The sequence below is a fragment of the Panthera tigris genome, chromosome A1 (genome assembly GCF_018350195.1).
Source record: "Panthera tigris isolate Pti1 chromosome A1, P.tigris_Pti1_mat1.1, whole genome shotgun sequence".
In the NCBI taxonomy this organism is placed as follows: Eukaryota; Metazoa; Chordata; class Mammalia; order Carnivora; family Felidae; genus Panthera; species Panthera tigris.
The window spans coordinates 122,709,283-122,922,757 of NC_056660.1; the positions used below are offsets into that span (position 1 = coordinate 122,709,283).

Below are 213,475 nucleotides of genomic sequence, written 5' to 3' on the forward strand. Positions count from 1 at the left end.
GAAGTTAATTAACATGGATTAATTAGTATAGATGACGGATTGCATGTGATCATTGAGAGAACTGAGAAATCAAAGACAAATGCTAGGTTTGGGGCATCGTTGGGAAAATGATGGTGTAATTGACTGTAATAGGACAGACTGTAGGTGAAGGTCAGGTAGGGAAAGTCACGAGTTCTATATTTTTTAAAAAAAAGTTTATTTATTTATTCTGAAAGAGAGAGAGAGAGGCAGAGAGTGGAGGGGAGAGAGAATCCCAAGTAGGCTCCATGGTATCAGTCCTGAGCCTAATGCAGTACTGGATCCTGCGATAGTGAGATCATGACCTGAGTTGAAACCAAGAGTTAAATATTTAACCAACTGAACCACACAGGCACCCCTATCTTGAATGAATAAAAGCAAGTGAGCCAGCATGCAGGCATCAGTAATGAAGTTAAAAAAGAAGCGTAGAGATTGGGGATTTTATTAATAGAATCAATAAGGTGTTGTGACCAGTTAGATGTACCTGGATAAAAAGATGTTAAAATGACTTCTACATTTCTAGCTGGGGATAGGGAAGCTCTAAATATAGGGAACAAGAGAGGAGGAGACTTGGGTGTGAGGAAGAAATAGTGAGTTTGGTTTTGGATATGTGAGTAATTATGACTGATGGAAAGTTAGAAGTTAGAAGTTTGGTTGAAGGGGGAGATGGAGATGATTTGGAGTTAATGTCATGTAGCTGACAGTTAATGGGTCAGGAATTAAATTTTGAGACATACCAGACTTGAGAGCTAGGCAGTGAAAGAAAGGGAAATAAGGAAATGAGACTGAGAAAGAATGTTCTGCATGGTAAAAGCATAGGTGAAGAGAGTAGTGGCGCTGAAATGAAAGGCAGAGACTTCAGAGGGAAGTGCAACTATCATCTCGAATTTTGATGAGAAATTGAATAAAATGAGAAACGAATTTATCTTTAAATAGCTAATGCTAGTGATTTTCAGTACAATTGTAGGAGAGAAGCTAAATTAGATTTGGTTAATGCTGAATAAATGAATGAGAGGCAAGGTAGCAGAAGCCATAAGTAGATACTGCCCTTCAGAGAACCTTGGGAACACAAGAGGCAAGGGAGAACTGAGGGAGTAACTTACAGGAGAAAGATAAAGCTTGTTTGTGGGTTAAAGGAAAACATCCTGTTGTAGTGAGGATATTATAAGGAACTTTGATAAGGCAATGCACTATAGACGTGGGAGTCCTTGGAATACAGAAGAGAGGTGGGTGATTAGCCTTGAAGAATTGTAAGTCATCCTTCTCCTGAGGCAAAATGGAAAAAGGAAAGGATGACTGAAACTGTAAATGTATTTTGAAGTAAAAAGAAGGAACAGTAGTTGAAATTAATGGCATTTCCATGACATTAAGGAGGGTAATGTTCATTTTCATTCAACAAATACTCACCTTGCATATGATTTTTGTCAGGCACCATGGACATACCAGGGGAATATACCTTACGGAGAGAATTGAGGCAGAGAGAAGTTAAATAAATGGCCTTGGTTCAAAGAAATAGTAAATGGAAGAATTGAAATTCAAAATTAGATGTGCCTGAATTTAGAGCTTAGTTTCTTAAATATAAGCTATACCTCCACATGAAAATAGCTGTCCTTTGTTGATTAGGTGTGGAATTTTGCAAAGAGAAGGGGTAGAAACTCGAGATTATGTGTTACTGAAGGTGAGGTAATACCTGATATGTTGAGCATTGGATTTAGGTTGGAAGAACGAGAGAGAAAACTAAGACAAGATATTCAGTTAGCAATAATAGGAAGAGGAGAAGGAACTTGGGTATGAGTAATGTGAGGAGCAAGATGAGTGAGAGAGAGTGGGAAAGATGGAAAGAGGGGATCTGATCAGAAATGGCACTTTTATTATTATTATTATTACGAAATTTATTGTCAAATTGGTTTCCATACAACACCCAGTGCTCATCCCAACAGGTGCCCTCCTCAATACCCATTAACCACCCATCCCTCCCTCCCACCCCCCATAAACCCTCAGTTTGTTCTCAGTTTTTAGGAGTCTCTTATGTTCTGGCTCCCTCCTTCTCTAGCCATTTTTTTCTTCCCCTCCCCCATAGTCTTCTGTTAAGTTTCTCAGGATCCACATAGGAGTGAAAACATACGGAATCTGTCCTTCTCTGTATGACTTATTTCACTTAGCATAACACTCTCCAGTTCCATCCATGTTGCTACAAAAGGCCATATTTCATTCTTTCTCATTGCCAAGAAACGGCACTTTTAAGTTTTACATCTTGGGGGTGGAGAATACCCTGTGATGATGAGGGCCAGAGTGTAGCTCTGTAAAAAACTCCACAAGGAAAGCTTATAGGAGAATTCAGAGAACACATAAATTGGACAATAAAAACAGTGCAAGGCAGACAACCCCATGAACCTTAATAAAATCCACAAGTTGTAACTGTATTTTATACAATTGTCAAGGATAGTTAAATTTTGTGTATTATTTTTTATTCAAGGAGGCAAAATGTGTGTGTAGAGATTTTTAGAATATTTTCCCCTCTGGGACATGGTTAAGCTATGTGGAATGTAAAGGGGAAATTCTGAATTATTCAGAAATCTCGATCATATTGAATAACTCATTCTGTAAGGTATTGGCTTACTGATACCATGTTCTTTAAAATTATTCCCACAACCTGTATACTCACTAAATGTTGTGGCCCAATTGTTTAACTGATTCTTCTGTCACACACGGCCAGGTTGGCTATGTGTCTGTTAAGTATAATGCCAGTAGGTGCAGGAGTCCTCAGAATCCCAAAAAACTTCTCTATTCTTTGATGGTATTTCAGTTGAGCTACCCTTTCGCCATGTTTGATAAGCTCTTCCCTTCTTCAGATAATTACTCAGGAAATTCCCACCCACATTCCACCTGAGAGTCCCAGCTGCTTCCTTCCCACTCAGGTATTTTTAATAGCGCCCAAAATAGCCTCTGTCATGTAGTTTTTCTGTTTTCTTCTTGATATAAGTAAAATTCCCAAAGTAATAAAAGCAGTAATAAATATATATACGTGGCACAGTTTTCAAAATGCTTCCATATGTACATTTTTGTCCTCACCCCAATAATGTGAGAAAGCAGGGATTATTTTCACTTTACTGACTGAAGAGAGAAGTTAAATGACTTGTCAAAGGTTGTTTCTCCTAGTAAATAAAGATGACCAGTGTGAAAGCCTGGGTCTTCTGAACTCAACTTTCACCCCCAAGAGCTTCATTCTTTTAAAGAAATATGAAGTTTAGAGCTTGAAGGAAAAGATTTTAGGCATCATTAATTGCAACTTTCCATTTATTGCTAATATCCCATCGTCAGTATCCTTGCAAAGGACCCAGCTCTTCTTGGTCCTTTGCACTTTAACATGTACTATAAATTCAGCTACTCATTCTCTATGAAGAGTCTTGCTAGAATTTTGAATGCTACTGAGTTGAGTCTGTACATTAAATTTGGGTACATTTGAAATTTTTATAATTTTAATCCTTTGTATCCACGAACATGTATTTATCTATTTCTTTCAGTTTCCTTCATTTCTTTCAAGTATCGTTTCAGAGTTTTAGTGTAGAGGTTTTATACAGCTTTCATTCTATTTATTCCTAAATTTTTTGTTTCTGATGCTATTGCAAATGGCCTTATATATTTTAACTAAAAAAAAAATTATTTCTAGGGGTGTCTGGGTGACTCAGTCAGTTAAGTGTCCGACTCCTGGTTTTGGCTCAGGTCATGATCTCACAGTTTCGGCACTCGAGCCCCGTGTCAGGCTCTGTGCTGGCAGCGTAGAGCCTGCTTGAAATTCTCTCTCTCTCCCTTTCTCTCTGCCCCTCCCCCACTCATGCTCTCTCTGTCTCTTTCAAAATAAATAAATAAACTTAAAACAATTTTTTCTAAACATTTTTTAAATTTATTTCTTAGAGTATAGCTGACATTTATTATATTAGTTTCAGGTGCACAACATAGAGATCCAACAGTCCCATGCATTACAGAAAGCTCACCAAGTGTAGTCACCATCTGCCAACATACAAAATTATTACAGTATTATTAAGTATATTCCCTATGCTCTCCTTTTCATCCCTGTGACTTATTTATTTTATAACTGGAAGCTCATACCTCTTCATTCCCTCCACTTATTTTGCCTATTCTGGCACCCGTCTCTTCTCTGGTGACCACTAGCTTGTTTTCTATATTTATGAGTCTGTTTCTCTTTTGTTGTTGTTTGTTCACTTGTTTTGTTTTTTAGATTCCACAAATAAGTGAAATCATATGGTATTTGTCTTTCTCTGACTTATTTCACATAGCATAATATCTTCTAGGTTCATCTATGTGGTGAGTGGTAAGATTTCATTCTTTTTTTATGGCTGAGTAATATTCCTCTGTGTGTGTGTGTGTGTGTGTGTGTGTGTGTGTGTGTGTGTGTTTATCCGTTCATCCATCAATGGATACTTAGGTTGCTTCCGTATCTTGGCTATTGTGAATAATGCTGCAATGAACATAGAAGTAAGTATGTCTTCTCAAATTAGTATTTTCATTTTATTGACAATTGATATTGACAATAATTGGATTCGGATCTACCTCCTTACTATATATTTTCTGTGAGTCTTTCCTCCTGTTTTTGATTCCCTTTTCTCATTTTCCTGCTGTTTTTGCATTGAGTATTTTTCTATGATTCCATTTTTGTTGCATCATTGTTTATTAGTTACACCTTTTTAAAATTTTTTAAAGTTTTACTCTAGTGTTTTCAATATACATTTTAAGCTTTCGCAATCTATGATTAAATATTATGCCAACCACCGAGCATGTAATAACCTTACAATAGTATATTTTCATTTCCTCTCTGCAGTCATTCATACCATTGTGGTCATGTTTAATTTCTTTCTATGTAATAAACCCACAAATATATTTAACCTTAGGGCATCATATCTTTTAAAGTTATTAATTAAAAAAATGTTTAAATTTGGGTTTGGAAGTTAGTAAAACTGAAATCTCATCTTATTACATTCATTTTTGTTCTGGATATCATGGACTAATTTGACGTTTTTCCTCATCCTTTAAAAAGATAGGATGTTTCCCTTCTATAACGCATTTTTGCTTTTTGAGATTTTAATAATAGTCCAACCTAATGATAATTTAGTGGCTAAATGATTTTAGGAAATGTTCTATATTTAATTTTTCTCTAGATTTCACATATCTTTTAGCACTTGAAAGGAGTCCTGCAGCTAGGTAAAGTTATTTAATTTGCTTAAACCAAGATTGATAAATCGGGTGCCTGGGTGGGTCAGTCATTTAACCGTCTGACTCTTGATCTCGGCTCAGGTCATGATCTCATGGTCATGATCTCTGCATTAGCAGTGTAGAGCCTGCTTGGGATTCTCTCTCCCTTTCTCTTTGCCCCTCCCCTACTCTCTCTCTCTCCCTCTCTCAAAAAATAAATAAATAAAAATAAATAAACATTAAGAAAAAAAAGATTGACAAGCCACATTTGACCCTAAAAGCCTTTTTTCTAAAGATACAATTGTAAATACTTGTTTTGTATGGAGCATACTTTGAAGATTACTGTTTAAAATACATAAAAATTTTTATTTTTATTCTTCCTAAATTCAGAAGTTAAATTACTGATCATATTTCTTTCAGTCATCCTTTCACACACCCCCTCATTAAAAATAAATTGAATGCCTACCATGTGCCAGGCATTGTAATTTATAGAAATAATGGTAAAGTTGATCTTTAAATACAAATTATCTGGCTTCAAATTCAATACCCTTTCTCCTGTGATTTTTTCCACAGTACAGCTGGGGCCTCCATCAAAACTTCTTTAGAGCTTCAGGTATTTCTAAGCCATTGTGGCATGAAATATAAAATCCAAACCTAGCTATGTCATTAGTCTGTGATCTTGAGTAAATGTCTTCCCTGTTCTACAGAGCAACTTCCCACATCTGCAGTACTGAATGTAACTTTCAAAATGGTTACAAAATGGTCTCTGAGTATTCAGAGTTTTCAGAGACAAAATGGTCTCTGAGTATTCAGTAAAAGATGAGATTCACACAGGCCTCTTAGTATACAGACAGCTATTTTCTTTCTCATTTTCCTTTTAGATATAATTTACATACACTGAAATTCGCAAGTCATAAATGTACAGTCTGTTGCATGTTTATATATGCATAGACCTATAGAATCACCTTTCATATTAAAGTATAGAAATTGCCTTAAAGGTTTCTTTGTGCCTCTTTATGGTCGATGCCTCCCCCACCCCTGGCCACAGAAGTTACCATTATTTGAACTTCTATCCCCACAGATTTGCTTTATTTGTCTGGAACTGTATATAAAAGGAATTATATGCCGTGTAGTCTTTTTTTTTTTTTTTAAACAGGTAATTCACTCTAGTTTTCTTGTATAAAAACATTACATGGTGGTCATTTAGTCTTTTGTATGTGGCTTCTTTCACTCCGCAGAATGTCTTCGAGATTCATCCAGTTGCTGTCTCGTGTTTTAATGTCAATAGGGCTTCAGTCTCTTAATCTAGACAATGAAAGAGGTTGGGCTAGATGAACTCTAAGAGCTTCTTGAGTTCTGACAGTAAGACACTCTTTCCTTTTCACTATTAGGCAAGAATTAAAATGCAGGAATTCTGACCTGAATCAGTTGCTATGATACCATAACAATATTGGGAATGACAGCTTTAAATGTGTAATCCAATGAGAACTTTGATGTTGCATGTCTGGGCTGGGAACATTTTATGCACCTGTGTTATGTAAGGACAGAAACCATGTTCTATCTCAGGATGCCCTCACTGACTCCTGAGCCCTCCCCTATTCAGCATTTTTCTTGTGTGACTTACTAAGTTGAATTGCCCATATTACAAGAGAGAGAGCGCACAAGTGTGGGAGAGAGGCAGAGGGAGAGAGAGGGAGAATCTTAAGCAGACTCCACACTCAGCACGGAGCCCCACTCAGGGCTCGATCCCACAACCATAGTATCATGACCTGAGTGAAATCAAGAGGCAGACGCTCAAACTGAGAGTCAGATGCTCAACCGACTAAGCCACCCAGGCACCCCGCCCATGTTAGAATTTTAAAAGTTTTTGACAAACAGGATTAGAATAGAACTCTAGTGAAAAGCTCCCTCCTAATTTTATTTAGAAATCTATATGTGTAGTGTTTAAGAGTTTAAGAGTAGCCCACAGTGTTAGGAAAACTCATACTCAAATCTCGGTGCTTCACTTCTACCTGTGTGACCTTGGATGAGTCTTAAACTCTGAGTCTGTGTTTCCTCACCTGGAAATGGAGATAATGATAGCTCCCTCATAGGGTTGTTGTGAAGAACCAAATGAGATAACGCATGTAAAGTGTTCATTGTGCCTGGAATATGGGTAATCCTTCCTCAAGGATGACTATTAACTCTGACAGACTGCAAAGTCTCCTGCATTTACAATGTTTCAGATTTTTTGTGCCAGTTCTATTTGTTCACATTTGCTGGGACAAGGGTGGGTGTAAGCAGTGGGTAGTGATCAGCCACAGAATTTCTTACCAATCCTATGAAGAGGAAAACTGTCAATAAAGAATGGTGTGGGACAGCTAAACAAGAAGAACAAGCAATGGTCTAGGGAGTGAGAAAAGGGTTCTAACAACTTGGCTAATCATAAAACACTTCATACTCTTGACTGAGGTACTAAATATCACTGGGATAGCAAAATAGTTTAATAGTTTAGAGTATGTGATTTTTCATTCAAACCCCATTCTGCTACGTATTCTCCATTTCCTCAAACTCTCCCAAAGGAAACTTCTTTTTCATATGTGAAAGCTAGATAATATAGAAGTTGAAAAAAATGAGGCCAGAGTCAGGTGAATTAGGTTTGAGTCCTGACATTGTCATTAATAACGTCTGTAAAATGTCAGACCAATTAATTAATTTCTCTTCTCCTTGGCTTCCTGATCTGTAAAATGTTAGTTGTCATGAAGATTGGTTAATTTGAGAACATGTTCAACAGTGCCTGGTAGAGAATAATCAGTCAACAAATGTTAGCTGTTATTCATGAAATAGGCATGATGATATCACCTCTTCAGGTTGTTGAGGGCATTTAAATTAGGTATAGTAGGTTAGATGACTGACAGAGATATAGTTGATACTTCAAGTCCTATTGCTATAGAAAAATTATAATGTATAAAAAGAGGTCTGGGAATGTGATAGGATGAGAAGATTTAAGAAAATTAAATATCATCGGCACCAAATTAATGGATTTACTATTTTTTTAATGAGAGCATAAGAAAAAATGAGTGGAAGAAGTTATATTTGTAGTATATGAGATTTATACAAAGGAATGCTCTTATTTTTGCTCTGAAATAGGGGAAACCAAGTGAAAATTCTCAAGTCACATAAATAATAATAATAATAATAATAATATGATAATGATGGGCTTTTGGGGTGAATGGTGGGGTTCAGAGCTGATGGCCAAGAAATAATTCTTGAAGATGTATTTGGTGCAAAAGGTGATTTTATTAAAGCACAGGACAGGACCCGGGGGCACAAAGAGCTGCCCTGGGGTTGTGAAGAGTGACTGGTTATATACTATGGGGCCAGGGGAAGTAAAGTCAAGAGGAATTTTCATAAAGGGATTTTCCACATGCTAAAGACTCACAAATTACTGAAGGCCTAGCTATTTGTCAAGCTAAGGTTGTTTTCCCCTCTAGCAAAGCATTAACAATAAGACAGTAGGGGGTTCCTAGAGAAATGTTTTAGTCTGCCTGCCTCACGTATTTGTCAATGGGCTGCAGGTTATAAAGAAATTCAATTTTATCTGCCATTTCCTTCTGCCTTTCTTTCCCATATCACTGTGGAGGGGAGGGTGATGTTGGGGCTCCAGGAAGCTGAGTCTATAGGTTTCTGGAGATTAGGCTATTGATAAGATTCCTTTTTCTTATAATTTACTAAGATATTTGTAAACTGATGGAGACTTTATCAGCTTACCCATTTGTTTTCAGTGGACCTTATGGTCCCGCATCAATAATACCAATAACAATAATCATGAAATACAGCTTCATGGAGTAAAATCTGAGAAAGAGTCTTTCTTTATGGAGCCTATATTCTAGTGGTAAAGGCACATAGTAAAGAAGTAAACAGATTAATAACAAAAGGATGCCAGCGAGTGATTATTTTACAGTGAAAATAAAATAAACTGGGTCATAAAAACAGCCAGGATTGGGAATGCAGTAGCTGGAAGGTCTGCTTTAGATTTGGTTACAAAGAAAGGTCTGTCTGAAAAAAAAAAAAAAAAATTAAGTTGAGACCTGTCTGGGAGTCAACTCCTCAAAAACTAGGGGAGGAGCTTTCCAGACAGAAGGTTAAGCTCATATAAGATTCTAACATAGGAAGGAGCTTGCATGGTGGAGAAACAGGAAAAAGGCTGATGGTGAAAGAATATGATAAGTGAGAAAAAACAATAGTGCAAATTGACATTGGAAAGATTCATTAGCATCTTGTAGGCCAGAGCTGAAAGTCTGGATGTAATTCCAATGTGAAGTTAGATGGAAAACAATCAGAAGTTCTAAGTAGTTAGTCTAATTCATGTGATTTGTATTTTTAAAACATATCTCAAACTACTGTGTGGAAAATTGATCAGCATGGGGGTCAAAATGGAAGCAAGGAAGCTGATGAGGAGGCTAGAGCAGCGGTCCATAGGAGAGATGGTTTGGGTCAGTAGGTAACAGCGTAGAGGCAGATATGTTGTAGAGGAAGAATTGACTGGACTTATTGGAAGATTAGGTAGAAAGGAGTCAGATAAGAATCCTAGGTTTTTGACTTGAGAAATACATTTACTGAGATAGGCTCAGGATAGGTGGGACAGGTGATAAAGAGTACAGCTAGGGTGCAAGAGTTGATAGACTCAAGTCTAGATAGCTGCACTGTGAATAATCCGTGATTTATTTATTTTTTAATGTTTATTTATTTTTGAGAGAGAGACAGAGACAGAGCGTGAGTTGGGGGGGGGGGGCAGACAGAGGGAGACACAGAATCCAAAACAGGCTCCAGGCTCTGAGCTGTCACCATAGAGCCCTTTGCGGGGCTTGAACTTGTGAACCACAAGATCATGACCTGAGCCAAAGTCGGAGTCTTAACCAGCTGAACCACCCAGGTGCTCCACTATGGTTTCTTTTACCATTTTCTTTTTGGTGTATGTTTAAGTTGTTATTTTGTTTTATATAGAGCTATACAATTATTAAACATCTATGTTTAGGTTAGTGCATTTGATCTGTTATTTCATTGGCATTAAGTTAAATTACGGACTAAGATATGCATTTAAAATAGTTATGGACTATCTATATTGCTCTTCAGAAAGGCTGTACCAGTTTCCACAAACTCTTCCAGCATTACCAGTGTCTTTCTTTTCAAGCCTTGTAAATCCAAATTGCATTCTATCTCAAGTCATTAAATACTCAGGACCCTCCCAGCTAATGCTAAATATTTGGAGAGGGAGCTGGGGAGAGGGTTAGAGAGAACAAAGAATCAAATAATAATAATAGCAAATACTTACTGAGAGCTTATGATTGCCAGGAACCATTCTAAGCACTTTATGCATGTGTTAACTTATTTAATTTTAGTTATTGAATTAAGAGATAGCTACTATTTTCCAGCTACTATTATCCAGCTATTATTATCCATAATTTACATATGAATAAACGGAAGCAAGGAGAGATAAAGAAACTTGTCCAACCTTACACAGTTGCAGGTGCAAATCCAGGCAATTTATTTCCAGAATCCATACATTAATCATTAATTTCCGTTGGCAATCTGTAAGACACTGGATTGGTGAATGTTTTATTTATATAAAGACAACAACATGAGATAGAATATGGGGTACAGATGTCACTCTGTCTAGTAGAAAAACACATGTGAGCTGAATAAGTCAATAATGATTTAGTTAAAACTTGGTTAAAGTATTGAAAGAAAATTTTTTTCTACTTCCTGCATCTCTGCTCAGTGGCCAGAAAATCATCATCCTCATTATCACCATCAATGCCAACTATTGAGGGCCTACTATGTGCCAGGTCCTGAGTTCTAAATAATATAGATATTAGCAGCAATCCTTATATTACCACCACCTTTTCACAGATGGAGCAGGTTAAGTGAAATCTGTAAGATCCTATAGGTATGACGTTTTTCTGTCAATCTGTTTTTCTGTCTGTGACTAGCTTTAAAATCCTATTCTTTCTATAGTGACAAATGGAGGGACAAGAAGAGGTATTCAAAAGCTAGATTGTTAAGGTCAAAGGACTCATATAGATTCCCTTATATTCCAATAGGTAAGCCACAGACAAATTACATGGTCTTTGAAAAGCAGAAATGAAAATGAACATCTTGATTCTGAGGCTGAGAGGAGTCACTGGAAGATTTTTTGTGAATGAAATCACAAGGTAAGATTTAAAAATCAAGTCTATTTTTTACAGCAGTTTTAGGATCACAGCAAAATTAAGGGAAAGGTAAAGAGATTTTCCATATACCCCTGCCAGCCTCCACATGCATAGCCTACCCCACTCAGGTGGAGTATTTGTTACAGTTGATGAGCATAAAAAATATCATTAACTAAAGTCCATAGTTCACATTATGGTTCACTCTTTACACTGTCCATCCTATGAGTTTTTAGAAATGTGTAATGATATGTATCCATCATTATGGTATCACACAAAGTATTTTCACTGCCCTAAAAATCTTCTGTGCTATAATTATTCATCCCTAACCCCTGGCAACCACTGATCTTTTTGACTGTACCCATACTTTTACCTTTTCCAGAATTTCATACAGTTGGAACCTGACAGTACCTAGCCTTTTCAGACTGCCTTCTTTCATTTAGTAATATGCATTTAAAGTTCCTCCATATCTATTCATAGCTTAATAGCTAATTTCTTTTTAGATTGAATAATATTCCATTTTCTGGATACACCAGTTTATTTATCCATTTACCTACTGAAGGACATCTTGGTAGCTTACAAATTTTGGTAATTATGAATAAATATCCATGTACATGTTTTTGTGTGAACATAAGTTTTCAATCCTTTTAAGTAAATACTAAGGAGCTATGTTGCTGCATTGTATGGTAAAAGTTTTTGCAAAAAACTGCTAAACTGTCTTCCAAAGTGGCTGTGCCATTTCACACTCCCACCAGAAATGAATGAGAGTTTCCATTGCTTATATCCTCACCAGTATTTGGTGTTGTCAGTGTTCTGGATTTTGGCCATTCTAATCACTATGTTGTGGTATCTTTGTTGTTTTAATTTACATTTTACCAATGAAGTATTACATGGAGCATCTTTTCATATGCTTGTTTGTTATCTATCTATATTTTTTGGTGGGGTGTCTGTTAAGGTCTTGGGCCCAATCTGATTTAAAAATCAGATTGTTTCTTATTGTTGAATTTTAAGAGTTCTTCGTATATTTTGGGTAACAGTTCTTTATCAGACATCTTTTGCAACTATCTCTCCTAGTCTGTGGCTTGTCTTCTCACTCGCTTGTTTTTGCAGAACAGAAGTTTCTAATTTAATGAACTCCAGCTTATCAATTCTTTCTTTCATGGATTATGCCATTGGTGCTGTATCTAAAGAGTGATCTCCATACCCAAAGTCATTGTGGTTTTCTCCTGTGTTATCTTCTAGGAGTTTTATATGAAGTTTTATGTCATTTTACATGTAGATCTGTGATCCACTATGAGGTAATCTTTGTGAAGAATGTAAAAGCTGAATTAAGATTTTTTTTTTTTGCTTGTGGATATTCAGTTGTTCCAGCATCATTGTCTTGATTACTGTAGCTTTACAGTAAACTTTAAGTCAGGCAGCATTACTTCCAGCTTGCTTATTTTTTGTTTGTTTTTTGTTTTTGTTTTTGTTTTGTTTTGTTTTACTTTGTTTTGCTCCTTCAACATTGTATTGGCTATTTGGAGTCTTCTGCCTCTTCATATAAACTTTTGAATCAGTTTGTTAATACCCACAAATAACTTACAAGGATTTTGATTGGGATTGCATTGAATCTATACATCAGGTTGAGAAGAACTAACATCTTGATAGTATTGAGTCTTCCTATTCATGAACATGAAATATTTCTTAATTTATTTAGTTCTTTGATTTCATTCACCATAGTTTTGTAGCCTTCCTCATATAGGTTTTGTACATATTTTTTTATATGTAGAACCAAATATTTCATTTCTCTGGGTGCTAATGTAAATGGTGTTGTGGTTTTCATTTTAAATTCCACTTGTTCATTGCTGGAATATAGAAAAGTGATTGGCTTTTGCATATTAACCTTGTATCTTGCAACCCTGCCATAGTCACTTATTGGTTCCGGGATTTGTTTTGTGTATTTGTTTGGATTTTCTAGAGAAACAGGCATATCATCTGTGAACAAAGACAATTTTATGTTTTTCTTCCTATATATGCCTTAATATTTTGTGGAATGAATAATAGTTACCATTTATTGACTACCTACTAAAGCCTAGAAATTTTCAAATATTAGCTAGTTAATCCTCCTGATAACTATAGAATTGTTTAATCTCAGCCAAGACCCAGAAATTCCAATAATTTGCTGTTGTTTTCATTGCTGATAATGGTGGATTCATAACCAAGAACCTGATCCAATTTTAAAGCACATGTTCTTCACTTGTCTTGCTTCCCTGCTTGTAAAATGTTACAGGAATGTAGATCAGTAGTAGGATGTAGATCACTGTGCAAGATTTGAGGCTGGTGGAGGCATCAAACATAATAATTAAGGTGAAAAGACTTTACAATGTCTGGGACCAACATTAATGACAGAACTCTTTTGTGTGAACCAGAGAACACATTATTGTAAACACATTTAAGGTGCTTAAATTTTTAAACCCGAGAGAACAACAACAACAAAAGTTTCCCTTATCATCAAGTATTCACTCTCTTTAGATACTCTATCAGGTATTGGAGTTATGAACATGGATAAGGCTCTGTTAATTATGTGTCTTCTCTGTTAACTACACACCTATGAAAACAAAAAGCACATCATAATTTAATCTTAAAATAATGCGTCAAATGGGTGATGAAGACAATATGTGTATGATAGAAGAGGTTAGTGGAGGGAAGGGTCACAAGTGGACAGGAAGTCCACTCCACTTCAGTTTTAAGGTAGTGGCCAGGTTCTCTGTTGGTGTTCTACACCCATAATAACATAGCATCATAAACATTGGAATAAAAATGAAGAATAAACTAATCCTACTCCTTCATTTCACACAAGTGGAAACTGAGGCTCAGAGAGGGCAATTTTCCTAAATCTAGCTTTTTTGATGATGAAATTAGTACTTAATTCTAAATGTATCTGGCTTTCAGATCAGCACTTCTTTTCTTTTCTACAAGCAGGCTTTTTTTTTTCTTTTTTCAGTAGGCTTCATGCCCAGTGCAGAGCCCAATGCAGAGCCCATTGCAGGGCTTAAACTCATTGCCCTGGGATCAAGACCTGAGCTGAGGTCAAGAGTGAGATGCTTAACTGACTAAGCCACACAGGCACCCCTCTACAGGCAGTTCCTAAGTTGAAAGACCACTGAAAGAATGAGCTCTCTCAAGTTTATGTCACTGTTTATATCCTGGCAATTTGATTTGAGTTGAGTTGTCTGCCTTAAATTCTTTTTAGAACAAGGCGGGGTGGAAATAAATTAGCAAGTGAGCAGAAATAGACATGAGTAGTCTGGGATAAAATGACACTCTAAATCTAAGGAAATCCTATATGATGAATCATCCTTCATATATTTCACATTATAATTTGACCTTGGAGAGTACAGTGTGATTTAGTTCTTAAAAAGAGGGTGGGTGGGATCTGGAATGAAAATAACAAGAGAACAATCATCTTATTGAATATCTTTTACTTGCCATTTATTGAGCTAGATTTCATTTAATATGAATCCTAACATTGTTCTATGAGATCAATATCATTATTGACATAGGAACTCCCTATTAGTGAAGCACAGAAGTTCATACACCTGGTAAGTGGAGGAGGCAGGCATGTGTTCTTTCCTCTGCAATGGTTTACTTTATACAGTCTCCAGATTGAGTGGCATGCTAGGTTTCTATATCTGAAAATGGAAATGATATTACCTTTCTCATTTAACTTCCACACTGGAGCAAAGATATGAAGATACGGGCTAAAGACATAGAAGTATTTTGAAAAATATCGCACTATCATTTTCCTTAGAGGTGTGGGATAACAGCCTGTTGGTAATTTACATTTGGAAGGCATCACAATAGCATAGTCTTTGTGGCCACACATTTCTAGGTTTGAAGGCAGTCTGTGCCACTGTCTAGTTTTGTAATTTGGGGTAAGATTCTGAACCTCAGAATTATACATGGAAATAATAATTTTAAAATGGAGATAATAATGCCTCATAGGTTTTGAGGAAACATTAAATCAGATGACAGGTGGAAAAAATTATAGTCATTAGTTCTCTAAGTTCCAGGGAGAAAAGGTTTTACCCAAACTACTTATTTCTAGTAACAGGAATGTATTATAAGGATAACATGTCATAGTAAGAAAAAAGGATCCCAGAGGGAAAATGTGGCATATACATACAATGGAATATTATTTCATCAAAAAGGAAATCCTGCCACATGTTACAACATAGATGAAACTTGAGGACAGTATGCTAAGTGAAACAAGACAGTCACAGAAGGGTACATACTGCATGATTCCCCTGACATGAGGTATCTGAGGTAGTCAACTTCACAGAAACAGAAACTAGAATGATCAAGGCCAGGGGCTAGGGGGTGGGGGGGAAACAAGGAGTTGTTCAGTTCAGTTGTTTTAGTCACACAAGATGAAATAGTCCTAGAGATCGGTACATTGTGCTTGTAGTTAAAAATACTGTACTGTATGCTTAAAAATGTTTTAAGAGGGTAAATCTTATGTTATATAGTTTCTATCACAAAGAAAGAAAGAAAGAAAGAAAGAAAGAAAGAAAGAAAGAAAGAAAGAAAGAAAGAAAGAAAGAAAAAAAAAAAAAAAAAAAAAAGAAGGATCACAGTTCAAATAAATGATCCAATAGGAAAGACTGAGAATGTGCTTCAGGCACCTAAGACTTGTTCAAAGACAAGGTACTGGATTTTTTTTTTTTTTAAGATTTTGATATTTCATTACAGTCAGTTCATAGTCATAAGGGGAAAATTCAAGTGTGTTGGACTGCTGTGCCCATGCTTTGGTGTTTAGTAATCTTACAATTTTGAATTCCATATTTTGTAGAGAGCTGTGCCAATATATTTGTAATGCTTAGGACACCTGCCTTCATCACTACGAGCAATGGATTTTCTTGCCATCCCTTTCACTGGTTCTTCTGACTCTACTATCCGGCCCTCACCTACTTTTCTGTATCTTATTTCTTTTTCCATTTATCAGTATGTTGATTCTTTCCATATTACACTACTCAAATTCCAGCAGGGGGGGCATTATTTAGCTAAAATAATATCCATCACCCCTATTACACAGAAGTCCTCGTGCAAAGTATCCTCAGCCTATGTATTGACTGCCCTCGGACAACATGTCACCCTTTGTCTGATTAGTAGTCATGCCTCCCCACGCTGAAAGAAGGGCCCTGAGTTCTCTTTCCTCAAAGAAATTGGGTGGGACAATTTTTCATAGAGGTCAGGCATCATGGAAGACAAAATTACTATTAATGTCATTATTTGAAATTAGAAGTTATTTGGTCTATTCTCAATATGGCATAAATGAGTAATCTCTGTTTTAACAGGACGATGCAGTTTGCCCCAGGCCAGATGAGTTGTAATTAGTAGCCAAGTTATAGTTTGTGTCTCTAGATTTCTACCTCTAATGTTTCTCCTGTACCAGGTACTACCATTGTGATAATCAGCATTAGTAAAGAAAACTAGCATGTGGCAACTTTTTCTTAGCAGTACCAATCTGTTACTGCATTTGTCATGGTAAATGTTATCACCACTGAATGTTTGGACAGATAGCAACAGGTATCAATAGATGCAGACATATAAATATACAGGTACATTTAAAAACCACAAGCTTGCAGTATTCTTTTTAAATAACTTTGATAATTTTTCATTTTACTTTTTTTCAGAATATTATTCATAAAGCTTGGCTCATTTCCAGTAAAATTGCTTATTCAATTCCATTTTTAAATGTCTTTTTTGTTAATTTTGGCCGAGTTTTAAGTACTTTTCCTTATTGACCATATGTAAGTGATAACCATTTCCACTGATTACATTATCTGACTTACAAAGATGTATCAGATTACTGTTAAATTTGCATGTCAAAATTTTTGCATACTCAGCAAATATTTAAGGCAGAATAGTTAATTAAGATGTTTATTTTAATAGAACATTAACCCAGTACAAAGACTTTCAATAAAGAAAATATTTGCTATCTTAAAATATCGGTAGAAAAAGCCATGAGAAATAAAACAGAATGAGACTCAAGATTTAGGTATTGTGCCCTTTACATTTTGGTCTCATTATCCTATTCTAATTGTATCTACCACTATTTTAATTTACCTTTTATTACAGTCTAGTTAAACTCCACAATATCCCTTTTCCTCAAAATATACTTCTCCTGAACCTCACCTGAGTGTCTTTATGTTTCAGATCACTCTTTTCTCAAGGCTTTTATCAAATTTCATGTCTCTTATAAATCTTTTCTTAATGTTTCAGCTGATTGTAAACTTTCCCATTACAAACTCCCATGGCACTTCATCTTTTGGTGGTTATCACTGTTTATTTCAAAGTAGAGCTATGTTGGGGATTAGCCTTAACTACCCTATTAAATTAGAAGATCCTTGAAGGCAAGGTTTATACCTGATTCATCTTTAGTAACTTCCACAGACTTTGAAATTGATGATCAGTAATGACTCAGCAAATCAATGAATGAATAATTTTAGTTTATGTACTGCTGAAGTGAGCACAAAGAAGGCATCATCTTGATAGAGATAATGGAAAATGAGAAGTGGACTTTAAAAATGAAGAAAGAGGGTAGCAAATCAGTAATGTGTTCAGTGGTGAAAGATACACTTCTTCATACCATGAAGAATATTCAACTGATACAAGATTCAACATACTCAGAGCAATTGAGATGCAGGGGAAAATGTAGCATGGAGAAAAGGCCACACTTGGCATCACTAATTTTCAAACGGTTTATATCTTTTCCCTCTTTCATTTTGATCAACGAATATGTATATAATGTCTTTGCATGTACTCCCTGTACTAGATACTAGATACACACTGGTAATTTAATCTCTATGCACTTTTTTTTAGTTTATTTATTTATTTTGAGAGAGAGAAGGAGAGAGGGAAGAGCAGAGAGAGAGAGAGAGAAAGAGGGAGAGAGAGAATCACAAGCAGACTCCACACTGTCAGTGCAGAGCCCAATGCAGGGCTCGAACTCACAAACCATGAGATCATAACCTGAGCTGAAACCAAGGGTTGGCTGTTTAACTGACTGAGCCACACAGGCACCCCCTCTCTGTGCACTTTTTTTGATGATCACTGGGTGATGTGTGGAAGTACTGAATCACCATATTATACAACTGAAACTAATATTATGCTGTACGTTAACTAACTGGGATTTAAATAAAAACTTAAAAAAAGTAGAAAGTAATGAAGGTGGAAGCTGGGTGAGGCACACTGGTCCTCCCCTTTCTACATGAAAACAAAATACTTTTATTTGTTACATATGTTATGGTTACATTCACAATCTTATTTGAACAAATTTTATTGTTTAAGCATTAAATTCAATATAGCAAAGACAGAAACATTGTAAGCCCCAGAAAAAGAACAGAAGACACTTAAGAGAGTTCTAAAGGAACAGGAAGAGAGGAAGTTAAGAAAGCTGTCTTTGGAGTGGAAATTTGAGATAGGCCATTGTTACAACAGTGAAGAGAGTCAGCAATACAAATAAACCTTTAGAATGTGGCCAATTGTGAATACCTAGGTAGCTTGGTGAAGTTCCACCAAAGGTAAGAAGCCACTCAAAGAAGGTCCTTGGAAGTTAGATCTCAGAGGAGTTCAGCCATGGAGATGCTAATGACAAAATAATGATTGCAAAACAAGGAGGAAAAGGATAGAAAGAAGGCTAAAGTAAAATCTCCAGGGTTCTACATCTTCTCTTAAAAGTGTATCTCTGGCCAAGATGGATTCTGGATTTGTGTATACATTCTGCAGGCAGGTAATGATACAATTTTTAAAATCAGAGATGAGAAACTGGCCGATCTAATAAATCATTAAAAAATAAATACTTGGCTTTTCTAACAGTACCCTTATACCCTCTGTGGGTCACAGCAGAATCCCTTATTCCAGAAATAACTGTCTCATCACCAAGATAATTAATAAAACTTTGAAGCTAATTCTGGCTAGGAAGCATAAGGCAGGGTTTCTGAACATCTCTATTGGCATTTCGGACTGGGTAACTCTTTTCTGGGGCCAGAAGTGCTTTCCTGTGTATTACAGCATGTTTAACAGCATCCTTGGCCACTATCCACCAGTGCCATAGAAGATCCCTAATTGTAACAACTAAAACTATCTCCAGATATTGCTAAATGTCCCCGGGGTTGTGTGGAGAAGGGGGACAAAATTGCCTCCAGTTAAGATAGAGTAAAGCTAATAAAATGTAACCTAGAGTCCAAACCATTACATAAAATTCTATGTATAGATGAGTCTGAGTTTATTCCCCAAAATACAGGGTGTGAAAGAAGAGTCAATCCCCAAATCAGGCATGAGTAGGTGATTGAAAAAGTGTGGGAGAAAGCACATGGAGTTGGAAGTCAGGAGACGTGGAATGAGTTTCAGCTTTGCTGTTCTCAGCTGTTTGTCCTTGAATTTATGGCTTCCCCTCATCGGCCTTACAAATAAAATGAAGATATTTGAAAATACTAGAATATACCAAGACCCATTCCATTTCAAAGACTATGATAAGTTTGTGACTATTCATAAATGTTCACCTAGTTCTTTGGCTATTGAATTCTCACAAAGACTAGACACTCAAGAGAGCTGAGTGTATTTTCTTGTTGAAAACAAGAAAACCTGACAGGTTTCCCCTCTTTCTTTTTTTTTTTTTTTTTTCTTTTCTAACAGGGCTCCATGCTATATCTACCCTCACTGTTCAATTCTATGAGCAATGGAAGGAAAAAGTGTGCTCTGGCAAAGGCATCTATTTTGCAATATTCATTTTTTTTTCTTTCTGGCAGTTTTGCTTATGCAAGCACTTTTTGCTGGGCTCAGAAATGTAATTCAGGTGGGCAAGGAGTCAAGGGTGAACTTCCATGGGAATTGTTCTCTCCATTTGACTCTCTTCCCAGAAAACAAACGTCAGAGGATATTCTGCATTTCCGCCATAAGTAGGCTGCCATTTTCCATTGCATCACAACTTTGAGAGATTACTGTGACTCCCAAGAGTTGTTTTCAGAGCACACCAGTTAATTAGGTGACAGACAACTGGGTGGAGTGATACTTTATTATTCTAGATGTCTCCACACCCACCACGGATTTGGCCTGGTGCCACCACCAGCCACCCTCACAGCAGTGGCATCTTACTATTGCAGCCACACCCAGATGACGACAAATCATATTTTTTAAGAACTTTAATTAAAATTGCATATATTAATTAATCTAAGGGCAAAAAAAAAAAAGAGTCTCAGCTCTTTCTTTCCCACTCTCCTTTTTTTTTAAAGATTTTGAGATGTAATGAGCTAGCCTCGTAAGTGAATGTGGCTGATAAATATATGAGTTGAGGCACATAATACCAGTATGGACCAAGAACAGCAATGAGCTTAGGCTTAGCACCTTATAGCTCATGGAATACTTCTACTCTTACTGTTTAATTTTATCTTCACGACAAAACTGATTTGTAGATGGCAGTATTAGGTGTATGTTTTAAATGAGAAAATGGGCTAAGAGATGTAAATAAATAGGTTTAAAATTGCACAGATAACTTATGGGACCCATTTTTTTTTATTCCAAATCTTACACTTTTTTTCACAGCTGTTCCTTATGTGACTTAATGATAGGGTATTTTAGTCAAAAGGGTCATCATGTAATTTGCTATCTACTGAATGCTGTTCTAGGCGTTGTTGCCTTTGAAGACTGTATTATTTAAAACTTTTTTTTAGTAGGCCTTGTTTTTTAGAGATGTTTTAGATTCACAGCAAAACTGTGTGAAAGGTACAGAGATTTCCCATATACGTCCTGTACCATACATGCATGGCTTCCCCCATTAGCAACATCCTCACCAGAGAGGTACATTTATTACAATTGATGGACTCATCTTGACACATCATTATCACCCAAAGTCCCTAGTTTACTTTAGGGTTCATTCTTGGTGTTGTAGATTCTATGGGTTGGAACAAATGCATAATAATATATGTGTATCCTTATAGTATTGTACAGAGTAGTTTTACTATCTTAAAAATCCTGTCTGAAGGCAATGTTTTTATTACATTGGTTGATATACTTGATTAGTAAAATTTAATTAGTCTACCTTCATTTTGTTCCTTTTGTCAATTTTCTGATGTGCCTTGCTTGCCTCATGAGTAATTTAGAAATTTAATCCATGTTCACAGTCTCACTTCAGCTAAAAGTGAGGACTGGAATTAAAATGCAGACTCCCAAATTCCACATTAAGTACTATTTGGCTGTATTCATGAACCTGCTAATGAGTTAAAGGCCTAAGATGGACTCATAACGGTAGGAAAAGGCATTCCCCCACCCCCATCCCCAGAGAGCTGATAAAATATTTCCTCTCTTTTAAAAGAGGAAATATTTGAAAATGTAAGAGCTTAAAATGAGCTGTTTCATTTTCTGACCTATTTGAAAAAGTGTCACTTTTTCATGTTTCAAATGACCTATCAGTCCATCCAGCCACGTGTGGCTATTGTTCATTGTGGGTGACCCAATTCCTTGCCAAAGCCTCACCACCTGGAGTGCAATAAGCTGTCCAAAGGAAGGGGCAATGATGAGGAAATGACTCCTCTACCCTGGAGGCTTAGTTTGTACCCATAAAATTAGGCCCCGGGTTTTGGCACTTTCCATAAAATATTCAATACTTTCAAAGCCCAAGAATTGGATTTCCCCACCGTGATCTCTAATTCAATATTGTCAACAGGGTAACAAGAAGACCTTTCTAATAACATCTAACACTTGTATTCTCCATACACCAGGAATCATCTGAAGTCTTTACAGGAATTACTTCATGTAATCTTCATGGCATCACTGTTACAATTTTGAGTTTAGCAGTGAAGAAATTGAGACAGGGAGTTTCAGTCAATTGTCCCTGGCCACATATCACAAAAGCCAGTTTCTGAATCCAAGTAGCATTGGTACAAAGCCAAACACTTAACTTCGAAGTTTAAAGTACTTTTGGCTCTCAAGTAGTCTTCACTATGTAATTCACACTTACCAATATAATAGTGGCTTTGGCTTTTTCACAGAATCATCTCAATCTGCTTAACAATGCTGTCAAATGGATGATACTCTTATCATGGTTTGCAGGACGTCAAAATGCCAGCAAGTCACACATTTCCAAAAAATCACTGGTCTTCTATGGTGCACTTTGGAGAATTGATCTTCCCTACCCAGACATTGTCAGGCTCCACCTGTAGGAGATGGTTCAGGAAAATCCTAAAACATTTTACTTCATTTTGACTGGACTCTTGAGTCCAGTCCATTTCTTTCTTTTTTTTTTTTTAATTTTTTTTTTTTTTTTGAGAGGCGGAGAGAGACAGAGCGCGTGTGGGGGAGGGGCAGAGAGAGAGGGAGACACAGAATCTGAAGCAGGCTCCAGGCTCCGCTGTCTGCGCAGAGCCTGATGCGGGGCTGAACTCCCGGAACGCGAGATCATGAGCTGAGCCGAAGTCAACCGACTGAGCTACCCAGGCGCCCCAGCAGTCCATTTCTTTCTATTGATGTTTCTTCTCATTACAGGTTCTATTTCCTATTACTTTGTTAAGTTTTTATTGTAGACTAGTCATTGTCTTTACTCTGTTGGGTGATAAATATTTTTGTATTCCTCTGTTCTTGAGCTTTGTTCTGAGACACAGTTAAGTTACTTGGAAATAGTTTGATACTTTGAAGTCTTGATTTTAAGTTTTTTTGGATGGAACCAAAGCAGGCTTTGGGGTTAATTTTGCCCCACTGCTAGAGCAATACCGTTCTCAGATCACTAACTGAATGACAAGGTTTTTCCCTTTTACTGATGAAATACAAGGTATCTCCTCTCCTGTTTAAGTTCTGTATATTGTTCCCTGTAGGGTGATTTTTTTCCCCTCGACTTGAGTAGCCTTCTCAATTACATTTACTTCTTAGTTCTCAGTTGAAGACTATTATTTGCTGCAGCTCTCTGAAGACCTTTCTTTGAAGTTCTCTTCTCTTAGTCCATGCCGTGTGATTTTTTTCTTTTCTTTTCTTTCCTTTTTCTTGAGAGAGAGAAAGAGAGAAAGAGTGTGTGTGCACACACATAAGCAGGGGAGGGGCAGAAGGAAAAAGGGAGAATCTTAAGTTCCATTCTCAGTGCAGAGCACTAAGCAGGGCTGAATCCCATTACCCTGGAATCATGACCTGAGCTGAAATGAAGAGTCAGACTCCAATGACTGAGCCACCTAGGCACCCATGCCATGTGAATTTTAACTCCCTTGGTCTCCCCAACTCTCAGCTGTGTATCTGCATTTAGGGAAACTGCTAGGCTCTGCCTGGGTTTTCTCTCTCTGTGTAGCAGCCTGAAAATGGTCTATAGACAGTGAGCAATGTAGGTATTGCTTACTCTGTACTTGTTCCCTCTCCCAGAGATCACCGACCTGTACTATCTGATGTCCGATGTCAGAAAACTGTGTAGTTTTTCTGGGTTTTTTTTTTTTTTTTCAGGTAGGAAGAAATATCCTTTCCCTGTTACTACTCCATTGTAGCCAGAACATAAATCTTACTTATCATTTAAAAACAAACCAGTGAACTCCTTAGCATACATACTAATTTGTGTTTCTCTTTTCAGGATATAAAGCAGGTATTTTCCTTTTCCCACCTGTCTTCTCAAAGCCTTCTCATAATTTTCCTCCTAATGAAATTTTGAAAAGTATATCTTTAAGCATCTTTTACATTGTTAGGAGACCCAAAGGTCATTGGAAAAAGACAATAGAATCTTGATTCATTAAATTCCTGTCTGATTCCAACTTTAACCATTTACTGCCTTTGAGAAATTTCCTGTATCTCTCTAAATTTCTGTAAAATGGGGATACTAACAATATTATATGTCTAACCTACTCACCAGGTTAGTAATGAGGCCCAAATGAGAATATGTATTTTAAAACACCCTTTCGTACTCTTTCAACATTTTCTCCTCTTTTTCTTTTTCTTTTTTTAGTTTTCTTTTTCTCTTTAAGTAATCTATGTGCCCAACGTGGGGCTCAAATTCATGACCCCGAGATCAAGAGTTGCATGCTTTACCGACCCAGCCAGCCAGGCACCCCTCTCCTTCTTTTCTTTCCTAATATCACTGAATTAGTGTTTAGATCTATCAAATATGAGAGTGAAAAAAAAACCATATCAGAATAAAAGTCAAGAGACATGAATTCCTTTGCCAACTCTTTGGCTAATAGATTTGAGGAAAAATCATTCAATCGTGCTGATTTTCAGTTTTACCAACCATGAAATGGAAATAACAAATTATCTACTTACTTTAAAGGGTTAATATGAGGATCAAATATATAAAATATAAACAGCGTACACATATTTATACTGTGTACAAATTGGTATTGTACTATACAGTATTCTATGAGTATTATTATTCTGGAATAAAATTTACATATAAGTACAGTATAATAATAAGGTGATACCTTTATTAATGCTAGTAACTGCATAGAGTTCTTAAATAATTTCCTGTACACTTTAAAAGCACTTCTCCCGGGGGAACCTAGGTGGCTCAGTTAGTTAAGCATCTGACTTTGGCTCAGGTCATGATCTCATGGTTCGTGGGTTCGAGCCCCGCATTGGGCTCCGTGCTGACAGCTCAGAGCCTGGAGCCTGCTTCTGCTTCTGTGTCTCCCTTTCTCTGCTCCTCCTCTGCTTTGGGTTCTGTGTCTCCCTCTCTCTCCCATTCCCCTGCTCATGCTGTCTCTTACTCTTTCAAAGATAAACATTAAAAAAAAATTAAAAACAAAACGAAACACTTCTCCCAGAAGCATAAGTAGTATATTCTAAGAGTGAGAGAAAAAATAACTGCTATCTTATACTATAGACTAAAGCTAGTTATTGCATTTTCCAAGAGTGTTCTTGTGGTTGGCAAATAAATGTCCACCACTTACAGCTCCTCACTCAGAAATATTAAAATTACTTTTAAGGAAAAATATTTTCTTAATTAGATTAGTTTTTTAGTGAGGCTTTGAAACGCATTAATATCACCTGGGAGTTATCACTCAAAATAAACCAAAAACCCACTAGATTCAAAATCACTTTCACATTCAATTTTAATTTCAACTCCTGCCTAGCTGTTAGATAACTAACTAGTGATACAGTAAAAACTGAAAATATCAGATAAAAGAAATTACCAGAGCAAAACTTAGGCTCTCATAGTTATTTAAGGAATGATGCATTCTGATTGTGTGAATTTTTCAGATAGGTGAGTTGGAATACCTATAATCCCAGATCATTTTTTTTAAATTGAGCCTGATTTCATCAGGGAATCCCCCTTCAGAGGCTAAATACCTGTGCTAATATACTGGCTTTACTCCATGGACATTTTTTTAAAAAACACTTTCACAGATTTGACTGAACAATCATTTGTATGATTGTTTTCCACCACTTCCACTAGACCATAACCTCTTAAAGATAGAGGTAATGACTTTTTATTCACAAATCTAACACTAGCCTCTCACACAGTGCCAGGCAAATGTAGGCATTTAGTCAATATTTGTTGTATTCATGTGGGAGTACTATGCAATCTGCTGGAATACCATAGCACCTCACTTTGGACTCACATTTTTAACTTTTTAAATCATTTGGTCCTATACCCTAGAACTCTCTGATTTCAAGCTTACTATTCATCCCTTTATTGCTTTTTTCTGTCTAATGAATAAAGATTGTCACATGACACAATCAATGTGTTACTTGATTGAATGAAATTTTTCAAGTCTTAAGACCTAGATACGACTCTCAGCTTAACCACCTACAAGCCAGGTGCTTGGTGTAAGTCACTGTGCGCATGCTTCACTGGTGTGTCCCTGCGTGTCCAAATCTCTTCTTATAAGGACAATGGTCAGTTTGGGTCAGGGCCCAACCCTAATGGCCTTATTTTAACTTAATCACCTCTTTAAAGGACCTATCTCCAAATGCAGTCACATTCTGAGGTATTGAGTGTTAAGGCTTCATATATGAATTTTGGAGGGACACAAGTGAGACTATAACAGTGAGTATCTGAGATAAGTTAATTACAGGTGTAGGTAACATGGTCTCTACAGTGCGATATTTAAGAGCATGGGCTTTGGAGTTTGCCTTTACTTGCAATGTAAAAACTACTTCTTATAGGCTGTACGACCTTGAGAAAGTTACAGAATTTTACCAAACCTCGATTTCTTTACCTGTAAAAAAAGAACAAAATAGTTTCCTTTTAGGTTTTCTGTTATACCTGTCAGTTAGTATACAGTAAACGCTAGCAAATTAGGGGCGCCTGGGTGGCTCAGTCGGTTGAGCGGTTGAGCGGCTGGCTTCGGCTCAGTTCATGATCTCGTGGTTGACGAGTTCACACCCCTCATCTGGCTCTGTGCTGACAGCTCAGAGCCTGGAGCCTGCCTCAGATTCTGTGTCTCCCTCTCTTTCCACCCCTCCCCCACTCATGCTCTGTCTCTCTCTGCCTCAAAAATAAACATTAAAAAAATTTTTAATTAAAAAAAGCTAGCAAATTTTATATTTCTTTGCAAATAATTTTATACAGATATATAAATCAAAAACACAGATTATCTTTTCAGAATTTTACTTATAGCAATTTTGTTCTTGCTTACTGTATACATAGACACATAAATATTTCACATATAAAATACACAATGTTCTTTCAACAAAATTCATTATACTAGCTAGTTCAAAGTAATTCACTGTGATTTTTTTCCCAAGGACCATAGCTCCACAAACTTCTGTTTTGTAGAGTCAGAATGACTCCTAGGAGACTCCAGAATGTACTGAATTTCCAGGTGATGGACAGTGTGGAGTCATGGAGCAGTGGTTCTAGTAGCATCAACTGTAGGGATATTGTATTTTAGAACAAATATAACCCAGTATGTAAAAGTTAATCCAGTTAAAAATTAGGTATTGAAACTTTCCTGTTTTCTTAATCCTAATCTAATAAAAGCAACAATATCTATAAATAGTAGGGTCTGTGATCAAACAGTGCCCATCCCATCTTGTTCTTAGATAAAATGAGATGCTTATCTCTATAGTTTCTAAGGCTTTGTGGACAAACAGAGGGGAATTTCCAGAGAGGGAGTGAAGTTAGCTGTTAATGGAACAGTGCAAGATAAGAAGGTGGGTGAAGGCTGTTTTCCAGTTAGCATCTTTCAAAAAAGAGAATACAGACAGACCTGTTAAATTAATGGGGAAAAATATGAGAATTATAGGAAAGGAAATTACGGATAAGAAAATAAGAAGTAAATTACTTCATCTTCTAAGATCTATTAGGGTATATACTTTACAGTCATGATCGCAACACATTTATTTTGCCCAAGCCATTATGGGTGAATGGTTTTGTGTGTGTATGTGTGCAATTGTATGAGTGTGTGAGAGCAGGCATGAGAAGAACTAAATGATCAGTAGCATGCTGTCCCTAGTTTACAGCATTATAATGTCTAGATTCTCTTTGAACTCCCTAAAAGGCTCTGGGAGAGCTTTATCGGGTGTATAAGGTGAGCAAGAGGCAAGGCTGGGATTACTTTCCAAGCTAGTTCCTGATCTGGGGTTCATTCATGCTACCATCTGGGGCAGGTAAGAAAAGAATAACACGTACTTTGCTACCTCACGTGATTGCATAAACAAATCAAGACAGCTAATAATGGCAGATTGTTTTGAAAATGCAGAAAGTGATTTTATCTTAAGAGACTATAGTTATTTATTAAACTATGGTCATCATCAAGGATATCTCTACATAGAAAAAGAAGATTTGAACCACAGTCTGATAACTTCGGATTTAGGAAATAAATTTGGCCTTTAGCAACACTACTGGTCTACAAAATCTCGTTTGCTTTTATAGTTTTCTCATCTCTTTCCTGTGTGTCAATATCCTTGACGTGAATTCAGATTCTGGACCACTTGATACGTGTTTTGAACTGTAAAGTTTATACTTCTTGTACTCTAGCTTCGTTCCTTCTTCATGAGAAGAAAAAAGGTTCTACATGTTTCATGAATAATTGAAAGAGTGAAGAAAAAAAAAAAGATGGAATTTGGAATTTAAGGAAAACTACGCACGCTCCCTGCCTGCCTTGCTGGCGCGTCCCTGCACCTGCGCAGAACCTGCTCCTTGAACGCTGGCGGGGGAGGGGAGGAGGGCGCGCTTCCGGAGGCAGAGGACGCGGGGGCCTGCCGGCCTGCTCCTCCGCGTCAGTCCCCAGCACTCTGCAAGACTAGAAGGGACAGAGGAACCTGTCCAGGTTCCCTGCAGGGCAGGAAAAAAGGGGAAATGTCAACATGGAAAAAACTCTATGATGAAAAGAAAGGAAAGCTGGAAGCGAGGCTAAAGCCGGAAGATGAAGGGAAATCCGATGAGGAAGAGAAGCTGGAAGTGGAGGGGGAAGCCAGGGCATGAGGGAAGGTTCCAGAATGGGAGACAGCCAGATGATGAGGGACAACCAGAAGATGGGGGAAAGCAAGAAAAGCCGGCAAGTCCGAGAATGAGGGAAGGCCGCAGTGTGAGAGCAAGCCAGAATCCCAGGCAAATCCTGAGAGCGAGCTGTGGGATGCGGAAAAACGCCTGGCTGAAGATGACATGCCCAGGAAAGCAAAAAGAAAAACGGACAGGGGAACAGACGATTCCCCCAAGGATTATCAGGAGGACTTACAGAAAGGGCACTCGAGGAGATGATGAGAGAACGTGGAGATATGTCAAGGGCTCAGGAAGAGCTAAGGAAAAAACAGAAAATGGGTGGTTTACATTGGATGCAAAGAGATGTACGGGATCCATTCTCGCCAAGGGGACCATGGGTGTCAGGAAAGTCACGGGTGGAGGTAGGGGCCAAGTGGGCTTACATGATATCCCATATCTCTAATGCCTTTGGTCTTAAATTCTGATTTCTCTGATGAAAATATTGCTGACTCTGCTTTCCCTGGCAGGCATTTGCCATGCTATGTGCTTTAACCTTAAGCTGATACTTTGCTTTAGCATTAGCTAAACTTTGGCTTTAACCTTTAGCTGATACCTTGCTTTAGCTGGCACTCTTGTTGCCAGCAGCCTTTTGATCCAACTGCAGTGTTCTCTGTCAGTAGGACATTTTCACTCATGTGCATGGAAGAGGTTTTCATGGTACATTGTAAAATAACAATAAAGAAAAACAGTTTTCAGAACCACACTCACACACAAAAGTACTCTCATAACCCAAACCCCATTTTTCTAAAACTTCAATCCCATTCATTTGAATTTAAATGTTGTGGTTGTCAGAAACATGGAGTAACTAACAGAGTATGTGATGAATCACCTCTGGATTTAGAACATTCCTGAAATGAAATGGAGAAAAAGCCCTGATGTCAAGAGGCAACTGGTTTTCCTTCCAATATTGGGAGTGCTCATTGAATCTTCTTTTGGCTCCCTCTCCTCATAGAAGAGGCTATCCATTCCAAACTTCTTATTCATCATTTCAGACATACTGGGTGTCATTGAGGAGCACTTTTCCAGTAAGAAGGAAACCAACTCCTCAACCTTTCCTCATAGCAGAGATTCTTTAGAGATGCAATAATTTTTTGGTTCTTTTGTTCTGCCTTCACACCACTTCCACTCCTGGGAATACTATCCATTTGGGCCAGGTTTGGGGTTCATCGGAGCATATTACACAGTCACCAATTCTACTTTAAGGCATTAAACTTCCTTATCACCAGTAATAGAGTGTATTGTTGGGTCCCATTTCATATGAATTGACAGAGCAGATAAAAAATAAAAAATCAGTACTTGTGTGTCAATATTTAGAAGACACTTGTACAGAAAAAGCTAAGGAATCAATGGTGACTGAAATCTTGCAATGACTTTGACAAGTTTTAAACAGCAAATGGTCTGATTTGTTTTAGATATTGTGGTTTAGGGCATAATAAAATGGGGATGCCTGGGTGGCTCGGTTGGTTGAAGGTCCAACTCTTGATTTCAGCTCAGGTCATGATCCCAGGGTTGTGGAATCGACCCCCAAGTCAGGCTCGCACACCAAGTGTGGAGCCTACTTAAGGTTCTCTCTCTCTTTCCCTCTGTCCTTCCCCTGCTGGAACTTGTGCATGTGTGCACGCTTCCTCTGTCTAAAATAAAACTTAAAAAAAAGAAAGAGAATATAATAAAATGAAAAGGAGAACTTATATCTTGACTTTTTAATCTTAGTTCAGAACGTGTTGGGGGTGTGATTCCATGATGAGTAAACTTAAATCTGTTGTTGAGGTCCATGTCCAAGTGATATTGACTTTTCTTGGGATCTTTGACATTAACTAATACACCTACACCATTATAATAACATAAAAATGCAAAACCAACTATAATTAACTATAAGACTTATCACTATACTCAAAATTATTCTAAGCCTTACACATACACACACACACACACACACACACACACACACAAAGAATTTCCTCTAACTCTTACAACAATTGTATACTGCAATTTTATTACCCCTGTTTTGCATATTGGGAAACTGAGGCCAAGAGAAAATAAGTGATTTGCCCAAGGCAACATAGCTAGTAACCGATGAGTCAAGATTTGGACCCACGTCTACCATACGTCAAAGCCAAGTTCATTTCCATTGCGCTGTAAGGTTGCAAAGACAGGAATAGAAACAAATTTCCTGACTCTCTGTTCCATTCTCTTTCGATTACGCCATGATGGATATCAATTTTCTAATCTATAACAGTAATGCAGTTTGAATTTGCTTTCCGTAGACACTCATTTTACAAAACTATTGGAAGAAACAAACCACAGACCTTGAAACCAATGATTATACTTTTATAGGAAATAAGTTATTTCATTAAAAAAAAAAGAAAAGGAAATACTCTGGCTTTGATGGTCTCCAGAATATTGACATCATTCTCAAATTGGCTAGCCTTAGATCAGTTTTCTGGAAGAACCTTTAAAAGGGTTTTGATCCCATAAAGTTTAAAACTTTCCCTCTATGAATGTAGAGACCCTTTGGAGTACTGGAATCAAACCGTTGGGCTCTGGCTTCAACCATTTTTACATAATTTTTCAGGTGCTTTCTTGAGCTACTGGAGTAGAGTAAGCAGGTAGACAAAAGGCATTACTTGTAAAATGGAAGAAGGAACTAAGGAGAAGATACTATCTCTAGAAAAATGTTACATTGATATATTCGTATTTTTAAATACTTTATTCTTTCTTTCCTCCTTGGGAGACTAAATAATGAGTCAACATAGGAGTAAACTAAATTTAGGAGAAAATTGGTTGAGACAAGTTTTTCAAACAGTCATTTGGGGAGTGATGGGTTGTGGAAACTTAAAGCTGGAGACTCTAATGTTTATGATTACGATGTTTGGTTAAACCAAAAAGTGAGACCTTAGAATGTAAAATGTCCTTCAGGTTGAGAATTTTTAAAAGTAGTTATGTGCAAGCTTTGATTTCACACAGTTTCTGCCTTTACTAATGCGTGATGGAAGCCATGAAAAAAGTTGAAAAAAGTGTTGAACTTGTGGTCTTCTTCAAGTACCACCCTTGAGTCTTCCTTCTAAACTGTGTGTTCTGGGGAAAGTCAGTGTTCCTTTTCTGAATTTCAGCTTTCCCATGTACTCAGTGTTAGAATCTTGCTGGGTTAGCTCTGTGGGTTGTTAATTCTAACTTGTACATGAGTCCATGGCACTGAATTGAGACACTTCAAAACATCTGCGGATGGAAGCAACAGCTTCTCTCACTACAGGCAACTTTCTCCAGATGTGGGAATCTGTAAGTCTCTGACTAGTAGGGTAATCCATCTGTCCTTTTCCCTCCCCTCCCACTTATGAAGGGAGCCCAGTTAGAAACATGTTTGTCTGAAAAGTAATGTGTCTGGTCTTGGTGAAGAATTCAGTTCTTAGATACTAATTACCGTGGAGTATTAAACTTTAATGACATTCTTGGATTCAATCTATCGCTTTTTGGGGGAGGTATCATGAAAACATATTAGAACTGTAGAAATAAACATTATCGGTTCAAATCTGCTCCCTTGACAGGATGCTAAAGGATGGAAACTAAATTGATGTGGTGTATTAAGTCTAGCACGACCTTGAACAACTGGTTTTATAATATTGGTTGTTGTTGTGGGTGTCACCAGTATTTGCCAGTATATATAAAAAGTAGGCTGCATCTCCACGGGTTCAGTCTTAGAGCACCAGCTGGTGAGCAATGCACGGAGCAGACTTGTAACCAACTTACATCATCTTCAACATGAAGATAGCCACAGTGCCAATGCTTCTGACCCTGGCTGTTTGCCTTATACAAGGTGAGCAATTTGCATGTAATCTGAGCCTCTTGCCACACATGGTAAAGCCCTAGGCAGGGACTTGTCTCCCTCCCCCTACTCCTGAAATGTGTGTTTGTATGTATATATGTATGTGTGTATGTATAATCTTGAAATATCTTGCCGGACAGAGTTTTGAAGGATTACATATGTGGCTTAATAAATATGTTGTTATCTTTAGAAATGGCAAGTAGTTTGACATAATCTGAATTTTTACCAATGAGAAATCCTTCTATTAATTCTTTATTAGTTCTGAAAAGCTAATAGATTCTTCTTCATCTTCCCATAACCAACTACATCAATTCATACTGATAGGAATTATGTATGTAGTAGATATTTAAAATGTAGATGTATATTTCATATATATATAGTACTATATATAAACAATTAAAAATAAAATTCAATCATCTATTCCTATTTTAAAGTAGCAGTGCCTTCTAGTATATTTTATTTTTGTATTACCAAATCCTAAATGAACTGAGAGCATCTCTCCTAAAGGGTAAGAGACTTTTATAAGAAGTGAAAGGTAAGTTTTTGCACTTGCTATTTGAATTTGAAGGAAACATGAATTGCCTAGGCTCAATCTTCTCTGAAGCATTTGCATTTTTTAAAAGAAAATCACAGAGATGAAGAGTCTGGAGATTATTATACATAAATGATGTCACTTTCCTAAAATAAGTGTGTAGGTACAAAAGGGAGTCTGTTGGGGCGCCTGGGTGTCTCAGTTGGGTAAGCAACCTACTTTGGCTCAGGTCATGATCTTGCTGTCTGTGGATTCAAGCCTCGCACCGGCTCTGTGCTGACAGCTCAGAGCCTGGAGCCTGCTTCAGATTCTGTGTTTCCCTCTCTCTCTGCCCCTCCCCCGCTCGCCCTCTCTCTTTCAAAAAATAAACATTAAAAAAGGGGGGCGCTGGAGTCTGTTAATAAGAGAGTATAATAGCTTGGGATTTTAATCATTCTTAATTTTTGTCAAATCTCTAATTCTTGTAGCTGTAATAAGGAGGCAGAGTTGCCAGAATTGAGAAAATTTAATTTTATGTGTATATATGATATAAACTTTACGCTACACTATACTTTTAAATTATAATTGCTGTGATATACTTGGTATTTGTTACATTATAATTTTAAGAGAGGTCTCTCATACTTTTCTGTGAAAGGATCTTTTTGAAATCAGATATTTTGAGGGGGTAAGAAAGTATATGAGTATTATTTTCCAAAGTAATTTAGACTTTTATGAGTGACTGGACCTCTGTGAGTGTACGTGCTGATTTCTTGGTGCAGTGCCTTCATTTTATTTGCCATCGTAAGTTTTAATGTGTTCAAAAACAATTTGTGGTTTTATAACATATTGCCATTAAAATAAGCAAGACACTGCACTGAGTGAATTGTTTGTTTATTGAATAGTTTACATTCCCTTAACTTTGGTTTCTATATTTTTGTCCCAGATGCTGCCAGTGAGGGTGAAAATCAGGTTAGTCCTGCTTTTTCTGTTCATTGAATCCATTCCAAGATCTCTAAAGAAAAATGATCTGTGGCCAACACCTTCACGTTAATAATACAGACATATTATACTGATAGGTACTAATAGCTTTCGTTAAAAACAGAAACAAGTCTTTATGAAGGAAGACATGAATCATACAGACGCACACACACACACAGACACGCATATCAATGTACAAATGATGATGGATGTCTGTAAGAGGCAATCTACCATGCTAAAGGAGTGCTTCAAAATTCCATAAACAGGGGCACCTGGGTGGCTCAGTTGGTAAGCTTCTGACTGCTGGTTTCGGCTCAGGTCATGATCTCACAGTTTGTGAGTTCGAGCCCCAGGTTGAGGTCTGTGCTCACAGCACAGAGCCTGCTTGCGATGGTCTCTCTGCGCGCCACCCCCCCCCCGCCCCACCCCCCATGTCTTCTCTCTGTCTCTCTCCAAATAAATAAACTTAAAAAAAATTCCATAAACATACCAGTGAATTAGTATTGTTCAGTTTAACACCTGAAAAAGTAACAACATACATAGAAAGCTGAAGTGAGTGCTCTTGTGATTATTGTGTATAAAGGGGTTGTCTCTACCTAGTATATATTCGTATATGTATGTCAGTGTATGTATTTCATTCAATAAATATTTACTCAGCATCTACCATTTGTCAGACCCTGTTTGAGATGTTGGAGATATTGGAAAGTAAGGAAACAGACAGGAACCCGGTCCTTGTGGAACTTGCATCTTAGTGGAGAAAAACAGACAAGTTAATGAGTCAATTAATAAAATGTATAGCACATTAAATAATGATTAGTGTCACAAGAAAAATGAAGTAGGATGGAAGGTAGGAATTTCTGGGGATGGAGGTAGTATCAGTTCTTCTTAGGATAGTCAAGAAGTTTTCTCTAAAAAGACAGCATTAAAACAAAGATCTGAAGTCCAAAGCCTGACTCAGGGCTCTGTCTCACCAACCGTGACGTCATAACCTGAGCCAAAATCAAGAATGAGACACTTAACTGCCTAAGCCACCCAGGCACCCCCTGTAGAAAATTTCACCGTAGTCTCTATTATTTCATCTAAGTTTGCTGTCTGAGGAGAGGCTCAGAAACCTCTATGGAATAAGTAGGGTAGTAGGGTAGAGTAGAAAAAACTTGGATTTGAAGGAGTCAGAGAGCATGCTCACTTGCATGTTTTATACTGGCAAAAAGAAGAGTATTGTATAAATATCACTGTGCATGAAGCCATAATTTGCTTTTTCAGACTCTATGATAGAGTGGTGATTTCTGATAGATATTTCTATTTTTTTTTTTTAATTTTTAAATGTTTTTATTTTTGAAGGAGAGAGAGAGAGAGAGACAGAGCATGAGCAGGGGAAGGGCAGAGAGAGAGGTAGACACAGAATCTGAAGCAGGCTCCAGGCTCTGAGCTGTCAGCACAGAGCTGGATGCGGGGCTCAAACCCACTAACTGCGAGATCATGACCTGAGCTGAAGTCGGACGCTTAACCGACTGAGCCATCCAGGCAATTTTGCAACTGGGACTTTGTACAAACTCTATTTCTTTTAAAAATAAATTTAGCCACCCTTTATGTTGGCATAGGCAAGAAGAACACAAAGAAATAATTATGTCTCTGGAAATATTTCTGATAGCAATCTTTGTATATTTTGTCAGAAATGAGAAGTATTGATTTAATGTTTCTTATGGTCCTGGAATTTTTATTTTCCAAATTCAGTAGCTTGAGTTCTTGACAGCTCCAGAAAAGCATGTTGAATGTTATAAACATGACCCGGAACAGCACAGAAAATGACTGTAGTCATCTGCAAGGATCTTTACCATACATTTAAATTTGTTATCACAGAAGGGTTATTATAGTCAAAAGCACCTTGTTAGTGCCCTAACACAGAATGGAGGTGATGCCAGCTCCCGGGGGATTGTATTATGATATTGGAGGAGAGACAGTAGAAGACAATGAGCTATGTCAGAGCCAGTAAAGGAAAGAGCTTGGCCCTGGAGGGCTTTAGTTTTTCTGAGACATGTGGAGAAGACATGAACAACAACAACAATAGCAAAAAAAAAACAAAATGAAAACAAGCCAAAGGTTTTTCCAGGGAAAAACCCACCTCCTGCTTTTAATTTTTATGGCCTTTTTTCTGTTTGCCAAGAGAATCCATTGGATTATTTCACAACTCAGAAAAATAGCATTGAGTTTTATCTTAACTCACAAGGGATATGTTTCCATCACAAAAAATACCAGGCTCTTCTCTCTATGACAAAGTTGCATCTAGACTTTTTAGAATCAGTTATGTCTGGCAAGCTAAGCAGTAACTTTCCATGTTGGCATAAGATACTGTAGAATCAGGGGCTCCTGGGTGGCTTAGTTGGTTAAGCGTCAGACTCTTGGTTTCGGCTCAGGTCATGATCTCACAGTTTGTGAGGCTCACAGAGCCTGCTTGGGGTTCTGTCTCCCTCTCCCTCTGCCCCTCCCCTGCTCATGCACTCTCTCTCTCTCTCAAAATAAATAAATAAATAAACTTAAAAAAAAAAAGATACTATAGAATCAGAGACTACACAGAGCTCAAGCGGCCTAGTCATCAGTCAGTTGCCAGAAATTATTACTGTGCTACTCAGATAACATCACTGGGTGGTGATAATCATTTTCTGAGGTATTTTAGTAGGTCACCATTAGCAAAATTTCCCAGGGCTTGTCACTGATATTATTTATTTATTCCTCTTCTCCATTAATTATTCTGCTAGTGCTACCAACTGCCTCCCATGTTAAAGAAGCTAGGTGAAGTACATCATTATCCATTAGTATCCATTAGATGGTAAGCACAATTCAGGCAAGGATGCTCCTGCATCATTGCTCTATCCATGCATCTAGCTATATACATGGCACTTAGCAAAGTATATTAATATTGTAATGACTTTTTGTTAACTTATTGAATGATTATTATAAAGATATAGGAGGCTGGACAGAATTCTATGATCAATTCTTTTGAAGAGGTTGTATTTGTCAGAGTTGGACACAAAAGCATCGTTTAATTTTTTTTTCTTATGTAAACATCTTGAGGCAGTATTTTTTTTTTTGGCAAAATCAAAACAAAATAAAAACCCCACAGAACTTACATTCTAAAGGCTTGCTCTAAATACCTAGTGGATTTTCTAAACTGATAGCAAGTATGACATATTAAATTAGTACTTTATGAGATAGTGCAAATGCACCATTGATTTTAAGTTCCTAGAAAATAGTGACATACAGAAAGCCTTCCATGAAATATATTGAATTTACCTTTTCAGTAGTCTTTTCATGTTCCTTTTGACAGCAATTATTATTGACCTACTGTGTGCTGGGTATCTTATATGCATCATATTCCAATAATAATAATAATAGCAACAATAATAATAAAGGAGGAAGAAGAGGGGAGAGGAATGTAATTATTGATTATTTACTATGTATCAAGCACCTTTGAATGTTTCACATACTTATAATATTTAATGTTCACAAGACATATGAAACATATGAAATTATATCCTGTTTTTACAGATAGGGTAAGTTAGCCATTGAGAACTTAATTTGAGAAGGCTATTGGGCTTGGGAATGACAGCCCTGGAATATGAGGTCAGGTCTTTCCATTTTACTCGTTGTTTTAGATGAATGCTTATTAAGTGGATTTTCAATCCCCAAGGGACAATCCAGTCATTATTTGAATTCGTGTTATTTGTGTCAATTGAGTGATTGGCTTCGATAGAAATCAGGTAGTGGTCATTAAATAATATTGCTCAAGGAAGTTCTTCTTAGAAGGTAAAGCCTTGGTTTTATGAGCTTCAGTAAACACAGTTCTTTAAATCTTTTCCTTAGGAAACATGCAATGAATATCGGGCATTGATGAAAAATGGAAAATTATTTTGTTCCCAAGATAAAAAACTTTTTCAAAGCCCGGATGGAATAGCATTCATCAGCAGGTGTGCCACATGCAAAATGATACTGTGAGTAAAAGTTCTCGTTCTTTTGAGTGTTTGAGTTACCAGCTATTCTCTGAAATAGTAAATGTATTCTTTTTATATCCCATCAAATGTACTTTTCTAAATCTAAATGGTTAAATAAAAATGCTTAGCAGAAGTTGGATAAGTACCTCCTACCTGGAAAGATTTTTTTTTAACTTTTATTTATTTATTTATTTATTTATTTATTTATTTATTGAGAGAGAGAGAGAGAGAGAGAGAGAGAGAGAGAGAGAGACCACGCTAGGGAGCAGAAGAGGGGCAGAGAAAGAGGGAGAGAGAGTCCAAATCAGGCTCCATACTGTTAGCGCAGAGCCCTGCGTGGAGCTTGATCTCACTAACCTCGAGATCATGACCTGAGCTGAAATCAAGAGGTGGACCCTTAACTGACTCAGCCGCCCAGGTGCCTCCTGGAAAGATTTTTAAATCACTCAAATGGTATTCTAAAACATTCCAGAGGGTAGAGGGTTAATACCTTATGTAGCACTTAATAGTCTTTTAAGGATATAGTTCCAGTTTGAGTTTCCTGACTCTAGGAAAAAAGAATTCTTAGATGTGTTAAGCCCTGACTCTGTGGTACCCTCAGGAGTGAGAAAAGCCACTCCCCCCCCCCCCACCCTGGGAATGATGCCAGGCTCTCCTTATGGCAGCCAAACAGTAGAAGGCTTTAAGCAGGACACATCTTGCACTCTGACCCTGTGAGCTGCCAGTGTCTGTAGACACCTGGGATTACAGTAGGATGAAAAGGTCTAAAGAATTAATTTTATTTTCTACATCCCGGCAGCTCAGAAAGGCTGAGTGTCCTGAAAGTTTACCAACATCCATGTAATGCTTCTTAACTTGACTTCCTTCTCTTTGATGACACCCAAAGGTGGAAGAAGGCTTGTTATCAATAGAAAATCCTCAAATCAAAGTGTTCTATTTTGTTTTTGAATAGGGAGGTCATCTTTAATTTCTGACCACCATCAAAACTTCAACACTGATACTAAGCCAACACTAAGCTGATCCATTTAAGATAATTATATTATAATTAGCTTTTTAAATGCTAATTAAATCTCAGGGGATTTAATTTGACATAGTCAATAATATTGGGATAATGAAGCCATGATCACACATGCTGCTGCTAGTGAAGAAACTGGGGGAAGATGAAGGAAAAAGATCAAGATTTAGGTGGGGATGGGGGGAGACCTATGGCAAATTATTCTCTTGAACCCTGAATGTAAACTAGCAGTTGTATTAGTTACTACAAAGCTTCCTCCTTGTTACATAGGATTGTCTTGACAGGAGACTGAAACTATGAACCTAGTACATTTATTGAAAAATAATTTAAAACAAAAGTAGAATGCCTTGAGACATACAAGGCAGTTTATCTCTTTGAAGTCATTCACTCAATTATTATTTTTATCACTTACTTAAATTATGTCGGAATAAACTCGGTTTCTTAGTCTGGAAAGGAAACTGTGCAAGGCATAAAAGCTATCCTCAAATTTCTGAATTTTCTCTGTGGGACCTTAGAGTGTAGAACCAGAAACAGACAGATTTTGGTTCAGTGTGAACATGGTCTTTCAAAGAGACTATTCCAACAATGGCAGAGATGGCTTTTAGAGTTGGTGACCACCTAGATGTTGAAAGCACTGAAAGGGGTGGGGGAGTAGTCATTATGCAGTTAAAGGTAAAGATTCTTGCCTTCTGTGGAACCATATCTGAGATATTTTTCAGTACTGAGGAGACATTTATGGTACCTTGGCTCATTTCTGCATGTACCTCACTTCTGATATACCTGATTGAGCTCAGGGTAAGAGTCAAAATTAAGTTTGACATGTATGCTATTATCCCCCAAATTGGGAAAACATATCTAAGCAAGCTATGCTCTTCCTTGCTCTCTTCCAGGGAAAAACAAGCAAAATCCCAGAAGAGGGCTAGGCATTTAACAAGAGCCACTCAGGCCGATGCCCCAGAAACGGTGAGATTATTTGAAGTCAACTTGTCATATTTACTTTCAAGATTATGTTTGACTATTTAAAACTATTTGTTTATTTCCTAATTACTAGGTCATACCTGTTGTGAAGCCAACTACTTAGGAAGGGAGGGAACATGGCTTAGTCCAGGGGTGGGCTAACTATCTGGTACAGCTTGTCCCTATGCCCAACCCATGACCTAACTCTCAGAAAACATTTTGGGCACTGACAGATGCTAAGAGGTGGAGTAAGTGAGTGTGATGTCTGCCTTCCATAGCCATTTCTCATTCCTCCTGTCCTGTCTCGGCTTCACCAAGAGCCTTCATGGAACTATTAGAACTAAGTTCAAATCTCAGAATTCTTATTTATTGTCTATGTCACTTGGACAATTTATGTGTCTCTGCGTCTCAGTTTTTTCATCTGTGAAATGGAATGTGGACCAAATGAAAAACTAGGTTTAAAAAGCCAAGTACAAGGTTTAACACGTGTTAGCAGGCATCTAATTCCTTTTCTTTGTTTTTTCTTTCCTTCTTTTATTTCCTACTCATGTCCTTTCTGATACCTGTAGTTTCCCTAACTCAACTAGAGTTGCTTATTTGTATCTATTTCGTAGATTGGAATACAGGCTAATATTTGTTTGAGAAAAGTGCTCTGTGGTAAAAAAAAAATTTTTTTTGATAAAAAATCAAATAAAATGAAACCATACAGCTGCCAGCCACCACACAATGATTTCACTTTTTATTTTTTATGTATACACAATTTTTGTATTTCTACAAAAAAATAAGAATTCTAGACCCAGATTAAGGGAAATTTCTAGGGTACACCGTGTCACAGTAAGTTATTGACAAAGCTGGGGTTACCACTAGGAATCCTGACAACTCATATCACTATAGATCTCCTCTGTAGCTTCTTTTCCAACATCTTCTTTCTCCTCCACTCCTGTCCCTGACACATAATTAAAATAATCAGTCAGGGGAGGCACACCCAAATTGCTGTAATATCCCTGGGCTAACCGAGCTAAAATTTTCCCTGTCAACGTTACTCAGGTCTGTCTGAGAATCTTAGCCTCCACAGTAAACCTAGTCATCCAAATTCTTTGCTTGAACTCAACCAATCTCACTTCCAAAACAATAACACAGTCACCACTCAATTGGTCAATCCCTGAAAATCCTTTATCTGAGCAAAAGCGAGCTGCTTCTGTGCTCTGTAAAGTCTGTGGAGATCAGAAAGGTTTACTGGTAAGTTCCAATTCTGCCCTTACTGGTCACATTTAGAGAGAGCCTCCTTCAGTAAGATCTATTCTCCTCCACCTTCTCTTCCCCATCTTTCTCCTTCATGAGAAACTAATCAGTGATGTTTTAAAATATAAAATACAAGGAAATACAAACCAAAAAATGAATTACGCAAACATACCAATTTTAACAAAATTTCTAAATATTTCTAAATATTGCTAGTCAGATGTTTTCACATGTAGGCATATATTTGCTGAATTTTAATCAAGTAGGAATTTTAAGAAATAAAATTTTGGAATTTGAAGACATTATACCTTTCTGTTATCATTTTATGCCTGAGTTATAATTTTTACCTCTTAAGTTCTTATGGTTACTTTTTTCCCACCTAGGAAAGTACTTGTAAATTAAGGTAGTTCATATTTGTCTCTGGGCCTTTCAGATAATTTCTGTTTAGATTTTTACTTATTTGTGTTTGAATCGTTCATGTAATTACACTGTTTTTGTTCTTACTTTCTGTCTACTATAAGAGAGAAAAATCTATCCACTTTTTGTGCTTAGATTCCTCCCATCAAAAATCAACCCTGATACTCACTTTCAGAATAAGGTGCTCTTCCAGTTCAAGAATTTTCCTCCTACAGAAATCCTTTCTCTCTTGCATCATCAATTTCTACTTCACTAGTATGTCATTTTTTCACTTTCCAACTCTAATATCCAGTCCATCTACAACTGTCATTGGTGTTGCCTCCAAAGTATATCCCAAGTATGACTCCTTTTTACCATTTTCATTTCTACCACCCTCGTCTAATTCCTCATAATCTTTAATGTATTTGGTCTGTGTAGAGACTTTATTTTTTACTTGATTGATTCATTTATTTATGATTTAGGTTGCGAACTGTGTAGGATATTAAGTTCATATGTGTGTATGTATGTGTTCCTGAGTTACCTATTCTGTTTAGATGAGTTCATTGCTTTAATAACTAATAAGGCAGGTCCCCTTTCTTAATTCATCTTTTTCAAAGTTGACTTACCTATGTATAGACCTATATTTCCCCCCTATATTACAAATAAACAGTTTATTCAGTTTATGAAAAAATCTAACTTGAGTTTGGGAACCCAAAGTGATTAGGGATACGAAGAATTTATAAATTAATTTGAGTAAATTGACTTTTTTAAAATGTTTATTTATTTTTAAGAGAGAGACAGAGTGTGAGTGGGGGATGGGCAGAGAGAGGGAGACACAGAATCTGAAACAGGCTCCAGGCTCTGAGCTGTCAGCACAGAGCCAGGTGTGGGGCTTGCACTCACAAACCACAAGATCATGACCTGAGCAGAAGCTGGACGCTTAACCGACTGAGCCACCCAGATGCCCCTAAAATTGACTTTTTATAGTAGTAACTTGACCAACTCAAGAGCACAGAATACCTTATCATTACTTCATAATAATTTCTGTGTACTTCATGAAATCTATATTCTCCACAGAGATTTTTATGATTTTTGCTAATACCTACAAAATTTGTAATTTTATTGCTATTTTGATTGGTATTTTATTTATGGTATTTCTTTCTGGTTATTGCTGGTATAGAAAAATTCTTTTGATTTCTATAGGTTAATCTTACACTGAATAGCTTTATGGCATCTTCTGTTAATTCTGATAGTTTATCTATTAATTTTATCATTTTTTCTTGGTAGTTCATCACATTATCTGCATAATAAGAGATAGTAGGTGTTTCATAACTTCCTTTTGCATTTCATCACTCCTTTATTTCTTTTTATTTTCTTGTATCATTGGGCAGGATCTAGAATTCACAAGTTAAATAGTAGTGATGATAATGAACATCAGATTGCCCTCTCTTCATATATTAAAAGGAATATATCTAAAGTTTCTCCACTAAGTATGTTTACTGTAGGTGTTTTTTAAATAAACTATAGCAGGTTTAGAAAAATTTCTTTCTGTTCTTAATATTCTAAATCTATTTTGATCATTGTCAAATGCCTTTTCTGCAACTATTGAAATAATTTTCTAACTTTCCTCTTTCAGTCTATTAATGTAATAAATTTCTTGATAAATTTGCTAATGTTAAACTATTCATGTTTTCTTAGGGTAAATCATACTAACCTTAATATATTTTTAATATTTTTGATACACTGTTGAATTATAGTTAGTATTTTATTTAGAAAATTTGAAACTATTTTCCTAAGTAAAATGAGTGTATACTTTTCTCTTTTTAATTATTCTTATCTGGTTTTGAAATCAACATCAAATTACCCTGAGAAGTGGCACTTAAGGCTATAGCTGAATAACAAGGTTAGCAAATCCTTTCCCCAAAAACCAACTATAAATCTAGACAAAATTGACCAAAACAACCTTATAGCATCTGGAAATTGACCAGTAGCCTATGTCAATCTGATAAGCATTTATGCTTGAAAAACTGCTGAACTTTGATTTAAAACAATGGGAGTCTGTGATGTTCTTCTTAAGGAAACTCCCATCTCACTCTTGTTGTTGGGTTGGTATAGAATGTCCACCAGTTGGGCAGACTATGAGGGTCAGTAACTGCACTGTCTTATTGAAGTAATTTAGAGCAGTGGGCAACAATTGTATCCAGAGGTGTTTCCAGTAAATGTCATGATCTTCACCCAGAGTAAAGAAAATGGCCTGAAGTGGTAACATGGTTGAGGCAAGCATATTTCTGGCTGGGTCTTCATACATAGGCAGCAGAGTGTAAAGAAAGACCGAGCAATTCACACAGTCTTCGTTGGCCATAATATTGTGCACAAGCACTTAGAAAACACACATGAAAAAATCCCAGTGGAAAGCAAATGCCGAGGTAGATGTAAATGTATTCTGAATTTTGAATGTCCTCCTCAATATACACAGGCCTATCTGTAGGGGATGGAAGCCTTACTAGCTTGAGATGTTTGAGCACAAACTGTGTCTAATCATTGGCCATCTGCTAAGCTATAGAGATATGGAAAGAAAAACCTAAAGACCCAATCTTAAAAAAATAAAAACTATAAATATTTTTTTAGCAGATGTATCAACAACTGTACATTGTGGGACAGCAAGAAATCAGAGAGTTAGCCCAGCCGAAGATGCAAATAAGCAACACAACAGCAAAAATATTCTTTATAGTGAAATCATTATCCAAAATGTCTAGCCATCAACAAAAATTATGAAATATGAAAATAGTAACTGGAATGTATGACCCCTACCCAGGGGGAAAAAAAGCCAATGGGAACTATCTGAATGCCTCTGGGGGTTAGATTTTGCAGAAAAAGGCTTGAAGCAGCTATTTTAAAAGTGTTTAAATAGTTCAAACACTACTGAAATAATTAAAGGAAAGTATAATAACAAAGAATAAATAAATGCACATTTTCAGTAAATAGAGATAGAGACGGAGATAGACAAAGATAAATATCTCAAATAGAAATTCTGGAGTTGATAGCATAACTCACACAAAAAACTCAGTAGAGAGGCTCAAAAGAAGCTCTGAGGCTGCATAAAAAAGAATGAGTAAACTTGTAGAAAGATAAATAAAATGGAAGTAGAAAAAATATTGGTTAAAAATGGACACAAAGAATCCCTGAGGTAGTAAGCATGTCAATACATGTGCAATAGAAATACCAAAAATAAAAAAGATCAAATAAACAGAACAATTATATGAAGGAATAATGGCCTAAAATGTATCAAGTTTGATTTTTAAAAACTTACTCTTCACATTCAGTAATTGCAACAAGTCCCAAATAGTATGAATACAAAGAGATCAACACCTAGGCCTATCATGATTAAAATGCTGAAATCAAGAGAAAAAATTTTAAGTGGAAAAAGAAAAATGACACATTGTATATAATGGTTTGAATTAATGACTGGCTTCTCATCTAGAATAATGAAGGCCAGAACACAATGGTATGACATGCTCAAAGTACTGAAAGAAAAAAAATGCTTATCCATATTCTATATTCACCAAAATTAACCAATAAAAATTAAGTCAAATAAAGACATTTCCAAATAAGTGAAATTGGAGAAAATTTATTGCCTTCAGACCTGTTTTACAAGTAATAATAGGGTAGTCTTTTAGACGAAAGGAAATCACTTCCAGATAGTAACTTGGATTTATAGAAAGAAGTGAAAAGAACCAGAAATGGTAAACACATGGGTTAAAATGAACTACTTTATAAATATATTCCCCTTATTTTTACCTAGTTTCTTTTAACAATATAATATTTTATAAAGCATTAACTATAATGCTGTTTTATTGGGTGTATAGATAAAATATTTAAGATAACCATAGTACAAAGGGGAATAAAGGAAATGGAGCTATATAGGGGCAAAATGTCTATATTTTACCAGAATTAAATATTAATCTGTAATAGATTGGGATAAACTGGGATGAATATGATAATCACTAGAATAAGCAGCAATAAAATGATATATATAATAAATATGTAAAATCAACAGAAGTATTAAAAAGACATACTAGAAATATTTAACCCAAAAGAAGGCAGTAGTGGAAGAACAGAGAAGTAAAAAGGGTAAGAGTATATTGAAAACAAGCAGAAACATAGCAAATATAAATACAACTATATCAATAATTATACTAAATGTAAATGATTTAAACATTCTGATCAAAAGTCAGAGATTGTTGTTTAATTTAAAAAAAGCTACTATAAACTATCTCCAATAGATACTCCTTAGATCTACAGTCACAGGAGTCTGAAATGAAGAGTGATACCATGACAAGTATAACACTAGAGAGCAGGATTTGCTATACTACTATCTAACAAAATAGATATTAAGTCAAATATTATTGGAGACAAATAGGGACCTTTTATAATTTTTTTTAATGTTTTTATTTTTATTTTTGAGAGAGAGAGCATGGGCAGGCAGAGAGAGAAAGGATGACAGAGGATCCAAAGTGGGTTCTGCAGGCTCTGTGCTGAAAACAGCGAGCCCGATGCAAGGCTCACATTCACGAACTGTGAGATCATGACCTGAGCTGAAGTCAGACACTCAACCAACTGAGCCACCTAGGTACCCCAGGACATTTTATAATTTTAAAAGTATTAATACATCAGGAGATATAACAATTATAACTGCTCTTACTCACAGAAGCTCGAAATGTGTGAAACTAAATATGCTATAATTAAAGAAAGAGACAATTCAACAATAATAGTCAGAAATTTTAATACTCTACTTTTAAAAGTTGAAAGAGCCAACTAGAGAAAATACCATCAAAGATATAGAATACTTGAACAACACTATGAACTAACTGAAATATAGGGAGTATTTCCCCAATGATTGCAGAAGGTACATTCTTTTTAAGAAACAATGGAACATTCTATTAAATATCTATCTCAATAAATCTATTATTTTTTTGAGAGAGAGTGAGAGAGAGTGTAAGTGGGGGAGTAGGAGGAGAGGGAGAGAGAGAGAATCTTAAGCAAGCTTCATGCTCAGTGCAGAGCCCAATGCAGGGCTGATCCCACAACCCTGGGATCATAACCTGAGCAGAGATCAAGAGTTGGGTGTTCTACCAACTGAGCCACCTAGGAGCCCGTATCTCAATAAATTTAAAAGAATTAAAATCATACAAAGTATGTTTTCTGAAAAATAGAATTGAATACAAAACCAGCAAGAGAAAGAAATTCCGGAAATTCCCAAATATTTGCATGTTAAGCAGCATACTCCTAAAAAATTCATGGATAAAAGAAACACTCCTGACAGATATTAGAACACAATTTGAATTGAATAAAATTTTTAAAAACATAGCAATTTGAAACTTGGGCATTTAGCTAAAGCATTCTATAGAGCTCTAAATGCATAAATCAGAGAAGAAAGTTCACAAGTTAATAATCTTAACTTTCGCATTAAGAAGCTTAGAAAAAGAAGAGCAAGCTAAATCTCAACCAAGCAGAAGGAAGGATATAATAAAGATTAGAGCAGAAATCTATAAAATACAAAACTTTATTAAAACAATAGGAAAATTTAATAAACCAAATATTGGTTCCTTGAGACAAATCTTTAAATAAATTGACCTAAAGAGAGAGAGAGAGAGAGAGAGAGAGAGAGAGAAGACAATACTTACCAAAATCAGGAATGCGATTTGGGATATCAATATATGCCCTGGAGAAATTATAAGGATTATAGTAGAGTATTATGAATAAATTTGTGCCACAAAAAAGTAGACAACTGACATGAAATGGAAAAAATCCTAGAAATAAATGAATTATTAAAAACTGACCCCAAAATTAGAACATCAAAATACATGTATAACAAGCAAAAAAATTGAATCCATGATTAAATCAAAGAAAAGTTCAGACTTTAGTGGTGATCCCCAGCAAATAATGAAAGAAGAAACAGTATCAATATTTTATAGACTCATTCAGGAAGTAGAAGAAGTAACACCAGCCAGTATTATTTTGATACAAAATCCAAAAGAAGTGGAGCATGTGGGTGGCTCAGTCGGTTAAGCATCCAACTTGAGCTCAGGTCATATCTCAGTTTGTAGGGTTCGAGCCCTGCATCAGATTCTGTGCTGACTGCTCAGATCCTGGATCCTGCTTCAGAGTCTGTGTCTTCCTCTCTCTCTGCCGCTCCTCCAGTCTATCAAAAATAAATAATAAACATTATTAAAAAGTTTTAATAAAACAAATGAAGATAACACAACTACAGAAAAACTACTGGCAAATATTACTTATAAACGTACATGGAAAAATGTTTAACAAAACATTAGCAAACAGAATCCACAACATAAAAAAGATAAAACCATGACCAAGTAGGAATTACTCTAGGAATGCAAGATTGGTTTAACAACAGAAAATCTATTACACCACATTGATAAAGGCAAAACTACACGATTATTTTAATAGATGCAGAAAGGCATTTAACAAAATTCCACACTCATTCAAGATAAACACACTCTTTCACACACACACACACACACACACACAACTACCAATAGACAAAAACTTTCTCAGCTGATAAAGGACATCTATGATAAACCTATAACTAAAATCATACTTAATGATTAGAGGCCAAAGAGATTGAGAAGAAAGCAAAGATGGTTGTTCTTACCACTCTTATTCAACACACCACTTCTATTCAACATTGAACTGGAGGGTATAGCCAATATAATAAGGCAAAATGTTTTAGTTAATTAAAGACATTCTGCTTGGGAAAAAAAACAATTTTTTTCATTGTAGGGACATGATACTATATATAGAAAATCCAAAAAGAAAATAAACTAGAACTAATAAGTGAGTTTAGCAAGATTTCAGCATGCAAATAAATAATGCAAATTCAACTTTATTTCTGTATACTAATGATGAACAATCGAGAAATTATTATCAAGATGACAATTCTCCCAAAAGTAATCTATAAATTCAACATCTTCCCTACCAAAATCCTGTGGCAGTCTTTTTCTTTGGTAGAAATTGACATTCATGAACATTCATGATTCATGGAAAGAGGTCAAAATACAGTATCAATATTAACAGGAGTTGAGAACCCCCATGGACGACTTTCAAGGGTTTAAGACTTCAGCAGAGGAAGCAACTATAGATGGGATGGAAAGAGCAAGAGAACTAGAATTAAAAGTGGAGCTTGAGATCTGACTAAATTTCTACAATCTTGTGATTGAACTTGAACGGATGAGGAGTCACTTCTCATGGATGAGCAAAGAAAGTAATCTGAGCTGGAATCTACCCCTGGTGAAGACGCTGTGAGGATTGTTGAAATGACAACAAAGGACTTAGAATATTCCATAAATTTAGTTGATAAAGCAGTGGCAGGGTTTGAGAGGACTGCCTCCAATTTTGAAAGAAGTCCAAATGGCATTCCATGCCACAGAGAAATCATTCATGACAGGAAGAGCTCATCGATATGGCACACTTCCTCGTTGTCTTATTTTAAGAAATTGCAACAGCCACACCAGCTTTCAGCAACCACCACCTTGATTATCAGCAGCCATTGATACTGAGACAAGACTCTCAACTAGCAAAAAGATGAAGACTCACTGAAAATTGAGACGATGATTAGCATTTTTTAGCCAAAAAAACCTATCTTTTAATTAAGGTATGTACATGGTGTTTTTTAGACATAATGCTATTGCACTATTAAAACACTAGCATAGTGTAAGCATAACTTTTGCAGGTACTGGGAAACCAAAAAATTCATTTGACTTGCCTTATTGCAGTATTTGCTTTATGGTGGTGGTCTGGAACCAAACCTGCCATGTCTCCAAAGTATGCCTATACAAACATTTGGGCTTCAAATGAAATCCTTGAAACAACAGAAAAGCAACTATGGACTGGGAGAAAATTTCTGATTTTCATATATTCATATACTGGGTAAAAGACTTCTATCTGCAATATATAAGGACCGCTTACAGCTCAGACATAAGAAGACAATTCAATTAAAAACAGCTGTTACACTAAAAATATCTTAATGGCTAGTGCACACTTAAAAAGATGTTTTACATTGCTATTATGTAGGGAAATGCACACTAAAGCCACAATGAGGTGCCATTACACACCCACTACAATGGCTATAATCATAAAGACAAAAAAAAAAAAAAAAAAAAAAACAAAAAAAAACCCAAAATGTTTTTAAGGTTGTGGAGAAACTGGAACACTTGCAGATTTCTGGTAAGAGTACTCGAGAGTGTAGCTACACTGGGGGCACCTGGGTGGCTCAGTGGGTTCAGCGTCTGCCTCTTGATTTCGACTCAGGTCATAATCTCAGGATCGTGGGATCGAGCCCCAAGTGGGGCTGCACGCTGAGTGTGGAGCCTATTTAAAATTCTCTCTCTCATATGCCATGCATGTGAATGTTCATAACAGCATTCTTTTTAATAATCCAAAACTAGAAATGATCTAAGTGTCTGAAAGTCCACTGATAATGGAACAAAATGAGCTACATTTATAGAATGAAATATTATTCTGAAATAAAAAGAAAGTACTACTGTTACTGTTATGATATGGATGAACCTCAAAAACATTAGGCAAAGTGAAAGCCAGAGTCAAACAATTGCATATTTATGATTCCATTTATAAGAAATATAGAGGAAAGGTAAATTTATAGTCAGAAAATTCTGTGGTTGCCTAAGGTTAGAGCTGGGAACTGGGATTAACTGTACATGGTCATAGTGGAAACCCCTTGGGGTGACAGACATATTCAAAAACTGAGTTATGGTGATGGTCGTAAAACTCCATAAATTAACCCAAAATCACTGAATTGTACACTTAAAATTCATGAATTTTATGTTAAGTAAAACCTCAGTAAAACTGTAATTGTTTCTCAGTTTACACGCTTTCTCAATTTTTGGAATAACAAATTATTGTTATTCAATATAAGTTTTCCTCTTAATTTAAAACTTTAGAAAAATGGATTTTAAGGCTATTAGGACTGTGGCATTTTGGGGAGGGATTATCTCAGGCCAGTATATCAGTTGGATTAATGCTTTTGGTCTGTTCAACTTTTCTTATTAAACAATGGAGAGTGTTTTACACTTTTTTTAAAGCCATATCTCCATTTTGGTTTTCAGATGTTTTAGCATATGGATACTCCTAATATGCTTTTATTGTACGTATATCTCAACATTTACACAGTTATTTTCAATGGTCATTGCTTGTATTTTTTATTTCCATCTTCTCTTTCTCATATCAATTGTACTAGAAATCTATCTTACCAGCTGTTTTTGTTTATCTTCTCTATTGTTTATGTTATCTGTGTCACTCATTCTTGTTTCTTTAATCTTGTTCTCCTGCACATCTTATAATGGATTGCACAATACCTAGTTTAAAATTTTTAACTTTTAAAATTCTGTGACCGGGGTACTTAAAGATATTAATGATTATCTAAAGATTGGTACTTCAAGTGTTTCCATTTGTCATTCTTTGCCAAACATTCTTTAATTTTCCTCCCTTGCAAAGTTATTCAGTAATACATTCTTTATATTATTGATTTGATTATTTGATTTTTGCCTATTTTATATTAACTTTGATTTTATTGAATTTTGGTCAGAGAACATAGATCATATGACATTGATCCTTTGGAATTTCCTAACACTTTTTTAGTGACCTAATAAGTATTCAACTTTTATAAATGTTTCTTATGTCTTGGAAAAAGTTTATTTTCTGTGTCATGGATGTAGTTTTCTATCAAAATCTGATGGCTTAAGCATCTTAACTTTTTACTCTTGATCTATCAATTTCTGAGAAGTGCATGCTGAAGTCTGTAACTCCAGCTACTGATTTATCTAATTCTTTTTTTTTAATTTTTTAAAATATTTATTTCTTTTTAAGAGAGAGAGACTGATGGGGGGGGGGGCGGGCAGAGAGAGAGGGAGACACAGAAACCCAAGCAAGCTCCAGGTTCCAAGCTGTCAGCACAGAGGCCAATGTGGGGCTTGAACCTATGAACAGTGAGATCATGACCTGAGCTGAAGTCACTTGACTGAGCCACCCAGGCACCCCTATCTAATTCTTTTTTTTTTTTTTTTTTTTTTTTTTAGTTTATTTTTGAGAGAGAGAGAAAGAGAGACAAAGAGAGACAGAGAGAGGGAGGAAGAAAATCCCAAGCAGGCTCCATGCTTTCAGCCCAGAGCCCGACGCAGGGCATGATCTCATGAATTGTGACATCATGACCTGAGCCAAAATCAAGGGTTGAATGTTCAACCGACTGAGCCACCCAGGCGCCCCCTGGTTATCTAATTCTATCACATTCTGATGGTTGTAGTTTGACATAGTTAAAGCCTGTTTAATTAACTGAATGAATACTCAGTGATTACTATGTCTTCATGTTCTGCTTTTTCTTTTACTTTATATAGAGTCCTTCTTTGTCACTTATGATGCATTTTGAACTGAATTCTATACTTTTAGTATTAATATTACTGCATCTGCTCTCTTCTTATTCATTTTTACCTTGTATCCTTTCTTATCCTGTTGTTTTAGTATCTGTGTGTTTTTTAATGTTAACTTTTCTCTTATCATCCATACCTGATTTGATCCTAATTTTTAAAATCCAATAACAAATTATATTTTAACTTGTGTGTTTAGCCCATTTACAGTTTGTTATTTCTGTTTTTCTAGGACTTGGTTCTCCTAATGTTTCATAGTTTCAGTTACCAGACTTTAATAAAAACATATTTTAAAAGTAGTCTCTTCTTTCCAGCTTTTGTGTGATGATGAGTTAAAGGTCGCATACCTATTTTTGTTCTTATTATGACTACCCTTAACCAAATATCCATATTTATAATTATTTATCACTATTGCTAACATCTTTGTTTATTGTCAATATCTGTATTTTCTCCCCTAACATATGTTAGGCTAGTCTGGTTTGCTTAAAATTCCCTAAACCTCCCCCAATTTGTTATTGACCAGATGCTATTTTTGATTTGCTATGTCTATTTCTCTTTCTCTTGTTTTTTCAATTTTCATTAGTTCTAGAAATGTTCCCTATTTCTTCAAATATTATTGTCTATATATGTTTGCCTCCTTTGGGGGACTTCTAATTCTATTCACCATGTTCTTTAAATTTTTTATGTTAAATTTTGTTTTCCTTTATCATTGCCTTTTATAAGAGTTTCTTGATCTGATTGTCTGGTTCACAAATTCATTAGGTATGTGCACCTATCCTTCTTTTATTCTTTATATTGTTTTATTTATTGCCGTTTAAATATTTCCATATCTAAAACTTCCAGTTTTTTCCCATTATAACTTTTTTCCTGTTTCACGTTGAAGATGTTTTATCTCTCTAAAGCATAGTTACACTTTTGATAAATTATTTTTTTATGCATTCCAATAATTCTGCTTCAACTGATACTGAATATTGCTCACATTACCATATTTCTTTTACCTTGTTTTGCTCCTCATGTATACAAATATTTTTACTCTTAAGATTCCATGATAGCTTTAGTTACTTTTTCTGCTACAGTGAGTGAGATGGTGTTTAAGGCCACACTTCAGGCTCTGCCTCTCCTGTTGAGTGTAAGGATAGGAAAAGGGATGAAGCCCAGATCAGAATGTTCTGGAACCAGTGTTGCTCCTCCAGTTTGTTCCCTACTCCACAGGTTAGAAATCCATCTGTCCGCTCTCAGAATCTGTTAGCAATAGGAAGAGGTGTTCTCTGTAGGTTGTGATCTACCAGCCCTTGGAGTTTGGAGGGGGAGGAGGAAGTGGAGTAGTAACTACCTGCACCTGTTCTCATCACCTCACAGCTGGGCTCTTGATCTGCCCTGTCATCACCCTGCCAACACCTGTGACCTAGTATGCTGCCTTTGCTTTTGCTGGTGAAGGGGAATCACAGTGATTGTTCCAAGTTAATAAAATCAATCCCTATCACCCATGCTTCTGTCGTTTCTCCAGAAATGACCTTAGAGAGAAAGCCAGCAGCTCTCCTGCTTTTTCCTTCTACTTCAGCCACACTTCTTGGTGCCTCTTAAACAGGACAGTCTAGTTCCTATCACAAATCCTTTGCAATTGTAGTTTCTCTATGCCTGAAATAGTCTTCCCTCAGATCTTCAGTGGCTGGCTACTTCTTATTAATCCCATCTCACCTCAAATATTACCTTTACAGAGAGACCATTCTCGACACTGTATTTAAAATTGCCACTATTGTGGGTATTGTTCAGTTTATTTTTCATAGCATTTATTATAATTTAAAATGATCATATTTATGGTCTTTGTCTTCTCATCAGAACGCAAGTGAACAAATGAACAACCGAACAAGTGAAAGAACACATAGAGCCATTACTTACCCTGTTTTGCCTCTATTTTAACTTCTTCCTAAACATATGACATGAATAGTTGGGCATGTCCCATAGCTTTTCTTTACTATTCTACATTCTTTTTCCTTTTTTATTGTCTTTCCGAAGTCCTCAATGTGACCTTTGGTTCACAAATTCATTATATATTTGTATCCATTGTACTTTTATTCTTTGTATTGTGTGACATACTAGGTCACAGATCTATACATTGTAAGTTTTCCACATTTTCATTTAAAATATTTTTGTTATGACAATAACATCAAAAATTTATGTTGCCCTCTGATAACTGAAAAAATACCTAGTGTTATTATTTGCTTTTAGATAGAAATTAAATGCAAGTTAACTTGAGGTCTTCTTTAGTTAACTCATGTCACAATAGTGTTGCCAAATAAGGTTTCTCAAGTGTTCACTTGATCCCCAGCATAAATCTGTAATATGGACAGGGTGTGAATTTCCATTTGTCAGGCAAGGAGGAAAGCGAGGTTCAAAGAGGTGAAGTGAGTGGGTGGCAGGTCTGAGATTCAAACGCTGGTCTCCAGGTATCACCTCAAGCAGTTGCTCTCTCCCTGCACAGCTGTGTCCCTAAGTACATGTCGTATCACTAGAGCTGAGATTTGGGCATTTGTTCCGTCATCCAAAAAAGGTTGTTTAGTCTTATTGGCCTGATTGTCTGTGGGGAAAATGTTTAAAATAACAACAAAACAACAACAGTCGATGGTTACGAAATGCCATGCACTATTCTAAGTGCTGGGCATGTATTCATACATTGAAACCTCTTTGTAATCCTAAGAAGTTAGTAATATTGTACACGTTTTGCAAGTAAGAACACTACAGCCCAGGGGGGTTAAGTAACTCCCAAATCACAAAGCCAGTATGTGGGAGAGTTAGAATTATGAACCCAGCAATCTGGCTTCTGATCACTATCCTCATCTGTAATAATAAAAACTTTGTTACAGCCTATAGTTACAGAGAGTTTTCATATCCATTATCTACTGGGCCTCATTACTACTCTGTAGAGAAGACAGGCAGGATTTGACAGACAAACAGGAAACTAAATTTCACAGAGGTGCCTGACTTGCCCTACTGAAATCACATAGAAATTCTTTCTCCTGAAATCTAATTGTATCTCTGTTCTTGGACCATGTTTTATTATCCATGACTTTTTTAGTGTACTATAGTCTCCTAAACCTGTTTTGTTCTCCAGTGTAGTTATATTGCTGTGGGTTTAAAATATTAACTCATTTATGTACCTAAGGAATATTTTATCTCTTGTATTTTGATGTTCCTTGATAATGTCTCTTGCAGTTGAATTGCGATGATTTCAGAAAAGGAGAAAGAAATGGGGGTTTTATCTGTACTCTGGATTATGCAGCTGTTTGTGGCACTGATGGGAAAACATACAGCAACAAATGTATGCTGTGTGCTGAGAACGCGTGAGTATCGGCAGCAGACTTTCTCCCTAATGCATGCTCTCCGAATAATTACAGGACATATTTTTTTCTTATAGTCTTTAAAATGGCAGTTCATTTTGTGGGAGTTAGCCATCCATAAATTATGAGGACCACTCCTTTTACTATATTCTTTTTTAATTTTTTAATTTTTTTAATGTTTATTAATTTTTGAGAGACAGAGAGAGGCAGAGTATGAGTGGGGTGGGGACAGAGAGAGACACACACACAGAACCCAAAACAGGCTCTAGGCTCTGAACTGTCAGCACAGAGCCCGACGTGGGGCTCGAACCCACAAACTGTGAGATCATGACCTGAGCCATAGTTGGACACTTAACTGACTGAGCCACCCAGGTGTCCCTCCTTTTACTATATTCTTAGGGAAAAAAATATGTTATGTCACAATTTATATTTTACAAAGCACTTTTGTGTGTAATTTATCAAATAGTTATCAGTGTCTCTGTGAAGTAGACATCTGATATATCTAGGTACATGCACAGATAAGTACACATGTATGTATATGCACATACATACCCATACATATACATACAGACACCTATCTATTTCTATGTGTCTAGGAGTGTATCTTTTCTCACAGAGAATTATTTAATCATCAAAGTATTTTTTTATTAAATACTCTGTAACTTATAATATTAGAGTAGATTAATTGGAACTTTTAATATTGAACTTCTTTCCATTTATTCGACCTTTGTCACATAGCTAAAGCATCTCACTGTCCAATATTTTGTCCCTCTTTGATTCTTTCTCCACCCTCAGTGCTAGTTTGGTTATCAATTGTCTTCAGTCAACAAGATGGCATACCTGCTTTTCAGGTTCTGGTTTGTGCCCTCAGTCTTGAATTGTCTACTCTTCAGTTTTTGCAAAAATGATAAGAACCAGTGCTTGAGGCTAGTAAAGGATATAATAAATATTCGGTCTTCAAGCTTCTGCAAACTTTATCTTTCCTTGTAATTAGTATCTTTACCAAAACACAACTGAATTAAATCACTCTAGTCCCTCACATTACTCCATTTTCAGAGATGTACTCTGAAATTATGCCTTCAACTCTCACCAGTGGCCAACATAAATGAAAACACAAATAGACATTAGGGAGAACAGACAGGCTTTGTTAGATATGCATTTTGTAATACTATTATGAGCACACTGAACAGTTAATGACTACTGTGCTTTATGTGGGGATCCTGTGGTAGATTCTTTAACTCTCTGTTTTAGGTGTAAATTTCTCTCTCCTGATTTCTGGTATACTTCTTTTATAATACAGTGACAGCCATACTGCTCATTGTGTTTCTGTCTTAGCTCTGTCTGCTAGAAGACTCTGCAATAACATTAGGATTCAATTTTTTTCTTTCCCTCAGATGATATCTTTTGATATAACTTTTTTCTTATCGCTTTTAATGACTTCATTTTTCTCCTTATATTGGTCTTTTATTGTTACACAAATGCTGTGGTTTTTATCTTTTTATAAAGTAGAAAGTGTTTTTTACATTTATGGTTCTGTTTTCAGATATGGTTTAAAGGTCTATTAGACCAAATAAAATTCTTAGGACTTTAGGTACTTTCCATGACAACTAAAATATTAGCATCAACCAAACAAAGAATAGTATAGTAGCAAGTTACATCCAATAAACTTGAATTTGTATATTTAAAAAAAACCATCAATGACAGCAGCATAGTTTTTTGGGGGCATATCTAGTTACAAGATGTAGTTTTTCCCTCTCTCCTGTTATGGATCCCCTCTAGACACAGGAAGGAAAATTCTGGAAATCATATTTTCAGGTCTGAATCTTATTAGCCCTCCAACGTGATTCTATTTCTTTGACTCCAAGGTATAAACACAGGCTGTCATTATAAAGAGTAAGTCAGGAAAAGAATGCAGTGTGACATCTGTTTTCAAGGGTAAAAGAGAATCGTAATACAATGAAAATAAGTTATTTTTTGAATGGTAAGATGTTCTGTGATGCTAAACTTCTGTGTCTACTAACTTTCAATTCCAGCAAAACCAGGTCCCAAGTTGGCATAAAAAGTGAAGGGGAATGTGAGACCAGTAATCCAGAGCAGGTGAGGACAAGTGTCAAAATGGTGGAAACCCTTGGGAGGCTGACCAGAGAGAGAAAAGATGCTCTCCTCTTTCTTCTTGGGTGGGGTGTGAGGAAGGAGGCAACTTCTGCTCATTTAAACATGGCTCATTTAGATGAAAAGCAATTGATAGTTCCTGAAACTGGAACCGCTTATTTTGGTAGTGAGACCTTTCAGCTCTCTTTCTGCTTTCTATGAAAAAGAGAAATCAATCAATCAATCAATCAATCAAAACAAAACTACATTTGTAGTTGAAAGGGCATTATGCATCAGGCACTTAACCTGAATTGAAACCCTAACACTGTCACTTGCTGTCAGGAGATCTTCGGCAAATTACTTACCCACACTGTACCAGTGTTTCCATATCTAAAAGTGAGATTTGTATTAAATGGCTTTTCTCTAGGCTAAAATTCTATGCACTTGTGATGATAGGAGAAAGAAATAAGTATCTCAGACATGTCACGTTTGACTTTTTCTAGATGAATGTTTTGCCTAAGTCAAGGTTTGGTGCCCTTTCTATGCTCGTAGAGCACCTACCAAGACATTTAGCACGTCATGTATATTTTTTTAAGTTTATTTATTTATTTTGAGAGAGAGAGAGAAAGCATGAGTGGGGGAGGGGCAGAGAGAGGTAGAGAGAATCCCAAGCAGGCTCTGCACTGGCAGCCCAGAGCCCAATCAGGTGCTCAAACTCATGAATTGGTGAGATATGACCTGAGCTGAAGTCAGACGCTTAACCAACTGAGCCATGCAGGTGCCCCACACATCATATTTTAAGTGTCTCTTTGTGTCCCCCAGTAGATAGTGAGCAAATTGAGTGCAAGGACCGTGTTCTACCTTGGTTCTAGTACATACTAGGGTATCTGTGTTTAATAGTAAATGAATAGGTAAATGGGCACCATACTAAACCACATGATTAATGCAGTACTTACTAAGCTACTTCTAGGCATCTGGCACTGCTCCAGGTGGCTACTGTGCATTGGGCAGAGAAGCACTGAGAATTATAAAAATTCTGAAAACAGTGTGGAAGGCATTACAATCAGTATGGTGAATGTCAAGTTCCTTTCCCTGTTCTTCAGGATGTATGTAGTGCTTTTCGGCCTTATGTGAAAGATGGAAGACTTGGATGCACAAGGGAAAATGATCCCGTCCTTGGACCTGATGGAAAAACACATGGCAATAAATGTGCGATGTGTGCTGAGCTTTTGTAAGTATCGTCATCCCCAAGCAGGGCACGTAGGTGGACTTGGTGAGGATGCATTTGGTTGCTGTGTTGAGAACCACTCCACAGAGAGATACAGTCCTTTTCATGAAGCATATAATTCTTTGTCTTCATAAGGTGAAATAGTCCTTGCTCTCAGAGTGGCTTTTCTTTTTGATTAATGTCATCTGCTAGTGTTTCTTAAAAGAAGTGGATGAGATGATCACATTATTAAATTCAGTACTCTTAATTTGCTTAATTATAACGACAGGACAATGCACCATGTTTTATAAGGCACAATATTTTAAAATTTAGAAAGCAGTTTCATATGGAATAATCTACGTCAGTCATTTGACATGCATTGTTTCATTTGAATATGTATAGAGACTCTTCCTAAAAGTAAGTCTAATTTAAGATGATAATAATAACAATAATGTCATGTGGCTGAATTCATTATTAAAATAAAAGGTGGAACTTTATGAAAGGGAAGAATTGGGTTATCTTTTCCTGAGTGTCTGACATTGTTGTGAGTACTGAGGCTGAGATATGAAGACCATCCAGTGAGTCTTTTGAATATTCTGGCTGTTAAACAAGGTATGGACTCTCTATATGTCAGCAAGCTTTAAAATGTTCCATTTACTTCAATAGATTTAAGAGATTAATAAACTTCACACCTGCCTTTGAAAATTACAGTGTGCTCTTATGGAATTCAGGGGCACATCCTATCAGGTTTGCAAAACAGTGATTATAACCGGTTTCCAGACAGGAAATAAGCCTAATTTCCACTTTCTTATCTAGGAGGCATGTGATTTTAGTGTTCCATCCTGCCTCAGTTCTGTGACTTTCTGTTTCTTTTCATGCACTAGCTAAAAAAGAGAATTTGACCTCTCTAACACTTGGTTTTCTCCTCTGTAGAACTAATAATGCCCATCTCCAGGGTGAGACTGCAAGTAGGTAATAGATATGAGAGGACTTAGAAGCTCAGTTCAATGTAGCTTTTTTTTTTTTAACAGAGGTGCTTTTACATGAAGGCAAACAAATACTTTACAAGGTATAGAAAAGGTTTACATAAGGGCGTGGATGGCAATACTTTAAATGCTTAGTTTGGTTTCACTGTAGTCACAGCATTGTATTAAAGCTCTTAGTTCTGCCTGTTAAAGGGGATTTTCCTAACAATCTTCTGTTTGTCAATCAAGGAGTCACACCCATCTACTTTTACAGAACAGAGCTTCTAATTGACTGTCAGTGAGTCAGTTTCACACCCTTCCTTATCTTTGGCAATTTTCTGGCTCAATCAAGACAGGGAAAAGCTTGTCTCATGTAAATGGATCGGTTTAACCAGTTATGGCCAAGGATGTGAAAGTACCTAGCACAGGGATGCTGAAAATATGATTGAGCCATAAACTGACCAACAGTTTTCTTTCATAACAGCTTAAAAGAAGCTCAAGAAAATGCCAAGAAAGAAGGTGAAACCAGAATTCAACGAAGTGCTGAAAAGGTAAATTACTCACCAACATAATTTGGTTCTTGTGGCCAAAATATTAACAGACTTAGGTGTGACACTTTGAGGTAATTCAATAATGTCATTGTCCTTAATTTTTACAATAAATTGTTTCCCTTAATTTCAAACTTTACCACATTCACTATTCCTAGTATATTAATCGTTAGATTCAATCTTAAAATAGCATTTCCACACCTAAAGTTCAAGCAATTTCCCTCCTTGCTTAAGAAAAAAAGAAAGAATGTAAGTCAGAAAATATGCAAATTTGGGGTGCCTGGGTGGCTCAGTCAGCTAAGTGTCCAACTTCAGCTCAGGTCACGATCTCGCGGTCCATGAGTTCGAGCCCCGCGTCGGGCTCTGGGCTGATGGCTCAGAGCCTGGAGCCTGCTTCCGATTCTGTGTCTCCCTCTCTCTCTGTCCCTCCCCCATTCATGCTCTGTCTCTCTCTGTCTCAAAAATAAATAAACGTTAAAAAAAAAACTTAAAAAAAAAAAAAGAAAGAAAAAAAAAGAAAACATGCAAATTAAGTTCTACTTAATTTCCCCCAGACTTCTCTCTGGTTTAGTGTAGATTAATTTTGCTTTGAATAAATTTTTTTAATGCAACATAAATATAGACAGAATAACTTCTAAATAAGTCTAGAGTTTTTTATTTTTATTTTATTTATTTTTTATTTTTTATTTTTTTTCAATATATGAAGTTTATTGTCAAATTGGTTTCCATACAACACCCAGTTAGAGTTTTTTAAACAGTATATCACTGGTGTATTTTATATATGATCCCACTGATACAAATTGGAGTTATTTTTCCATTATGGTTATTACATTCAATGAGGCCTATGTTTATAAAAGTATTGCTTCTGTTTAAACAAAAAAAACCCCACACAAATATTGAGATTGTAGGTTTTATTTTTATTTTATTTTTTTAAGTTTATTTATTTATTTTGAGAGAGAGTGTTAGCAGAGGAGGAACAGAGTGGAAAAGAGACAGAGAATCCCAAGCAGGTTCCATGCTGTCAGAACAGAGCCCAATGTGGGGCTCAGTCTCACAAACTGTGAGATCATGAGCTAAGCTGAAATCGAGAGTCAGATACTTAACTGACCCATTCAAGCACTCGGAGATTGTGGTTTTTAAAGTACCCTTTAAGTTTTTTCAAATTATTGTATGATTTTATTGTTTAACCTAGTATACAAAAATTATTCCTTTCGTAATTGAATAAGCATTGTAGATCATACAACTTGGGTTTCCTAAATCACCACAGTTATTAAACCGTACTTTCAATGACAGTGACAGTAATTATGTTTCTAAATGACTTTTTGTTGAGAAGTAAGAACACCTAAATTTTAGCTATAGTTCTGTTATGCTCTGGCTCTGTGAAACTGACCAAGTCATCTCTTCTCTCTGAACCTCAATTTCTTTGTTCCAAATTAAAGAGGTTGGATAAATGTCAATTTTTACTTTCTTGTTGGAATGTGATTACACACTCTGTACCTTTTCATGATAATACAAGTTTAGAAGCTGCTTTTAGACAATAGCCTTGAGCAATGGAAATTTGATCAAGGCTGAAGGACCCACATTAACCCCTGGCTGAATACAGACAGGCCCCTGGGGCAACCCACCTCAAAATATTCACAAGTCCTAACTAACAAATCAGCTACTTACAACCAGGCACTCTTACCAAAAAAGGAAAATTCCAAACATTCCCATACCTCCTCACTTTCCCTCTTTAAATACAGTCCCCCACTGCCTCCTGGCAGGTAGCCTCTCCTTTGCTCTCCTGTCCCCCACCCTTGTGATGTATTCAATAAACTTTTATCTCTTTTGTTCTGCCTTGGGTGAATTCTTTCACCCCACATTTGGGGTTCCCCATCAGATCGGGAGAGGCATCACAAGATACTATTTTTGTGGATGATGGGCAAATGTTTTCCTACGATAGTCATAGGTCCAGTTTTTGGTGGACCTGGGCTAAGCTTCCACCTCATACTACTATTCAATGAAGCATATTTTCCACCCTAAATAGAGTGTTGAGAGTTTAAATGAAGAAAAGTGGAGCATTCAGAGTTGTCAGTAATTTGTTGAATACTCACTAAGATTTGAAAAGCACTTCTTTTGGTGGTTAAATTTCAGTCAAAAATGTTGGGTCATCTTGTAATATCGAGCATTTTATTACTTCAGAAACACAGATCTTTTCCATTGTCTTTTATCATGTCTTGGCTATTTTTCCCTCTTTTTCTCTGTAGCTGGGGTCATTGTTTTGGTGGGGTCACAGGACATGATTGTATTGAATGGGGATGCTTTATAGTGATGGCTCAATAACTGCCCCATAATTAACCTGTCAGTGGTTTGCTCACAAAAGTATTTCTTCAGAATCTCCTTAGATGAATCACAACTTATAAACTGAAATTATCATTGTTTCTTTTATGGGAACCATTGAACAGTAATTTTGTTACTATGCTGTGATTATCAGGTGATTGTCTTCTATGTCTTTATTCCTACATCATTATAACCAGGAAGTTTGGTGCATACCCACTGCTCCTCCAAAAACAAGTATCTTCTTATTAAGAGTCAATTAGAGTCCTTTTTTAAAGTGTCCTCATGAAATAGGAGTTCTTTTTTAAAAATTGAGAATACTAGATCTAGAAAAAGTCCTAAAGAGCATCTATTCCAAAAGCCTCATTGTGTAGGTAGGTGAGATTGAGGTCTCTAAGGTGATGGGGCTTTGCTGTGATCTCCCAGGGAGTTAAAGGCAATCTAGCTGCTCAGGTCTTCAGACTCCAAACCACATTCTTTGTGCTCATGTTTTCTTGGCTGAAATGGGAAAATGAGGGTCACACAGTTGAAAAAGGCTTTGAAAAGCATTTTTTGTAGGTTATATAGTAATATACACCATCACAAAACATGTTTGTTGACATGAGAGATCCCTAAGTCTAGAGCAATTTAGGGGAGGTATAGATAGAAATATAGACATAGATATAAAGTTTAGCCTTCATCTAATAGTAGGATTTCCAAACAGAGAGAAAAACCTGAAACCACTGAACTAAAGTATTGGGAAATCTGGATACAAACCTTTCTTGGAACATTTGGGGAAGTCACAGCCTTTTAAGGTTTTCTAAATAAATATTAGTCTTGATGTTTTTCCTCTCTCTACAGTGGGAAGTGAATGAAAATTAGATTCATTTTCTGTGCTTTCTATCTACCGTATTAGAAATAGATATCAATAAAGGAAGCAGAGCCCATAAAAATGAACATAAGTAAAGGAGGCCCCAGATTCACAGAGAGAACAAATGAAAGAAAGTGTAATGTCATTGGATGCCACCTTATTTCCTTGCAAGCCATGTTGGATTGTTCTTGATTCAGTCCATATTAAATAGTGTTTAAGCATCACATCTCACAGATTCTCTGTTCTGCTTGTTGACAAATTTTTGCTTTTGTCTTGGCAGCTGCATTTTGTTATGTCTTTGTTGGGACTAGTTGAAAGATCTTTTTTTTTTTATAATCCTTTTTTCATAGACTTGGAAGTTAACAAGAGCTATCTCGTTTTACGAAATAAATGCTCAGCCTTATTCTTTATAATGCTCTTTACCTTTTAATAAACCAAATAGTAGATACAGGTACCAAGTAATGTTATGACATAATTACTATTTCTATTTCTTACTAATCTTCATTAATATGTTACATGTTTACCAACATCTTCTACACCTGACATTCTGTGACTATAAATCCATGGTATACATTTTCTGTGTTCAAGAGTAGAAAAGTGCTAAGTGTAATTAGTTATCTTTTTGAAGGATTTTTGTAAGGAATTTGAAACCCAAGTGAAGAATGGAAGACTTTATTGTACACGGGAGAGTGACCCAGTTCGTGGCCCTGATGGCAGGATGCATGGCAACAAATGTGCCCTGTGTGCTGAAATGTTGTGAGTATAGATGCAGTTTCTTTGGAGTGAATGGGCGCGTGAAGTGGAGATTGATTGGCACAGTGAATAAGCACGATGTTGAGGTACAGCTTTGTTGTTTAGAATTTTTTGAGCAGTTTTCTGCCCTCTACAAAACATGATATCACCTAGTAAATAGATCCTCATGATGTATGTCTGTTTCTGAGTACAGATGGATTCGATTTTCCAGTTAGAAGACTGGATTACAAAATACTTCTTAATATTTCCTCCCACCACTTTTGTAAGCCTTTTTATGAGCTACTCATAATACAGGATGAGGGTAAAAGCAGGTACCAAGACTTTGACTGTTTTCCTTCAGTAATTATCCCATTGTGATAGACAGATATTGACACCCACAAAAACATGAGGTTCGTATGTGAATGAGATTATCTTTTCATCTCGGGCATCTGACCTTGGGGAAGGGCAAATCCCACAACATAGAAATCATGGCATTTATGAAGATGTCTCAGACAAGGTCTTGTCACTCATTCATATCCTTGATCTTTCCAAGCTCTTTTTTTTATGCTGTCCTCCAGCAAGTCTGTCTCAGTCTTGGCCAGCTAGTGTCTCCCCCTCTGTGGATTGCATTTCAAGATTATCCTTCTTTGGATAAGACTCCTGAAATTCCTAATTGAAATCAATCCTTGTAACTCTTAATTTTATTTCCTAACAATCATCACAGCTGGTAATTGTGTAATTATTCCTATGACTATTTGTTGACTGTTAGTCTTTTCTACTGGGTTCTAAATTCCAAGAACACAGGGTATGTGTCTGTTTTGTATGCTGCTGTAGTATATGCCCAAGTGCCCTGCACTTGACAAAAAATTGTTACTGCCCAAATGTTGAACGAATGTACAAGTGAAGATCCCTGCTCTCAAGAAGCTTAAAGTTAAAGAGTACAAATAAGTGCCTCCGCAAACACCCACATTTCAAGACAGAGTGAGAACTATCCCATAAGAGAATATTCAGGTATGAAAATACAGTGACAGTTATACAACCCATTTCCACTTTGAGATCTGGGACGTCTTCTCAATGAAGGTAGAACTTAAGCTAAGGGGATTTTAAAAAAAGGAAGATGACAAAAAAGATCACTGCAGTGGATACATGAAAGCAAAATGAAAGGGATTGGGGGGGTAAAGAGTGAAGATTTCAATCTAATTAGGATCTTTAAGATGATTGGAAAATGTTTGTATTAGAACTCATGAACATGTGGCTGTTTTTCCACCTTCACCTAAATGACTATTTTGTAACATAAAGATTTGAAGCATCTGTATACATTTATTTTGTCTTGTTTTTCTCTAGGAAACGGCGTTTTTCAGACGAAAAAAATAAAGCACATGAAAACCTAAGGAAGGCTAAAGAAAAAGTTAAAGTTAAAAGAGAAATTGAGGTGATGATTAGTTTGATCACCTTGTTTTGACTTTTCGGGGTGTGTGTGTGTGTGTGTGTGTGTGTGTGTGTGCGCTTACATTTTACTCTAGAAAGCCTTTTCGATGTTGGTTCATTTTTCCTCCATTACTGATGGATCTTCTGGAAAGTGATTTATAGTTATTAATTCATAAGATTTATAAGAATAATTATGGCATTACAATTTTTAGCTCTATTTGGAGAAAATTAATCAAGTCATATTAGTAAAATAGTTCCTAAATGAAGGTAATATATCAAAGCACTATCTGAATTCAAAGTTTGATATGTGTGGTAGTTGTTTGGAGGTCTTCAGGGTAACATTTTAATATGCTTCCTTTAAAATCATACCACATTCTACTTTCTAAACATATCTTAACCAGGCATCTGTTGTTGTTTTTTTTTTCTCCTGCTACTAACTTAGCTCATATCTCTAATAGATTTCCTTTGTGTCAGGGTATTAGCATTCTGCCTAGTCTCTATGTCTGTAGCCAACATCTCCCTCAGTCCTCAAGATTCAGTTCATCTTCCACATTGTGTTCATAGAGTCAGAAATATTGGCACAATCCAGTGGTAGTATGACAAGCCAACATTTGAAGGTATCCTGGAGGATATTTGGACCATTTCACTCCATGAAGAAACTCTATTTAAGTTGTTTCTAACAGTGAGTTAGCCCACCTTCTCTAGTGTGCAGTTTCACAGTTTCATAAAACAGCCTACCTCATTAGTCCCCTTCTGACTTCATGTAACTCCATCTTTTTGTCTAGCCCTCATCTTCAACTGGTTTCTTTCCCACAATCCTTTAATTTTAGTTCTCAAATCAAAACTATCCTTTTATCTTTCATTTCCAGTTTCTTCCTTCTTTCTCTTCCTTCTTTACCTTCCTTCCTTCACTCTCTCCTTCCTCTCTCCCTCCCTTCCTCCCTCCCTTCCTTTCTTCCTCAATTCTTCCCTCCCTTTCTTTCCTTATTTTTTTTCTATATTTTCTCTAACTTCAGTCTCCTGTCACTCAAATCCTCCACAGTATCTAAAATGTATAAACAGAATAGAGAACTATATCTAAAGTGTCTCATTTTCATTATTTAGAAACTCTGCAGTGAATATCAGCATCATGCAAAGGATGGAATACTTTTCTGTACCAGAGAAAATGACCCTATTCGTGGTCCAGATGGGAAAATGCATGGAAACCTATGTTCCATGTGTCAAGCCTTCTAGTGAGTATAGAATGTCAAAGTGTCTAAAAGAACACCAAAGAGAGAAGGGAACTTACAGATGGTCTAATAGAACTAGCTACTTTCATAGATGGGGAAGCTGTGGCTCAAAATAGGGAAAGGAGTTGAATAAGTTGAATACTTACATAGAATGTTAGCAATAAAGCCAATAAAGCTGGGAACTATTTATTCCAATATGTCTGTTTCCCCGACATTCATTCTCTTACCACTGGAACATCCTGACAACCATGAGCTTGTGCAAATATCAGATTCTTCCCACTGCTGAAGCATCATATGTGAACCTGTTGTACAAGTTTGTGGCATCTCATCCTCTGGAGACGTTAGGGCCCAAAGTGAACGCCTAAAGCAGAAAGTGATTACTAGAGTTAGTGTTGCCCATGAAACGACCATGAACCCTTATAAAATTAAATATTACAATATATAATGTGACATTTCTCGGTAAGTTAGAATTGACAGTTTGCTTTCAAGATTTGGAATTGCTCCCAGTTTATTTGATTGAGCTCAGATTAAGTAGTTGATTTACATTTCAAATCTATGGTCTTTTGTTTTGATTGACAGCCTTGTGTAATTGAAATGCCATCAGTTAGCTGTACATACTATGCAATTCCATTGTGCCAAGCAAATGTAAGCTCATTTGGTTTATCAGTGTATGAAAATTATTGGCCTTTTCCCACCACCCTATATTTTGTTTTTAGATAACACAGCCATGAGTAAGCAATACATGTAAGGTGAATTAATAAAGCTAGGGTGTGCACGATGTGATGGATAGACTATAGACTTAAGAGGAGAGAACTTGTTTAGTTGTAGTCCTGTCCTAAGAGTATAGCCAAAACTGTCTCTGCCTCACTGTGAAACAAGGGAACCAGTCAATGTGCTTGTAAAGGCCACTTTCAGCCTCCAGGTATACTGTCACTATGGTACCAGTTTTGATACCTCCTCTGTGGACATTGATGACATTTCTGTTCTGACCTCAGGCAAGAAAGGTAATTTACAGAAAGCAAGTTTTCCAAATCCACAATCACTATATTTCTTTCAATGTTAAGCAAAAACTATGAAGAAGTTATGGTATCTTACCATACTGGAGGCTATTTTGTTGTTTCTCATTGGTTTAGCGATAAAAGGCCAAAATTGCTCTTCCTAAAGAGGGAGGAGAAATTATCAATGCAGGAATGTGGACAAATAATTGCCTGTATTTGGTCCTATGGATTCTTCTCGTTTTCTCTCATTCAGCCAAGCAGAAGCTAAAGAAAAGGAAAAGGCTGAAGATGAAGCACGAAGTAAAAGAGAATCTGGAAAAGCACCTTCATACGCAGTGAGTGGAACCCACCCAATGAGTCCTACTGGGCACTATAATTTGAACATATTTCAGAGTCTATAGGGTAGAATATTGTCCTGCAAAAATTCCCAGGAAATCTTAACCCTTTCCTCTGGAGATGACATTGAGATGACTGCTATGGGTGCTTGATCCATTCTCGCTGCTTCAGAGACTAATCCTGTACAATAAGAATAACTTCTCTGAAGTCTGAAAAAACTGACTTCTAGTACTGGTTTCACCAGTACAGACTGTGCTAGACTTTGGCAAACCAGTTTCCAGAGACTCTACGTGTATATTTTCTACCTGCGAGTTTTGGAAATTTCACATCTGAGTTGGGATAAAAATACCTTCATTCTGCACACAGAAAGCCTGATTTTTATCCCTGAAATGTTATAATATTTGTTTCCATAGCCTTTTATTAAGTTATTATCACATATTGTTTTGGGGTTTTTTTCCCTTGGGGTGTGTGTGTGTGTGTGTGTGTGTGTGTGTGTGTGTGTGTTTGAGAGAGAGTATACAAGTGGTGGAGGAGCAGGGAGAAGGGGAGAGAGGGAATCCCAAGTAAGCACAGAGCCTGATGCAGGGCTTGATCCCACAGCCCTGGGATCATGACCTGAGCCAAAATCAAGAGTTGTATGCTCAGCTGACTGAGCCACCCAGGCCCCCCATCACCTATTGTTTAGATGATGAAAGTCTCCTACTTCTCCCTCTAGGTTTTAGTCTTTCCCTTATCCAACTATCCTCCCTAACACAACTGAAGTTTCAAAATATTAATCTGCTTAAAGCCCACAAATGGCTCATCATTAACTGCAACATACACCTCAACCTCCTTATCTCTATTTTATTTGGCTTCTTACCTTCATTTAGAAATTCATGTTCTGCTATATGCCCGTGTAGTTTACAACTTTGTTTCTTAGTTTGTTTTAACAATCTAGTATGCGTATTCCCCAATCGTCTTCTTACCCACAAAATCCTGTTTGCTCTTCAGTCTCATACAAATTATTCCTGTCCCATGACATCTTCTCTGCTTTTCACAATCAGATCTCATGGCCTCAACCTCTGCATTCTCAAATTTTCTTGTACCTACATGTTTGCACTTATTTTATTCCATTTAGATTAAAATGGAGTTTACTTGCCCACCTCATTTATTATATTTTGACATCCTATTGTGTTCAACTTGTTCCCATCTCTTAGCAAATGATGAGTTTTGTTTGTTGAACTGAATTTTACATGTGAGAGAAACACAGCTGAAATCCTGGAATCAAAGAAACATAACACTAGTTTCTGCCACTGTAGATGTTCCAGGATTCTGCTTGGAATAGGCATAAAAGCAAGTATCCCCAACTTGCTTTCTCTGTTTCGGCAGGAGCTGTGCAGTGAATACCGTAAGCTTGTGAGGAATGGAAGACTCCCCTGCACCAGAGAGAACGACCCCATCCAGGGCCCGGATGGGAAAATGCATGGCAACACCTGCTCTATGTGTGAGGTGTTCTTGTGAGTAGCGCTGTAGCTGGAAAAATGAGGGAGACTTTTGTCCTTTCTGCTTCATTTTTAAAATTTTTTAATGTTAGCTTTGTTGTATTTACTTCTTAAAAATTAAGTTGTGTTTTATTTCTTGTCAGTGACAGTTTTGCACAATGTCATAATTATCAGAGAATAATTCCTGTTCTGTCCTGAGAGAGAGGCAGAGAGGTCCACGTGTAGCTCCTTCTCTTACCCTTTTAATGCAGTCTGTCTTGGTCTCAGGTCCAGTGTGTGCTTCAGCCTCACCCCTGTGTTGTAGGATTCTCTCAGTCATGTCGTGTTCTTGAATAGAAGTCGGCTGTTCTCGTGAGGGGGAGGGAAGTTAGGAACCACCTATGTTGCCATCATGGTGATGTCACTCCTAACCAACTCCAAAGAATAATTCCTGCATATCAATCACTGGTTGAGTTCCTCTGGAAGTGTACAGGATATAAAACAAGGATCTCACCCCTACAGAGCAGGTTGTGAAGTCATCTGAAATCACACAACAAATCACAAAGCAAACATATCAGTATGCAAAATGGTACATTAGTCCATACACAGGACCTGGGGGAACGACTTGGAATAGGAAAGATGAGTATCTGGCACAGTAAACCCCTCCATGTGTTGACTTGTCAGCTGAAACAATCATGGTGAAGCCTACTCCATGCCCCTAACCCCTCAATTGTTCCATCTTGGTGACGAGGACTTTCCTTTATAGCACTAACCACAATTAGTATAGCTGTAAATTGATATGTGTGGCTATATGTTCAACATCTCTCTCTTCAATAGACAATTGTTGTTGTTATGGAAGGGATTCTAGAAAATGTAAGCACTGAGTCCAGATTAACTTTGTGTTCCTTTGTGAGAGCTCCACTTCAGCAGAAAAGCAAAAACATATTTAGAGGAAATGAATACAAACCATCTCCCCTGAGGACTGTTAAGACATGGCATACTTAGCAAGGGGAGAGTTATGGCCTTGAAATACCCAAGTATCTTTTGTTTTTAAATGTGGAATCAACACTGTAGGCTGTCTGTATGGATGAAAGTGGGAACAATGAGTTGAAACTCTGGAAGGGGTCCAGCTCAATGCCAAGAGAAACTTCCTAACAGTTTGAGGACTTCAGGGGTAGAATGACCTGTGTGGGGTTTCACGGATGATGTAAGTAGAGAATTTACTGGCAGATTAAAGCAAAGCTAGATAGTAATGAGACATACTGAGTATTGAAAATTGTGAGTACTGGAAGGTTGGAAAACTGCAAGTGTCCTTGGGGAAGTGATCCATTCTGTCTGTCAGTTTTCTTACCTGTGGGGTCGTAATAGAAGTTTTACAACATGCAGTTGAGAAGATTTCATGGTATGAGCATGAGGTTAGGTACATAGTAAGAATTTACTAAATGTTAACTACAATAATTAACTGATATTTGAGATCACTTGCAATTTGGGCATTCTATGATCCTTACAGATCTCTTTCTATATTCTCTTTTAGTCAAGCAGAAGAAGAAAAGAAAAAGAAGGAAAGTGAGTCAAGAAATAAGAGACAATCTAAGAACACAACTTCCTTTGAGGTAAGGGAAACTTTTCCAAAAGTCAGAGGCATGTGGACCTGGGCTCCATAGATGGCATTCAGGGAACTCATAAATCCCCTGAAGTTGTAGGAAACGTTTGTACAGTTTGTGTTTGTTTACATGTGAGCATATACACATGTGCATATGTGACTATTTCTAGGTTAAGTGTTTATAACTCATCCTTTAAAAATAGTCATGTCTTCTAAGACCTATTCTAAAATAAGCCACTTGCTGATCCCCATTTGAGAAAAAATGCAGCTGTTTTGCCAGTCTGATCTAACCTATGTTCAAGACCTCGAACTTCCTTCCTCAATTTCACAGGAATTGTGCAGCGAATACCGCAAATTAAGGAAGAACGGACAGCTTCTCTGCACCAGAGAGAACGACCCCATCAAGGGCCCAGATGGGAAAGTGCATGGCAACACCTGTTCCATGTGTGAGGCCTTCTTGTGAGTAAAGCTCAGGACTGCTGATGGTGGGGGAGAAGGAACCGAGCGAAGTTTTCAAACATTTGTGAATAATCAGTTGTGAATAATGCATTTTTCTCTTCAGTACAGCAGTCTATTTGGGGTGTCACATTTCAATGAACTAAACACACACACAGACACACACACACACACACATTAAAATACAAAACCTAAAAGCAAGTGGAGAGCTTTCAGATGATGATGATTGCGATATAAAGAGGTTTTAGAGAGAACTCAAGATCTTTGATTCAGAGAAGAGAATACTCTGTGGTAACCACACTAATTGCTTTTTAGTTACTTGAAGGATTATCAGCTAAAATAGGAAATGGATGAGATTACATATAAAATATCATTATGGTGCATGACAGGTTTTAGGAGAGTGTTTGTTTTAGTTTACTACCTTTCTTCTTATTCATTCTGTGTGATCTTAAGAAGTAGAGTTAAAATGGATGAGAGCTATAGGGACACAGATTTGAGCACAACACAAAGATGAACTTTGTAATATTTGAAGTAGGTGAAGCCTGTTTTAGGAACAGTGGAAGTTGGATCCTTGTTTACAGGGGACTAAAGGGTAACTGTAGAATAAATGGCATGATGTATTCTCACAAAAAAAGAGTCTATGATATTCCTTAAGGCTTTGATCTTTGTCCCAAGAAACACTCCAATTGATTTGCTATAAACTCAGAATCTCTGAAACGATTCATTCAGTCTTTCCCGGTAGAGAACAATATTTGTCCCATAGTGGTTGGGCACGGAAACGTTAAAAACCTCTTAGATGGAAGTCAAGATGATGAACATATAATCATTATAACCAACATTTATTGAATGCATATCATTGACAAATATTTGCAAAAAGCTTTGCTGCCTAATCTCATTTGATCTTCAAGACAAACATGAAATAGATCTTTCTTACATTATCACAAGTTATAGATGACAAAATAAAGGCCCAGAGAGTTGGGAAAGTTAGAAACATTAGTGCAGGAAAAAAAAAAAAATGAAGAAAATGATGTTTCTCACCCTATGGTATAGATAGAAGATAATCATTTAGCAATGCCATTATCAACTTCTAGTAATTATATTTGCCTGAATGTAGGCTTGTTTCAGTCTGTTTTTCTGTGTCTCCACATCAGTCTTTCAGTGATGAGGAAGGAATTCTGCCACCTAGTGGTCAGCTCTGCTGCTTCCTCTGATGATTTCCCAGGATGGAAAGAAAATGCTTCTTAAATATTTTAGTCAACTTAGACTCACGGCAAAGTTTAGGTCAGTTTCCATATAAAAAAGTATGAGAAATCTCATAATTTTGGAACTATTTTAGTACTTTTCTCCCATCCCTATAAAAATTCCTTATCAAGGGGCGCCTGGGTGGCTCAGTCGGTTGGGCATCCGACTTCAGCTCAGGTCATGATCTCAGGTCATAATCTCAGGTGTGTGGGTTTGAGCCCTGCTGACGGCTCAGAGCCTGGAGCCTGCTTCGGATTCTGTGTCTCCCTCTCTCTCTGCCCCTCCCCTGCTCATGCTCTGTCTCTCTCTGTCTCAAAAATAAACAAAAACATTAAAAAAAAATTTTTAATTCCTTATCAAAAAGAAATAAAGTTTTATTTATTACCTCATATTTTATGGGTATGTTAGCAAAGGCTGTTGCCTTTTTTGAGAATCCTTCTTCCCTCCATGGTCTCGTCTTGCACACATTCATACCAAATGCAAACTGTCTTTTCACCTTTTAAGGAAGTTTAATTTGATCAATGGGAGCAAGCCTTATGTTGACTGAAACATAACCTAATTTTTACATATTATCTAAAACATTTTTGCATTTTAAAATTAAAACTTCTTACATGTTGTTTAATTTTTTTTTCCATCTGTACACCAGGATTAAATTGTGCTGTAGGTTCAGTTATGCTGAACTCAGTTTGCAGCCCTGTTAGTTATCCAAAATGGTTAAGATCCATCACCCCCACTTTATTTCCATCATATGCCTGTTTTGGGAGGATTGACTCGTAATAATAATTACAGTGATGATGACACCGATTGCTTTTGACAATCACTTTATCATGTACCGAATACTTATTCTACTTGTTTTACATGTATTAACCCATTTACACTCACAACAATCCTATAAAACTAATTTCATTGCTACTTCTCTTATCCCTCCCTTCCCCTTCCCCATTTAAAGATGAGGAAGGCACAGAGAGGGTCAGACATTTCTTGTGATCCTTCTGCAGTTTGACTCCAGAGTCTGTCCCCTTAACCATGCTTGACTGCCCCACAGAAGCCAAATATTACCAAAGTAGAAGGAGTTATCGCAGATGCAAAAGAATCCGTAAACAGGAAGTATTATTGCAGCCTTTGCTCATGAAGGGACTTTTTCTTACAGACTATTATCTTGAGGTAAAGTGAATCATTTCAGTTTATTATCCACTAAAATGACAAACTGCTATGAGTGGATCTTTGTGGATGTTTGAGACCTGTTAAAGCAACGGATGATCAACCTGTACACGTTAAGAATCTACTCTGTTAAGACCTATTTCTTCTTTTTCTCTCTTTTTCTTCCCCTGCTCCTTATAGTCAGCAAGAAGAAAGAACAAGAACAAAGACTAAAAGGGAAGCTACAAAGGTAATTTTCTCCGGACTGCTAATGCTATGCCTTGACATTTTTTTCTCCTTAAAGCATTCTAGATAACTCATTAGCAGAAATGTTTTCCTTTTCAATTGTCGTGCCTGAAATGAACAACAACAACAAAAACCCTGAAAAAAAGGTCTTGATTAGAAGTTTCCAGAGTATCAATTATATTGCATGATAATTCAAATTTTGAGTTTCATTTTATAAAAAGTAGAGGGTTAACTTACTTGGTAAGGTATATTCTCCATATTTGGCTTTTCTTAGATTTCTGTTGTCAGGCACAGATTATTAATATCAATTTTTACAATTTACTAATTTCAGTTTACATCATTCCAACCTCTATTATTTCAAATACACAGTACAATGTCCCTATTGCTTTCATTAGTCCAATTTATAAAACAAAGTACACATATATTATCATATTTTATCTTTCTCACCCTCTAAACATGGAGAAAGTACTAATTTCTCATCCTAGTTAATAATTATTAAATCCTTTGACTTTCTAATTATTCTTAATCTACTGTACATGATTAATTTTATAATTTTATAGGCAACACAATAAAATCTGTCCATATATGATATTGAAATACTCTCATATAATGGCCATAAACAGGATTTACCTTTATGTGTTTTATTTCCTAACAGCTGCAAGGTGTAAGCCTACTATTTATTTGGGGAAAGTTGACACAGTTTAAAAGTTGACCTTTAAACTGACTCACTTGCTCATTAACTTTCTTTCTGTTAGTTGGAGCCATCTTTTTATTTTAAACTGAACACTTGTTTTATCCATAATATCTAATCAGCTGCTAAGTCATCTTAGATTTTCCAAATGGTCCTAAACCATTTTTCCTTCTCTCTGCTTCTCTTGTACCTCTCCTGTATGAAATCTGCATCCCTCTGCTTTATCAAGTGACTCCCAGAAAGGTGTCAGTTTCTCCAAGGGATCATACTTGTTCTCTCCTCCATATCTTTTTTTGAAATATGTCTTTATTTCTTAGTTTGGGCATCATTTTCTTTTCTTTCTCGGCCTTCTAAAGACAAATTGAGGTTTACCAATAATTTTTGGAGACTATATTCTTATTTTAATTTTTTCCAGCTTTATTAAGATTTAATTGACATATCACATTGTATAAGTTTAAGATGTCTATCGTGTTGATTTGGCACGCTTATATATTATAAAATAATACTCCCATAGCATTACCTAACACTTCCATCACATCACATAATTACACAAATACATTTCTTTTTTTGTGGTGAGAACATTTAGGATCTAGTCTCTTAACAACTTTCAAGTATACTGTATTGCATACTATTGTATCGTTAACTGTAATTACCACACTCTACATTAGATCTCCAGATCTTAATTCATCTTTAAATGGAAGTTTATAACCTTTAACCAACATCTCCCTATTTCCCCCACCCCACCCAGCCCCCAGAAAGTACCGTTCTACTTTCTGTTTCTATGAGTTCAGCTTTTTTAGATTACACATATGAGTGAGATCATACAGTATTTTTTGTCTACCTCACTTATTTCACTTAGCAGAGTTCCCTCTAGTTTCATCCAAGTAGTTGTAAAAGGCAGGATTTCCTTCTTTTTTGTGAAGGCTGACCAGTATTCTCAGTTCCTCCAAGAAGCCTCTTCTTCTAGGTCCATTGAACCCCCCTCACCTTTGATCATTCAGTTATAATTTATAGACTTTGATATGTAACACAACACAAACATACATTTTATATTGTTCTCTACCAATTTTGTCAGCCTTCTTCTGCACCTAGATTGTAAGCAGTCTCAGGGGAATGATGATGTTAAATATTTCCAGACCTGCTCTGGTGCCAGGACAATGCTGAGTCCGTGATGGAAGTTTTGTAAATACTTACTGATTTACTGCTACACATAATCACTTTTCCTTTTCCTTCTTACTCTGCATCACTTATTCCTCAGAATAGGCAAAGGAATAGTCAGGGTAAGAAATCATTCTGAGAAAATATTTTCCAGGAGCTCTGCAGTGAATTTCAGAACCAGGTGAGGAACGGGACACTTATATGCACCAAGGAGAATGACCCTGTCCGTGGCCCAGATGGCAAAATGCATGGAAACAAGTGCTCCATGTGTGCAAGTCTATTGTGAGTACCTGTGCTCATCTGTTCTACTGCATCTCTTTATTATCCATCATGTCTGAGTCTCAGTTTCTTTAGAAATGTGTAGAATATATGCCATGGGTTGTGTGCTAGGTAAGCTGAAAAGCACATGGACAAGGCAGGAAGTAATATTGAATCACACAGTGACAATGTGATTCTCTATTCAGTTTTCTTTCTGTCCTCTAGGTAAGTCATGGGAAAGTTTTAATTTAGTGCTGGTATGTTTGTAACACTTGATAATCATCATTCATAACAAAGAGGGAGCAGAAGTTTGATGATCTGGATGCACTGATATCATTGGTCTCTCTCCCACCTCTGACATTTTATGATTATGTGAATATATTCAAATATTGGCTAAGGAAGAACCAGTTGAACAGAGATCTATGAGGCCAGTGTGCAAGAACTGTTAGAATAACCTGAATGAGAAATGGAATAGAGAGAATTACATTTATCCTTTTAGGAACATTACCATGCCCAGGTGAGATAAATACTTAGATAAGTGGTTTAGTGTAGAGAGTAAAACCTCTAATAGGCAGGGCCATGTAATAGGTGTTTATTGAAATGTCTTCTTGTGAAGCCAGGTCCAGGGACTTTTTTTGCTGCTGTTTTGGTGAGTCGGACCTGAGCTCCATTGTGTGAAACAGTATAGGAGAAATTGATTATTACCTCCTCTGGTTCTCCTCCTCCTTAGATTCTTAGTCCTCTACAGAGTCTCACGCTAAAGTAAATGTTGAGGAAAATGTTTAAATTTTTTTTATTATTTTGTTTAATGTTTATTTATTTTTGAGACAGAGAGAGACAGAGCATGAACGGGGGAGAGTCAGAGAGAGAGGGAGACACAGAATTCGAAGCAGGCTCCAGGCTCAGAGCTTTCAGCACAGAGCCCGACACGGGGCTCCAACTCACAGACCGTGAGATCATGACCTGAGCCAAAGTTGGAAGCTCAACGGACTGAGCCACCCAGGAGCCCTGAGGAAAATGTTTAAATAGTATCTGTTGAAAGAGGTGCAAAGTTGATTTCTGTCTTGTAACTTTTTGCATGTCCTCGCCCAATCTCAGGTATATGCACATAGCTCCTTAAAGGAAAGGTTGACACACTAGGCCAGTAGGGCAGGCGATGGGCTCAGATTCAGGAAATCAAGGGTCTTCTCTTACTTGCTCCATTTGTTCACTCTTTGGAGATGACCGGATATAATGTGATCCATGCTATAGATGTTCAAGCTTTGATAAGCTGTGTATCAGTAGAACATGGCAAGAATGCCAGAAGCTTAGGCTCTTGATCAACCTCAAAATGTTAGTTTTTGAATTTTCTTGGGCTTGGATCATTATTATACTTTAAAACGTGAATTCAACTTGAATATTAATGCCCTTAAAATAATATCTAAAGTTTTAATTTTATAGTGAAACGTGGTTTATTTTGACTAGGGCCCATCATCTGACTTGGTATCACCTCTGCTTTGATCATTGATATGGTTGTTATTTACACAGGAAAAGTTGCACAGTTTAGAAAAATCAAGGCAATGTGGCTTGCCTGAAGTCAGATCACTAAAGTCACTGACTGATAGAAAAAGACTACATGAGGGTCACATACTGATAAAAAAAAAAAAATGCTAGTTTTATTTTTTTAAGGAGAATTGTAAACTACTGAATTATTTATTTTTTATTATTATTGTCTGCAAAGTAATAGCACCTCTTAGTCTGGATAAATTTGTACCGAAGAGTGAATCTGACCTTGTCTCAAAGATCCTCATTCCTTTTTAAAATACATTACCAAAGAGAATCGAAAACTGTACTTAGCTTGTATCTTCTTTATTTTTGATTGCAGCAAACTTGAAGAAGAAGAGAAGAAAAATAATAGCAAGGAAGGAAAGGAGAAAGTAGGGGCTGAGAAAGTGAAGAGAGAAGCAGTCCAGGTAGTTGTTTCAGGCCATCAGAGCCACATAACTGTTCCATTCTCTCCAGGCAAGCCTCCTGCTCCCACCTCCTTATCCCATGTCCTTAGTAACTTCTCAGACTGAGGACATGTATTGGATTCTCGTGTATAAGAAGATCCCTTCTTCCTATTCAGTTTATTCACTCCAAGTATGATTTAGTTGCTTGTGCATTTGAGAAGAAGTCAATCACCATTTTCTCCACTTACCATGTGAATTGTAGTATCCCAAAAAAGAAGCATATACAGATTGCTATCTTGTATGAATGCAAATCAATAGAGGCAGATTTCAAAGTTTTCTCCATATCTTTTTATATAAGGATGTTTAGTTCAAAACAAATAAAACAAAAAACAAAACAAAACAAATAAAACCTAAATTTTAATCCCAGTTAATTATCTGTGAGATTTTGGGAAAATTACTTAACAGCATTTTTGAGCCTTGGGTTTACATTCTCACGTGATGATGATGATGATGGTGATGACTATTAATTATTTAGTTTCTGGCATATGTCATGTGATCTAACAGTTTTATGTCTGATCTTTGTAGTAACCATTCAAAGTATGTGATTGTTATCTGTATTTTATAGAAGAGGACTCAGAGGCTCAGATTAGAAGTTAGGAAATGTATATAGTTAAAAATTTGAGAGCTAGCAATTGGACCACAAGTTCTGGCTTGAATGCCCATGATGCGCCTTAGATTTTGCACTTTATCACCATTTGTATCATTTTTACAGGATGTGTCTCAGATCTTCATTGTTCCTCTCCTGTGTCCTTTTCTAATTTGGAAGACCTCACTCCTTAGTGTTCTCTCTGCTCTCATCTTTATTTCCTACAATCTACCCTTAACTCCAAAACCAAAGCAGTTTTGCAAAACATAAGGCAATCTGTGCCACCCATGGCTTCTAACTTACTCAGAGTAAGAACCAAGGCCCTTTTAGTGGCTTATAATTCCACCCATGATCTGACCTCCGCCACCTCTCAGGCCTCATTTCCTATTTTCTACCCATTGCTGCCCTTGTGCCAGCCCTACTGGCCACCTTGTTTTTTCTCTGACATCCCAAGCATTAATTCAAGGTATCCCATCTCATGGACTCAGTCACATTGTGGTTAAAGACCTGGGCTGAGACTGTCAGGGCTCAAATACTGGCTCTGTCTCCCCACCAATAAGGCAGACAGTTAACATTTTTGCATCTTAGTTTCTTCACTTATAAAATAATAAACTATCTTTATGTATATTATTTTTATGAAGTCCCAAGGAACTTACCCATATATAACAGCACATGTCTTAAGTCTTCAATATTATACACACAATGAACTTTACTTTCTATGTGGTTTTCCTCATACTCAGACATGATTGTCCTTGTCTTCTATTTGTCAAAATTCTGGCCACTTTCCATGGCTCGGAATAAGTATTAGCTGCTCTCCAAAGATTTTCCCCATTTATACAATATACATAATAGCTCTATCATCTATTATGCCAGAAATTTTCCTTTATTTCTCAATTATCTCATTCTTTTTATTCCAAGTTATAGATGGTTCTATGCATTTTCTTCAAAGACTCTAAACACTCTGTATTTACTTTTTTTGATTGCTCTAATAGATTATCACAAACCTGGTGGCCTAAAGCAAAACAAACTTACTGTCTTTGGTTCTTTACATTAGAAGTCTGACCTGGGTCTCAGTGAACTAAATCAAAGGGCTGGTAGGGCTCTGTTCCTTTCTGGAATCTCTAGGGGAGAATTTGTCTCTTTGCCCTTTCTTACTTCTAGAAGCCGTCCATGTCCCTTCCATTATCTTCAAAGCCAACAACATCACATCTCTGACTGTTGTTCTACAGTTGTATTTCCCTCTCCATCTCTTCTGTCTCACTCTTCCTATTGTTAAGGACTGACCCTTACAGTTACATTGGACATACCAGGATAATCCAGGAGAATCTCCCCATCTCAAGGTTCTTAACTTAATTACACCTGCAAAGTTCCTTTTGCCCTGTAAGGTAATATGATCACAGGCTCTGGGTGTTAGGACTTGGACAAATAGGAGGGATGGGAGCTGTTGTTCTGCCAACCACAAATTTTTTACAAAAAGAACAATAGATAATTCTTTCTTTCTTTACTTCTTTTTCTTTCTTTCTTTCTTTCTTTCTTTCTTTCTTTCTTTCTTTCTTTCTTTTTCTTTCTTTCTTTCTTTCTTTCTTTCTTTCTTTCTTTCTTTCTTATTTGTATATTTTTAGAGAGAGAGAGTGCAAGTGGAGAAGAGGGGCAGAGAGAGAGAGAAAGAGAATCTTAAGCGGGTTCCATGCTCAACATGGAGCATGATGTGGGGCTTGATCCCATGACCGTGGGATCATGACCTGAGCAGAAATTAAGAGTCTCAACTGACTGAGCCACTGAGGCACCCCTGCTCAATTCTTCTTTATGTATCTCACAGTATCTAGCCCAGAATAATATTTGAGTTGAATTGAAGGTTTTCTAATGAACTAAGTAATAGTAATCTTATACTCCAGATAATGCGTGACCTTAAAAAGTCCCTAAAAAGCATCTTGGCTAATGTTGACTTTCTATATCACCGTTTTGATGTATCTGCTATGTTTGGGGGCGTTGTATCATAGGTTTTATAGGGGTAATGTAGAGGAAGTTTTCCAGTATTTAGTTACCTGATTCTTAAATCCACCGTCATTTGGCAGGAGCTGTGCAGTGAATACCGTAACTATGTGAGAAATGGACGACTTCCCTGCACCAGAGAGAACGACCCCATCGAGGGCCCAGATGGAAAAATGCATGGCAATACGTGCTCCATGTGTGAGGCCTTTTTGTGAGTAGAACCACAGCCACTGCTGCTGAGTGTGAGAGAAGATAGGCCTGGGACAGGCAAGGGAGGTGATTTTGAAGGTTTTCTCTAGGAGGTAGATATGGAAGCTATCTTTGCATTATTTTCAAGGATTTACAGTTAAAAAGCCATATCCTTAGCACATTTCTTTGAGGTGTTCTCAGTGTTCTAAACTGTACTTGAATTGTTCCAGGGAGTACTATGTGCTAAGGGCAAAGTCCCCCAGAGTTAATGGCATACAAGGACTGAGAAATCTGTTCTCTGCTTACATACTGCCATGAATAATCCAAAGATGTGATCGTTAGGTGGTAACAAATGGAACATTTGCTAACATCTAGTAAATATTTTCAAGCATCCTTATTGCTTTCTGGGGAGAAAAACCATGTCTTTATTTTCCAGAAAACTGTAGTGGTAAATTTGTTTACTGGTTTGCTATGACATGTGTGTCTTATTCTTTAAGCAACATTAAACACAGAAAACAATATGGACAGGTGTGCGTTTACTCTCCTACTCCCAACTGAGTTGGTAGAGGTATGGAGGTAATGGGATATTTCTATCTAGAGAGAGTTCCCATTTAGGATAACATGTACTGGGTACTAGGAAAGATTCTTCTCCCTCCCCCTCCTGCAGCCAGCAAGAAGCAAAAGAAAAAGAAGAAGCTGAATCCAAAGCAAAAGCTAAGAGAGAAGCTGAAAAGGTAGTTGTCCTGGAAGTTTAATACCACACTAAAAGATGAGGTTTTGCAGTTTCTCTGTAAAAATAACATGCAATTACTGAAAGCCTGTGTCAGAGAACTCAAGGTTCATCGAGTCTAGGAATTGATACAATTTTCTTAAAGGATCAAATAGTAGATATTTTAGGTTGTGGCCATCCAGTCTCTGTCACAACTCTGCTGTTGTAGCTGTAAAGCAGCCGTAGATGATATGCAGACAAATGGGCATGGCTATGTTCCCAATAAAACTTTATTTATTTAAGGAGGTGGTGGGCCAGATTTTGCTTACAGGCCATAGTTGGCAAACATATGATTTACTTCATTCCCAAGTTTTAAATGAAGGTTTAAAATCCAGAGAGAAGGAAGAACTTGCTTACAAAGGCAGTGGGACTATTGGTATCTGAATCCACATCTTTATATTTCAAAGTACTCACAGTTAAAAAATGGAAACAAAAGAATTGAAACCTAGACCTCTGGACACCAAATCTAGCATTACTCCTAACCCACCATGTAGTTTTCGATGACCACATTTGGTGAAATCAGTTGTTTTCCTTGCCTTACCTTTATTTCTGGTGACAGCATTTGGGGGAAAATAAAAATAATACATTGGGTACACTAGGATAATCTAGGATAACATTTTCTTGGCTTAAAAAAAAGACTGATTCCAAGTATATTTTTTCAAATTTGTGGTCATTTCCTTGCCCCCATCAAAAACGAGTCTTATGTGTGATTGCAGATTCAGTCTGGATTTGGGGGTTACACCTCAAGGAAAAAGGAAGAGAAACCTCTTTTTAAATCGTGTGTGTTTAGGGGAGGGTGGGTGATGGGTATTGAGGAGGGCACCTTTTGGGATGAGCACTGGGTGTTGTATGGAAACCAATTTGACAATAAACTTCATATATTGAAAAAAAAAAGAAAAAAAATAAATAAATCATGTGTGTTTAGTAGGAATTCATTGAAAAATTCAATCGCCAGGAAAAAATATATCTATAGGTCATTTTTTATTGTTTCTAGGAAGCACTTAGTAGGAACCCAACAAAGTAATTTATAAGAAAATACCCCTACTCTTGCCCTTTCTCCTCCTTTAGGATACATGCAGTGAATTTCGGAGCCTTTTGCAAAATGGAAATCTTTTCTGCACACGAGAAAACGATCCCGTGCGTGGCCCAGATGGCAAGACCCACGGCAACAAGTGTGCCATGTGTAAAGCTGTCTTGTGAGTACACAAATGAAGCCCCTGCTGTGAGCTGGCAGATATGGTGGAAGGCAAAGAGCCAGGATAATAATATACATTGTGTTTGTCCTTTCTTTACATATAAAAGGAGCAAATTATTATCTGTAGAGCATTTTTAGGCAAATCTTCCTCTATAAAGGCCAAGATTTACACTTCTAGAAATAGACAGTATATCTAGGTTGTTACATTCTCTCTTAGTTCTGGGGTAGAGCCTACCTATTAATAGATCACAACATCTTTCTTGGTAAAATTTTAGGTCCTTTGCTGTCAAATGGATCCCTTCTCTAGATTATAATTACCATTGGGAATATAATACACATATTTTGCTATCAGTCTAACTCTTCTACCTACATTTTTTAAAATATCACATTTTTCACAGAATGAAAATAAATTCTTTATACAAAGCTCAGAAGTACACATAAAATATTTAACTCATTTAATAGCCATTTACTGACTATCTACAATGTACAACGTGAATAATGATTGTTCATAGATGGATTAAATAATCTTCTCAGAAATCATATAGTTGACTAAAGATTAGACATGGGTACAAGTTAATAAAATATGAGGGAGGAACTGCTAAATGAAAAATGATGTGTACAGTGTATTCTGGTACTTCAGGGAAGAGAGAGTTAATAGGAAGTTTTATAGGGGGGATAGAACTGGTCTTTATAATTTGGATAAGGTATGAACTGTACAGGAAGGAATGAGAGGGGCAGAGGGCAACAGCATGGGTAAAGCTCTGAAATTAAGAAAACAGTAATCTGAACAACAAAGAGCAAGTCATGTAGTTTAGTTAGAACTTAGCCACTTTGCTGGCTTTGAATGCCAGATCAAGGATTTTGAAGTCAATGCTATACATAGTGGGAAGCTGCTAACATTTTTCGGGTAAGAGAGTAAGTGGCATAAATATGGTTCCTTTGGGAAGATCCATACATAAACAATAAAAAGGGGGGGAAAGAGAAGGAAAAGACTAAGATTCAGAATGCTACTGGTGATGGTAGGGGTTTGCAGGAATCCAGGAGCCACTAGATCTCATCAGAGCCAGAGGAATAAGAGGGAAGGTGAATGGATCAACATGGGAGATGTGAAAACAGTGTCACAGTGTCAACAGCCATGGGGGCTGCGGGGAAGGGGACAGAGATGGCTCTAGTGTTTTCTTCTTCATGAATGGTAGAGAATCCAGGAGCAAGGACACATTTGGTGGAGGAGGTAGTTCTTGTTGGACCTCTTGAATATGAGGTGTTTGAGAAGAATCCAGCTGGAGAATCACAGTGAGCATTTAGGAAGTGGTAGTAAACCGCTCACGTGGCCTTGCTTGTGTTTGTGTACATGTTGGTTTTCCTCTACAGTAGTGAGAGCTCTTCTAGGCAGAAGGACTCCATGTAATTCGTCTTTCTATTTTCAAAGGAGGGCCTGCAACATAGTGGATGTTCAGTAAATGCTGGTGGATTCTGTACAAATCTATTTGGGTCACACGATGAACAACTCACAGAAATGGGCTCTGCTCTCTGTAATCTGTTATTCCGTACTTCCCCCTTTCTAATTTCCAGCCAGAAAGAAGATGAAGAAAGAAAGAGAAAAGAAGAGGAAGATCAGAGAAACGCTGCGGGGCATAGTTCCCATGGTGGTGGTGGCGGAGGAGGGAAAGAGCAGGTGAGAGGACCTCTAATTTCCACGACCAGGGTGGACGCAAGTATCTGACAAGAGCACCATGGCAGAGCCTGGCATAAAGGGGAATGAATGTCAGGCTGAGTTTGAAAGCGTTCTCTGAAGGACAGGGGAGTTTCCCCTTGAAACTGCAGGGTAATATCTCAGCAAATTTTAGTCTCTCTATGGCTCGTTTTGATTTCTTTAACCCTGGAAATAATTAACATGATGACCTCATCCCAGACTCCTGACCCCTTTTTATATAGTGTAGCTCTCAGGCCATTAATTGATCATAAGAGTGTTAGGTGGTATAAACATGGAGATAGTCCTCAGCAGCATCACATGCTCTTTATTTTCTTCTATTATTCTCTTTCCTTTGATAGGGTCACTTTTTCAGGGCATTTTTTCTGTTGAACCAAGGCAGCATAATATGGTGAAAGAGCATGGTTTTCAGAACCACATAGTTTGGGGGTAGACCCTGCAACCCATTATGCAACATTGAATAAATTACTTCATGTCACTGAACTCTAGCTTCCCTTATCTAGCAGTACTCTTACAGGGACAAAATAAAATAATTTAGGCAAGTTTTTAGCACATTTGCTGAGACATTTTTAAGAGTCAGAATGACAGTGTTGCCTATAAACCCAGTCCTTGGGCCTGTGAACACTACTGCATAAGATTACAGCTGCTTGATTTCACTTCTTACGACCTTCGGATATCAAGATCCTCTCTTTGCTTCCAGATCTGACACAGGCCTGACATATGTCTTTGATAAGTTCTGGCTATTCTGTTTTTCTATCTTTTCTCCTTAAGGAGGCTACATCCTCACTCTCAGGAATGAGGACTCAAAAGTCCCCTGTTTGTCTTCTCCACAGTTGTCTTGAGCCTGTCTTCCTTAGCATTTTGTATAACTTTGTACTTTCTTCCAGCAATTCTTTCTCCCTTCTGTCTACACCAGAGGTCAGCTTTTTTTTTTTCTTCTGTAAAAGGCCAGATAGCAAATATTTTAGGCATTGTGAGTCATATGGACTCTGTTTCTCTTATTCCATTCTGACATTATTGTGGGAAAGCAGCCATAAATATATCTAAATGAATGAGTTGAGGGTGTGTTTCAAGTTTTGATTTGTAAAACCCCCATATATAAGAACAGCTGGATAGATTAGTCTTATAGGCTATAGTTTGCCGACCCTTCATCTGTGCTATTAAATCCCAGCCAGCTTTATAATTTCCTTGTGTAGAACCTTAGAAGCAACATCATTAACTATGACAACTGACCTCTTAGAATATGGGTGATTCCAGTCCCTCTTTCTCTGTAGATAGCAGTGCTGGACATTGTAATAACAGAGACTCAAATTGTTTAATGAACTTAACAATGCAACAAACCAAGTAATCCAAGAGACCTACTCTCCTCTCCTTTTTCAGGACCAATGTGCAGAGTTTCGGGGAAAGATGCAAAATGGAAAACTCACCTGTACTCGGGAGCGTGATCCTGTACGTGACGCTGATGGCAAGGCATACAACAATAAATGTACCATGTGTAAGGAGATACTGTAAGTACTTCTTTCAGCTGGCAGTCTCAAAGCTGAATGACTAGCTATTTCTCATTTACTTATAGCTCCCTCCTGAAAAATTGTTTTTGTTAATTCCCAAGTATTATCTCTTTCCCTTGTATCCCGTAAGAAACAATGAGCCTTAGCAATGGCAGCTAATCATTGTCTGATTCCTAGTCTGTTTTCTCTCATAATTCTGTGACCTGCAATTGCCATCATGATAGACCATTTCACTTTAGAACATATAATGCCTAAGTCCTGTGGAGAGTTCGCGAAGGTCATTTGGAATAGTTGACCAGCATAGTTTAAGAGGGTTGTTTCTTGCCATGTGTGTGGAACACATTTATTGCATAATCCAGAGTGTTTCTTCTGTGTGTTTTCCCATGGTGAGTGTACTGAATTGGAGTGCTTTCTGATCCAACTCAGCCACTCTTGATTTGTGTTACTGGGTCAGGGAGCATAACCACCCTTGTACACGGAGATAGTTTTCTGGGTGACCTTGATAGGTACTCATAGTTTTAAAATTTGATGCATATATCATAATGCTATTAATTATGACACTTAATCGATATGAATTTAATAAGCATTTAATGCTTCTCCACACATACATCTTTTTCACCTTTCTCCTTGAAAAGAAATTACAGTCTTGTGATAGTGTAGGCCATGTGAGAAAATCTGATTAGTTCAAATGTTGCATTTTACGGATGAGAAAAACTGAAATTTTTCTTTTTTTAACTTTTTTATTTTGAGAGAGACAGAGACAGTGTGAGTAGGGGACAGACAGAGCGGGGCTGGGAGAGAAAGAGGGAGAGAGAGAGACAGAGAGAGAGACAGAGAGAGAGAGAGAGAGAGGCACTCCCAAGCAGGCTCTGCACCATCACCACAGAGCCTAATGCGGGGCTTGAACTCACGAAACCGTGAGATCATCACCTGAGCCGAAGAGTCAGACACTTAACCGACTGAGCCACCCAGGCGCCCCTGAAATTTTTTTAACTTCAGGGTCTCATGGGGAAGTGAACTTCAGAGCCAAAATCAGAATCCAGTTCCTCTGAATACTAGCCTAATATTTATTCACATTACGAAAATTTGTCAATAGAAGCAGGGCAGTAGAGTAGAGCAGTGCTAGGGTTTTAGCATCAGATAATTTCAGCTTCATGTTCTGGACAGGTTATTCCACTTTCCTAGGCTTCCATCTGCTCATATTTATAATGGTGGTAGAGGCAACAATAATCATCATAGCCACTAGTGTTTGTTTTGAAAGGTAAATGAAAAGAACCAGGTAAAACTCTCTACACAGTGCCTTGCACAAAGAAGGCATTCAATAAATGTGAATTGTCACTATTAATACCATCAGTAGTGTCCAGTAAATAATAGGCATCAGCATGAATAGTAATAAATAATAACTAATGTTATGATTTCCTGCACTACACTGTGTTGTCCTTTTGCACAACTTGTACTTTGCAGATATGACTAACATAACTGAGAGAGCATTTCACTTAGGACTTTGCTTCTTTTTGCCACATATATTAATAGATAATTTTGTTAAGGAACAAATGACGATTTTCCAATGCAAAAAATGTGTAAGATAAAATTTTGCCAATGTAATAATTGTCATCTATATTATAAGATACTCATCTGGAGTATTTAACAAAACACAACATACATGGAATACTTCTTACAATCTTTAGAAATCACTCATCTGACAATGAATGGTTTTTGACTGTCTGCATTGTAATAAGCACTGGTCATGGACAAGCATTCTTCATGTGAACAAGACAAAGTTCCTGCCATGTAATTATAACGTAATATAGAACAGACAAGTTATAAATAAATAAACAAATAACTACATAGCACAGGGCTAGATGGTAATAAGGAAAATAAAGCAGAGTAAGGCAACATAAAGGGATTGCAGTTGCTGCTTTATTTATGGTGTTCAGGGAAAGCCTGGCGTGTGAGGGACACCCGTAAAGAGTAAGTGAAGTGAACCATGTGGACATCTAGAGGAAGAAAGTTTCAGGCAGAGCAAGAACCAGTGAAAACTTTTGAAGATGTAAAATTACCAAGCTGAAAAACAGAAAGGAGGTCATCATGTCTCAAAATTATTGCATAGAAGATTGCAGAAAATGAGTATGGGGACATTAAATAAGGCTTTTTTAGGCCAAGAGAAGGATATTGGATTTTTTTCCATGTGTGATCAGAGGTCACTGGAGGCTTTTGATCAGAGCCATGATTATCCCTCGAGTGGCATTAAACTGAATCATTACAGTACCCTCTTCATCCAATAGTACTTGATTAAAATTTCATGACTTTATATTTGTTTGAATCTTCAGGATCTATTTTACTGCCACTTCCCTATTTCTTATACATGCAAAGGGAACTCCCTAAAAAGAATATATATATGTATATATGTTATATACATACATACACATGTTGTTCTGTGTACAACACCAAATGAAACTTGGAAAGAAAAGTAAATGTACTAGATCTTGAGCCAACTGCATCCGAATGACCTGGCTTGTTGAAAATCAGGCTACAGAGTCCCAGTCTAGATCTTGTCAGTAAACCTGTTGGGATAGTCAGTGGATCTGAATTTTTAAAAGTTTCACAGGTGTTTCTTAATGTGCATGAAAACTTAGAGACCACTGGCATAAATATTTTATCAGAAAAGAGTTTAAAAAAAAAAAAAAAAACATGATCCTAAGGTATTTTCTAGATTACTTATCTTCTTTCTATCTTGGGTTCCATACTTTAAAAACTAATACCCTAATGGGTTGATCTACAAGTCAAGGCACTAGACTGGTGAATTGGTGAGGTATTAAAAACCAAGACATAGCATGAAAAGATGAGGACACTGGGCCTGAGACTTGAAACTTGCCTCTAAATATCTGATGAGTTAATATCGAGAAGAGCTAATGGGTTCAGCAAACTTGTTCTGTGTTGTCCTGGGATTGTGAAGTCCAAAGGACGAAAGTTAAAGGTAAATTTGGACACAAATAAAGGAGACTTTTAAATTACTTGAGTTTGTCTACCTAGAATACCTATCTACCCTATAGACCCTGTGATGAGGAAGCTTCTTAATAACCAAGCTGACTCTCAGCTTTGAGGATGCACAGAGATTCTCTGTGAAGGAAATGTAGGATATGAACTCAAAGGCTCCTTCCAAACCTGAGTTTCTGCTAACAGGATGACTATTGACTCTTGTCTCTTCCAGAGAAAGAGAAGCAGAGGAAAATAAGCACTCTGACTATAGATCAAATGAGACTCAATCAGCATCAGAAAAGGTGAGTCACTAACTAGATTTTGATAAAAACGGTCTTTCTGTAAGTCAACACTTGGCTATCAAAAATACAGAAAGAGAATGTCAATGTTGCCAACTAAGATCTTTGCCCTAAGAAGGTCAGAAGCCATCATAAACGTCAGTATTGCTGATAACTTGTTCAGTGTGGAAATTTCATGCCAAACGGAAATCTTTGTCTAACACATTACAAAGCACTTTTATAAATCGTAGTTTATTTAATTCTCTCAACAACCTGGTCAAATACATTTTTTTAACCTTATTTTATAGATGGGGAGAATGAGGCTCAGCTGCTGTAACAAATTGCTATCGACAGTGGCTTGAAACAGCACAGATGCATTATCTTATATTTCTGGAGTTCAGAAGTTCTAACTGGATCTCACACTGTGTTAAAACTAAGGTGTCAGTAGGGCTGCGTTTCTTTGTGGACGCTGTAGAGAAGATCTGTTTCGTTGCCTTTTCTAACTTCTGGAGGCTTCCTGCATTGGCTCATGGCCACCTTTAAACTTAGCGGTGTCCACTTGAATCATTTTCATGTGGCATCACTCTGATATTGACTTCCCTGCCTCCCTCTTTCACTCCTGAGAACCTTTGTGATCACTCTGAGCCACACAGATAATTTAGGATAATCTGTCACCATTTTAAGGTCTGCTGATTAGCAATCTTAATTCTATCTTCCACCTTAATTTTTCCTTGCCATGTAAGGTAGCATATTTATAGGTTCCAGGAATTAGAATCTGGTCATGTTTGTACGTCATTTATATTGCCTCCCAGCAAGGTTAAGTGGCTTCCTGACTCTTGAGTCAAAATCTTCAGACTTTCAAGCCCAATCAAATACTATGTGAAAATAGTCATTTCCAATATCATCTTTCCTTATTTTTAGGATACGTGTGATGAGTTTAGAAGCCAAATGAAAAATGGGCAACTTATCTGTACCCGAGAAAGTGACCCTGTTCGGGGTCCAGATGGCAAAACACATGGCAATAAATGTGCCATGTGTAAGGACAAACTGTGAGTATTTTTCAAAAATGGGGCTTTAATTGTGAATATTACAGTATAATAACTGTTTCTCCTTTCTCATCAGTTTGAGAAAATGACTTTTTTTTTAAAACAGATCAGGGCGCCTGGGTGGCTTAGTCAGTTAAGCATCTGACTTTGACTCAGGTAATGATTTTGTGGTTCGTAAGTTCGAGGCCTGCATCAGGCTCTGTGCTAACAGCTCAAGGCCTGAAGCCTGCTTCGGGTTCCATGAGTCTCTCTTTCTGCTCCTTCTCTACTCATGCTCTGTTTATCTCTCTCTCTCAAAAATAAATAAACATTAAAAAAATGTTTTTTAATGAAAAAAATAAAACAGATCTAATTATTAATGAGGTGTTTGTTCACTCTGGCTGAAATGTTTTTGTTTTTTTTTCCCCCATTTTTTTCTTCAAGGGAAAGGGAAGCAGCTGAAAAAAAAAAGAAAGAGGAGGACAACATGAGAAACGCAGGGGAAAAGAGCAATGAAAACCAGGTAGTGCGTGTTAGACATACTAACACTTAAAGCTGGATGCTTGATTGTAAGGTTAATTCTTTCAACAAATATTGATGGAATGCCAACTGAACCCACTCGTTGTGGGCATAATGATAAACAGGAAACCCTGGCCAGATGTGGCAAAGAAATAGCATGTGAACCAGTGCCCTAAAAGCAACTCTGATGCACTTAACCACCTGTTTACAGGACCAGTGACAAGTGTCAAGTTTTGGTTGTTATCAAGGGGATTTCTTCTCTGAGGTTTTAAAACAAACAAATAAACAAATAATTAAGCAAACAGACACCAAAATTACGAACAAGAAAGCAAATATCAAAAACTTGGAGCTCTGATGATAAGTTCTTGACTTGGTGGTCCAGTGTCATCTTGTATTCAATTTGGGCTTTACATTTTTTTTTAATTTTTTTAATGTTTACTCATTTTTGAGAGAGAGAGAGAGACAGAGTGCTAGTGGGGGAGGGGCAAAGAAAGAGGGAGACCCAGGCTCACTGAAGTCTGAAGCAGACTCCAGGCTCTGAGCTGTCAGCACAGAGCCCACTGCAGGGCTCAAACCCACAAACCGTGAGATCATGACCTGAGCCAAAGTCAGATCCTTAACCAACTGAGCCACACATGTGCCCCCAATTTGGGCTTTAAAAATAATGTTCAAGGTACAATGGGGTGTCTCAGTCGTTTAAGCATCAGACTCTTTATTTCAACCCAGGTCATGATCTCCTGTTTTGTGAGTTTGAGTCCCATGTCTCTGTCTCTGTCTCTGTCTCTGTCTCTCTCTCTCAAAAATAAACATTAAAAAAATAATAGAAAAAACAATGTTCAGTGCTTTATAATACTAACACATAGACTGTGACACAGCACAATCTCCTCCAATCCATCTATGGACTCCAATTAGAAAAGAGAAATTGTGAAGTTTCCCCAGGGAAGTTTTCCCATTAATGAGGGAACTTTTCATTAGGTCTATACTGACTTACAAAATGAACCATGAATAGTAATTTTCATTTTTTTTTAATTTTTTTTTTTAACGTTTATTTATTTTTGAGACAGAGAGAGACAGAGCATGAATGGGGGAGGGGCAGAGAGAGGGAGACACAGAATCCGAAACAGGCTCCAGGCTCTGAGCCGTCAGCCCAGAGCCCGACGCGGGGCTCGAACTCGCGGACCGCGAGATCGTGACCTGAGCTGAAGTCAGACGCTTAACCGACTGAGCCACCCAGGCGCCCCAGTAATTTTCATTTTTTAAAAATATGTTGGGCATATGCATTTTGGTAAATGAATGGGCTTGAGAAAAGATTTTGTTATCCAACTTTAAATGATCTCTTCAGGCCATCTATTCTATTTGTAATCCTGGTCAATGTTTTTCTTTTTTTAATTATCTATTTTAGAAATTTCAAACAAAAAATACTCTCTACATTCATATATGAAAAATATCCAGACATTGTCTGTGTGTGTTTTGTGGCAAAAAGAGAACTATGGTCTTACCTACAAATGCAAAGTAAAATTTTTCACAGAACACATGCATCATCATATAAACCAGCCCAGTAGAAACTTTTGGTTCTAGAATAAATGTCATGGGGATATAAAGTACACATGGGGAGTATAGTCAGTAACAATGTATTAACTTTATATGGTAACAGATGGTAACTAGATTTATTGTGATGACCATTTTGCAAAGTATGCAAGTGCCAAATCACTATGTTGTATACCTGAAACTAGTATAATATTGTACGTCAGTTATACCTCCTTAAAAAAACTAATAAACAGGCCTTCCCAAAATCAATGCAGTAGGTGGTACTGTTGCAATTTTTCAGTTGAGAAAAACTCAAGGGAAGTTAACTACACAGAGGTAATAAATAGAAAAGCCGGAGATTGCACCCATAAAGCAAAGATTGCAATATGGTGCTATCATAAACATATAAGTGTGTGGCATTTGGAGTGTATGGAAAAGGAAATACAGCAACTCCCAAAAATGATGGCTGTGAGATATTTAGTATTTGGATCAAGTATTCAATTCCAGAGGACTTTTTTACTGCTGCAGTTAAAAGTAGTTCTGGAGTTGTTCATGGGTATCACACTTTAAAGAAAGAAGGTTAACTATCATCTAGGTTACTAGCGGTGTCTTTCAAGGGCATCTTCGCATATCTCTACTTTGGCTCTTTGAACTTACAAATTTCTGTAGATGTCCAAAAATTTCCAGATCCTGTGGACTCCGTTCCATTGCCTTTTTTTTTAAGGTTCTTATTTTTCAATGAATGTACGAAGCCACATTACCTTCCTCCAAGTGCTTAGGAGTTTTATTCTCTGCCAGGTGAAAGCCCAGAAGACGGGAAAGCTTGTTGACAGATTTCTGAACACGATTCCAATGTTGACTTTAATTACTTCATCACTTTGAGCCTTATTTTCTCATCTGTAAAATGAGGATAATGAATGTTTATCTTCTAGGTTTTTTTTATGACAACCCAAGGAAATCCACTAGAGCACACAACAAAATGCCTGGCATATGATAATACAGACTTGATTTTTGCCAAGAGAGCATCTTTCAGTTCATTCCAGGGCTTTTGTATGTGTGGAGTATTACGTAGAGGTGCAGGGAGACAGGTGTAGCTCTCAGCCTGCTGAAAATTGTGTTAACACACTACAGGCTGCCTGACACAGTAAAATTCCACTGGGATGCTATGGAGAGGATTCTAACTTCATAAGCAGATATTGAATAAAGTTCCTTTGAAACACATTCCATCTCCAACATTTTGTTTTCTCTAGATTTTTATTTCCCCCCTTAAGTATTATAAGTTTATATCTCGCAAGTTACATTTAAAGTTTTAGAGATCAGGGGTGCCTGGGTGGCTTAGTCGGTTGAGCGTTCGACTTTGGCTCAGGTCATGATTTCACGATTTGTGAGTTCGAGCCCTGCATCTGGCTCTGTGCTGACAGCTCAGAGCCTGGAACCTGCTTTGGATTCTGTGTCTCCCTCTCTCTCTGCCCCTACCTTGATTGTGCTCTGTCTCTCTCCATCTCTCAAAAATGAATAAACATTAGAAAAAATTTTTTTTAAGTTTTAGAGATCAGACTATCATGGTAACATCTCTTTTTTCCTCAGGATCGATGCCATGAATTCCGGAACATGGTGAGAGAGGGAAAGCTTATCTGCACAAGAGAAAATAACCCTGTTCGAGGCCCCGATGGCAAGATGCACGTCAACAAGTGTGCTATGTGTCAGAGCATCTTGTACGTGAAGAGGTTTATCAATCACTTTGGCACGTTGTGCTCATTTGTGAGGAGATAGTTATTTTTTTGTAATGTTTTTTTTGTCTCTTTTTTAATATTTATTTTTGAGAGAGAGAGAGTGAGTCAGGGAAGTGCAGAAAGAGAGGGGGTCAGAAGATCTGAAGCAGGCTCTGCTCTGACACTGGAGAGCCCAATGTGGGGCTCGAACCCACAAATCGTGAGGTCATGACCTGACCCTAAGTCTGACACTCAACCAGTGACTGAGCCACCCAGGTGCCCTAGAGATAATTCTTTTTAATTTAAAAGTTAAGACCCTGGGCATCACACATTAAAAATATAGTAGACCTTCACTTTAGAAGAGGACAGTAAGCTTCTAGAACACTCTCATAAGAAATTTTCATTTTGATAATGAGAAGCATAATTGTACCTGGAGCATCTGGGACAGGGAGACAGCTGTTGTAAAGTGTGCCAAAATCACGGACTTTCAGGAGCTGAGGAACACGGGACATGCCAGTTCACTCTGCAGTGTTTCACTTCCTCTTATATATAAAGGAAGAAATTACTACAAAATAGACTTTCTGTGGGGATTCAAGGAGATAATATTTTTTAAACATTTATAAACTTTAAAGCAATATAACTATATAATGAAAATGAATATTGGAGAGTTCAGTTCTAATTTAATATGAAAAAGAAAAAAGAGAAATGAAACATCACACCACATGAGGGCCATACAAATATTTTACTAAGGAAAACATGCAATGGCCTTCTAGGAGCATATATCATTCGGGTGACATCATAGTAGCTGAATTTATGAAAGTTGATAACATTGCCAAAAATGAATTATGACAATTCCAACAATTAGGACTCATTAGTAAATATATATATAGATAGATATTAGATATTTTTTAGATACAAGAAAATGGTGTTAGATTTGCTAAGGTTTAGAATTAGAGAAATACTTAGTTTAAAAAACTCACTAATAACCCTATAAAAAAATGATCTAGCCTTTTTTATTCTGCAGTGAGCGAGAAGCTAATGAAAGAAAAAAGAACGATGAAGAAAAATCAAACACCAAGCCCTCAAATGACGCAAAGGTTATTTTTTCTTAATGTTTATTTATTTCTGAAAGATAGAGCACGAGCAGGGGAGGGACAGAACAGAGAGAGGAGGACAGAGGATCCAAAGCAGGCTCCACACTGACAACAGAGAGCCCGATGCTGGGCTGGGAACTCACAAACCGTGAGCCCACATTGGACACTCAACCCACGGAGCCACGTAGGCACCCCACAAAGATTATTTCTTAAAAGATATGAAGATGACTATTTTGCCATTTATCCTCAGCATCTTACATTCTCCAGTTTTTGGATAATAAAAATGCTAATGTTCTGCTTCAAAGAAAAGAGACTCTGCTAATATTTGCATTTTGGTTATAACAACATTTTTTTCTGTCCTTAAGGTTTAACATTTTTCTCAATTTTGTAGAGAATTCTCCTGCAGTGTGTGTCCACTATTGCTTTATTCTCTCCTTTTTGGGAGAAATAGAGATTGAAAAATAGAGTGTAAAAATCTTTACAACCTCAACTGCATGCTTATCTCTGACACTAAATGTGAAATGAGGTTTCAGGTAGTTTGTTGACATTGATTTTTACAATTCAGGTAATATAAACTAATTTCAAAGCTTCCTCTTCAGCCTCTCTCTTTGATGTCTTTTTTCTGTTTCCTCCAGATGGCTTTCTGAGCATCAATGACTCAATAGTGTGTATGTGTGATGCTGCCTTTTCTATTTACTTTTCAATGCAAAGAAGACATGTTCAGTCCTTTGCAATAATAATCACATTTGTAGCATTAGATTCCTGTGATATTGTCCTTGGGTCAAGAGTACACCTCATGTGGAAAATGAGAGAAAGGAAGAAAGGAAGCAAGGAAGGAAAGGGTATGGGAGACAAGGAGATCTGTCAAGAGTTACCGCCCTGCATTTTTGGGACCAGTGAAGAGAGATTCAGAATGAAGTGGGGGATGGAAAGTTTAAAGTCTGGGTGCTCCTTGGCCTACATTGCCAGGGGAAGTGCACTGAGTCTGAACTCAGAGCTAAGAAAAGACTTTCTGAAATCAAGCTTGAGAAAGCCACCAAGCCAAGAAGGGGGAAAATCCTGTTCACTTGCCCTTTCTCATTTTCTAGGATGAGTGCAGTAACTTTCGGGAGTACGTGAGGAATGATGAGCTCATGTGCACGCGAGAGAATGACCCCGTGCGAGGTGCTGATGGAAAGTTATACAAAAACAAGTGCTACATGTGCAGAACTATCATGTGAGTAAGAGGATCCTGTTACCCTCTTCAGTGGGGCAATTGCATTTTTATTTTTATTTTTATATTTTTCAATGCAAAAAGGAGTTTTTATTAAAGCATGGAGATAGGATATGTGGAAATTGCATTTTTAGGAGCTGCTGGTTAAATAAATGTGTGCACACAAATCAATGGAATCCTTAAAATAAGTCTTTAGATTCAAGGCCCTTAAAAGTTGAGAACACCTGGTATAGGAGAAAGAACACTTGGACTTGGAGACAGGAAATCCAGGTGTAAATTCTAACTATGATATTTACTAACTGTGTCACTCAAAAGAAAAATTTTTTTCAACTCTCAGGATCATAGTTACAAGAAATTGTTCCAAATCTTTGTTCTGTGACTAGATCAGACTCATGAGAGAAGTCTCTTTTTAAGAAATATAGATTTTTACACCCCAAAATATATTGTCAGAAAATTCAGAGCTAAGGAACTTGTTTTTTAGAAAGGGTTTCTAGGTTATTTTGACAAACAACCATATTTGGGGACAATGGACATGGTAGAGATTAATGAGCATGGCTATGAAAAACACTGTGTGAACATGATAATAATAATCAGTATTTTTTTTTTTAGCTCTTTGTAGTATGTTCCTGGAGATAAGAATCATCAATACTACCCTCTTTTTATGTTCTAGGAAAGCTAATCTCAAGGAATTGAAGCAACTTGTCCAAGGTTATATGTCGATTAAGTGATGAGCACTCTAAACCAGTTCGCCTTTGTGTACCTTTCTTTACATCATCCTCTGGTTGAATGTTCTATATCACATTTTATTCAGGGTTACTTAACATCCCCCTGGAAGTTATAGGAGGTAGTCTTTGTGGCTATACCTTTAAACTACTTTCTGTCTTCTTCTATAGTCAAAAAGAAGCTTTGGAAAGGGCAAGAATTCGAGAAAAGTCATCCCACATTAGATCTTCTGCAGAGAAAAACAGCCCAGCTTCCTCCAGTTCTTCTCTGGTAAGAATGGCTGCTTCAGAAAAGCTACTCATTAACTTAAAGCACCTATGCTTGGGGCGTGTTGCCACTCGCTCTCCATGAACTTCATTTCTATGGAAAGGCCTTGGAAAGGCTAATCCAGTGTAACTCCAAATCCTTTGTCTGTAGTTCATGCTCAGTGAGAGTTCTGGGATGACTGGGCATATTATTCTGTGCCCTTTTAGATTATTAGTCCTGCTCCAAGCCAATTTAGTACGTTTTCAACATTTTAAAACATGAATGTGACTTATTGCTCATGTGGTCCAATAAATAATTTTAGCAGACCAGAAAGACTCCTCATCCAGCTTCCTTTTGCTCCTCATCCCCAAACCAGCCCTCCTCCCAATAGCCCAGAGAGGTATGCTGAGCATGTTCAAACTTGTGAAATTCCACCGATCAGCAATTCACAGTGGTTAAAACTTGCTTCTTCAAAATACAAGTTGAAGGCCATCAGTAATGTATACCTTAGTGTAAATTAGCCTGAGAGAGAGAGTGCGAGTGGGAGAGGGGCTGAGAGAGAGGGAGACAGAGGACCTGAAGTGGGCTCTGCTCTGGCAGCAGAGAGCTCAATGTCAGGCTCAAATTCATGAACCGTGTGATCATGACCTGAGTCGAAGCTGGACGCTTAATGAACTGAGCCAACCAAGCGCCCCACTGTTTGCTTTTTTAGAGCTTTGCCAAGGTGGGGACTAGAAAGGAGGAAAGGGGGGTAAGAGAACATGAAGTATACTCATGAAGTAGAATATCAAATTGGCCCCGAAAAGTAAGACTTTAACACCTAGTCCGATGACCAAGAAAAAAAGAAAGAAAAGTATCAAACATGAATTTTATCTTATTATTTGCCCAATTTAAGTAGGATAATAGATGAGTTGCACTAGTGAAATACATAGTAATGACATATTTCTAGTAAATTAGACACTTCACTAGGAATCCCATAAGCATGAAAATAAACTATTCACAAATCTGTTCTTTTTTTCCCCAGCTTTATTGAGATATAATTGACATATAACATTGTGTGAATTTAAGATGTACAGTGTGTGGATTTAGCACACTTCTTTGTTGCAAAATGATACCACCATAGTGTTAGCAAACATTGCCATCACCTCATATAATTACCATTTTTGTGTGTGTTGAGAACATTTAAGATTTATTCACTGTTCTTTTTTTTTAAAACATTTTACTGAAGTATAATAGTCATATAGAAGGAGTATGCTTTTCATGAGTGTACAGCTACATGAAATATCACAAAGGGACCACACCTGTGATAATAGCACCTAAGTCAAGAAATGAGGTATTGCCAGCAGACCAGAAGCCTCATCAAGGTTCTTCCTAATGTGCAATCTCATTTTGAGCTGAGCTTTTCCTTGGAGATGAGAACCATATCCATTATTCATTTCATCATCCATCCATTCATTTGACAAATGTTTATTGAACACCCACATTTTCCAAGCATTATTTATGTGTATGAGAATGATAGCCATAAACACAGCAGACGAAACTGTCTACACTCATGGAGTTTATATTTGAAGAACATAGGTAATCGATAACATAAATGAATAAAGCGTAAATCCAAGGGGATAATAAAATAAAATAACGATGTAGTTTGCTACATTGTGCTGGGATCGGAGTAAGGAGGGGGATACAATTTTAAGTAGCCTGCACAGGTACATTTACACCAAGGCCTAATGGGATTGATTCCATACATGTAAGTGAGAAGACAGCATTCCAAGAAAAGAATAGCAAAGCTCCAAGGAAGGGGTTAAAGACAGCAAAGAATCCAGTGTAGCTGAAATAGAGTAACCTCAAAGAGAGCCATAGAAGAGGAGGTCATTAAAGTAACAGAAAGCCATATTATATAGGATTTTGTAGACCAGACTAAAGATACTGAGGGGCCCCTGGGTGGCTCAGTTGGTTGGGCGTCAGACTTGGGCTCAGGTCATGATCTCATGGTCCATGAGTTCGAGCCCCATGTCGGGCTCTGTGCTGACAGCTTGGAGCCTAAAGCCTGCTTCAGATTCTGTGTCTCCCTCTCTCTCTGCCCCTTCCCACTCATGCTGTGTCTGTGTCTCAAAAATAAATAAAACATTAAAAAATATTAAAAAAATAAAGACACTGACTATCATTCTGAACCAAGGTTTTATAAAGAGGAGTGATGTGATCTGATTTATTTTTTAAAAGAATAACTTTGCATACTATATTGAAAATAAACTACAGGGAGGCAAGAGCAAAATCTGGACAGCTGGCTAGTCATAGCAGTCATCAATGGAAGAGATGGAGGTAGTTTATACCACAGCAGTGGTGGTAGAAGTCATGAGAGGTGGTTGGATCCTGGGTCTGCTCTGAAGGTAGAATCAACCATACTTGGTTCAGAGTTGTTGTACTACATAAGAAAAAAGAGAAGCAGGGATGCCTGGGTTGCTCGGTCAGTTAAGCATCCGACTTTGGCTCAGGTCACGATCTCGCGGTTTGTGAGTTCAATCCCCATATCCAGCTCTGTGCTGACAGCTCAGAGCTTGGAGCCTCCTTCAGATTCTGTGTCTCCCTCTCTCTCTGCCCCTCGCCCGCTCGCATTCTGTTTCTCTCTCTCAAAAATAAATCAACATTAAAATTTTTTTTAATATATATAAAAAAGAAAAGCAGCCTGTCTTTGTTGCTTCTGTATAATGCTTTATCCTAGTAGTTTTGAACCTTGTAGCAGCAGATACGTGAAAAAATACTAAGGATATATGTGGTTCAGTCCTACCTTTGTCAGTGATTCATAGACAGTGCTTATCTAAATTCTCCCTGATTATCTATTAATATGGAACTCACCATAATCTAAAGCAGTCCATTTGTATGTTTTAATTATTTATCTAAACAACTACACTAGCAAACAAGTATTTCTGTATGAATGGCTACAGATATGATACTATTAAATTTTCTCTTTTCAGTCTATTTCAAAGAGTGGTTTTCAAGGAATTTATTAATTTCATCTAAGTTGTCATGTTTATTGGCATATAGCTATAACATATCCACATCATTCTTTAATATCTATATCTAGTGAAACCCCTTTTTATTTTTAATATTGGTAATGTATATTTCTTGACTTTTTATCAGTTTTGCAAATGGTTTATCAATTTATTAATCTTTTTAAACAACTAGTGTTTGGCTTTGTTCTGTTTTCTATTTCATTAATTTCTCTTCTGTAGTATTGTTTTCTTCTATTTTCTTTGAATTTAGTTTGTTTATTATTTGCTAGCTTCTCGACATGAAAGTTTGGGTCACTGATCTTTAAACTTTCTTCTTTGCCAATTATAAAATTGTTACAACTGTCCCCATATCACTGCTTTAGCTGCTGTGATTTGACATCTGGTAGTTTTGTCATCATCATTCAGTTCAAAACACTTCTACATTCCATTATGATTACTTTGAATCATGAGTTATTTAGAAGTGGGTTGGTTGATTTTTAAATAGTGAGTGCCTATGACCTATGTTACAGTTCCTTTACTAATCTTTTATTCAGATGTGACTGAGGAAATCAAAAGGTTTTTCCAAGCCCATCCCTCTTGAGTGCCATTGACAAAATCTGATTTATGTTTTGCTTTCTCAGGATTCTGAGATGTGCAAACACTACCGAGTATTACCCAAGATGGGTTACCTTTGCCCGAAGAATTTACATCCTGTCTGTGGTGATGATGGCCAGACATACAACAATCCCTGCATGCTCTGTCATGAAAACCTGTAAGTCTACAAGTTGCACTATTATATCTTCAAGGGTAGAGGTTCTTGACTGTGGTGTTGACCCACAGTACTGCACTGATAGCAATTTGAGGTGTGTTGTACCAATTTACTAACCATAACAGTTAAAAATTCAAAATTTGTGGATGATCTTATTCATATATAAAATAGAGAACATTGAAGATTATCCTTTTGGCTAAATTGCTTATATACTTTACTGAGTAGAAGAAAAAGGAAAAGTGGTGGGGTTATAACAATTAGAGAAAGTTTCTATTAGCCCCTGTGTACTCAGGAGAATGTGAACATCGTCCACCCACTATATAAAAAGGAAAAAGTTGAGAATTATTGCTATGTTGAGTCAGCCCAGCCTATAACCTCTACTGGGCCTATTGACTACCTGATAGCCAGGTATTTCAGATCCTCTCCAAGTCTTCTTGGTGAAGAAGTGGTGTCATGCAAGAGAAAGCAACTGGGAACAAATGGCAGACTTGCTGTGGGCTCTCAGATTTGTGCATCTTGGGCATATTATCATTCGGAGATTCAGTTTTTCCACTAGAGAAATGCACACTGTTCTCTGAGCCAGCTGACTTCACTAGGTTGTTAAGAAGAATTGCCATTTTTATTTGAAATTAAATATAAGGGATTTGTTTTAATACTGTCATCATTGGTTTTAGCTCTGTTGCTTTTCTGCTCAAATACTGTCTTACCCTCCCCTCCATTCCCAGCCTCCATTGGACCAGCTCGGAGTGAAAGCATGGTGACAAATCTTGACTTTTCCATCCTGCCTCACCCCACCTAGATTTACACTGTAGTCCATGTATGTTCTAGTCTTCTGAGGACACTATAAGCAAAGGTCAGAATGTGAGGATGGTACCCTCTGCAGTTCATATACTTAGAATAACATCTGAAGAGTGTTTTATGTGTTCTCATGTCTGTAGGTAAAGCACTTGCACTTTAATCCTTTCACTGAATCCTCACTATATTGTACAGAGGATGAATCTGAGGCTCAGAGAGTCTAGGTAATTTGTTTAAAGTCGCAAAGCTAAGAAGTAGATCAGACAGGATTTTAACCTTGTTGGTTTAGATCTAAATACAGTTTTCTTTTCTCTCCACTACACTACTGTTATATCCAAGGTGGTAGTTCTTTAAACATTTGGGGATCAAAAATTTCTTTGTCGATATGGAGAAAGTTACCTCTTTCCAGAAAAGAAAAAAAATGAAGCAACATTAATAATTTGTATGTTTATTATCTATGGGCTCATAAATCTCTTGAAATCCATCCATGGATCTTACAGAGTTTTAAGAATTAAGAAATCTCCATTCAAGAAATGAATGCAACCATTCAGGAATTTGTTTTATATATGCCTTCTCTTCAGCCCAGAAAATTTTCAACTTCCCATTACTGTAAAGGTCAGAGCCTAAATTATCCACTCAGTGTTCTTTAGTCATTCCATTAACTGTATAAACCCATAACAAGTGACACTCTAGTCAAGGGAACATTGAGTCACACACTTCAATGGTAAAAATATTAATAAAGCATGCCTCAGGATGGATTTTTTACCTAAAGGAACTGGGAATATATATTACGGAGAGAAGATCCAGGCTATCCAAGCAAGAGAGAATAGTACTGGTTTCTGTGTTCTCAGAGGAAGTTAGAGGGAAGCCATTTTGACTTGAGCAATGTCCAAAGACAAGGCAAACTATCTTGATAGATAGTGAGTTTCTCATCACAGAGGCAAACAAGTAGATGTTTAATATATGATATTTCTTAAGAGAGGCATTAAAATTTCATACCTTTTAAGATTTTTCCAGCAATAAAATTCAAACTGATTATGTATTGTTATATTTTATAAAATCTATATTCTATATTTAGTATATTTTACGTATTTTATTATGTATATGTATTATATTTTGTAATCCCACATTATCTAGTTTTCCCATCTGTAAAATAATGGCTTTGGACTAGATAGTTTCCAGGTTTATTTCCAATGTTGAAAAATTTCATAAGTAGATAGGTGGATTGAAATGCGATGGAATGGATCTAGGACTGGGGAATGAATTTGGAGCTGAATCTGAAGAGAGGACTGAACCTGGGTGATCCCTACTGGAAAATAGTTGAATTCAGATCCCAGGTCCTACCTTTAATTTCAGTTCTGGTGTGATGCCCAGATGTCACCCACATTGATCCTTGTTGTTGTTTTCTCATTATAACTGTGAGTTTTTCCAGCCTTTAAATTTCCTCTGTTCTGTTTTAGAATACGCCAGACTAGCACACACATACGCAGTGAAGGGAGGTGTGAAGAGAACAGCACCCCAGGAACAACACCTCTCGATGTGCCAGCATCTGTAAGTACACCACATTCGTGATTACAGTGTCAGAGCCACACTGGTTCTGGTCAGAGCAGTGGTTCTGCTTCTGTGTCTTCCACTGGCTGATGGACGTTTCTCGGCTAGGGAAGTGATACTGGGTCACGTGACCCCAGAACTGGTCACGTCTTCCTTGTGAAGATAATTAATTACTGAAATATGCAGGGATAATAATATAATAGTTAATATCTTAAAATATTTACTGTTTACTGGGATCATTAATAGATTGTTTATAAGCAATGTCCCTGACATACGACTTTTGCAAAGTAGGTTTTATTTTCTGTGATCTACCATAAAAAGACAGGACAAAGATTGAGAGTGGTCACACAGTGACAGAACCAAATTTCAACCATTTCTGTGTAAGCCACATGTTCTTGCACTTCATAGTGCATTAAGCTGTTTCCCGGCATGAACAGCTCGTCTTTCTTAAATCCCTGCAAAGACGTTTTGACACACATTATTGGGTTTGCCATTCTCCCTGATGATTGCATTTGAGGATGCTCTTCCTCAGGCAAGATGATATGTAACTTGGGGGAAAATGTAGGAATTTTCAAATAAGAGAAACTATTCAGGTAACTAGGGGTTTAAATTTCAGTTTTTTATATTCCTCATATATGAGACCTTTGGCAAATCAAAGATCTAAACCAAAGATCTCACCAAGTTATTGAAAATATTCAATAAATACTGACTTTTAAGTATTTGGCACAGTGTCTACAAACTAATGGCATTTATTATTGTTATGTTGAAGAGACCAAAGTATGAAGTTAGACAAAGAGTCCATAGTATAAACTTAGAGTAACAGACCCTGGTAGAGTGCTTATGTATTTTTAATAATATTAACAAACTATAGCTTAATAAATTTACATTTGATGTTAAAATATATATTTGTATTCAATAAAACAAAATATTTTAATCAATTACATTTACTAAAAAAATATTTCTTATTATTCACAACTGGTTTCATGCCACTCCACTGCCATAAAAAGCTTTGGCAATAATGGAATTGGAAACCTCTCTGCCAGATTTGGGGCTCCGAAGCAACACTAGATGAGACCATGTTCAAAAGAACTACTCAGTGAGCCTTGACATGGCAAACTGGAAAAATAAGAGACGTAAGCTAGGTGTTTTGGGTTTTATGTTAGCGGCTAGAAGGCCAGGTAGAGTAGGCAGAGTATAGGGGTGAAATCAGGAGACCTTCCTTTTTCCTCGTGTGTGCTTGACAGTCATCTCTTTTCTCTGGATTCTACACATCCATAAAGAAAAGGTATAAACTTTTGCTCTACTCCTATTATTGTGTTTGCTGTCTTATTAAATATAAATTCTTTTTTAACTATTACATTTAAATTCTTAGTGGTTTGTTCCTTATTGACAGAATATATTATCCCTCCCATCTCACAAACATACCCTGTTACATATAACTCAGGGCAGGGATGTAAAAATACTCTTTATGTGAATCCTAAAGACCACACCTCAGACCATATCATGCTGTTATCTCATGTAGACAACTTGACAAAAAGTACTTTATGAGGAATTTGCCATAGGAAATACTGATAAGATATATTTATTCAAATAAGGAAGTTGCCAGGGCTAAGCATTTTAAAAGGTTTTGTAAGAGAGTGCCTTCCTTTCATTTTTGGGTGTGTTCTTTCCACTAGAATTATGTAACAGACATTATTAACAACAGGACTTATTTATGGTATTAGATGATGGAATAAATCATTAGAACAAAAGATGTCCAGAACATGGGTTCATTTCCCTCTGTAGGATTCGTGGTGTGATCTTGGATACACCAAGGTGGGTACAGGTGGGTGATGGCCCAGCATTGCTCTGATGACTATGATGATGCGTGTCCTGGAGGTCGAAACCTATTGCCTGAACTTTGTTCCTGTATAGAAAGATTCTATAAGACAGTCTGGAGTCTGAAGAATGAATTAAACGCCAGATCACAACTTTCCTGGAATAACAGACCGAGGATCCTAGAACACATACTTACACTTAATATCTAAGAAGTATTTTCTATTGTACGATAACTACTATGATTTATGTAACTCGGAATTTTATGTGCTCTTTCCTTGTGCGCATCTTCACAGTAGGCCTGTGATTAGGACAGGGGTTATTATCTTTCCCATTTTATAGAAAATCAGCCCGGGGAAGATCCTGCAATTATCAGAATTATTCAATATTACATTTTGGGTCTGGTGTAGGTCTTCTGACTTCAGAGCTTATGCTCTGCTACTATCCCTTAGTTATCAGGAGATTCTGAAAACCAGGAGCTCTAGAAAAGGGATTACATATCTCAATTAAATAAAAATTAGCTACCTTGAAAGGAAATTTCCTGACAAAGATTTTCAAAGATGTAACAAGACCATAGATTTCCACTTTCAAACCAAAGTAAATCTCCTGGGGTGGATGTGAGGACTAAACTGGAGGTTTAGGTTTGGAACAACAGTGCTGCTGGTGCTCCAGGTGGTACTAGCTGATAATGCACAGTAATATGGAAGAAAACTTCCTGAGGCCCTTGCCTTCTTCTAAAAATCAGAGAGATGATTAAATTCTTACAACCCAAAGAAGCTGTAATAGTAAAGCATTAGTGTTGGAGGAATTGGATTTAAGTTCTGACCAAATGTAAGACCTTGGCAAGTCACTAGCCTTCTCTGGAGCTCAGTTCCCTGCTCTGTCAAACGATGTTAATGACACCTACCTCTTTTCATTACCATGAGGACCACATGTAATCAAGCACAGAGTTCGTATTTGTATCTGTCTCAACAGGTAGTATGTACTAGGTGTTCAGTACTCATTGAATCAATTGAATAAATGTGGAAGTGATTTTAAATGGTGAGTTCTTGGCAGAATGCAGGGATCTGTGGATTTCTCTGACTACAACATAACTATAAATGTATAGCCCACATCTCTATTATATCTCTGAGTTTCTAGCACCTAAACTATCCATCTTCTCTTCCAGGACAAATGATGGAAGAATTGGAGAAAGCCATGAGGGAAAATATATGCCCTAATTCTGAATTGCCTCTCACCATCTGTATATACAAAGAATTCTTCAGAGCTTATTATTTACTATAGAAAATGATACAGTGCTGTTGGGGGAATGGACTCACTGACTTTCAGTCTTTCCCATCTCTTTCCTCCTAGAATCTGTGATCCAAGGGCACAGAGATATCTCCATCTGTCTGTGCTTGAAAATCTCCTGATCACAATGCTGTCTGTTCAACTACTTGTTCAATAAAAGTAAACCCAGCAGAACACCATTTCTGGGATTTCTTCATCACTGCCTGGATTTACAGGCTTTACAGAAGCTGAAAACTACCCTTTTGTCTTGCTAAGCTATTGGTAGACACAAAATGCTCACTTTTTTTTCAGTTTCAAGTTGCTGTCCTAGTTAGGAAGAAATGTCTAGAAGAGAGGTAGGGAGGTATGGGCTCCAGGCATTCAAGAGCTGTATAAACCCAAACCAGCTATGAATCACCTTCCATATCTGTCACTTTACCAGCTCTCCTATGTAACTTCCGTATTTCCATGCAGAGCGTAACTACCTCTGTGACACAGATACCATCCAAAGACACAAACCAGTAGTTTCTCATATTCGGTCATGTTGCCTATTGACCATTTCCTATATCACAGTCTGGGAGAAGACTAAGCAGATGAGAATTACCAATGTGTTGCAAGTCTCTAGAGCAGCACAATCCAATAGAAAAAGAATTCAAGTCACATGTAATCTCAAATTTTCTAGTAGGTAAAGAAATGGGTAAAATCAACTTTAATAATGTATTTTATTTAGAACCCAGTATGTCAAAACTCTTATCATTTCAAAATATAGTCAATATACACTTTCATTTTAGCAGGTCATTGATATTTTATATTCACAGCATACCTGTTTGGACCAACCACATTTCAAGTGCTACATGTAGCTAGAGGCCACCAAATGAGACAGTGAGCTAATGCACTTGAGAAATTAACCAGGGAATACAAGTGCTAGGTAGGGGTGGGATGGAACAGCTTGTAAGCTCCTGCCTCAGCGCTGAAACTCTGTCATGTTCAGCATCTTGATACTGACATCCTGTGACAGCACCTAGATGGGATAAACACATCCTAGAGGGAAAAACCTATGGAGAATCCATCATGGTTGAAGTTGTTCTCAGCTGAAGAACTGTACCCAGAATGGTAGGTCTACTTGGATTTGGGGAGTTAACTTTGTTTTTTCCCTCTGCCCTTTTCTCTTAGATAAGTTGTTGCTAGGGCAATTACAGTTAGGATTTTGTAATCATTGTCCTTTGTAACTGCGTGAAAAATCAATTCTATGCTGTTTTTCCCCTTATGTTATCATTAAGGTAACAGAAAAAAAAAGAAGGTTATAAATCCTTTTTTTTTTTTTTCAAGCATGAAAATACTGTCATTTCTGGAAAGAAAAAAAAAAGTGAGAAAACAATGTTGCTATTTTCTTTGGCAATTCCAGGATATAAGGGATGGGTTAGAGATTCTTTAACATGAGATTTTATCTCCTAAGTGGGTAGTTCTCGGAAATCCAGAAACTCTATCTTCATGGCCAAGACATATTGTTTTTTGAGAAGTAGTTGCTTTTTTATGTCACTTTGAACATTTGAAATATAAACAATAAACCGTTTACAAATATTCTTTCATTATTTTTTCTGTTATGATTATCATTATTAGCTAACATGCACAAAAACTTTGTTACCCATGTTTAAGACTTAACCAGTCCTTGATAATCATTCTGAGCACCAGGGAAAGTGTGGCTTAGGAATAGGATGGAGTGGAGGATAAGATGGTCTGGAGTGGGATTAAACAGGGAGATGGAAAAAGGCTCAGGGACCCAGGGAAGGTCAAGAGTAAAGTGGGGGGTGCAGATGTCAGGAATGGGATGGGTACCAAGAAAAATAGAGAGTGGACTGAGATGCAGGGATTGGGGTTGAGTGTGAATGTGTTGAACATGTTACTTGGAATTTAAAACAAAGCTGAAAGTTGATTTTTTTTTGGGGGGGGGACACAAACTAGAGGTGAATATAAAATGTCATCTGTGTCACAACGCTCACAACAAAATAGCTGCATTAATAATCAAGTAAACTAATTTTTGAGTTGCTTCTTGAGTTATGTCTTAATGGATGGTAGGCAGATGAAAACTGGACCCATATCACTGAGGTTACACAAACCAGCTCTAAAATTCTAGACCAGGACGTGACAAATGATCCTGTGTTGGAACTAAAAAAAACAAAACTATTTATATCACCTCTTCTTGGTCACTCTCACAGACTTATGCCATTTCTCTATAACTGATGCTGTTTCAGATTCCACTTTCAGAATATGGGTTTTCATAGATCTACCACTGTCAACTCCTTTATTTTCTCATGTAAGGGACTCACCTGAGATCTTCCTCTTTCTCTCAAGGCTACACAAACACCCAAGGAGAATACTTATCTACACTATGGGTAGGGAAAATTTTTCTGTAAACAGCCAGATAGTAAATATTTTAGGCTTTGTAGGATATATAGTTTCTGTCACAACCACTCTATGCTGTTGTAGTGTGAATAAATGAATTTACATTATGTAAATAAATATACGTGGCTGTGTTCCATGTATATTTATAAAAATAGGTGGTGAACCAGGTTTGACCTGTGGGCTGGAACTCACTAATGGGTAGGAATCTGTTAGTTGTCCCTCTTCTTTGTAACATGTTTGTCTTCTCTTTGTCCCCTTCTGTACTTTTAAACACCAACCACACTTCTCACTCCATGATAATAGAAAATAAAATAGAAATATAACAATAGAATAAAATAAGGGAAATAATAAATGTTGACATTTCTAAACATTTAATATGTGCTTGGAACTGAAAAAAGCACATGGCAAGACTCACATTTGTACCCCAATCCAATATTCTTTGTGGTCTTCTTGGTTGACTTTGACCAAAGCCAATATCATATTTTACACAGAGATAATGGTAAATGAAGTCAATATGTCCTGTGGTCTTTATAATGATGAGGGTATCTGGTTACTTCCTGGAAAAAAAAACATAGCAAGACATTCCTGTTCTTTCTTTGATGCCATTGTGGCACATAAGTCCCTTTTTCTTTCCAGTATTGACATGAAAGTTCTATCTAAATAACATGTGACTATAAATCATTCTTTGAGCATGAGGAGAGAACAGAGGCAAGGACTTTGTCATATGAGGATTAGTCCCAGGAAAGAAATCAAACAAAATATTTGTCATCCTTAATGGAAATTTCATATGACCATAGAGCTCCTTCCAGATTATTTTGAGGGATAATGTGCTGTCTTCCTCCAAGTCATTCTATGCTATTAACTACTTTTCATTATATCTTTGCTTCTCCTGTATCACGAAGCTATCAGAAAACGATGTACTTTTGCCATTCTAATCTGTTACAGTACTTGTAATATTTTTTTAATGAATTTTAGACCCTCTTTTTCTCTCCAACAGAATTTTCCAATGGCCTTTCAACAGACTTGTTTGTTTCTCTCCTTTACAGCTCTCTCTTAAAACAAACAAACAAACAAACAAAGAAAAAATTCCAAGGGCACCTGGGTGGCTCAGTCTGTTAAGCATCTGACCCTTGGTTTCTGCTCAGGTCATGATCTCATGGTTCATGGGATGGAGCCCCATGGGATCACTGTTAGCACAGAGACTGCTTGGGATTCTCTCTCTTCTCTTTCTGCCCCTCCCGACTTGCGTGTGCACTCTTTCTCTCTCAAAATAAATAAATAAGCTTTAAAAAAAAATGAAAAACTCCAAATGACCTATTCCAAACACAGATCTGTTTAATTCCCCAGTTTAAATTTTTGAAGACTCCTATGAAGCAGCCACACTGTACCAGAACAAAGCAAAACAAGACAAACCTGAACTCTAGGCATTGTCTTCTATATTCTCCTCTCCTTTTCATCCTCCATAGAGTCAATCACCGCATCCGATAAACTCCAGTTCAATCCATAGTCAATCCCTTCATGACAGGCCATATCATCCTTATAAATGATCTCCCTCTACAGCCTTCTCCCTTCCATTGAATTCTTTACTGTAGGCAGGGTAATGCTCTGAAATCCAAATCTGATGGTATTATTCTTAAAACCTATAAGTGGCTTCTCTAGCCCCCAGGATTAACTCGAAACTCTTCCTGGTACAGATAAAAAATTGCTGACACTAATAGCTGAAAACAAACTAGTTACTTGAAAATATGAACTTATAAGATGTATCTCCCTCCCCACTACCCCGTAGGCTAGATAGATTCATGAGGCGTTTCTCAGAAATATTAGCAAAAGCTGCAGCTGAAGAGGAATGCAAAGAGTAGCCTGAGCCCAGAAAATATGTTGTGAAGTGTACTGTTGTAATTGACATTGTACTTTCAACCAACTAATTTTGTCATCAGCTAAATATGTAATATGTACTGATAAGGTCTCAATCAGCAAAAGATTATTGTATTTAAGGTTGATAAAATCTCAGATTGACAGAGTTAGAGAAAAATTAGAGATGACTTATCCAACATGTTTCAGATATGGGAATCCTGAAGCCCAGAGGGGGGGAAGTGATTTTCTGAGCTTACCCAAAATCAGAAATACAAATTCAGCTAAATGGTTTTTAATCTCATGTTCCTTACACCATTCCCTCTGGCTTCATGAACCCTAGTTCCATGCTCTTCATACAAATAACATTATCTGATTATGTTTTCAGATAAAAAGGAATGGATTTTTCATCTAGTGATCCAGAATATTGCTCATGTCCTATAGAAATGGTCACCTCTGTTTATGTGTGGAATAATTCAATTCCAAATCTAGGGAGTGTGTGGCAGGACAGAGAGTACATGTGCTGATTTTTTTAGCACATAGTAATGGGATTAGTGATGAAAAGTGAATTCCAGTGGCTTGACTTACATGAAAGAAGTCTTGGAAGCAGTAATAAAGTAAGAAGTTTTCAACTATTATATTCTCACCTCTGGATCCATTTTGTGCCTGGAATTTTAAGTGTGAAAGTTTCCAGAACTTCTGTTCTGAGAACAGAACTTGCCACGGTCTCTACAAGTGAGTTATGGACAAGGTGTGTTCACAGGGGATATTTGCGTAAGTCACAGCCTTTGATCACAGGACAGACATTAATAAATCAAGCAGGAAACGCCACATCCTTCTCCACCCAGAGGTTGTTCCTATGCCTTCAAAAGAGGAGTAGACAGCTGAGTGATTTCCAGTTATAAGTGCCCACTGAAGATTTGCTGGTGGAGCTATATAGCCCAATTAGCACTTACCCAGAAGCACAAGATATTCCAGAGAAAAACCAACATTGATAGTCATTTTAATGTCAGCATGTCAAATCAAAGAAGAAATAATAACACAACATCCACAATAAAAGCAATAGTCAAAAGCTGTTAACTAGGGTTTTTTTTGTATCTTTCCTTCCCCTCTATCACAAAGCTCTAAGAAAACAGTGTGTAGTTTATTTCAGCTACACTGGACAAAGGCATAAATAATAGGCAAGAAATTATCCTTCATGGCTTGAGTGCTTTGGGAAGTAACCCAAATAGTAAAATTTTCAAGAGAAATGAAAGCGACCAAGTTCTGACACTGCCTAACACTGCTGCCTGGCAGCATCCTCAAACGGCAAAAGACTGCTGATACTTGACTATAAAAGGTGTCTGCTGAACCCTGGAGTCAACAGTTCTCAATCTCAATCAAAAATCACTCTGTCCCATGAGTGGCACAGAATCAGGGAACAACTTCTGGGAAGGGAACCATTTATGTCTGGATTGGACCATCAAGATGCAGGCAGCTGCCATGACTGTCTAGAGATCAGAGGGCCTCTTCTGATTTTCTAGGCACCTGCTTAAACAGCTCAGATCCTCATAAACCCCAATAATGAATGAGACCAAATGTCCCCAAAACCCAGCAGAACAGAGGACTTGGAATCAGTTTATTTAGAGAAATTTTATAATTTTATTTAGAGAAAAAGAAGGAATAGATAATTTTGTACATCTACATTATTGATCAAAGCTCACACCTACTATGTGTGGGGTCTTATTGAGGGTTGCCAGGAATTCATGTGAGATACATATCCACATCAAGGGCTTGCTTCCCTTGAATCACAGCCAATCAATTATTTCTGAAACAAGATCTTGAACCTGTAAAGGAACTGGTAACAGAAGTTGGTATGGATTTGAAGTCGCTTTGAGACAACTTTTGATTTGGGCAGTGTATTGTGATGATGCTGAATTTTACACAATCCTACACACTCATTTTAAATCTTTAGACAGTTACTGAGTAGATGGCAAAAGGAAGAAAAATGTAGTGTTGGTAGAATTTGTTGACAGGGTTAATTTCTCTGTCATTCCTGTGGGAATTTCCAGAAAGGAAGGAATATGGAAGTAGATTTATAAGGTATTATTCTTGAACTCTGAATTTAAAAAAAAAAACAAAACATCAAACAAACAAAAACCCTTATATTCTTTCTGGAGAGAAACACACACACACAAATTAAAGCCTAGTTGGTGAGAGATTGGCTGTGAGTATGAAAATCAGAAGAAACGAAGACTCCTCTAAGCTTTCCTGGATTGGGTTGCTACTGGCAGATATTAGCAGAGTGAAACTGGAGAGAAGCCACTAAAAATGAGATTTAGCAACAAGGTTTGCTAGGAACATATTGAACTAGAAGATCCTATGGGATGCCAGGATGGTGATGTCCAGATAGCAGTAGAGAAATGAATGCAGGACCCAGGCAGCAAACTTCCTCACCTTCTCTGGGATACCAAGTTGGGACAGAAACCCCATGCTGACTCAGGGCTGTGTGATGGTTTGAGAAGTTACGGCATTAGCAGAATAAATCCTGTGCTAGAATCTAGGGATCTATTTCACTGCATGGTCTTGAACAAGATATTCTCCCTCCCAGGGCTTCACTTCCTTTTGTGTGTGTTTTCTAGGTCAGTTTTCAAATGGATTTGCATGGAGCCTTATAGTATGTGGTGGAAAAGCAGGGGCTCTTGAATCCTGTCTTGCTTCTATTTAAGTGACTGCCTTTTTAAAACTGTTTCATTTGTTGCTTACCTCATAAAATTAGATTTAGAAAGAAATGTAAAGTTCCATTTCTTAATTAAATAACAGTATTGAAGAGTTTGAAAGTCACAGGCCTAAATGCTTGCCCCTGGCCTTGCCAGATCCAGCATCACTGAGCCATGGTTCTCATTTCTGTTATCTACTTAGAACTTGTGACTCTAATCAGATGTTCCACTATAACTTGGGAAGAAGATCATTTACCCCATTAAGAAGAGTTTCTGGAGCACATTTCATTATAATATACATATTTCAAATGCTGAAGAAGGATTGAAATATGGGTGAGGTGTAAGTACTCAAATTTCACAATAGGAGAAACCAAAATTATAAAATTATTTCTGAGAAAAAGAAGTGATATTGGAGATGAAAAGTGGGAGATCGTAAGTTCTGAAATTAGAGGAACTAGTTTTGGATCAAGATTCTATTACTCATTAGCTGTCTACTTTGGTCAAGTTTCTTAATTCTTCCAATCTCTGAGTTTGTCCTTTCGGAATTAACTCTGTCTTAACTCCACAGTAAATTTATCTTCTGGACAGCTGATGTTGATGACCACATCTAAGTACTTGGAAATCATTAGGCCTATATTATTGGAAAAAAAAAAAAAAAGGTTGGTTATCAGACATATATAGATAGGGGCACCAGAGAATGTGTTAAGCAGAATATCATATTTGTAATCTTAAGAAGCATGACACTCTATGCTAAAATCTGGATTTTCATTATAAACAATCATTGTTGCTATTGACATAGCATATATGAATAAAAAAATACAGAATAGAAGCATAGGTCTAGGATTCTGGAGAACTGGCTCTTACAACTATTAACTCTATGACTAAATAGAAAGCACTTAATCTTTCTGTATTTATTGTCCCATCTGCTAAGTAGCAATAATACTGCATATTTCACAAGTTTGTTATAATCACTTAACAAGCCTTCATAGAATATTGAAATTGTCTTCCTACTCTAGAAAAGCAAGGTATTACAGCGCTAAGTATTCACGTCTGTACAACAAGAAATGTCCTCATTGCTTCTGTTTTCTGTTTCAACTTTCCTACATTTGATATCACCTTAAAACCCTTTACGCATACCATCTTAATGTTTTTTTCTCTTTACTACACCTGTGATTTTTATTTGTTCTTAAATATAGCCATGCTGTTGTATTTGCTAAGAGACCAGAGGATTTTTATGCAAGAGAGCTTCTGGTAGGTGAGTTTCAGGGTATAACTATTTCCACTGGCTACAATTCAAGATAATAAGGAAGTTTGTGAAGTTAATACCCTAGTTTGGGTTAGCAACCAATCACCACTGAAAAGGTCAATTTTTAACGAAGGTGGGACCCTGCCTTATGCATGTGTGTATATATATACGTGTACGTATGTATTTGGCAGACTGCTTTCTCTCTCTTTCTCTGGACTTCCTGTCTCAGAGCAGCATATCTCTGCCACCCTCACTCATCATCATGATGAAGAGCATCACCGCTTTTGCCATCATCACTCTGGCAGCCACCACGTGGGCTGCCTCTCCTCCTGGTGAGTTGGGACTCCTTTTAGTATCCATACCCATGTGTTAGCTGCAATTTGTTCAACCTCCAGTAATTATAGGATGTTAAAGTCAGAAGAAAATTTAGAAGTTAACTATCTGGATTGTTCTGATTAACAAAGAGGGGGTGGGGGTCAGACCTTCCAGAAGAGGAAGAGAGACTGAGAAGAAGAATAAAAAGATTGCCATGGGAATAAAAGGTACAGCATAGGGAATATAGGCAATGGCACTCTAATAGGGTTGTAAGGTGACAGATGGTAGCTACATTTGTGGTGAGCCCAGCATAGTGTATAGACTTGTCAAATCACTGTGTTGTACACCTGAAATTAATGTAACATTGTGTGTCAATCATACTTCACTTAAAAAAAAAAAAAGAATAAAAGGACTATGGGCAGCCTGCTCAGTTGCTGATCAAGATGTCAGGCTTCTGAATTGCCCTTTCAGAAACAACTTACGCAACTTTGAGATCGTAACCAACCCCTACCCTTGACATGCTCACAGGAATTCCTAGATACCTATGACAACCTTTTCTCCAATGACCAGAAATTTCCCCCATGTTTATTTATTTATTTTTTAAGTCAGAATTGCATACATTTCTGGCTTCATCCTGAACTGGCCATAAGTAAAGAAGTGACCTCTTAGGTCTGATGGGGGCAAGGGATGTTAGAAATGGGTTTTAATTACTGTAGACAGTGAATTCAACCTTGCATTTCTAACTATGGAATTTGCTCTTTCTCCACTTCCTTCTGTTCAAATGCGTCCCATGCCACACTCTTCTGGGGATCATAGAGGTGAGTATAGCCCCTTTCTGTGGGGTCTTTGTAAAAATAAAATCAGAGCTAATTCGTAAATGGAGCTGTGAAAGTAGCTAACCTGGATCACTGTGGATGGAACTAATTCCTAGGGAGGTAAAACCAGTCCTAACTCCACTTCTCCTGGTGGTGTTTTTTTCTTTAAAGGCTGCAAAAGGAATCTCTTTGCAAATGGGGAACAGCAGATTAAGGAAACTTTTACCTTAGGTAGCTTTAAAAATTTTTTTTTTAATATTTATTTATGTTTTTGAGAGAGAGAGAGAGAGACAGCATGAGTGAGGGAGGGGCAGAGGGAGGGAGACACAGAACCTGAAGGAGGCTTCAGGCTCTGAGCTGTCAGCAGAGCTGTCTCTCTCTAAAAGGAGAGATTAAAATTTCCTTCTTAACCTGTTAATTATCATTTTATTTACAGATTATTTCAGGTCTGGCCTAGTTGTGTAGCACAGCACCTGGACCATACAAGGTCTTCTAGACATATTTGCTAAAAAGTTGAACACGCTATGGTACTCTTTTCACTCTCTTCTCTTTCTTCCCAGCTTGATAGAAGAATGGTTATAGAATTGAAGGAAAACAATGTAGGCCATTATTTTTTATTCTAATTATAGGTGAACTGCTCACAATACAACAGAAAAGGCTCTGGGATTGCATGCTCAAAGGAGCTGAAACCAATATGTGGCATAGATCATAAAACTTACAGTAATGAATGCATGTTTTGCCTACTGAACCAGTAAGTATAATACCCAGTTTGGAGCCCCTCTTTTTTTAAAGATTACAAAGTCCACATTGGCTAAAATCTGCTTGGTTTCTAACAACATGGTTTAATAAATCCTACCTTTTGTCACACTCCTCCAATACCCTTTGGACATTGCTTTGTTAAAATAAAAATAAATAAGTAAATAAATAAATATCTCTAAGGATATATATATTTCTTTGCTATCCAGCCAAATACTCATTCACATTATATACTGTCCTTCAGGCATTAGCTGTTACATAGAGACATTTTTATTTTCACATTACATTTGAGGAAACTGAGTCTCAGGCAGAAAATGTATCTTGGTTAAAGTTCCATAATCTTCTGTTTATATCTTTCTTATTGTATAATGAGAGCTCAGAAGACAACTCTCTCTATTTAGGCTGTTTGCCATGGGTACTATTATAAGAATTTGATCTATCTTTTATAACCCAGAGAAAATCCATGTTCCTTCTTAGAATTATCTGGAAAAGTCTAAGGAAGAGATTAAAAATACAAATGGGTAGTTGGAATCCCCACCAGCAGACCCACAAATTACACAAGAAGTCCTCACTATAAACAACATCTCAGCCTCTAGGCAAATGAAAGAAACATTATTACTAGCCATTCCATGAATTTGAATTCACCACTTTATGACTACTGGTTAAATCATGGGCTTTGGTGTCACACATCTGGATTAGAATCCAGATTGCACTTAGTAAATATGTGACATCAGACAAATACCCAACCCACTACATACTTCACTATCCTCATTTGTAAGATATAAATTATTTTTTAAAGCTTATTCATTTATTTATTTATTTATTTAAAGCATCAGTGGGGGAGGGGCATTGGGAGAGGGAGAGAGAGAATCCCAAGAAGGCTTTGCCCTGTCAGAGCAGAGCCCGATCCAGGGCTCCATCCAACAAACCATGAGTTCATGACCTGAGCCAAAATCAAGAGTCAGACACTTAACCAACTGAGCCACCCAAGAGTCTCTGTAAGATAGAAATTATAATGGTGTTTAGGGTTCACTGTGATAAAACATATCAAACATTAGCTCTGCAGCTAATACAGAAATGAGCTCTTCTTCCTTCTTATCATCTTCCCCTTCTTTTCTAACCCTTCTTAAAATTTATAGTCAAGTATAATAACAAGTGTTATTCAGAATAAAGTCTCTCAGGATATGCAAACTCATGTGCTGAAAAAAAAACAACACAAGAGATTAAAGACTGATAAGATCTTATTGATTATAGCATCACCTAGCCTCCTTTTAGGAAACAGGAATCTAATACAAAGAGGAAGTGACTATAACAAAATTACACAGACTGTGAGTGCCAGAGACGGATTTGAACATATTTTCTTTTTCTTAACTGCAAAAAAATGTTTTCACACTATATTACACCTTTGATTTTCATGTGAATATTCATGGACTATTTTTTAAATGCCCAGTCTCCTCTTAGTGCTGATTGTATTTTCTCATACTTTTATTTGTTTACAAAACGATCACCCATAAAAGACGTTAATGGTCAGTATTAGCCGACTAGAGTAGAATTTAACCAGAACTCCTCATTCTCAGTACAGGTTAGACAACACAGAATAACATATGACTGTATTTTACTCTATAGATTGTGAAATGTCAAGTAATGCATTACCCATTCAATAAAATCTTTTCTTTCAGAAATAAACAATTTCAACTCAGAAAACTTTATGATGATAAATGTGTAAGTATACACAGAAATTTCATTTATGTTCAATATAAAATGTTATAATAATTCTCACTTTATGAAAGTTTTAAAATAGGTATTCTAAAATCTGTCTATGACTATGTATAGACAAAAAAAATCAAGAACACATGTAAAGACAATTCAGGGGTAAAGAGCTATGTGAGTGAGTTAAAATATTAAAATAATTTTAATAGAGTTTGAAACGTGACAAGAGAATTATACACATGGGATTGTGGTAGTAAAGATTTTAAGGAGAGGCATCTACGCCAATTTGATGGTTGAGGGAGAGAAATATCATCATGAAACTGTTACAAAAGTAGTTAAACTGACTTTTAAGGAGGACTAAGGAGTCCTAAGGTCTTAGGAGTCAATCTGATGGAGAAAGGGGGTAAGGTGATGCAAGATAGAAAAAACACCTTAAGCAAGGGCACAGGGATGTATAGGAGCAGGAAACACTCCGGGAATTCGGTTGTTAAGTTTAGCTAGAGTAAGAGGCAGAGGATAAGAGAGATAAGCCAGGCTCATGAGGGGACTTTTTGTTGACGGGGAATCAGTTAAGTAATCAAAAAACAAAAAATGATTTTTTTTTTTGAAAGATCACTCTGGCGTCAGTGTGGAGGGTGATTGAAATGTCAGATGAAGGTAGATTTAGGGCAACAAACAGGCAGGCAACTGTGACTATGCAGGCAAGACCATGAGGACCTGGATAAAATGGATGACAGCATGGCAAGGAGAAGACTGGTTCAAAAATTAAGTACAAGATAGAAGATGTATTCTATTCATCAGTTCCCTGAGGAGAATGAGGGAGAGGGAAGCCGTAAACTCAGGCTAAGCCATCTCTTTCTGTGATGAGAGTGCCACCATTTTGGGTCAGATGTTGTAAAGTGAAGAGGGTTTGTCTTTTTACGAGTGAGATTTGGAACTAAATGACCTCTCAAGACCTTTCAAAAGCTCATTTTCTGTGATTTAACAATTCGAAATTGTTCTTTCTTTTTTTTCTTTTTTTGGACTGGAGCAAATTGAGTGCACCAATTATTCTGCGATCTGTACCATGGAATATTTCCCTCTCTGCGGATCTGATGGAAAAGTATATTCTAACAAATGCTCATTTTGCAATGAAGTTGTGTAAGTGCTGAATTTAACATATTATTTGCAGTAATGGCGTCTCCTGCAGAGCCTGAAGCCATCTTAGCTACCTGATAAGCTTGCTGCTCCTATGAAGTGTATGAGTGAGATAGCTTGCGATAATTATAATATTTTACAAAAAGAAGCAAAAAGAAAGAGAAAGAGGCAAGAGGAAGAACAATAGTGGATAGTAGGAGGAAAATGAAGCTCGAAAAGGAGACTTTATCAACATCATAGTATTACTGAATGGCAAATAGCAAGAGATATTTAAAGATTTTTTTGGCTCCTAACACTGGCTTCACTAGCACACTGAATTCCTTTTTCCTCCTTGCTGGAGCTCAGTTACTAATTGCTCGCCTTTCATGCTCTGTGCTCATTTGGCTGGCTTGATTTTAGAATATAAAAGTTTCAATTTAAGATCTCCAAAGCCTTCCCTTAAAAAAAAATGATTTCTCTTGTAGGAAGAGACGTGGTACACTTTTTTTGGCAAAGTATGGACAGTGCTGAGTCTCCCTGATGCTCAAGGGCACCAATTTCCCTTTGGCAGATTCCACATAGAGAACCAATCCCTCTCAGATGGCTGTGGGGCAAATATATGGATTTGATTCTTCAATAAAAGAGTTTTAGCAGAAAGCTTTCAGGCATGTCTTTGGATGCAACTGTAGTCCCTTAAGGAAAATGTCTGTGGTCATTTCTCTCAATAAGTGACAAGGAAAGATTTCTTCTATTTCTACTCAAGTTGGGAGCTGGAGAGATTATATACACACTAATGGGAGAGGAATCTGTTCATAGCATCCCATTTTACAAAAACTCACAATTTTTAAGTAAACATGGGTCAAGGGGCAGATCTGACCATTAGTCTTAACACTAGTACCTTTAGCAACACTAATGAAAAGTGGAAAGTTCAGCTTTGGAGGAAGATAGAGTAAGAATCCATAATACTATCAACTAATCAGACCAGGAATAACATTAGATGTTAGATACCATTATTTAAAGAGGACTCAGTCACAGGTGGGAATCCACAAAGGAAGACATTTTGTTGGTCATGTTGGGAAGAGACTAAAAATAATAGAAATTGTTTAAACTGTTGTTGAAGTCTTTAAAAGGCCCAAGGAAAGTTCAAGGTAGCTAGGAAAGATGAGGACATATGCAGGACTATCACAAGAGAGATCAGAACATTCTCATTTCTGGGGCTCCATAGAAAGGAGTCATGTCATTAACATAATATGCAAAGACAGATATTTTGCTTACATAAAGAGAAGAATTTTCTAACAGTACATCTGCAAATAGGAACAAAGTTATGCCCTATAAGTTCATCAGTCCAATACAATTTGCTTTTGTAGTAAAGTCTGGTTAAATGCTTGCCAGCTATTTTGTGGAGATTTGTGTGTGTTTTTTAACAACACATATAGAAAGATCACTACGGGTCAAGCAGTGTGTTGTGTAGGGAGAGGCAATACAAATGGGCAAAGATTTCATGTCAGTAAGGAGTTTGTAGACTAGTCAGAGACAATCTTTTGAAGAGTTGATTACTATGCAATGAAAAAAGACTATAATCAAGAATCATTAAAGGTTCAGTAAAAACTGAAAGGAAGACCTGACCCTTATGACCTCATTTAACATTAATTACCTCCTAAAACCCTATCTCCAAATACAGTCACACTGATGGTTAATGTTTTCACATTTGAATTTGGAGGGGACACAATTTCATCCATAGCAGCTAGGTTGCCAGAACTTTATTTTCATTTTTCATATGTGAAAATAAAATGCATGACAGCATAAACACAGAGAGAAGAAATGAAAGTATTCTATTATAAGATTCTGTGTTAAGTTAAATGATATAATACCACTTAAAGGTACACTGTGAAAAGTTAAGAATGTATATTATAAATCCTAAAGCAACACTAAATATGCCAACAATGAAGATAAAATGGAATAATGAAAAAAAATACTGTATTTGTGCAAGAGAGACAAAGAAAAGAGGTAAAGAGGAAAAACATATTGGACTAATAGAAAGCAAGTAGCAAGATGGCAGACTCAAGGTAATTGTGTTAGTTAAGGATTCTTGAGAAAAACAAAACCAACTCTGTGTGTGTGTGTGTGTGTGTGTGTGTGTGTGTAGAGAGAGAGAGACAGACAGGGAGACAGAGACAGAGAAAGAGACAGAGACAAGAGAGAAAGAAAAAGATTTATTTTAAGTAATTGGTTCATGTGATTATAGAAAGTGCGAAATTTGCAGAGTAGGTCAGCATGCTGGCGACCCAGGGGAAGTATTGATGTTGCAGCTCAATTCTAAAGGAAGTCGAGAGGCAGAACGCTCCTTCCCTAAGAGATCTCAGGCTTTTTCTCTTAAGGCCTTCAAGTGATCACAGGAGGCCCACCCACATTACAGAAAATACTATGCTTCACTCAGAGTCTACAGGTTTAGACACCTCACCAAAGAGGAAATCCCAAAGGTTAAAATATCTCTCTTTGGGGAGGCATATATAGGTAGTAAAACTATTAAAAATGCATATGAGTGATTAACACAGAAGTCAGAATAGAGTCTGTGAGAGGGGGCTGTAGTTAGGCAGTGCCTCAGTCTGTTTGGGCTCCTATAGCAAAAATACCATAAACTGGGAGGCTTAAACAGCAAACGTTTATTTCTCACAGTTCTGGAGTCTGGCAAGTCTAAGACCAAGGCGCAAGGGAGCTCTCTGGGCTCTGCCTTCATGACCTAATCACCTCCTAAAAGTCCTACCTCTTAATACCATCACATTGGGGATTAGGCTTCAACATATAAATTTACTGGGGACACAAATATTCAGTGTATAGCTGGCAATAACATGTGGGAGGCTTTTAGGATGATGTCCATTCTAGCTTGTCACTAGGATGGTGAGTACATAGATGTTGATCTTATAATAATAAATAATTTAACTACAGACAACAATAAAAACAATGAGATCTACTGATTTAAATATTGATCATAGCAGAAAAAATACCTTCACAGTGATATCTCAACTGGTGTCTGACCAAATATCTGGGCACTGTGGCCTAGCCAAGTTGACATATAAAATTAACTGTTACAGTAAGTATATCAGTTATCATATTAAATATGAATGGTCTAAACACTAATTAAAGGAAGAGATTTCAGACTGGATTTTTAAAAAATTAAGTGTGTTTATAAGAAACACACTTTAAAAATAAAAGCACAAATAGGAGAAAAATAAAAGGATTACCATGTTAACATTAGTCAAAAGAAAGCTGGAGTAGCATTATTGATATAAACAAAATAGATTTTAGAGGAAAGGCTTATTCAAAGGATGAGAGTTATATTTTATAATGATAAAATTCTCAATTAATTAAGAAGATACAAAAATCTTACATGTTTATGAAACTCAAGATTTTCAAATCAAAAATGAATATAAGTGCATGGAAAAAAAAAACAAATCCATGATTATGATCAGAGATTTCAATATCCATCTCTCAAAAATTAATAAAACAAGTAAGTAGAATATCAACAATTGTGCAGCAGAATTGAGTAATACAATCAACCATGTGGCCTGATTGACAACCACGTGACCCGAGAACACTGCCCCCAACAAGAGCAGTGTGAACCTTCTTTTCAAGTAAACAAGAAATACGTACCAAGAAAGACCACTTTCTTGTCTGTAAAACAAATTTCAATATATTTAAAAGGATTCAAGTCACAATGGTATTTGTCCTCTGACCACATCTGAATTGAATAAGAAAACAAAAAAATAAAAAAAGTCTCTGGAAAATCCCCAATATTTGGAAAATAAACATCACACCAATAAATAAGCCCTGAGTCAAAGAAGAAATCAAATGAGAAACTAAGAGCATTTTGAAGCAAATGAAAAGAAAAGAAAATAATATTATTTGTGAAAATCTCCCTAAGGCAGTAGTTAGGGTAAAATTTATATTACTAAATATGTATATTAAGGAAAAAATTACCAAGATGGAACATATCCTGTGCCTTAAAACAAGTATAAGTATATTTATCTAGCATTACTAGCGCTAGTAACACTTGATTTGAAAACATATTTTCATGACACATTTTGAATTACGATTGCCCATCTGCTGTTTTCATCTTATGCCAACTGCGTTAGACTTTACACTTAGACTTTTCATAACATCAGTGTGTCATTTGAAACACTCACCACAACACTTTGGTTTTTTCAAATGTTGGTATAAGTTAGATTGATTCTTGGGGGTAGTACGGTATGTTGCAACTAGCCCAAGTTTTCATTCAGTTCTTCAATAAACATAAGCTTAGGTGCCTCTGATTTTCCAGTTAACTATGAAGAGGAAGAGAGAAGGGTTCAAAGTAGGAACATAAGAAATGCTTGTTGAATTACTATTCCAATAAGAACAAAGCACTCTATTAGGCTTTTGGCAGAAAACATGAAAAAAAAAACCAAAAAACTTGTTTTCTCCTTGCAAGAGGTACACAGCTTGCAAATAGCAAATTTTTGTTTCCTTACTTGTAGGTGTATTGTAGAGGCTTTGAAACTTTATTGAATGTGACCCACAGTGAACAAAATATGTTATCTCACCACCTAGAAACACACACACACACTATTGAAGTTGCATTGTCATTTTTATTTTATTCTATTCTATTTACTCTGTTTTACTATATTTTATTGAAAAAATAGTGATGGTAACAAAATAAGTTTCACAGCCCACGAAAGGGTCACAATACGTAATTTGAAAACTTCTGTACTGTACCATCTGAGAATTAACACTTAATTTTGTCGAACATAAATCTGCGTCTGTGTATGTGTGTCTGTGTATGTGTTAGGTGCAACAATGAAAAGGAAGAGGGATATCTTCAACTCACACTGATCAGAACATTGCAAAGGAGAGTTGACCCTAAGGGCCCACGCTTAACCTGGGCCTTCACAATTTCAATTGTCAGAGCCTCTCTTCCAAATATTCCATAAGATATTGTGGGCAGGATTTGCTGCCTCAAAGAGAAATGGAGAAAAGCAAATCAGTCTTTGAAAAGCCTGAGGGAAGAGGAATCAGATGAGACACTGGGGGAGCTCACCATCAGGGCCGTGCCTTCAGGACTTCTTAGTTATTTTCCTTCTTGTCTCTGAGGAATCTCATCTCTATGTTATAGCATTTTAGCTTTCCCCCTTCTCGGTAATTCCCTTTAAAGATTTTCCTTTCTCCAACCTGTTAGTAAAGAAATTCACGTACATCTGTACAGCCAGGGGAGGGATTTTAGGGACAACAAAGGATTAGGGCAAATAAAAGGGAAGCGTGGCCTGACTCAATTCCACCTGTTGGTTAGTCCTAGAGGACAGGCAGTAGCTGCTAGAAGCTGCCAACAGGGACCAGCAGGCCAGTGAGTGGGTAGCTCAGGGCAGACTTCTGAATGCCAGAGAAGAGTAAATAAATGGGCAATTAAGGAAAGAAGTAAGGTTAACAAGAAGTGAGTGCTTCCATTTTACACTAGAGTATTTGCATGTCTTCAAGGTAGGGAGATTGACACTTGAACTACACAAGGTTGAGGATTGGTCTTAATAGAAATAGCCACAAAACAGTAATTGTGCCCAAATGAAATAGACAAGAAAACTCATCTTACTGGGCATGTGGGATGGTCCTGTCAAAACGAAAACTACATCAGACAAAGTTAAATAGGCAAGGAAGGTTTTATTCAATGCAGTAGTTGCAATAGGTAAGAGAGGCCAGAGCTCAGAATGAACTCAGCGGGGTTCAAAGACAAGAAGGAGGATTTTTAAGGTCTGGGTGAGTTAGTGAAAAAGTACTAGAGGAGGGTAGGGGGAAATTACAGGCCATCTGTGTTACTCATTGGCTTTATCTAAGGGAAAAATAAACCCATATCTTTATGACAGGAGGTAGTTTTGCAACTTGGAGAAAAGTGCTCACAAAAAGTTAGGCTCCTGCCCTTCCACAGAGATTAGGAGATAGCCTGCCTGGTGTTTCCTGGTGGCTGCATTTCAAAGGGATGGCTCCTGGGTCCTCCAGAACCCTTCCTGGGTTCTGGGTTGTAAAACTGGCAAGGGGGTTCTAAAAACAATTACATCTCAAGGCAACAGAGAAAGAACTTATGATTATAAGATTTCTAAAGTAAATGCTCTAAGATAAGGGAGGTCAGGAGCTCAGAGTCAGGTAGAAGTTTATCTAAATTTTAGTCAAGCTGAGGGGAACTTGAAGGCCATTAAGGTCATCTTAGTCCAAAGAACAGATGAGGAATTCTGTTACCCAGATCAGTGTTCAGACCAGAACATGGGTTTGTTCTTGGAGTTGCCATACAGCACCTTTCCATTTATTTAACCCCCACCTGATCAGCATAAACGGAGTATTCCGCTGGTGTCTTTTTTTTTTTTAAGTTTATTTATTTTTGACAGAGAGAGAGAGAGAGAGACAGAGCATGAGTGGGGGAGGGGCAGAGAGTGAAGGGACATAGAATCTGAAGCAGGCTCCAGGCTCTGAGCTGTCAGCAGAGACCCTGACTCGGGGCTCGAACTCACAGACTGCGAGATCATGACCTGAGCCGAAGTTGGACTCTCAACCAACTGAGCCACCCAGGCGCCCCTGGTGTCTTTTACTGTAAACAACAAGGAGCCTTCGGTCTTCATTTAAACCAAAATCGTATTTTACACTCGAGGGTTTTTACCGGTTCCTTTTTACACTCCTTCAAACAGTTTTTTAAGTCGTTTGGAACAAGAGATTTTTTTTCCCTTTCCTGGCAGCTTTTAACATTATAGCAAACCTGTGTCTGAGCAACTGCAGGTCACTGTCTCTCACAGTGGCAGATCAAGACATTTGCAAACAAGAACAAAAAAATGTGTTTTGTATTTGAAACTGGACTGGATAAACGGTATTTGATGGCTGCTGTATATAGTTTTAAATGGTTTATCCACCTTCTTGAGTTGTACTTATGGCGGGGGGGTGGGGTTGATAGAAGTTTTTAATTCCAAAGTCACAGGACTTTTTTTGTTTGTTTGTTTTGGTAACTGAGCTAAAAAAGGACTCCTTTTTGGTGGGGGCAGATGAAGGCTCCCAGGAGCCCTTTCTCTCAGAGGGAACAAATACCCTTTCCTTATTTCTTTCAGTTGAAAAATGTATGAAGAAACAGTTGCAGTCACTGAAATACTACTGAAGTTGAAAACTTGACTTTTTCTTTCTTCTTTAATAAAAAAACCACGAAAAAAACCTACTTGCCCCTCTTTGGGAGGCTGTGTGTCAGAGAACCAGGGTCACATACACCCCCCTCTTCCTGCTGAGCTGACATTGTTAGTCATTGTAGCCTATGCAGGCAAGACTGCACTCTCCTACAGACATTTCTGCTCTGATCTTCATTATTTCTCTTCTTCTGCTGGGTTGGGGTGTCTTTGCTCTTCTGCTTCTAGTTCGTGTGCAATTAGCCGTGGTGTCGTTTTTTTGGCACATAATAAACACGTTGCAGCAGGGGGAAAAATGGTAATGCTGTCCTATGGCTTCCATGAAATCCTTGAGAAGGGAAAGACTTTGTCCTCTAGCCCAGGATTGGACTGACATTTGTGTGGTGGCTGTTCTATGGGGGGGGGGGGGGGGGGGGGGGGGGGACACAAATGTCGAGGCCTAAAGACAGGCAGCTCCATGCTCTGGTGGGATTGTGACTGGTTAACAGAATGGGCTAGACTATGAAAGTTCTGTAATTAATGGGCTGTGGAGCTAAGTTTCCTTTCTGTGGGAGAACAGTAGAACTGTAGGTTAAATCCTGTAGAGGATTTTGGTATCCCTGAAAGGTGATAACCATCTGCTTTGGACTACATTGCAAGGAGCTGGTTTTTGAAAATGTTGTTTTGAAGTAACTTGAAACAAAAGTAGGAACAGAAGCCTGACATCCAGAGGAAAAGCCCCAAGCTATAGCTTTTAGAATTAAGCCAGGGGGTGAGGCGCCTGGGTAGCTTAGCCGTTAAGCATCCGACTTCCTCCTCAAGCTCTGTGCTGAAGACTCAGACCCTGGAGCCTGTTTTGGATTCTGTGTCTGCCCCTCCCCTGCTTGTGCTCTGTCTCTCTCTCTTTTTCTCTCTCAAAAATAAAATAAAAACACTAAAAAATAATTTAGAATTAAGCCAGGGATATGATAGATGATGAGGAAGTCATAGACTAAGGAATTTCTGACGGGGATGTGATCCCTTAATCTTATTTATTCTCCTCACCCAATACTATTAGTTCAACTGGAATTTGGGGGAGTTTGGAAAAGCTAAAGCTCTTTTAGGCTTATTTCTTTCCTATGATGTTTTATTCCCTCTGGAATCCTTTCTATGCAATGGAGTCCCTCTACCTCTCTGAACTGGGGGACAAATGATTCACTTAGTAAGGTGGCCTTGTATTTTCAAAATGCTCCATGTTGGATTACAAGCATGGAGCCCACTAATTCGGTGAAAACCACCGCTTTCATATTCTAGGTGACTCAGGTCCTTCTGGAAGTTTCCAGTAGGTTGTTTTTGGCACTTACTAAAATTATTTAATAAAAAGTACATTAAGTGAGGTAAATAAAAATTTGTTCTTTCTAGCATTGTAATAATATTGAAAATTGGAATCAACCTAACTGAGCAACAAGGGAAGAATTTCTTTTTGAGAGAGAGGGAGGGAGCAAGTGAGCGAGGGGCAGAGAGAGAGGGGGAGAAAGAGAGTCCCATGAGGGGCAGAGAGAGAGGGAGAAAGAGAGAGAGAGAGAGAAACAGGGCTCACTCAAAGTAGCGCTCAAGCTCACCCGATTTTGTGGGGCTCAACCTCAATAACTGTGAGATCATGTCCTGAGCCAAACTCAGATGCTTAGCCAACTAAGCCACCCAGGTGCCCAGAAAAATATTAATATAATAAAAATCCAAATATGTGACAAAATATGGCACCAGGCCTCTAAATTCATATTCTATATGATTATATTTGAAGATCAAGAAAATGTCACAGTACATTTCTAAGTGAAAAGGACAGAAAACAATATACAGTTCTACAAAAATTTGATTTTTAACAACTGGGACAATATAATTCAATATATGTTTAACAGTTATGTCTGGGTTTTGAGATTTCATGTCTTCTTATTTCTTTTTTTAAATTTCTATTTTTCCAATTTTCTTTCTTTTTTTTTTTTTTAACGTTTATTTATTTTTGAGACAGAGAGAGACAGAGCATGAACAGGGGAGGGGCAGAGAAAGAGGGAGACACAGAATCTGAAACAGGCTCCAGGCTCTGAGCTGTCAGCACAGAGCCCGACGCGGGGCTTGAACTCACGGACCGCGAGATCGTGACCTGAGCCGAAGTCGGCCGCTTAACCGACTGAGCCACCCAGGCGCCCCTATTTTTCCAATTTTCTAAAGTTGACATATCTTTCCTTGTTATAAGAACAATTGTTCTTCACGCACCTGGGTGTCCCAGTTGGTTAAGTTTCCGACTTCAGTTCAGGTCAAGAGATCACGGTCCGTGGGTTCAAGCCCCTCTTCAGGCTCTGTGCTGACAGCTCAGAGCCTGGAGCCTGCTTCAGATTCTGTCTCCCTCTCTCTCTGCCCCTCCCTCACTTGTGCTCTGTGTCCCTCTCTCTCTCTCAAAAATAAATAATAAAACATTAAAAATTTTTAAAAAAGAAAAAGAACAATTGTTCTTTACAGAAAGGAAGATGAACATAGGGCATTCAGACAACAGGAGGAAACTCGGTTATGACAACATATCTTCCATGTTACAAAGCTGCAAAGGCTGTGGATTACTTTAAGAACCAGGCAGGACTCACTGCAAATGGCGTCTAGAGACCTCATTCATCACCAACGTCTAGAGACCTCATTCATCACCAATGTCCTTCCTTACTCAGCTCTTTCCATGATTTGCATGCTGGCCAAAGGTGCTAATTCTTGTGGAACATACTGTGCTTTTTCTGCTGTGCTCTCCCCTACCGTGATGTGTTTCTTCATGCCATTGCCCCTTTAGATTGCCTGCCACAGGCTTCCCTGTCCAGTGATCTGTTCCCACCCCCAAGTCCTCTAGGCAGCTCGGTGCTTCCTTACCCAATGCCTCCTGCTGAGGTTTGACTTTGATTTACCCTGAATATTGGGCCTCCAGGGGCTGCTCCTCCCAGCACACAATGCCTCAGTGACCTCTCTCTCTTACATAGCTATTCCTGAGGCCCTGATACCTGCTTCTTAAAAGAGGCAAGAACCACAGAGAACATGCCACGTCTCTCTTCCTTTCTCTTCTTTCCAAGGTGGGTCGAAGAAGGGGACGTGTGTGTGGTAGGGGGAGTGGGCATCTGGCATCCTGCTTTACTGCAGCTGGATCTTCCATTGTTGCAGCTCCATTCCCAAAGGAATCCAGGGAAGATGTCAGGAAGAGATGGGGTGTGCTTAGCAAAAAGCGCAGGAGCTCCGATTGTCTCAGGAGCAGGCAGGGTAGGAAGCCCTGGACATTGTGCCAAGCACCTCCAACCATCTTGGGAAGTAGAGTACCCTAGGGACATTACCATGTCTCACCTATCACACCACAGCATATCGCAATTGGTTTATGTCAGTTGCCTATTCACATATGCTACAAAGCAGAGAAAAAGGCCTGATGGCATAGGGAGGATCAGGTCACCTCCCTAGGATTAGGAAGATAGGGGAGTTCAATGTGGTCCTTGCACAGGCCTGGAAACTGCATACCATTCTCTAGCCTCAGAAAGGGATCCTCCCACAGGAGGATTTGCTCACTGATTTCTCCCTTTCTGGATGTCTAAATGAAAATAACTTCGGGGCCCCCATTAGATAGTGTGGAATGGTATTTCTCCCTGTGCACTCTCTCAGAGTGCTTCAGGAGAGCTGAGCATTCCACACCAGAAGATTCTAGCACAGCCAAGTAAGTCTGGAATATTACAATCTTTGCCTTACTCCCAAGAGACAGTCTCAGCTTCATGAGCAAGTACGGACCTGCTTCCCCTGTTGAGAAGCTCTTATTTTCTGGAAGCTTCTAGTGGCCTCATTTTCTTTGTATCCCCTCAAAGAACAAATTTGGGTTAATCTTCAGGTAAGGGGTTGCCTTTTAAAGACACTTAAAATACCTCCATACTAAAATAATATAATTATGCCCAAAGAGTAACCTCTGATTGACTTCTGTCTTCTAAGTAGTCACAGGTCGGTCACTGAGTTCTAGACTTTTATTTATGACCAGCCAATTTTGGCATTTTCCTGAGCATTTGTTCTTGGGGAAGAGTGAAATAATAGGCTTTCCAAGTGTGGTATACAGAGGTTACAGTGGGCAGGCTGGAGATGGATATTCACCCTAAAGATGGTCTTAATATCTTGAATACCTCTGCTTTAGTGATTGTACTAGAGGGGAACATCCCAAGGCAATATCTCAGAGCATCACTCTAAGGACATACGCACCAGGAGGAAAAATGACCAAATGTCATCCAGTATTCTGCTCGCTTTTGTTCTTCATCCTGATACATGGGGCATTACCCTCTGGTGAGTAATTTGGCTGGTTCTGGCATTTATGTAAAGTTGATTTGTGAGCTTTGACACTGTAATCTGAAAGAATGCTTTAGAATTATTTTGTATTTATTTGTGTAAGAGTATCATTTTACTATATCTGTATATCTGTATCTATAGAGAGAGACTATGCAGTTGGTCCACAAATAAAAGACTCCGAGCCAATGTGCAAGGGCCTTTGTTTCCCCATCTATTAGTGCAGATCATGAAACCTAATTTATGGGGACCAGGGGGCTTGGGCAATTCAAGGTAGAATGTGAAAGTGATTGGCAATATGCCCACATCTCAAAAATGCAAAACTTTTGAAAATGCTTTGCCATGAATTTCAGTAGGTCATTACCTTTTTTGTCCTCCTTTATAAAAGAGTTCTGTGGGGAGTTTTAGAGAGACCTAGCCTTAAGGACTGAAGAACTTGATTTTTTACCCATCTACCATGAAATCCTGGGCAGTAGCAACTGTCTTTCCTCTCTCTGTGAAATATGGGGATTAGGCTAAAGGCCTCTTTAAAGTTCTAACATTTCTTAATGTCTTTTCTTTTTGGCTGCCTGTTATGAATCCTCTCAAGCCCAGGCTAACCACAGGTTAATCAAAACTTTACTTGTTATACTAGACTGGCAACATATATGAGACCAGTGATTGCTTGCTACTTATCCATCAGGAGTAGAAGAGTTATTCCACATTTTTTAGGGAAAAAAATGAATGCATGTGTAAATAAAACAGTTTTGGGGTGCCTGGGTGGCTCAGTCAGTTGAGTGTCCCACCCTTGATTTTGGCTCATGATCTCACAGTCTGTAAGTTCAAGAGCTGTGTCAGGCTCTGTGCTGACAGTGTGGAGCCTGCTTGGGATTCTCTCTCTCTCTCCCTCTCTCTCTCTCTCTCTCTCAAAATAAATAAATCTAAAAAAATTATAAATAAAATAAAATTTTAAAAAGGTTTTCTGTTATTGCAAGCTTTCTTGGTAATAAATTAGAATTCTTTAATTCTGCCAACAGATTAAGCTATGGTTTACCAGGTATCACATTCTGCAACTATTTTCATTTATGTCTTGGTTTTAGAACCTCGACACTGGTGGCCACCACATGGAGCTGTTAAGGTAATCTTTCACTATATTCCTCAGGATTGAGATTCTAATTTGAGTTTTCTTTGGGTTTGCTGCTTTAGAATCTTACTTCAGGAAGGTCATCTGTGATGTTCTCCAAAGTCCACTCACATGAACATGGCAGGTACACTGTAGATACATGAGCCCCAAGTAGAGTGATCCAAACTGGGAACCAAGATGAGATTTGGTCATTTGGACACCAGATAGCCCTCCATAGTGCCTAGAAAATGAGTACCAACAATTGCCAGGGGATAGAGGAAGTGGAGGGATTAGTTGGGTGACAGACATACAGGAGGCAGATGATGGTGGCCTGGCCATGGTGGTGGTGTTGGATAAGGAAGAAGGAAAAGAGTTTCTAAGCTCAAATATGATCCCTCTTTCTCTACTCAGCCGAAACTCTCTCCCACCTTGTATCAGAGGCACATTACCAATCTTTCTATGACACTCATAGAGCCCCTGAGACCATCTCCTCAAGTTCCAGCAAACAGAGTCACATCTTCAAGCTGCCACTGACACCAGCATTGTGACTGGATGTGGGTTTTCATCCCTGATGAGACATGTCCCTTCTTTTGTTTTTAGTTTTCCCTAAAAAATCAGGGCATTATGCTAAATGCTTTCACATTTCACAACTTCAAGAAGAGAGTTGGCTTGGGGATTTTGAGAGTGGATGAAATATGATAAATATTTTAAATTGAAGCCTATGAATGTCAGTGGAGCATTTCTTTCCAATTATGAACTTTCAGGGTTTTTTGCCCACTTGGCCCAGAAATCTCTAAGACTTTTCCCATGTCTAATACTCTGGGAATGAAGGAGATTGAGAGAGAAGCTAAATTTCACAAATACATCCACTCTTCTTTTTCCCACCATAGTGTAGCAGGCCTCTGTACCCCATTACCATCAGGAGGTCCTCACAATGAGGGTGTTGTGGTTGTCAGACAGGATAAATTTAGGTTTGGCCTCCACTGCTTTGTGAAGGGACAGCTGTAAGAGCTTTGTGTGACTGTGATAGGATGCTAACTATGTTTAGATTTTCCTAATCAAGTCCAGATGTGACCTACCTGTTTGTGTGATTCTAATGTCATTCTTTTCAAATCAATTTCAGGTGAAATGTCCATATAAGAAAGTAAACTTGAGTTGGTTCACTGGAACAGTGAACCCCTGCCCTGGTTTATATCAACCCATCTGTGGCACTAATTTTGTAACCTATGAAAACCCCTGTATCTTGTGTGTTGAGAGCATGTGAGTACTATTTGTGGGGAAAGAAGAGAAGGAAGAGAAACTTAGTCCACCACAGTTACCATGTACCTCTTCTACCAAGCGTATCAGCCTTGAAGCCAGGAATTTGCTCCAGTTTGCAGAGATAATAATCAGTCCCCAGTCATAAGAGCATGTGGTAATATAAAGCCCACTGGGGTAGAAAGCAGACTCAGTGTACTCTGTGGTGTTTCAGGGCCTTCTGTCTGAACCCTCACATTCCCATATGCCAAGTGATGGATCAAATCCCCTATGCTACATGAAGCTTTGGTTATTCCTTTGAGTCCTGAAATTCTTTGGTTTGAAATTGTGGTTTGCCGTCTCTAAGATACCTTCAATCTTTTATGTGTCTGAAACTCTGAGCTATGATGAGGTGACTGCAAGGTTTGGGTCCTTTTGCTAAGAGCCCCTGTTTAGGTTTTTGGATTTATGGGACATGATTATCAGTGATTAGACACTGAGATCTCACAAAACCACCCCTTCAGGTTTGACCTCTGTTTAAGCCAGTGCAGTTCACAGGGACTAAAATGCTCCTTATGGCATCACAATGCCAACAATCACTTTGTAATTTTATACAAGGATCAGTGTCAGGAATGTGTAAATTCCACATCATCCTGACTAATGAGGAATTGGACCAAAGTGTGAGGGTGTTAACAGAAAAAGATGAGGACTGATACGCCTTATAGATCACAAGCTCAGGCCTGACTGAGTAACTTACTTTCTCTTTCTTTCTTTCTTTCTTTCTTTCTTTCTTTCTTTCTTTCTTTTGAGAGAGAGAGGGAGCAAGCAGGGGAGAGGGGCAGAGGGAGAGAGAGACAGAGAGACAGAGAGAGAGAGAGAGAGAGAGAGAGAGAGAGAGAATATTAAGTAGGGTTCATGCTCAGCACAGAGCCCGAAGCAGGACTTGATCCCACGATCCTGGTATCATGACCTGAACCAAAATCAGTAGTTGGATTCTCAACCAACTGAGCCTCCCAGGAACCCCAAATAACTTATTTTCAAAGAGTTTGCAGCATAGGCCATAACATCTTCCATGGCATCTTAGAATCACGGAAGGATAACTGGATAGGAAAATCCAATAACCTAGTTTTTGTATGTAGTCAATTCCCTTTATGCTCTGGCTCTTAGTTTCCTTAAATATAAAATAAGGATGGTAGATAAAATAATTTTAAAAAGTTTTTGTAGGTCTGACATTTTATTAATGCAATGTTGATTCTGATTCTTGCCTTTAGGAAATCTCATGGGAAGATTAGGTTTCAAAATGATGGAAAATGCTAGCTGAGTGAACTTGGATGTCAAAGAAGATATCTTTTTTTCTCTATCATGACAACCCTTCCTTGCATTTGATAGTGACAGAGACCTGCCCCTGCCGTGCTTGTATCAGATAACTAAAGGTTCCTTCCTTAGACTTCTTTCCTCATTGATGCACTGCCTTCCATATTCTAATAAATAAACTTTTCTGAAAGTCTGATTTAACTTGGTCCTCAGATCTGTGTCTCAATTCTCAGAAATAGAACAAAATGAACATTTGAGCCAAAGGTCAAAACCAAACAGTGGGATTCATCAGCTTCTTGATACTGTGAATGGCGAAGGAATCTATATAAAGGCTCCAAGTTGTCTTCCAAGGAACACAACAGAAGTTTCTTCCATATTCCTATAGCATTTCTTAAAAAAACAACTACTAGGAACTATGGAGCATCGTGCTCTTCCTGGCCATTCCTCTTGCCCACTTGCTGCAAACTCCTTGTTAAACAACTTCACTTTTAGACTCAGTTTTGAAACAGAGACATTTACACACATCTGGTTTGACTCTGCAAGACCCAACATTTCCACTGGTCCCACTTTTCTCCATAGAAGGTGGCCTACATCAGTGGCATCCATGAATGTTCCAGTGGTTTTTTAAAATTCTCTTGACACATTTTAACCTCTGAAACCTATTGGGACATGTTCTTCTCTGGGCTATATTTCTTCTGTGTATATATTCATTCCTAATATGGAGAGAAGATTAACATACACTAATATGCTCTCTTCCCCTCAGCCAGTTTGCTCCCTGCTGACTTGGGAAGAGCATCTCTTCTGCCTCTGAATATCCTTGTAAGACTGTGGTCAGTGTTTATCTGTTCTGTTATCTCTTTGACCTTAACTACTATGCTAATTACAAGGTAGACACAGGGCTCCAGTAAAAAGGAAAAAATCACCTTTGGTCTAGAATATGAAAAGCAAATTGCTCTGGGGGAAATGAAATAGGCTCTATCTTTATGTATGTCCATTTCCACCGCTCTAAGTCCTAGGTCATGCAGGAGCACTGAGAACTCTGAGGAGGATCGTATTCTAATGCTATTGCCTTGATTTCATGTTCACAAATCTTTTCTTCTGTAATGATTGGCCATGAGCACCATGCAGTAGATTTTTCATCTCAAACATTTTAATTTTCATCTCTACAAGTTTGATTTACCTTTCATGTTTCTAACATTTTGACATCTGGAATATAATTATAATAACTATTTTTATGAATGCTAATTCTAATATCTGTGTCAATTCTGGGATGGTTGATTTTCTTTTCATTATGGATGATATCTTAGGATATGCACATTTATGAATGAATTTATGAATGCATAATTTTATGAATTTTATCTTGTTTGACTCCAAATATTTTGATATTTCTAGAAATAGTCTTGAGTTTTGTTCTGAGACACAGATCAATTATTTGGAAACAGTCTGATCCCCTGGAATATTATTTTTAAGAGTTGTTAGGTGGGACCAGTACAGTATTCACTAAGTGGCTAATTGTTGGTCATTATTAGCCACTTAGTCTAATTGTTGGTCTAATCAATGTTCCCTGAATTATAAGTTTTCTAGTATGGCTAACAGGAACAGCCACTATTACCCTATATGAGATCTGGGCTTTGTTACCTCTAATCCTCTCTAGTGGTTCTTTCCTGGCTTTACGTATTTTCCTCACGCACAGGCATCGATCAGTGATATGCTCTTTCATGCTGTCGTCCTGCAAACTATGGCCACATTGGTCTCTCTCCTCTCAGCTCTGTCTCCTCAATTCAGGGAATCTACTTGCTCCATCTGGGATCCTCTTTCCTTTCCTGGGAATCTCCCACAATGCTGAAATCAAGGCCAATCACAGAGCTCACAATGTTTATTTCCCATCTCTCAGGATTTGGCATCCTTCAGTGCCTGATGTCTAGTGTCATTGTTTCATATATTTTGTCTGATTTTTTGTTGTCTTTCCAAGAAGGAGATATATCTGGTTTCTCTTACTATATATTATCTGAAGGTAGAAGTCAGCTTCATCTTTATCATGTCATGAGACTTAGGTTTTCCTCTGACACCTTCTGAAGTCTAGAGTAGCTTAGTCAATGTACTTAGTTGTCATTATTCTCCTTTTTCTAAGAATTCCAAAGGATTAGACTTGTTTTCTGTAATAATACAAAATTTTTCAGTGGATAATAAAACATTTACTTCAATGTTCAATACACAGCAGTACTGTGTATATTTTTTCTGTTACTTGATATTTTTTCTGTTACTTGACAGTAGACATCTCCAAAGAAGGAAAGGAGGGCAGCATATTTATCCAAATTCAGGACTCCCCTCCTTTCAGTGCTGTCTCTAAAACCTAGTCATTGTCGTACACATGCTCTCATTGCCAACATTAAGGGAGCTTCCCGGTAGTATTCCTAGCTCCGGCACCTGTTTTGAATTTTGAACTCCCGCCGTCACGTTCCCTTTACTTTGCATTCTCTAATTATTTATCAGTCCCAGGTTTTTGTCATTGCTATCTTCCCTTTCCCCATCTTGCTCTGCTTGATGATCCCACTCACATCTGCAATTATTCTACTGTCTATACACTCATAACTTGCATATTCACATGATAAGACTGTACCCATATACTTAGTATCAGATATTAGACATCTTAATTTCACTGGCTCCTGGAATTACCTCCATTCTCTTGTCTCAACTATAATCCTGCCTCCATTCTATAATCTTTTAAACCTGACCTGTTAAAAACAATTCTCTCCTGTGAGTTATAATAGAAAAAAACATCTTAGTACGACTTGTAAGATATTTGTTTCATCTGTTACAGACACTGCCTAAAGCCTAACTTTAGCCATAATGAACACTTAGGACTTGCAACAAACCCTATTTACCCAGAAGGTGGCAGTAAAGCACTGCCATTTAGACCAATAAATAACTGACCAGCCCTACAGCGGACTCCTCGCATACCAACCATGTGATTTGGGACAAGTTCTAATGCTCTATGAGCTACAGATTTATCATCATTTAAAATGATCATATTAACAGCACACACCTGATTTTGAGGAGAAGTGACGCTCCAAAATGTTTAAATAGGGATGACCAGGTGAATAACAAATGGGGGCAAGACCTTGGGTAGAAGCAAGAGAGATTTCCTTCACTGCCTGCATGTGAATCCTTGTTTATGAACCTAATGAAGGGGAAGAACTTAAGATGAAAAAGGATTTCAGCAATTTCTGATGTTACTGTCCTATTTTTCCCCCAGGAAGGTGACGTCTCCTATCATAGTGCATGAAGAGCTCTCTCTATGGATGAGAGAGTTGGGAAATGTTCTATCTAATGGACTAAATATTACTCTTAGAATTCTGTGGAGTTCTTTTGTTTTTCTGATTAGATTTTTTTTTTTATCCAAAGAAAGTTAATCAACTCAAAGGCACAAACTTGAGTAAATTGTTTATCATATATTTTCCAAACAAAATTAGGAATTTCTTGGAGTATGGGTATGTGTAGGCAGCCAAAGAGGTTCATTGAAATACCATGCAAACTACAAGACCAATCTACACCCTGGTTCATTTTCTTTAACTGAAATTTTTAATTTGTAATTTAAAATTATTTTGCTTTGTGATAGTAATATGTACTCTTCAGGAAGAATTCAGAAATACAGAAAAATACATTTTAATTTAAAAAAGTAAAAGCAAGCAAAACATTACAATCGAGACTTACGGTCACTGATTTTAGATTAAAATCTTTTCTGAACTCCTCCTCTTTCTCTCTTAATGACTGTGATGGAAATAAAAATAGGATCACACTACACATGCTACTTTTGAAGTGAGAATGTACTGAATAGTAGGTCAATATGCCATTGAAGAAGAAGAAATTATATCTAAATGGGTGCAATAAATACATTAAAGTGAAACTTATTTAAAGATACTACTTCCAAGAATATCAAAATAACAAATGTATAAGGAAAAAAACTCTAACAAAAGGTATGTATAATCTATACCTTGAAATTATAAAATATTAATCAAAGATTGTAAAGAAATCCCAAAGAAATGGAAGTACATACCCATTCATCAATTTAAAAATTCAATATTATAAAGAAATACATTCACTCTAAATTGTTTTATAGATTCAGTATAATCTGACTCAAAAATGTGGCAGGAATTATTTTTTTGTTTTTGTTTTTGTAGCTGGAGTGTTTGTTTTTTGTTTTTTGAGAGAACAACAATTTTATTTTCAAATTTGTATGAAAATGTAACAGGAATAAAGAAGATAATCTTGAGGAAGAACAAAGGTGGAGGATTCACATGACCAGGTAATAAGATTTATTCTCAGCCAATAATAATAAAGAAAATATACTGCTGCAAAGATAGACAAATAGACCAGTGGAATGGAATTGAGAGTCCAGAAGCAGACACACATATGTATGGTCATTAGATTTATGACAAAAAGATCCTAGTAGTAGTAGAATTTTGAAAGCATGTTCTCTTTATCAAATTATACTGAGTCAACTGGATATGCGCATGCGAGAAAGTGAATCTTGACTCAACAATGTCAGTTTGAATTGATATTCAAAAAAAACAATTCAGAAAATCTTTTAGAAGGAAATAGACTTTCATGAATTTAGAGAATACAGATATTGTTTAAACTAGCAAAAAAAGGCATGAAGTGTAAATAAAAATATGGTAAACTGCAATATTAAAATATTAAAATTAAAATTCATCAAAATTTTAGCAAATTAGTAAATTAAATTAGTAAGATTAGTAAAGTAAAAGGTAAACCACCTACTAGGAGAAAATGTTTCCAATACAAGTATCCAACAAGAGGCTCTTAGAAATACATGAAGAACTCCTATAGATGATAAGAAAAACACAACAGCCCAATAGAAAAATGTGCAAAATAAAGGAAGAAGTTATCAAAAGGCTAATAAATTATGCATTACCTCCATTTTTCTTTACATTTCAGCTGTATTTTCCTTATCTAGCTTTTGATCTTACGTTGTAATAAGTCCTGTTCTTTTACTAAGGTGAAGTTCTGAAGAAAAACGTAATTTGTTTCCTTGGATTATATTTATTTTCAGATAGTCGTCATCATGTTTCTTTCATATAACATAGCTCTCCTTAATTTTTCTTTGGCTATGATCAGGGACTGGCATACCTTTCAGCTTTCCCATTTTAATTTCAACCTCAAAATGTACAGCTCTAGCCATACTTCTCTTTGACATAGAGTGAATTAATTTTCCTTAATCATCTGTATACTACTAAATGCAGCTTTATTGCCTTGCCATTTGATCTATCAAATAAGGGCTTATTTTAGTTCTCTCTCCTTTTTTCCTGTGGTGAGAAGTTTGTGATTAAATAGGGAGAGCTCAGCTGGAAAGAATAGGGCCTTTGCTGGAAGAATTAGGCCCTCTCTGCTGTCTCTTCTCTTTTTCAATTGACATGAGTGGCAATTTATCTTATATACATGGAAAGAATAGCTTTGTATTGATTCATTTATTTCCCCTTTTGGATGTGGGAATTTGGAGTGTAAGTTTCCATCAGAGATGAGTGAATCTACTTTTTTAAAATTGGCTTTTTTCATCCTTCATCTCATAGCATCTTTTTTTCATTTTTTTCCTCACCTATCCAATCTATCAAAAGAGGAAAACAATTAAAAAAAAAAAAAAACCCTCTTCCTACTCTTCAAATAGTCTTTTCAATAGAAATTGTGGAGAAATCTGTAATCTTATAATTTCTGCTTCTGAGGGTAAGTTTCAACTTAAGACTTAAGCTTTGACATCTCAGGTTGTTCTTTTTCTTTTCTTATTTTCAAATTTTGCAATGTACTTCAAGATCTGGTCCCCAGGCATTCTTTTTTTTTTTTTTAATTTTTTTTTTAACGTTTTTATTTATTTTTGAGACAGAGAGAGACAGAGCATGAACGGGGGAGGGTCAGAGAGAGGGAGACACAGAATCTGAAACAGGCCCCAGGCTCTGAGCTGTCAGCACAGAGCCCGACGCGGGGCTCGAACTCACGGACCCTGAGATCATGACCTGAGCTGAAGTCAGACGCTTAACCGACCAAGCCACCCAGGCGCCCCGGCATTCTTTTTTTTAACATGCTGACATGAAATTTTGACACACTTCTTGTTTTTGCGGTTCATTTGTTAAAATTCAGAAGAAGGCAATTCTGTGGTCTGGTTTTGCTGTGCCACCCTGCTTTGGTTATCTACTGCTGAATGGCAGATATTCCAAAACTGAGCATTTTAAAGCAATAACAATTTGCTATTTTCACAATTTGGGGAGTTAGCCATTTCATTCATCTGCTTCCCCTGGGGTCAGCTGGAGTGCTGGCATGGCCAGAAGTTACCCCTGCTAAATTCTATTTTGATGAAGTGGATTCTGGAATATCATATATTTCATAATAGATATAGGATTATATATACAGGAATATTATGCATGTGTCTGTGCACCTGTATAGGTAGAAAACTTAATGAAAAATATGGGACATTGGAAATTGTATAGAAAAACTTGATCGAAATAATGAAAGTGCTAAAAATCATTCCATTTTTAAAAGGCAAAACTGCACGGATGCCTGACTGGCTCAGTAGGTAGAGCATGTGACTCCTGACCTCGGGGTTGTAAGTTTGAGCCCTGTGCTGGATGTAGAGATTACTTTAAAAAAATAAAATCTTAAAAATAAAATAATTTTAAACATAAAAGGCAAAACTGCAGACATTTAGCTCATGGAAGAGAATATTGATAGAGAGCATGAGATATGTTTAGGAAGGAAAGAAATAAACAAAGGATATGGGAGAGAGAAAGGAAAAAAGGGAGAGATTCTATCAAGGGACAGAGAGATACACTGTGATCTGTGTGGCTTCAAGGTAGAAAATTAGGGAAATTGAATCATCAGAAAGACAGGTCTCAATTAAAATTAGGGAGGCTTTGTCTAACTGTGTAATCTAACAAAGGAATGGGCTTCGCTGCAAAGGAGTAAAGTCCCCGCTTAATAGTCAAGTAAAGGTTTAATGACTGCTCTTACAGAGGCTGTGGGAAGATTGCAGCCAGGTGCAAGCTTTGTATATCTAAAATGTTTCTCAGCCGTTAGAAATTATGTTTATCTTCTCTATGCATGCAACTGCACCACATGAGACAAAACTTAGGACAACTGAGTACAGAACAGAGTTTGATCAGTGACCTGAGGAGGACAGATTCTGTTGCTATCCAATTCTTCCTGTCGCAAACTAGCTCCCCAGAGGCAGGCTCTCATGAGAAGCTGGGTGGGAGAAGAATCTCCTTGTGCCTGCTGTTAAGCTAGGGTTGATGTCATACCTTGGGTAGTATTCAGGGGAAGCAGAAACCTGTGAATCACAGTCTGGTTCCCAGAAGAAAAAAGTATAGGATGGAAGCTAAATCTGGGAAATAAAATAGCAGGTTATAATATTTTTGCTTGTAGCTATGGGGAAGAAAAGGAGATAAGAAGCCTTCCTCAGGCTTCCTTTTCTTCATGGATGTTTCTGTTGTCTAACCTGTTTATTGTACGTATCATATCACAAGGATAATTTTTACTAACCTCTTTTTCCATAACTAGACCATGAACTTCAGGAGAGCAGGGACATTTTATATCACTGTTCATTGTAATATTCCCTATACCTACTCTAATGCCTGGCCTAATGTAGGTGTTTATTCAACAAGCGAATGAAGAAATAAATGAAAAGGACTTAACCACCTGAGATCTATCACCCCACTGAAGCCGTAACTAACAATATGACGTCTGGCTCTAAAACATTTTCATAGTATGTTTTAAACTAAGACATGGCAAAATCTTCTCAGATTGCCTCTGTGCTTCATCTCACCTTGTCATGATGGCAGTTGCCTAACAATAGGAGTAGGAAGGAGGAACTTCCTCAGATTATCTGGTCTTTTGGTAGATGGAGAACTTCTACTTTATATTTTGAAGGTTTCAACTTTCCTAAAACTTGCTTGTAAGTAGATCTGGCCCTTACTGGCAGGATTCAGAAAATGATAGAAATAGAAATAATTATCAAGGAATGATTATAAAATTAAGAAAGAAATTAAGTATTTGGAATTGATTTAAAAGCTATGGAATACTTACATATTCAAAAATGTTCTGCATTGTGTGACCTATTCAACATCTATATGATTACTATCAGATCTTTGAAAAAATTAAAAATTAAAAATTAAAAAATATCTTTTAAATCAGACCTTTGCAAACTTAATAATTTATGATTCTTCCTTTCTTAGAGATGATTACTAAGGAAGAATATGCCATCTTAATGACTAGCTAGTGTAGAGGTATAAACCAAATATAAGTCTGAGATGAACACTCATCTATAAAGATACTGCTAATCAAATAAAAAGACATGGAAAAGAGGCAGATTCAGTAGCAATCAAGAGGGGTTTAGGTTTTGATATAATAGAGCTTAGAAGCCCCTGGGACTATCAAGCAGAAGGTATTTATACGTTAACATAGCTAAACAATTCTTAACTTTTTGGTGTTGTTGAAATATCTGTATGACCAAAGGGTGCCTGTGTGGCTTAGGCGGTTAAGTGTCCAACTCTTGATTTCAGCTCAGGTCATGTTCTCACGGTTTGTGAGATAGAGCCCCATATGGGGTTCCATGCTGACAGCACGGAGCCTGCTTGGGATTCTCTCTCTCACCTCTCTCTCTCTCTCTCTCTTTCTGCCCCTCCTCCAACTCACACACATACTCTCTCTCTCAAAATAAATAAACATTTAAGAAATGAAAAAGAAATATGTGTGTGACCAAAAGTAAGGCAGGAATAGGTACATTGCTGTGGCGAGGGCTTTCCTTAGTTTGCCAAACACTTTCTGGCATTGAGAGAGGAAACTGCTCTTAAGGAAAGATGTCAAAGCAAGACTTTTGTGTGTATGTAATCATAACTTAGCTCCAATGATTACACATTTACTCAACCTCCTCCTACGTCAGCATGCCAAGGGAAATTATGACTTGTTAGCATCGTGACTAAGTTTTAGGAGAGGAAAGGCCCCATATTTCAGGGTTTCATCCTAATGAGTCAAGCAGAAATTTTGTGTCTTATTTTCAGTGAAGTTGTGCAGAGTTCACTCTTTTAGAATAACTGCCGAGTAAGGGGAAAAGTCAGTGTACCCTTCATGGGGGTATCTACCATACCCTCCTAACACATTTGTTAAGTGACTACATATTTTGTCTTCACATAATTCATATGTCTTCCACATAAGAATTCTACACAAGGTGATACTGTGTCAATGTAGTGCCCTTTGGGCTAATTCTAGGAAATACTGGCTGTTTCATATCTGTTATGAAGCTACTTACAGTCTTGCTAGTCAGGCATTGCACATGGTTACAGCATGTGTAAAACGAGATAGCAGCTCACCTATTGATAAGTACCCCCACAGATTGTGAGACTCAAAGTGAGACAACACAATGAATGTGCATTTTCTAATTTAATTTTTTTTATCATTATAAGTATATTCTTTAATTCCCATTACCTATTTCACCCATCCCCTCACCTACCTCCCCTCTTGTAACCATCAGTTTGTTCTCTTTAGTCAAGAGTCTGTTTCTTGGTTTGTCTCTCTCTTTTTTTTCTCTGCTTGTTTGTTTTGTTTCTTAAATTCCACATATGAGTGAAACATCTGGTATTTGTAGCTCTCTGGCTGACTTATTTTGCTTAGCTTTATGCTCTGTAGCTCCATCCATGTTGTTGCAAATGGCAGGATTTCATTGTTTTTATGACCTAAAAATATGTCATTTTATATATATATGTATATATATAGTTTGGCTGTTGCAAATAATGCTGCAATAAACAGGGGTGCATGTATCCCTTTGAATCAGTGTTTTTGTATTTTGGGGGCAAATACCCAGTAGTATGATGACTGGATCATAGAATAATTTTATTTTTAATTTTTTCTTGATATATGAACTTTATTGTCAAATTGGTTTCCATACAACACCCAGTGCTCATCCCAAAAGATGCCCTCTTCAATACCCATCACCCACCCTCCCCTCCCTCCCACCCCCCCATCAGCCCTCAGTTTGTTCTCAGTTTTTTTTTATTTTTTCAATATATGAAGTTTATTGTCAAATTGGTTTCCATACAACACCCAGTGCTCATCCCAAAAGGTGCCCTCCTCAATACCCATCACCCACCCTCCCCTCCCTTCCACCCCCCATCAACCCTCAGTTTGTTCTCAGTTTTTAACAGTCTCTTATGCTTTGGCTCTCTCCCACTCTAACCTCTCTTTTTTTTTTTCCTTCCCCTCCCCCATGGGTTCCTGTTTAGTTTCTCAGGATCCACATAAGGGTGAAACCATATGGTATCTGTCTTTCTCTGTATGGCTTATTTCACTTAGCATAACACTCTCCAGTTCCGTCCACGTTGCTACAAAGGGCCATATTTCATTCTTTCTCATTGCCCTGTAGTACTCCATTGTGTATATAAACCACAATTTCTTTATCCATTCATCAGTTGATGGACATTTAGGCTCTTTCCATAATTTGGCTATTGTTGAGAGTGCTGCTATAAACATTGCGGTACAAGTGCCCCTAAGTATCAGTACTCCTGTATCCCCTGGGTAAATTCCTAGCAGTGCTACTGCTGGGTCATAGGGTAGGTCTATTTTTAATTTTTTGAAGAAACTCCATGCTGTTTTCCACAGTGGCTATACCAGTTTGCATTCCCACCAACAGCGCAAGAGGGTTCCTTTTTCTCTACATCCTAGCCAATACTGTTGTTTCCTGTGTTTTTTATTTTTTGTGCTTTTTTGAATGAATGCATAAAGAAAGGTGAATGCATAGGAATACCTTACTTTATAGAGAAGAAGAGACACAAAAGCAACTGTCCTATTTTTCTCACATTTTCACAAGTATCGTGTTCTGAAATGTGCTCTGAGCTCTCAGCTATCCTGTCTCAGATACTCAAACTCAAATCATTCGTCTGTGACATCCAGAACACCAAATCTGCTTTTTCAGATGCAAATAGTTAAGATGACAGGAATACCTAAAATAGCAATCATTATACTAAATATACTAGTATAATTACAAGAAGATGAAAATGTTACAAAAGTCACGTTACAAAAGCAATGTGAAGCTATACATAAAAATTTGAAAAACACCAAGTATGTCAAAACTATATAAGCTGAAATCAAGTCAGAAAGCACTAGGTGAATCTCATTCAGCATCCTCACTCTCAGATGAGGAAACTTCCTCTTTGAGAAAGTAGAATCAGTTCTGAATGGCCTGCTTAGCCCCTGACCACCATCAACCTGCAGATTTCACTCTGGCCCATTACTGTGGTACAACACTCAACCCGATTCTGAACATTTTCTTCTTTTGTTAAAAGAAAGAAGATCTAAAGTCAGTGACTTCAAACTCCACTTTGAGAAGATAAATAAGTGGAAGTAACAAAACAAAAGTAAGTATAACAGAGGAAGTCAGAAATAGCAAAGAAGATAATGAAGTAAAAAGAAAAACAAAACAGAAAATCAGTACAGAAAGATCAGCAAAACCAAAACCTAGTTCTTGGAGAAGATTAGTAAAACTGATAAAATTCTAGTCTGACTGACTGAAAACAAAAAAAAGAGAAGACATGAATTACCAATATGAAGAATTACAGCTATAACATGTTGAAAATGGCAGGATCTGCTTCATTTTTAAGATTGAATAACATTCCATGATTCAGTTTACATATATCAACAACATTTCATGTAATGAAACACTCCCTCCTCTATAAAGTACTTTTTTCCCCATCACACTTCCAAGATGCTCCAGTTCAGTCTCCATGAGTCCCTTCATCAGGTGGCACCTACAGGGTTTCAGCCTTTGAACCCATACTGGATTTTTCCCCATACTTATTCCCTTAGTGATCTCACCTGCCACTAGATTTGTACCCCCAATCTGTACCTCTTCCCTGAAATCTAGATTGTTGTATACAACAGCCCACTCAGCACTTTTATTTGAGTATCTAGTCAGAATCTCAAACTTATTGTGTCCCAAACTGAGCTCCTGACATTCTTTCCCTCCACCATTGTTTCTTCCTCGTTGCTCACCAGCTCATAAAATGGCAAGTCCAGTTTTTCCAGTCGTTAAGCCAAAAACCTTATAATCATACTTGACTGCACTCTTTTTCTCACACCCAGCATGCAATCTGTCAGCAAAGTCCTTTGGCTCCATCTTCAAAATATATCCTACAGCTAACCACTTTTCATCACCTCACTGTTAATTCCTCAGTGCAACCACTGTCTTCTTTCACTTGAATTATTACAGTAATCTTCTAATCACCATCTTGCTTCCACTCTTTCAGGATGCATTCAACATTCAACATTACACATCAGCACAATATGTTCAGCCAGAATAATTCCATATAAATATAATTTCATCATGCCACTTCCTTCATTATAAATCTCAGTAATTGGGCACAAGTTGCTAGTTTTTCTTTTCCTTTTCCTTTTTTCTTTTTTGAGAGAGTGAGAGGGAGCAAGGAAGGGACAGAGGGGGAGAAAGAGAGAGGGAGAGGGAGAGAATCTCAAGCACGCTCCACACCCAGTGTGTTTTGTTTCTTAAATTCCAACTCGGGGCTTAATCCCACAACCGTCAGCTCATGACCTGAGCCGAAATCATGAGTAAGACACTCAACCAACTGAGCCACCCAGTGCCCCTACAAGTTGCTAGTTTTTGATAAAGGCCCCACACTGCTACCTGGGATTAATTCTCTGCCCTGTCCTCTGGTCTCTTGATTATTCTCTCTGAGTTATCTTCTCTGCTCCCCCACGCCTAGCACATACTCCTGTAAAAAATGGCCTGTGTTTACAGCTAAGTAGTTTTCGCAGCCTGCCTCCTGCCCATAGATGTTTTGTATTGCAGGGCACAAAACATGGCCTCTACATTTCTTACTATCTCTTTCATTCTAGGCTTGTTCAATTTCTTCAAAAATGTTTTGGGTTCTTTATGCATCAGTCTGCATAACACTTTATTGAACAAAAGTCACACTTCAAATCTATTCAAAGTGCACACCAAAAAGGAGCATCCTAAGAACAGGTGTTTTGACAGGTGCACACTGTGGGGACTTATATGACCTATAACATCTAGTAGCTTACATAGTCTCACTTTGGCATACTCTGGTGACTGACTCCCAAACCTGCCCAGACTGAAGGAGACAGGCTAAGGGCCTTACCCCTCAATGAGTGTGAACACTTTTGAGACTGGCTTTTACGACTGCCACACCATGATGAATCAAAAGCTATCCCATGTGCCTACTGAGCCTGTAATTCTAGGGGGAAAGATCAGAAAGAGTCACAGTGAGAGTATATTCTGAGTTTTATTTTCTTATTTTAACATACAATGAGAAAGACATGAGTTGAGAAAAGTATTTGGAATCTTGCCAGTAGAAATTAAAGGGAACATAGAGAACCCTCAGAAATGTGAGGCTTCCGAGGAGATTGAAAAGCTGTTTGCTTCTAAACACCTGCATGGTAAGAAGCAGACTGAAAAAGCCCCATTAGTAACAAAAGACACATGCATTTCCTCCATTGAATAAAGTCACTCAGGTTTCTTGCCAAGATCATATTAGAAATGTTGCTTCCCGGCCTAAGCTTATTGCTTCAGATGGTCACAAACCATCCACCCTTAAACGTAGAGACAGGGACTGGAGATCAAGAAAGAAAAGACAGGGGCACTGTGTGGCTCAGTCGGTTAAGCATCTGACGCTTGGTTTTGGCTCAGGGCATGATCTCACAGTTTCATGAGTTCCAGCTCTGTGCTGACCAAGCGTGGAGCCTGCTTGGGATTCTCCCTTTCCCTCTGTCCCTGCCCCTCCCCTGCTTGCTCTCTTGTCTCTCAAAATAAATAAATAAACTAAACTAAACTAAACAAATAAAATAAAATAAAATAAAATAAAATAAAATAAAATAAAATAAAATAAAGACATAATGTAGGCCTTAGAATTATGGCTATAGGAAAGAACTTTGAACACAGACCCCAAAATGGAAGCAAGTAAAAGGAAATAGTTTAGGAAACATCTAAAGTTTGAGGATTTGTATTGCCAGAGAAACCATAAGTCAAGTTAAAAGAACCACTTACCTTAAATAAAGTTTAAGCCCCTGAACTTGACCATGAAGAAGTAGATTTTAAAGTAATGTAGCTCCAAAGGTAAACATGTTTCCCAAACTCCATCTTAGATTGGTCCTTGATGAAACAAAGGCCAGTAAGATCCTATCAGAAGGCAGAGCCAGGAACTGCCAAGAACTAGGGAAAGGGGCATTTTTTCAAATAACAGAGAGAGAGTATCATCAAAGAATGTGCCCCGCTACAAGCAGGAGACTTCACTGGTCCAGGTAGGTAGATTTTATCAGCGCTGTGTGCCAGTGATGGTCATGTGGTATCTCGTCACTCTTTTTTTGACTGGGAGCCTGACTTGTGGTGACCGTGTTCAAGCTCCTCCGTTACGTGTTAGTATGGGAGAGGAGATGAGGGCTGGCAGCACACTTCATAAGGTACAGGTCTCCATAGGGAGCTACTCTCAGAAGTCAGAACTGTTTGCTGGTTGCAATGACTGGATAACACTTTAGATTGTCTCTTATGAGGAATCAAGTGAGTGTGTCCTAAGAGTGGGAAAAGGGGTGTGCGTGGTATCTGGTGGCCCTGGGGGCTAATTGTCTATAAAATTCATACTCCACTGATAGAATATAGAATCAGTGCTGGGAAGAGAAGGCCCAACAAGCAAAGTGATTTTTCTACCCCCATTGCATATAGCTGTGATCAATGTGACTAATTCTCAACAAGGATGAGTGTGTGTTGTGTTTCACTTTTAAGCCAAGTTGGTGAAGAATCATGTGTGAACAGCTTCACGATATTCTTCTTCTTCCAGCTACCTCGATACAAATGAGCATAGCAAATTTGAGCCACATGTGGAAGCTCAAAATGAAAGGAGACTGGGTCTTTCAACACTGCTTGGAGAAAAACTCTCTACATATCAGAGACGGTAACTTCTTCTTGTGTAAGTTATTATACATAGAAGTAATGTGTTGTATCAACTGGGATTATCTTATGTAAAACAATTTGTAATAAAAGGTATGGTGCAAAATTTACCTACATAAGGGAGTTACTGGGTTGTACTATCTGATAGATACAGGATTGTTTCTCTTATACTCAGGCAATGAGCCCAAGTCATACATACATATATGTATGGTTATGAAACATAACCAGATAAATAAATCTAGCTTTTGAAAACTCACTCATGCAAACATTGATTCTTCCACCCAACATAGTTATTTAGCATCTCCTATCTTTCTTACTGTTATTAAACTCTTTTTTTAATGTTTATATATTTTTGAGAGACTGAGAGAGCTAGAGCATGAGGAGTAAGAGAGAGGGGCACAGAATTGGAAGCAGGCTCCAAGCTCTGAGCTGTCAGCACAGAGCCCGACACGGGGCTCGAACTCCCCAACAGTGAGATTATGACCTGAGCTGAAGTCAGACTCTTAACCGACTGAGCCACCCAGGTGCCCCTCTATTATTAAACTCTTAGTTATAGCTCCCACTATTTTTGACTGTCAAATGTCAAATAAGTCTCTACCCTGAAAAGGCCATGTAGTATTTTAAGTAATAATGAAGTAGATACATACTCATAATATACCCATGTGCTATATGTCATGAAAGATAAAATGCTTTTTTTATTATAAATAAAATGTTTAAATTTTACTATAAGTTAGAAGAGAAAGACTGATTCCTTCTCAGGCAACTGAGGAAAACATTTTATAATAGGCTTTACCTCAGCTTAGCAAAGTTGATCCAGATTCTGAGAGGCAGAAGGAGCAAAAATGTGTTTTAGAAAGAGAAAATATTAGTGGTCAGAAGTTAGGAAGAGAGGGACGATGGGGCACCTGGGGGCTCGGTCAGTTAAGTGCCTGACGTTGGTTCAGGTCCCAATCTCGTAGTCATTGAGTTCAAGCCCCTCATTGGGCTTGCTGCTGTCAGTGCAGAGCCTAACTCAAATCCTCTGCTCCCTCTCTCCCTGACCCTCCCCTGCATGCTCTCTCTCTCTCTCAAGAATAAATAAACATTTTTTTTAATATAGGAAGAGAAAAATGAAGATAACTTGGGATTTTAGTGTTTTCAGCCTCTGACCTTTGGCAAGGAAACTAGAAGATGAAATTGAGACATAAGGTATGCCAGATCACCGAAGAACAGTGAATCCCAAGCTAATGCAAATTTAATTTTATTGGCTAAACTTTGTTAAGCAATGGGGAGGCACTCCCATTTATTTTTCCCTGAGGTAGTTCGTCCGGGCCCCGCCTGCCCGGAGCTGATAGGCCTGGAAGACAACTTGTATAGCAGAAATAATGAGATTGTTGAATTTAGAAATAAACATTCTTGCAGAGGCATTTCCCCAAAATTTAGGGCAAACCAAATAATGATTTGTTTGAACTAAATCACCTGACCTGGGCAATACTGCTTCCTTGTCATTTTAAGACTTTGGCGAATTTTCCCCTCATATTGTACTGTGTTGGCAAACATTTAAGAAGCTGCTTCTGACAGTTATAATTAAGCTTCAAAGGGAACAGTCACAGCCAGACATTTAGTTGGGCTGAAATGATTTCCTTTTTTCCATTGTTACCAATGTGCAACTCACCCTAGCTTGTTTCCCATCATGTTTTCCAGAGGGTGAAGAAATGTTTCAATTTAGGATGGTAGGAAAAGTCAGTATGCCAGCAAGAATTTTTATTGCCATCTGATTCAGAGCTAGCTCTGAATCACCTTGGGCCACTGCACACTCAAAAAACACCATGACATTCTAGGAACTACTTGGTCCTGTCCCCTCATCAGTGCCCTTCAACCATCCTGACCAGGTAGACCATGCTTCAGCCTGCAGAGCTATTCAGTGTTCATACAGTCTATTGTCTTCCCACATCCATGTCTATTTGCCTGCCTTTTAGTTCAGTTGTATCCATACCTGTGTGTCCTCCTCTTCTCCAGCATGCCCCCTCCACTACCAACCAGCCTCACTTAACCACAGAACTCTTATTTATCCTTCAAGACTCATGGTTGTGCAGATGTATCCTTTTTAAATGAGACCTTCTCTGATGATACTTAGAAAAATTAACTGGATCCTTATGCACTCATAGCACTTCAAAAACTAAACTGTTTCCAAATGAAATTTGAATTGTGTTATATGTATCTGACTTGCAAAACTGTGAGCTCTTGGAGTACAGGGATGGCCCAACGTTGCACATACCAGATTGCCATTGGGAGGCAGAGGAAGGAAAGCCACACAAACCTCCAGAAACCACTGAGAAATGTCAACTTCAAAGAGGGGCATAGAAGGTTAGGAGGCGGCTTAGATAAGATGGCCAAAAGATTAATAAGTAAAGAATGTAAGTAAATATGAAAATATCTGTAGGAGAATTTAAAACAAAATAAGGTAAACCCCCATCTTGCTTTCAAGATTGTTATAATCTTGTGGTGTAGAAAAAGCTACAGAACAACACTCCTCAGTAAATAGCAGAGCAGAGCAATCCAGTACCGATTTCTGGGGAACAGGTGTATAGAGAGAGGTTCTAAGAGAGAGATGAATGACCAGCCGTGTGGACTCCAGCCGTGTCACCTTGAGCACTCGAACTGATAAACTTGATGCAATCACCCAAGGTGATGCTGTGATGACTGGCCAAAATGAGCGAGATGAAATGCTCTCGATAGGAGTCAAGGAAATGAACCACAAAAGGAGAGGATAATATGGAGATAATTTCCTATTTAAAGCATGCTTTCTGTGTGTCCTCTGTGTCAGTTTCTAAAGTACTGACTGGGACAGTAGTGTGTTCTTCCCAGGTGTATGAATTCATCCATCAGCACCTTTGTGTTCAGTTGTTGAACCAGTTACAGTAGTCCACTCCTGTATCTTTATACTTTCACAATTACAGCATGAGAGACTGTTCAATCCATTGTGTCTATTCTATAGCTTGAATCTACCAGTCTAGTTACCTTGTCAAAGAAGAAAACGAGGTTATTCTGAACTTCTTTTGTTTTTGTTTTTGTTTTTGTTTTTGTTTTTGTTTTTTTTGGACTCCTAAGGAACAATGCCACCCTTTCCTGGTGCTCCTAAAGTTATGCTGTGGTAACATCTTCTTGAATCTTATCCGAATTGATATGGAGCTGCAACACTTAAATGTAAAAAAAAGAGGTTTGGGGAGGCTTACTAAGAAAACACACGTGCAAAATTCAACTGCAAAAACTGTGAATTCATGAAGAAATACACAAAAACATAAAAAAGAAAGAAAATTAGGAAGACAGAAATCTTTGAATGAAATAGAAATTTTCTTAATACTGTGTTAAGATTCATAACGTCAGTTAACTTGCAAAAGTCCTTACTTTATGACTTAGTTCGATTTCCATTGTGGCAAGAGTAATATAAGGAAATGTAGGTAGCCTTGATCACAATGAAATGGGATATGAAGGGAGTGTGGTCGGTGGAGCAAAGGCAGTGAATGGTGAAAGTTATATGAATTGAATAGAGAGAGAATTGCCACTCAATGATCTGCTGGTTGCAAAATCTGACTCCCAGTTTTTGATCGGCTGTCCATGTGTTCTTGCATGAGAACGAGTATTAGGACCTAGTTCCTCTTTCTCAATAGAAAGCAGGTAAGTAAGTATATAGGGGCTTGTAAGTGACATTACAGTCCTGTTGAAATATATCTGTAGGAAACCAACAAAATGAAAGGAATGGTAGAAAACTAGAGAGCAAACATCTACATGTGTAAAGGAAGGAAGAGGATAGATTTTGAGAAATGTTGTCTTACAATGGTAACTAGTGATCTCTGGTGAATATATAGTGCTTATTTTATAAAAATCTTCTTTGTTGGGCTCCTCGATGGCTCAATCGGTTGTGTCTGACTTCCGCTCAGGTCATGATCTCACAGTCTGTGAGTTCAAGCCCCACATCAGGCTCTTTGCTGACAGCTCAGAACCTGGAGCCTGCTTCAGATTCAGTGACTCCCTCTCTCTTTGCCCCTCACCCAGTCTCACTCTGTCTCTCTGTCTCTCTCTCTTTCTCAAAAATAAATAAACATTTAAAAATTCTTCTTTGCTTTTTGAATAAATGTGGAATAAATGCTAAATACAAGACAGAGATTTGGAGGATAAAATATTAGTAAAATAGATCTAGACAAACAGACAAATAGATGTCAGAAGGGCATAATTTTACAAAGTAACACAGTTTTACAAAAAAAGTAAAGACACATATCAAAAGAATTAAAAAGAATAAGTAGAATTACTGTCAAAGCACAAGATTCTCAAACTCAAAATGCTTGCTAGGGCCAGCAACAAACAAATAAGGCGAATGAGTGAACCAATGACACATTTAAATGAAGCCCTTACCCTAACCTTCAGCTTAACTTTCACCCTGGCAATAAGGGGTCCAAAAAAAGTTTGAGAAAATCTTCTGTTTTACATTTTGTTAAATATTCAAAATTTAAAAGTTATGGACTCTTTTAATTTTTTTAAACCACTGTGTGGGTCAAATGAAATATATCAATAAATCAGAGTTGATCTTCATGCTACAGGTTTAAGATGTCTACCTTAGAGGATTAAGAAATGTTCTGTGCAGTGTAATATAACTTGCACTTCTCATTGTGTGATATGTAGAATATAGGCATGTAGAATTTAGGCATGAAGCAATTAAAGAAAAGAACATCCCAAGCAAAAGCAACATCATGATGTAAGTTAGGAAAATACAAGTGTAATGGAAACAAATGAGAAACTATGAAGAACTTATTTTGAAAGGGGTGCTGAATCTATGATGGGGAGGAGCAGGAAATATGATAATATGAGCACTTAATAAAGAAGGTGAGGATAGTCAGGAGTGTGCATAGATTCTTTCAAAGCAAGTCATATCCAATATGCCTCGTTGTGTTTCATAAGGGTGGGAGCTTGGTACCATGCCAAAAAATGTGAACATTGATTTCAGTAGAGTAACCTTGGAGATAAGTTGATGAGATATCTTCAACCCTGTTTTGTTCAACGTTTGTCAGTGATGTTGATGATGGTCAAGAAGATATTTACTAGATTTATAGCTGATACAAAGTTGATAGGGATCACTAATGTGATGTCATACTCAAACCTAAATAATTTTGAGGCTGAATGCAAAATTTTAATAAAACACTAAAGGAGGAGCTGAGGAAGTTAAAGAAATAAGTATAACATGCACGTAAAGAACCCAGAAATCCACCTTATTAAGAATATTAAGATTTGGAAAAACTAATGAACATCCCTCATATCATACAGTTCATGGCAGAAGTGGAATGAATTCTTCGAGTCTATCTCGAATCAAAGTCTATGTTCTTTCTTATCCAGCACAGAACCAGCAAGTATAAAAGTACCAGGTACTTTTCTTAGGAGAACTTTAGCTTATATTTTGTAGTGAGTGAGAGATTGAGGTAAATGTCCTTTAAGGTCATAATTAATTATAAAAATCTATGTTTTATTGTTTTCTGATAACACATTAAAGAAGTTTGCACCTAATATACTCAGTAGAGTGGATCCAATTGTACATAAGCTAAGGTTTCTATGTCAAAGAATGAAATGTTCTTATTTATATTGTTTTCTTCATTTCACAATAATAGCAGAATACACTTGTTTTGCCAATGAAAGATATTTCCATCTCAGTTATAAAACAAACATTTTCTGAGCGCCTATTAATTGCTAAGGATATTTGGAAGTACTGTAGATACCACGAAATTTCCTCCCATAAAGCATTCAAGAAAAATTTAAATACACTTTTTAAGGTTCTTCACTGGTTGCCTTTGACATTTTTAGTGTCTGACATCTGAACTATAACTTTCTGTAAAAGACTTTAAGATTACGTGTATGGGAGCATGTATATGTCTATGTGTGTGTTACACCACACTCCTTAGAATGAAAATACTGAATGCTTGCCCAACACATGCCTTTCGTTCCCTCTTCTTCCTTTCCTCTCTTTCCTATCCGTACTCCTCACTCCCCATTTCCTCCACCCATGAAATTCACGTCTTTCAAAACTGTCAGGGAAGCAGTTAAAAGCAAATAATTCTTATTTTTGTTATTTTGTTCTTTTGCTTCACTTTTGATTAAACAGCAATATCTTACCTGATTACCAAATTCAGTACAATGTATTGACTGTTTCCAAAGACAGAAAATGCATCCTAAATTATGATATTAATCAAATTAAAATTCCTAAAAATATGTTCTCTCCAAAAAGAAAATAAATATCCTGAAATAAAAGGAACAATTTGTGAACTACATATGTATTTTCTTTGCTTTTTTTCTTTTTTTAAAGTTTATTTATTTATTTTGAGCAAGAGAGAGAGAGAGAGCAGGGGAGGGGCAGAGAGAGAGAGGGTGAGAGAGAATCCCTAGCAGGCTGCACACCATCAGCATGGAGCCCGATATGGGGCTCAAACCTGCAAACCACGAGATCATGACCTGAGCAGAAACCAAGAGTCAGGAGCTTAACCGACTGAGCCACCCAGGCAACTCTGAATTCTGTATATTTTTCTCAAAGCTATTACTATAAAAGGAAGTCCATTGTTTAGAAGTATGATTTTAAGTTATTTATTCACACAACAAATCAGTCACCTGTGTTTATTTTTTATTTTTATTTTTTTATTTGATTATAGCCAACACACAGTGTTACTTAGTTTTAGGTGTACAACATAATGACTCAGTTTCTCTATACCTTACATTGTCCTCTCCACCAACCTAGCAACTGTCTGTTACCATACCATGCTGTTACAATGTCATTGACTCTATTCCCTCTGCCTTTTATTCTTGTGACTTATTCATCCCATAATTGGAAGCCTGTATTTCCCACTTGCCTTCACCCATTTTGTTCAACTACCCACACCCTTTCTGGCTGGCAACTGTCAATTTGTTTTCTGCATTTATAGACTTAATTCTGCTTTTTGTTTGTTTGTTCATTTGTTTTGTTTTTAGATTCCACAAATGAGTGTTTAAACTGGGCGCATTCGGCATGTTCTTCCAACACTTTAAATTGTACTTTTCTTCATGATATTTTAAGTAGCTGTTTATGATTTGAAACTTTCTCATTATCATTATACCCATTGTTTATTTTTGTTGTTATTCCCATAAAGAAAGCTATGGCACCCAACTCTTTGATCTCTCTTGCAATTAAATTGGCCATGATAGTCAATGGGTCTATGTATATGGACAGTGTATTTTCAAGGAGTTAAAACAAAAAGCTTTAGTATGACCATTCTTTTTTTACTTCACAGAGAAAAGGGAAATATTGAATATACTGTATTTCAAATATTACTCGATTGGGTAACTTAAAAAAAAAACACTTTAAGTTTTTTGTTTAAATTCCAGTTAGTTAACATACAGTATAATTATTAGTTTCAGGTGTACAATATAGTGATTCAACACTTCCATACATCACCAGTGGTTCTAAACATAGTTTTTGCAAATAAAAAACATACATTGAGGGACTCCCTTCTTCATTTGACTTCAGAATTAAAACTCACTGGCATTTGACAACGGCAATTATTTTAAAAATTAACAAGCTGATCCCTCCCCAGAAAGTGCTTTTTCAGATGTAGTCCTGGTGACAGTGTAGGATACCTATTTCTCTGGGGTACACCTTGGATGATGTGGACTTTGAAAATTCAAGTTACACCCAAGATTCCATTCCCTGGTGGTTACTCATCTGGACCACAGACATGCAGGACCTGTCTGAAAGAGACCTAGGCATCAAGCGGGCTCCACCAGTGAATCATCCCTTTAATACAGCAAAACCTTAGAGGGAAGAGCAGGGAGGATATATTGGTTGTTAGGAAAACGTAGGCTACAGGTGGAAAATGACATCCTCAATTATTAAGACCCAAGGTGCGAGTCACATAATTGTTCTAATTTTTAAGCATGATGGAGAGCATGAAGCCTTTCTTTAAGTTGGTAAGAGGTCCCAATAAATGCCTAAACTTTACAGATTTGCATGTGGTTTTAGAATGTGATTTATAAAGAAGGTGGAGATCCCAACTCCCTTGATCGTCTCTCTCTCTATATATGTATGTCTCATTGTGTGTTTTAGTGCTCTGGGAAGTGTCTTGACACAGAACCTGAGCTGGACAAAGCACTCTTGACCTGAGTGAGCTAACTGGCACCATGAAATTATTGAGTGTCTTTCTGCTCCTGTCTCTGGCTCTTTTCAGCATTTTCTCAGGTGAGTTTTTTTTTCTTAAAATTATAATCCAGTATTTATACTTAACTGGAAATAAGTGTATTTCTCTACCATATTTCACAATTCTAACGATTTTGATATTTAGAAAATTCTGAGATCATAATAATGATAATGATTGTGATAATGAAAATGGTGATAGTAATGATAAACATAACTTTTGTGTTGAGCATATACCATATTCCAGGCATGTACTAAGGGCTTTTATGCCTTATCTCCAATACACATGGCAAGGTATTTATATCTATATTCTACATATAAAAAGAAGAACATGGCACAAAGAACTTAGGAAAATTGCCAAAGGACTTGCAGCTAGTAAGTAGAATTTAGAATTTGAATCCAAGACTTCTAGACATTACAGTTGATATTTGTTCCACAGAACTAGTCTGGAGGATGAGTAATCGTTGTAACTATTAGTTTGGCTTCTGAGACAAAAGGAAGATTTCCTGTCCTTATTATTCTTATAACTGGGCTGCAAATAACTGAAATTGAAGCCAGGAGGAAAAAGGCCACTCAGAGAATGCTCCAGAAAAGTGAATGAATCCTAAAATGCAGAAACATATAGGCTGGTAGTAAATTAATCCTTCAGGCACGGGACTATCTTTTGTCACTTTAATGAGCAATGGTCATATATTCTATCAATTAAGACTGTTTACAGGGTCATTACAGTTCAATCTGGCATTTTTCATCACAGGATCATGTGCACAAACAGGGCCACTGTACCTATTTACTTCCTTCTTTATTATTCTCTTCTTTGCTGTTGCAGTGGACAAAGCACATGCTAGAGACTCGAGACCCAACACCTAGGCCCAAATCTGCCACTAATGGCCTGTGTCACCTGGAGAAATAGCACAAAATTTTGAGATCTTCTCTCCTTTGTAGAATACTAGAAATGTGTGGGTTCTGGGAACTTCCATGTCTGATACAATGTTTTCCAGTGACAAAAGTGGTTGAATTTTGCTGCTATCAGAGATTTTAAATGGCTGAACATGTAAAAAAAACAAGAATTTTTCATTGAAACTAAACAGATGGGCAAGTCATGGTTTGCCGGGAACTGGTCATATTTATGTAAATAAATACACTTAGAAATATTTTTTAAAAATTGGATACAAGGTTTCAGTGATGCTATTGAGTGAGTTTGACTATGTAAGCCAAACAGCTTGAGTGAGTGGTTCAGTCAACTGCTGAGGTGACATAAAAAATAGATCTATAACTACATTAAAATTTACTTACAAAGATAGTTTCAGAAATTAACTGATATCCTTTTATTGCTTCTCTTTACAAAAGCTAATGGATATTCTCATTGGATCTGATTGGCCAATACCAAACACTAACACAAAACTGAGTTCTTCACAGACTTATCCGTATTTGGGAAGGCACTGGGCCTAAGAGTCTTAATGTGCCAAGGGAAATGAAGATCAGTCTTGGCATTTCCTTTTTACAGCTGTGTGATAACACTTCTGTGTGTCATTTTCCTCTTCTGTAAAATGGGAATGTAAAAGGGCTGGCCCTACATGGCGTTTTAAATGAGAAAATGCATGCAAAGTCCTTAACATAGTGAGTGGGGCATAGTAAGAGTTCGATGAACACCTATTAATATTGCCATTATTAAAGTTTAATAATAAGAATACTGGATTGGACTCAGACATTGTAAATATTAATTCTACTTCTGCCTTGACATTTCCTACCTAGGAGACATTTGGTGAAATCTCTCCTCTTCTGATTAAAGATCTGTACAGTGGAGAAATGATGAAAAATTATAACAATGTATTGTCATAAAAATCATTTGAACCGGTCATAAAAATATAGGCTTCCAGGCCTCGTGTGATCTTATACAATGGAGTTTTCAAATGATTATCCTTAGAATCTATACTTGGTTGTTGTTTTGTTTTTGTTGTTGAAATTGTGCTTTACTTATTTATTTTTTTAGTAGAGAAATCCTCTTTTTTTATTGAATATAGTGGGCACACAGTGTTACTTTAGTTACAGGTGTAGAACATAGTGATTCAACAAGTCGCATACATTATGCTCTGCTCACCACAATGGGAGCTACCATCTAGTAACCCACCACACGGGTTACTGCAGTAAGGTCGGTAATCACTACAGCAGATGTTCATTAACTTCCTTTTAAATTTAAAAGCCTTGTGCTGACCAGAGTTAGAGAAGGATCACACTTAGTCATCCACTTTCTGTCATCAAAGTGGCCTTGGGCTTACATGTGAGAAGTGTTGTTGACACAGAAGTTCCACAGAAATGGCCAGAAATCAGCAGCAGCTTCTACCAGAACTGAACCTAAGACTTTTATATCAGTATTTTAAACCGCTGAGCGAATTAGCCACAACCTAAAATTCACACACATAATCTTAAAGGTGGAGGGAGAGACAGAAGCAAGACTGTATTTATGGACTTTTTTTCTCTTTCAGGAATTTAGAAAGATGTAGCAGGAGAATGAGTCATAGAGAAGAGAATGAGTTTGTCCTTACAAGTCTATATTTGGGCCAAGTCTTTTTTTTTTTTTTAATTTTTTTAACATTTTATTTATTTTTGAGACAGAGAGAGACAGAGCATGAATGGGGGAGGGGCAGAGAGAGAGGGAGACACAGAATCCGAAACAGGCTCCAGGCTCTGAGCCATCAGCCCAGAGCCCGACGCGGGGCTTGAACTCACGGACCACGAGATCATGACCTGAGCTGAAGTCTGACGCTTAACCGACTGAGCCACCCAGGCGCCCCTGGGCCAAGTCTTTAAAGCTGGTTGAGTATAAAGGGCAGAAGTGCAATGTGGGGCTCAAAGAACAAACAAATGTAGTGCCTTCCCCAACTGCCTGTAACAAAGGCTTTGGGGAGGGACTCCATGCATTTGAATCCTAGAATGTCAAAGTTAGAGGAAATTTTCCAACCCAGCTTCCGACCCAGTGAAGCCAGAGATAACAAGGTCATTTCCAGAGTAAATGAGTGACTCGACCAGGGCAGTCACATGAATTTCCAGACCCTTAAATTATTTCCTCTCACCTCATCCCAACCTCCAGAAAATATTACCCCATTATAGTACATGTGCTTATATCCCTTTCAAACTTTCTACTGCTCCCTAAGAAGTGAACACATATAAAAAATAAAACTACCATGCCATGATTTGTTGAGATGACCAAGAACCAAGAACAAGAATCATGCTGGGCTTGGGCGTGTCCTAATTTTGCAAATCTCTCTTTTTTGCACACTCAGAGACTACCTTGTTTGGATTTTGTGCTTTTTTTTTTCAGGTGTCTTCAGTCAAGAAGGAAAGGTCAGTACATATTTTTTATCTTTTATTCAGACCTGGGTGGTGTTTGGCTAGAATTCCCAGACCAAAGAGAGGTTTGCCTGCGGGTGAAAGAGCAGAAACAATGAACAAGCAGACCGAATGCAGAAATCAGAAGCAAATCCTTTTTCAACTGTAGCATCTCTACGAATATACTGTGTTCCACTTAAAAGAGCCTAAGTGCCCATTCTCAGATTTTGTTAAAGTGAAATGAGTATAAATAAAAACAGGATGAATCTGTGATAGCACTGATTTCTATCACTCATTTCACTGTGTGATCTTGGGCAAGTTACTCAGCTTCTCTGAGCTGTAATTTCCACAACTATAGAAAAGGGATAATATTATTCACCTCATAGAGTTAGATTTAAGTTAAATAAACTATGTGGGAGCATTTGGTAAAAGGATGACTTAGCGATTAATCGTTACCAGTTTATCAAGGAGTTATTAGGACAGAGGCTGCTACTTTCTGTTTGGAAGCAAGGCAGCCAGCGGAGGCAGCTTGTTTAATGTTTTGCACTGAGGATACACACACTGATTCACTCAAACTGAAATACAATTTGGGTTAAAAATAGGAATAGACACAAGTTATCTTCAAGATTTGGCTGATTAATCCACCAACTTTTTTCCAGTTTTCTTGTTCTACCAAAAGACAAATCATCAGTATTCACTGTGCCAATCCTGTCCCTGTGTCTATACTGAACATTTTTACGTGACTTTTGGCCTTGGTTCTTGATTATCCTTGTTGTGCTCAAGAACTCTTGGCGTCCAAAGTTTCCAGATACCACTGCCAAATGATTGGAGTTAGCAAAGGAGCTGAAAAATATTTTCCAGCCCTTGTATACCTACCACTTGCATAAAACTTTTTTTTATTTCAAATTTTAGGATCTCAGAAATTGATGCATGCCTTACAATCGATGATGCCTTACAATTAACTGCCAGTGTGTGTGTGTGTCTTTGTGTGTGTGCACACACATGCACTTGTGTCCTAGTGCACGTGCACATGTGTTTGTATTGCTATATATAATCGTACATTCTAAATTTGATTTATTCTTATGTTTAAATATATATGGTAGCACAGTCTATGTTAAATATCAAAACAAACAAACAGAGAAAGGACATCAGATCAAGACAAACATTTCATATCCCATTAGGTAGTAATATGTGATAAGGCTATTATACATACGTTTAAAATATATGGAATTTAACCCCAGCTTTCTCCTTAACACACAAGTTGCTTCTCTTCTTTCAGCTTGGAATTCCAGATGGGACTTTTAGTGTTTTCTAGGACTCATCTAAAATCTGCAATTTACTAATGCTATTCCTTTAGATGGACCCAAGTCTTAGAGTCTGCTTCCCTGAGGATCACAGGGGATGCTTCCTCAGTATGCCAATCCCTAAGCACCATGCCAGACTTACTGAATAATAATCACACAGCTGGGGAGTTTTGAATCTACATTCTAGGTAATTATCTGATGCTGGGAAGCAGTGACTTTCAAACATTCAAACACACTAGAGACAACATAGACCAGTCCTTGTTCGAATACTTACAGGCTGTCTCTTGGGATGTCTCTTGCCTTCTCATTGTCTCTGTTTCCACATCCCTAAAATGAAAATATGGATTCAATGATCTTTAAAGCCTCTTCTGGCCTTAGGTATCTGAATCCTATGAAGGCTACTGTTTTTCTTCTGCGTGGCTGGAAGGATGGTGACAGTCCCAACAACAGACAGAAGTTGAAACTGTCTTTAGGAGCATGCCTACTCAAGTTGATCCAGCCAGTACAAAGGGAGAAAGATTTTCTCTGACATCAAAGTCATTCTTCTGATGCCGAGAAAGCTCTCCATGATGGAGCACTGATGGGAAGTTAGAGTGAGCAGCTGAAATTATTGACTTGTAAAAGTTTCACATTCTTTCAAAGAGAGTGTTCAAACTAAACAAAAAGCATGTTCCTGGACTTTTGGAATTCAGAGTCTTGTAAAATTTTCCCCATAAATGTAAATGACTAATATGCTGTCAGCTCTTTAATTTGCCAAGTAGGAACATTAAGTAATATAAAAATAATATAGTAATAATAATAATTAAAAGTAAAACTACTATTTGCCCTCACCAGCCTTCATTAAAGAAATTATTGTATCATACCAAAGTGCTTGAATGACATAATCTCAAAATAAGGATAGTTTTTTTAATGGAATAGATTTTTCTTTTAGAACTACTCCCTACATTGTTTTATTTTTCTTATTTCCCTACCAAGCTGTGTATTTAGGAACATAATCTTTTTGTTTGTGTGTTGGTTTTTTGTTTTTCTTTTTATTTATTTATTTAAAAATTTTTTTAAATGTTTATTATTTTTTCTCAATATATGAAGTTTATTGTCAAATTGGTTTCCATACAACATCCAGTGCTCATCCCAAAAGGTTCCCTCCTCAATACCCATCACCCACCCTTCCCTCCCTCCCACCCCCCATCAACCCTCAGTTAGTTCTCAGTTTTTAAGAGTCTCTTATGCTTTGGCTCTCTCCCACTCTAACCTCTTTTTTTTTTCCTTCCCCTCCCCCATGGGTTTCTGTTAAGTTTCTCAGGATCCACATAAGAGTGAAACCATATGGTATCAGTCTTTCTCTGTATGGCTTATTTCACTTAGCATCACACTTTCCAGTTCCATCCATGTTGCTACAAAGGGCCATATTTCATTCTTTCTCATTGCCACATAGTACTCCATTGTGTATATAAACCACAATTTTTTTATCCATTCATCAGTTGATGGACATTTAGGCTCTTTCCATAATTTGGCTATTGTTGAGAGGGCTGCTATAAACATTGGGGTACAAGTGCCCCTATGCATCAGTACTCCTGTATCCCTTGGGTAATTTCCTAGCAGTGCTATTGCTGGGTCATAGGGTAGGTCTATTTTTAATTTTTTGAGGAAACTCCACACTGTTTTTAGGAACATAATCTTAAGGATCTGTTTAAAAGAATATTCCAGATTGAAATTAACATAACAAACTGCTGAAAACTAATAATCGTCAACCATTTCCCCTTTACAATAATTTTAAGATATCTATATTTATTTCTGGTAGTATTTTTTAAATTGTTTTTAATGTTTATTTATTTTTGAGAGTGAGAGAAACAGAGCACAAGCAAGAGAGAGACAGAGAGAGAAGGAGACACAGAATCCAAAGCAGGCTCCAGGCTCTGAGCTGTCAGCACAGAGCCTGACACAGGGCTCAAACTCACAGACTGTGAGATCATGCCATGAGCCGAAGTTAGATGCTTTACCACCTGAGTCACCCAAGTGCCCCTATTTCTGTTAGTATTTTAAGTTAAAGGCATGGTAAATATTAGTATAGTAAAACATTAGTTTTAGTATTAAATATTAAATATTTACTATTAAATGTTTAAAAAATATTAGTATCGTAAAACAATGGTCTATGGCTAAAATATGTTTGGGACAGTTCATTTTTCCTAATTAACTTGCATTAATTTACAGTTAAGATACTGACAGAATAACTAAATACAACTTGGCAGTGTTAACCAGCATCTATAACTACAGATAGGAGAACTCAGGCTTTAGAAAGAGGACCTATCTCCTTCAAGTTTACCAACAACAGTAAAACTGTGCAGTCAGCATCTTTGGATGCCAGACTCCACATTGAGTGAGCTTCTGTAGCTCCACACTACCCTGATCAGCAGTAGAAAGCCATTGTGCCATACATGTGAATGCATAGTTTTCTTTTTTTTAATGTTTATTTGCTTATTTATTTTGAGAGAGTACGAGGTGGAGGAGAGCAGAGAGAGAGGGAGAGAGAAAGAATCCCAAGCAGGCTCCACGCTGTCAGCGCAGAGCCCAACTCCAGGCTCGATTTCAGGAACCACAAGATCGTGACCTGAGCCGAAATCAAGAGTTGGACGCTTAACTGACTGAGACACGCAGGCGCCCCAAGCAGCATAATTTTCTAAACAAATACATGCTATCGTTTACTATCCTCGCTTCTTAAGTAAAAAAGTACTAAAATGAAAACAGTCATTTAAAATAAGCAAATTTGTCTCCCCATGCAGCAGGGATTTGGGAACTTGGAGGACTTAGAAACAGAGAGCATAATTCACTACCTTGGCTCGGAAAGAAATGTTGAGGGTGGTGACAGGTCATAAATTTGGAATTGGTGAAGAGGGACGTAGGGTAAAGAAATGCATGAAGGGTGATACTCGCAACGGGAAAGAAGTGGCAATGTTTTAACCTGAGGTAGGTTGAAGAATCTGAAGAACGGTGCTATGGTAAAAAGTGAAAAAAAAAAAAAAAAAAAAAACGAAATGTAGAACTAATTTGGAGGGAGAGATAAAGAATTATATTTTGGCATAATTTAATATGAAGTGTGAATCAAATCATTGACTAAAGTTGCCCTATATATTTCACTTATTCTCGCCTTTACTGAAAAATACTCCCTATGCATATTTATCAGCTCCCTTCTTTATCATACCGCTCCCTGACTTGGCTTCTGCTTCCCTGTCTTCACACTCCTTCCACACACCAAAAGTGCTCTTTAAAAAAAAAAAAAAGGCCGCTTTCAGGACATAGCCATTATTCATGATTTCTTTATGTGCTATAATTGATCACTCCAAATGTTTTTGGAACTCTCCCCTGACTTCTACACTACGTCAATACCCTGGCCCTCCAACTATTTCTCTTCTATTCCCTTTATTGTCTTTTCTGTTTTCTTCCCAAGAATTCACTATGGGAATTTTCAAGAAAATTCTATGTATTTGATTTTCTCTCTCAGAACATGTATTTTCCCAGATGATACTGATGAGTTCCAGACCTTTTTTCCCTTTAGTCTTCATCAAAATCTCAGACTCTAATTCCTAATTGTCAGAAATATACCATTCTCAACATTTCTTTCCTGAGCCAATGCAGTGAATTCTGCTCTCTGTTTCTAATTCCTCCAAGTTTCAAAATCCCTGCTGTATGTGCTGATTTTAAACAACTGTTTTCATTATAGTACTTTTTTGCTTAAGAAGCCCTACACTCTGGTGTGTGTGTGCGCATGTGTGTGTGTGTGTGTGTGTGTGTGTGATTGTGTATGTATTTGCAAATTTTTACTGGATTTATTTGTAGAACTAAAATGCTGGACTAAAATATCAATAATCCTGACTCTTTAGTTGATTTAGTAACCATATGAGCTCATTTTCCAGACAAGTTAAAGGATTTGGTAGTCATTATTAGCAAAAAAACATATTCGAGTACTAAAGTGTCATTTTATTCCAAATTTTAGAGGGCACAGTGTTTTGAAGAACCACAAGGGGTCACCCAAGTGCCTAGAAGCAGTCTCTGGAAGCTGAACTAAGGAAATAAATGGAGGTGCTTGTTAAATCCAACACCAATTTTAAAAACATCCCAAAATTCACTAAAATAGGATAAGAAATAATGGGCTCCAGAAATTGTATCTTGTGATACAGTATACACTGTTAGTATTTGTGGTAGCAATATTCCAGATACCTGGAGCTTTACAAAGTGTTTTCAAAGGGTTTATCATCAGAGTTAGGGCAGGCTTGCAAGAAGAAGCTCATTTTCCACACTCCTAGCTCAGGGCTATTTCAAATATTCTATCCTGACTTTCTACAACTTTTACATGACCACCTTGGATTCTCATAGCAACTCTGGCAGTGAAGCGTAGAAACTGTTATTTCTTTTCAAGTTTTTAATTAAGAAAATTGAGGCACAGATATTGAGTACTTTGTCTAAGATGGCACAACTAGTTAATGGCAAGCAGCAGAACAAGTCCTATAATGGGATCCTTTGGCTCCAGTTCAGGGATGGTTGGAAGCCACTACAATCTGAAAGTGTGAGGTGTGTCTATTTTCTAAGGAAGTGTGTTCGTATGCCACTTGTTTGATTTGCTTTTAATTGTTGAAACCTTTTGTTCTTCCAGTAATTCCAGGGGGCAGTGGAAGGGGAAAGTGGGCTTGGGGAAGGACGTGGTGTGTAGACACTCTCACGGTGTCTTCCCAACTGCCTCTCCATATTTGCCCCCCAACTGCCTCTTCCATATCTGCTTTCTAAAGGACAAAAGAGGGTGGATTACAAGATCAGAGGGCCGACTGCCAGGGAAAGGTGTCTTAAGGAGGCGTCTCTCTCATGTAAGAGACTTTCTTTTTTCTTTACCTCACTGACCTGACAGTAGAGACACACATACCTCTGACTGAGATGTGCTGTCCTCAGCTTCCATGCTGCCTGTGCCTGGCCCACGGGAGCATCTGTCACACACTGTGCCATAACGATCTATGTCGTCTCTGCTTCCCTAATGCAGATGAGATGGTGAGCCTACTGAGAGTGTTTGTGACTGATTCCTCTTTGTATCATCAGCACCCAGCACTGTGTCCTCCAAATTACTAGCTACCCATTGGCTGTTTGTGGAATAAATGAAAATATTAATGATGATTCGGGGGTTTACAGTTCTTTCTTGGCCCAAGCACACAGTTGCAAATGTGTACATCAACGACTTAAATGTAAAATACAAAACAGCTTTTGAGAAGAAAGTGTCCTATGATTTATAATGCCCCAAAGATTTTCCAGCCTTTTTTCCATTTGGAGACCTACAGGAAAGATTGCTCTCCTGGAGGTATTAAGAAAGGGTAGCGTTTTCTTTAAGAGTTGTGGGAGCGAGTGGGACTCAAGGTGAAACTATCTCCTATGCAACCATGCCCTAAGATCTCTGATAAATACCATACTGCCCAACATCAACAGTACAAGTGCCTAATTTCAACAAAAATCTATATTTAATAGTCTCAGATGCCTCAAACCTGATATATGTGCTATTTTTAAACTCAGTTGTGTGGTTCTTTTGCTGAGCATTTCTCCATGAAAACCTTCAGAGAGGTTTGTCAGTATATAATTGTTTACATAACATCTTGAACAAATGATTCATTTCACCTTTTCCCATACATTCCGTCCATAAGGTACTTCAATAAAGTCTGTATGTCTTGACTGTAAGTGTGGTCAAGGGTGCCTAGCAACAGGTGTTCTTTTTTTCTCTCAATGAGGATGTGTTGGAAATCAGCCACAGCAGATTGTTGGCAATTTGGATCAGCAATGAGAAGGAATATGTCCAAGCACTGATTTCAGTGCCTCCTGGTTATGTGGCATTGGTAAGCCACATAATTTTCCTGAGGATCACTATTCATATCCATAAACTGGTTAACATAACATTATTCAATGCATATCTCAGGGTTATGCATTGAGTTAAGTGAGACTAATCCACATAAGAATAGTTTAAATATTATGAATCCATCAATAAACATAAGATAGATGGAGTAAAGGATCGTCCCTGTGTTCATGTTTAGATGTTACTTCATTTCAGGGGCGCCCAGGTGGCTCAGTCAGTTAAGCATCAGACTCTTGATCTCAGCTGAGGTCTTGATCTTAGGGTCATGAGTCCAAGCATGGTGTTGTGTTCTGAGCTGGGTGAGAATCCTACTTAAAAATAAATAAATAAATAAATAAATAAATAAATAAATGTAACTTCATTCCACACAGCTGACATTTGGAAGAGCTCAGTTTGACCTATTACATATTGCCCATACCCTGTCATAAAATGAGTCAAATTTCATTTGCACAGCAAATACTTACTCAGTTGACACTGAATTGAAAAGAATCTTAAAACTCCAGGCTACTTCTGAGAGACCACTATAAGTAAGGAGACATATTAGTGGCATTGGTACCACCATTCCTTCCATAGAACTCATGACGAGATTTACTAATTAGTCATAGCATATGTTTTCATCAAGGCTGGATGCAACCTCAGAATCCTTCTAAATAGAGCAGCTTAGATAGCCATTACTGTGTTTTTACAGTAGGCACAAAAGTTCAAATTCCACAAATAGACTCTGAGATAGAGGAAGTTACTAATAAAGACATTAGAATGGTATTTTCAAGAGATTATAAATGGATGTAACAGCCATGGAGAAAACTAACAAGCCATCAGATAACATCTGGTAACTCTTTGCTTGCAAGGAGTTCCTTGCAATAGCATCCATATCTTTATAGCAATGCAGGAGTGCTATTAGAGTTAAATTAATACAGTAAAAGAAAGAGAGGAAAGAAGGGAGGGAAGGAAGAAGGAAGAAAAGAGGGGAAGAAGGAGGAAAAGAAAAAGCAAGCAGCATGTAAAGCCCAAAAACGACTCTCATTTAGAATAATTTAGTGTTGGAGCAAAAAGTCCTACCTATAGCATTTGCCTCACTCCTTATATGATGAGTAAGCATCTGCTGTACACCATTAACTTTCTCCTGAATACAATAACTACAGAAATGGGTTTCCTGTGTCTCAAAGGGAAAGTCTCAGTTACATTTAATAAATTCTAGTTAAGCAGATAAGGAAAGCTATTTTCTATTTCAGGAAGCTTTATATCATGGGTGTGTGTGTGTGTGTGTGTGTGTGTGTGTAAGTTTACCCAAAGCTTCTGTTCTAAGAGACAGTCCCTTAGACAGAATGCATTAATGTCAATGTCACTGTGCTTACGTTGGTAGATTGACTGCGGTGAGTTCCGGGATCCCAAGGTCTATTGCACACGGGAATCTAATCCCCACTGTGGTTCTGATGGCCAGACATACGGCAATCAATGTGCCTTCTGTAAGGCGGTGGTGTAAGTATTCATCAAAATCAGAAACATGAGAAGCTTGGAGAAAATTTATCATCGATAAAAATATTCTTTTATCCAAATTATTTTCAGACATTTCATTTTATACCAAATTATATGTTACTAAGGTACCAATTTCCATCCATTCTTCTCTTTTATTTTAATGGAAAGAGCCTTTCAGGAAAGAATAGAGTAAAAGATTATCCTTTATTATTCAGACTATTCAAACTTTACAGTTAGTATACTAGGAAGATTCTACCAAGGACCAATATTTATTGAATTTCCACATTTATAAGGAACAGAACAGATGCTGTAGATTTTAGCTAATAAACTGTGACCTTCCCAGTAGATCAGTTTATAATTAATAAAAATTTATCCAACCAGTCAATCTTTTAGTCTGATTGATTATAACCAAGGGAATTATAACCTTTGTTTACGCCAGATAAAAGTTGTCTCACTTCCTCACCACTGTCTTCATTTCCTTGTATTAGAGTTTCTTCTGTGAATGTCTTAATTACCCTCAACTTCGCTGTAAAATTCCTAAGCGCGGGTATTATATAACTCCCTATTAATAATAAGAAAGCCAAGCATACAGAGTGAAATTAATAAATAGTGAATCAACACATAACAAATATGTGCCTCTTGCTTATGTAACATATCTGACTATCACCAAACTTTTCCCAGAAGAAAAGCAGTAGGGTAAGATGAGATTTGATTTAATGGATGCCTACTACTGAGAAGAACTGAATATATGATCTGCTATAAAATGCCAAATTCCTGAACACTTGGTCCAACTCCTTACATCTTCTATCAGAACTATGACACTAGAATCTTTGCCATTATCTCTCCTGTCACTTTTGCCTTTTCCGGCTGTGTACATACTTACTCTGAGACAATGAACACTTGAAACCAAAAGGTCTAAGCCAGGGCAAAACTCTGAAATTTGTTTACATTTCATGCTGTCTGTAATTTGTCCAGATGTCATCTCTGAGTACATTTAATTGACTTCTGCCTTGTCGTAAATGTGGAGAAATGTAGAATCACATGACTACATGAACTATGGAAAGCAAACCTTTTTCCAACCTTTGTGAGGAATACTGATGATACTGCACTGACCATGCATTCATCTTTCTCTTTTGTAGGAAAAGTGGTGGGAAGATCAGCCTAAAGCATCAAGGAAAATGCTGAAGTTTTGTGCAGTGTCTGTGCTGACTTCCAGCTGCTGCTTTTCTCACTTCTGTTTTTCTCTAATGGATCCTTTAAATTTATAAGACACACCTACTCTGCCTGGCTCTTGGGTAGTTCAATACACATCTATTTCCCTGGATTTGCTTGTCAATAAAGTAAATTCTGTAGAAGCATTTCTTGTGTTTTTACTCTGAGATCAAGAAGACATACAGATAATTACATGGCTTATTGACTGGCATAAACTTGGATAAAAAGACCTGGTTTTTTTTGGATCTAAATCAACCAAGCAGTCACTGTGGGATCTTGGGAAAATCTCTTCCCCTCTCTTATTCTTACAGTTGCCATGTGGATGGTAAAGTATTTTTAACAATGTGATACTACATTAGGCTTACAGTTATTTTACAATATCTATTATTTAAGCTGTAGAATACATAATATCGTTTCTTCCTAATTTCAGGAAAAGTATTTTATATAAAAATAAAACGTTCAGCTTCTCTAGACCCCAGCTTTCTCATCTTTATGGAATGGTGGACTTATGCAGATAGATGTTACCCTTTATTTATACAATTGAATAGGACCTAACCAAACTGGGGGACGCATTTAATATTTAGATAAAGAGCCTGGGAGTGGATTAAGTTATGCTAGGGAAGATAGACACCTTCTACTTCCTGAAGTGTGGGATTTGTGCTCTTCCGTGCTTACAGACTATTCCTTTTGCTGGAGAAAAATGATCATATAATATATAGTTAGGGTAATAAGAGGGTGGACCATTGAGTCACACAGACCAGAATGTGAGTCATGACTCTCACATAAGCTATTTGTTTTTGAACAAGTCATTTGATTTCTTCGATTTATGATGTATTCACCTTTAAAATGGAAACACTAGTATCTATGTCCTAAATTTATCAAAAAGATTAGGAAAATGAAGCATGTAAGCAGTTAAATGATCTCTGACGTGTAACAAGAGGTCAAAAATCAGTAGATTTTGCTGTTATGTTCTGTTTTCAATTTCAGCATTATACTTCTTCACTGCCCAGGATATTTTTGTTCTTTTTCTCAGTATTTACACAGTTTTTTTCTACCTTCTGTTCCTTTAACATTTTTTAAAATTCTCATCACGTGAGGTTTTTTCTGTCCTTTTTTTATCTGTATACTAAGTGCCCTGCTTCTTGGGGAAATTCAGTTCTTTTCTCCTTTTTAGTTCTTACTCCCTGAAGTAATGTATTATTTCTAACGGAGGCATGAAGACACTCTGTGTAGTTGGGAAACTGAGTCATTGTGCATCTTTAAACGTATCCCTCCCAATGTGATCCACTCCTCCTCTCTCCCTGTTAGAGCAGTCCCCTCCCCTCAGTCCAGATTCCTGTCAGCTGTCCACACAAAATGTGTATTTCCACCTCACTATTCTGTCTGACCTGGAATGCCTCTTGGACCACCTTGTGCCACTCTGTCTACCCTTTCTAAAACACATCTTTTACTTACATCTTAAGACTACCATTTACTTCAAGGTTTATTTCAGGTGCCATAACTGAGTAAATAATTAAATTACTATCTCTTGTATAGTTCTGAGCTATTCTTTGGGGATGAAAGGGAAGCAAATAAAAAATAAACCACAGAAAGCCAGAAATCTGGTATTTCTTAGAAAGAAGAAGCAAGTCACATATAAAATAATTAATGGTCAAAATACAGGAGTTTGGGTTCAGAGATGTATACGCTTTTCAAACTGAGGTTTGACAGTGAATCTACACTTAAAAATATCCATATCATAGTTTGCAAAGCTTACATCAAAAGAAAAGAATGTAAGCATGTAGTGTACTATTTTTTTTTACAGGTCGTGTAGTCCTAACTGATATGCATAGTGAAGTTGTTAAGAGGGAAGGGTACCGATCCCTGCAATTCACTTTGAATTGTGTCAAAGATGGATTAACGGACAGATATCCAACAAAACTAGCAAAGGAAAATAGTAATGGTAAAATCTAGCTGGTAGGTTTAAAGGGGTTCACTAAAAATTTATTTTAATATTGCTGTATGTTTAAAATTTTTTGTTAAAAATGTTTTTGAATATTTTTTTAATATGAGGTTCTTCTAACAGATGCAAATATTCATAATTCTGTCTACTTTCCTCATTACTGTGATAGCCAAGACAAAACATACTGTTCCAGGTATGGTTTGTACTATTCTCTTCAAAGCATAAAAAAATAATTCATTTGATCTGAACACTCATATCTATCATTATACCTTCAAATGACCATGGGAACTTTGTCAAAACTGGATCGATCATACCAATAACCACTAGCTACCCTCAGGCATTTTTCTTTCCACGCCAGATGTTGCCAAGTCACGTCTTTCTCATATATTTGCCTCTTACTGTTTTTTTTTTTTTAAGCTAAATTCATTGCAGAAACAATGTGGTATGTCAATGATTAGACTTGAGTGGGGACACCTTGTCTGGAGGCTTGTCTGTGCTTATGGAAAGTTTTCCTGAAGTAGTTTACATAAACATATGCACCACAGACACACGCTCTAAAATCGAAAGGGGAAAAACAGGGGGAAAAGGCTAGAGAAAATAGTAACTAAGATAAAAGACTGAAATAATTCACCACTAACAAATCAGGTTAACCAATCTATTACTGATTATTCATGTTCACAGTGGTAAGGACCCAAACATTATCACATTTAAATTTAGCTATAGTTGTGAAGATGCAGCCACATTTTATGGAAGAGGAGGCTAAGACAGAGAGATATAAAGGATTTGTCCATGATCTCATAACCAGGGAGTTGCAGAGCCTTGAGATGGTCATGTCAATCCCATACTCCTAAACTACCTTTCACACAATCCTAGTAATTTGAGTCACTTGGATATAAGTGTTGAATTGGAAGGATTAGTCCTGTATATTTAAAGACATCAGAATTAGAAGTATTCAGGGAGCCTGGGTGACTCAGGCAGTTGAGAATCTGACTCTTGACTTTGGCTCAGGTCATGATTCCAAGGTTGTGGGATTAAGCCCCACATGGGGCTCCATGCTGAGCATGTAGCCTGCCTAAGATTCTCTCTCCCTTTGCCGCTCACCTACTCACACTCTCACTCTCACACTCTCTCTATCTCTCTAAAATTAAAAAAAAATTAATAAATAAATTAAGCAAAAGCTTAAAAGAATATGTAAAGAGGGTGACAGTATTTACCATAATTCCCAGTGTACAAACAATGATGTCAGTTTTGTGTTGGGGCTACAGCCATAGCCTGACAAGGCCTGTTTCAAAGGGATTACTAACTCCAAACTAGGCATTTTGTGAAATGTTCTTGGTCTTTCTTCAACTTTCTTCTTTTCTTCCCCAGAGTTGGTATCTGTGACTTTACAGAATTTTGGTGCATTTCAATTCTGTAGTTTGACCTAAGGGAAAATAAACAGAGCATATTTCTCCTCCTTTCATGTGAGAAGATTTAGTCCTAACCTAATAAGAGAAGGGTATCCTTGCATGGCCCCCTTTATCTTACTGTTTAGAGTAAGATATTGTTACTATTTAGATGCGATAAGGCATATACACTAAAAGAATACACATCATAAAGCACAGTTCCATACATTTTGGCATACTGTGTCTCCATTTTCATTTGTCTCAAGTGTTTTGTTATGTTTTGTTTTGTTAATTTCCTTATTTATTTCTCCTTTGATCCATAGTAGGTTTTTTTGTGGAAATGTATTATTTAATTTCCACATATTCGTGAATTTTCCAGTTTTCTTCTTGTTATTGATTTCCAGTTCCATGGCTTTGTAATCAGAAAAGATATTTATATGACATCAATTTTCTTAAATTTGTTAAGGCTTGTTTTGAGGCTTAACAAATGATCTGTCCTAGAGAACGTTCTGTATGCACTTGAGAAGAAGGTGTATTCTGGTGCTTTTGGATGCACTGTTCTGTTTCACTTCATCCACCTGGTCTAAAATGTAGTTCAAATTCAATATTTCCTTATTAATGTTATGTACAGATGATTTATCCACTGTTGAAGTGGGATATTGAAGTCCCTTGGTATTATTGCATTGCTATTTATTTCTCCTTTATGTTAATATTTGCTTTATATATTTAGATGCTCCAATGTCAGGTGCATGTATGTTCACAATTGTTATATCCTCTCAATTAACTGATCTTTTTATCATTATATAATGACCTTCTTTTGTCTCTTGTTAAAGTTTTGATGAAAGAAATTGAATAAGACATGAATAAATGGAAAGATATCTTGTATTCATATACTAGAAGAATTAATATTGTTAAAATATCCATACTACCTAAACTGTTCTACAGATTCGATGCAATTTCTACCAAAATTCCAATGGTATTCTTCACAGAAATAGAAAAAAACAACCCTAAACCTTATATGGAACCACAAAAGGCCCTGAATAGCTAAACCATTTGTGAGAAGGAAGAGCAAAGCTGGAGGCATCACACTGATCTCAAGTCATATTATAAAGCTGCAGTAATCAAAGCAGCATGATACAGGCTTAAAAATGGGCACAGGTACCAATGGAACAGAATAGAGAGCCCAGAAATAAATTCAGACATATATGGTCAACTAATCTTCAACAAAAATGCCAAGAATACAAAGTAGGAGAGATAGTCTTTTCAGTAAATGACAGTGGGAAAATTAGATATCCACGTGCAAAAGAATGAAATTGGACCTTTATCTTACACCATTTATGAAAACCAACTTGAAATGGATCAAAGAGTTAAACATAAGATCCGAAGCTGTAAAACTCCTAGAAGAAAACAAAGGGAAAAATCTCATGCCATTGGCCTTGACAGTGACTTTCTAGATATGGCATCAAAAGCACAAGCAACAGATGCAAAACGAAACAAGCAGGACTACCTCACACTAAGAAGCTTCTGCACAACAAAGGAAATGATCAACTAAATGGGAGAAAATATTTGGAAACCATGTAACTGATAAGGGTTTGGTATCCAAAATACATAAGGAACTCATAGGACTAAAAATTTTCAAAACTTTAATCTGATTAAAGAATGAGTAGAGGAACTGAATAGACATTTTTCCAAAGAAGACCTATACATGGCTAACAGACTCAAGAAAAGATGCTAAATATTACTAATCATTAGGAAAATGCAAATTGAAACTACAGTGAGATATTACCTCACACCTATTAGGATGGCTATTATCAAAAATTCAAAAGGTAACAAGTTTGGGAGAGGATGTGGAGTAAAAACATGGGGAGCCTGGCTGGCTCAGTCGGTAGAGCTTGTGACTCTTGATCTCTGGGTTGTGAGTTCAAGGCCCATGTTGGGCATGGAGTCTACTTAAAATTAAAAAAAAAAAATTAAAGTTAGTTGAGGATGTGGAGAAAAAGAACCTTAATACATTGTTGGTGAGATTGTAAATCAGTGCAGCCATTATGGAAAATAGTATGAAAATTTCTCAAAAAATTAAAAATAAAACTACTATGTGGTTCAGCACTCCCACTTCTAGGTATGTATCTAAAGGAATTACACTCCTGATCTCAAAGAGCTATCTGTTCTCCCATGTTTATTGCAGCATTATTCACAATAGCCAAGATATGGAAACAACCTAAGTGGCTGTTGACAGATGAATAGTTAAAGAAAATTTTGTGTATATTGTTAAAGGATAAACTGATGCACCCTAAAATTTACACATTATTTGGGCAAACATCGATTCAAATCAGGCAGCATGAAACTTAAAGTAGTTAGGAGCACAGACAGAAGCTAGAGAAAAGGCTTTTACACAGAAGATGTGGAAGCAAAACAAAGCAATTATTTGTTTGGCTCTACCTGAAGCAATTGCTTTATTTGGAAAAGCCTAGTTGGCTGTTTGTGATTAGTTTCTCTTACATTCCATTTCCTCAGATTCAAGTGCATGGACTTTGGCTTAGCTTGGGTTTGCTTACTACATAGGCTACCAAGACATTAGAGCCACTTCAATCCAACATCTTCCTAGTTTAATTACTTCAACAGTACACACAACTGAATGTTAGTCCCAAAAAAGGGAGAATATCCTGCCATTTGCAATAACAAGAATGAACCCAGAGAACAGTATACTAAATGTAATAGGGAGACACAGAAAAACAAGTGCTGCATAATGTCACATATATGTAGAATCTAAAAAAGTCAAAGTCATAGAGACAGAAAAAAGAATGTTGTTTGCCAGGAATGGGGAGGGGGATGCAGAATGGGAGGATGTTGGTCGAAGGGTACAAATTTTTAATGATAAGATGAATAAGTGAGTAAGTTCTGGAGATCGATTGCACGGTATAGTGACTCAAGTTAGTAACATAGAATTGAAAATTATGTAAGATCATCAGCTGAGAAAAAGGAGCAGTAGCAGGGGAGAAAACCACCCAATCTCACATTAGAACAACAATGGCAGTTACCTGAATTGTTTTATTTTTCACACGAAGAGTTTGACTTCATAATTACAGTCCTCAAGTTCTCATTACACAGAAAACTGTTTGTTCACCTAATAAAATCTAACCTATTTTGAGGTAACAATTTTGTTAGACGTGCAGTACTTTGAAAACAGTTTTATAGACTCAGAGCAGACATCATTAAATACTTTCTTACTGAGAATTTCAAGAGACACTGAGCCCCTCCTACAGGTGTCATAACTAATTATAGGTTAATTTCTGGGACTTACTGAAAACCTTCATACTCTTTTATGCAAGTGAAACCGGCACAATCTCAAGAACACATCAACGCCTATGACTTCATTACCACTTTCCTACGGACACTAAACTTTTTGTTTCTCAAATCCTAGAACCTGGGAAGAGATGTGCTTCTTCTTGCTAATACGCTCTTCACATGGGTCGTTTGAAGGAAACTGTTGTACCATGCTACCTAGAAATACATTGCTGTAGAAACACACCGAGAAGAAACTCCTGTTGAGTAGATGTGTGCAGGCTAGCAGGTTAACACAAAAAGATAACAAAGGAAATAATCACTCTTTTCCATAGATTTCCTTCTTTGCTTTGCCAGTGAAAATGTCATCTCCTAAATGGGAACCCTGGCAACCTTTGTGCTCCTCACCAGCTGTCTCTGTACTAGAAATCTTTGCTCTTGGTACATCTATCAACGGTCTATTTTCTCCAGGGATACTGAATCCTTGGAAGAAACTGGATTTGGAGTTACACAGATGTCTTCAGTTTGTGTTCTACTAGCAATTGTGGGTTAAATCCTAACTTTCTAAGCCTCAATACTGTCACATGTATGATGACGATAAGACTTGACAGATTCAGGAAAAATGAATAAATATAATGTGTATAAAGTCCCCATGCAAACTGTAAAGTGAGGCATCATGTACCTATAAGGAAATATGTTTTTAATAATGATAATAGTGTCAAAGGAAAATACCATCCAGTCCTGGGGACACAGCCCTGAAATGCACTCAGTAGGCTTACTGAGAATGAACTGGAGCTTCTTGCTATTTGTCAGTTTTGTCTTTAGTTTCTGGTATATTTACCTTCTTCTTTTTTAAACTTAATAGGTATTTTTTTAGATCACTTTTAAGATCATAGCAAAATTGAGCAGGAAATACATAGGATTCTTAAAAATACCCTCCCCTCCTTCTCCACCATCAACATGCCCCGCCAGAGGGCATTACTTACAATGATTCAACATTGACACATCATTATTAACCAAAGGCCATAGTTGGAAATAGGGTTGCTCTTTGTGTTGTACATTCTCTGGGTTTTGACAAAAGTATCAACATGGATCACTAACATTGTGTCATATAAAATAGTTTCAAAGCCCTCAAAATCCCCTGTGCTCTACCTATTCATCCTTCTCTCCCCTTGAACCTCTGACAATCACTGATTTTTTTTTTTTTTTACTGTTGATGAGGAGAACAAAGGCAAGAGAAATGTAGCCAAAATTAAAATTTCTGACAACTTGCAGCCCACTGATAAATACCTGAGACATGCAGAGTGTGACATTCCTCAAGGAACTTATGGCTGCCTTATGGTTAATGTGCTAGAGACTAAAACCAACTAACTTTATTTTGAAAATAGTCAAATTTCCAGGATCATATAACTCTCCTATAACATGCAGAAATCCCTTTAGAGACTTAGGTTATCTCTACCCTTCCTCTGCCAAACTTAAAAGTATATAACTAGTCACTCCTCACAATCCAGTGCAGCTCTTTCTGCCTATGGGTCCTGTCTTTGAACTATTTATATAATAAAAGCACTTTTGTGCACCATAAAATGTCTCAAGAATTCTTTCTTGACAGTTTCGCTCAATGACTCAGCGTCACTGTCTCTATAGTTTTGCCTTTTTTAGAATGTCATTTAGTTGGAATCACACTTTATATAACTCTTTATGGTTTCTGGATCCCAATTTCAACATGGGAGGGAGGATTTCCCCAACACCAAGCAATTCTCGGACGCTAGCTGGGTGTCCCATAATTCAAATTAATTCTGACACTATCTACCCAGAGATGGCATTAGATCCCACAGGTTAAGGAACCCCTCACCCACTTCAGAAGCCAGTCATAAGCTCAGATTGTCACCTGTGCTTCTGACTGATGGGCTACAGATGAGAGGTTCCAATTGCAAATCCAGCATGTTACCTGAACTTCTGACCAACCCAGAAGCTCTCCCAACTGCCTCCTTTGGTGTTTCTATGGAGACTTCATTGCAAAGCATAACTGATAAAGTCATTGACCACTGGGGATTGATTCAACCTCTAGCCCCTCTCCCCTCCTCAGAGGTCACGGGGCGGGGGGCGGGGGTTGGGGGGGTGGCATGGGAAGGGGTGCAACTGAAAGTTCCAAACCTCTAGTTACAAGGTTGTCTCCTCTGGCAACGAACCCCCATCCCTAAGCCCTTTACAAGAGTCACCATTAATATAACCAAAGATACCTTTAGCACCCTCAACACTTAGAAAATTCCAAGGATTTAGGGAGCTGTGAGGCAAGAACCACAGAAGAAGACCAAATACATATAAGAATAAATCATAATATTGCAGTAGCCTTAACCGATTGACTTCTTTTACTTAAACATATACATTTAAATTTCCTCCTTGTCTTTTTGTGACTGCTTTACATCCTGTTACCATTCGATGTTGTCAGTGCTTTGGATTTTAACCATTCCAATAGTGTGTAATGATATCCCATTGTTTTAATTTGCAATTCCCTAAAGACATATGATTTTGAGCAACTTTTCATATATTTTGTACTGTCTGTATATCTCCCCTGGTAAGGAAGTTCAGGTCTTTTGCCCATCTTTAAATTGAATTGTTCATTATCTTATTGTTGAGTTTTAAGAAATTTTTGGATATTTTGGGTAATAGTCCTTTGTTATATACATCTTTGGCAAATATTTTCTTCCAGTCGGTGGCTTACCTTCTCATTCTCTTGACAGTTCTCTTTTGCAATGAAGAAATTTTGAATTTTAATAAACTCTTGAGACAGGGAAACTGAAGGACTCCATAAAAATCTGCTTCTTCCTCCTTTTCCCGCTTCTGTTTTTGCTAGGACCTGCACCCCCACCCCACCTCACACATACCTGGTAAATGGTGTATGTCCTCCTCCATAAGGGACAAGGAGTTAATGATTCTCTAGGATAAATAACATCTAAAGAAGGAGCAGGTGAGAATGAAAACAGGAAACAGAAAAACAGAAAACAGGAAAACATGACCCCGAATCTGGAAAAATATCAATCATAAAAACAGATCCAGGCATGACACAAGTGATATCATTGATAAATGAGGCTATTAAGCCAGTTATCTCAAGAAGAAAGCTAGAGCATGTTCAGTAAAATAGATGGAAGAAAGAAAGAAAGAAAGAAAGAGAGAGAGAGAAGAAAGAAAGAAAGAAAGAAAGAATTAAAGTATATTTATAGAGATGAAAAAACAAAAAGTTTGAGAAGGAAAATACACTATATGGCATTAACAGTAGATTAGCTAGTGCAGAAGAATAGACTGCTAAACTTGAAGACACAGCATTAGAAATGAGCAAAAATAAAACACAGGAAATATATTTACATATTTATATAAGTAAAATATCAATATATTGTATATATTATATATGAATATCAATAAATTGTGGGACAACTTCCCACAGTGAGAGGGGGGAAGAATGAGGAAGGAGTGAAAAAAATATTTGAAAAAATAATAGTTAATAAAATTTCCAAATTTGATGAAAACTATAAACCCATAGATCCAGGGATCTTAATGAACCCCAAGTACAAGAGTGATGATAAAACTCAGCTTTGCAGGGGTACCTGGGCAGCTCAGTCGGTTGAGCGACCGACTTCGGCTCAGGTCATGATCTCACAGTTTGTGAGTTTGAGCCCCGCATTGGGCTCTGTGCTGACAGCTCGGAGCCTGGAGCCTGCTTCCGATTCTGTGTCTCCTTCTCTCTCTTCCCCTCCCCCACTCATGCTCTGTCTCTGTCTCAGAAATAAATAAACATAAAAAAAAATTAAAGAAAAAAAAACTCAGCTTTGCTTATAAACCTTTCATCTTAATGCCTGTCTCTGTATCTGAGCCTAACCATTTCTCAAAATATACCTTAGTTCTTATTTGTTTTCTAATAAGTCTGAGAGTTAGATCCTCTGTGATATCTGATCCTGACGACTCTTCTCAGCCTTTCCTCATCCCACTCCCACGAATGTGCTGTCCTCCGGGCTCCCCTACTTATTTGTGTATAACGTAAATCAAATTGCTTTCTTCTCCTCTTACCTGTGAGCTTCTCTTATTCATCTTTAAATTCCCAGAGTCTAATAAACTTTCTGGAATCAGTGGGTTCCACCCAGCAAGTGTCTGAGAAAAGAAGAAGAATGTAGGCTCTATGAATCCTTCTTTGTTTTCACTACATTTTCAGCATCTGGTAATACTTGAACTAAATGGTGCTCAATTATTATCTTGGAAGGAAGGAAGGAATTTTTATAGGTTAGGATTTGCAAAATCAGAATCATTCTGCAAGCTTCCATGTGCAAGACATTGTTCTATGCATGGAGACATGGAGACACAATAGTGAAAAAGATCCATGAGCCCTTATCCTAGCATGCATGTGCATGCATTTGTGTGTACGATTGTGTCTACATATGTATTTATTGGGTGGGAAAATATACAAGTAAATAATTAAATGAGAAAGATAATTTTAGATATAAAAAAGAACTAAAAAGGCAAGTAATCTGATTTGGGATAGGTGTGTTTTGAATTGTCAGGAAAATCTTCACTGAGCAAGTATATGTGAACTGATATTTAAAAAAAAAAAATGAACTAGCCGTTCAAGTTTCTCAGCCAAGATTTTTCCAAGAAGAGGAAACAATAAGTGCAAGAAACCTGAAGTGAAGAGTACATCACATATTTTAAAAAGAGAGAGAAGGCAAGTGTAGATAGCATTTTTTTTATTTTTATTTTTTTAACGTTTATTTATTTTTGAGACAGAGCGAGACAGAGCATGAACGGGGGAGGGGCAGAGAGAGAGGGAGACACAGAATCTGAAGCAGGCTCCAGGCTCTGAGCCATCAGCCCAGAGCCCGACGCGGGGCTTGAACTCACGGACCGCGAGATCGTGACCTGAGCTGAAGTCGGACGCTTAACCGACTGAGCCACCCAGGCGCCCCAGTGTAGATAGCATTTATGTACAATGACTAAAACCCACCTGTGAAAAACTTGCTAAAATAAAAATATTAAATAGGAACCAACAAGCACATGCTGCCTAAAAGCAAGGGGTTGAAGGACACAGCCTCCAATTCACATTCACCTTGAATGTCTAAATTTTTAATTTAATGAATATTAGGGTATGTTCTTAGTCTGCCTAACGAATTCCTCAATCTCAAAACCCCTCACATCAGTATTTTCACTTTCCTGGTGGTTGTGACTCCAAACATTATTAATGTGCATATATTGTACAGACCGTCCTACAGATTACCACCAGATGGAAGCTTTCTGGCCCAAGGTTCGGCTGGGGGCAGATCAAAATATGCAAAGTAGAATAAAATGACTCAATTGCAATTATCACCGTGTGCTGCTGGTGGAAGCAAACTGTGTGTATTACGTGTAATTGACTTCATTCCACCTAAACACCATTTTTGGCCATTATCCCTGACTGGTTGGAAAAGGCATGAAATAAGCTTCTTTGGTTTCTGGTGTCTCTAATCACTGGGGAAATAGATTACACAATCAGGGTGGAGAATCTGGCTGGCTGACAAATGTATATACTTCGATGCATGCATATGAATCAATTTATAAATACAGCTTGTAAATCATCCACAGAAGTGGACTCTATTAACACATTCCCTACAGACCTTGCAGACCTCATTGACCATGCAGCCATCAGGCAGCCTCCTGCTTTTGGTCACTGTGGCCTATTTGTTCCTCTTTGCAGGTGAGTACTATATGTATAAGAAATGACGTTCTGGACCAGACTGGTTAATGTCATCTCCTGATGTATGTTGTTTATGATGACAATAATAATTATGATGATAAGGATGGTTAATGATGGTGACTGTCCACCACACTTTTAATTCAGAAGGAACTTTTATTTATAAATTAGCTACTTTAATTATCAGTATAATACCACACAAGAAATGATTTTATCCCACTGTAAAAACAGTATTATGTCTCATAGGATGAGATGACCTATCCTAGCTCACATGGGCCCCAAGTGACTAATCTAGGAGCTCCAAGGCAATTAATTTATGTTCCCTTCAGCAGACCACAGTGAACAACATAGCCCTCATTCTTCAAGGAAAAAATTTATATTGAAATTAGAAATTATCACTTAAAGTCACCTTCAAGAAATTCTTATCTAGGGTGGCTCAACTGCCAGAATTTTCCTGAGAAGATTTCGTTTCTTACTTACCCTGTAGGTAAGCAAAGTAAAGAGATAATTAGAAAAAGGGAGTCAGAGAGAGAGAAGTAGAAAGCCCCCACAACTAGGATTTTAAGATTTGGTTTCTAGCCCTTATTATGCTACTATAGTTTTCTTTAATATTGAGCAACTCCTTTTGTCTGGCTTCTGTTTCATCACATGAAAATAGAGTGCAAACCTTACATGCTCTAAGATTTCTTTTAATAAAATATTATGCTTAAGTACATTAGCTTTAAAGTCTGAAAGACCTGGGTTTGAATCCTTGTTCTGTCATTTACAAAGCGTGTGTCCTTAGACAAGTTATTTGCCCCAGCGCTCAGCTTCCTTATCTTTGGGATTGTTGGAATGCCTTAATGTGTATATAAGATTTAATACAGTGCTTGCTTAAAATACAGAAGTCTGCCAAGTAGATGGTAGATATTGTGTTAGTGGGAAAAGTGGTGAATCATGATTTTTTTTCAAATGTTCTGAAAATTATTTTGTTATATTATATATTAGCACTTTGGTTGCCAGTTGTCTTGATTGGCCTTTAAACAAATGGATTTTGGAATTTTCAACTTCTTTCTGGTTAAATATATGCTTCTTTGATAAAGAATAGATCTAGAGTCTGCCTTCCTTTCTTCAGGAATAGCTTAGTTTTAAAGTAAACCTTAAACAAATGAACCACATGAATCATAAAAGCCACATAAATCATAAATAGGAAATGTAGTGAAAAGAGCTCTGTACTGGGCCTTTGTAACCTGGCCTCTAGCTCTGTTGTGTGGCTAACAAGCTGTGGGTCCTGAGCAATTTTCTTCCCTTCTCTGGGCCTCAGTTTTTCATCCATGAAACAAGACTGTTGTAATGGACAATCTCTAAGGATAATTTTAGCTGTTAAATTCTAGAATTCTTCTGAGCTGTTGAGATTTACCTGTGTGTGTTCTATCATTGCAGAGGCTGTAAGCCAAGGAGGCTCTCAGGTACGTACTTCTCTATCATGGGTCCTTTTCTATCACAAGGGTTGTCTCACAACAATAGCAAATCTTTTTTTTTTTTTTTAATGTTTATTTATTTTGAGAGAGAGAGAGAGAGAGAATGCTCGGGTGCATGTGTGCAAGCAGGGGAGGGGCAGACAGAGGAGAGAGAGAATCCCAAACAGGCTCCATGCTTTCAGTGTGGAGACTGACACAGGGCTCGATCCTGTGAACCATGAGATCATGACCTGAGATGAAATCAAGAGTCAGACGTGGGAGGGAAGATGGCGGCGTAGGAGGACGCTGGGCTCACCGCGCGTCCTGCTGATCACTTAGATTCCACCTACACCTGCCTAACTAACCCAGAAAACCGCCAGAGGATTAGCAGAACGGAGTCTCCGGAGCCAAGCGCAGACGAGAGGCCCACAGAAGAGGGTAGGAAGGGCGGTGAGGTGGTGCGCGCTCCACGGACTGGCGGGAGGGAGCCGGGGCGGAGGGGCGGCTCGCAGGCCAAGCAGAGCCCCCGAGTCTGGCTGGCAAAAGCTGAGGGGCCAGATGGAGTGTCTCATGATCTCACAGCTTGCGAGTTCGAGCCCCACATCAGGCTCTGTGTTGACACCTCAGAGACTGGAGCCTGTTTCAGATTCTTTGTCTCCCTCTCTCACTGCCCTTCCCCTGCTCATGCTCTCTCAAGAATAAATAAACATTAAAAAAAAAAGTTTTTTTTAATAATGTTTGTAGGCATTTGGAAACAGGAGCAATCCATTTTTGCCTGAGTTACTATGAAGATTTTAGAATACCAGATGGTATTTGAGATGTACATTAAAGAATGATATGAAAGGGAAAATTTGTTCCAGGAGGAGGAGTAGTGTAGTGTTGGGGAAAAGCAAAGTGTTTTCAAAGGTTAGTAATGCACCCATTTGACTATGTTAGTGGCTTTCTGTTTGATCACCGTGAAATGGCTAAGAACATAGGCTCTGAAGTTAAACTGTCCTCATTTGACACCGATTTTTACAACTTGATTAACTATGAGGACTTGAACAAATTATTTAACTTTTTTCCTTACCTGTAAAGAGAAGATAATGATAATATTAACTCCATAGGACTGCTCAAGAGGGTTAAATGAATAGTTTCATTTAAAGCACTTTGAAAAGAAAGAAGAAAAAAATAAAGCACTTAGTACTGAGGCTGAAACATAGCAAGCACTCAGCAAATGTTAGACATGTATTATGAGCAGAGTGGCGCCATATTTGGAAAAGCCCAGAGGAGCCATGTTGCCTAAGATTTTGAAGGACATGGTGCAGACTTTCTAAGAATCACTGGCAATTGGGCAAGTTGGTTGTAGCACCAGTACCTCCAATCTACATTCTAAATTCTGTTCCCTTTTCCCACTCATTCAACAGATATTTTTCAAAATTCAACTTTTACCAGGTCCTTTCCTAGGAATTGGATAAAAAGATGAATCTGAGATGGCTAATTATGTCAAGACACTTCTAGCTGGGTTGAGGAGTGACGTAAGAAAGGAGTATAGACCAATTTCTCCAGAAATTCCAAGAAAGAGATAAGGAATTTATACTTGCATACACATTTACATTAAAGCAGTTTGGTGACCGTATTGGGTGCCCTACGAGTTACAACCTTTGAGATAGCAATTCTCCAAAGAACAGATTCTAGGACAGTAATCAGAATATGTACAAGTATTTTATATATAAAATCGTGATTTCAGGGGCACCTGGGTGGTTCAGTTGGTTAAGCTTCTGACTCTTGATTTCAGCTCAGGTCATGATCTCACGATTCATGAGTTTGAGCCCCACACCAGCCGCTGTGCTGACAGTGCGAAGCCTTCTTGGGATTCTCTTTCTCTGCCCCTCCAGTACTCACATGCACATGCACAACCACTCTCTCTCTCAAAATAAGTTTTTTTTTAAATGGTGATTTCAACTCAGTGTAAAAAAGAAGAAATATACAACAATGGGGTACTAGTAAAAGAAATCATTTTACATCTTTATAGTAGAGTATTATACCACAAAAATCATACTTTGCAGGATATGCATAATGGTACAGAAAAGGTAAATGACAAAGAATAAATAGAACATAATACAGTGTGATTTTATTTTTAATATAAAAACAGAAATACAATGCCTAGAGAAGAAATGGAAAGAAAAACAAATGCTCACAAAGGACACCTCTGAGTGCTAGGACTACATATAACTTTTATTATTTTTTTATTTTCAGCATGTATCTTAATTGTAATAATAAAACATATGCTTCTTAAAATAATTTTAAATGTAAATTTAGCATATTTTTTCGTTCCTTGAAAGAGCTAATGATGTCAATGCCATTATTCATGAAGTAAAGCAAGAACTTCTTTTAAATTACAAGCTTTTTGCAACAACTATGAGAAACCAGCTACACAAGGAAAACCCTGTCCCAAGGTCCACAAGCCAGTGTGTTGTTCTGATGGGTAAACTTACCGCAATGGCTGTGAATTCTGCAAAGCAGCTGAGTAAGCACATGCAGGCAGCTCTTAGAACAGCACACTTAGTTTGCACCAGTAGGGTGTGGGTCAGGGAAATTACTTATTAAGGTTTTACTGTGCTAAGTATTGTACAGATAACTCTTATTTAGAATAATCCAATGTAATTATCCCCAAGCAGACCTAGAAAGGATAAGTACCCATTCCTCGTTCATCCAGCCTGGGCTTAACCCATTTCCACTACATTTCATTCTCAGCACCATCTCTTTTCTTTCAGGAAAAAAAATGGAAAGCTTGGTTTCAAACACAATGGGAAATGTTGATTCCTCTGACTCAGTAAGGCTAGAAACACGTTCCGTTTGTCTTTGGCTTTGGAAGATTTATTCCCTGTAGCTCAATATCCTTTGCAATGTATTTCCCACAGTTATTATGCATAAAAGACAACAATTTCAATAAAGTTGAATAAAGTCTCTTAGCAGACTTTCTACATTGATGTTCTTTTTAGGTCACAGTGGGGCCACCTTTGTTCGATTTAGTTAGACCACCTGAGTATGAAATGATACAACCTGAAAACAAGCACAGGTCATAGAATATTTCCATGCTTTTCACATCCAGAATTCTCCAATCAGTGCTTTGAATCTCCATTCTTCAGATTTACATAGAAGACCTCAAGATTAATAAAGCTCAGTCCAAGAAAATATGTATTCTCTGACTCAAATTAGCATTCTTTAGCAAAATGGCGGAAGTATTTTGCCCTAAGAGACACATTGAGTTTGTTTTAGAGCTTCTCAGTTGTATGCGAAGACAAGAAATAAGTAACATGGGAGACAGAATGTTGGTCATTTCAGTCATCAAGACACTAAAAAGGTTCTGGAACAGCTGAAGCCTCTGGACTAGTTGTCTCTGACTTTATCAGTTTTATCAGCTTACTATAGCACTACAGTGTACTAAATAAAATATGATAAGCTTCCATGTGTGGCAAATTGTGAAAAACCTTGAAACTATAAGTTTATTGGCATGCTGTCAGTGCTTAGAAATCTAAAGATGGACAGACAAGCTTGGCATCTTCAGAGTGTTTATAGACTATCTGGAAAGACAAATGTATCCCAACTGCCTAAAATATAGTTTGATATGTTCCTGCTTTTTATAAGTTCCTAACGAATGAATTATGCCATTTATTAATTGTACAAATAATTTTTCAATGCTTACAAAATACCAGATGCTATGCCAAGAATGGGGTGAAGACAAGATCTCTACTTCAAAGAATCATGCTTTAAGATTTGAGAGGATGCACAAAAATATTTTTTAAATATATTATTCAGTTATTAATAAATTTATAAAGGAAATCAAATTGACACATAAGATGGAAGAAACCAAGTACGTTTTGGAGAGAGGAATGATTTAAAATTGGTTACTTTCAACTGAGTCCTGAGAGCTTAAAAGGATTCGATGCAAATTTGGAGGAAGGGTGTTCCAAGCAAAGAGAACAAACAGAAAAACAACACAATCCAAAAAGTAGATAAATAGATAGATAAGTAAATAAATAAACGTTTAAGAAACAACAACGCACAATTCAAAAATCAAAACCCAGAAATGGAAATAATGTTGGCATGATCAAGGATGAAAGGAGTCAGTTCATAAAGAGCCTTGGGAGCCAAGCTAAAGCAATTCATATCCCAAGAATTATTGAAAATTATTGCAGGGCATCAATAGAGGACTTCATTGCAGAGATGGCATTTTAGCTGATCTGTGACATATAAGAAATTCGCCGTGTTGAAAAGGAAGGAAGTAGAGTATAAAAACAGAAACATTGTGAAAAATGGTATCTTTGAGAAGGTTGTTTTCAAAGTCTCAAATTGAGCATGTGGACAAAATAAGAACTCAGACAGGGAACTCTGGTATTAGATACTTCTTAACATAGTGATTCTAAAGCAGAGATCTCCAACAAATGGCAAACAAGCTGGCCGTCACTTAGGGATTTTCTTTAGCCCATACACAGTCACTTCTTTTCATAGATGGCAATATTGAGAAGTTGAAAAAGATCAAATAAGAAACTGGATTTCTAGAAACTCTGGAAAAGTCAAAAGATCTGCTTACCTACCACTCATGTTCCTTAATAACAACAATCATTAATTTGACTCTTTTGAATGTTTATTTATTTACTTTGCGAGAAAGAGAGAGAGAGAGTGTGTGTGTGTGTGTGCACAAGTGTGGGAGGGGCAGAGAGAGAGAATCCCAAGCAAGCTCCACACTGCCAGCATAGAGCCCCACATGGGACTCAAACCATGAGACCATGATGTGAGCCAAAAGCAACTGAGCCACTCACGCGTCCCCTGACTCCTTTGGATGAGTTATACCCACAGTGCCCCAGAATCAGTTTTGCTTTTTCACATTAGCTTCTGATTCTTGATGGCATATGAGCTTTGTATCTCACTTTAAGGCACAATGGTTTTGAGCACCTCATTGATACTCTTGCTTTTGGAAAATTCACAGTGTAAAGAAGCAGACCATTCCATCAATAGAGAACAATTTCTTTATAGCAAGTTAGTATTTGCCTCTTTAGTACTTGCACCAAGTGGTAATACTTCTTTTTCCTTCAAAACCACACACACAAAAAATGGCTTCCTTCCTTTTTATAATACACACACACAGGCACACACGCATACAACTTGTACTTTCCTTTTCATATTCTCTTCCTTGAAATATCTCCTAGTCTTACCTTCTTTCTTTTTTTATTTTTTTAACTTGTTTTATTTTTTATTTTTTAAAATTTACATCCAAATTAGTTAGCATATAGTGCAACAATGATTTCAGGAGTAGATTCCTTAGTGCTCCTTACCCATTCGGCCCATCCCCCCTCCCACCACCCCTCCCATAACCCTCAGTTTGTTCTCCATATTTATGAGACTCTTCTGTTTTGTCCCCCTCCCTGTTTTTATATTATTTTTGTGTCCCTTCCCTTATGTTCATCTGTTTTGTCTCTTAAAATCCTCATATGAGTGAAGTCATATGATTTTTGTCTTTCTCTGACTAATTTCACTTAGCGTAATACCCTCCAGTTCCATCCACGTAGTTGCAAATGGCAAGATTTCATTCTTTTTGATTGCCGAGTAATACTGTCTATATATACCACATCTTCTTTAGCCATTCAACCATCGATGGACATTTGGGCTCTTTCCAAACTTTGGCTATTGTTGATATTGCTGCTATAAACATGGGGGTGCATGTGTCCCTTTGAAACACCACACCTGTATCCCGTGGATAAATGCCTAGTAGTGCAATTGCTGGGTCATAGGGTAGTTCCATTTTAGTTTTTTGAGGAACCTCCATACTGTTTTCCAGAGTGGCTCCACCAGCTTGCATTCCCATCTTACCTTCTTTCAATAGAATATCATCAGCTGTCTCAGCAAAGCTTTATTTAAAATCCCTTGTTGCAATAGTATCAGCTTATAGTAGTGATCAAAGTACAAATCTAGATTTTAAAAAAAGATTATAGCTAACATTCATTGAGTGTTTGAGTTTTTTCTGTGTGTCAGACATTGTTCTAAGGGCTTTACATATATTAACTCATTAAGTATTCGCAACAACCCAATGAAATAGGCATTATTATTATATTTATCTTGCACGAGAGGAATCTGAAACCCAGAAACATGTGATCAGTCACCAAGTTAAAAAGAGACAGAGACAGAAGTCAAACTGTCCATTAATGTAGGAATTGTATAAATATTCTTTCTACGGACTTATTAACAAGTAAGTGTCCAAAGTGTTCTGAGGTACCAATAAAAAGCAAAGGGAATGAATAGACCTGATACTTGAATTGTCATTACCAAATATGCAATGCCAATTATGAAGTTTTCAAGGACTCCCCCAAATACTCTGCAGTCTCATACTACACCATGGTGGATGGCACCCAATAAAGAAGAGCTTATTGTATTGTTTGAGTTTTAATACAGGAAGAAGATATTTTATAGTAAGTAAGAGATAAAATTTAGAATATGGACTCTGTTACAAGCTAATTCTGTGACTGTGTCTGGTTTTTCATCGGAGAAATGAAATAGTATATTTCTATTGTAATAGCATCTATATTATTATAGGTGATATCTATAAAATAGGTTGTTTTAAGAGTTGGATGAGATAATTCATATAACGCACTTGGCGCAGAGTCTGGTTCTGGGTGTTTGATAAAGGTTATTTGAAAAAAAAATTTTTACATTTATTTATTTTTGAGAGAGAGACAGAACGCAAGAGGGGGAGGGCAGAGACAGAGGGAGACACAGGATCAGAAGGAGGCTTCAGGCTCTGAGCTGTGAGCACAGAGCCTGACGCGGGGCTCTAACTCATGAGCTGTGAGATATTGACCTGAGCCGAAGTCAGATTCTCAACCTACTGAGTCACCCTGGTGCCCCAGATAAAGGTTATTGTTAATATAAGGTATATAAGTTGGAAGATATTTTGAAAAGACCGGTGAATCAGGATACCAGTGTGACAGAGATGAGATGTGGACAAACAGGCTTTATGTCCTGGGGCAATCTGTTTTCCCTTTTGTAGGAAACTATAAGGTCCCGTGTAGCCTGAGCTCACAATTTCAAGATCTTTGAGTCTTCTAACGAAAGAGTCTAGAAAGCAGCCTCAAGTATGTGATGGCATCAGATCTCACAGGCTGTCTGTATCTGATCTGGCCACAGAGTATAACTGGCCATATATATTCATAATACACATACACATAGAGGTGGCCAGTTATACTCTGTGGCCATTAGATAATAAGCAAATATTTGGAAGAGTGAACACTGGAATTGGAATCAAGTCCAAACTCTGCCAATGTTTTTAGAATTCCAGTGACTCTATTGATCCTCTCTCTCCCAAGAGTAGAATGAAAGATTTGGGCTAGACATTCTCTGAAGTTTTTTAGAGTTGTGATAGTGTATGATTGAAATATATATTCCAAGTTTCTTTGCATACAGTAGGTGTTCATCAGCATATGGAGCATTGAAATAAAAAAAAGCAGTATCTTAAAATTCATGTAAAATGTGGTGGTAGAAGTATTAATATAATGTTTTTAAAGCAATGAACTTGTAGGTCTGTTATAAGGTAAGTAATATGATCTTTTGAAAAAAGCTAATAGCCATACATTTGTTTTAAGGTGGATTTGGAAAAATAATAGTAGCCCATAAAACAGATAGTATTGGTCACACTGACCCTAAATATAAATAGCTAATCAATTCAAAGGGAAAAAAAATGTAAATTTCAAATAGAACAAGTAGTATGTATATGTGCCAAAAAACTATAGACTTTTTTCAAGAATCTTTTGGAAGGATTTCTTTTTGGAAACCCCAAACCAAAGATTATACAGCTGATTAATTTTTTGGTTTGGTTATGGCTATATTAAGATATTCTTAAGATATAGTGGGATCCACAAACTTGCCCTTCAGGAAATATACACATATACATAAAATGTTACCCCACAGACTAATGGAAGCACCAATCTCAAAATCAAAATGGAGATATGGTAGATTTCCCCATATCTTTTCTGAGCAAAGACTTGATGTTGGTGTCAGAAGTGTAGGCTGTTGATCTAGCATTAACATGTGAAGTATGACCCAGCGTATACTAGAGAAGACTCAGAAATCTCCATATGGCTGGACTGAGATCTCTTCCCAGCTCTGAATTTGGAATCTTACTTCTATAACGCCAAAGATGGATTGATCTCCAACTGAGGGAAGGATCTTTAACCCAAACATTTATTTTCTGAGTCTCTCTTTCTGGAAAGGGAATTCCCATGTTTCTAGATAGCCAGGAATAGGTCTCCTAAGGCAGATATGTTAAAATATCTTGAATAGGGGTGGTGCCTGGGTGGCTCAGTTGGTTGAGTGTCTGATTTCGGCTCAGCTCATGATCTCAAGGTTTGTGAGTTCGAGCCCTGTGTGGGGCTCTGTCCTGACAGCTCAGAGCCTGGAGCCTGCTTCATGTTCTGTGTCTCCTTTCTCTGCCCCTCCCATGCTCATGCTCTGTCTCTCTCTGTCTCTCAATAATAAATAAATGTCAAGCAAAAAAATTTTAAAAAAATAAATCATGTAAAATATCTTGACTAGGGTTAACTGTGTGAAAACAGTTATTTAATGACCCAGTGCTTGAGTTTCCTCATCACATATTTAGGATGTTACCAAAGCATTGTTTTAAGTATTAAATGAGATCATCCATATAATGAGCTTCAATAAATGGTAACTTTATAGTTTTCATGGGGTCTTGAATCAGTGTCAAAAAGTAATCATAGTCTTGTCCATAAAATTATAATGATTATCTATTGCTGCATAACAAATCACGTCGCACTTAATGGCTTAAAACAAAACCAGTCATTCATTTGCCCTCAAGTCTGCCACTTATTGCAAGCTCAGCAGAAATGATCTGCCTCTGTTCCATACGGCTTTCGCTGGGTGGCTCTTTTGGGATCCAGAATGACTTCAGTCATATTTCTGATGTTTCAGTGGGGCTAGAGAGGTTCCTTCCTGTTTCCATCTCTGTCTCCACCTTTCTATGTCTCTAGCTCCCTCCATAGTCTCTCCTCCAGCCCTGCCAGACTCTAAGGCTTGGTTCTAAAAATGGGATGTTGTCACATCCACGGCATTCTGCGGTCAGTGAAAGTCACATGACCAGCTCAGATTCAAGGGGAGGGGACATGGACTCTTCTATAGGAGAGAATTTACTTGTACAATGTGAGGATTAGTTGGTGGCAATCTTTATAAACAATATTCTACAAATATGCTCCTTCTTTTAAGAAATAATTGTAAGATGAATTATGAGTGGACATTATATGACTGGTGACTAAAAGTGATGTTTGAGAAAGGAGTTACAGAAAACCTGGACCTGAATGGCTAAAAATAACAAATCTGATGATCAACAAGGGACCAAACTGTGTAACTTGTTTTCTTTTAAGTATGAAGATAAGGCTTTTTAAAAAGCAACTGTAATTATTTATAGCCATGGTGATAAAGAGGTTAATTTGGGGGGTGAGAAAGACATTAATTATATTTCAAATTTTATCCCTACAATTTGCAAACTTGTACACCAAAATTTTCCACATAATGAAAAATTTCAGGATTTCAGGCATATAAATAAATGCCATTTATAACCAACTTAGTCCATAACTATTATAATTATGCTCTATTTTGCATTTTATTGTTTTCTGGTAACCTCACGTGTATGCAACTAAAGTGAAGGTGGAAGACGTCATGTCTCTAATCTCAAATGCTCACATGGGTATAGTAACAGAGACAACATTAATGGAACATTTTAGTGTGTGTGTCAGACAGATGCATCATCTCAATAAATAATGATGAAATTAGATCTATTCGAATTTTGGTTTGCGTCAGTACTTTGTGTGCTGAGTGAAGAAACTGACATCCAAAACAGGGAAGTTACCCAAGATTCTATCTCAAGCATCTGCACCCTGCAGGACTCAGTGTTCTGAAACTAATGCCTCTGCGTGGGTGAAGATTGGGTAAAACGATCAATTAATAAGTCAACTGAGAAATAGAAAAAGGGCCTTCGGTGAAATAGTGATTACCTAGTGCTTGAACTTTGGCCTCTTTCTTGATATTGTGAAGTATTTAATGAGACTTGGTAAGCAACTGGCAAGTCTCCCCCTGACAGTTTCAGCAACATGAAACTGAATTTAAGGGGCATTAGGACTTCCATGTAATATGAATTACATTTCAAAAACCGGACCAAATATTCCATTTGTTTGCCTGATTCAGTTCAACCTATTGGCATCTGTGTCTGAAAATCCTAGCGAGTGCTATGTAGCAGTACCTTATACTGTGCTCAATCTTTACACATCTGGGGTTCAAAGAACAAAACTTGACATGTGCTACTTCCCCCTGAGGAACAATTGAAAGGAAACATAGTAGCTAAAGTATTTCGTGGAAGAAAGCTAGGAAGGAGCTCAGTTTCCTTCCCTTTAGCTGCATGACAAATGGCTTGAGTCTAAATCACGTAACTGGACACAGGATGCTATAAGACAGCTCACAATCAGAAACCAGATCACTAAACTGCAGGTATAAACTTTGTCTTCCAAACCACAAGAAAATACTTAGCAAAATTTGATTCCTTCAGTAGGGTATTATCATCATGATTTTAGAAATAAAGAGGAAAGAGAGATAGGAAAAGTGGCAGATGGAGAGAGAGACAGAGATTAACTCGCGTAAGATTACACAGCTAAAATGAGGAGTGACGGACACTTCATGTCATCTGACTCTAATGCTGTTGTTATTTCCACCCCAAAATGATGACCACTAAAAGAATAGCCTTGATGTGGAATCGCACTCGAAGACATGTGGGATGCCCCCCTCCCTTTCCCCAGCAGGTGGCTGTGCAGAGCATTTTTTGAGCCTACTCCAACACAGAATTCTGCCCTGACTCCCAAATGTAAAGGAAAATAATAATGGAAGACAATTCTAAAGGTGGAGGAATCCGATCATCAAAGGATAAATTAAATGTTCCATTTAAGAAAATTAGAGGATTAAAGGCAATTATTCAAAACACCCTTTGGCATGGTTTGGAGAACAGGGATATAGAGAAAACGCTGCCTTACTCAGTGCAACAAACAATACTTTCTACTAATTCATGAGACAGTCTCTGAGACCTCAGAGCACAGGTTTCATGGGACTTCATCTTCTCACTGCCGTGTCCTCAGATACAGGCACTCAATCATATTTGTTATTTACATATGCTATTTTGAAGTGTGATAACACTGGAGCTAGGAGAAAAGCATGGGTAGGACAGATGATGGCATAAGTATGTACAAAACAGTTGTTTAGGCAAAATGCAAATGCAGCTATTATGGTCCATTTGTTGATATTTGGGATTTCACTGCATTGAGTATCTGCATGTGAAAATAACTTGCATCAAATTCAGCCATTTTGATCAATAAATGGTAGAGCAAATGTAGCAAAATGTTCATTGAAGAATCTTGGTGTTGTGTATGCACAGTTCTTTCAACTTACTGTATTTTTGAACAATTCATAGTGACATTTTGTTAAAAATGATCTGATCTTTAAATATATATGTGTGTACATATAATATGGGGTATATTATATGGGAGATACACACACACACACACACACACACACACACACACACACGTATATATGTGCATAATCAGGCCTTGTAGTTCATTGAGCTTATTCTGACATTCATATGAATACTAGTCAGTACAGAGAACATTTATGGAGGGGGGAGGTTGCCTTTTTACTATAGAAAAATGTTAAATTTGTCCTTTTTGATGCCCTACAATTGCTGGCTTGATTAAAAGAAATCATTCATCATTTTCAGAACTGCCCTTCTAAAGAAGCTAAAATGAAAATCAAACACAATCCAGAACCACTAAATCTGAAGATCTTAGAATTAGAAGGAATTATAAGAAGCCCCTATTTCACTTCCCTTAGAATTCAAAAATGTTTATCCTGCACTTTCTTATATTGGAACTAGATCTGCCATGTGGAACTACACAGAAAAAACAATATCATCCTCCCCCATGCTAATGCCCTTCACATGATGAATCCAGTGGCGACATCCATCCTAAATCTGTCTACTCAAGTTTATATTCTCTACTACGATCAACCAACCTTCTGCTCTGTGTTTTCTAGACCCCACTTTATCAAGGTCATTTTCTTTTAGACAGGCCTCAATTAATTCAAATTTATCTCATATAGGGCAGCCAACCTTGAACACAATATTCCACTGTTTCATGATATTGAGTTTATGGCTGACTAAAACTCCCAAGGTGATTGTCATATGAGCTTCTGTTTGGCATAACAGCTTGAGGCAAGAAAGTCAATAGAGTGATGTTATTCTCAAACATAAGATCTATTGTTTTTTGTTACCTCATAAAAATGCATTACACCTCATCATTCCCCACTGGATGCATTCATCACTTATTAATGATGCATTTTCACTTGCTTTTAAAATATAATTTGAGGTAAATACTTAGCACATGATTTATATGTGGGAAGATGTCATGGGAATCCCTATTGTGGACATATAAACATGCAAGGTCAGTAACAGCACTGACGGAAGACAAGTTATCCCTCAACAATAAAAAAAAAATTTAAACACTGAGCTTACCACTTTCCCAGCTGGATTTCGCCATGTTTATTTTTTTCTGTAAGACAAATATCTGATAGAAGCATATTAAATTTGGGGTATTTATGGGAGTTGGGGTGTGGAGCTAATTTTTAAAATGGCAATCCACTCAAGGAGGAACACCTTCCAGTTTGTGAAAATTACTCTATAATTTTTTTAAAACAAAGTGACAGTGTCTAGCAATTAGGGTGGAGGATTTTTCAAATATATAACATGGTAGTGATCAGGACGGATTATTCAGAAAGCATCTACTGAAGAGTTACCCTTAACTCCATCCGACAACCAGGCCTGAAACAGCTGACTCTAACATGAAGGCTTTCATTTTCCTTCCCTTCATGTTCTTGGCCATGTTCTCAGGTAAGAAAAGTTAAATTCGATGACTTTCCTTCCAACTCTCAAAGTAAAGAGTCAGAAATGTTGAGTGACTTAGTAATACTTTGTCAGAAAATGTTAAAATGATAAATCTCCATCAGACAGAGAAAGGGAAGAGGCTAATTTCAGACAGCATAAATATAGACCAAAGGCGTAAAAATAGTGACAAGGTGAGACAACAGTGAATAGTTTGACACGACTGAAGAGAAGCAGAGGCAAAGGAATGGGAAAAGCAAGGCATTACCCTGGAAAGATAATTCAGTCTAAAAGGATTATGGGAGTTTGTGAATACTCACAAGTCCACATTCCATAAATATATAGTTTTGTGTGATGATCCAGGAAATTCTGTGGTCACAGAGAAATAGGTTCAAACCCTGACTTTTCAATTCTCTGTTTATGTTATTTTGGATAACTTAATTTTTTAGCCTCAGTTTTCTCCTTTATAAAATGGAAATAAGTAGACATTCCCACAGGCTGCCATAAGAATCACGTATACTCTGGCATTAGCTACCATTACTTGAGTTCTTAGGTGCCTGTCACTCAGCAGACCTCTCTGTGTTCCCTACCTCAATACAGTTAGGTGGTCTGTTTTCAGAGATGAAATTTCCAGCTAAGGATGTAAATTTCTCTAGATAATAAATGACACAGATATTCTATATTTTTATAATATATATCAGAGAAAAATATATATTATGTGTATACTTATTATGTTTATGTATGTTTGCAAGAAAAATATATAGATAGATACATAAAATTCCTCCCTAGAACATACATGCTCCATAACGGGAGGTAACATATCTCTTTTGTACTTCAGTGCTTTACTAGATGATGTTTAGTACGCATTAAGCAGGCATTTGTTGATGGAAGAAAGTCCCTTAATGCCAGATGTAGTGGTTATATGGATTTGGAGGGTGGCAAAAAGAGAGGATTCGGGAATGCCTATTACAATATAGAGCAATGCCAAGAGTATATTTAGAATGTAACATCAGAGGACAAAAATACAGAACAGATAACTATTTTACAAAAATTTAACTTAAAAAAAATGGTTAAGGGCGCCTGAGCATCCAACTCTTGATTTCAGCTCAAGTCATGAGCTCACAATTCATAAGTTCGAGCCCCATGTCAGGCTCTGTGCTGACAGCGAATTTGCTCTCTCCCTGTCTCTCTGCCTCTCTCTCTCTCTCTCAGGATAAATAAATAAAGATTTAAAAAAAACAGTTATACCATATTCTGATATTATAGTTACCTTGTTTACTTAAAAATTCCACCCCTGATTTTTATTTTACAAATTTAGCCATGTGAGAAATGATATATTAATCAGATTTTCATTATATTATTGTTTGTACTAGGAAAAGAAGGAAATACAATCACTACTCATTGTTAGAAGACTGTTTAGGTAAATTATGGTAATTTAACAGGTGAAATATTCTGCAGCCATTAGGGAAAATAATAAAGGTGCTCTATATGTATTGATATAGAGCCTTTATATGTATTGATATAACCTCACGGTTCTGTCAAGGGAGAAAATAAGGATTAGAACAGTGTACAATGTGCTACTAATTGTGTGAAAAAATATATCCCAATATGTTTGTAAATACAGAAGACATCTCTTGAATAATACAGAAAAATCTGTTAAATGTAATTGTGTCCAAGGAGGGTTGGGACAGGAGAGGAAGGGAAAGTTACTTTAAACAATTTACCCTTTTATGTCTTTGAAATTTGATGTAATTTGCTTGTAAGACCTATTTAAAAATAAAAAACATAATTAACAAAGTATATAGATCAGCTGATCTATTTTTTACCATTTCATCCACAACCTTATTTTAATTGATTTCTGCTCAAAGTTAGTGCCTGTTAAGGAATACTTTTGGGTCTTAGAACTCATGCAAATGCTCATCTTTCTGCTGAAAATAATTATTTCCTTATCCATTTTTCTGGCTATAACCTATACTTCTTATCTGTGTCACCTCCTCCAGGATGGAGACATGATGCCCTACTACCTGCTATCTTGACTCTGGGTCTATTGTCTAATTTATTTTTCACATGATAGCATTAATCAAGCTACCATAAATGCCCGTTTGCTTGTTTACACGCATTATTAGACTTTCCAGCTTCTTCAGGGTAGAATAACAATCCCTTATTCATGGTTGTGTGTCTAGATATTTCTATAGCTCTGGCATGGTAATGGACCCTTCAAATATAGTTCTGGTCAGTTGAAAGGATGGCTAGATTACACCCATGACTGTCCTACCACACGCTACACCACAGTTAGTACACCAGGTTACTAAGTGCTAAATTCCTGAGCCTGGGCTAAGACCTTAACCACCAGTGATAGAGTAGACAATGGCATGCTCAACGGATAACAATTAATGATGCATTTGATTTTAGTTAAATTTACCTGAAGGTACAAGTGTGTACACTTGTGGAAATAAAAAGAGGATCAAATGCAAATGCAACGGAGACTCTAGGCACAGATTTGGAACTACCTACCCTGAAATTATTTCAGGTTGTATAAAATGAAAAACTTAGGGAGAAAGCCTGCAAAGAAAAACAATGCAAGCTTGAATAAAGCTTTTTCAGAAACCCCAAATTGAGAAAGAAAAGGGGAAAAGAAAATCATTAAACAGAAAAGGTGAGGAAGTCAAAAAGAAACACTTGTACCAAACCAAGGACAAGAAACATAAGACTCAGTAGAATACCATTGCACTTAACAGCTATAAAGCCATTCCATTTGCTCATGGATTGTTGTCTAAACCCTGCTTATTTGGGAGTAGAAATTTGAATAAACCATATCTACATCTATATATCTATATCTATCTATATCTATATCATCTATATCTATATCTATATCTCACAAATCTCACCCAATCTATTACTCCCCTGCTGGAAATATATATGTATGTATGTACCTATATATGTGTATATATGTACATATATATATATACATATATATATATATAGTGATGTATATATATTTACATATACATATATATAGTGATGGATGAACTTCCAAAATAAATTCAAGAAATAGATGAGTTATGAAAAGTAGGTATTAAGAAATAGTCATATAATATCTACCATTTCCTTGAATAGTTTGAGTACAAAAGAAAGAAAGAAATAACCACTGGAGAGAGTATGACTGATTGGTTGATGCTAGGACCCCTACGGGAAATGGTGGACTGTTCCTTTTGGAACAGGGGCAAAGTGGGAAGAAAACAGCTACAGAAAGCATATACAGAGATGAGAAAAGAATGTGGAATGAGGGCTCACGACTGGCAGTTTTTATGTCTAGAAAACTGCTGATAGCACCTTCTGTAGGGTGAGGTCGGGAATATGGGAAAGGGTTTTGTGATGTAGGGAAAGTTTATAATAAGCATAACTCAGAGTCTATTTGATTAATCAGGAAATCATTACAAGGAATTTGGAGTAGTATGAAGCTCAGATAGTTCCGTTCAAGTAATTCAGATTCTGATTTAGAAATGGGACAAGCCAGTTTGACCCCACGATTTTTATTTATTTTTTAAATTTATTTTGATAGAGAAAGAGCATGAGTAGGGGAGGAGCAGAGAGAGGGAAAGAATTCCAAGCGGGCCCTGAGCTGTCAGCAAAGCCCGACACGGGCCTCAATATCATGACCTGAGCTGAAATCGAGAAAAGTCAGATGTTTAACCCACTGAGCTACCCAGGCACCCCAACGCCGTGATTTTTAGAAACCATGTAATACAATTAAGAAAAAAATAGAGGACCCAAAATATTAAGGTTGTAAGAAGTTCCGGAAGCTTCTGTCTTGAGGTTTGATTAAAAACAACTGAAAGAGGTGTTAAATACATACTACAACTTGGGATGAATGCTGTTGATTTAAAACTCTTAAAGTTAAATGACTTTACTTTTATTTTTGTGCTTATGGCATCATTTCAGTGTCTTCAACCCAGGCTTTGAAAACAAGTGTTTTTAAACCAGAAGAGGGTTCAGAACCTGCATTTATTCGACAGAGAAAACATGAAGCTAACCATCAAGGAGAACAAAAGGAATTTAATAAGCAAGGAGGCAACACCCAAGGAAAACAAGCAATATTTGGTCTCCAAGGACGACCAGGGTATTCTAACCAGCCAGGGAAACCAGGGGATTTTAATCAGCAAGGAAGGCCAGGAGTTTTCAATCAGCCTGGAAGACTGCAAGGGAATTCAGGAGACTCTAATCCAAAAGGGAATTCAGAAGCTTCTAATGAACAAGGAAAACCAGGATCTTCTAGCCAACAAGGGGGCTCAGGGTTATCTAGCCAGCAAGGAGTTTCAGGATCATCTAGCCAGCAAAGGCAGCCAGGGTCTTCCAGCCAGCAAGGGGGTCCAGGGTCATCTAGCCAGCAAGGAAAGCCAGGGTCATCTAACCACCAAGGAAGACCAGGATTGTCTAGCCAACAAGGGAAATCAAGGCCTTTTTACAATCAAGAAGAAAGAAAAAATGCGGGCAACCCTTTGAATACCAATATAATGGAGATTAAGGTTGGTGTTAATCTCTTTTTTTTTCCCCTTGGTCAACTTACCTCAACTATTCCATTTTCCAAGACTTGAAATTGTTAACAGAATATACTCTACTAAAGACCCACACTTTGTGATGACACGGATTCAACAAAAGGCGAAGGAATCTGGGGGTGGTTATTTTCATACCTATGGTCATTAATGAGTGTCATGCTCTTCCATTCCATTTCTCATTCCTTTCTTCTGTCTTCCACTCCAGCCTTTCTACCTATACTGGACTAGATCAGACCTTTGTGAATAGAGTCCCTACCCTTGCCAGATTTAACATTCATGCCCATTTCCATCCCATCCATAATCTACAAGCCACTCAAGTGGTGTTTATTTCTAAATCACAAATCTGACCCGATCTATTACTCCCCTGCTCGAAATTCTTCAGTAGCACCATACTCTCTAGAAGATAAGACCCAAATTCCTGAGCATGGCCTTAAGGATTTTTTTTTTCAATATATGAAGTTTATTGTCAAACTGGTTTCTATACAACACCCAGTGCTCATCCCAAAAAGTGCCCTCCTCAATACCCATCCCCCACCCTCCCCTCCCTCCCACCCCCCATCAACCCTCAGTTTGTTCTCAGTTTTTAAGAGTGTCTTATGCTTTGGCTCTCTTCCACTCTAACCTCTTTTTTTTTTTCCTTCCCCTTCCCCATGGGTTTCTTTTAAGTTTCTCAGGATCCACATAAGAGTGAAAACATATGGTATCTGTCTTTCTCTGTATGGCTTATGTCACTTAGCATCACACTCTCCAGTTCCATCCACATTGCTACAAAGGGCCATATTTCATTCTTTCTCATTGCCACGTAGTACTCCATTGTGTATATAAACCACAATTTCTTTATCCATTCATCAGTTGATGGACATTTAGGCTCTTTCCATAATTTGGCTATTGTTGAGAGTGCTGCTATAAACATTGGGGTACAAGTGCCCCTATGCATCAGTACTCCTGTATTCTTAAGGATTTTTTTTAATGATTGGATCCCATGTCCATGTATGATTGGACATTTCATGGCACTCTTAGTCACACATCCATGTTTTACAGAATCCTCTGATTTTCCACAAATGTATTTCTAATACCAATGATAGCCTTTATCATAGAATATACCATATTGCTTTGTAATTGATCTTCATTATGTTCAATCAGCACATGAACTCCTTAAAGAAAATACCTTTTTTTAAAAATATCTGTATCCCCCGATTCTAGTATAAGACAGGCATATAATAGGTTCTTTTGAACTGTTTCTCAGATAGGTGAATAAATGATGTACGGGAGACATCATTGTAATCAGGTGCACATCCATGACTCCTATATTCCCTTTGAGTCCTGCCGTGAAGCCTTGCCAGTCTCTCTCTCTCCCAACTGTCTTCCTCCTAATTCCATTTAACCCTGACCCTGAACACTCACTTAGTACATCCAAAACAGTTTTGTAGAACACTTCTTCAATCTCATTATCTTAATGGGAACTTCATTTTTTACATCATAAGTTGTCGTTACTCAGCACTCTTGCAAATGAAAATCGCCTGTCCCTCTTGGTTTTTACATCTAGGCTGGCATGAAGTAGTAATCTTCCAGGGACACCCCTGCCATTCAGACCTTACTGCCACTACCAGCGTGTTTCTGGGTGTTTACATTGTCACTTAAACTTTCTCAATTGGTATGAAAATGGTAGTGGAGTGTCAACCAATGGAAAAGACTGAACTACTTGTTCATCTTCCTTGGTCCCGAGAAGACTGAGCCACCTACTGAATATCCTCACAGTTTCACTTAGTGTCTCTGTTCTCATCTGCTGTCAAAACTCCTTTCTGTTCACAGACTTCTGTCATTCTATAACTTGATTCCAAGGAAGTGCTTCAGGTAGGACTTAATTCCACTCTGCACAGTCCTACCTCCTGCCTCATTTGCTTTCATGGGTCAAAGAAAAAGAAAGTTTCAATAAACGATGATCACATGTGTTTTGTATTTGCCACTATAACTTTTCCAGAATTGTTGTTTCCTTGGGCAGGAGAAGGCTTGTCTACAAAGCATTAAAGTGGAGGCAGTGTGACATTAATAAGAGCAAGGGCTCTGCAGTCACATCATTCAGGTTCTGAACCCCAACTTGGGTATTTAATCTATATCTGGTCTTGGACTTATCACTTAAATGCACTGTATGCCTGCGATTATACAATGGAGCAAAATCTATCCTTCTTTCAGAATTGTTGTGCAGTTTAAATTAAAAAAAAGGGATTAACAAAATGATAGGTTTAGTGCAATGCTTCATCAATAACTAATGAGCAATGACTATTGTCTTATCACAATATCAGAATTAAATTGAGTTCCCTATATTTACTGCATGGTCTTTCACATGACTGCAGACTGGCAGTACCAGCAGCAAGAACCCAAATGGAAATACAAAATGTCAGTCTATCTACAAACCAGTCTGTGGTTCTGATGGAAAAACCTATGGTAACCTCTGTGTATTTAATGAAGCCAAAAGGTAAGATGACTTTCTGTTTATTTGTATCAGGAACTATCACTCTGATCCACAGGGAATACAAGAACATTTTTCCATGTGTCTCTGTAGTTTTCTCTCAGTAGTGCCTTGGGTGTTTGTCCAAAGAAAACATAAAACATACTTAACCTTTGAACAATAAATTCAATCATTTTCTGAAAGAATGTGATACATTCAGATTTTTAAGTAGGAATAAATTTATTATTGAATCATTCATTTACCAGATATTTATTAAACATCCACTGTGTACCAGGAATTGCTCACATGGAGGTAAGTTGGTGAGCAAAACACACAGCATTGCCTCCTGCTTCCTGCTTCCATGGAGTTTTCGTTTTTGCAGATGACAGCAAACAAAATGCATCAGAGGATAAGGAGGGCTGTGAGTCCTATAGATTACTTAGTATTGACCATTAAAGTGTATTTTAAATTTAAGTAACAACTTGAAAGATTGGATTTGGTGAGCCATGCAAACATTGAAGAATTGAACTCCTGTCCATCCACAAGAAATAAGATGATTATAAGGCTGCTTAAAATTAGAATGTGTGACTAAGAAAGAGTTGGACGTCTCCGCTTTCAAAATTAATGACTGCTCACCTCTTAAGGTAGTGAGGAGGTAAAAATTATACCTCTCTTGTTTTTGATAGTGCCAGTATTATATTAAGAGCTCAATAAACCATTACTGCAGAAATAAATGAATGTTAAAGGTAAGTGTGCCCCGTAGCCATAAAAGTTAGAGCTGGAAAAAACATCAGATACCCATTCTCTCACTTTATATATAAGGCACCTAGATATGAGCCAAGAAAGTAGTGGGCAGAAAGTCACAATTCTCAAAGCGGGTCAGTGTGAAACAGGCAAGCCCAAGACTACAGCTGCTTTTACCCATGTGATTTTTTTTCTCTTTTTTAAAAATTATAATTTATTGTCAAATTGGCTAACATACAGTGTGTAAAGTGTGCACTTGGTTTTGGGGGTAGATTCCAGTGGTTCATTGCTTACATACAACACCCAGTGCTCATCCCAACAAGTGCCCTCCTCAATGCCCATCACCCATATTCCCCTCTGCCCCACCACCCCTCATCACCCCTCAGGTTGTTCTCTGTATTTAAGAGTCTCTTATGGTTTGCCTCCCTTCTTCTCTGTTTGTAACTATTTTTTCCCCTTCCCTTCTCCCATGGTCTTCTGTTAAGTTTCTCAAGATCCATATATGAGTGAAACCATATAATACCTGTCTTTCTCTAACTTACTTCACTTAGCATAATACCTTCCACTTCCACCCACGTTGCTGCAAATGGCAGGAATTCATTCTTTCTCATTGCCCAATAGTATGCCATTGTATATATAAACCACATCTTCTTTATCCATTCATCAGTTGATGGATATTTAGGCCCTTTCCATAATTTCGCTATTGTTGAAAGCACTGCTGTAAACATTGGGGTACATGTGCCCCTATGGATCAGCAATCCTGTATCCTTTGGATAAATTCCTAGTGGTGCTATTGCTGGATCGTAGAGTAGTTTTATTTTTATTTTTTTGAGGAACCTCCACACTGTTAGTATCCAAAATCTATAAAGAACTTAACCAAACTCAGTATCTGAAAAACAAATAATCCAGTGAAGAAATGGGCAGAAGACATCAATAGACACTTTTCCGAAGAAGACATCCAGATGGCTAATAGACACAAGAAAAGATGCTCAACATCACTCATCATCAGAGAAATACAAATCAAAACCACACTGAGATACCACCTCACACCAGTCAGAGTGGCTAAAATTAACAACTCAAGAAACAACAGATGCTGGTGAGGATATGGAGAAAAGCAAACCCTCTTGCACTGTTGGTGGGAATGCAAACCAGTGCAGTCATTCTGGAAACCAGTGTGGAGGTTCCTCCCATGTTATTTTTAAATAATCCCATTTTCTTTCTATGTTGGTGCCACAATTTCTTGATCCTTGATGTCTTCCATTACCTTGTTTTTAGGATGAATAATGGAAAACTAAATCTGTACCATGAAGGGAAATGCTAAGCATTGACAGCAACCACATTACCTGGAACCTCAAAACCTACTTTCAATTCTCTTTAAACCATGGATTTCCTTGGGAGTTCCACTGAGGTCAGCAAGAGTCTTACAGATATGATGGATCTTACATAATTTTCAAGTTTGTTCCATAACAAATAAAGTCAGTTCCAGAGTTACTTCTGATTTCTGGTACTGTTAATTTTCTAGACTTTCCCAAATCTTGTGTCTCTGTTGGACCATCTTTAAGCATCCAACTTTGGAAGCCACACACTAGATTAATATTTTTATTCTATTTTATTTTTAGAGACAGAGAGCATGATCAGGGGAGAGGAGCAGAGGGAAGAGAGAAAGAGAGAGAGAGAGAGAGAGAGAGAGAGAGAGAGAGAATCTTAAGCAGGCTCTACACTCAGCTCAGAGCCCAATGCGGGGCTCAATCCCACAACCCTGGGATCATGACCTGAACCACAAGCAATTGTCAGATGCTCAACCAACTGAGCCACCCAGGTGCCCCTAGATTCATATTTTTTAAAATAAAAAAGCAGGGCACCTGGGTGGCTCAGATGGTTAAGGATCCAGCTCTTGATTTCGACCCAGGCCATGATCTCAAGGTTCATGGGTTCAAGCCTGTGTTGGGCTCTGTACTGACAGTACAGAGCTTGCTTTGAATTCTCTCTGCCCCTCCCCCACTCATGCTCTTCCCCCCCCCAAGTAAATTAATTAATTAATTAATTAACTTTTAAAAACTTTTTAAAAATACACAAACAGAATATAGTCTGCTCTGCTTGAAGCAGAGCTGAGAAAACCTTAGCCTCTTGCTTGCCACCCACACCCAGATTCAGCTTGTCTCCATAATATTTGGATGCAGAAAATTTGGAAAATAGAAGACTGAATACTTCCACCTTCCCCATATCTTAGAACGCTATAACACAGTGAATGTTCTGAGATCTTGTACACTGAAAGGTTCTGATAGGCCAGAAAGATAGACAGAGGCCAGCTGGGGAATGAAGAAATGGCTTTCTAGGCCCAGCTAAGCGGAATCCAGTTTGTAGGAAGTGAAGTAGTATGTGTGGATCTAAAGGCAAGTTTGATGATTATGCCTTTTGGGTTTGTGCAAGAAGTGTTGGGGTTTTGAAGAAAAATGCCATTTCAGATTAAGATAAGGGAAAAAAGAAAATTAAAATGGCATAAAAGAGATCATTGAAGTATTTATCTGAATCACTAAAGTGGGGGGATAAAAACCTCCTTAAATTAAAAAATACTCATTAAAGAGGCTCTATATGAACCTTTCTTCTGCTCCTGTATGCACACTCTGGCATAATTTCCCTGTTAAGGCAAAGGCATTCAGCTGATCAACCTGGAATCTCATTCTAGGAAGCCTTTCTGCTCCTTAACTTCATAGGAGGAGTCATGCTAAGAAAATTATCTTTCATACCAGAATAGAATGTTTTAGTTGTAGTGGACTCTGGGTCTAGAGTTCTTTCTTTTCTAGCAAGAAAGCAGGACACAGGATTAAAATTCGAGAGATGGCTAATGTCCGGGAGAAGACAAGAGCCCCAATTAAGGGTCCTTGCTCCATTTTTATTAGGATCAGAAGGCTTACAAACATAGTGATGGACGTGCACAAAGAGACAATGAAACGTGAACATTAACTCATGGACGTGAGAGAAAGGGGGTTTTGAAAATATGCGGGGTTAGGGGTTGGGGTTAATAAAAGCAAAATCCTGGCACTGGTGGGCAGAAGGTTTTTACAGCAGATAAGAGACACCACCTCTATTTCCCTAAACTGGTCTAGGGGACAAGACTGAGCAAGCTACTTCAGGGTCAACAAGGCACCTTTCTTTCGTTAATTAGCTCCACTCTAGTCAACTTTGCCCTGCAGTGGTCTATAGCCCTATTTACCTGTTTATCTAATTTGGTCCTTCCTTCCTGTGAAAGCAGCTTTATGCTATAGTACTAAGTTGGGGGGCATTTCTGCCCTGAATACCTAATCTTGTTTACCTTATATACTTTTGTTCTATACTGGGGCCTTTGCCCCGCCCTTTCCATACCTATTTACCTAATCTTGTTTACCCATACTTGGGTGTGAGCATCCTATGGCTTTGTAGTTCTTTATGCCTTGTTAACCCATCAGTGCAGGTTCAGGGAATTCCTAAGCTAATTCGCCACATTTAGTATATTTAAAATCCTTAAGACTCAACTCTTCATTATTTAAGAAAACAGTTTTTATTTAACTTAATACACATATGAATGAAGACTAAGAGAAATAACAAGTCTCAAAAGGCTCAGCACAGTTTCATTACATCAATTAATTTCATTTGATTTATTTCTTACATTAACTTATTACATATTAATTAACAAGAATTTCCCTACCTTTGTTTAAAAAAACATTTAAGGGGCACCTGGGTGGCCCAGTCAGTTAAGCGCCCAACTTCGGCTCAGGTCATGATCTCACAGTTTGTGGGTTCGAGCCCCACGTTGGGATCTGTGCTGATAGTTCAGAGCCTGGAGCCTGCTCCAGATTCTGTCTCCCTCTCTCTACTCCTCCCTTGCTCACGCTCTGTCTCTCTCTCGAAATAAATAAACATTAAATTAAAAAAACATTACTTTTTTTTTTTTTTGGCACTACCCCTTCTTAAAGGCAAAGTGACAGGGAAAAATATGTTACAAGATGGCCGACAGGACTGATAGGGGATTTCCAGTCCCTGCCTGAAGACTCCCCTTCTAGGTTTTTCTTCCCACCCCACTTGCCACGCAAGAACAGACTATAAATTGTCCCCTCTGCTTATGCTGGGGACTCAGGCCTCTGGAAAGCAATCTCCTCTGAGCCCGGCAGTGTAAAATAAACCTTCTGCCTTCCAAGAATTCCGATTGCCACTTGGTCCTTCCACTGGGCGATCCAGACCAGTTTCCATAACAAAATAATACAACGGAAAGGTAACAGAGCACTACTTTCCTACCCTGAGATAAAGTGATTCATGGCTTTATGTTAGTGATTAACATAAAAAAGAACTTCAATAATCTATAGCATTCATTACTACAAAACTCATTTGTATCGCTTTCTGAATGACTATAATGTTTCTGGAAATAGAAGTCATTTTTCAATACAGTTTTCTCAAAAGAGCTGTGTACAAAGACTGGTTCTCATTTAATTGTAGATAGATCTCTTAAGAATCCATGGCATTCTTCAGCCACTTAGGAAGCCAGAGTGAAATGGCAAAAATATACAAGAGACACGAAAGTTCTGCATGGCTAAACCTTTTTATCTATCGCATCATTGTTTTCATAGAAAATTATTTATGTCCTATGTTTTCTAAAGCAGGAGATTTGTTAAAAATATATAAAGGAAATACACTGATTTTAAAAATTTCTGAACCTTAATATCCAAAGAACATACAGATCTGATTTTATGTGTGCTGACTTTCTTTACCATATGTAAAAAGCATGGAAAAAACCCTAGATGCTTTCAACAAAATAGGAAGGACAAGAGGAGTCATTTCATATAAAGCTACAACAAGCAAACATCATGAAGAATAATTTATTTTAAGGTTGTCATGATGCTGTCTAAAAAATAGAAAGAAAGCATGTAGGCTAATACATAAGAAATCATGCATGAGCCCACCATGATCCCCCAAAAGGAGGGTTTTATCTAAGCACCTACACATGCTGAAATCTATTTTTTATTTTTTCTTATATTTGTTTAAGTAAACTCTGCACCTAACGTAGGTTCACACTCACAACCCTGAGATCAAGTGTCACAAGCTCCACCAAATAAGCCAGCCAGATGCACCCGAAATCTTTTAAAAGGTCAGGTACTGCCTATGTCCAGACTCGATAGTTATCCTTCTTTTCTTTAAACCATACTTGCTTGCTCAAAGCACTTCTAGAAAAGCACACATTTTGACCAGAAAAAGAGTGCTTGTGAGAATAAAAGCCAGCCTTCTCTGCCTCAAAACCAAGTAATGTCATTGTCTACTTAAGGTCTGTAAAGTCTGATAGTTTTCTGTCCTGTATCCTTCTGTCTTGATCCTGATAATTGGTATCCATTTGGGCTTTGTGGCTTTACAAAGCTCTACATTGGTGACTAGATATTGAGGAAGATCCTGGTAAGATTTACTTGAGGTTTCTTGGCAACCCAACCAGATTTTGAAAGGCATCTATGTTTACCATTATACCACCAACGCTGCACTCAACCAGATTTTGAACACTTTCTCATCCGGGATTTCTTACATAGGTTTTCTCCTGCTTTTTAGGTCACCTCTGGAAAAGGACAGACCATTTCTTCGCACTGCCTGGTGTATCTGTAAGTTCTCTGTGACACTTTCTCTGGTGACAATTATGCTGAATTCAATTTCCCTGGTGTTTCTTACCCCACTATTGTCTCTCCTTTCTATGCTTCTTTTTCTAAGCACTGAGTGTGTGTTTTCACAATCCCTTTCCTTCCGCATTTTCCGAAGAATCCATCAGAGCTTTACATGCTCCTGAGTATTACAGAAAACCATGATGGTTTGAATCATGTCCATGAGAAGGAAGCATTTTTTTATTTTCATGTGTGACTGTAACTGGAACATTTTTTTTTAATGTAATTTGTTGTTAAGTTCACTAACATATAGTGTATACAGTGCGCTCTTGGCTTTGGGAGTAGATTACCAGGATTCATCGCTTACAATATCCAGTGCTCATCTCAACAAGTGCCCTCCTCAATGCCCATTTTCTCCTCTCCCCCACACACCCCCATCAACCCTCAGTTTGTTCTCTGTATTTAAGAGTCTCTTATGGTTTGCCTCCCTCTCTGTTTGAAACTATTTTTTCCCCTTCCCTTCCCCCATGGTGTTCTGTTACATTTCTCAAATTAACTTCTTTAAACAATATTGTTCAGCCATAAAAAGGAATGAAATCTTGCCATTTGCCACAACATGGATAGAACTTGAAAGAATTTTGCTAAGTGAAATAAAACAAAAGAAGATAAATACTGTATGATCACGCTTATATGTGGAATCTAAACTAAAACAAAAACAAAAACCCTGCACTCATGGATATACAGAACAGATTGATGTTTGCCTGAAGTGGGGGAATTGGGTTGAGAAAAATAGGTGAAAATTTTTTTTAAATAACAAATTTTAGTTCGGTGTTTATGAACACTTCAGAAAAACTAATAACATTGATTTTCAAGCGATAGAGATAGAAGTTTTAGCCAAAGAGTCCCCTTAGATAGGAAATCGTCCAGGATTAGGTAAATATATTTAGCTGCCTAGATTATATACCCTGAGTTATTTCTGAATGGTATTGTCCCCCCTACTGACACCACTACTCCCTGATTAATTCTCTTCGGGATAACTGAAATTACAGAGATGTCAGAAAAATCCCAAAGATTGGAAGAGACCTCAGTGCAATCCATTGTTCTACATTATCCCTATCACCATTGCCCTGAGAAGTCCTAGTCCCTAACCTGCCACCTAGAGATTACCTCATACAGTATGAACTCTACAACTTTCAACTATTAGGGCTGCCTAATAAGGGCTATCTGGGAGCAAATGATAAGCCTAGAGTCTTGGCACAGTTAATAAGAAGCAAATGAGCCAGTTCCATAAAAAATAATTTCCCAGTAAGAGGTCATGGGAAGACAAGGACAGAAAGACACAGGGGTGGGGAAGGAAAGGAGAATAGGAAAAGTAATTCTTTATCACATACAAAAAAAAAAAGAGGACAAAAATTTTCAGGCAAATAAATAATATGAGCAAAGGCTTTGAACCATAAGGGGCATGCGTTTTCTGATATAGTAATTATTTTCTGGGACTTCATGGAGCTTGTAGAAGCACCAGAAAATTTAGTCCAGGGGCAGTTGTATGTACAACTTTAATGATATTTAAAGAATTTTTATTTCTTTCTAGAGGCAATTGAAAAAATTAGATCATTCTGAGCATGGGAGAAATTAGTTAATTTCTATCAATAAATATCCTTTAATTAATACTTTATGCATCATACAGTGTTTCAAAATAAACTGATTTGCATAAAATGACATTAAAATTAGCTCAGCTGATATTAAGTAAATAAAACTAGTTGCAGAAAAGTTTATAAAATGTTTCTAGGAAATATAAAAGTTCTGGTTTGGAATAGTAGAAAACTGTGGGAGTCAAGTCCCAGTTACCCCCACTGTAGCTGCACATTTACCTTGATTACTTTTTTTAAGTTTATTTATTTATTTTGAGAGAGAGAGGAAAAGTCAGAGAGAGAGGAGAGAGAATCCCAAGCAGGCTCTGCACTATCAGCATAGACCATGAGATCATGACCTGAGTCAAAGTCAAGAGTCAGATGCTTAACCGACTGAGCCATCCAGGTGGCCCT

General features: G+C 37.4%; 4 protein-coding genes and 1 pseudogene across 4 annotated transcripts; all 5 read left to right on the forward strand.

The window, feature by feature from the left end:
* Positions 1 to 11,333: 11,333 nt before the first annotated feature.
* Positions 11,334 to 107,143, forward strand: SPINK5 (serine peptidase inhibitor Kazal type 5). The gene is made up of 33 exons (XM_042959130.1): positions 11,334 to 11,423; positions 34,126 to 34,151; positions 38,022 to 38,149; positions 40,055 to 40,127; positions 55,427 to 55,554; positions 57,585 to 57,648; positions 58,746 to 58,873; positions 60,299 to 60,365; positions 64,157 to 64,284; positions 65,605 to 65,692; positions 66,793 to 66,920; positions 68,169 to 68,250; positions 69,620 to 69,747; positions 71,246 to 71,324; positions 71,646 to 71,773; positions 74,354 to 74,402; positions 76,402 to 76,529; positions 78,370 to 78,457; positions 81,158 to 81,285; positions 81,931 to 81,997; positions 83,101 to 83,228; positions 84,800 to 84,902; positions 86,319 to 86,446; positions 89,658 to 89,727; positions 90,625 to 90,752; positions 91,173 to 91,251; positions 94,362 to 94,489; positions 95,511 to 95,583; positions 96,669 to 96,796; positions 97,687 to 97,786; positions 101,394 to 101,524; positions 103,777 to 103,867; positions 106,851 to 107,143. The coding sequence occupies exons 1-33, from the start codon at positions 11,411 to 11,413 to the stop codon at positions 106,857 to 106,859; spliced, it is 3,144 nt and encodes a 1,047-aa protein (XP_042815064.1). The 5' UTR covers positions 11,334 to 11,410; the 3' UTR covers positions 106,860 to 107,143.
* LOC102948620 lies at positions 28,640 to 29,254 on the forward strand (annotated as a pseudogene).
* Positions 107,144 to 131,266: 24,123 nt separating the features above from the next.
* On the forward strand, positions 131,267 to 134,991 carry SPINK14 (serine peptidase inhibitor Kazal type 14 (putative)). Its single transcript, XM_015536511.2, has 4 exons — positions 131,267 to 131,336; positions 132,416 to 132,453; positions 133,562 to 133,698; positions 134,946 to 134,991. Exons 1-4 carry the CDS (start codon positions 131,267 to 131,269, stop codon positions 134,989 to 134,991), a joined length of 291 nt encoding a protein of 96 aa, XP_015391997.1.
* Positions 134,992 to 158,131: 23,140 nt separating this feature from the next.
* On the forward strand, positions 158,132 to 171,332 carry SPINK6 (serine peptidase inhibitor Kazal type 6). Its single transcript, XM_042959133.1, has 5 exons — positions 158,132 to 158,189; positions 161,464 to 161,486; positions 167,557 to 167,631; positions 170,020 to 170,135; positions 171,272 to 171,332. The coding sequence occupies exons 1-5, from the start codon at positions 158,132 to 158,134 to the stop codon at positions 171,315 to 171,317; spliced, it is 318 nt and encodes a 105-aa protein (XP_042815067.1). The 3' UTR covers positions 171,318 to 171,332.
* Positions 171,333 to 198,029: 26,697 nt separating this feature from the next.
* On the forward strand, positions 198,030 to 207,139 carry MARCOL (MARCO like). The gene is made up of 4 exons (XM_042956479.1): positions 198,030 to 198,078; positions 202,012 to 202,595; positions 204,980 to 205,101; positions 207,094 to 207,139. Exons 1-4 carry the CDS (start codon positions 198,030 to 198,032, stop codon positions 207,137 to 207,139), a joined length of 801 nt encoding a protein of 266 aa, XP_042812413.1.
* Positions 207,140 to 213,475: the final 6,336 nt, after the last annotated feature.

Coding starts and splice junctions, on each gene's coding strand:
- SPINK5 (XM_042959130.1), top strand. Junction 38,150..40,054: donor GCCACATGCAAAATGATACT/GTGAGTAAAAGT, acceptor GCTCTCTTCCAG/GGAAAAACAAGCAAAATCCC. Junction 95,584..96,668: donor AGCCCTCAAATGACGCAAAG/GTTATTTTTTCT, acceptor CTCATTTTCTAG/GATGAGTGCAGTAACTTTCG.
- SPINK14 (XM_015536511.2), top strand. CDS start 131,267: ATGACCAAATGTCATCCAGTATTCTGCTCGCTTTTGTTCTTCATCCTG. Junction 132,454..133,561: donor CACCACATGGAGCTGTTAAG/GTAATCTTTCAC, acceptor AATCAATTTCAG/GTGAAATGTCCATATAAGAA. Junction 133,699..134,945: donor ATCTTGTGTGTTGAGAGCAT/GTGAGTACTATT, acceptor TCTTGCCTTTAG/GAAATCTCATGGGAAGATTA.
- SPINK6 (XM_042959133.1), top strand. CDS start 158,132: ATGAAATTATTGAGTGTCTTTCTGCTCCTGTCTCTGGCTCTTTTCAGC. Junction 161,487..167,556: donor TCTTCAGTCAAGAAGGAAAG/GTCAGTACATAT, acceptor TGCTTTCTAAAG/GACAAAAGAGGGTGGATTAC. Junction 167,632..170,019: donor TAAGGAGGCGTCTCTCTCAT/GTAAGAGACTTT, acceptor TTACGTTGGTAG/ATTGACTGCGGTGAGTTCCG.
- MARCOL (XM_042956479.1), top strand. CDS start 198,030: ATGAAGGCTTTCATTTTCCTTCCCTTCATGTTCTTGGCCATGTTCTCA. Junction 198,079..202,011: donor GTTCTTGGCCATGTTCTCAG/GTAAGAAAAGTT, acceptor GCATCATTTCAG/TGTCTTCAACCCAGGCTTTG. Junction 205,102..207,093: donor GTATTTAATGAAGCCAAAAG/GTAAGATGACTT, acceptor CCTTGTTTTTAG/GATGAATAATGGAAAACTAA.